Raw genomic sequence first — 288,358 nt, forward strand, 5'->3', positions numbered from 1 at the left:
CCTGAATCCCCTACAGTAGATTTCACCCTCCTCCCTCCCTCCATTCACATGGCGCCGTGGGGGAGGGTTGGCTGTGTTAGACCAGTGCTCATTAATAGGGCATCACCTCTAATGGAGATGGATGTGCAATTCATCGTGGAACAAGAAAGAAACAACCCTGGCCAGACAGAACTGTACCTAATGGACAGGACAGGTGACACCTGCTGGGTTTGCACTTAGAACAGGCCCCCAAAGTAGATTTGGAGAGCCAAGGAAAGAAACCCGCCCAAAAACACGAAAACCCAAAATAACGCACGCCATTTTGTCTCGTTTACAGGACAGGGGTGCTTGAGTCTGGTCTCAGGGCTGACGTGGAGCTAAGAGAAAGAAAAGGTGGCTGGTTAGTCAGGAATCGGTCATTGGCAGCAGTTTCCAGAGTCCTTGCAACGACTTCGTAAGATGGGATTGACAACCGTGTGATGGAATTGGCAATGAACACTATGATGCGGGAAGGTTACCCACAGAACAGTCCAAACCTTAGACAAACACTATGATGCAGAAACACAAAATGATAACATCTGTCAGCTCGGTCCGGGTAGTGGCTGAATGCCACCTGCAGGGTCAGGGTTCTGAGACTGAGAACTGCCCAGCTTTGATTCAGAGCTGACAGCCACGTAGGTAGCTGGGATGTAGTGGTTTTAAGTACTGAGTATGAGGCACCAGTGGCCACCTGTTCCATCTAGAGAGGTATGGGTTCACAGAGGATGGGCAGAGGGAAGGAGATGAACATTAAGATACACCAACAAAACCTGCAATAACATCCCTCTGTGCAAAGAAATCTGAGAACTGTGCAGTTGTGTCCCTTTGGTGTCAGCCTGTTCTTAGGGGCATTTGTCAGGCTGGCTCTCCAGGGAAAAATGATTAAGTACATCAAGGGGCAGAATGCGCTCCTTGCAAATGCCAACCGAGAGATTTACTAACCCCAAGGCAAGTGATTTTGTTCCCAAGGGCAGTCAAGGAGGTGGTGTCTGACCCAACACAGAGATGGGAGCATCTGAGAGCCCTCTGAAAAGGAAGAAGGAAGAAGTTGGGATGTCACTTCTCAGCGGGGCACCCACCAACTACTGACTCTGTCGGGTGGGAGAGAGCTTCTGCCAACCCTGGAAGCAAAATTGAATCGCTCAAACTTTGATGATGACTCAGAACCTTTCTTACTTATTCTGAGTAAGGCCTTTTCAGAGATTTTATTACACAACTTTCTTCTAAAGCAGTGGTTCTTCAGCTTCTGCATGCATCGGAATCACCTGGAAGGTTCAAACACAGATGACGGGGCCCCAACCCCAGAATTTCTGATTCAGTAGGGCTGGGGTTAGGGTCTAAGAATCTGCATTTCTAATAAATATCCCAGGTAATGCTGGTGCTGCTGGTCCAGGGACCACATTTCAAGAACCACTGTTATAGAATGATGTTCTCTTCTTTCTTTTAAATGAGAAACAGGAATCCAGAGAAGCTGCCAATTTAAGGATAATGCATCTACTGTGTTGCAGGATTTTTATTTCATCAAATCTTGAAACAAAGTAGAAGATTATTTTTTTCATTTCCCCAGAATCCCCAAGGGGGGTCTTTGGTGCTCCCCAAAGAGGGCCCTCAGAAAGGACCATCAACAGAGTCATTCATTCTCCCTTCCTTGACAGTTCTTTTGCACATCAGCTTTTCACAGAGTGCAAGATCCCAGCTCCACTTAGAAAAGCCTGTTTCCTCTCACATGACCACAGGAGGCTGCATGCAGAACACCAGGTAGCCAGCTAAGGCAAAACACATTCAGAAAGAAAAGGAGAGTGAACGTTTGCAAGCGCACTTTAAGCCTGTACATTTAAAGCTGAAAGGCCTCCAAACGACCTGATGGGGAACTGGCGGATGAGCGGTGCTGTTAGAAACATGCTCCCTAAAGCTAAACCGAAAGGAACCAGCCGTGGAAGAGCAGAGATAACTTGAGTCCACTGGGGGGGATCTTATGGCACCTGTGGTTTATAAACAGCTTTAGTAACGAGTATTTCAAAACAGAGTTCACAGTTTTTAAGAAGATCTGTGCTGATTTTAAAAACTAGATTCTATATAATTTGAATGTTGCCTTTTTTTGGAATATGATCTCTATTTGGAAAAAAAAAAATATTTACACTAAATTCTATGGCTGATTGGTTAAGAGTATCTTGAAAGAAAACAACCCCAAGTTGGAAAGAAGCCGCAGAGATTGGATTCTCCTGGTGGGTTTGGTTCAAGCCTCTGTTCTCAGAGACTTGGAGACAAGTGCAGACTATGCAGGCCAAGGACCCTTCTTGGCTTTGGGGCTCTGAGTCTGTACCCTCAGGAACCAAATCCTTCGGGCTCAGTGAATAACTGTAAGTGGTTGTTTTATTTTCCAGTTGCTGTGGAAAAAAAAAAAAATTTACAGTGTATATAATCAGCTGTTTTGCTAAAATCTCAGAGAATTCAGAAATGAAACTCCTAGCTATAAACAGTGTTAGTAATGTCGTTGTAAACTGACCAGGTTCAAGTATCATGTGCAAAGGTAAGATGCTCGTTAATACTGCCATTGCCAGTAACAGCAGCATGGGATTTCAGCCTGTGTTTTCATTTCGAGGGATGAGCCATGTTATAGAAGATGTAGCTGATAAGTTAGCTTTGAACAGAAGTCTTATTTTTGTTTTTTTCCTTCTCAAAACACACGTCTATGAACTACAAAACTTAGAACAAAAAGTTAGCTGCACTATAGTCGGCAGAACACAGTCTTTAGGGGGCGGGGGTCTGTCGGGAGCGGCTGCATGTGGTGGGTCCTCTCTTCCATGAGCTGAGGCTGCTGCCAGGCTGCCGTCTTCTCCTCTGGGGGTGCAGCTCTGTCCTTCATCACCAGCTCTCCTGTTACTTGCATCTGTCTGACTATAGCTTGCCTGGGAATAAGCAATGTGTAATTTCTTTTTTAAAGATAGAAACTGTTCTCTAAATTAGAGTTATGAAGCTTAGGATCCTCCCTTTCCCCCACCCCGAAACACACACACACACACACACACACACACACACACACACACACACACACACTCTTTTCTTCCTCTGACAATCAGGAATGACCGTCTTGGGACACTGGGCTACTGCACCTTCTGATGGAAGAGAGGACAAGAATCCTCCATGCTGAGACTCCTGCCTAGTGGACACCTAAGGCATCTGGAAGATTCAAGCAACATAAACAGAAATATCTGTGTTGTCCTTTGGACAAGGAGATGAAAGCACTGACTCACCATCAGAGTGCCTTGCTAATTTTTTTTTTTTTTTGCCACGCTAATTTAAAAAAAAAATCCACCTTTGATCTTCCATCCTCTAATTTTTGAAGTTAGGATGTGGCTGGCCAAGGTGAGTGGAGTACCATGTAGCCAGAGCGATGGAAAAGGGACCAACCTAAGATTTGAGTGGGCCAAAATGGGACCATGGTGGACTCTAATTTGGGTGCTAAGCGTTATGTGTATCGTTTCTTCCCACGTGGCTAGCTGAAAAGCAATAAAACAGGTTTCTCTGGATTAACTCTTGTTAATGTGTTGGTAAGCGCATATTTATCTTCAAAGAGGCCTAAGGATTTTCTTGAGCAGAGGATGGGTCTTCCATGTCTCTGGTGTTTCACCTTTTGTCCCTTAGTCATGTAGGGCTCTGGAGAAGGCAACGGCACCCCACTCCAGTACTCTTGCCTGGAGAATCCCATGGACGGAGGAGCCTGGTGGGCTGCAGTCCATGGTGTTGCTATGAGTCGGACATGACTGAGCGACTTCACTTTCACTTTTCACTTTCATGCCTTGGAGGAGGAAATGGCAACCCACTCCAGTATTCTTGCCTGGAGAATCCCAGGGACAGGGGAGTCTGGTGGGCTGCCGTCTATGGGGTCGCACAGAGTGGGACACGACTGACGTGACTTAGCAGCAGCAGCAGCAGCAGCAGCATGTAGTGCTCTGGTTCGTGGATGCCTAATTGACTCTGAGCTGATGAAATCGACTTTAGGACCCTTGCAGAAGAGATCCATATATTTGAGGATAATTTCTGGTCTTGCAGTATAGCCAGAAAGTTCAAGTGAATAGATTTCAACAGATAACTGTTCTACAATTTCAGCTGTCTTTCTGGGTTTCATCAAGAAAAATCACAGTAGGGTAGAACTAGCTTCAAGGATGAAAAGCCACTAGTTCCTGCAGTGTTCCAGATCTTAAATTAATTTTGTCTGACTTGGTGATTTGGTGACAGAATGGCTTATATTTAGAATCCTGTGCAAGGCCAGCTAGGTAGGTAAGGATGCGGTAAGTAGTAGAGGTCACAACTGTTTTAAGTTTTATTGGAAATAAAATTTGAAACAGAAGATTAAAATCTTTGGCATTTATGGACAAGAACCAAATACTGCTTTTTATCTTGGTTTATGTCCAGGGCTGGGGTTTCCACTGTGGCTCAGTAGTAAAGAATCTACCTGCCAACGCAGGAGACACAGGTTTGATCCCAGGGTTTGGAAGATCCCCTGGAGAAGGAAATGGCAACTCCACTGAGACAGTTCATGGACAGAGGAGCCTGGCAGGCTACAGTCCATGGGTGGCAAAAGAATTGGACATGAGTTAGCAACTAAATAAAAAATGTCAAAGGCATTTTATTAGGGCTTTTAAAGAAGTATATTTTTATAAGAACTACCTGCTGATGTTTAAATAATGTGCATAACAAAAATGATCAAACTGCTAGAGTTCAGAGAAAGAAAATGCTATGAAAGGAAACATCTTGCTCCTCTGGGAAAGTAACTGGAGTGAATATTTTCAGAAATTGCTCTTGGGAACTTTTTCACTATAGTCATGATGAATCAGGAGAACCTGTGGGTAGTAGTCTCAAGTCCAAGGGAGACAGACTAAAATGTATTCAATAAAATCTTTCCTTTTATACCAAAAGGGCCTCACAGCTCAAAAAATATATTTCATAACAATTACGCCTTGATTTTTACTTGCTTCATCTTAACCTGAGGACCGAGACAGGAGGTCAGCAGTGTTTCAGCTAGAATGTATTCATTACTAATTGATACATCATTTAGAAGACATATATTCCTTTTTCAACTTAGCAGCCAGGGTTGAGTTTCCTCTCAACTGCACTGTAGACTTATGAGATTCCATGGGTGGGAATAGACGGAAGAACTAAAGTAGTTACAAGTCCTTGGTCTTATGCAGTCATGACTGTGAGAGGTGTATTAGCTTTGCATTGTAATGTGGGACATCTAAATGGCCATGAGCTGGAGCCAGAGAAACCATCAGACTCATGGGACAGTGTAGCTGAAGGTGTGTCAAATCGTAGCACAAAGCCGAATTCCAACCTTATTCACCCAAGTAGAGAGAGCAAGCTAGTTCTGAGTCTTGGGGGTTCTCATACACTCACATAATAATCATTGTCACTCCCAGGGACTGAACTGCTTCTAAAGCACTGAGCAGAGGGTTAGACATGTACGTGTGTGCTCAGAATGAAATGATAGTGTGTCTGCCACTAGGTTAAGCTGTAACTTGGTGTATCCCAGGGCGTACAACTCCTCTGTGAGGTAGGTATTATGATACATGTTGTACAGTGGGAACAGAGGCTGATAGAAGTCTAAGCAATTTTTCAAAGATTATGCTGCTAGGATCTGATGGAACTCATTTTTGAAATCAGTCTGTTAGAGTCCAGATCCTAAGCTTCAGACAACAATAGTCAAGTGGTTCTTGCCAATAAAATGCTAGTCTCTTTAAATTAAAAAAACAAACAAACAAAAAACTACTGAGAATTTCCCATGTATTTAGGTAAATCTCTGAAGGTGGGGGATCACAAGCCCCAGAAAAGGTATTTTAAATTAATTTATATCTTGCTGAATTCCATGATGGGTGTGAATCAGCTCTTCCAAAAGCGTAAGGCTGTGGAAGCTTCCCTCTGCGCTTGGCTTCTTTCATTTTCTTTAGTAATTCATGTTCTTGATTTCACTGGTTAAGGTGCACACTTTGATCTTTTGGGCCCAAAGTACAGCAGGACTAAGGAGCTGGCTCATTTCTGCAAGTGCTGAGCAAGTTTGCATTTTTCTCTCTCAAGTGCCAGAGAGGTTGAAACCTTGGATGCAGTTATGGATCAGCAAATTGGCTTTATAGCCGCACATTTATGGGGCATCTTTGGGTTATAGAAATTCCTCTGCCAGTTTTCCTAATTTATAGAGTAAAAAGTGAACTCCCAAGGTTGTGTGCCAAATCACACTGGACTAGAAAGATATGTTTCATGGCCCAGGATGATTCTTTGCTGTCAGCAGGGGGAGAGGATAGTATACAATAGAAAAAACGTAAGAGAGTGATTGTGCATGTAGGTTACAAGTGATCAGAATCCAAGGTACAGTGACCACATTTCCTCCTAAATAAGTGGATACTTACTTGAGAGGAGAGTGATAAAAGGATATTGCATTCAACCTTGCAAGCTGACCTGCGGGTGACAAAGGATACAAACGAGAAAGGTGACATGTCAAGTCTGTGATGCAGTCAAGCTGGTGAATTATTTGGTGGGAAGCCATGCAGAAAGATAGATAGACGGACAGATAAAGAGAAGCCAGGGAATGAAAGTAACGTTCTGACCCATCCAACAGCTTATAGAGCAGTCAAGGAAAAACCACTTCAACCTTCTCCAGGGCATAGAACACACGGACCCGTTACAATCTCTTTGCCCTTTTCTTTGTCTTTTCTTTGAAGTCACTGGTTGTGGTGAGGAAAGGAGAGAGAGAGAGAAAGAGCTTAAAATCTGCCAGAGATGGCAGCAACTCCAATGGAAGCTGAGGCTGTTAATAGAATTTCCTTTCATTTTGCTTGTATCAGGTTAAATCTCTAGTTCATTGAAATAAATAAAAATCTAATATCTTATATGAAATGACTCCTTTTCTTAAAAAAAAAAAAAATAGAAATTTCAGTTACGGTTGTCACCAAAATCCAGACACTAGTGTGGGCTCCCAGAGGGAGGTCTAATAGGCGCCTCTAACAACATGAACCATAATATTGATTATTTAGCCACCTCTCTCTCTCCTTCTGTGCAGCAGGGCCAAAAGGAGATATATGTAGGAATGCCACCCCTCAGAGTTCCCAGAGACACCCTGCGGCTTCATCTGGGCAAATTTCCGCCTGTGGACAGGCCATAGAAGTTGCAAAGAAAAATGCCCTCCCTGGTGTGCACTCGAGGCAGGTCTGATTACGCAGGATTCAAGCATGGCTTTACATATCTGGCCACTCTTTGTTTACCTAGGCCTACATTCTGAAGTTATTTGGAAACACAACTGTTTTGGAACATTCCAAAGAGGCAAAACTTCTGTTTCATATTGTCAAGGTGGGGTTAGTAGGCTTCCCTCTTGCTCTGTTCTTCTTGGGAAAATATTTCCAAGCAATCTACAGATGTATGAGTAGTAGATAACTTATTTTATCTGCTATTCTTTCTTCCAATAACAGAGTAAGAGAGAGAGCTACTGCTCCTAAGATGGTGGAAAAAACTTATCTGGATATTGGACAGAAAGCCTGACCTGATAAAAATAACCCACTGGGGCCTGGTGAGGGGCAGTAGGTCTCAACCATCCAAATACCCCTGTCCTCCCAGAACCCCAGCAAGACGCAGGGAGGGGAAACATACAAGGTAAATAAACGGGGCAGTAGAACAATCTCCATGGGGAAAATGCATCCCCGTAAGGATAATATTATTCCCCATCGCATGCGTTATATCAGGTGAATTCTCAGATGGATTATCATGCTATCCAGGATATATGACAATCTGTCCAGCCACACCCTGCTGAATGGGGGCCTTCAGTTCCCCCAACATGTCTAGCTGAGGTTTGTCACTCTTTGACTTCTTAACATTTGATACGAGGCAGGCAGGGAGGGAAGCTGAGGACAAGTGATTCAAGGACAGAGGTATACTTATGCTTAGTCAATTTCCTGGTGCCCTGTGGCCCACCCAAGGGCATAGAATCCCAGAGTATTCATGGGGGACTGGTTCCAGGATACCCCCATCCTGCAGATGCCAGCATCCATGGATACTTAAAGTCCCTTCCAGTTGAACCTCAGTACCCACAGATTCTGAATCTGCTGATAGGGACAGCCAGCTGTATCTTTTCTTAAAAAGTGTTTTCCTAATAATCTTGGAGGGTCATGAACTATTCATCAGCATGGAAGGCCTCTTTTCATTTTCCAGCTCAGAATTTATAGGAAAACATGGTGAGCGACAGCTATAAGAAGCATTAAACCTTTCCCTGTCTTAGAATTCATGGGCTAAGGAGTACTGTCAGAATATTCCAGAAAGGGAGGGTGGAAGGAAGGAGAAGGCACCAGGTTTTGGGATAATGTGAAAGATCCAGCCGCCGAGGGGCGGGGGCCGAAGTGGTGGGTGGCATGGGGTGGGCTCTCGGTACCTGGTAGGCCTCATCCTGTAGCTTCTGTTTTAGGAATTCCTCCATCTTCAGCTCGTTCTCCAGCTGCCGGACGGAGTCATCTTCATAGTTCTCATCCTCTGGCCGCACGTAGGGGTCCCCGTCTTCTGTAACCCTGGGAGTCAACCACAGAGGGTGTTTTGGAGCAAATCTTAAAAGGCAAATATGAGTGGAATCCCTGTATTGCCTGCTGTTCTGGGGGCACGTTTATTTTGTCTCTAATTCACTTCTTTGCTTTGATTTACTTCAATTTAGGATTTTCTTTGACATGATGAAAAAAACTTGAAAGACACGTTGGACGTTTGGAGAAATATATGATCAAGTTGTTCTCATAGGCAGTTTTTCTATGTCACCTGGTTTCCTAGAGTTTCCTGGAATGAGTTGCCCTTTAAATGTTTGCCATTCTTAAAAAAAAAAAGCAGGCTTATCTTTTGAGAGGATACAGTTTTCCCAATTTGGGGGCTTAAAAAAATGGAGTCCAAGAACACTTTCTATAAGGAAAGTGAGCCCTCTAGTGAAATAATGTCTAAGAATATTTGTTTGTAATTTAATTCTCTTTGTGTTCTGCATGTATATAGGCCCATGCACTCATGTGCCGTATTTTTATGGTAGAATCAAGGCTCAGAATATCAGCCAATCAATGTCAGGGAGACTAATATTCTAACCCACAGCTCTTGATCTTAAAGATGTATACTCTCTCTGACTTTAAGAAATCCATTTAAATTGTCCAATTCCATCATGAAACAAATGGATAAGAATGATCTCATTCGCTAATGTGTGACTCTTCATCTATTCGTCCAAGAATATATAAAGTTCTTCCTGGGACTGAATATAAATTTACCGCCTAAATCATATGGCTAAAATATTCTCAGGCTAAAACACAGTACATGCTTAGATAGTACAGATATTAAAATATCCCCTAAAATGAAAAAGAGTGGTCAAGTAGAAGTTTCTGGGTTGGAACATAAATGCCAATGTTCGTGTTTATTTATATCTGTACGACATGTTCTTGTTATTTTTAGAGGTTTGGGGCAGCCTAAATAGGTCTGCAAGGCCTCTATAAACTTTCCCTTCCCAACCCCCACAGCCCTGCCACCAGCCTGCCAGGAACGGCAGATCAGGTGGCTTTAGCTAAAGTCTTGGATCTTGCAACTGGATCAAGAAAGTTTTAGGTCGCCACCATGTAAATGCTCAATTATAAAAAATCACATAGATACGTTATTTACCAGACTGAACTGATCACAGTTCACCAGTCTGAATAACAAACAAATCAAATCATTTTAAATTCTAGAGGGAAGGACAAGAAAGCGAACTACAATTAAAAGCAGCAGCCTCCTGCCACATAAAATCATAACTGTTTTGTTTTGATATTATGCTCTCTGCCTTTTCACAGCTGGCTTTCAAACCATGTCTATTTATAATTTCCCATTATTACTGGTCTTTTTACTCACTCCTTGGATGGAGAGTCAAAACACCAGAAAGGCCTCTGGTTAGTTTCTTCTTTGGGTCTTTAAAACAGTTTATTTTTGTAGACTAGTCTGCAGTTCTTCTCATGTTAAGCACCACCACCCTTCCGTAGCTTTTTAAAAAACTGCTCATCAACTCCCTTTTCCAGCTTCTGAGTGAGCCCTTGTCCATATTTCTCAGAACTCCACTTATTTAACTTTCTTCATTTTAGTCTTTTCCCTTCCAAGCTGGGCTCTGCAGGTCTGTCCTTGCTTAGCCTTTGTTTCTCAGCTTTAACTTTTTCTGCCTGACTACTTTGAGCTGATCCGAGGTCCCAGTCTAGTAGGGAATGTCACTGATTCTACTGCCTCCTGTCAAGCTACAGAAACCTAATTGGGTGAAAATCTTTGCAAAATGTCTTTTGAAGGTCAGATTTATACATATTCAACAAGTCAAGCAAATTGGACTTCTTTATAATGAGATTTTTATACATTTAGTTATTCAAATCACAAGTGTATAGATGATGTTTATATACTCACTTTGAACAGAGGCCTCTCTAGTATCACCAGGTCCCTTAAGAGGGAATCTAGTAAATTCGGAAGATGGGATGATTTATCTTCTGAACTAGTCTATGAGTCCTGGGATGCTGGGAGTGATTTTTGACACTATTTTGTATCTAACTGGTTGAGTGCCTTGGGTGGGCCAGGATCTCAATAGGTACTGGTTGGTTTTCATTACTGATACTCTGGAAATTATCAGGAGGAAAAGTCACAATGAGAAATTGAAATGAAGCACCCTTCTACCTGGGCTTCCCAGGGGGCGCTAGTGGTAAAGAACCCATCTGCCAATGCAGGAGACACAAGAGATGCGGGTTAGATCCCTGGGTCAGGAAGATCTCCTGGAGGAGAGCATGGCAAAATCCCATGGACAGAGGAGCCTGGTGGGCTGCAGGCCATAGGGTCGCACAGATTCGGACATGACTGAAGTGACTTAGCACACACACACCCGTCTACCTTTTCTGGCAGAAAAGGAAACTGCGTCATTCCTTTCCAAAATGAAAAACTAAGCAACGATGTTTTTATTTTCTTATGCTCCCTGCAGAATGTTCTGTTGCTGAAAAAACACCCCCCCCAGGCAGAAGATACTCACATGTCCCCACGCATGGTGCTCGGGGTAGCTCCACCGTGAAGGTACCCAGGTTTTCGGGCGTGGATTTGTGCTAGAAAAGCTTTTTCAGAGGTTGGGGATGGGACCAGATCTTCAAACTGAGTCCGTGCAAATTCAGAATCCACGTTACTATCAGGTTCACTTCCCACCTCTATTAGGTACAATTGAAGAAAGTAAAGAATATCTTAGATTTTTTTATGATCAGCCAATAAAGGGCTAGGCTTAGCAAAAACTAACCTGTGCTGTGTAAAACACTGACCAGCTACTGTACACAAGTCAAATAAGTGTTCATTTTTTTTTTTCAAAATGAGAATTGATATTGACATGAATTACCATAAAATCAGGAAGACTCTTGAAAGTCCCTTGTACTGCAAGGAGATCCAACCAGTCCATCCTAAAGGAAATCAGTCCTGAGTATTCATTGGAAGGACTGATGTTGAAGCTGAAACTCCACAATTTTGGCCACCTGATGTGAAGAACTGACTCATTTGAAAAGACCTTGATGCTGGGAAAGATTGAAGGTGGGAGGAGAAGGGGATGACAGAAGATGAGATGGTTGGATGGCATCACTGACTCAATAGATATGAGTTTGAGTAAACTCTGGGAGTTAGTGATGGACAGGTAGGCATGGCGTACTGCAGTCCATGGGGTCGCAAAGAGTTACGACTGAGCAATGGAACTGAACTGAACCATAAGATCATTTAGAATACAGTATTGTCTTTTTTGGGCTTCCCTGGTGGCTTAAATGGTAAAGAATCTGCCTGAAATATGGGAGATCTGGGTTTGATCCCTGGGTCAGGAAGATCCCCTGAAGAAGGGAATGGCAACACACTCCAGTATTCTTGCCTGGAGAATTCCATGGACACAGGAGCCTGGTGGGCTACAGTCCATGGGGTTGCAAGGAGTTGGACATGACTGAGCACCTAACACACGCACACACATACACATATTGTGCTTTTTAAATCTCAATAATGTTATAAGAAATTTTTGTCTTAATAACTGACAATTCTCCAAGCATTCTGTTTTTCCTCCTCTTCATTAAAACTGTTGTTACTTTTGCTTAATATTATTGGGTTGGCCAAAAGGCTTGTTTGGGGTTTCCATGAGCTATAAGGGAAAAATCTACTTTAACGTAAGATAAACAAACCTAAAATACTACATTCCCTTAATATTTCAAAGTACTATAAGAGTATAAACTAATAGTACTTTGAAACATCCACAGTGAGAATGTCTTCATTTTATTCATCATTTGCTAGGGCAGTGGGAATATGCCACTAACCGTGATATATATATTAACTACTGTCATTTTTATCCTATCTGGTAATCTTAATCTAAAATAACAGCAACAATTTCAATTGCTATTATTTTAGGTTAATTTTACCATTTCATTATTTTAACTCTAATTATAGAGACTTTCAGAAATTTAAATCCAGATTTTTTTTTAATGTTTAAGTTTTATTTTTACAGTTTTTGTGATCTCAACTACATGACCACAGTCCTGAAAAACAGTCATATTGCTCATAGGGCTTTCATGAATAAATGAAATGTATTCCTAACTAGCAAGATATTTATTTGTGTATTAACACTGTTAAATTTTTAAAACTCAGTATTATTAGGATAAAGAATACTGCAATTTTATGCTATATATTTTCTGGGAAGATCTTTCTTTGGTGATATTGCAAAGGTGAAATTCAGTTTGTTGTTGTTTAGCGGCTAAGTCACGTTCAGCTCTTTTGCGACCCTATGGACTGTAGCCCACCAGGCTCCTCTGTCCATGGGATTTCCCAGGCAAGAATACTGGAGTAGGTTGCCATTTCCTTCTGCAGGGCATCTTCTTCTCCCAGGGATCAAACCCTTGTCTCCTGCATTGGTGGGCAGGTTCTTTACCACTGAGCCACTTAGGAAGCCCAAATTTCAGTTTAGCTTCATTCAAATAGCCATGCATTCCAAATTAACAGGGTTTAAATTAGTAAATAAGACATTTGACCTTATAAACTAACTTCAGCATCATGTCAAATTGGGTCATGATATATTTAACAGTGGCTACCTTGGAATTCTGGATTTTTAAAAAATTTTATTTTTAATTGGAGGATAATTACAACATAATGCTGGTTTCTACCATACATCAACATGAATCAGCCACAGGCATACCCATGGGATTCTGGATTTACAAGTCAATTTTAATATTTTTCTTTATTCTTTCCTGCATTTTCAAACTTGCTGCATTAAGCATGTATTTATAGTCTTTTCATCAGCAAAATATAAACAGTACTAAAAAATCTAATATCCCAACAAAATGCCACAAAGATCTTTAAAAAATCTTTATCTACTTGACAATGAGAAGATCTCTTTTAAACAGCAAAGTTGTTTTTAATTGTAAATAACTGGAATCAACCTAAATATGAAACATTAAATGAATAGTTAAACCAGAGTAGTTTAGCTTACAGTAAATGTTATTTTCTTCTTTATACAATTCTGAGTTATTAGCTATTTTTGGAGTAATAAATAAAGTTAAGAATAGACCCTGATGTTTGGAAAGATGGAAGGCAAAAAGAGAAGGGAGTGGCAGAGGATGAGATGGTTAGACAGCATCACCAATTCAATGGACACGAATTTGAGCAAACTCTGGGAGATAGTGGATGACAGAGAGGCCCAGCGTGCTACAGTCCATGGGGTCGCAGAGAGCTGGATAAGACTTAGAGACCAAACAACAACAAATAAGGATTGAAGATAATTCTGAAATCTCCAGAGGCCTTTCTTAAAAGTTTACCTACAAAGTTTTAATTATTAAACTCAAGATGGTCTCACATTTCTCACTCAGACAATAAACATCTTAAGATAAGAATGTACAGTTTTCAGCTAAAAAGATTGCACCTAAGTGTTTTATGAGCAGATCCCTAACAGAAGTTATGGGCCCTTCTGCAATGAGCAGACAGATAAGAGGGGACCAGGGACTTACCGGAATTTAACTCTTTCACGAGAGAGGACATGGTGTTCGTGATGGAATCTGCCGCTACTAGCAAGTCATTCCTTAAATTTCTTCTTGAGCCTTAGGAAAGAATGATAACGGGAAAAAAATTCAAAACTCTCCTTTTCCCCCAATTTTTATGCTGTTTACCACTCCCATTGAAATTCTACAGCAAGAAAACTTCCAAGACTTCTTTTCAGAAGTGCTTTGGTTCATTTCCTGAAAAAAAATTACTTTGTGTTCAGGGCAATGGCCTTTGATGTATGAAGACATGGCCACTGGTGGGGATTCATACAATTTATTGTTCAAACTGGGACAATTTTACAAGTGAAAGGGGTGCTATTAGTAACAAGAATGAGGACTTCTCTGGTGGTCCAGTGGTTAAGACTTTGCCTTCCAATGCAGGGGGTGCGGGTTCAATCCCTGGTTGGGGATCACATGTCTCACAGCCAAAAAACCAAAACGAAACAGAAGCAATATTGTAACAAATTCAATCAAAGTTTTAAAAATGGTCCATATTAAAAAAAAAATCTTAGAATAAAAAAAAGAACAGGGTGACCTGGCACAAACAGGGATGGTTGCAGGTAAAACAGCACATGTGATCACCCTACCTAAGTATTGCCCTTATAGATGAAAAGTCTGGTTTCCCCACCAGAGCTGTGCCTTTCCAGCAGCTGCTACTGCTGTAGCCACTACCTGGGCTGAAGTGCATCAGATTCTGGTCTCCAGAATCTCAGCCTCCGGCTCCCGGCAGAGCTCCCCAAACTCGCCTGACTATTTCAGGTACCCCTTGGGAATGGGAACCCTGTGCACCGAATGTCCTCAGGGGGTGGAAAAGGGGGTGAGGATTCTTACTCCTGCTGCCAAGACATGGGCAGAAGATGTATGCCAAGTACCCTGACTTGGAACTTAGGTCATATTTCTCTATGGTTGAGAAAGATTATTATGAGATTTCCATCACACTAAGGGTTCAAACGGGGGCTTCTCTGGAGGCTCAGTGGTAAAGAATCCGCCTGCCAGTGCAGAAAACTTGTGTTTGATCCCTCGGTTGGGAAGATCGCCTGGAGAAGGAAATGGCAACCCGCTCCCGTATTCTTGCCTGGGAAACCCCTAGACAGAGGAGTCTGCTGCGCTATAGTCCAAGGGGTGGCAAAAGAGTTGGACGTGACTGAGCAACTGAACAATAACAGCAAGGGTTGAAAGGATATTTGTGTGCTGGCCTGGGAGCCGGGCAAGGAGCCCAGTAGAGGGCCAAGTGCATAGTATGTTTGAAAAAGAGGCTCAAGATTTCAAATACGTGGCTTACAGATAAACTTCGGCAGGAAGAGAAACACCCTCGTGGCACATACATGGCAAGAAGAGGCAGGGGTGGGAGAAGGCTGTTTGTCATCTCCCATCACTCTCTGCCCTCCTCTGTGAACTGTGGGGGCCTCGCCTCCCAGCCCCAGAACACAGAGGCAATGAGTCAACTCTCTAAGGCATCTGGAAGGTGACTAAGCATCCTTTTCGATTGCCTCTGTGCTAAAGAGATGGGTTTGTTTACTCTCAAATCTTGAGTTTCCTTTCATGTAAAAAGAAGCCGGAAATATCCTGCAGGATTTTCAAATGGATTACATTCATATAATTTCCTAGGGATACTGTTGGAAGGATTTTTCTCCTTTCCCTTAAGGAGCAAAGGCTCATTAAAGAAAATGGGGCAGGGCAAGAGAAGCCAGAAGATAAGATGGTGAAGGGATGAACATATCAGCGTAGGCAGTTGCTAAAAGGTCTTGCAGGCCTGGCTTTGACACAAGCCACAGAACAGTCTAGGACATCTTTGGTATTGGCTCTGATAACTGTAGAACACGCAATCCCTGGCGACTTTTTTTTTTTGTCACATAAAGCAGAACACAGCAAAGTAATAATGATAATAATAGTAATGCCACTTACTTTGTGCAAACGCCTCCTGTACGTCTCCCCCTACCCCCGTAAGTGAGTCCTGAGGCATGTGGGTCGGGGTGGAGCAGGCGGACGCGGACCGCACCGGCATGGGGATGGGCCTGCTGATGGTGTGGCTAGGGGAGGAGCGGGGGGAGCCTGCCCCCTGGGTCTGGAGAGACAAGGCAAGTCATTAATTTGTTTTCCCCAAGAAGATGCCAAATGCCCTTCCCAGTGCCTCTGTTAAAAACCGTGACAATGGAATTCCAAAGCGAGTTGAAGTTCTAGGTCATGGGGATGGCAATGCTCAACCTGAGATGTGGGTGCAGTTTAGGACCTTACTGGACATGGTCTGAAATTTGGGTTACAAACTGAAAGCTGTGATTATTAGTACCACATTCACTGTTCTACGTAATATATGAGATGTTTGCCCATGTAATGAAACTACTGTTAAGCGGTGATAATTTCAAGGTGTTTATTTACTCCTTGAAAGAAGATCTATACAGAATAAAAAGACATTAGGAAAAATTTTAAATATAAACTCAGAGACTATTTGGGATGGATGTGGTATATTGCTCTTCCTAAATTTTCAACAAGTCTGTCCTGCCATCATCTGCAGAGGATAATTTATAGTGCCTATCATATCATGCCATATTGTGTGTATTAAGTCTCAAATTAAGACTCAAATGAGGTGTAAATTGTTTAGTCCCTACTTTACAGGAAAAGTTGACTGTTGAACTGCTCTGATTCAGGGATTCAAATGAGGATGAGAAACATAGAAATTTTGGTTTCCAGTTTGGGGGTAATGCTTCCTATAGGAATTGTCTTTCTCTTCACCTATGAAAAAGCAATATTCTAGCAGTAAGAACAGTGGGATTTAAAAATGAGTGGAGAAAACAACTTTAAAGTCATTTATCTCCTCACTTCAACCCTCAGCAGGAAATCATTCTGAGACTTGTCACACCTTGATTTTCATAGGTTCGGCTCTACAGTGAGGTCTCTTGGAATCATTATCTGTTTTAATAATTAGTTTACAAAGCCAGTCAAGCATATATAACAGATTAGATGTTCACATAAATTGCGCTCCAGCCCATTGGGGCTGGCCAGGGAAAGTGAGGACTGTTTCACAGCAAGCTCCAGAGATTCATCATCACCCCATTCAAACCCCAGACATGCACCACCAAAGCAGCGCTCTCAAGTATTCCATTTAGGTCTTTGCTGCGGGTTCAGCTGCTTGCAGTTAAAACACACAACATCAGTCCTGTAAAATGCCATGCTGTTAGCTTTCCAGGGCTCCAGCATCACACATAAAAGTCAAATCTATAAATTGAGAAAAATCCAGAATTAAAAATGAAGCAAAACAGAAAATAACTCATGTGATGCTTGAGGCGCTGAGGATTCCACTCTTTCACTCACAACAGTACCTTGGAGTGGCCCATGAGGCCCAGAGAAGTGAAGTTTGCGTGCTGGTGATGCTTTGCAGCCCCTTGCCCCAGCCTTCTCCAGGATGGACCTGGTTTCCCCTAGCGAACTTGGGCAGCTCAAGGTCATTACGGTAGACTCCTCTGCTGATGAGTTACCTGGACACCTCTCTGCATCTCATACCAATAGGTGGTGACTTCACTTTTGAGTCATACTTCACCATATACAAAAGGTTTTCACATACATTCCCACTGGTGTCTCTCCATGACCTACTGAAGTAGGTCCCATTATGTTAAATGTGCCTTCATGGACCACAATGATCAGAGAGGTGAAAACAATTGTCCAGGAGATGGGGCTAGAGTGTCTGGGCTGGGGCCTGAGCCCAGGTGCTCTGCCTGCCCTGGGCTGTGGATGGCCTGGATGGCCTATGGCTGGTGGAGGGTCCCTAAAGGAGACAAGTGTTGGTCAGTTCCCCTGAGGTCAGGCACCTCTCCCTGGCAACCCTCCTGTGCATCCTTTCCAAGACAGGGCCCTTGGCAGGGCTCCTTGCCCCTTCTCATCTGTTTTCTTTACCAAGGACCCAGATGCAGCTGGCAGGAGGGACTGGCCATAGGAAGCTGGACAGGTGGGTGGAAGAAAGAAGCCTTCTCTTGGCTACAGAGGGTGGGTTACCTTCTCTACCCTGGAAGTCACATCCTCTTCTGTGATAGGAGGTTCACAATAATAATAGAACTCCACTCTTTTATGCAATTTATAGTCTCTAGAGCATATTGGCATGCCTTGGTTTGCTTTATTATCTCACTAATAAGAGCTAGGCAAGATAGTAGCTTATGTCTCAATAGCAACTGATAGTCTAGAAAGCACCTTAATCCCATCTATTTCACTTAATCCTCTCAACAACCACTTGAGGTATGCATACTCCCATTTTTCAGGTTAGCAAGCTGAGGCTCAGAGGTCATAATTACCCAAGGTCTCTGAGCTAGTGAAGGATAGAGGTTGAATGGACCCTCGGCCTTTAGGCCACAAGGCCAGGGTTTTCCTACATCAACACAGCTACTTCTCAGGATTGTGGGCACTGGGACCAACCTTCGCATGCTTCCATCACTGTTGCAAAACATACTGTCACCAATGTTGAAAGGGTGAGCTACCTAAAGGTTCAGAAGACGTAGGACAAAGATGCACTGGGGAGTGTGTCAGAGCAGTGGTCTAGGGCTCTCTGCTGGGCCATGCAGTAGTACCTTCTAGTTACTGGCTCATGGAGAGCAGTGTGAGTGCCAGAGTGGCAGAAGAGCCTTCGGGCTGTTTATCAATCAGTTCAGAAACACAGGCCCCCCAGTCTCTTATCTGCAAATGTGAAATCTAATGGGCTACACGTGTTGTTTCCTAACTGCTATGAGGCTGCTTACGTGGTGTCTGCACTGTACTGAGTTTCTAAAACCAGATTCTGAGTTCTGGAGCATCTCTGGACCCAGTGATTTTGGACATGGGGCTGTGGGCCTGTGTTTCAGTATCTGATGACTGGGGCTGCAGGGCATGCCAGCCCTGCTCACACCTGTGCCACCGGGCTCTCTACCATATGATGCTCCCGGGGCTGCTGCTGCAAGGTACCACAGGGCACCATGCCACCTTTGGGTACCACACTGGCCTCCGCTGTCCTTGCTTAACTCCATGTCTCCAAAGCCAACTTTCCTTACCCCTTTCTGCCTGTTTCCTGTCTTCAAAACTCCCATGAGTAGTCTTGTGTTAACAGAAAAATAGCAGACTGTGGTTATGCGTTAAGGGAAAAACAATTGACTGAGTCTAAATTACACCTATGTATGAATGACTAACAGCTACTATCTCCTAAATGAATCTCTAATTGGTGCAATTACAAGCAGTCTGACTGTGTGAAGAAATCAGGTGGATGATTTGGTGCTGAAGAAAAGATTCAGCTGCATCTTTTCCCCAGTCATGACTAGCCTTTACCCAGACCTGGGGGTAAAATCCTGGCTCCCTGGGTTATCAGGGCCCACCTCCCTATGTCAGCACACTGGCCAATTTGAGGCATAGTAGACACCAGGGGCTTGGCTGGTGGCTCAGATGGTAAAGCATCTGCCTGCAACGCGGGAGACCTGGGTTTGATCCTTGGGTCAGGAAGATCCCCTGAAGAAGGGAATGGCAACCCACTCCAGTATTCTTGCCTGGAGAATTCCATGGATGGAGCCCGGCAGGCTACAGTCCATGCTATCACGAAGAGTGACTAACACTTTCACTTTCAGACTTACTGCTGGGAACGCCAGCTCGGGCCTTCCTGACTGCTGTTCTTACTGGACCACTAGCAAGAGTGAATATGGTAGTTTCATTTTCACAGGTGTATCCTGTAGAGAACTGTGGCCTCTGGCCTGGTCATGAGGCATGGCTGTTGGGTAACAACTTTAGAAGAGTTAGAGTGAATAATCTCTGTGAACATCCTCTTTTGGAAATTACTCAGTGATTAATGGGGCAAAAACTTAAGGGACAATGGTCCATGTGGATCAATATATAGATTTCAAATTCCTGAGGAGAGAGTTGATTTATGGAAGAAGGAAACCATTCATCATACTTGGCAAATTTAAAATAGCTCTCTTCCCAGAGAATAAATGAAAAATTCATTTCTACCCTCCATTCTCTGAGAATCCACTCAACCTGCTGTTGTATCAATTTTTAAAAAGTCTGACAAGATCCATAAATTTTCTGATTTTTTTCCAGGAAGGATTTGGGTGCCCACTCCGTCCCAGAAAGGAAGGAGGCTTCAGGGGAAGTGCCCAGTGTCACTTTGTGGAACCAGCACCGTCTGGAGGAATGGCCGAGCAGATGGTCAAGAGACAAGGGGAGGTGGTACTGTGGACTCTCCCCGACCCAGGTCACCCGCTCCCCGAAAGTCAGCCTCTCGGGTTTGGTGGAGAATGCAGCGCAGTCAGGCCTGCCTGATTTTACGTGGCCGCCTGTTTAGTGACATCCAACCCTCTTCTCATCCTTTCTTGCAAACCACCCTGATTATCATCACAGGGCTTCATGTGGGGATGCAGATGAGGGGCCTAATTCTGATTGGTCAGACAGGAGGCACCAGGGGCCTTGCGTCTTACAGCAGAGATTTCCAGGCAGAAAAGAGGAAGCACTGTGGGAAACAGGAGAACATTCCAGGGCTTGAGAGTACCAGGGAAAGGCTTGGGGAGTCTGCGGGGTACTGCAGACATGCTGGGGAAGCCAGTGGGGTTGATACACCAGGCTTGCTGTGAGGAGTGGAACAGATGAAGCTGGAAAGAGCTGGAGCCAGGTGTGGGGGCCTCCAGTGCCATTAAAGGGGCTTAGCCTTTATCCTGAACTAGGGGATCATTTTGTAAGGGTTTTCAAGCAGAGAAGCAATTTTTACTTTTTGAGAATTAGTTAACAATCCCTAATTTAAAAGAAGTGTGAGAGACAGAGAGAAAGAGAAGGAGGAGAGAGACAGAGAGAAGAGGAGAATAGAGAGAGAAGAGGAGAAGAGAGAGAGAGGCTGGGGAGGTATGGTTTTGAACACAGATTTCAGTCGTAATATTACAGTCGATTACTTCTGATGTGAATCAGCCCCACCCCTATTCATTCTTGATCACTTCACTACTCCATAGGCTACCCACCAGAGAGGACGAGCAGGGGAGACGATGGAAGGTGAACCGAAACTGGTAAAATCTATGATTTCTGACCCGTGCATATTTCACAATGTTTGGAAGAGGCAGGAACCTAAGTGACCACGATTTCCCCAGTGAATTGGGCCATTCAGTTGCAAACAGAGAATAGAATAGAGCAGGAGATGGAACTGGGAATGATGTGTGACGTTCTTCCCCTGACTGACACACTTAGCTAATGTGAGAAAGAGTATATGTGTGTGTGTGTGTGTGTGTTTGTAAAATGTGGGTCAAATTAGAAAAGCTCATATATTCTGATGTATATGTGTACACATACATACATACATTTATCCTTATATCATATGCACAGAGAATTTTACAAAGTGCTTTTACATCCATTATCTTTTTGAATCTTTACAACAAGTCTGAGAGCCATGTATTATCAGTATGTTTGAGATAAATTGCTAGGAAGTTCATTGACTTACTCAAGATCTTAGAGCTGTGAGTAAGGAACTTGGACCACCATAACTCAGGGCTAACTCCAGTAATCTTTCTAAGAAAATTATTATTGAGATTCTACTTTCTGAACTCAAAGTCAGGATACTTGACTTTAGACCAGGTCATGGTATTTGGCACTGGAAAGATACTAGAAACTCGGGAACATACCGTCACTGCTATTATATTCCAGCCGCCTTCATTATTAAACTTTTTATGAGTGTTCTTTTTATGGTTCCTTCAATAAATCTTAAAAATACACAAAGAAGAAAGAGGGTAGGATAGTTTCGACTCAAGTTTGTAAAAAAATTTATTGCTTATGAGACCATAATCATCATCATATTATATTACAGGCACTATTTCTTTTTTAAAAAAATTCATGTTCTCTCCTCAAGGGGAATAAATTCATGCATTACCTCGAACAAGAAACAGTATAAGTAGGAATTATATATACCAGTATAATAAAATACATTGAACCACACAGACTTATGATAAAGCAAGTAGCGGTTATTAAATCAAGCACAATTTGTTGTGTGTGGTGTCTTAAATCTGATTTTACAAAGAGACTGTCCCCAGAGGGGAGAGGCTCATAAATAAAAACAGAATTTAGAAGCAGATGCCAGACTAAAACTTCTAAATTCTCTCCTTAGATCATGTTATACTACGAAAAGTCTATAAATTCAGATGGCATTTGTTTATTTCCTTGTAGAACTGCCTCTGCAGGATTGGGACATATGGGGTTCTGTCTTTAATTCTGACTGAAGGTCAGCATAAGAATCAGCCACATGAAATCTACTACTGCATGTGTCTGCTTTATTATTCACTCCTCCTCCAGTAAAGCTCTGAGTGAAATTTCCTTTTTATATTTTATGCCGACAGAAATTTTGGCCCCTTGAGGACTGACATCTCTGTTCTGATAAAACTACCAATTATGTTTTCCCGTTTTTGCCTCATTACTAGAAAGCTCAGAGTAACACCCCTGTCCCTTAAGATAAGCATATTTGCATTTTCTTTAGCGTTTGATTTTTCTATTTCTATTTTATGAAGTCATTGTTTTTGTCTTTAGTTAGTTGTAAGCTGCCTTGGGTCCTTTAGGAAAAGAGGCTTGACTATAAGCAAAGACATGAGTAAGACTGTAAAGACTCCCCCGATCCAGACAATGCATTGCTGACATCTCTGGGTGTTGCCAGTAGTGGTCCTTAACAACCTAGGCAGCGATAACCACTGCTGGCTGACGTTCAGTGATGCTGCAGCTGTTGAGGGCTCAGCGGGGGAGGAGCTGGAGGGGAAGCAGGCAGTAATGCAGTAATGGACGCTGCCATGGTTTGGCTCTATGCATCCATCTGTTTATGAACGTCCTGGTCCACTGAGCCTTTCAAGAATGCGTTGCCTTGGAAATGGAAGAGAGAGGGTCCCCAAAGGACAATGGCTAAAGCCAGGCTGACTGACTGCAGGGTGGTTACCTTCTGCCTCCACTAGGAGGAGTAAGGTTATAGTTGAGCTTTCTTTCTATTTCCTATGCACATGCTGAGTAAGAGACAGGGAAGAAAAGAGGCTGTTTGCAGGAAAGGACCATGAGATGGCATTTTTCTTTACCATGATCTAAGTGTTTTGTATGTACAATAGCAACACCCCAGCTATGAATTCATGGGCAATTATACAGGCAGCAAATGTGTGTCCTTTACCCAGGGGGGCTGTCTCATTAAAATTTGACTTCAGTTTAGTGAAGTAACTTTGTTCACAAAATACAAATAATGTAATACATTGTCTTTATTGTCTGACATTACAGATTCGTTTTACACTTTCCTTTTTTTTTTTACAGACCATGGGAATGAAGGGTAAAAATGTGTCCAGCATTTTGCAAACATTCTTTGTTACACACAAACACGCACAATGAATAATAGGAAAGAGAATACAGAAGAATGAAAGGGTACGTTGAAATCAGACAGGCTGTGGTTGTCATGGATCCATGGAAATAATGTCAAACTTTTTGATAAGACCAGCAGGTGGGATATATTGTCATACACAGCTCGGTACATGCACTGGAAATGAAAGCTGCTTTTATTTTGCTTTTGTTTTATTCTTATTGTATTTTGAGCACGTTGCTCCCTCTGCTGGCTTCTGCACCAGGCCACGTGGTCAGACAGAGGGCTTCAGTTCAGCTACAGTTAGAGAGCCACAGGGTTCATATTTCCAGGGAAGATGTATGTAACCCCTTGTGAACTCCCAGAGCAGAAAGGTGCTTGGTGATAAGAGAAAGGCTGAAAGTTACCTATTCTTTGGAGATGATTGTCAACCAATGGTAGGTATATTCTAGTCTGAGAAGCGAACAGTTGGAGTTCAGTCTTTCTCTTATTAGACTGAGCGCTTAATGGTGAGCAGTGGGGAACAGGGCTCAGTAATTAGGCAATGAGAGGAGATGTAATTGGCTGGTTTTTACACCTTTTCAGTAAAATGGAAACTGAACTGAACATTCACAGGATGAGAGGAGGTCGAGGTTAGCTTCTGAGTGCTAACTGAGGTAGAACCTCAGTGGGTTCCACCTAACGGACCATTAGTAATTGTGGTGAGTGTCTTTCTATTAAGAGAAGGGTCTGATCAACGACCCAGAAAAAGCATGAGACTGGTTTGAAACTTAGACCCTGGAGATCTAAAGAGTTTCCAACAAATTAAATGTGTCCCCTGTTCTAAAAGATGTAATAGCTCTTCTTTTGATGTTGATGGTAGTTATAGTTATAAAAAATGCTAAATTTTATGTGTCTCAATTCAAGCACTACATTGAAAAGGAAGCAAATTAGTATAATTTTTTTTTTCTCTTTCCAAACTGAAGCATGAACATACATTAGAGGCAAAAGCAATGAGAAAAACGGCAGGACGGCAGGCCCCTCCAACTGTTAGTTAAGACCTGCAGTAGGGCACATAACTTACTCCCTGCTTCAATTCTTCTTCCTACAGAAAGATTGAATCAATAATGGTTAGGTTACCCAGGGTTCCAATAAGAGCATGTACACAGTGGAAGGAATAAAGGCGGGGGAAACCAAGCCTCTTCTACCTTGGTTACTTAGAGTTCCAAGTCTCTTTAGGTGTTTGAAACTATGGACCTGTCTCTTTCCTCCATGTATCCAGTCATCTTTCAACATGATTTCTCTCTTTATCCTGCAACTGGTACATCCTGATGGAATAGAATACACTCAGGCTAAAGTGATGCCGAGATGACTGGTGGTAAATAGACTCCTCTCCCATTAGTGACAGAAGCATAGAAATAGAACCAAAGGGCTGTTTTCAGTTCCCTGTCATTCGGTGACGGGAAAGATGGGACAGGCCCACTTTATTTGGTATATTTGGGGGAAAAAAACCAGAAAGAGCTGTCTGGATCATCAAACGAGATAATAGGGCAGAAACAGCAAGAGGTTATTGATTATCTGGTCCTGTCTTAACATGGGCTTCCCTGCTGGCTCAGATGGTAAAGAATCTGCCTGCACTGCAGGAGACACAGGTTTGATCCCGGTTCAGGAAGATCCCCTGGAGAAGGGAATGGCAACCCACCCCAGCATTTTTGCCTGGAGAATTCCATGGACAGAGGATAGATAGTACAACAAAAACTGAATTTTATACTTTATATGTCTGATACAATGAAAAGTAAATTTTGTTCAGTAAAGATAAAGCATTTCCGATACTGATGGCAGGAAAGGTCGACTACAGGAATAAAGAATAAAGAAAAGAAAAGAAAAAAAAAGTGTTACATTTACATCAGTGCCTGGGAGACAGCAGGTTTCAACAAATATCTGTTAACTGTTCTTTAAGTTTTGAAATTAAAAAATAAATACATAAAAGAAATAAAGGAAGGGAGAGAGAAAAAAAAGTAAGAAAGAGAAAGGGAAGGAAAAGAAGGGAAAGGAAAGGGAAGAAAGAAAGAAAAGGAAAGAAAGGAAAAAATACAGAAACAATAAATGATGGGGTGTCAGGGATGTAAGGGAGCCATAAATTGAAAGATAGGACACCTTGTCTTGCAAGTGAGCTGTCCCAGAGACTTTGTGTTGCTCTAAGATAAGCTTTAGTTCCTGCCTTTGGCATGTCACTGGCTCATGCTTGTTTACATCAGGCAGGACGACCACAGACCAGTGAAATGTCCATGGGAGCCATCAGGGACATGCGGCCATACGAGTCTACTTTTGAGTTGAAATGCAACTTTGTGCACCCTGACGAAGGGACTAAGATTTATGAAAGAGAGAATGCCAGTTCCCAATGAGAATTATTATTATAACACTCTGCATACCATCTTATTACATGCTCCACTTGTAGAAAAGTGAAGGAGATATTCCCATTTACGGTTTGCATTCGAAACCCAGAGAAATTATGTGACTTGCTGCTAAAGCCACACAGATTTGATAACATTTACTGAAATGAGAAAAGTTACTCCTCTTAATAAAACTATAATCACCAAAATTATTTTAATGTCTGTGTCTTCATTTTCTGAATTAGATATGAGCTTCTGTTCAGTTTAGTCAGAACTGCTGAAAGCTATGAAATGTAAAATATTTTTGAATAAATTCAGTTTTAGTAATATTACTTTCAAGGACAAAAGGAAATGGAAATGAGCCAACTGGAAATAACTTATGCCATGAAGGTCCTCAGTAGTCAGATAAGAGTGAGCCCTACAATTGATGTTATCATTTGGTGTGTCTAAGAAAAGATACTAAAACTGAGTTTGAAACCACTTTTTGGGGGAGGAAATCACATTTATTGTAATTGGAAAAACCATTGCACATTAGGTGCAAATTTTAAAATTTATTTTATTATTATTATTTTTTTTACAAATGCCATAGTCGTAGGTCTAGGAAATAGCTATGTGAAGCATCTTACCTTTAGTAGTTTCATGAGACCTTCTAACTGGACCATTAGCTCTCTCCGGCTCTCCTGGAGGGCAGACATTCTCTGCTCCAGCTCGTCCTTGCGCTGTCTAAGGAAGAAGTAGTCGTTGTTGTTAGAAACAGCACTCAACCCACTGAGCTAATCACATTTCCCAGTCTTGGAGCAGTGGTGGACCACTAGAAAAAGGGCAACTCTGGGTCTCTGACATGGTTACCTGGCAGGGAAATGTCAAATGAATGAACAATTATAGCTTGTTAGTCATTTAGTCGTGTGTGACTCTTCCGGACCCCACGGACTGTAGCCTGCCAGGCTCCTCTGTCCTTGGAACTCTCCAGGCAAGAATGCTGGAGTGGGTAGCCATTCCTTTCTCCAGAGAACCTTCCTGACCCAGGGACTGTACCCGAGTCTCTTGGAGAAGGAAATGGCAACCCACTCCAGTGTTCTTGCCTGGAGAATTCCATGGACAGAGGAGCCTGATGGACTACAGTCCATGGGTCCCTAAGAGTCACACATGACTTAGCGACTATTGCTCACTCCTGCATTGCAAGCAGATTCTTTACCTTTTGAGATACCAGAGCAGCCAGTGCATGCAAGCAGATTCCTTACCTTTTGAGATACCAGAGCAGCCAGGTGTATGTTTATTTGTTAAAAGTCACAGTAAAACAAAATTAAAATCCTACTGAATATTTACCCTCATCTATCCTGAATTAACCATTTAATAAAATATTTTCTGAATGCTTATTATGTCATGGGCTCTGTGCTGTGCCACTGGGTCCTCAGATAACAAACAAAACCCAAACAGCCACTGAAAAAGGCCAAACCCACAGATCCTCCAAGGCCAAGGACCCTCGTAAATCTCACAGAAAATACTGATTACTTTAGTGTCTGGAAATCAGATTCAGAAAAGTAAATTTTTCATTTTTAAGAATTGTTCAATTCTTAGTATGCAATGTGGTGCCTTTCAGAGGAGAACTTTTCCTTGTACATAGTTTTATAGTCGATCTAAATTTTCTGGTTTGGGTTTGGCTGCTTAAAGTGAAGTCAGAAAAAAGGAGTTCCTATACAACTGTTGTAATAATCTACAAGATTTGTGTTTGCTTAACTTTGTTTTGCAAAACTTCTATCAGCTGTCAACAAGAATGAAAACCAGGAAGGACACAAATACTAATGATTCACATTTCTGAAGTATATTTTCCCAATCTATTTCAATCTCTTATTTCATGACTGTTAGTGAAAAAATGATATATACAATTTATTCCTTGCCCCAAGGGCTTCTAATTCTGAAATACCGGAAATTGTATTTTTAAAAATGGATGGATGCCTTAACCATACATGTGTTAATGTATGAATGGACATGTCTAGCCTCAATGACACAGGCATAATATTAAGTGGAGCTTATAGCAGGGATTCTGAAATGAGAAATGAACAACATAAAACTGTCGCACTGGGTTAGGTCAGTGACTCATCCCGTTGAAAGATATTTTGTGGGAGGACAGGTGATGGATATAAATGAGACATTTCTAATTTGCTTTCATATAGGCTTTCTCTATAATGATTTATGAATTTGAAATTTATAAACATGTCACTTTTAAAATATTTTATATTTTTGGCTTTTATTGCTACTTAAAGTTTATTTTGAGAGCAATCCTTCTGTTGATTTTGTTTACAACTGCCCCTTTTCTGAATCTTGAGGATAAGGAACACCATAATTTTATAGACCTTAATGGTATCCTATTTTAGTCTTCTGTCTTGCTGGTCTGTAGAATTCTAATTCTGAAAAAGTCTTGCCCAACTCAACAGTATTCTTCAGCGACAACTCCATTAGCTGTTTTTTCCTTTGACCTTGTCGGCATGTGGTGTTCCAGCTACATCCTCGGTAGGGCTAGGCAGAAGGTAGATAATGCTTCTGATTTATTTCCAGTTCTCTTCTAGATGCCGTTTTGTAATTTTTGGCCTTTTGAGAGCTAAAGGCCAAAAGCACTTTGAGAGGAAGGTTAAAGCAAACTCTTCAAATTATAGATAAGAAATATTGAAAGAAGCATCTAAAAACAATCAGAAAAAATTAACTTAGAGTAATGTATAATTAATCAACATTGAAATAGTCTTATTTGTATTTATCTTAAGTAGCACTCTTTCAAAACATGACATTTACTCTTTCGTGCGTCGGATTGAAGAAGAAAAAAATTTTTATTTAATAATGCCTTCTCTGTAAGTGTTTACACCAATGGTTACCAAATGTGGGTTTGATAACAGAAATGAGGTGCAGCCTCCAGTGTTCCAAGGAAAACTGAGAAGACCTGGACTAAATAGTGATTTATTTTCTTAGAGCTAAACAGATTTATCTCTAAAAGAATGCTTTTTATTCTGATATTCTGTCAGATTATTTTTAATTTTTTTTGTGTTAAAACCTACTTTCTTTAGGAGAGTGTTGGGATAATAGGCAAAAATTTTAATATGAACTGTATATTGCTTAGTTGCTCAGTTGTATCCGACTCTTTGGACTGTATGACCCCATGGAATGTAGCCCACCAGGCACCTCTGTCCATGGAGATTCTCCAGGCAAGAATACTGGAGTGGGTTGCCATACCCTCTTCCAGGGAATCTTCCTAGCCCAGAGACTGAACCCAGGTCTCCCACATGGCAAGTGGATTCTTTACCATCTGAGCCCACCAGGGAAGGCTGAACTGTATATTAATAATAGATAATCATAATAAATATCAATATTAACTTTTCTGAGTTTGATGATGATACCATAGTTATAGAAGAAAATGTCTTTCTTTCTTCTTAGAAAATATATAATAAGTATTTAGGGGTAAAGCGTTTTGATGTCTACAGTTTACGCTCAAATGGCTCATCAAAAGTGTGTGTGTAGTTTACATATGTAAACATATATAGGGAGATAGAGAAGAGTGTGACAAAGTGTTTGCAATCTCTAGGTGAAGCATAGAAGGGAACCTTAACGTGATATTCTTAACACTCTTCTGTAGGTGTAAATTGTTTTTCAAAATAAAAAGTTAAAAAATACACTGCATTCATGAAACATGCTAACAGGTGATGGTAGTTCAAAGATGTCATGATAGGGACTTTCCTGGTGGTCCAGTGATTAAGAATCTGGCAGCCAATGCAAGGGACACGACTTTGATCCCTGGTCCAGGAAGATCCCACCTGCCATGGAGCAACTAAGCCTTGCACCACAACTACTGGGCCTATGCTCTAGAGCCTGTGGTCTGCCACAAGAGAAACCACTGCAACGAGAAGCCCGTGCACCACAACCAAGGGTAGCCCTTGCTTGCTGCAAACATAGAAGCTTGTGTGCTGCAACCAGTACCGCCCAAACAAAGCTGTTATATGGTGAAACACAAAGTTCTTAACTCTGTGTTGTTTCCCCCCACCAAAATAAATAAGTAAATAAATAAATAAAATTAAGCTGGTCTAATGAAATTCAAGTCTGGAAACCATAGACCTGCATCAGAGATTATAATTCCACAAAAAAGTCTCTTTATATTAATAAGTGTTCTCAAAGAATAATCTCATATACCTTAAAAAGAATGCAACTTTGGGGTATATAATATGCTTGTTTTTTTAGACAAGAGATAAATATGAACATTTATAATTGTTTTTATTCCCATCTGTAGTGTGAAGTTGCTTCACAGTTTAATAGTTTCTTCTTTATAGAAGATGGTATTATCTTTGCAAATACAATTCTTTAGCTGTCTCTTAATGGTTTTGCAGTGGGAAGGCTCACTAGATCACCTTGCAAACTTTCCCTCAGATTTCCCCATCCAATATGGGAAGGAAAGACCTGGGGAACCACATGGAATGCTGCAGGCCTTTCTCAGCTTCATCTGTGTCTCTTGATTGCCTGTATTCTAAAAATTAATATTAGGGTAAGACCTTTGACTCATGTGAATCTGACTTGCCAAGCTAATCCACTGTGTTAACTCAACATGTAACTCTTATCCTCCAGTGGCTTCCTGTTGCGGGATTGATAGCAATTTCCTCAAGATGGTCTGCAAGGCCACACAGCATCACAGTCTACTCCCATCTACATCTACAGCTCCAGCTCTACTATGCACCTGTTTGCTCACTGCATTCTAGGTCAACAAAGCTTTCAGTTCTAAAAAAGATACCAGATTTGTTCTTGCTATTTGGTGTTTGTACATATAGCATCTGCTAAGTCGCTTCAGTCGTGTCCGACTCTGTGTGATCCCACAGATGGCAGCCCACCAGGCTCCCCCATCCCTGGGATTCTCCAGGCAAGAACACTGGAGTGGGTTGCCATTTCCTTCTCCAATGCATGAAAGTGAAAAGTGAAAGTGAAGGTGCTCAGTCATGTCTGACTCTTTGCAACCCCATGGACTGCAGCCCACCAGGCTCCTCCACCCATGGGATTTTTCCAGGCAAGAGTACTGGAGTGGGCTGCCATTGCATCTATTTACCGGTAAACCCTTTCATCAGCTATTTCCAGCTCCCTCCACTGTCCATAATCCCCATTCCCCATGTATTTATCTTTCATGCTTCAACTCAAACAATCCTTCTTCATGGTAACTTCTGACTGATGTAGCAGCTTTGATAATTGTCTTTTTTTTTAAAAGGAAGATTCCTTATAGAACTTCTCACAGTTAATAATCACACTGTTATTTGTGTAACTATTTGATTTATGTCATTTTCCTACTTGACCACAAATTCTATGAGACCAGGAACAATATCCTTTTCAACTTAGTTCTGGGCACACAGCATTTTAGAAATATTTGTTAAATTGAACTAACTGAATAACCAAATGATAGCAGTGTATATTGTCCAGAGGCTGGGGATCAAGTAAGTGTTTATTATAATAGTCTAGGCAGGAGATAATTAAGACCCAAGGAAAGGAGAAGCTTCCCAGGTGACACTAGTGGTAAAGAACCCCCCTGCCAATGCAGGAGACTTAAGAGATGGGGGTTCGATCCCTGGGTCAGGAAGATTCCCTGGAGGAGGGCATGGCAACCCACTCCAGTATTCTTGCCAGAAGAATCTCATGGACAGAGGAGCCTAATGGGCTACAATCCATAGGATCGCAAAGAGTCGGACACGACTGAGAATGCACGTATGCAAGGAAAGGAGAGAGAATCTACCTGTGATGCTCACTGTGCAGGATTTTGGGCAAGTTATTTCACTTCTGTGAACCTCAGTTTCTTTACAGAAAGACTATAGTAGTAAGGGGCTTCCCTGGTGGCTCAGATGTTAAGGAATCTGCCTGCAATGTGGGAGACCCAGGTTTGATCCTTGGGTCAGGAAAACCCCCTGGAGGAGGAAATGGCAACCCACTCCAGTATTCTTGCCTGGTGGATCCCATGGACAGAGGAGGGCTGGGGGGCTACAGTCTGTGGGGTCTCAAAGAGTCAGACATGACTGAGGGACTAACCCTTTTCTTTCCCTATAATAGTAATGGCCATTCCCCCAGGTCTTTTACAGCAACTGTATGAAAGTGTGACGGTGTTAGGTACAGCTTAGTGCATAGGAAGCATCTATGAAATGCCTGTCCTATAATGCTACTCAGTTGCCAGATCTGGGTTGTAAACTTGGCTTTCAGCTTTGTCATGTCACATAAGGGAAATGCGATCATTTAGAAAGGTTGTGGTGCCCTTAAGATAAAAATAAACTATGTGTTCATGAAAAGCAAAGCACTGATCTTGCTGCCCTCATTTCCCTGGTAAAGAAATTTCTCCTGATGGCTTCTCAATAAGAGGCCCAGAAAAGCTATATTAGGTGGAGGAGACCTCTGTCAAAGCTACAAAAAGGAGCTCCTTTGGCAGCTTCACATGGTCACCCCTCAGTGTGAACTCAAGGCCAAAGTAATAATAGCAAGAGGTCACTGTTTTGGAACTCTTGAAAAGTATGAAATGACTAAATGATGAAACATCCAGAGCAGGGTTTCTGGGTATTTGTGAAACTTCCAAATTGTTAACGTGCTTAGCACAGTATAAGTGGTTCATCAATATCCAGAGAAATATCCTTCAAGGGAGGGTACTTATTCCAGGCAGAAGAAATGTGGAGAATATGGAATGCCTGCTAAGTTGCTCAAGTTGAGTCCGACTCTTTTGTGGCCCCTTGCACTGTAGCCTGCCAAGCTCCTCTGTCCATGGGATTTCCCAGGCAGGGATACTGGGGTGGGTTGCCATTTCCTCCTCCAGGGAATTTCTGGACCCAGGGATCGAACCCAGGTCTTCTGTGTCTTCTGCATTGGCAGGCAGATTCTTTACTGCTGAGCCACCTGGGAAGCCCGGCACACAAATATGCATGCACGCATGCATGCCAAGTTGCTTCAGTTGTGTCCAACTCTTTGTGACCCTGTGAACTGTAGCTCACCAGGCTCCTCTGTCCATGGGATTCTCCAGGCAAGAATACTGTGCCCTCCTCCACAGAATCTTCCCGACCCAGGGCTTGAACTTGCATCTCCTACATTGACTGGTGGTTTTTTTCTTTTTTTAACCACCTGGGAAAGCTGGAGAATATGGAGGCAGGCAAGCAAATCAGATCAGATGTAGGTGTTTCAGGTCTCAAGCCAGATGTGTGGGCCACCCTCTGATGGTGATGGCCAAAACTCTAGAAGTTCCCCACAGAGCCAGACTCCTTAGTTTGGCTTTAAACCCAGCTAGGGTCATAAGAGGGGTTCCCAGGTAGTGCTAGTGGTAAAGAATACGCCTGCCAATGGAGGAGATGTAAGAGACACAAATTTGATCCCTGGGTTGGTACAATCCTGTGGAGGTGGGCATGGCAACCTACTCCAGTATTCTTGCCTGGCCAATGCCCATGGACAGAGGAGCCTGGCAGGCTATGGTCCATAGGGATGCAAAGAGTCAGACATGACTGAAACGACTTAGTATGCACGCACATACTAGACTCAACTTTCTTTACTTGTGAGTCTGAAGGGCCGACATAATCCTATTTGGGAAAATATGCTACTTTCAAGCAGTGATTTACTTTCATAAGCCCTTGAGGAGGAGGAGGATGTAAAACATTCTTTTCCTTTTCATTTTCATCCCTTCTGGGTGATGGTGTAGCAGAATATGCAAGAACTGCTAAAACATCTCTCTGAAAGTAGGACCAGAAATCACATATATTAAAAAGGAAGACTTTATATTTCTTGCATTAAATTATCTTGTTCTTCTAAAGTATGATGTGATCTCTGCATATCCAGAAGCCTCTACAAGCTGCAAGCTCTACACATCTCCTTTCCATAACTCAGGCCTTTGGTGGGTCTCCCCCTCCAGTCAAGTGTATGAGCCTGGGGAGACTGGATCCCACTTGAGAGGCAGGGCCTGCTTCCTGGCCAGGTGTGCTGAGTGCTCAGATGTGAATATGTCCATAGAGCTAGGTTAGAGTGGAGCCCCTAGAAAGATCCATATAATCAACCGGGACTTGGTAAAACACAAATACAGCCATACAGAATGTGCTAAATTTAGTCTCCTTGTAAGGAGGAAGTTAACGTGTTAGTCGCTCAGTTGGGTCTGACTCTGTGTGGCTCCATGGACTGTAGCCCACCAGGCTCCTCTATCCATAAGTTTCCCATGCAAGAATATTGGAGTGGGTTGCCATTTCCTTCTCCAGGGGTTCTTCCTGACCCAGGGATTGAACCCAGGTCTCCTATATTGTAGGCAGATTCTTTACCATCTGAGCCATCAGACTAAGCAAGTGGCGCTCTAATGCTGACAAGGGGCGCTCTAATTTCTGAGCAGATGCATCTGTTCTTATTATAAAAAGTTAATAAGAGTTAGTTGCCTTGGAGTTAGATATACCTGAAAGACACTTGGCATCCAAACTGAAAGATGGAAAGAATGTTATACTTGCTGACTATGACTGCCTTGTGAAATATGACATTTCCACTAGGGAGTATCTTTGGGTTATGTTTGCATCGTTTTCCATTCAGACAGGTTTGGGTCAGTGCCATATTCAAGGCATGTTGGTAAGTCTGAAGCAGAGCCCCTGGTCTGACTCCTTTTGCACAAGCTCACAGTCCTGTTCCATGCCCGGCTGCTCTCTACAGTCTGAGGCTGAGAAGTACCCTGAAATTCAGGGGTGGAACCAAATGACCTTCTTCGGTCCTTTCCAAGAATATTTCATGATGACCGACTAGGTAACATTAGGCCTTTAAATTCATTTGCAGAACAAGAAGGTGTGAGGATCTGTATAGAAAAATCTTAGGGACCAAGAGTTGGAGAGAATTTATGGGTCACAGATAAATTTCTTAATTTAAAAAGTGATGATTATTTAGTTCTTTACAAGTTTGTTTTGTTGATCACTTTATCATAAACATATTGTTGATAGTGCAAATAACTAAAAAGAGTTGAGTTCAAATATTTTTTCCAGTAAGACAGACATAGAGATCAAACTAGCGGTTACCAGAGGGGAGAGAAAAGTGGGGGATGGGAGATACAGGGCTAGGCATTAAGAGGTACAAACTATTATGTATAAAATAACCCACAAGGATATATTGTACAACATGGGGAATATAGCCAATAGTTTATAAAAACCATAAATGAAGTATGGGGTTTTCCTGGTGACTCAGGTGGTAAAGAAGCCACCTGCAATGCAGGAGACCCAGGTTAGATCCCTGGGTTGGGAAGATCCCCTGCAGAAGGGAATGGCTATCCACTCCAGTATTCCTGCCTGGAGAATTCCATGAACAAAGGAGCCTGGAGGGCTACAATCCATGGGGTCACAGAGTCTGATGTGACTGAGCAACTAAGCACACACAGAACAACTTCCATAATATCATACTTACATAATAACTGACATCAACTATACTGTAATTAAAAAACAGAATGCACTATAAAAATTTTTTTTTCTAGTGAAACATTTGGTTTTGGATCTGAAGAACACCGTGTCCTTTTCTCTGTGTCAAAGAAAAAAGTAAAATGTAAATAGCTTCTTTTCCCAGACCCCCAAATCTCAGCAATTAGATGTGTGCTATAAAAATAAAAGCAAACAGACACTGGCAGCTACGGAGGTTGACGACCATTTTCTGGTGGACACTGTCAGCTGGTATGGACGATCTCAAACACTGCCCTTCCTGAGATGCCCCGAGCTCCTTTTCTTACCTGAGGAGCCGCAGCTCTGCCAGCAGAGTGGGGTTCTGCTGCGCCTTCTCCGGCGTGGGCTGAGAAGCTTGTTCGTGCTCTAGCCGCAGCCTCTGGATCTCCTGTAGGATTTCTCTTGGGAGAGAGGAGAAAGGAGAGAAACCCGGTCAGTCAACTTCCAGGACGTCTAGGATCTAACATGTGAGCTGATCAGGGTCACCAGAGCAAAGAAAGAAGGGGTTGTCCTATGTGTTGGAGCAAAACCTATCCTCATGAACTGACGGTGTTTATGAGGTGTTGTCTGTAGCTAAGTTGTGTTAGGGGACTGTTGACTGAAACTGTCTGCATTGGTCAGGCACGGTGATAACAGTTGTGTCTGATGATAACTGCTTGCTTGAGCTGTCTCACAACAGAGGTTCAAATAAGGAACATGCTGTGCTGCTGCCGCCAAAAACTAACTGGGAGAACCTGGGAGGGAGGAGATGACCAACCTCCCAGAATCCTTTGCACCAGAATCCATCTTGGCCGAGAGCTGTGCTTACCACCAGGAAGGACCCTGAGTGTTAGTCGCTCAGTCATGTCCGATTCTTTGCGACTCCCTGGACTGTAGCCCCCCAGGCTCCTCTGTCCATGGAATTCTCCAGGCAAGAATCCTGGAGTGGGTGGCCATACCCTTCTCCAAGGAAGGACCCTGAGTCAGACCAGATATGGGCCAAGCAAGATGACTGGGCAGAGACAACCTGGAAACTGACCCTGATTACCATAAAACCTGAGACTGTGAATCAGGAGGCAGAGCAGTTCTCCTGTGTTCCTGTGCGCTGCTCGTCCCCTGGGGCATCCTTCCCAACGAAGTCTTTTGCTTTGTCAGCACGTGTGTCTCCTTGGACAATGCATTTCCCAGTGTTAGACAAGAGCCCACTCTCAGGCCCTGCAAGGGGTCCCTCTCCCTGCAACAGTTGAGTGCTGTGGATGAGGGACACTGCCTTCATCTCCAGTACATCCTAGGAACCAGGAAGGTCTGCTTGTGTCATTGGAACCTTCAAGCTGCTTGTTCTCCCCAGGACCTAATCTCTCTAGTCAGTAATATAATGCTGCGGTAAAGTCTTCAACTTTGCAAAGTGCACTGCTTAAGAGATGAAAATGAATCTTCCTCTTATTTATGATCTCAGTCTGACACCTTAAACTACCTGCAGATACCAAGTAAGAGATGCTTGGAAGGAAAATAAGGATAAATGGCATTCATTTTATGAAACTAAATAACCTCATTCTCACACCAGGAGTGAAATTCTTCTCACTGAATTTATCCGGAAAGCCCCCAGTTAGGCAAAATTCTTTCTCTTTGCTTAACATTTTCAACCGTAACAATGGATCTCAATCAGGGTAGCCTTAAGAAGGAAAGTGCTTTTAAAAGGATTCACTGTAATTGAGTCAGTGACCCAAGAGTGCTACTGGTGTGACCTCGGTCAGGGGTGAGACGTGTCTGTCTATTATTAATGTTGGGGTCTGTTCTGCCTTGCGTTGGGGTGAACGTTAGGCCAGCCATAAAGGATAGGTGACTGATGCAAAGCAAATTATCCCTAAGTGAGTTAGATGCTATTAGGCAAGGTTACAAGTCATGGATTCTTGGGGGAGGGGTCAGCCTCCTATCCAGTAAAATGCAGAAGAGCCAGTAAGACAGAACAAAGCACCGAGAATAAGAATGGAAGGTGAACTTGGCGAGCAAGGGGGCTGGGTGACTTTCCATCTGAAAGGCTGATTTACAATATCCTGCGCCACAAACACGCCAGCATCAAGAAGCTAATTACGAGTGAGTCACTGTCCCTCTCATGGATATGGACCATAATTCAGTGGTTTTCAACTCTTTTTTTGCTCCCCCTTGGTGTTTCAAGGTGGAAATTTTTCTTTCAAAGGAAACTTCCATGGAAACCCAGCATATCAGACAGTTAAGAAGAAACTTCTCTGGTTAAAGAAGGGGAATGCCTTGCACCGCTGGCTCTTCTTCCTTCCTTTTTGTGCGTACAGTTGCTTCAGTTGTGTCTGACTCTGTGTTATCCTATGGACTGCAGCCTGCCAGGCTCCACTGTCCCTAGGATTCTCCAGGCAAGAAGACTGGAGTGGCGGCCATGCCCTCCTCCAGGGGATCTTTCCGACCCAGGGATCAAACTGGCATCTCTTTCAACTCCTGCACTGGCACGTGGGTTCTTTACCACTAGCACCACCTGGGATGCCCCTTCTTCCTCTTCATGCACCCCTACAGGGCCCTCGGGGTCCCAGAGAGCTCAGCCTGAACATCAGTGAACTGAGATTTCCACGTTCCTCAGGGCTAACATCCTGACATTCTGTGACTTCCACTTTTTCTCCTTGTTGATTCTGAGGACAGAACCATGACAGAACCATTTTGCCCCAAAGAAGGAAAATAGGGAAGCAGCTCTAGCAGAAAAGAGCATAATGATAAGCTAGGCAAGGAGCACGAAGTGCTTAGACTACACCTGGGAACTGTGCTGTCTTCTTGTATGTGTGTGTGCGCTCAGGCCTAAGTATTCATTGTCTTCTTTAGTCTTATTTAATCCTCCTAACAGTTCTATTAGGAACTGTTCTATATACAGGGACTGCTATTACCTGTTTCATGAATAAGGGAATCAAAGCATAGACTAGTTACAACTCTTGTCCAAGTTTAATATCTAGGTGTCAGTGGTCATTTGAACTCAGGTTGGTGTGCCCCAAACCTCATATATATCAGACTCCTTTAGTCTCCATTACTTGGTCTGACAGGTGTAGCCTAGGCAGGCTGTGACTTGCTGCTGCTGCTGCTGCTGCTAAGTCACTTCAGTCATGTCCGACTCTGTGTGACCCCATAGACGGCAGCGCACCAGGCTCCGCCGTCCCTGGGATTCTCCAGGCAAGAACACTGGAGTGGATTGCCATTTCCTTCTCCAGTGCATGAAAGTGAAAAGTGAAAGTGAAGTCTCTCAGTCGTGTCCGACTCTTTGTGACCCCATGGACTGCAGCCCACCAGGCTCCTCCGTCCATGGGATTTTTCCAGGCAAGAGTACTGGAGTGCGGTGCCATTGCCTTCTCCGAGGCTGTGACTTAGACAATGTAATTTGAAGAGTCTTGCTACTCCTAATACTAACTCCAACTGGCTCCTCTAAGTATGCGGTAAGGAAGCATTTTTTTCTAAAGATCACTGCTGAAACATCCATGAACTACCTAGGGTAGTCACAAAGTCAAGCATGCAATTCTATAGTCCCTTGAAGCCCAGAGATCTGATTACTGGTTTAACTGTCACTTTGGAGACCATGGGATCCCTGGGTGATTTCCATGGTACAGGAACTGTGACCTGGATAAGCTTCTGGGACACGGTTCTGGTGTCATCCGTGGTGTTGAGGCTGATGGCTTAGAGAGATGAGTTCGGGATGCTCTTTAGGCATGGGGTGGGGAAGGAACCCAGGGACAGCATGAAGGTCTCTTCCTGCCATCTTTTCTCATTCCCATTCCTCTATTCTCTCTCTGGTCCTTCAGAAAGAGCCATCCCCAAATGCCCTAGAACTAAGCAGCAGGAGTGGTAGCATGGCACACCCATGAATATGGGGCCTCTTGCTGATTCTGGAATCCCACGTGGAGGTACATATTCCTGGGTTATTTCCTTAAAGGAAGTCCTGATTTTCCCCTCGAGTCTCTTCCCAGGTGGCTCTCGTGGTAAAGAACCCACCTGCCAATGCAGAAGAGACATGGGTTTGTCCCTGGGTAGGGAAGATTCCCCTGGAGGAGGAAATGGCAACCTGCTCCAGTACTCTTGCCTGGAGAATCCCATGGACAGAGGAGCCTACGGTCCACAGGGCTGCAGAGTCAGACAGGACTGAAGCAACTTAGCACACATGGATGACATCCCCATGCTGAGTGGAAGCAGAGAACTGGAAGGGAGAATAAATGCTTTGGAAAGGTAGAAGAGTAGGTCAAAATGGCTACCAAGATTAGCTATTTGTGTGCTTGTAAATTTTCACTTTAGTCTTTTTTTTAAGAATATGAAAATGTCCTGAATTTTTACCTTCCTTTTAACTTTTTTCTGTAGAACTTCAAAGAATAGCTTGACCATTTATCCCAAGATTTTCAGGTCAGACTCTACAGGCATGTAACAATGATCACAACTCTCTCCTTTACCAGTTTGATCTCAGAAGCCACCTCAGTGTTAAAAGATGAGATTAAACATTAAGACATTTTGGTGCTGCTCTGAGAAATACAGAAGGTACAAGTTGTTTTTGTGTGAGGCTTACTCAGCCCTGAGTTTAAGATCTGACTCAGCAGTTTATTACTTTCTTACTCAGTATTTATTTGCTGAGCTTCTACAGTGTTTCAGTGTACCAGGCATGGTTCTGGAACCCAGGGGCCATTTGTCATGGACTCAGTTCTCAAAGAAATCCATATCTGTCAGACGAGACAGAGAATAAGAAGGAAACAGACACTTGAATGCATTTTTTTTCAGAGAGAGATAGGCACGCATGTGTGTGCACATGTGTGCATGCACACACACACACACACACAGGGATGTAATAGAGAGTGGTTCCTGGAGTAGGAGGTATTAGAGAGGTGACCTTAAAGGAGATGCCATTTGAGCTGAGACCTGAGCGGTGAGGAAGAGCGATCTCTGCAGAGACCCTGAGGAAGAGCTCTGTAAGCTAGGAGAACAGCCAGTACTTGAAAGGCTGCAAAGAAAGAAAGAAGCAGGAGTGTAATGAGTGAGGTGGGCAGTGGCTGGAAAGGGAGGCAGGAATCAGGTCAGGTTGGACCTGAAGACTGCGGTCAGAGGGGTGGGTTTTATTCACAGTGTAACGGAAAAATCACCAGAGGTTTTGAACAAGAAATAACATGATATGATTTATATATTATAAAGCGACAGGTTGCGCTGGGTGGGAATGGAGGAGATGAAGCGCCTGGTTTTGGGGAACTCTCACGGAGCAGACGGTGAGTCAATCTGTGTTAATAAAGAGGAAAACCTCCTGATGGATGGGGCATGGAAATGTTGGGCTTGAATGAGTGGGTGATGGTGGTGTCCCCAGATGCCCCCTTAGCCTGCGATCCTCACAGGGCCCTTCCTGGCGAGACTTCTACTTGTCTCTGGGTGATTAAGATACTTAGTCTTTAGCACCCAGGGGGGCCCTTCTGCCTTAGGCAGCTCCTTAACAAAAATAAGTATCTCAGAAAAAGGGAAATGATACTATCTAGGGACATTACATTAATTGTATTGACATCTCAGAGTGTATATATATATATATATATATATATATATTTGGTTTTTTCCCTCATGAAGTTTCTGATGATCTAAAATTTAAAGATTAGTTTTTCAGAAGCAGCTTCACTGACTCTAGATAACTTCCCTTATATTTATATGCCTGAAGTGAAGTGAAGTGAAGTGAAGTGAAGTGAAGTGAAGTGAAGTGGCTCAGTCATGTCCGACTCTTTATGACCCATGGACTGTAGCCCACCAAGCTCCTCCGTCCATGGGATTCTCCTGGCAAGAATACTGGAGTAGGTTGCCATTTCCTTCTCCAGGGGATCTTCCCGACCCAGGGATCGAACCAAGGTCTCCCACATTGCAGGCAGACGCTTTAACCTCTGCACCACCAGGGAAGCCAGGGTGAAAAAACCCTGGACAGTTAAAAGCATGACTATAGGTTACTAATGAGCATGCACTCTGATCATAAAAGCCAGTCTGTCTAAAGTCTTACCTGTTCTTGTTCTCTAGTTCTGCAATCAGCTGCCTTTGTTGCTTGTTTGCATCAATGGTGAAGGAGATGTCAGGGGCGCTCCTCTGCTGAGTTGGCTGCTGAAAAATACGTGGTTTACACTATTTAGTATCTGGCAGGGGAATCTATGTGTGTTTGAAAAGACAGGAGTCATGAGATATGCACACGAAAGAGACAACCATTTTTATCAAAACAAAAAAAGCAAAACACATAAAATTAAACGGCCGTTCCTCTCCTAAAGACCAGCTTTTGGGGAGGTCTGGAGCACATTTATGGGATGGAAAGCATAAAAGAATTCTTTTGCAGGCAAATACACAAAACGTGGGAAAAACTGGTTCCAAATTTCTGATACTGGGGAGCGAGTTCATTCTTGCCATGCTGTTCCCAGTACAGCTATTTTTTTCAGTAAAGGGCTTTCCTGGTGGCTCAGATGGTAAAGAATCCATCTGCAATGCTGGAGACCTGAGTTCAATCCTTGGGTCTGGAAGATCCCCTGGAGAAGGGAATGGCTACCTACTTCAGTAAATGAATCACTGCTGAGGTATATTTCTCTAGAATTACTGTTCAACCACTGTAATATATAATTTAAAAATGTATAGTTTTAAAGTGAAAGTGAAAGTTGCTCAGTCGTGTCCTACTTTTAGTGACCCTGTGGACTATACAGTCCATGGAATTCTCCAGCCCAAGGATACTGGAGGGGGTAGCCTATCCCTTCTCTAGCAGATCTTCCCCACCCAGGAATCAAACCAAGGTCTCCTGCATTGCAGGAAGATTCTTTACCAACTGAGCTATCAGGGAAGGCTATAGTTTTAAAGTCAGAGTTATTATGACTTTTCTTCTCTTCTTCTTTTGGTCAAAATACTTCCAGCATTTCTTCACTCATATATGCAGTTTTATGTTGATGGGTTGCAACCAGCTTTAACAACTGATGTATATGCAGTCACCACTTTCTCCCTTCTTCTATAATCACATATATTGATATAGAAGAATATGATTATATAAGAATTATATACATGGCTATATATGATTAGATATCATATATATGATTTTATAACAATAGATATGTATATATAGCTCATATACTGTATTTAACTGTGCTGTCCTGTGCTGTGCTTTGTCGCTCAGTCGTGTCCGGCTCTTTGTGACCCCATGGCTGTAGCCCACCAGGTTCCTCTGTTCATGTGAATTCTCCAGGCAAGAGTACTGGAGTGGGTTGTCATGTCCTCCATCAGGGGATCTTCCCAACCCAGGGATTGAACCCAGGTCTCCTGCATTGCAGGCGGATTCTTTACCATCTGAACCACCAGAGAAGCCCAAGAATACTGGAGGGGGTAGCCTATCCCTTCTCCAGGGGATCTTCCTGACCAAAAATCGAATCAGGGTCTCCTGCATTGCAGGCAAATTCTTAGCCAGCTGAGCTACCAGGGATGCTGTGTGTATATGCGTATGTGTATTTAGTGAAGAGATGATTTGATATCGTTTTATAGAAAAAGGGTCAGGACTTCCCTTGTGGTGCAGTGGTTAGGAATTCACCTGCCAATGCAGAGAACACAGATTCGATTCCCGTTTGGGAAGATTCCACATGCTAGAGGGCAACAAAGCCCAGGAACCACAACTACTGAAGCCGGCAAGCCCTACAGCCCAGGCTCCACCCACAAAAAAGAAGCCATGCAGTGAGAAGCCTGCACGCTGCAACTAGAGGAAGCCTGTCTGGAACAGTGATGAAGACCCAGAACAATCAGTCAATAAACAACAGGGTCAGATTATGTAGATTTCCCTGTGCTTTCTTTGCTCTACAATACATTATAAAAATTCCCCCCAATTTTTAAAGCAAATTAAAGAAAATCACAACTAATCTTTCTAAAACAGAATGTCAAGCTTTAAAAAAATAGCACCCATTGTCTAAGCCCAAAGACATGGAGGAACGCTGCCTGAATTTTAATTTCAGAAAACTAACTGTAGGGAAAGGTTTAAACTTGGTGAAGCTCTGGCTTTCATAAAGTCTTTCTATCACTTTTTAATTTAGCATTTCTTTTAACAAAAATACAATTTGTATTGCTATGGAAGAATTGTGAGGTCCTATATTTTATATTTGAAATGGTCTTCTATAGCTAAGTCTGGCCTTTGCACCTTTGACATGTGATGAAGGTTTTTTTTTTAAAATTTTATAACATCATTTTCTCTTTCTTGTACATATTTTGTATACATTTTGTGTTCTGTGCTCAGTTGCTTGCTGCTGCTGCTGCTAAGTTGCTTCAGTCGTGTCCGACTCTGTGCAACCCTATGGACAGCAGCCCACCAGGCTCCTCTGTCCATGGAATTCTCTAGGCAAGAATACCGGAGTGGGTTGCCATTTCCTTCTCAGTTGCTTAGTTGTGGTCAACTCTTTGCGACCCTGTGGACGGTAGTCCACTAAGTTCCTCTGTCCATGGAATTTCCCAGGCAAGAATACTGGAGTGGGGTGCCATTTCCTGCTCCTGGAGATCTTCCCGACCCAGGGATTGAAAGCCATGTCTTCTATGTCTCCTGCACTGGCGGGTGGGTTTTTATACCACGGCACCACTTGCATACTGATAAAACCAGAAATTTATCTTAGCCAGTTGTGGATTTGAATCATTGCTTGCTCTTTTTATTTATTGATTAGACATTATCCAGAGAAATCAGGAATTGGGCTGATTCAGCACTGTTGTAACAGAATCCCTCAAGCTCTGATTCACGCTAGACCAGAATGATAGCTGAAAAGTGAAAAATCAAAGCAGCAGAAGCCAGATTGTTTTTAGGTCTTGCAGATGGCTCAGTAGCAACCACTTGGCTCTGCTGTTGTGGCACCAGCAACAGGACCACAGTCAATGCGACATCTCTCACGCAGACTACTTACAGACGAAGTGGACTCTGCCGCCAGTCTGGCCGCGTATCTGGCGATCAGCCGGTGCTCTTCATCAAGCCGGTTGGAGCTCTCAAGCATACTGTTGAGGACAGAGCAAGAGGGAACCTGTTAGGCAACTGAGAAAGACAGACATGTTCAAACTACCACCCAGGGAAGGGGGAGGGGTTTGCTATTTCAATTTTTCAGTGCAAAAAATTTGAAAGCCAAAACAAAGTCCTGTTAGATGATTAATATCAGACTCAGATTCCTGAAAAAGTGAAAGTGTTAGTCACTCAGTCATGTCCGACTCTTTGCAACCCCATGGACTGTAGCCTGCCAGGCTCCTCTGTCCATGGGATTGTCCAGGCAAGAATACTGGAGTGGGTTGCCATGTCCTGCTCCAGGGGATCTTCCCAACCCAGGGACTGAACCCGTGTCTCTTATGTCTCCTGCATTGCAGGCAAATTCTTTATCATCCAAACCACCAGGAAGCCCTGACATGATCTAATATGTGGCCAGGAAGGTCAATCTTGACTTACTAAGAAAGCTCCAAGGAGCAGTGACTTTTCTGATCAACATTTCTAATGAAAGAATACTTTCTCTTTGAGTTGTATTGCTTTTAATCATTTTATTTATTACCCAAGTAACATGTACTCCTTGGGAAACTGATGTGTTAGACAATAAGAAAGCAAGAAGGAAAAAGAAACTGACTGTGGTCGGGTCCCAGTGATCCCCACCTCCTGACAGTCGCACTCCTGTGTGTAACCCTCTCTGTTTACAATGGACAGGACTTACGGACTTGCTTCTAGTGAATGGCATGTGGCAGAAGTAACGGAAGGTAACTTCCAAGACTAGGTTATAAAAAGACCCTGACTTCCATCTTGGGCGTGTTTTTTTTTCTTCTGTCTCTTGAGCTCTTTTGGGTTGCCTGCCCTGTCGGAAGCTGGAAGCCAGGTCATAGGCTGCTCTGTGCAAAGTCCCAGGTGAGGAGGAACTGGTAGAGCCTGTAGATGAGGCTCCAAAGTAGAGCCTTTAGGTGAGACCACAGCCCATTGAACAGTTTGATATACACCCCTGGTCCTCAGCCACAGACACCTCGGCCATACGTGGATTCCTGACCCACTGTCTTTGTTGTTTTAAGCTGCTAAGCTTTGGGGTAATTTCTTATACAGTAGTACATGATGAATATAATTTCTCATCTACAATATTACTACCCAGGTAACTTGCTATTTTATATTTACTTCCAGAGAAGTAGAATTATATTAATAGTAATGGCTTCTAATGGTGTGAATCATTTAGTGTCTCCTGTAAATTTATGAAAATTCTTCCTACTAGGATAAGATTCGTCTGACCCTTAAAAACCTCTTAAAAACTGCAGGACTTCCCTGGCACTTAAGATTCTGTGCTTCCAAGGTAAGGGGTGTAGGTTAGATCTGTGGTTGGGGAACTAAGATCTCACATACCTCATGGGGTGCAGCCAAAAATAAAAGAAGGAAAGAAATTAAAAAAAAAACACTAAAGCAAATAGAAGCATTATCAACTCTCCCAGAGAGCTGATATTTCAGAAAGCCCTTCACTTAAGACTAAGTTTTGGGTGTTAATAAAATTTTTGTTTGTTTGTTTGTGAAACATACCAGTAACACTAATCCTGTTAGTAGACTAGTTAGCCGATTAGTTTGGTTTATCAGTTATTATGGTGAGTATCAGGTCAGGAACAAGATTAGAAACCAGTTTCCTCTCAACCCCCAAATATACTTATATTCTCCTCCACTGGCTCTTACATTTAAGCTTGTTCCTTAAAAAGATTAAACCTCATGATTATACATTAAAAATGACACACTTCTACACCAACATTAAGGTTATAAGAATTACTCACCAATTTATGGAATTTATGGATTCACATAACGTAACGTACATTTATATTATTTATGTGTACATTTATATATACAGTAAACATGCAACATAGTCTTTTAACCTTTGTTCTAAAGTGAGAAGATGAGTGAAACTCAGCATATTAGCTATGTCACTTCCAAATAGCTCTTCTTGGTTCAGCAGAATACATTAGTGTAAGCTTTTTTTCCCAGTCATTTGGAAGATATTCCTGTCTCTACTATCTCTGCTTTGTCTACGTTTCTCACATAAGTAAACTATATCTATTCTTATTCTGAATGCTTCCACTAGACTATGCCCTTTTCTCTAAGTTGCCATTTCCTACTTAGGATATTCCTGAATTTCTCCATTTACCAAATTATTTCTCCATCATCAGAGAAATAGTCTTCTATTTCCTGCTGCCCAAATGAGATAATGCATGGAAAAAGCATCAAGCTAATATGATTCCAGTGCTGTGCTAAGTCGCTTCAGTCATGTCCAACTCTTAGCGACCCCATAGACTGTAGCCCTCCAGGTTCCCCTGTCTATGGGACTCTCCAGGCAAGAATACTGAAGTGGGTTGCTGTGCCCTTCTCCAGGGGATCTTCCTGACCCAGGGATCAAAATATGATGCCTAGAATACATTAAATGCTCAAAAATATTAGTTAATATAATTTTATTGTTATTTTGCCTCTGAAATAATCTGTTCAGATTCACTAATGATTCTTGTCTCCTTCAAAATGTCACATACCATCCAACAACCATCTAGAGCGGGGTTTCTCAGACTTTAGTGTGTATACATATCATGGAGGGATCTTGTGAAAATTCAGTCTCTGATTCTAGAGTGTGGGTGGTGGGATAGGATGGGATCACAGAACCTGCATTTCCAGCAAGCTCTGAAGATATGTTAATATGCATTTTGAATAGCAAGGACCTAGAAGATCTTGAAAATAAAATGGAAAAGTTAAACATGTGAAATGAGCCCTAAATGTAAACTGTATAAAAGAGACCATTTTTCATATCCATACAGCATGGTGATATTTTACAAATATTTCCTTAAGATAGATATTCTTAGATGCAGGGCTCACCTATGTGTAGTACTATTCCCAGTGGACTGAGGTTTCAATCAGCATACAAATTCAGACTTGGAATAAGAAACTATTTTACTAGCCAAAGGCTGAATTAGTTCTGGACAATGGATATTTTAAAACGGATGTTTAAAACAGATGCTTTATAATACATGTCTGCACTTTGCAGTAGTTAAATATAACAGCTGAATTTCTTGCTACAGTTTTAATAAGAAAGTGAAAGTTATGCTGTCCTTACTTTAAAATAAAACTGCCCCACAAAGAAACAATTCAATTTGATTTTTAATGCATTTATCATTTTCTGGTTGATATATTAGAGACCATGTGTCTAATTCAACACAGTTTATGTAGACAAGGCCCACTGCTCTAAGCTTGGGACAACGATTTATCTGACTGCCTGAAAGTGACTTTGTCAAAAACATGTGTGAGTGTTTTGATAAATAAATAATAAAAAAACCTTGATAAAGGAAAAAAAAAAACCTCATGATAAAAGTCCCTTTTATCATGAATGACCAGAAGGTATAAGTAATATGAAGTTTACATGAAAGGAGCCTCCTGGGAATGTAAGAGGTGAATGTGTGGGATCTTGTCTAGTAAGCTATAACTCATACTTCCCTGCCCCTTCTTCCCCAGCACCGAGTGAATGAGGGGTGAAATGAAGGATTGCCCCTTTGTGCACGCACGATTTACGCGCCCACAGGTGCAATTTCCGTATGTTCACATTATACAAGGGTGAATGAAGCATTCCCCTAATAAATTCCATTATTTCAAGACTTTGGTTACAAAGAGTCGAAAGTAAATGACCATTAATCCCTAAATCATTAAAGAAATACCAATCCCAACATCATCTCCATCCTTGCCTATTCATTTCCAGATTTTATAATCTTGCTACAGGACCATGATGAATTAAAAAGAGGCTGGTGTGTAGACTTCAGTTCAGAGTGGGGAAATCTATTATTTTGTAAGTCCTCCACTTTCGACCTTAAATACATGGCCAGCGTCTGTTGCTGTGATTTCAAAATGGCATCTGGGAAACTTGAGTGGCAGGGCTCGGGCTTCCTAAATTATGATGTAGTAGCGATTTCTGGGAACTCAATGTTCATTCACATTTCTCTGGTATCTCTACAGGCCTGTTTCCCTGGTGGCCCACAGTTTAGGACTTCACACTGTCACTGCTGAGGGCTCAGGTTCATTCAATCCCTGGTTGAGGATCTAAAATTTTACAAGACATGCAGCAAAAACAACAACAAAAAAAGAAAATCAGAATAAATGTAAAAAAATGTATTTGTCTACACTTGGGTCATGAAAAGATTCACCTATGTTAACAAAACAAAACAAATAATCAGGTGATCCAAAGGGCACCAGAAATACGTCTACATTTTTCCTTAGTATTTTTTTCCATTTGTCAGAATGGTGACATAAACTTTATCACTAGAGATTACTTTTTATGGTCATTAAGTGTGACTGCTCTTTTATTAAAATGCAAATAGCTATTAGGAAGATTACTGTCTGAGAAGGCATTACTAGTTATTACTTAAGAGGAGGATGACTTTTGCCTTATCTTTCACAGTCGGTTAAGAGCAAAAAGCCATAGGAATCTTCTTCCCTAGTGGCTCAGATGGTAAAGAACCTGCCTGCAATGCAGGAGACCTGGATTTGATCCCTAGGTTGGGAAGATTCCCTGGAGAAGGGGATGGCTACCCACTTTAGTATTCTTGCCTGGAGAATTCCATGGACAGAGAAGCCTGGTGGGCTATGGGGTTTCCAGTCCATGGGGTTGGAAAGAGTTGGACATGACTGAGTGACTAACACACACACACACACACACACACACACACACACCAGGGGAGGATGACTTTTCCTTTTCTTTCACAGTTGGTTGAGAGCAAAATGCCATAGGAATCTTCATGGATGCTAATAATAATGATAATAATAACTTACAATATGAAAGCCTTCTCTTTAGGGGTACCTTCAAACTCCTTTATCAAGACCCTGACTTTGATAACCCACTGTGTTATAATCGTCCACCAAGGCTATGCCTTCGACTCTACACACTCTCAATTCTTCCATTTCCTTCAATTCCAGCTGCCCCTGATGTGGCCCAGGCCACTGTCCTCTTATCCTGAATGAGCGTAAAGTCCTCTCAAAATTTACTCTGATTTGAGTTACTCTTTCTTCCAATTCATTTTCTGTCCTAGAGTCACTGATCTTTCAAAAGTGAGGTTGGTTGAAGCATTCCTATACAGAACATTCTTTAATAGGTTCTCATTGTTCAAACTCCTAAGAAGACTTTTAAGGTCCTGTACAGTCTAGCTTCATCTTTTACCCGCATGGCTTTACCATGCTTAAGCTCAAATGCACCATATTCTCTCTGCTCTAATCAATCTCTCTGCCTCTTCCATCCACTTCCTCTTGGCTAGTTTCTCTTCATTATGGTATTGACTTTGACTGCCACTTTCCGCTCTTTTGTCCAACCTCCAAATTCAGATCCATTGCTTCTTATATATTCCACAGCACTTTGCACTGCACTGCTCTTATTATAACTGTTATCACTTTGCATTTTATAATAATTGCCTTTTTCATTTGCCTTCATCCTTAACTAAATTGTAACTTCTCTGACACCAGAATGGTTCAATCTTTTCACCCTTGGACCTCGAGTGTTTAGCACAGTGCTTGAAACAGGAACTACCCGAGAATCAGTTGGACAAAAGAACAAATAGAGGTTAGTTCATTTAGGATTGCAACGCCATGGTCTTTGGCCCCCCTCTTTTGAATCCTGTTTCGCTCTATATACATCCTCAACACCTTGAAAAAATCAGAAGAAAACAGATGAAATACTGTGTTTTAACACTAGCCATGCCATCTAAAATCAAACTAACTGTTTATATTTGGCAGAGTTAAAAATGAAGATACATTTTATGGCTGGATACAGATTCCTATCTGCTTTATATAGGTGTTCAAGTTCATAGAAATGTCACTGTACTCATTCATATTTATCAACAGTAGATCTTTCCCATCCCACCGCTTCAACAATGGCAAATTCTCTTTTGGTTCACATTTTGTTGTTGTTTTAAAGATTAGATTGCAGATGGTGTCAAATAGGTAAGCTCCCACTCAAAAGAAATGCTTACACTTAGGAAGGGTGGATAGCTGGTAGCAGTGTTATACAAGAGTGGGTATGAGGTTGGACCAGATCATTTCTGGATGCAAACCTTAGCCGTCTCAATTACTAGCTGTGTGACCCTGCAAAGATCACTTAACCTCTCTGTGCCTCAGTTTCCTCATCTATAAACAGTTTATATATTCTCATGTACAAACTTAATACATAGCTTATTGGGAGGATGACCATGTAAAGCGTTTACAGCAGTGACAGGGTACACAGTAAGGCTGATTGAAGTATCCTTTTTTACTCTTACCTATAACAGATGATGCCAAAGAACTGATGCTTTTGAACTGTGGTGTTGGAGAAGACTCTTGAGAGTCCCTTGGACTGCAAGGAGGTCCAACCAGTCCATTCTGAAGGAAATCAGTCCTGGGTGTTCATTGGAAGGACTGATGCTAAAGCTGAAACTCCAATACTTTGGCCACCTCATGTGAAGAGTTGACTCATTGGAAAAGACCCTGATGCTGGGAGGGACTGAGGGCAGGAGGAGAAGGGGATGACAGAGGATGAGATGGCTGGAGGGCATCACCGACTCGATGGACGTGAGTTTGAGTGAACTCTGGGAGTTGGTGATGGACAGGGAGGCCTGGCGTGCTGCAAATCATGAGGTTGCAAAGAGTCGGACACGACTGAGTGACTGGACAGAACTGATAACAGATAATATTATTTGGTATACCCTTTTTGCACCATCACTTCCTTATCTATAAACCAGGCTTTTTTGCTGAAGAAAATGTGATTGGTTACTGGTTAGTATTCTAGGTTACATCAAAAAGAAGAAAAACAGTTTAGCTGAATCAATGAAGCATTTTATAGAAGCAATAAGTAGTCTTTATATCTCTAATTTCCTAAATAAAGGAAAGAATTAGCTTAACAGTGATAGTCTTCTCTTATTTCTGTATGCAAACTGCAAAGTGCCATGAATTTTTAATCAAAATGTCCCATTTATACAACTTATCAAGCAACATATGTGACCATTTCCCATTCTGCATTCTTTATTTTAGCACATTTGGAGAAAGCACACTCTAAAGTTCATCAGCTCAACAATATTGATGACGATCCACAAGCTAACAGTGCTTATTTTTATCATATTACAGTGGACTGGTTTTACAAAACGGGATTTAAAATCTAACTTATGTGCCTTCAACCTTATTCAAAATTAAGTGAGTAACTAACACTGAATTATTCCTGTGTTCCCAGTACCATACTAGCTCATCTACTTCAATAACCTCATTAGATTGGTAGTGTCACTCTCATTTTCCATGGAAACATAAAATATATTAGAATTTATAACAGAAAAATGAACTCATCTTAAAAGTCAATTTATCATCTGATTGATCATGCTGAGAAAACCCCTGTGAGTACAGTGCAGTTCATGCAGATACATACATTGGTGTGTGTGACATTCTTCAGGTCTACATTTTTAGGATGCTAAGAGAGTATCGTTCTCAGAAGTCTAGTACTATAACTGAAAGTCCAAAATATTTTAAAGAAGAAAAGGAGTAATGTTAACAAGAAAATGAAAATTCAAAAGAAGATACTTCCAGTAGGTGTGGATAATAATTTTTTCCTTCAATAGGTTGCAATAAACTTACCCTTTTCAAAAGCACAACATTTACTGAAAAAAATCAATCAAATCTTAGCCTACACATTAAAAAAATTAAAGGCATACAGTTCAGCGGATTCAGCGTAGTAGTGTTTTAGACTGAATTCTCTCTCTTCAAATTAGTGTTGAAGCCCTAATCCGCAGAGTATTGGAGTCGATATCCCCCTTTCTGACCCAGGGATCGAACCTGGGTCTGTTGCATTGCAGGGAGATTCGTTACCATCCGAGCCACCGCGGATGCCTATAATCCGCAGTGTCTTAGAATGTGACTGTATTTGGAGATGGGGCTTTTGAAGAGGTAATTAAGGTTAAATGAGGCCCGTGCAACCCCATGAACTGCAGTCCACTAGGCTCCTCTGTCCATGGGATTCTCCAGGCAAGGATACTGGAGTGGGTTGCCATGCCCTCCTCCAGGGGATCTTTGCAGGCCCAGGGATCAAATCCACGTCTCTTATGTCTCCTGCATTGGCAGGTGGGTTCTTTACCACTAGTGCCACCTGGGAATTAAGGTTAAATGAGGTTGTAAGGGTGGGACCGTAATCCAATATGACTGGAGTCCTTATGAGAAGAGGAAGAGACACCAGGAATGTACATGCTCAGAGAAAAGGCCCCGTGGGGACACGGGAAGATGACAGCCATCTGCAGGCCAACCAGAGAGGCCTCAGGAGAAACAGTGCTGCCGGCTCCATCATCTTGGACTTCCATCCTCCAGAACCGTGAGAAAATAAACTGTTGTTCAAATCACACAGTCTGTGGTATTTCATTATAGTAGCCGCAGTGAACTAGCACAAAGTTGAAAAGATCAGAGGGCATAAAAAAATTTTCTTTGCCCAATATCACTTTAATATTTTTGATCCTTATTAGCTGTTTTTGCCACATCAGTGAAATGCTGCTGATGATCTTCATCCACATTTATCACCTCTACCTAAGTCAAGTTTAATACTTGACTTTTCACCTTGTTTATCAGTTCAGTTCAGTTCAGTTCAGTTGCTCAGTCATGTCCAACCCTTTGTGACCCCGTGGACTGTAGCACGCCAGGCTTCCCTGTCCATCACCAACTTCTGGAGCTTGCTCAAACTCACGTCCATCGAGTTGGTGATGCCATCCAACCATCTCATTCTCTGTCGTCCCCTTCTCCTCCTGCCTTCAATCTTTCCCAGCATCAGGGTCTTTTCCAATGAGTCAGTTCTTCACGTCAGGTGGCCAAAGTATTGGAGTTTCAGCTTTAGCATCAGTCCTTCCAATGAATATTCAGAACTGATTTCCTTTATGGACTGGTTGGATCTCCTTGCAGTTCAAGAGACTTTCAAGAGTCGTCTCCAACACTACAGTTCAAAAGCATCAGTTATTTAGTACTCAGCATTCTTGATAGTCCAACTCTCACATCCATACAGGACTACTGGAAAAACCACAGCTTTGACTAAATGGATCTTTGTTGAGAAAGTAATGTCTATGCTGTCTAGGTTGGTCATAGCTTTTCTTCCAAGGAACAAGCATCTTTTAATTTCATGGCTGCAGTCACCATCTGCAGTGATTTTGGAGCCCCCAAAAATAAAGTCTGTCACTGTTTCCATTGTTTTCCCATCCATTTGCCATGAAGTGATGGGACCAGATGCCATGATCTTAGTTTTCTGAATGTTGAGTTTTAAGCCAACTTTTTCACTCTCCTCTTTCACTTTCATCAAGAGGCTCTTTAGTTCTTCTTCACTTTCTGCCATAAGGGTGTTGTCATCTGCATATCTGAGGTTATTGATATTTTTCCCAGCAATCTTGATTCCAGTTTGTTCTTCATCCAGCCCAGCATTTCGCATGATGAACTCCACATAGAAGTTAAATACTCAGGGTGACAGTATACAGCCTTGACGTACTCCTTTCCTGATTTGCAACCTGTCTGTTGTTCCATGCACATTTCTAACTGTTGCTTCCTGACCTGCATACAGATTTCTCAGAAGGCAGGTCAGGTGGTCTGGTGTTCCCATCTCTTTAAGAATTTTCCACAGCTTGCTGTGATCCACAACAACCTACTTTATACTCATACTAATTTCAGGGCTAATTTATAATAGGTGATTTTTTTTTTTAATAGCAGAAAGTGTTTTTATAGTAAAATTTTTTTTCCTGAGGACACTTCACAAATTTTGTTTAGAGTGAGAGGGAATTTTATGTCTATAGTACTATCAATAGTCTCCAACCCCAGTGGGCCTTTACTGGGCATCTATGGTATGCCAGGCACTGTGCTGATGCCACAGAGATGGTGGTGAATGAGTCTGAGAAGGTCTGCCCTGTAAGCGGAAGGTAGGTGGTGGACCAACCAACCAAGCAATGAATGATTACCTTTATGACAGAAATGAAATACATAGTACTCCATGATCAGACTAATGTGGGAAACCTACCTGACGAGTAGGTACCTTTAACCAGCATTTGGAAATCAGAGGAGAAAGTGCAAGTGTGTGGAAGGAAAGGGCAGGAGGAAAATAGGGAAGAGCTAGTATCTTGGTCATTGAGGCAGTTTTAGGAGTATTTTCAAGGAACTGACCCAAAACTGATGTGACTAAGTATTGTGGCTGACCAGGAACACCCCAAGGGAGCGGAGGCTGGGAGAGGGGTAGGCGCAGGTTAGATCACACACAGACCTACAGCCCTGGGGAGTGGTCTGGGCTGTGAACGTCAGTGTCACAGGAATCTATCAAAGGAGGCAAGGGAATTTCCTGGTGGTCCAGTGGTTAGGACTCTGTATTTTCACTGCAGAGAGCAGGGGTTCAATTCCTGCTTGGGGAAGTAAGATCCCACAAGCTGTGTGGTGCTGCCAAAAAAAAAAAAAAAAAAAAGCAAGGAAGTGAGCCCGTGACTACTTAGACTTGATATGTGAAACCTGGAAATAGGCGTCAAAATGTCCAATTTCTCCTACTTGAGAAAAACAATGAGCAGGACAAATTTTAAGCTAGTTGTATGAGATCAGGGGCCTGACAAAGAGACAGCAATGGTCCATGGCATCAGAGCACAGATGCTGGCCTACACTGTGCTGCCTCCTTCCCTCAAGCGCCTGCTAAGTCGCTTCAGTTGTGTCCGGCTCTTTGAGACCCCATGGGCTGTAGCCCATCAGGTTCCTCTGTCCATGGGATTCTCCAGGCAAGAATACTGGAGTGAGTTGCCATGCCCTCCTCCAGGGGTTCATCCTGGCCCAGGGATTGAACCCATGTTTCCTGAGACTCTTGCATTACAGGTGCATTCTCTACCTCTGAGCCACTGGGGAAGCCTGTCTTTTCAGAGTTGAAAGAAACACACCAGAAACGTCTGACTGGTAAGTATCAAGGTTTATAATTACGGTTAGAGTTGTAAGTTCTGGGCTGGTTTCTGATATCCCTTGGCGTGCCTGCCACCATTGTCCTATAAGCCACCAGCAAGGCTAGGGAAGCTTTAGGGGAGGCCAGAAAAAGCCCTCACTGTGTGACTCTGAGACCCCTCCTCCACCACTGAAAAAGGTGCTTGAAAACCACTGGCTTTTGAAACTTCACTTAGGAATTAGGAAGACAGCAGGAATTTTCCCTTGAGCTGCAGTTTATTTGTTTAGTTTATCTGACATCAAACCAGCAAGGACACAAAAGTATATCTTGAATTTAGCAGCAGACTGTTTACAAATGAGTCAGTTTCTCATTATGTTAAGTAGATACAGGGGAGAATAGATATAGGGGAAAATGCCCCCACCCAGAGTGAATTAGGAGCATATATGGATAATCACAAAAACATACCTTTTAATCAAGAACAACTATTAGATTCCTGTTTATAGACAATCTCATGAAGGATGCACAGACAGGAAGACCGAGGAATGAGGTAGATAACAAATTATTTTGTCAGTATTAGGAGACCTTGCTGGCAGGTGACCTTGGATAAGTCCTTAATGTCTTAGAACCAGCATCTGCTTATCAGTGAGATGGAAATAATAATATCCAAACTTATGGGCTTTGACAAGCAGATTAAATAATATGTGGGAAAGGGCTTTGTAATTTTTTAAGCATTTCATAGATGTAAAAATTTATTATTGATATTCTGGCTGCTGTCATGAGGTCCAAGAGACTGAAAAGTTTTGTCATTTTGAAGCTTATAATTAAAATGAGAAATCACAATGTGTAGAACTAAATACATAAATGGTAATTTGTTAACAATTCCTTTTACTTGAAATAAAAATAATAGAGTAGGATATGCAATTTTAGTAAATAAAGACGTGGTGGATACAGTATGGAGTGTCCAAAAGAGCTTTCTGGAGAGCATGCATTTATATAGGCTTTATAAAAGGCAATGTGGCATAGTGGTTATGCACTTGGGATCAAGTAGATGAAGGTAGAAATCTCTGCCCCACTGTGTAGTGGATTTACGTCTATGAGAGAATCAGGTAGACTCTCCGAATTGGTACCTTTACCAATTGATAAAATGGGGATGAGAGTATTTACTCTACAGGCTTATCTAACGACCAGGGGAAATTATGTAAATAAAGTTTTAAACACAATGCTTATTGTGAGGCAAATACTTTAAAAACGGTAGTTCTTGGGCTTGACATATATACACTACTGATACTATCTACTTCCCTGGAGGCTCAGAAGGTAAAGACTCTATCTGTAATACGGGAGGCCTGGGTTTGATCCTTGGGCGGGGAAGATCCCATGGAGAAGGGCATGGCAACTCACTCCAATATTCTTGCTTGGAGAATTCCATGGACAGAGGAGCCTGGTGGGCTATAGTCCATGGGGTTGCAAAGGGTCAGACATGACTGAGCAACTAACACTTTCAATTTCATAAAATAGATAACTAATGAGAACCTACTATATAGCAGAGGGAATTCTACTCAATGCTCTGTCTGACCTAAAGGGGAAGGAAATTCAAAAGAGAGGGGATGCATGTATAGCTGATTCACTTTGCTGTAGAGCAGAAACTAATACAACATTGTAAAGAAATTATGCTCCAATCAAAAGAATAAAAAACAAAACCAAAATAAAAACACAATCCTATGCTTCATATACTTTAAAAAAAGTAACTCTTGTGGTTACCATCATTCTAGATCTCACTATAGTTGAATGACAGTACAGCATCATAGCTATGATGGTAATAAAGGAGAGGAGAGATCACTTCATCACTTACAGAATCCTGGCAGGTGTGGGGAATCATTAGCAATTAATTACAATAAAGGAAAGGCAGGGGGAAAAATGAGAAAAGAGAAGCTGGAATTTTTTAAGGATGGAAAACAGTGATGAGAATTATGGAGAGCAGGAGCTATTAAAATGGAGTAGGCTTCATTGATCAGTCTTAAATTCTGCTTTGCTTTCAAAATACAAATCTCAACTAGCTTTCATCAAGTCGATGTAAGGTGTCTCTGCTGAGACAGGTTTATGGTCTTAAGTGGCCATCAAATCAATATGATTAACCACTGGAGGAGGGAAAAGGGCTGGGAGTGTCAAACTGTGCTCTCCTCTTTGGAGATTTCTCTGTTACAACTTTAATTAAGAAAAGGTCAAAGAAGAGCTGTAGAAATAATGGGAATGTGTTTAGAATTACGGGGGAGGACATGATGTGAGATCTCGGCATTGCCTTCAGACATGATTGGATCTTTACTATATCCTGCTTTGAAGATTTCCAACACAGATTTTGGCAGGGAGGTAATTTAAGCATTTAGTTCTGTTGTTTCAGCTACTGTATAACACTGGGGGTGGTCCAAATTCATTGAGAGTAAGATGAAAACAATTACTCTTTCCACTTGTAGTTTTGGGAGGTAGAGATGTAAGAAAGAAAAGTAACTGTTTGATCTACAAACTGCGAAAATTTGAACAGAGATGGGTTTAGCTGAAAGTTCATCTTTATCTCCCAAAACAGAAGGATAGAGTATAAAATTAAACCAATATGCTGATTTTATACATATATACACACACATATAAATATTAAATACAAATTGAGATAAATATATAACTATTAAGACAAATAAATGTTCAATGTATCACTTAAACTCATGTGGTAATCTTTCAAAAAATATTTCTAAGGCATCAGAAGCAGTCAAGAGAGGAAAGTTCCGGAAACAAAGAAGTGGTTAACAATACCAAGTGGTGAGAGTGAGGCCAAATGTCTCAAGGATGTTTTCTGTGACACAGTAGAAGAAAGGGAATCAATTTTAGAGGAAATTTAACCCCCAAATAGTTATGACTGCAAAAATAAATCCATAGGCTCTTAGTTCAGAGAAATTATATTAGGGTTATTAAATAAAGTCAAATACTTCTAAGGAACTGGTTTGCAAAACATGTTTGTAAAACAGTTGTCTAAACTAGGATGAAACATAGGATAATTATACAGTGTGTCCATTTATTCCCATTCAAATCGAAAATGTACATTTATTATTAACTAACTTGTACCAATGGCAGGAATCTTCTATGTCTCAACTAAAATAGAAAGGAAAACTCTAGGAATGCCGTTATTCTAACACCTTGTCTGAATTCACACATTTAACGCATGTGAAAGTAAGCTTTGCATCTATCAGGATGAGTACCCTGAAACATTTGCAAGAGAAGAGTTGAAAGACAATTTCTCCCAACGTTATCATTGTTCAGGAAACGATTTCCATGGTTTGATCTCACCCTATTTCTTTTCCATATCTATCTTAAGAGAATGGAGCATTGTTCTCCAAACTGGCAGAAACACACAAGTCCTCGGAATAAGACAAATTATTGCATCACCATCGTGCAGTAATTTGATATGGCCCATAGAACACAGAATTGACCAGAGGGACCCAGAGTCCTGCATTTCCCTAGATGCTAATATTTAGCACAGCACCCATTTACACAATTTGTCCTTTAGCTAAGATATTAGCAAAAATGTGAATTCTATGGTACATTAATGGGTAGTGTCCAAAGTAATATCACAAGATATTTTAATTGAATTGGTTAAAAAAATACTTTAGTGACACCTCTGCCATCCAGTGACTTTGCCCCTTGCTGAGACTGCTTATCAAGAGATCAGACTGTTTCCCTTTCTCAGGACAGTCAAGCAGCCAAACCTGCACTAACCATGATGGGTTGTTCCGGAGCATGTTGACATACAACCCGATGAGAACATGTTCATCAGCTAGCCTGTCTGCCACATTCAGGCTGTACTGTATCCTGAAACAGGGCAGGAGGAAAGAAAGGATGTTGTTAGGAGAGGTAGACAGAAATAAGTGGGGCAGGCAGGAGTGAGTTTGTGATAGTAAGGGCATTTAGAAAATCAAGCAGGTAAAGGAAAACTAAACGATATTCTATGAAAAAACACAAGCAAAATCCAAGCAATGACATTCACAGTGCCATTTCACTCACTTAAAAGACTTCCACTTAGGTCAAGTCACTTTTAAGAATGCAGATTTGCATTCTTTAAACCACTAAGTCCAAGAAATTCATCTGTACAGTAAATACACTGAAATAGCTTGTAAGCAAAGATTATCTTTTGGAAGATCAAATCTGAAGCTTAGTAATTTTAACAAGGAAATCAGGGAAAGCAAGTAACAACACAGATGTGTCTACTCAAAATAACTACTTGGTGCTGTTAATGGGGTTATGATGAAGCTGCTTTGACTAAATCAAAGATGGTCTTTCAAACACAAAGCATCTTTGACACAAGAAATCTGCATTTTTAGTTCAGTTAATTCAGGGTTCCAGCACACTCTGGCTTTAACTTACCCTTTGCCCTTCAGCAAAGCTGGAGCAGCCCTAGCCAGCAGTTTGCTCTGCTCGACTTCACTGTCCTTGGGAGGAGAGCTGGTTAATAAGATGGGAAAGCCAAGAAGAGCATAAACACGGCAATGCATTCGAGAACAGAAACTGGCAACAGAAACTCCCCAAGACTACATCCAAGCTCCATTTGGACAGCTCTTTCATTACTTTGAAAAGTTCAAGATGTTTTTAGATTTCCTCAGAGTTGGGCTAGAAGTAGCAACCTGGCCTGAGAACTGTAATTACAATTACTCAAGCCCCACTGTGATCCCAGATTTGACCTCTGCTATTTGCCTAACAAATAGATTGCATATGCCTAGACACAAAGACCATTCATTCATTCAGCATTCCTGACAGACTATCCTGTGTACAGTGGAGCAGTTCACTAAGTCCTGCCAGCCTTCAGACCCCACACAAGAAGCTGCCTTCTGCAGCCTGCTCTCTATTCTCTGATTGTCTGTATTGAACAGAGAATTGAAAATTACCTAGTTAGAGACTGGTGTCATATTAAAAGTGTTTTCCTACTTCAGGCACAAATCACCTGACCTTGGCTGTGAAGCTGCAAGGAAAACTTCCAGAGAAACAGAGAAATAAATCTTTGAGCCTTATAAATATATATATTCATAGACCTTGTGTCTATAACTGGTGAAGAGAGGCCCACCAATAGAGCAAATTCTTATTATTTTATATTTACTAGGAAGAACATTCATTTAATTGGTAATTTTATGACAGCTTAATGTAGTTTTATTAAAGACTACATAGAAATATAAATAATAACTAATAACATGTGGCCAAGCCAAAGTCACCCAAGATTTACTATAATGAATATGCATGCTTCATTGAGAAATATATTGATTCTTAGTATTATAATTTTGCTTGTAATATGCTTAAGAAGAGTTTGTTCTTTTGTAGGCTAAGAATTTGCCCGGCAACACTGATGTACTTAAAACTATCCCTTTCTCCCTTCATGGAGAATTAAAAAATTAACTGTGTAACTGTTTGAATACCAAGTGTTTAATTACTTGGATAGAAATTTTTGGATTTTTTACCACAAACTTCCCCAACTTTTCCAAAGTTTCTTAATGTAATGTGAAACTGTGAAAGTGTTAGCTGCTCAGTCGTGTCTGACTCTTTGCGACCCCATGGACTGTAGCCCACCAGGCTCCTCTGTCCAAGGAATTTTCCAGGCAAGAATACTGGATTGGGTAGCCATTCGCTTCTCCAGGGGATCTTCCCAATCCAGGCATCAAACCCAGGTTTGATCTCCTGTATTGCAGGTAGATTCTCTATCACCTGAGACACCAGGGAAGCCCATAAATGTAAGAATGGCTAAACAAAGCAACTAGAAATCTCAAAAACTTTAACTAAAAATTTTAAGGTTTTACTACAAAGTACCAATTTTTCAGACTACAGAGCACAAAATATAGCAATTTATAAATGAATATCACATTAAATTATGCATATTATAACTGGAATTCTTATAATTTACAATAATATATACTACAAAGATTCCTTAAATAGTGAGGCTTATGGTAAATTTAAAAACAAATTTTATCTATAAAAAATATCTACTGTAGAGTAGGTAGGTAGTCATGGGTTTGTTAAATATATGACTTCATTCAGCTTTTCAGGACTGTACCTATTACTCAAAAAGTACAACTGCACACAAACAAAATTGACTTTAAAAATGAAATTAATGCTCTAGGAGAATTTACTTTTCTGATGAAGCTAAGCTTTTTTAACAGCACATTGATTTTCAGCTTCTAAGACTATGAAACATGCTGTCAGGGCCAAATAACCACTTTAAGCCACTGGAGTTGTTTTCCCACCATCCCACCAAGACAGCAAAGCCCTCTACACTCATTATCCAGTAACTATAGTCCTACCACTGCCCAGTCAGCTCCCTCAACTTTTTTTTTTTTAAATAACACAAAATAGATCTACCTATTATATAATTGATTTCAGATCCCTGTAAAACCACTCAAAACACTAAGTGAAATAGTCAGAATTCTTCCCTCCAATTGAAACTATTTTTCTGCTCTGTTACATATGCTACTTCGTACCTTGAGTCCCAGAAATTGTGCTATTTCCTTACATCAAAGGCCTAAAAATTACACAATCACAACCTCTGATGTTGAGTGTGCAAGAAGGAAATAAAAAGAAACATGGGAGGATCAACCAGGAGGATGAGTTTGTTACAAATTACTCGGGTGATGCCTTATGGGAGAAAGGTGATGTGCTAACAAAGCTGTGTGTGTCCTGCCACTTACTCACTGGCAAGCTCGGGCACTGGAGGAGACCTGCTGACATCACGATGGTGCAGGGTTGGCAGCAGAAAGCAAGCAGTTGCCCAGATTCTCCTTTGGTGGCTCATTCTTTCTGTCTCTCCAGTGCTTTGGGCCTTTCTCTCCTTCCTCGCCCCCACTTGCCTGTCCCCCTTGCTCTTTCCCAGTCCCCTCCTTCCTCAAAGGGACTAGCAGAACAGATGTACACATGCATCTCCTGTCTTTCTGTTGCCATTTTCTTTGCCTTGGCCCTTGCCAGTGCTGGTTCAAAGGCATCATTTAATTCCTTTCATGTTCCTTTCCTTTCCCACATGAATCCTTACGGAAAGTAGTTCTTGGTATATAGGGGTGACATTCTCTACATTTACGAGTTAGTGGAAATAAACCGTTTATCTTATTTTGCTACAGTTCTTAGCATCCAGTGCCAAGAGCATTTCTGACTTTTGGTCCTCACTGTCCACATGGTTTCTATACTACCTAGTACCTCGAATTCTTCTCCTCCTCATTTATTACTGGGAAGCCAAAACTATGACCGTGGGTAGAGGAAGCCAAGGGATTTCCCTGGTGGTCCAGTGGTTAGGACTCTGCTGCCAGTGCAGGGGGTGCGAGTTTGATGTCTGGTCGGGGAACTAAGATTCCCACATGCCGTGTGGCATAGCCAAAAGAGAAAATTAAATAAATTTAAAAATAGTATAGAGGAAGCCAAGTGAATGATGAAAACTGTGGAAAAAGGCACTCAACTGAAATGGATCAAGAACTGAGAAAGCAGACAAAGAGGCAGGTTGCACTTAAAACTTGGCTCTATAAAGACTTTTCACATGAAGTATCTTTACCAGAATAGCTTCTGCAGCTCACAAGGAGCTTGAAGGAAGGAAGCAAAGTGAAACAAATTTTCTCCTGAATTGTTGTTAAGGTAGTGACATCAAGTAGTTTTTGATGATCTCTTTAAAGCAATGTACCCTCACAATATTTCATAGAGTAATTTTGATGTTTAAACTTTCATTTTGTAGCTCTGGCAGTTTCCTTGGAGAAGATTGGTGATACTTCCAATTTACTGCGGCCTCTGGGATCTGGCAACACTGGAACCTAGAGCCTTATCAAGAAGTGACTCCATATATATGTGTTAATAGATGATATTTGCTTTTCTCCTTCTGACTTACTTCACTCTGTATGACAGGCTCTAGGTTCATCCACTTCATTTTGACTGATTCAATTTGTTCCTTTTTATGGCTGAGTAGTATTCCATTGCATATTTGCTGTTCAGTCTCCCAGTTGTGTCCAACTCTTTGCGACCCCATGGACTGCAGCATGCCAGGCTTTCCTGTCCTTCCCCATCTCCCAGAGCTTGCTCAAACTCATGTCCCTTGAGTTGGTGAGACCATCCAACCATCTCATCCTCTGTTCCTCCCTTCTTCTCCTGCCCTCAATCTTTCCCAGCATCAGGGTCTTTTCCAACGAGTCTTTCATTGTATATATGTACCACAACTTCTTTATTCATTCATCTGCTGATGGACATCTAGGTTGCTTCCATTTTCTGGCTATTGTCTGTATACTTATGGCTGATTTCACATTGCCATGCAGCAGAAACCAACATAACATTGTAAAGCAATCATCCTCCAATAAAAAAAAAAATTTTTTTTAAAAGAAGTGACTGCTTCTGGGATGTCAAACATCACAATGGCTCTTCTGCACTGCTAGCTCTTGGAGCTTCTACATCTTCGGCATGCCTCATCTTTAAATTCAAATGTATTCCTCCTTTTTAGCTCTGAAACTGGAAACTACCCAGGGCTCCTTTCGATTGTGGGTGATGAATCTTTTCTAATCTGAATCCCAAGGAGAAGCAAAGCTACCATCCTAAGATTGTGTGTATACATGCCTTGTTCTCTTATTATCGTTATTTTCTTTTCACCAGGCCCTGCCACTGTATAAAGACTTCCTTCTGCACACATTCGCTCATTACTGGGTGTGGGGACAATCACACCCAGGAGGTATGACCAGGTGAAATTTGAATTTCATGTGTTCTGCTGAAAGAAAAGGGGCTGGAAATAATCCTTTAGATTATTCTTTTCTAAAAAATTCTCTTATTTTTTCACTAATTCCTTTTTATACTCTGTATAGAGAGTATAGAGAAAGAACATATAAGAAGAAAAATTGTCTTCTAAAAATTTTCACACACACAAACACACACTCTGACATAATGGGTTCTGGAAGGACAAAATGATTTCAAAATATTTCATATTTATTTATTTAAATTCACCCTTTAGTTTCAGAGTATGACAACTGATGTCAGGATTTTTTCTTAAGTGCAAACATTTTGGGGTTTTCTAGTGGCATTAGTGGTAAAGAACTTGCCCGTCAATGCAGGAGTCTTAAGAGACCTTGGTTCGCTCCCTAGGTTGGGAAGATCCCCTGGAGGAGAGCATGGCAACCCACTCCAGGATTCTTGCCTGGAGAATCCCATGGACAGAGGAGCCTGGGGGGCTACAGTCTATAGGGCTGCATGGAGTCGGACACGACTGAAGTGATTTAGCACGCATGCACACAAGCTAGGTAACAAAACCACACACAAATGTTCCTTGGGTTTTCACTTAAACCTGCCATATAGTTTTAAAAACCACTTCTGCTTATGCTGTTATTACATTAGCTCTACCCAAATGTTTCTCTTTTATTTAACATGAAAGTAACAAGATTTAAATAAAAGTCTTGCATAGAGCAATAATATAATGTAAATAAATTATGTATAATTATCATTACAATGGTTAAGTGGAAAATGATATTTGAACCATGGCAAATTAAGAACAGATATTTCCTTTTTTATTTATTCTTAAATAATTGATAAACTTTTTGGTGTTTGGGGTTATGAAGAATGACTTGTAAACATGGCTTCCTCCTTATCTGTCAGTTGGGAATAACATTTTGCTTATCACTATAACTAACACAGACTATGCCAAGGTCATCAAACTAATGTAAATACAATAAAGAGTCCACAAGTCAGGTTTTTCAAGAGATAATTTGTTGACCACTCTTGTTTCCTTTCTTTATCTAGCCTTCTATATCTTTGATGTGAAATGTAAAGTATCTTCCACATGCAAATCAGCAAATATGCATAAAAATAGCTGAGCGTCTCAGTGGGAAAATGAGTTGTCATCAATTCAGGTTGGCATGAAAGTCAGACCATCTTAAGCAGGTACCATGGAAGAAATAATAAGAATTCTAGGTCATATTTGATTCACTACATTTACTATGTTCCCCAGATAGTATCAAGCCGTTATCAATTGTATTTTTGCCAAGAGATGCCAAAAAAGTTTGCTGGGTATGGGGCACACACAGACAGCAACTAAGCAACTCTAGTAAAGAGTGAAGAAGAGGTGACTGCATATTTAATTATATCCTAACATTTTAGTATAGGGAACAGAGTTGAGTTCAAAGACCAGTTTAATTCAAGTTTGAAAAAAATCTAGCATCTCAGTGGAACTCTGGGAATAAAGAAAGCTACATGGGATAAATATTTGCAGACAGTGTTTATTTCAAATTTCATACAACATAACCCTAAAGAACAGAAAGAAGAAATCTTCAGGTGGTTGATTTCTAAGTGTATACCTGTTTTTATGGTGCTGATTTATAAATTTACCTGCTTTCCTGACTGAAAAGGAAAAGGCTTTAATCTCAGAAAATATTACCTATGAAAAAAAACTGATTTTCAGAAGCAAAGGCTGAATTCAGTACCTCAGTTTTGTTTCTATTCACTTTTGATTACCAAAGCACAAATGCTTTAAGTTTAGTTTGAATATTATACATCAGATTAAAAATCTGGATTGTTAGGTAAAGACTCTTTGGGAAGGCAAAGTTTCATTTGAAAAAAGGAAAAAGGACATAGAGAATTAGCCTTTCTGTGGTTGAAAATCCAAGCAAATCAACCAACTGACCAACCAGTCAACCAAGAAAAATAACTCGCAAATGCTTTTTCATTGAAAAGGATCAGGATTTAGGAAATGCGTGGGTAGGCAGTCTATCTTCCCCATATGTACACCTGGACCTGAGACAGTATTAGTAATTAACCAAATAACATGGTGATAAACCAGAAAACAGTATGTTAGATTGTGTTCAACACTATGAATCCTAAGCCAGGCTCTAACATTTGGGACAGTTGATCAGATCTGGCTAGATGGTATACATAATAGCCAAAGTGATTCTTTTTGTGAGCAGTTAAGAGTTTAGAGGCAGTATGTGCAAATATATGGAAGAGATGTTTCTAAATTTGAAAGTAAAAGAATCTAACAATTAAAACTTTTAGAATGCCCTTATTGTATGAAGAAATGGCCATAATAGCCATAATTAGTGAAACATTTTACACAAGAAAGGACTGGTTAGCTCTCTCACATAAATGAGGGAAGGATTTCGGCAGATAATTAAGATTTTACAAAGGGCATGATGCCGAAAGAGACAGAGCAGATACTCAGAGGCACAAGGCTGTGGGCAGTGAGGCGAAACAGGGCCTTTTGGGCCCAAATCTGTAGTCAGCTCTTGCAATAATATTTGCCATAATGGCAAGCTATCTTTCATAAGTTTAATGCAGCTGCCCTATCATATATCATACATCATATATTGGAGCTTTTTACCTAGTGGTGATAATACACTTCCCTTTCTTATAAATTCATGCATTTATAACAAAATAATCTAGGTTTAGGGAAATGGCAACCCACTCCAGTGTTCTTGCCTGGAGAATCCCAGGGATGGGTGAGCCTGGTGGGCTGCTGTCTATGGGGTCGCACAGAGTCGGACACGACTGAAGTGACTTAGCAGCAGCAGGGATATAGTTATGACCAAGAAAATGAATGAAGTGAATTAGTTCATGAATTGCATTATTTGATCCACACTGTATCTAACAGCTAAATAGCACTGAGTTCTTACACACACACACACACACACACACACACACACAGAGTTCAAAGGGTTAAGGGAGAGTATCTTTGAGAATTCCCTCTTTTAAGGGAAAAGTTAATTAAGTATGTAGCTAGAAATAGATATCAGAAGAGGGGATGGGGGAGATGGTGGTAGTAGCCAGAGTTACACCCTCATAAATATGTGTGAGATAGGTTACTAGGATGTCAAAAGACTTCAAAGATAGACCCTCGCACCTTTTGAAGATCAAAGTGTACGCTTGTAAAAGGACTCTAGGTGAGGAATGCCAAGAGTTTGTGGTAAGGATTCTGGAGTAGTGATTTCAATTCATCCTCATTCTGCTTTATCTTTGTAAGATCTGTCATTATACCAAAGACCAAAAACTCAGACTAAGTAAAATATCTCATGGCAAACTACTTTTTTAATGTGGCCTTAACACTGACCAGCGCCACTCTTGGCTTGTTCAGGTTTTATCAGATTTTCAAAGGGGCAGTTACAATGAGGTAGGAGTCAGGGCTGAGCTCTAGGTCGTAATTCTTTGGTTCAGTTCCAGTTGTTGGGAGATCAGTGCCTTTAACTGATGTTCACAGTTGGCATGATGGTTTCCATCAACCTTAGTGTATGGTCATGGCTAAGAAATAAACAGTGGATCACCACCAGCATTATCAGATATTAAAAATTAAGCACTCAGAGTCTGAAATTGTTTTTTTCTTTTTTTTTAATTGCTGCTTCAGTAGGAATCAGACTGCTTACCTGGGAGAAAATTGGTCCAAGCCCAGTGGGACAGAAGGATATAAATCCTGAAGTCTTTTACTACAATATGGTCTAGCCATGTGATGTTGTCCTGGTCTCATCCAGTTAGGGCTGGAAGCATTCCATGAGCCTCTTTAATACAAGAGTCTAAGGAATCACCATCTGGGGTTTTACAAACTGTACCAAAGCAGAGAATCATCCAAAGAAGGAGATCCAATGTGGTACTCTTCACACATACACATCTCATACATACTGGTATGAAGACAAAATCAGTAAAAGGAGTGGAGAAGTGGAAAAGAAAGAAAAGAACCAAGCACTGCAGCTCAAGTTGGAAATTCTCAATGGAATCTCATGAACCCCCGGAAGACCTGTTTTTCCATCAAATCCCCCAACTACAAGGGGATTTTAGTGATGACGTAGGACCAGCAGTCTAGCTATGGAACTACTTCTACGATTAGTGATTCAGGGCTGGGATACTGACCGTGTGCCGTGTTCAAGCTGATTTACATACAGCTTTATGAGTGAATGCTCCTCAGCCACAGGGCTGGATGCACTTACCCCCTCAGGTAACCTGAGGGAGGCAAACAACGAGACCTCGTTAAAACCTCCCATGGACAGAGCAAGGCCCACTCAGAGAGGAAGGATGTTCAGTGTACACAGCTTTATTGAACAGCACCCTTAGAACAGAAACCAGAGGCCAACCTCTGTGAGGAGAGCGAGAACTGCAAATTGTGAACAACGTGCTTGTGGTTCAGAGGGAACATTCTAGAAGGACCGAAAATGGGGAAAAAGGGAAATGATCCTATTTTGGGTTAAGGGATACCATGCACCCTGGAGGAAGCAGAACAGCTCAAAGTATTATAGGAATAGTTTAGAGTAGAAGCCATGTTATCCATCTAGACGTATCCACCATAAGCACCGTCCGAGCTGAAATGATATAAAATGACCTTCAGTAAGGATGGGGTCTATCTCTGCTGGACAGTCACAGAATGCAGAGCTTCCTAATACAAGAATCTCTTTCCTGACATAAAGGCACAGGCCCGTGCTTCTAATAGATTTTACAGTTCATAATTTTGTCTTTTTCGAAAAGATGGTTGCATTTGCTGGTGGTTCTGAAAAGGAATGCTAAAGGAACACACTGAGGGCTTCAACCATAGGATTTCACTGTGGAGGTTCTGTTGCTCAAATGCCTCCGCATTTCTATTTGTTACAGACTGGCTGGATTCACAGGAAGTAAACATCATGAATGACCACATTCTGTTTATTCCACTAATTACATTTATGGGCAACGTCTTCATCTCAGGTTCCTGATGATGGGCAAATCCAGGGACTCAAGGGAAAAATCAGCAGTGTTCTAAGTCTCACTATCTGCACATCTTCACTAGAACATCCCAGGATATTACAGGGAAACTGATGCCTTAGCAACTCTTCGAGGAAAAGATTGATTATGACTGTTTTTGAAACACACGAGGCTGTTTTATTTTTTTCCTACTGAAAGGCATTTTAAATCTCTCATTCATTTCCCCGTTCCAATTTTCCTCACCTTTGTTCCTGCTTTCCTGTGAGCCTTCTCCCTGTATTTCTAAAATAATTCCCTGGTGTTTTATTTGTGATATTTGATCAAATGACTTGAAGTATGTCTTGACCTCTGCCTATTCACTGTGCTGGTTTTAGGAGAAGTATCTGCTTCACCTCTTTGCTTACATGGCGATGGACCTTTGTGCAAAAATGAGATCTGTATCCACTCTCTTTCTCTCTCTTTTTAAAAGTTCTTGTTCTTATCCATGAATTACTTATGTAGAAACCATATGCCCAAATTTGGATTTGAGCCTCTAGTCTCAGGAACTCTAGAATTTACTACGAAGATTCTTATATACCTGGAATTTTATGTTATGAGATGCTTCAGAATGTCCATCATAATTCCTTATTGCATCTTGAGATGCCAATTCCCCAGGTTAAACGGGCCATTCCAGGTGCTTTTTCAATGAGATATAATGCATGTGTGTTAGAAGTAAAACAAACATACTGTGCATTCTTACTATGGATGGATTGTAAGTGCCAGTTTCCAGGTGTGACTTTCATCCCCAAAGCCATCCCTGCCCTCTCTGAAAGCATCCAAATGAATGAAATTGACGCCTTGTGACAGATATTTACAAACGAGTTGCTAATAATAATCTTCTGCTCTTGGCTTATATGAGAATATTTTTTTCTGCCACAGAATCAAGGCTCATTATCAAAGAGACGGTTTGTTTTATAATAGGACTGGAACTTACCTCCTGGTAATAAAAGGACTTCCTGAGGAGGGGACAGAGTGGGAGAACAGGGTGTCATTCATGCTGGTTACAGGTCTGGGTGGCCTAAAAAAAGCACAATGTGGATAGAAAGTTAAAACAAGTAAAAGTCACAAGTTAAAACTATCCAATCCCTCAAGGAAAGAAGCTGGGAAGTCAGAGTTCTTATCTTGTGTGTGTGCATGCTAAGTCGCTTCAGTCATGTCTGGCTCTTTGCGACTCCATGGACTGTAGCCTGCCAGGCTCCTCTATCTACTGGATCTTCCAGCAAGAATACTGGAGTGGGTTGCCACGCTCTCCTCCAGGGGATCTTCCTGATCCAGGGATTGAACCTGAGTCTCTTATGTCTCCTGGATTGGCAGGCAGGTTCTTTACTACTTGAGTCACCTGGAAAGCCCAGTTCCTATCTTACCCAGGATCAACATGAATTTTTACATTTTCCAATTCAATTCTTGAAGTGTTTTGGGAACTTAAATTTCTTTGGGAAGACAGAATGTCTGTTAAACATTGAGCGGGAAAGATCTCTGGATGCCACAGAAATGTTTATTCTTGAGCTTTGAGCCTTGGTGTAGAGTCATGTTCTTGGATGGAGGGAGGATTTTGAGGCAGCTAACTGCCTTCTAAATGGGTTTGCCAGGTGGTTCAGTGATAACATGCCTGCTAACTCAGGAGTGTGCTTAGTTGCTCAGTTATGTCCGATTCTTTGTGACCCCATGGACTATAGCCCTGCCAGGCTCCTCTGTCCATGGAATTCTCCAGGCAAGAATACTGGAGTGGGCTGCCATTCCCTTCTCCAGGAGAATCTTCCCAACCCAGGGATCAAACCCAGTTGTCCTGGATTGCAGGCAGATTCTTTACCATGTGAGCCACCAGGGAAGCTCTCACCAAAGCAGGAGATGCAGGTTCAATCCCTGGGTCAGAAGATCCCTTGGAAAGAAATGTTTTTTTGCCTGGAAAGTCCCATGGACAGAGGAGCCTGGTGGGCTGCAGTCCACAGGGTCTCAAAGAGTCGCACATGAGTGAGTAGTGACTGAGTATACACGCACTGCCTTCTAAAAAGAGAAGCCCAGAAAATTTGAGGATAATCAGACTCCAGATCTTCTTGGAAAGAGGAGGATTCTACAGAAACTTCGTCCTGTTTTCCACATGATGATGGCCCTCTCCTGGTATTCCCTGTCTGTAGGGTCCCAGCTGCAAAATCATATTGTGCCTTCTTTGACCTTTGTTCTAAGGGAAGATGCAACCAAGCACCACAGGGATTTACTGACTTTCTGTTATCTGGACCTACAGTGCAAGGCAGCCCATAAACACTTGTTTTCTATATTATTAGAGGAAGAAAATAGGGTTCAGTATTCCTCAGAACTGTCCACAAGCCTAGCCTAAATATGAACTGCATCACATCTGTCATCCCATCTCAGTTTGCACCTCACCTTGTCATTCTTTCCCTATCAGCGAGGTCTTAGTTCAGGTAAAATGACAGAGCTAAGATCCCTGCCTCATCTCCAGGCAGTTTTTAGTCTCTTTTTAGATCCAGGTGTTCCATGGTACGATGAGAAGGGATTCAGAGTTCAGAAGCTGGGTGACAGGGCAGGGTGGTGTTCTGAGTCAGGAAATTTTGGTTTCACTATAATGCTACATGTGAGTTTGACAGTACAGAATTTTTTAAAGATGAAAGATGAATACAGTAGCCTATAGAATCTGTTTGTGTTGACTCGATCAAGTCACATTTGTGAAGGTTTAATTTTTATCTTAGGAAACAGGAATTAGTTTGGATTCTACAACGAAGGGATTTCTAGGAAAAAAGGAGACATGTTTGTCCCAATGTATTTATGAGAATGGACATGACACATGGCAGGTTTTCAAATGTCAGCACAAAATGCAAAAATTCATTGAAACTTTAGGTTCCCAGTACCTGGTGCTAAGCTGTGTTCTTAAATTTTTTTAAAGACACATTCTATGTTTGGTGAGGTCAAAATAGTAGGATTGCTGTTTAATCTACTCAAACATATTAGCCAAAATTCTGAAAACTTATTGTTTTATACTACTTATCTAGGATATGTCTAATACCTGCGACTAGTTTAAAGCTAATTCTGCTTTGAACAATACACTTTCACTTTATAAGAAGGATGTTAATTTCAAACAAACGTGCTCTGTGAATTTTGAAAGGTTAGGTTATATCAGATTTTAAAACATGAAGCAGAATGAAATATTTTCATTTTAACTTTGAAAAAAGTGGAAAAAAATCAGCTTGGCATTTCTGGTTTTCTTTTGCCTGTCTATAAATGTCTCCATCCTTCTCTCTCTCTAGGAAATGAGAAAACAAGAGGGTCTGGAATGCTTTCTAAGTAGCTTGGTACATTTACTCTTTTGAACCTGGTTACCACAAAGCTGAATTTGCAGTTCCTTAATCTTTGCTCTTTAATACACTGGGTATGACAAACTTAGAGAGAGCATTAAAAAGCAGAAACATCACTTTGCTGACAGAGGTCTATATAGTCAAAGCTATGGTTTTTCTAATAGTCATTTCTGGATGTGAGAGCTGGACCATAAAGAAGGCCTAAAGTTGAAGAATTGCCACTTTCGAATTGCGGTGTTGGAGAAGACTCTTGAGAGTCTCTTGGACTGCAAGGGGATCAGACAGTCAGTTCTAAAGGAAATCAACCCTGAATATTCAGGGGAAGGACAGATGCTGAAGCTGAAACTCCAATACTCTGGCCACCTGCTGGGAAGAGGTGACTCATTGGAAAAGACCCCGATGCTGGGAGGAGGGCAGGAGGAGAAGGGGACGACAGAGGATGAGATGGCTGGATGGCATCACTGACTCAATGGACAAGAATTTGAGTAAACTCTGGGAGATAGTGGAGGACAGAGGAGTTTGGCGTGCTGCAGTCCATGGGGTTGCAGAGTCAGACATGACTTAGTAACTGAACAACAAGTAAATGGCCTTATGTGTAAGATTCATCATGAAAATGTTGAACCTGGGACACAGGGGCTAACCTTGGCACCAAATAGAAATTTTCAAAAGGATGTATTTCCTCTACAATCACATGGCAAATTACTTTGGCATTCTTTTCATAAAATGAAAGTGCTCAGCTTAAAGGCAGAATTAGTTTTAAACTAGCCTCTTGTCTCTCACTTGTTTTGTGTCTCATAACCACTTATAATGATAAGTCTTAATGAGAGTACTGAAGATTATTGAACTACTTACCAAGTATCTCTTTTGGCAGCAAAAGAATTGAATAGAATAGAGACAGTTAATCATGATAATATTTACAAGCAATACAATAGCTAAGAACAAATGCCAAAACACCAAAATATCACCATGGAAGTGGCTTTTACATGCCTATGATGATTTAGAATAGCTAAATGAATAGTATATTTTCAGATTAGAAGTCTTAGATATCCCCATCCATATAAAAAAGAACATGTATATCTATTCAGGGAAATAACATCTGGGGAATAACAATTATAAAAATGTCTAAAGATAAAATAGGAACAAATCTGTTCTAATATCAATCGGATATTGTACATCTGGAATTTCTTGTGTGTTATTTCAACAATAAATATTTCATACAATTTGTCTTTTATGAGACTGATGCCCTAACTACTGTATAACAAGGCATCTCAATTTGTCCTTTAAAACTGACATTCACCATGGAAACATCAATGAGTAGAGATCAGTGTTTGGATTCAAGGACTGTTTTAATAATCTGGTTAAATTTATGGGACTTTTAGCAGAAGAAGGCACATTTCGTGTAGAATTTTAGGGGAATCCTGAAACTCTCCATGGAATCCAAATTGTGTAGCTGATGCCCTCAGTTCAGTGAATAACATATCAGATCATATTGCCAATATAAATGAAAGTTAAAACATTTTTACTCATTGGTCAACTAAATCTCACACCCACATACACCCACACACACTCTCAATCTTGCACTGACTGGGCACAGAGCCCAGTGTGACTGACGTGAGGCTGGCTTTACTCACACACGTGGCCTCATTTCTTAATTCTGTCTCCAGGTGGGAGGCCTCATCCTCATTCCATCTGCTGCAAAGCTCTTGGAGCCAGGCTGTCCACCCTGTCCACCCTCTAACTATCTATCCCACACCCATCAGCTCGGATTGAATGCTGCTCTCTTGGAGGGTAACCCCAAGGAGGCCTGATAGAAGTGACTCTGTGGCCCAGCCAGTCAGCCCAAACCTACTCTGAGTTTTTGTTCATTAATGGATAGCTAAGTGACTGTCCCCGGCTATGGGGAAGTAAGTCGAGACTTTAGAACAGCTTGCATGAGATCACTTTCTGCAAGCGGTTGGTCCTTTGGGATACTTCCCAGCTCTTTCTACCCCTGGTTTACTTTGAGGCTTATTTTTAGGAGCAAAATTTCTTAAAATAAGTCAACTACATTCTACAGAATCAGTTTACATTAGTTTTTGGATGCTTCTAGACTGTGCGGATTGCTGGGGACAACGAATCCTCAGAGTGCACACAGAAGTAAACCAAACAGAGCCCATGAGATTTATACAAATTCCTCAGACATGCTCAGCACAGTTGTTTGTTAGGATCTGTTTAGGTCCGTCGGGGAAAGAGTCACTGCCTTCCTAAGGCTCTGCAGTCCACCACAATGCCTCTAAGGGGCCATGCTCGCAGTCACCTGAAGCAATAACCTTGTCTTGGTGGATTCCTAACATTCAGAGGTCTCATCAGCCCACCTCTTGATGTCAGCAGGCAAACATGTGCCCTGCAGAACGAGAGGCTGTGCTGAACTGCACCAAACAAAATTCAGTTCAGGAGAGGAACTGCCTGTTCTAGAGGCTTCTTGAGGCCCCTGTGATTACTAAATTCCTAACTGTAGCCCCGAAATAGCTAATGAATTTCTTTCTTCTTCTGAGCCTGAGACATCACCAAGGAAGAAATACTTTCTTCTGCCTGAACCTCCTGTTTTCTGAGCCACCCAGGCCTGAGAGAGGGCCCCAGGCGGAGGGGCTTTTGGGAGATGGAAGATGTGAGTGGTAGCACCATTCCTTGACCCTGTACCCTCTGCTACTCAAACTCACACACACTTTGGAGAAACTTTTTTAAGTCTACTTTTGGATCGTCTGTTGAATTTCCCCAGCAATCCCTCCTCTTCAACCCTCCCTTACACAAGCCATGATTCTTCTAAAGTTATGTAACTTGGGAGAAAACAATAACCGCAGCAATAATTTCCATCTTTGCTGGCATCTTTACGATGACTGGCTCTGCAGAGAACGGAGACAGTGGGCTTCTGGATTAGAGGCTCAAAGCACACATGATGTTAAGGTACAGGATGCTTTACTATTGGCTGATCATGGCAATCCCACTGATTATTAATGTCCAATTGTGTAAACTCCACTAACATCTGTATTTCATAACTATAAAATTTTTGAATATTTTCTACTTCGAGGTGAATTATATGGTGCTGCGTTCTTGTACTTGCGGGCAGAAGTATTGTATACTTCTTCATGAAAAAAAAAGAATATATATATATATATATATATATATATATATATATATATAATCACCTGACTTTCATTCTTTCTTTAAGAAAATAAAATCTAAAACTTGGTCCCTGACAACTGACAGGAAATTGTCTTTGTATGGATCGGCACACATGTCAATGAAGAGCTGTCTCTCAGTGTGGAGGGCAGATACTCACACAATGTGGGCCAAGTTGAGTGGTTTCTCAGGCTGGTCAGGGAACATGGGGTGCAAGGGCTCACGGCTGGAAGCACAGCTCAGAGACTTGCTTAACGCATTGGTTAGCTTCTTAGCAGGTGATTTCTGGACGGAAGAACAAAGGTTCAAGTGTTAACAATCAACACTTACGTAACATTTTAGCAGATGATTTGCTTTCATACTATGCTGTGTGCTAAGCTGTTTTAGTTGTGTCTGACTCTTTGCGACCCCATGGACTCTAGCCCACCAGGCTCCTCTGTCCTTGGGATTCTCCAGGCAAGAATACTGGAGTAGGTTGCCATGACCTCCTCCAGGGGATCTTCCCAACCCAGGGATCGAACCCAAGTCTCCTGCTTTGGCAGGCGGGTAATCTTTACCACTAGTGCCACCTGGAAGCCCTTCCATGATATATATTCATTTATTCATTCAGGGACTCTTCTTTTTTTTTTTTTATTTTTATTTTTACTTTATTTTACTTTACATTACTGTATTGGTTTTGCCATATCAGGGATTCTTCTTTGAGAATTTACTCCAAGTCAAGGAGTTGGCTCATTGCTGGAACCAAAATGCTTGGAATTAGCCATTAGGGTACTTGCTGCTGGCTGCACAGTGTCAGCAAATGCTGTGAGAAATGGAAGCAGTCACTGGGGTCAGAATATCCCAGCTGGGATTTAATGAACAGCAGGAGTCCTTCTGACAAAATTCAGGGGACTGGAAGGTATCCAGATGGAGGAAGGCCAGGAGAGGGAAAGCAGGAGGCAGACCACTGAAGTCCTACATACCACGCCCAGGCCTGTGGTCTTTATCGCAGGCGTGGAGGGAGACAATGGACAACTTAAACCTCAGAGGTCACCTGATTCTAGAAGGATTGCTTCAGAGCAGAAGATGGTTTGAGAGGGATGGGAGTGGAAGGCAGGAGAGGAGTGGGAGGTTTTGCAGGAATCCAGAAGCAAGATTTTCAGGTGCAGCTGGACACATCCAATTAGAAGGAAGAGCAGAACTCAGCCTGAGTCTTCAGAATTTAAAGTTCATGTTCTTTCCAGAGGACATGCTATCTCTTTTTCATTTAGCCCAGTGGAATGTTTAATATTTCACAGCCACGATGATCAAAATAGTCCACCACATATAACAAATCTTTATGCCAATTTTTCCTTTCAGTGAGAAGAGATTTATAATTTTGTCACTTTCTTTGACACACAGAGTGCACAACTGGCAATATAAGGAAGTGAATTTCATCCTCATTATTTAAAAGCTAAGTCATGGCAGCACTGTCCACAAAATCCCTCTTTGACTTTGGCTAGGAGACGGAATTCTTAGAACACTTGCAACAGCAGTAATGACTGCTCTTCACCCCATAAACACTGGAGCTCCTTTGTCCTCGTGAGGAGTTCTAGTCTATTCCATAAACACATTGTCCTATCGTATAACTGCAGAGTCCACAACCTCGAAGGAAAAGGCTCCTTATTTAACTTCAGCATTTACACAAAACAACAATTAAAAAATGGGTTAGTCTTCAAACACCAGCCCTCTAGGATTTGAGACAGAACACACTGGGCTTCTCAGGTGGCTCAGTGGTAAAGAATCCGCCGGCAGTGCAGAAGATGCAGGTTCAATATCTGGTCTGGGAAGATCCCCTGGAGAAGGAAATGGCAACCCAATCCAGTATTCCTGCCTGGATAGAGGAGCCTGGTGGGCTACAGTCCAGGGGGTCACGAAAGAGTTAGACACGACTTCGTGACTAAACAACAACATCTGAAAACTGGTAATATGCTGTCAATAAGAAAATTCTCTCCTACCTTCTATACTAAATTGTATTTCATGATCTGTGCTAGTGTATCAGTTCTCAGCATGTGATGTAGCCAATAGTAGCAGGTGGCATTTGAACTGGAATAAATTCTCAGTATACAATGCCTTAGTGAAGAATTCTTATTTGAACTCAGACTATGACATGTGCTAAACAATTAATATATAATATATTTGCACTGAATATCAGTTCCCAATAATAATTCCTCAAAAGAACATTCTGATTTAAAATGCATCTTCTTAGTACTCAGCCATAAAAAAAGAATAAAATGCCATTTGCAGCAACATGGATGAACCTGGAGATTATCATACTAAGTATCAGAATACTTTCATCACAAGGACAGGTTACCTTCAGCATGTTAGTATCACATATCAGCTCCAGCAAGTTAGTCACGTGCACTATTCACGAAAAGATGATTTTCTAATACAACCACAATCTTTCCCTTCTTCCAAAAAAAATTAAATAAATAACATGAAATAGCGTCATTAAACCATCATGCTCTCATGTCTTTCCTTCACACTCCAGTCACGCCCTTAAAGAACTCCAGAAAGATAAAAGGAACTAACGATAATTTTTAGGCAATGCCCACAACCCCACCAAATTGAAAAGAACCTTCACTTACTGTGAAAAGGAGATTATGTTCCAGAAGGCTGTCACCTAAATCAATACTGACTTCTCCGTATACCAGGAAGTAATATCATTGGAGTGTTCTTATACGTTGTCTTAGGAAGCTACACTGGGTTCAGACTCAGAGACCCCCATAAGAGGGGCAGTGGGAAGGGAAGGAACGAGTGTGAGAGTAGAAGGTAAGTGTGCCCCCCTGCTGTTCCCTTGTGTTCCGGACGACACTCACACACCCAACTTACCCAGGACGTGTACTCTTTCATTTGGTGCTGGTTGCTATGGGAACCACTGGCGTGTCCCCTCCAGAAGCAGTCTTGACAGAGCTGGTAATTGTGACACTGTTGGCATCGGTAGCGAAAGCCCAACATGCTCTCGCTGTGGCAGTACGAACACTCAACCGGGTGGAAGACTGACGGGCAAGCAAACGAAGGAAAGACAAGGAAACAAGAGTATGAGTCAGAAGAATGAAAAATACAGCCCAACAAGAACTGCGTTTTTCTGCTGAATAACAAGACTTCTGATGATAGTTTGGTCTGAGAGAAGTATTACGTTTATTCCTAGACTCTCACGACCCTTTTCCAGCACATGTGTGGGGGTGGGAGAAATCAAGTGGGCTGGAGGAGAGGGGTTCTTTTAACAGCACATCTCTGTAATGCTGTTTACTCATCTTACTCCCATCCCTTACCCTACAAGAATGTAAATTACCCAAACTGGCTTGCCTTTCCCCCCAGATGCTCTCTGTCTCCAGGAGACCAGCACAGCTCACTGAAAACTCAGAAGCACAATGGACGAACACAGATGGGTTCATCCAGTGGGTAGTGGGTAGAGAGCAAATATTAGAGAAATGGAAAACAAGAGGAAGAAAAAAGAAAAGAGATGGGAGGAGAGTAGAAAAACTGGATGATGAGAATATTCGGTTATATTTTAAAAAATAGAGTAGCTAATGGGCTTATTTAATGAGTGACATTCTCTTCATTTAATAAACAGATTTTTAAAAAAATTTCTGAGAGGCAGATGGATAGCGGCCCAAAGAGATGGACAAATTATCTGAGTTCAGTTCTAATTCAGATAGTTCAAGAGACACTTTCTCTGCCAGGAAATTTGAGTTACAAAGCAGGCTAAGTATGAGACTCGAAGCTAACAAACGATCAGATCCAAGTAATTGTATGTTATGAGTTAAAGATACTAACAACAAGAACAATTCTTGCCTTTGGCGAAGTTACTCTCTGGCTAACCAGCCAGGGAAAACAATGCAAAAAATAAAATAAAGATAAAAAGTAAACTGTAGAAACAAAGACATAACCAAATTTTGAACACAGTGTCTTCTGAACCAGTATTATATCCTCCTTTTCTGGCTCTTGGGAAAGACCTGAATTTAGGGACAACTCTTCTGGGACATGGTCTAAAGAACTCATTTTCTGCAACAGGAAATACTGAGAGAAGGCATGAAATTACAACTTTATAATTGGAGAATGACTAGTTCTCAGACTGCAAACAGTAATATGAATTCACCCCACATGATCTGGATCTTGACTGCTCTTTGCTCTAGCAGATGAATAAGAAGCATAAAACAACCTATGATTGTTAGCGATTACAGAGAATCTAATGAGATCTTTCTTTAAATCTTCTCCATGAACAAAACAGAATAAATTTATAACTTGAACTAAGAGAGATAATAAGCGCAGACACCAAGTGTTCTAAATGGGAATTTAAAGTTAAGCTAACTTTAACCCCAATGTATATTAAAGAAATGTGTAGAAGATTCTAGTAAGAGATAGGGGATAAATTATTTTCTATTTAAGGCTGGAGAATTCCCAAAGTTAAATTAAACAATAAGTGAGAATATCTAAAGAGCAGATGGAGGCATTGAATTGTTCCCTGTTTAAATTTCTTTAAACATGTTCTGAACTGTATTTCGTATTCAAGTTTGGATATGCCAATAGTAATTACTTTAAAAAAAATTTTTATTTTTACTTTATTTTGCTTTACAATACTGTATTGGTTTTGCCATACATTGACATGAATCAGCCACGGGTGTACATGAGTTCCCAATCCTGAACCCCCCTCCCACCTCCCACCTCATATCATCTCTCTGGATCACCCCCGTGCACCAGCCCCAAGCATCCTGTATCCTGTATCGAACATAGACTGGTGATTCGTTTCTTACCTGATAGTATACATGTTTCAATGCCGTTCTCCCAAATCATCCCACCTTCTCCCTCTCCCACAGAGTCTAAAAGTCTGTTCTATACATCTGTGTCTCTTTTGCTGTCTCTCATAGAGGGTTATCATTACCATTTTTCTAAATTCAATATATATGTGTTAGTATACTGTATTGGTGTTTTTCTTTCTGGCTTACTTCACTCTGTATAATAGGCTCCAGTTTCATCCATCTCATTAGAACTGATTCAAATGTATTCTTTTTAATGGCTGAGTAATACTCCATTGTGTATATGTACCACAGCTTTCTTATCCATTCATCTGCTGATGGACATCTAGGTTGTTTCCATGTCCTGGCTATTATAAACAGTGCTGCGATGAACATTGGGATACACGTGTCTCTTTCAATTCTGGTTTCCTCGGTGTGTATGCTCAGCAGTGGGATAATTACTTTTATCATAGAAATACTTGCTTTTATAAAAATAAAGGCACATGACAAAAGTTACATTACTCATTTCTTTTGCATAACTATAGCCATTGGGAGCTTACAATTTGGAGCACATGACTAAGGATTAGCAAGGTGCTACTGTCCAGTTTTTTTCCCCATCTCCTCCACCTATTCATGTTCAAGTGCTTAGGAAGAAAGAGTCAATGCCAGGTACGCCAACAGTGGAAGTTCATACCTAAAACAAATACTAGAAAATGTCACATTCCTTACTGAGGTTCTTCTTCAGTTATAGTGAGTTTTAAAGTCACATCTTACTTGTAACTGAGAGGTAGATTGTGATATTTAATAAGTTTTTAGAATGGACCATCCTAACTTTGCAGTGTGCCGATAGGGCTTTGCTGATCAGGGAGAGAGGTCAGCTCTATTAAAAATCAGAACTACTAAACAGACCTCCTGAAACAATGATGTTGGCTTAATAACTATAGACTTGATAGCCTAATTTCAATAATTGCCTTAGGAGTTTGGGATTAACATATATACACTCCTATATATAAAACAGATAATTGACATGGACCTACATAAAGCTGCTGCTGCTGCTGCTGCTGCTAAGTCACTTCAGTCGTGTCCGACTCTGTGTGACCCCATAGATGGCAGCCCACCAGGCTCCCCCGTCCCTGGGATTCTCCAGGCAAGAACACTGGAGTGGGTTGCCATTTCCTTCTCCAATGCATGAAAGTGAAAAGTGAAAGTGAAGTCGCTCAGTCGAGTCCGACTCTTCGCGACCCCATGGACTGCAGCCCACCAGGCTCCTCCGTCCATGGGATTTTCCAGGCAAGAGTACTGGAGTGGGGTGCCATTGCCTTCTCTGCTACATACAGCACAGGGAACCAAACCCAATATTCTGTAATAATCTACAGGGGAAAAGAATATGAAAACAATGTACATATATATATGTGTATACACCTGAATCACTTTGCTGTACACATGACACTAACACAACATTGTAAATCAATTATGTTACTTCAAGTTAAAAGAAGGGTTAAACAAATTGCCTGGGCTCAGTAGCAACTACTCACCATTTTCTACGTTTGCCAGTCGATGCAGAAGGGGCAGCCAGACCAGGCACTGCGGGGGAGGATCTGACATGAGCGTGTCCAAGAAACCATTCAAGGTGACTTTTTTCTGCATCAAAAAACCCCACGAAAATTTAGAACCGAGAACAATCTTAACTTACCTGCTATGTAAATATCATTTGAGATGGAAGAAACTAGACATTCAATTAACACCTAGTAGACAAAAAAAGACAGAGCTCGAAACTAGTTTTGAATTCAAAACATTAACTGCTTTTTATAGTTGAGCCTACACAGGACTGGATTATCTCTACTGAGGCTGAGTCAATATTATCACAAGGAGGAAAACAATTTCGAGAGCGTCATTTTTCATACACGAGGGACAGGATGAAAATGATGAGCAAAACTGGGGAGTAGGCATTCATCATAAAATTTTATCCAATAGTACATCATAGCAGGCTCTACAATTTCCAAATCAGTCAGTCTTCTAAATGTGTAGAACAGCTAACTTCAGCTTCCATAAAAACTAAATATTTTGTGGCTAATGTGAATGGTTCTGCTATACAAGATTAGGAGTAAATCCTGTTTGGAGGGATCTTTCCCCTCCCTGTTAGAAGGGTTTAAAGGAAAAAAAAAATCTCTTCTCTCCTTTCTTTATATATATTTTTAATCACAATTCAGTTGGCTTCTGGGTCATTATCCTGGACTTTTCTGATGTAGAAAAGAAATGTGTCTTATCCATAAGTTTCTTTCAAAATGACAAAAGAAGTTCTATTTTACAGGGATGGGGAGGGGAAAAAAAGACTCCTTGATTGCTTCAGGTCTAGAATCACTAAATTTCACAGAATGTTTCAGGAATGCTGGCAGAGGAAGTTGCTTTGGAGTCCAGGGACACACAGCTTTGTAAAGCTTGTTGTTGTTCAGTTGCTCAATTATGTCCGCCTCTTTGCAACCCCATGGACTGTTCCCTGCCAGGTTCCTCTGTCCATTGGATTCTGCAGGCAAGAATACTGGAGTGGGTTGCCATTTCCTTCTCCAAAGAAGTTCTACTAATACATGAAATTTTAGTAGTATGAGTGACAAAAAATTTACATGCAAAATAACTATTTTACTTAAAAATCTGAATTAGAATATCAAGGTGGATGGGATAGTTTTATATTTTTTAGATAAGAAATCAGCCCTGAAGAGCTATAATAAATTTTCAAGGCTTAAATCTTACACTTGTCCTTGTAATTAAAAAAAAATAAACTCTTGGTCTCCTTTTATTAATGTTTTTATTGGTAGATATATTTAGTTATTTACCTCAAAATACTGGGCTTCCCTGATGGCTCAGTGAGTAAAGAATCCTCCTGCAATACAGGAGACACAGGAAATGTGGGTTTCATCACTGGGTCGGGAACATTCCCTGGAGGAGGGTGTGGCAACCCCCTCTAGTATTCTTGCCTGGAGAAGCCCATGGACTGAGGAGCCTGGTGGGCTACAGTTCAAAGGGTTGCAAAGAGTCGGACAGGACTGAGCAAATATGCATACACACACTTCATAGTACTAAATAACTTAAGCTTTTATAGGATTGTTGTTCACATTATTATTGTTAATAATTTTATTTTTAAAGTCTTTATTGAATTTGTTACAATATTGCTCTGTTTCATGTTTTGGTTTTTTGGCCACGAGGCTTGTGGGATCTTAGCTGCCGACCAGGGATCAAACCTGCACCCCCTACATTGGGAGGTAAAATCTCAACCACTGGACCACCAGGGACATCCCTAGCATTATTATTAAAAGAGAAATTATATAAAGCATAAGTAATGAGACAGTACTTTTTATAAAGCTACTACAATTCATATGTCTAAAATAATACTGTGTTTTAAAACAATCACTTGGGGTGACTTTCCAACGAAGCAATTAAAACAATTTTGGAATTTCATCATTCAAGCTTCTGCTATAGCCAGTTTATGAAGCACAAAAACAAACTGGTCTTATTATTTATTTATGTTGCTTCTATTTCTACTTCACATGGTTTTATCCATTTTGACCTTCCATCATACTGGCTTAAAATCACTCCTGGAAGTAAAACAAAGACGCTATGATTTAAACATAGATAAATTTCTCATCATTGAGGATGTGTAAAAGATTATATAATGAGAAATCTCTAGGATACTTCATTTTGAGCAATGGCAACATCCTATATAATTCTTCTTGAATATATAAAATCCCATTAGATTAAAAAAGTCCTATTGTTGTGGCTGACTTTTAATGAGAAATACTCTGAGGCATTGGTATATTTCCTGAGGCTTCTATAATGGGCTACCTGAAATCAACAAATGTACAAACAAACAAGTAAATCCAGGGAAGGAGAATTTAGTCTGGGGTTTAATGCAAGAGGCCAGGCAATCAAGGATGATGAGAAAAGAGACAATTTAGAGAAGGTGAAACTAGCAGGACTTGGCGATCAATGAGACATTCTGCGTGAAGAAGCTGTACAGAAGGAGACTTAGGTGAATGGATCCATTCTGATGTCCCCAGCTTGAAAGGGAAATAGAAAGAGGAGCATGCTGAGTTGGGGCTAGCGATCAGGTAGCCATGCCAGCTTGGGGGCGGGGGCATGGGAAAGGTCAGCAAGGCTTCCTGAGTCAGGTTCTGGGAGTAGAGTTGATACTTAGTGTATCAAACTATCCCTTCTCTTATTGAGTATATGGATACACTGATGACTCTATATACATCCTTGACCTACAGGGATGCCTGTGGCATTTCTGACCTCTTAGATCACCAAGTAAACAGAGAGATGAGGTTTTCTAGCTGGACAGTAAATGCAGCTGTTTCATGGCTGCTAAGCACTGTTTGCTTATAAAGTTTGGATTTTTAAAAATTGTAAACAACCTTCTGTTTATGGATTTCTAAACCTCTACCATGCTGTGCTGGAGAATAGTTCTAGACATGTCGGTTTTCCACATGACTGGACAGATATAGACATGGATAGCCCTCCAAACTATGCAGCTTCCTTCAGCTGACTTGCTCCATGCCCAGTTAAGACATGTGGCTCTGAACCCCAACTGAGTGGATGATTTAGGGCCTCCCAGATCCCACAGGGCATGTGCGGAGATTCTTTTTTGTCTCCTTTGCTAAACACTGATGAAACTTAGTCCTGGGTCAGACTTGGGTTTTATGTGAGGCGGAGTGACAATTCAGCCATTTAGATAGTGTGGTCATAACAAATGATTCAGAGGGTTAGGATTGTTGTTGTTTAGTCGTGAAACTGTGCCTGACTCTGCAACCCCATGGACTGTAGCCCGCCAGGCTCTTCTGTCCATGGGATTTCCCAGGCAAGAATACTGGAGTGGGTTGCCATATCCTTCTTCCTGACTCAGGGATCGAACCCACATCACCTGCACTGGCAGGCTGGTTCTTTACTGCTGAGCCACCAGGGAAGCCAATAGGGTTGTTAGTAGAGATTAAATTAGTGCAAATAAAGAATCTGCACGATGCTGGTTCAAGGTCAGGAAGCACCACCGATTATTATCCAGATGTGCTGCACTCAGTTACTGACTCAGAAGTCATTTGTCAGAAGCTGGAAGATGCACTACAGGTTATGATGAAGAAATAGGGACTTCGAGTGACACACAAGAGAGCACCCGCTGAGAGATACTTCCTTAAACAAGTTGTTTCCTACCTGTTGAGAGAAACAGGATCTCGCTGACTGTTCTGTGTAACCAAATGAAGGACCTTCAAAAACTGCCGTGGGTAGCTTGAGAACTTCCCGTAGGAACTGATCATATCGTCCATAAACCATCACCCCACTGGAGTCAGAAATCATTGAGAAAATATCTGATGGATGGAAAAGGAAAGATATTTAATCATCACATAAAGATTTCCCACTGTTTTAGCTCAACATATTTACTGTAGATAACAAAAATGTGGCAGAAATTAAACATGTAATTTATTATGAAAGGATAATATGAAAGCTAATTTTTATGCTGAGATATTCTTGGCATGGTGTTTTCTCTGGTATCTTTCTGTAGATGATTTTGGCACATACCATTAACTAGCAATTTGGATAAAATTAGCATATTTTGATAGGACAGAGAACATCTCATTTTTAGTTTGAGGTCAATTATCAACTCATATATATACTCAATGGGAGGAATTTTTGTGAGAAATATGCTGATTTCTTTTGAAATACACAATGAAAATTTTACTATAATGTTAGGGTTTGTGCTTATCTAGCAAGGTAGCTATTTACCTGTCTATGATGTATAGAACAGTCTTTTGGACTCTGTGGGAGAGGGTGAGGGTGGGATGATTTGGGAGAATGGCATTGAAACACGTATAATATCATATATGAAATGAATCGCCAGTCCAGGTTCGATGCATGATACTGGATGCTTGCGGCTGTTGCACTGGGATGACCCAGAGAGATGGCATGGGGAGGGAGGAGGGAGAGGGGTTCAGGATGGGGAACACGAGTATACCTGTGGCGGATTCATGTTGATGTACAGCAAAACCAAAACAATATTTTAAAGTAATTAACCTCCAATTAAAATAAATAAATTTATATATAAAAAAAGAAAGTGTTAGTTGCTTAGTCGTGTCCAACTGTTTGCAATCCCAAGGACTGTAGCCATCAGGCTCCTCCGTCCATGGGATTCTCCAGGCACTAATACTGAATGGCAAGCCACTCCAGTATTATTCCCCGGAGAATCCCATGGAGAGAGGAGACTGGCATAGTGTCGCTAAAACTTTTGGCTTTTGGTTTAATATATTGAAAAATGAAAGACATGTAGGGATAAGGATGCAATGAGAGCGCTTGATTAACTTCTCACAGAAGCAGAAAACTTCCTATAAATCATAGTGTTCTGGGTGGAAGGCAACTGATTTACAGGGAAGGGTCTTTTGCCTCATGCAGTCAAGAGGAAGCCTGGCCTTGCCAATGTTCAGTGAGGTAAAGTCAAGGATCCAGATTCTTCTCAGCAGAGCCGCTAGCTTTATTGGACCTCTTTTCTTCAGTTTTTGCCACTATGTGCACTGAATGAATATTCATGGCGTAATTTCCCAAAGTACTCTGTAATTCCTCTGTGGAAATCACTATTGGAAGAAAAGGGTTGGCCATTATATGGTGTGTCGCTGTGCTGGATTGCAACGAGGCCAGCACAGCTGCTGGGATAAACTGTTGTAAAGTCAACATGCTACCTCTGTTCATTTTGGACTTAATTTTTCAAGGTCAAAATGTAATCTGGGGACATTGTTTCATACCCCAGTCAGATGTTCAGCATATTACAGGCTTTTATTAGATTATGTTTTGAGGACATGAACTGGCTGTCATTTTTTTTTTTTTAAATACTCCACTTACAAAGGATTTCTATTGTGCTTCCAATAGTTAATCAGTTATAAAGCTACAGATATTCTACATGAGCAACACAAATTAATTATGTTCTCACTCATTTTCACAATGTTGTTTCCTTAGTGAATTTCATCTCATTTCATTATAACTAGTCAAAAAAAGAAGTTGCCAACAGCAAAAAAATAACAACAACAACAAAACCAAAACCCTCTTATGTAATTCCAAATATAGGAACTCCAGAATTCCAATCCAAAGGAGGAAAAAAGAAGCCTTGAAGAAGTAAATGTACTTTCTTATTAGAACTGCCATCTTTTTTATCTGGGGACAGTTTGGCTAATTATAATTTTGTCATTCTGATGATCTTCTAGACCTGGGATTTCTAGGCCAGGGCACATTTTTGAGAAGGAGGTTAGGCTTTTCAAGTCCACACTAAATAATTTAAACATCTCTAACTAGAGTCAAACTTGAAGGGCACCAACAGTGACCTTTCACAAATGTGAAGCTAATATTAAACTCATTTGTACTGATGAAATTCTACTAAGTAATAGCCAAACTAGGGCTATTCACTGAGATTAAAGTGAAGTGGCTGTTAATGGCCAGTCAGGTTTTTAAAAAGAAATGAGGGGGCACAACATGGTATGTGTTTGTACCTTAATTTGGAGACCTCTGTCTCTCTCTCTCTATATATGTATATATGTATGCAGATACATATAATATGCTTATAACATGAAATATATGTATATCTATATAATATAGGGCACTATTTCAAGGATTAAACTAGTTACTAGATGAAAAGCACACTGATGTATGCTTGGCACCTAGTATACAGTACAGAAATGCTGTATTTTTTCTCGTTGATTTCATATCACACTTTTCTGCCACTCACCTTGTATGTTTAGATGCTGCCTCCCCAGTAGGATTGTTCTATAAGGTTCCAAATCATATTTTAAATTACCTGTGTGCTTCTGACAGCTCCACACAATGTTACTTTAGAAGAACTTACATTCATGGATTTGTTAAACGAAAATTAACTTGGCACATAATAAACATGTGAAATTGTGCTAAGCCATGAATACACAGGGAAATCAGGACACAGCTGTTGCCCCCGGGAGGTCCTGGTCTACTGGGGATGACAGGGATGTGCTTACATCATGGCTGACATCACACTTGGTAACAGGGTGGTGTGAGCAGAGGGAAGTGGGATGTACAGGGTGCAGCAGGAGCTCAGAGACAGGGTTCTTGCAGGGAGGAGCGAGTCAGGGAAGATTTTCTTACAAAGGGGACTTGCAGGCCAAGTGTACAGGACAATGAGTGATGAGCAAGATACCGAAGAATTAAAGGCAGCCCAATAAGCTAGAAATATTACCCTGTGGATAGGCTTGGAGGCAGAACAACCCATTCATTAATAGAAACTCAGGAAGTACAAGGTGTTTTCCATTAATGATAGTTTTTTAAATAAAACAAGCCCTCTTCAGAAGCTTTAGAACAGCACCTGACATTCCAGGCTTATGCCACTGGATTAAGAAATCTTTAAGATCCTTAACAGCAATAATTGGATCAAAGATATTTTGACAGAAAAGGAGTATATTATATTAGGTCAGTTTATGTATAGGGCTCTGTGTTCCACACCTGCAGGGGGCGCCCTCACACGCTCTGCTGCCTAAGGGTACCTGAAGGTCACCCTATTTGTTGGCTCCTGGTGGCCCTGAGCATTGGAAACTGGGGTACAACGTGTGGGGTTCTTGTCCCTTTTAAAGCAATATTTAAAACTCAGCTTCAAATTTTCTGCTGTTTTCCACTTTTTTGCTTTTTAAAATTTCTAAATATTTTCAGCCAATTACTCTTGCTCTGTGTTCCCCAAATGAAGGGGCTAGTTGGCATGAGCTAAATCTTTCTCATCCCTGTGCACAAAAACAGAAAAACTGCCAGACTAGCACAGTTGTCATACTGGCTTAAAGGGAATTAGAATTTAAAGAAGGAAAAATAAATCTCTCAAATTCTGAGACATTCCATATCCTTTCATTTTATTTTCTTATTATATAAAGCAATGCTTATTACAACATTATTACTCTGGCTGTTTTATGACTAAATGGAAGCCAGCAAAAGAAGAGTAAAGAAAATCCTTGATTCTGCTCCCCGAGTCAGCCACGGCGATCTTGGGTGGAACTGCCCATATTTCCTCATTCAGTCAATGGTTATCTAAAGTGACTAAGGACATTCATTTCTCATTAATACATATTTTGGAGAGGTTCTACCAACCACACTGCTTTTAGCTAAATTGCTTTTGGTCAAATTGCTTTCAACTGACTTACCTGGGAACCATTAAAACTACCTTCACGGGATTAACTATTCAAAGAGTGACTCCTCAGTCAGAGAACAGGGACACCACACTCAGTGATTCAGGTCTGGGGGGAAGGCAACGTGATATGTTGTGATCACACTATCTGTTTTTCTACAGAATTTGTGACACTCTGCAGCTTCTTTCTTTCATTTTTTTTCTTTCAGGTTGGGACCATTTTTGTAAATCTTTATTGGATTTGTTACAATGTTGCTTCTGCTATTTATACTCTGGTTTTTTGGCCTGGGGGCATGTGAGATCTTAGCTCTCTGACCAGGGATTGAGCTCACACTCCTGCATTGGAAGTTAAGTCTTAACCACTGGACTACAAGAGAAGTCCCTGCAGCTCATTATTTTTGCAGACTGGAGAGCACAGGTTTCTTCCAATGGGACTTATGCATCTGTGACTTCTTTCACTGAGCTGCAGGGGACTGACTTTGGCCACTGGAGAGCATGCATGCTTTGCTCACTGATCATGGGTATCTGGTGAATGATGGGACAGAGTGAGGAAACAGCACTGGAGCAGTTATTAATATATTGTTTGCTTTAAATAACTGGACTTGCGAGAGAATTTCGAGGGTTTCAACGACTGGCAAATATCTGCTCAAACAGTTAGTTAAAGCCTGAGTTTTGTAATTGTGCCAATGTTGTTTGTTGCTGATGTAACAACCTTTCCCTCCATCTTTATTGGCCCCACCTTTCTTCCTGGGCTAAGGGACAGCAGAGGCCCTTCTCAGCCCTGGAGGTGAGAATGACTGGAAGACTCCATGACCATCACGGGCATTCCTTTCCCCTCTCCAGGAACTGATATAGTAACTGGTCTGTGACGCCACCCTGGCCATGAGACTTAAGGGTCAGGGACCTCTCGAGTGGGTGTGACTCCTGAAACCGCTGTACCCCCCTTTACCCTCAGAAGAAGGATAACATCTGACACAGAGGGAAGCCAAGTATAAAGATGGAAGGTATTTGGGTCCTTGATGGCATAGAATCAACTCGGTTCACGAGAGGCTCTGAGGAGTTCTGAAATATAGAAACCTGGCTTCTTAGTTTTCATCAAACTTATTTTCTAATTTAATTTTTTAAATTAGAGGATAATTACTTTACAATACTGTGATTTTTTTTTTTTTTTTTTTTGCCATACGTCAACATGAAATGGCATTAGGCATACACATATCCTTTCCCTCTGGAACCCCCATCCCACTCCTCAGGTTGTCGGCACTGGCTTTGGGTTCCTTATTTTATTATAAGATCCTTTTGTCCACATACCTAAGATTGAATAAGTATTTGGAAGTGTTTCTTAAGACTTTGAAAAAAAATTTTGCTACTGTCCTCAGCATAAGTGGCCAATGGTGATGTGAGGCCAGTAGGCAAGGCCCTCGTGAGTTTCTTCCTCTGCCCTGGTTCCTTTTGCTAAATGTTCTCTTCCCAGCCTAACCCTGAAGGAAATGTCTTAGGGATTACGCTGTTATTTTTTTTTAATTTTTATTTTTTTAAAGTTTTTTTTTTTAAAGGACATTTTTTTTCCTGCTACTTTCTGACTGATATGTTATCCTCAATCAAGCACTGGGGTGGTTTTTTAATTTTTTACATCTTTCAGGTGAGCTGAAGGTAATCTAAACTGGGCCTTATGAGGGTCTGCTTGGGCTTCTCTGAATCTTGACTGCATTTGGCTGGTCCATGAAAGAAGGTTCCTGGGAGAGAGGGAAGATGTGTGGTTATGTGGGGTTTCCATGTACTGTTCCCTTATCCATTGCTTTAATGACACAACTCTTCTTGGGGTATGTCTGGAGAAATGCCAAAGAAAAAAAGTTTTTATTCCTGTATTTTTCTTTATTCTTCCTCAGTGCATCAAGAAGCAAGAGATTACATTCAGCAGCTGACACACCACAGGTTGACGAAAAAGCCTAGAGGCTCTGTGAGTCACAGGTGATTACAGCCACTAGGGACCCTCAGGTCTCTAACAAAATCCCCAAATTTAGGATGGAGAAGGAAGCTGAGGACTAAAGAAGCAATAACTTCCACAGGATAACTCAGTGAATTATTCACAAAGCTGGGCCTGTAACTTGAGGCTCCCAGTTCCTAAGAGAGTGTGCTTTCTCATAGGGCATTATAACTCAGACTCATAATACTTAGTGGAAGAGAGAAGGTTACCTGGTAACTTTTCTTCAAAATAGTCACATATACAGAATTTTAAACTAGTTAGAAATGAAAAGTCTTGCCCTAACCCCCATTCACTTTAGGCCTACTGAATCAGAAATTCTGGGAATGAGACCCAGAAATGTATTTTTTAAAAGGCCTCCAGGTGATTCCACACATACTAAAGTTTGAGAGCCACTGGGGTATGGAAAAAAGTCAGGGTTCAATTCCTGGTACCATTTGTGATTAACTCTCCAAGTCTCAGCTTCTTTATCGAAAACATGCCAACTAACCAAAAAACTCCCACTGTTTTGATGGTTAAAAAACTACGACATTTAGTGACAAAGTGTACACAAAAGGCTCAAAATCACTCAGTGCACTTTAGCTATCATGTCTCTATCGGAATCAGTTCATTCGCAATCTATAGTTTCTGCATGTAATTCCTCTGCCTATACCCTGTCAATATCTGCCTTGGAACCGTTCAAGTCCTCAGTGATTTGAATAGCACTCACTGGCTGAGAAGAATGAGGAAATGTGCTGGGAACTTTGGCTTGAGATGATTGAAAAAAGAAGGTTTCCTAACATGGCCTTCATCTCCTATGGTGATGGACTTAACTTGTGAGGCAGTTTTGCACCATGAACATGAAACAATGTATATTTAACCTTGTTATCATGAACAGTCTAACTGGTGATACTTAACAGGTTGTAAATAATAATAATCCATACCTAGAAGGAGAACATTCATTCCACTGACATTTATCTAAGATGAAAATACTTTTAGGATAGAAAAATCCAAAGATCAATGAACATTATATTTCTTTTCTTTCTTTTTTTATTCTGAATATTTCCAGTGACTTAATGTCTAGGAATAAGTCAGTTCAATTGAACCAGCAGAGAAAACCAGAAGAAAGTGGCTCAGATTCCAAATTTTGCTCTTTCCAAAGCTGAACCCCCTTGAGTCTGCTCAAAGGCAGGGATAATAATATTAAAGACCATTCTCCTTCTCTTGTGAATTGAAATTACATTTCTCTAGGCAACCAGGTACAGTTGCTGAAAGAGAGCTTGCTCATCTGGAAAATGAATCTGAGTAGTCATTTCCATACGTGCCTTTAGTCACTGCAGACATTGGCCCATAGCAATAGAATTATAATGCAGGTCACCTTTGGGGCGCTCCTGGGTAACAGTCATACCTGCGAAGGTATTACAGGTAGGACCCACACCTTCACTGAAGACATGCTGCTGCTCACGTTGCTAATCTGCCTACACATGCCGTGGCCATAGTAAGAAATCACTAGACTTGGACAAGCTCAGTGCTCTGTGCATTAGTTCATTACATTGAACTCCATATTTCACATAACTCTCATAGGAGGAGGAAAGTCACGAATGGTCAGGGGAATCTGGTAGGAAGTGGGTAGAGGAAAACGCGGCATATGGGAGGGGTGAGCAAAGAGAGAGGCAGAGAGTAACTTACATCTTAATTTGTCCATGATCTTCCCTCCACACAACGTGGCTAAAGCCATTTTGACAGCAAATACTGAAATTTTACCATGGCCTTCCCTGTTGAATGATAACAGAAAAAAATAGAGAGAGAGAGATGTCATTTGAAGAACTTCCAATAACTTGGTTTGACATTTTCTGTTGTGTAGAAATCATAGGACGTTGGAGTTGTGTGCATTATGTGAACATATCCACCTTAAAAAATGTTATGAATACAATTCAACACACATTTCTGAAAAACTGTCTCTTTGGTATTCAAGAGATAGCAGAATCTTTAAGTTATTCTTTGTTTATAGCACTTGCTCAAAGGATGGACTGGTAGCCAAAGGGTGATGTGCTGTTTTACTGTGAATGAAAAATTACAGAGCATTCTTTTCACTTTGACTTTCATAAAATAATTTTACACACGATGTTGTCACCATCTCTATAATTTATTTAAACAAGGCTTCAGAAAAATCTGTTTTTTTGAGGGGTGTCAGATAATTCCTGAATTTTGTTAGGGTAAATATGGAGACTTTTTCATCAACACTCTTTTTTCGACCATCATTTTATACCCACAAGCCAACTGTCTTCATGTGATACATTCACTTTTCAAAGGGAGTTAGTATTCTAAAGGGGCAAAAGCAAGAGCTCTTTTGAATAGGTTTCCTACTTAACTGACATCAGAGCTGCCAAATCTTCCTTGGTTCAAGAAGTGAAACTAACTTCTCCTTCACAAAATGTGATAGAAAGGACATAGGGTAAGAAGTAGAAAATTTCAGCTAAATGATTTTTTTCCAGCTGGAACAAACTGTTTATTCTTAAAGCCTTGGAACCAAAAGGTGTATTGTGTTAGTAATTCATTTCTCTGGTAGTTGCTAGTGTTAAGAATGATCAAAAGATTTAGTTAAACTAATAAAGTAGAGTCTGTATTGACAAGGGTTTAGTATATGGAATAAATAATTTATATGAATAAGACTCACGTATCTGACATATTAGAAGAATAAGACATAATAAATGATTGTGTCCTTGCTCTTTGCTAGGCTCCAGAAAGGGATCATTTGTTATTCATCTGTTATTCAGGGATCATTTGTTATTCATCTGTTATTCATCTTTGTTGCTGCCATTCTTAGCATAGTACCTGAAACAACAGCTAGCCACAATGTAAAACTGACCCAATCCTATGCTAGTGACTCTCCCATTTATATTTCTAAGCCTAAGCACCAGACTTACCTAATTACATATTGGAAATCTTCACTTGATATCCCTCCATTCAAAGTAGAACTCACCATCTTTTCAGAACCTTCCCATAATACTCCAACCAACTTAACTATTAACTTGTGCTTCCTTCTACAGCCTCTCTTTGGTGGTCAGCATCACCATGTACCTAATTACCTAGAAATGAATTCTGGGGAAAAGGTCACCCTTGACTTTTTGCTCTTCCTTAATTCAGTACCATTCAAATAAATGTTAGAGGGACTCAGATATACCCACTTCACTGTGTATTAAATCCACTTCCTTCTTTCCCTCCTGACTGCCATTGCTTCCATCAGCTCTTCCTTTAACACTGTGATAACTTCTTCAATTATCTCCCTGCTTGCACACTCATGACAGAGCTGGCCATATTACAGACAGAGCCTTCTATTCAAGGTTCTACATCCATGGATCTAACCATCCACAGGTGGATACAGAGGATGTCTGTAAGAGACTTGAGAAACCCCAGACTTTGGTGTCAGTAGGGGGTCCTAGAACCAAACCCCTGCAAAAGTATTGCAGTATTTCATTATTTAAAACCACGTTGCTTTCACTTGCCCACAGAAGATAGTTCTAGCCTTGTCTGTTTTCTCCAGTCTCATCTGCTACCATTCCTTTTCATTCCACACCATCAGTCAGTCAGTCAGTTCAGTCACTCAGTCGTGTCCGACTCTTTGTGACCCCATGAATCGCAGCACGCCAGGCCTCCCTGTTCATCACCAACTCCCAGAGTTCACTCAAACTCACGTCCATCGAGTCAGTGATGCCATCCAGCCATCTCATCCTCTGTCGTCCCCTTCTCCTCCTGTCCCCAGTCCCTCCCATCATCAGAGTCTTTTCCAATGAGTCAACTCTTTCCATGAGGTGGCCAAAGTATGGTCCCTGTTTAATGCCCCTGCTCTTCCCACCAGGGTCTGTCCAGGACCCTCTCACCCATTCATGAAGTCTCAGCTCAATATCACTGTTCACTCTGCTCCAAAAACAGTTCTTCCCCTGGAGGTGGAAGCTATTGCTCTCCTCTTCACTTTTTTTTTTGCGATTACAGTTTTATTGTAAAGGACACAGGTCAGGATGAGCCTAGTGGAGAGACACAGGGATGGACTTTCTTTCACAGTGTCAGAGCAAGTTACCTATTTATTATTGGGCACCTGTCACTCACCTATCTCTGAGTGACCTTGATTTATTTATTTACAGGTCCACGTTTGATTCAACTCCACTCTGTGGGATCCTTGGGGGCACAAATCATGTTCCCTCAATTAGCTGAATTCCCAGTGCCTCACACTTTGTCTCACACTGTGTTAGAGAACAATAAATGTCTTATATTAATTAATGGCTATTAATCATGATAATAATTGTCCTAGAATTTTGATCGGCCACTCATTAAGTTGTTCACCAATTTTAGAGCTGGTAGCTGTGATAAAATGCAATGATTTTGTAGAAACCACCTCATTCAAAATTATTCCATGTCCTCTGCATTCCCAATTGCATGGATACCTGGAAGTATCAACAATTTTATTTTACGAAGTAATTAGCTTCTTTTCCTAAGCTGAAATATAGTTCAAGTAATAACTGGAGAGTCTACAAAGTGTGAAAAACAGATGTAATAGAGTGATAAAGTGGTCTTCAAAATGCAGAGAGATTGAGGAGTATTCTATACAAGACTTCAAGAGCCAGTACAAGTTTCTTTCAAATCAGAGAGAACAATTTAACTCAAGAAAGAGGATAGACCACAGATGATGCTGGAACAGAGAGCTCTCCAGAGTATGAAGTGATGGTAGCTCACAGGTGAATTCTTAAACCTTAGCTTTTAGTGAATAAGATCCTAGGGAAATAGCAGTCTTGTATTGCCCCTGAAAATCCAAGATAGATGCTATTATATCCAATAGTAGCTGTATCAGCGCTATTTTGCCAAATTGACATAATAAATCTGGATAAATCACCGAGTGGAGGGCGACTCAATGAGAGTTTTGCAGGAACTCGAGGGTGAAATTAGGCCACTGGGATTTATTGGTATGTAAGCTACTATGCCAGATTGCAAATGTGACCCCTGTTACAAAGAAGGATTCCGCGGGGGGGGGGGGGGGGACGGTAGGCAAAAATGTAGACCTTGGGAAGCATGCCAATACCAGATGAGCTCAGACCTTGCTCAGCCTGGCCATTGGATAAACCTTTAAGGAGTTTAGTGAATGGAGATGATGGACTTGGCTATGGAGAGGTACCAACAGTTAAACACAATGGGATAGTTTTAAAGAACTTTTTCAGTAGATATAACAGGATGAAGAAAAGGGGCGGAAAGAGAAAGATTTTCTAAAGGCCTTTGACAAGATTCTACACCAAACACTATCACTTGAACAAAGTCACCTTAGGATCAGGGTCTTTATTTTGTTGTGAAAAAAAGGCTTAGCATTGATGCAGGGATCAAAAAGTAGGGAGAAGTTGGTACATCCCAAATGGAGAATGTAAGAGCTGTTCTCATTATAAATCCTCCCTAGTTGGGGCAGTTTGACTCATGAACAGTCAGTGACAGCCAGCCCTTGGGTATCTAAGAAGTGAAAAGTCAAGCTCTCGAGGATGAATAATGGGAAGCTCCCAGGAGTCTTGGGCAAATGAGCAGGAAAGCAACGTACTGACCCAGAGTAACGTGGTGAAATGACGCATATGGAATGTTGGTTGTTGGCTGCAACTCAGGAAGCAGATCTGCCTGTGTGTGCTGAGGATGAAAAATGTAGATTGTTCCTAATGAGGCAGCGGGCAGCACAGAGAGGAGCACTAGAAAAAGTTGAACACCTTGCCTTGCTTTTATGGAAAGCTATGCCAGAAGCACACCTTCAATTTAATGTGTAGTTCAGACTGGCACCTCAGGAAAGAGGGAGCTGATACCACGTGATCCAGCATTCCCTCTCCTGGGCATGTATCTGGAAACACTCTAATTTGGAAAGATACATGCACCCCAGTGTTCACAGCAGTGCCATTTAGAGTAGCGAAAACACAGAAACAAGCTAAATGTCTATCAACAGGTGAATGGATATAGAAGATGTGGTGCGTATATGCAGTGGAATACTGCTCAGCCATAAACAAGAATAAGGAACGGTCTGTGCAGGAGCACGGGTGGACCTGGAGATGATCATCCTAAGGGAAAGAAATCAGAAAGAGAAAGACAAGTACCAATGATGTCACTTCTACGTGGAATCTAAAAAATGATATCAGTGAATTTATTTACAAGACAGAAAGAGACTCACAGACACAGAAAACAAAGTTATGTTTACCGAAGGGGGAAGGAGGTGGCGGAGGAATACACTGGGAATTTGGGAATGGCAGATACACACTGCTATATATAAAAGAGATAAGCAACAAGGCCCTACTGTATAGCAGGGAATTGTATGCAATAGCTTGTAATAAGCCACATGGAAAAGAGTATGAAAAAGAAATATAGATATATATGTATATAACTGAATCACTTTGCTATATACCAGAAACTAATACAACATTGTAAATCAACTATATACTTCAATAAAAAATAAATTAAAAGTAATAGAGAGGCAACAGAGCCAAATGTGCTTGAGAGTATATGTACTATGCCCAGTGTATAATGGATACAGCATACCGTGTAGCCACTAGAATCGCTGATTTTTAGGGCTGGACTGGGTCTTAGAATCCGTGTGGAGTGACGTGATCACATAAGCTTTTCTTTGTGAATGAAAGCTGCTAGTGTAAAAGTTATAGTAAAAGCTTTAAAAATAAGTTTACTACCAACCTATAATTCTTGAAGTAAAACAAACTTCGACTTCTGTTTTCTCTTTCATTAGAGAGTGAGAACACAATGCATATCCATAGTTTACTCATTTCCCCCTCCTCTCCATTATTTGTTTTTGGGAATCATGAAATAGATTCAGTTTTAAGCCAATTACCCTGAAACTTTTGCTTCTGCAAATTTTACTTTCCTATTGTCGCTTGACATCAGAAGATAACCAATTATATAGAAAAAAACACACCCAATTAAATTGTTATATTGGTTTGTAATTAACACCTAAAAGGATATTTAAGGAACCCAGCAAATTATCATAGGTAGAAACTAAAATTGCCTCAGCAATCAATATTTCATTAAATTGTTTATTTCCTTTTATATTTTGCTCAGTCTGAAAAGTTTCAAATTTTCCCAAGGGAAGCCTGATTGAAAATAGAAAAAGGAAAGTGTTTACCCTTTGGTTAACATATATATGTGGAGGTTGGTAGAGTGTCTGTCTTAAAGACATGCATTACTTCACAGTTTGACTCATCAAAAATAGAAAATGAGTAAGTGCTTTACCTAAGCGTTTTTCCTATGACTATACAAACAGACCCTGAATATTTATTGGAAGGACTGATGCTGAGGCTGAAAATCCAATACTTTGGCCACCAGATGCAAAGAACTGACTCATTTGAAAAGACCCTGATGCTGGGAAAGATTGAAGGCAGGAGGAGAAGGGGATGACAGAGGATGAGATGGTTGGATGGCATCACTGACTTGATGGACATGAGTTTGAGCAAACTCTGGGAAATGGTGAAGGACAGGGAAGCCAGGCCATGCTACAGTCCTTGGGGTCACAAGTCAGACATGACTGAGCAACTGAGCAACAGCAATACAAACAGATAAACTGACTTCTTTTAACTTAGAGATATTACTCTTAACAAAAAGTTGTCTGGGAAGGAAAATCTACCTTTGACCAGAAGAAAAAACAGCAAATAGACACTGATAGGTCTGGGGTAGTAGGTTGAAGTTGGAACTGTAAAAATTTAATAAACAGAAACCTCAATTACATAGAGATCAGCAGGCGGAGCTCTTATACCCTGTGATGATAAGAGGCCAACAGGAGGACTCCTCCTCCTTCCTGGCAAGGACCCAGTCAATGAAAAGCCACGCACTCTGCCTCCCTTCCTGCCCTCTGTAAAAGTATTCTTTCCTAGACCTGTGGGGACTCTCCAGGGTTGCAGACCTCAAATAGCAATTCCTTGCTGATCCCAAATAAACCTTTTTTTTTTCTTTCAGAGAAATAACTGGTAGTCTGTTTGTTTCAGGTCAACAGACCAGAATAAAACATTTCTCCTAGTTCCGGAGAGAGTTTCCTGTTTGAAATTACAGGACCCCATGACAAGTATCAACAGTACGTGAACTGAAAACAGGCTTCAACAGTATGTGAACCAACAACTTCCAGGTGTTCAAGCTGAATTTAGAAAAGGCTGAGGAACCAGAGATCAAATTGCCAACATCCATTGGATCATAGAAAAAGCAAGAGAGTTCCAGAAAAACATCTACTTCTGCTTCAGTGACTACACTAAAGCCTTTGACTGTGTGGATCACAACAAACTGTGGAAAATTCTTAAAGAGACGGGAATACTTGACCTCCTGACCTGCTTCCAGAGAAATCTGTATGCAGGTCAAGAAGCAACAGTTAGAACTGGACATGGAATAATGGACTGGTTCCCAATTGGAAAAGGAGTACATCAAGGCTGTATATTGTCACCCTGCTTATTTAACTTATAAGCAGAGTACATCATGTGAAATGCTGGGCTGGATGAATCACAATACGGAATCAAGATTGCTGGGAGAAATATAAATACCTCAGATATGCAGATGACACTACTGTTGTGGCAGAAAGCAAAGAGGAACTAAAGAACCTCCTGATGAAAGTGAAAGAGGAGAGTTAAAAAGCTGGCTTAAAACTCAATATTCAGAAAACAAGATCATGGTATCTGGTCCCACTTCACGGCATGCCATCACTTCATGGCAAATAGATGGGGAAACAATGAAAACAGTGAGAGATTTTATTTTCTTGGGCTCCAAAATCACTGCAGATGGTGACTGCAGCCATGAAATTAAAAAACACGTGATTCTTGGAAGAAAAAATACGACACACCTAGACAGAATATTAAAAGGCAGAGACATTACTTTGCCAACAAAGGCCCATCTAGTCAAAGCTATGGTTTTTCCAGTAGTCATGTATGAATGTGAGAGTTGGACCATAAAGAAAGCTGAGTACCATAGAATTGATGCTTTTGAACCATGGTGTTGGAGAAGACTCTTGAGAGTTCCTTGGACTGCAAGGAGTTCAAACCAGTCAATCCTAAAGGAAATAAGAATAGATGCTGAAGCTGAAGCTCCAATATTTTGGCCACCTGATGCGAAGAGCCAACTCATTGGAAAAGAGCCTAATTCTGGGAAAGATTGAAGGCAGGAGGAGAAGGGGACAACAGAGAATGAGAAGGTTGGATGGCATTACTATGGACGTGAGTTTGAGCAAGCTCTGGGAGTTGGTGACGGACAGGGAAGCCTGGCGTGCTGCAGTCCATGGGGTTGCAATGAGTCGGACAGGACTGAGCAACTGAACTGAACTGATGACAAATATCAAGTCCCTGAAAGAGACTGAATTCTGACTAACTGTTTTCTGAACAGGCTCAAGGAATTATTTCTTTTTTTAAGAATACTAAAACCAGAAGCTTTTCTTTTACCAACATATTTTACCAAAGCATTTGGCAAGCATTTATGACAAGCAAAGGTCCGGCTCTCACGCTTCTGTTCCTTACACACTTTGGTGGCTTAATTCACAGAGAGAATTGCTTCTTCTTCTGTCTTCCACAGCATGGCTCTGTCATAACATGTTTCTCTATCTGGAAATTATTTTATTCATTTGGATCATGTATTTATTATCTCAATAAATATTGACTAGCAATGCCTCAGAGGTTGGGCATATAAAGGCAAATAAGGCATGACTCCTACCCTCCTTTTTCTCATCATCTACTGGGGAGAAAGAGTCAAAACTAGTTAATTTTAATACAACACATTTTATGGCAAGGTCCATGTCTTACTCATCTATTATCTCCAGCCTATGCAGCACCTGGAACATAGCGAGTTCTTAATACAAGTTAGTTAAATGAATAAATGCACAAGTGAAATATTATGATTTACCACTTAAGTATTATATTGAGCAATACTAAACATTTGAGGAAAATTGCAAAGATTGACTTTATAGCTCTTAATAGTACATTGTGCAGACATGTGATACGTTGAATTTAGAAAGGGTGATATACATAATTACTCTTGTTTTGGGGAGAGTGAAGTTAACATATGGATGTAGAATCCCTTATTTGGGCCTGCCATCACTCTGGGCTCCCGGTAATGTTAGCAAAACATCCAGGAAAAGAATCCTGACAGCACTGGGCCAGGCGAGTATGCTGGAAGTTTGTCCATAATGGGGACCTGAAGGGGCCAAACTTGTTGACATCTCTCCCTCCCTCCCATGAAATCCTACCTGCTACTCACCCAAGTGTGTCCGATAGAAAGACGAGTGACATTAAGGATATTCAATTTATCTACAACTAGGAAAATTCTTTGGAAAGAGCTTCCATTTTTATAACATGTAGGAGTGTTGGAGCAAAGTACTTTTCATCAGAACAAAATTTTAGTGAGTAGAGACTGTGGATACCTTGGATTTAAGATGTGCTAAGAAAAAAATCACCAAGGCAAGTACATTTTAAAGATGGAGTGCTCACCACATACATAATCATAAGCCAAGAGGAGAACATTTGGTTTCGTACGACTCTTTTCTTTATCCTTCATTGTCACACATCCACAGAGCCTCACACGTGAACAACACATTTTGTTGGTGTATTTGGTACTGCATCTTGAATTAAACATCAGAATCATTTTTTGAAACTCAAAAGGCAGAAGGATTTTGGCAGAGTTCCAGGATTATTTCATATTCATACATCTGAAATTATGCCATGGTACTTTCCATCGTGTTGGGGGCTCAGCAGTGTGAAAGGATATTCAAATGGCTCAGGAGGTTTGATATGTCAAAAGAAAATGTCAAAAGAAAATTCCAGAATTTTGTATTCTCTATGAAAGACTATTGATGAATATGGTGTTATGGATGGCTATTGTAGAACTGACTCTAAATCTACAACGTAAAACTTGTTAAGTCCAAATATCTCTTTCACATACACTCTGTCAACTATGTCTAAATACTGCAAACTAGAAAGGTTAGGAATGTGAGCATAATAATAATATCCTGTAATAAACAGGGTAAGTCTAGGGAAAAAACACATTGATTCTCATATAAAAAGATAAAATGGAAAGCATGAATATAGCTGAACTTAAACTGATGCCTGAAAGAAAATGATTTTCCCCTACTTAACCCATCTAATAGGAAGTAAATTATCTAATCTTTTTATTTTCAGCTTCATCACTTACTCAACCTGGAAAATCATTATAATACAGCAGCAAACCAGTAAGATTGCTGGTACACAGTAAATGCTGAGTACCTCTTAGCTATTATTACAATTATAATATTGTTATTATTATCATTAGAGAATTGGCATTAAGAATCAACCTCCCAAATAAGAAAATCACTGTTTCTTAGAATACATCTCATTGTCCAGTTTTAAATATATGTGCAAATAATATTTGCTAAAAGTAAGACCCCTGTCACATAATCTACTTTATGAGGAACTGTGCCAAGAAGGGAGTCTCCTGAATTGAAATGAGATTAAGTCAGCTGATGAAAGTCGATCTTAATGTTTCCCAGGAAAGTGGGAACAGGGTAAAGAGAAGCATGTTGAAGTCTTTCGTGAAAATGGGATCCCCACATTAGTAACCATGGACGTCTAATGGGCTTCTAGATGGGGCAGGAATTGAAAATAGAGGATATGAGTTTAGGTAACAGAGCAAACTTAGACCTACTAGGTTTAGTAGTAATAGACTGGAGATTTGGGTCAGTTCAGTTGCTCAGTTGTGTCCGACTCTTTGCAACCCTGTGGATTGCAGCACACCAGGCTTCCCTGTCCATCACCATCTCCCGAAGCTTGCTCACACCCATGTCCACTGAGTCAGTGATGCCAATCATCTTGTCCTCTGTCATCTCCTCCTCCTCCTGCCTTCAATCTTTCCCAGCATCAGGATCTTTTCCAATAAGTTGGCTCTTCTCATCAGCGGGCCAAAGTATTGAGCTTCCGCTTCAGCATCAGTCCTTCCAATGACTATTCAGGACTGATTTCCTTTAGGATGGATTGGTTTGATCTCCTTGCAGTCCAAGGGACTTTCAAGAGTCTTCTCTAACACCACCATTCCAAAGCATAAATTCTTTGGCACTCAGCCTTTCTTTATAGTCCAACTCTCACATCCATACATGACTACTGGAATAACCATAGCCTTGACTATACAGACTTGAGACTAAGGAGGACTTAATCTCAAGAAAAGAATAAAAAGAAATTAGTGTGATAAGAGCTGAGAAAAGTTAACCCTTGATTTTCATTCATTCATTTACTTACTCACTGATGCATTGGGAGCTGGATATTGGCTCAGATGCTGTGCATACAAAGGAAAGACTTAAAAATAGCTTGTATGAGGCAGTCACACAAGCAGAGAGGCCCCCACTCTAAGAGATCATCAGAGTCACATGAAAGGAGCAGTGGGCCCTGGCAAAAGATGAGCAGCTCCACTCGAGAGGTGAAAGGTGATACACAGTGTATCAGCGTCTATGACCCCACCTCTCCAAAAGGCCACACGTGATTGACTTGGGAGGATTATTTTCAAGGTAACCATGGTACCTCAATAAAACTGTTTTTTAAAGAAGAGAATTATTTTCATCTTGTAATTTTCTGTCATATATTTTTTTTCTTTTTGTTACTTTCAATTGCCTAAAAAGTAATAACAGTAGAAGGCTTTAGAACACTTCAAGGAGACTTTTCCCCCATTGGGATCTGGACAAGAGGTGAGAGGAAAGGTGCTGTCGAGTTAGAGTTATTGGCTTATGAAGGAAAGAGCCTCAGGGAAGGCTCCTGCCAGCACATAAAGGAAGGAGGCAGGTGGGTTCCTGGAGAAGCACAGAAGGGCAGAGACAGGAAGAGACGGGCTCAAGGCTCTGCTTATTTCCTCACATTCTTCTTCCCTCTAAGCCCAGCTCTCCTCTTCTGAGATCTCCTTTCCCATGCTTCTCAGGCACAGCTCTCCATTTACCTAGAGACACGCAGAGAAGAAAGCTTCCAGATATGGAAACAGTATGCTTGGAAGTTGTTAGGTAATAGCCCACTGGGTGATATCCCTCCAAGCATCCATCTTGAGAAGGAAAGTGGTCAAAACGAAAGCCTTCTAGACTGAACTGACTGCCTGTTCAGTGACAGGATGGCAAGCATCTATAGGCCATGCCGTGCCACGCTAAGTCACTTCAGTCGTGCCTGACTCTTTGTTTGACCCCATGGACTATAGCCCGCCAGGCTCCCTTGACCATGGGATTCTCCAGGCAAGAATACTGGAGTGGGTTGCCATGTCCTCCTCCAGAATCTTCCTGACCCAGGGATCAAACCAGTGTCTCGTGTCTCCCGCACTGGCAGGCAGGTTCTTTACCACAAGCGCCACCTGGGAAGTCCAGGCACTGGAGGCAAATGGCAGCTCCTGAAGTCTATGAATCACCCTATGTATGCAGCGATGTACCGCATTACGAGGCTGACTTGGCCAAAGCGCAGAGAAACCTCAAAACCAGGGAACTGATTACAGTCTATGGCAAGCATGCCTCTGTGAGAACAGAGATCCAGGTGGCTGGGGGAAGGTGGTGGAGAGAAATGAAAGAGTGCTATTTTGGGGGAACCGTGGTTGTGGGAAGGTAAGTCTGGTTCCCAGGGGTGCATCCAAGTCAAGTGGGCCTTGATCCTCATTTCAGGTCATTATTTCTTGGCAGAGTTCAACGGGCTGAGGCTAGTGAACTTTAAGGCACAAACAATATTTCTTTGAATGCAAGTTCTTATTCTTCATGGGACTAAATTTCTGTATTTGCTTCAATTTCTTTTTTTTAAACAGTACTGCTTTAGAGTCCAGAATCTTATAGAATCTCTAACTTATTATGCATTTTTCCTCATTTTTCTTTTAATGTGAGCAATTAAAATATAGCAAATGAGGGGACAATCTCCTAAACATTTCAGTGACTCTGTAATAGCAAAAGCACATCATTGATCTACCACTATCAGGCTCATTCATGCCTACCAAGATACAGAAGCCTCCCTTAAATACTTGGGTTCTGTAAAATAATGCCATTTGCAGCTATATGCATGCCACTATAGATTATCATACCAAGTAAAGTAAGTCAGAAAGAGAAAGACAAATACCATATGACATCACTTATATGTGGAATCTAAAATTCAACACAAACGAACCTATCTATGGAACAGTAACAGACTGAGGGTCATAGAGAACAGACCCAGGGTCTGTTACCCTTGCAGTTACCAAGGGGAGGGGCTGGAGGAGGGATGGAGGAGGAGGGTGGGGTTAGCAGATGTAAGCTATTATATATGGAATGAATAAACAACAAGATCCTATTGTCTAGCACGGGGAAGTATATTCAGTATCCTATGATAAACCATAATTAAAAAGAATACAAGAAAGAAATATCTGTATATGTATAACTTAATCACTTTGCTGTTCCTCAGAAATGAATACAATATTGTAAATCAACTATAGTTCAGTAAAAAATAAATCCTTGCATATAGTTATGGGACAGGTGGTAGGAAATGACATCAGATTTCCATACTGGATCTCATTTGGATAACTAGCAGTATACTATCCGAAGAGTTGGAATAGAACTTTCATTTTACTCTTGTTTCGATTCTTATATTCACTTGTAAATTATATTTCCAGGTAGTGGACTTCCTTATGAGAGGCACTCACAGTGTCTAAAATTTCAAAATCCGTCAGACGGAAAACTTGATTTTTAGCAGACCTATACTCATTGGCTCTGAGAATGCAGAGGTGTGTGCAGACTGGGGTCTGTCTTTTAGATGGATGCATGGATGAATCTCTACAGTGAGATTTCTCTGTGTGGAAGTGTTTCTAAATCTACTACAATGAGATTACTGAAAGAAGACACCAGGGACTTTCCCATCAGTAAGAAGATTAGGAACCAAACATTTCTTCTGAACATCGGTGTGAACTACTTTTTATCTTGGTATAATCCATCTTAGCTTAGCATCCAACAATCTTCAAATGATTCAGCTACATTATCAGAGCCATTTAGAGAACATTTACAGGTCGGCTCTTTGAGATGCTCTTCCTGATATTCCCAAACAAAAGTGACAACTCTATTAGTTTAAGCTCCATCTATTTCACAACATCCCCCACCCTTATGGCTAATTTGGCCCCATTTCTGAACTTTCAGAGTTGGCCCAAATTATTTTTTAGCTTCGATTCCTTATGAATCCTCTAGCAATACCCCATGAGGTAGCAGGAAATTACCTCTTTCTGGTAACATTTTTCCACCGTTACGCTTATAACAAATAAGCCTCCTGAAGGCTTTAGCAAACAGGCCTGAAAGCTGCTATGGTCTTGTTATAGAAATTCCACCGCTTGGTTCTACTCTGCTGCCTGTCATGTGGGACCACTGCTGCCTTTCCTAGCCCTGCTGCTTGACTACCACACTGATGAGCCCAGAGCAGCACATCAGTTCTGAAGGTTGCACAGACTAAGATAAATGGAATTTATCAGGCTGGACTCCTTGCTTATTTCAACTTGAGGGTTTCTCAAAATATAAACACAGAGACGATAATGTATACTGGTCAACCTGAGCACCAACTATCCTATCATCATGCTAGGTTGCAAAGTGACAGCTGGTGACTTTTGTGAGCGGCAAAATGACATTAACCTGGCTGGAAGATCTCCAGTGCTGGGCTTAGCTATTCCCAAGCCTTGGCTAGACAACGAGAATAAGCAAAATCTTCTGAGAATCTTAAAAGGGATTGCTGAAAGATCAAGCTAGTGATTTTCCTTTTTAATATTCAAAACCAGGAATGAAATTGGAGGTGTTGATCCTACATCTAGCCTAGGGGCCATCAGCAAAAAGCCCTTGTGAAATTTTGATCTGATAATGGGAGTTAGGGGAAGTTTTACGTTTTCCAGGGCTGCCACATGTGCTTGGGAAAAGAAATCGAAGCTGAATCCCTAAGTCCCCATTCTGCCACTATCGTGCTGAGAGTCAGTGGACCTGCGGATTGTCACTGGACAAGTGACAATCTCTTTGTGCTTTGGTCCTTCACCAGTAAAATGAGAAGTTTGGAAGAATGACCTTTAAGATCTCAGAAATTCTCTGAGTCTGTGAGGGGAAGTTTAAGATAATGAGGCTGGGTTTCAGCTGTGGTGTGTGAAACGGCGTCACTTTGTTTTACGTGGTACATTATGGACCAGTCCGTTTAATGCAAATCACAGCTATTTTTACTAGACAGCAAGGAAGGAAGCCTGTTCAACATCTCTTTGTTTGCTCTGAGATCTTGTTATGACACCTCAGAAGGGCTGTCTTAGACGATTTGCAAAGGAGAGAGTTAAAAACATCCTCCACAACATGCTTCATTAAATCGCTCCACAGGCCTGCCACCACACGACGCTTCCAAGTGTCCATAGCTTCTAGGAAGCGTAGGATGAATTAAACAAAGGTCAGCACATAAAATTCAAGTGTCCCCAATTTCCTGTGGTGCCATTTTACGCTCTAAGTCTTTTCCAAAGCATTTAAAATTTATTTTACACACATAGAAACTCTATTGAGATAAGTATCTGAACAAGAAAAAAGCAGCAGTTGGTTCCTCCAGAAAATTCTTTGGAGTAAAGACCAAGAAGGATAAGAGGAAGGGGAGACAGAATATGCGGAGAGTCACAGACATTTCAGAGGGAGCTTACGGATCAAAGGCTGCCAGCAGGAAGTTTAACAGGAGGCTGATGGACTGCTCCACCTGGATTTGGTGTGTGGTTGGCATCCTTTTGTTGAGCTGGTAAAAGATGGTGGAGAGCACAGCCTCCAATCGGGCCACGTTGAGCTCCATGTTTGGGTCCACGTTGTTCAGAGCGTTTTCTCTCAATGCTTCTATGACGTTCCAGATGTCCACCAGGTGCACTATATACAATGAAAGCAGAGGGGACGTATCAGCCCAGAGTGCATGGAAAGGTAAATTTGTTATTTCACACGTGCCATTTGTCCTGTTCTGTCAAGGTGCCTCGCAGGCTTCGGCACGTGTTCCACTGCTGTGGGGGTTGACACTAGCAGAGAAAGGTACATAGCGCAGGATCTCAAAGAGCTGATGTGCAACATATAACAGCAAACCAATGACTTTATGAACATCACAGTAGAGGACTGTTTCTGAACATCACAGTGTTCTTCTTAATAATCTGTTATTCTTCATAATAGATCTTTGAAATACTTACAATGTGAAGAATCTGAGGATCAAGAAAGTTAACTGACAAACACAAAGGTCCAAGGGAAGTCACCTGGCATTTGAATCCAGGTCTATCTGGCTTTTTAAAACATTGAGATAGAATTGCTATAAAACACTGGGTAAGTTTCAAGTGCTGATTTGATAATTTTTATATTGATTTGACACAATGGCACCCCACTCCAGTACTCTTGCCTGGAAAACCCCATGGATAGAGGAGCCTGGTAGGCTATAGTCCATGGGGTTGCAAAGAGTTGGATACGACTGAGCGACTTCACTTCACTATACCACAAGATGATTACCACCATACTGTTAGCTAACACATTGGGTCCCATGATTATCATTTCTTTTTTTGTGGCGAGAACTTTAAAGATCTAGTTTCTTAGCAACTTTGAAGTATATAGTACTTGTGATTAAAATTAGCAAGGCTATCTGGCTTTAAAGCACTTTCCCACTTGTACATTCTGACCCCTTACAAAGAAAAGAGAAAACCAACATTTATATTCTAGTGTTGAAAGGCTATCAAAAGTGCATTTGAGAATTTAAAATATTTTCATTTCTTTACATATTTTCAGTCATCTAAGGTTTGAAATAAGAAAAAAGGAAAAGTTAAGGTAGGCAGGAAGACAGGCAGGGGAAAAGGAAAAGTTACCTCTTCAATGAAGCAGTAGAACTAAGGCAGAGATCAAGAATCGTTTCTTGGTGCCATTGTTAGCAAGCTCATGTAGCTCACTTCATGGTTACTTTTGCTAGGATAGTCAAGAAATCCATTTCTACGTCTTCCCTGTTCACCCCGAAGTCTTGTTATGATGGTCCCAGAAACCATCACCACAGTTAAGACAATGGACACGTGTATCACCCGCCACCCCCAGGTCTCCTTATGCACATTCTCATCCATCCTACCACTTCCTCCTGGGAAACCAAAGATCTGTTTTCTATCATGATTTTCTAGAATACTATAAGGCTGGAATCATACAGTCTGTACTGTGTTTGTCTGTATCCTTTTAGTGTAACGACCTTGAGAATTATCTACATTGTTGCGTGACCATAGTTTCTTCTTTTTTATTGCTGCATGGTATCCTAATAAATAGCTATACCACAAGTTGGTTATCAGCTTCCCTGCTGGTAGACATTTGGACGGCTCCAGTTATTGGTTATTATGAATAAAATTGCTATGAACAATCATGTATACAACTTTGTATAGACATATACTTCCATTTCTCTGGTAAATATGTAGAAACGAAAGTGACTTGGTTGTATGGTAGGTGTATGTTTCATTATGAAACTTCCAGAGTGTTTCTTAAAACAGGTGTACTGTTTTACACTCCCATTAGGAGTGTGAGAGTTCTAGATTCTCCACATCTTCATCAAGTTTAAGGTTCACGTTTCATTATACTTTGGTGTTTGAAAAATACGTTGTCTTTCTCAATTGGGTTGACCAAAAAATTTGTTTGGCTTTTGCAATGAGATCTTATGGAAAAACCCAAATGAACTTTTCTGGCCAGCCCAATATACACTTATGTTTTCATTCCTGAGAACTGTACGTGTCCCATATGCTTTTCCACCAACAGCTTTCAAGTTTTACTCTCTTATCTCTTTGTTCACTTCTGACACTGTATTTGAAAAACAAAACTAACATCTATCAAGCTCCTGGACTTGAAGTTGAAATAAACACTGGACTTGGAGTCCAAAGACATGTCCAAATCTGGCTATTCTCCTATAAGTGCATACCCTTTAAGCCTTGACTCAGAGCCTCACTTCCTCATCTGTAAAATGGGGACTGTTGTTGTTTAGTTGCTAAGTCATGTCTGACTCTTTTTCAACCCCATGAACTACAATATGCCAGTCTTCTCTGTCCATGAGATTTCCTAGGCAAGAATACTGGAGTGAGTTGCCACTTCCTTCTCCAGGGGATCTTCCCGATATAGGGATAGAACCCGCATCTCCTGCCTTGGCAGGCAAATTCTTTGCCAGTGGGCCATCACGGAAGCCCAAAATGGAGACGGTGCTCATTAAATTGAAAAAATGCTTGAAATAAAAAGTGGTAGTACCTGGTACATAGAGACAACACATTCTACATGAACAAATGAATAATGTGAGTCATGTCAAAAGAAAAAGAAAATCTTTTCGGCCAATCTCTGGTTTGGAACAGAGGAACACAAATCCCTTTCCAACCGATTCCTTAAATAATTCTTAGATTTGGATAAATTCAGATTTCTGTGATTCCAAATTTGAAACCTTGTATCACACAACAAGGACATTAATTGTATTTCTTAATGTTATGGATCCAAGTTTTCAATTTAGCAAGCAAGCTACTCCTAGGGAGATGGCATTATAAGTTGAATTTATTGATTAATTAAATTTCTTGAGAGAAATAGATGGGATTCCAATTATTCTCCATACCTTTGATCTACAAACGCTCTGACTCTAGTCCTTGGGGATAGCCAGGTACAGGACACAAAGAGAGCCATGATTTCGAGATCTGGCCCATTGTCCTGGCTCTTGTGTGTGCCCAGGTAACCATAAGGAGTGGGCTACTGAGCCATTCTGATCTGGATCCTGACTATGGATCACAAGAAACAGGCATTGGAGAAGAGGAATATGGACTCTGAACTTGAGCATAGGAAGGAGATGGCTGCAAGGCAAGAAAGAGAAATGGCAGCTGGTGGAGGGATAGTCTACATACCTAGGTCTCTCCTGGGGAGACTCTGTCAGGGCAGAAGAAGGCTCTAGGATTCCCAGAAGTGGAAGAACACAGATGTATGCAAGTGACCAACAGACCAAAGGGAGGTTCTTCAGGCAATTGAGCCTTTGCTTGTCCAGCCTATCTTTTCTCTTCCAAACCCATTTCCTCTAGGGTTCCCTTCTCTAGTGAATGACACCAACTCTTGCCCCTGTGAGAGCCTGCATTTCCTCCCTGGGTCCCATATCTTCCATGCTCTCAGCGACCAAGTCCTATGAATCTATCTCATCAATGTCACTTTAATGCCTCTGTTTTCATGGACCCTTATCCCCATCACACAACTCCATCATCCACTGCGGTGACCACTAGCTCTCACTGGTTAAGTCAGTTCTTTTGTCTTTCTCCTTTCTCCATCCCAATCCTTGCTATACACTGGAGTCAGAGCGATATTTCTGAACTGCAAATCTGACGTGGCACTTGTATGATGCTGGAAGTCCTTCAGTAAACTTTCCATTCATTTGAAATCCAAACTCTTCAACATGTCTTGCAAAGTTGTTTCTGATCTGGCCTCATTTACTTCTCATCTATATTTCATCCACCATAACTCAATGTCAATCCCACTTCCTCAAGGATGTCTTTCTGGACCCCTGCCTCCAGGTTTGGTACTCACCATACATGCCGCTTTAGAACCCTGTTCTTTCCCATCACAGTATTTAGTGGACTCTATGTACAGATAAGTTGGTCACCTGTTTCCTTCTCTGCATTGTACATGCCACAGAAAAAGACTGCCTGTCGTGATAACCATTCATATCCCAAGCACTGTCACAGGGCCTCATACATCATAGGAGCTTAATGAATATCTATTGGCTGAGCGAATGACATGGAAATGACAATAGAGAAACAGGCTACGGATGCATTTGATTGCTAAAGATGCAATAGGTGTAATCATGAAATATCAACATGAAGAATCATACAAGCATTGGATTGAATCTTAGGTATGCATGCCTGCTCAGTCGCTTCAGTCATATCTGACCCTTTGTGACTCTATGAACTGTAGCCCATCAGGCTCCTCTGTCCATGGGATTCTTCAGGCAAGAACAGTGGAGTGGGTTGCCATGCCCTCCTCCAGGGGATCTTCCTGACCCTGGGATCGCATTTCCTGTGGCTCCTGCATTGCAAGGGGATTCTTTACTGCTGAGCCACTGGGGAAGCCCCAATCTTAGGTATAGCATCAGTCAAGTTACTTGACTTCCTTGAATCTCACCTTAGAAAAGTGGGGCTGTAATAGCACTTCCTCTCTGATGATTACTATGAAGTTAAAATGGGATGATGCCTGAAAATACTTGGAATAGGGAATATAACACAGGAAATAATAGCATCCTATAATTATAGACAAAACATCTAGGAATCATGTGAAAGTTATTAAAAGTAAATATGTTCAACATGGAAACTTACATTACCATATGTAATACAGATAGCCAATGGGAATTTGCTGTATGGCTCAGGAAACCCAAACAGGGGCTCTGTATCAGCCAAGAGGGGTGGGATGGGGAGGGACATGGGAGGGAGGTTCAGAAGGGAGGGGATCTATGCATACCTATGGCTGATTCATGTTCAGGTTTGACAGAAAACAACAAAATTCTGTAAAGCAATTATCCTTCAATAAAAAAATGCTTCATATTTGTGTTTTTCACACATTTAAGATCACTAAATAAGGAAAAATAAAATGCTAATTCTGAATGTGAGGCTAGTTACATGCGACTGAAAGAAAGCTAGTTTTCATAATTATGTGCCCAGCACTGTGGCAAGTCTTAGGGACTCGACGGCAAGCTATAAAGATACGGTTCCTGCCTCAGGGGCTAACGGTCTGGTGGGGATACAGACCTGCCTCACGACCGCGCAGATAATCAGAAATCATGACTTACTGTGACAGACAGGGTGCCAGGCACAAAACCAGAGTACTATATGGTCGTGAAGAGGCAACCGGACCAAGATAAGGTGGAGAAGCACTATGGCTGCAATAATGGATGGATGGATGCTGAGACATGGGTTTTAAATAGCACAGTGACATGATCAGTAACGCAGCTTAAAAATATCATTTCTGACAATGAGGAAAGAAGGGAACGAAGATGGACAGGCATGCATGTGGGAGTCGCTAGAACCTACTGTGTTATCCCAGTAAGGCACTCTGGCATTTTTGCACAGGGGGTGGCAGTCCACAGAAAGACTGTAATCATGCATGTTATATGTACTTATTTTCCAGGAGTGGCAGAGTGGAAAGGATACAGATTTTGCCATCACAAAGACTGAAGTTTTACTCCTGGCTCCACTAACAACTGTGAAACTGTGGGCAAGTTATTTCACCTCAGTACATTTTATTGGGCTTTACATAGGTGGTGCTGGTGGTAAAGAACCCACCTGCCAGTGCAGGAGATGCAAGAGATGTGGGTTCGATCCCTGGGTTGGGAAGACCCCCTGGAGGAGGGCATAGCAACTCACTGCAGTCTTCTTGCCTGGAGAATCCCACGGACAGAGGAGACTACCAGGCTACAGTCCTTAGGGTAGCAAAATGCCAGACACAACTGAAGCGATTTAGCATGCATGCGTAGATTTTATTATTTCTTTTTTAGAAATGAGGAAACTAATACCACTCAGAGGGAGTTGTGGTGAGGATAAAAGAGAAAAGGTATACAAAGGGCTGACCACAGGGCTTGGCACATAATAGATACTTAAGAAATGATAGCTACTAGTGTTAAACAACTTCTGATCTGCAGCTGTAATATCCTATTATTAATTTAGAAAATTTCCTATGAATCCAAACCTAAGTTTTAGCCCAGTACTCCAAATTCAGTAAACTAATTAACAGATAATTTTTGGCATACATTATGTAGGTGATGGCTTCCCTGGTGGCTCAGCAGAAAAGAATCTGCCTATGATGCGGGAGACATGGGTTTGATCTCTGGGTCAGAAAGATCCCCTAGAGAAGGAAATGGCAACCCACTCCAGTATTCTTGCCTGGAGAAGTCCATGGACAGAGGAGCCTAGGGACCTACTGTCCATGAGGTTGCAAGAGTTAGACACGACTTAGCAACTAAACCACCACCACCGTGTAGGTGACATAAAAGAAGCACAAACCACACGTCTCGGCCACAAAAGCAGGCAGCTTTTCAGTCTGGCTGTCATATATTCTGAGTTAGTGGAGTTTGAGTTGATTTCACTATAATTAGAGACCTTGTGAGGTTTCTTTCATACATAAAGGCCTTCTTCATATGGGTTTTTTGGAAACTTTATTTTATCGGTAACTACTTTAAGAGGTTCGGATCACAGAGCAGAGTGGTACAGGTCCTTGGGCAGTTGGCTGGGTTTCTGTCAGACTTATACCAGCTATCTATCATACCTTGAGCAAGTCACTTAATGTCCTTAAGCCTCAGTTTCCTCATTTGTAAAATGTGGGTCATTGTGGGAAACAAATAAGATAACCCATGTAAAGCAGTTCACATAGTGCTTAGCGCATAATAAGCATTCAATATCTGTTAATTATTTTTGAAAAAAGATAAGTATCACAAGCCTTTTGCTTAATTAAATAAGAACATTAAGAAACGAATTGCCAGTCCAGGTTTAATGCAGGATACAGGATGCTCGGGGCTGTTGCACTGGGATGACCCAGAGAGATGGTACGGGGAGGGAGGTGGGAGGGGGGTTCAGGATGGGGAACGTGTGTATACCTGTGGTGGATTCATGTTGATGTATGGCAAAACCAATACAATATTGTAAAGTAATTAGCCTCCAATTAAAATAAATAAATTTAAATTAAAAAAAGAAAGAAATGTGCTAAGTTGACAGTCATTAGGAAGTTAGTATGGAGAAGGCAATGGCACACCACTCCAGTACTCTTGCCTGGAAAATCCTATGGACAGAGGAGCCTGGAAGGCTGCAGTCCATGGGGTCGCTGAGGGTCAGACACAACTGAGTGACTTCACTTTCAGTTTTCACTTTCATGCATTGGAGAAGGAAATGGCAACCCACTCCAGTGTTCTTGCCTGGAGAATCCCAGGGACGGCGGAGCCTGGTGGGCTGCCGTCTATGGGGTCGCACAGAGTCGGACACGACTGAAGTGACTTAGCAGCAGCAGCAGCAGCAGCAGCAGCAGCAGCAGCAGCAGCAGCAGCAGCAGCAGCAGCAACAGGAAGTTAGTAAGAAGCTCTGTTTCAAAGGTCTTCTTGTGCCCCTGCTCAGTGGCTCAGTCATGTTTGACTCTCTTTGACTTCATGGACTGTAGCCCTCCAGACTCCTCTGTCCATGGGATTTCCCAGGCAACAATACTGGAGTCAGTTGCCATGCCCTCCTCCAGGGGATCTTCCTGACCCAGGGATCAAACCTGTGTCTCCAGCACCTCCTGCATTGGCAGGCAGATTCTTTACCACTGAGCCACCTGGGAAGCCCCTTTAAATGTCTGCAGTTGTGTAAATATGCAACTTATGCTTGAGCTATCAAATCATTTTAGAAAATGAGGAATTTATTTTAGTCATGCAGTGATGACTGTACGACACTAGATGGCACTGTGCACACTTTATTAAATACCCATCAAGCTTCAACTGTCCATCATAAGACACCTGCTATTACACAAGTGATTAGAAGTGGGGTTTCCTCATCTATATAACTGCATACAGTTTATGCTAACATACTAGATAAGGCATCAGTTTGCACAGTGAAATTATTTATTTAACATTAACCATGTCAAGAATAAACAAAATGTATTCTTAAAAGTAGTATTTAGTACTTCACAGAATCTTAAAAATAATATATGTTAATTTCATACATTTATATTAAATCCTCACAGTTTGTCTTTATAAATAAATGGAAATAGACAAAGTTTCAATTTTGCTGTTTAGTTGCTGAGTCGTGTCCAACTCTATGTGACCCCATGGACTGTAGCCGCCCCCCCCTGCAGGCTCCTCTGTCCATGAAATTCTCCAGGCAAGAATACTAGAGTGGGTTGCCATTTCCTTCTCCAGTAAATCTTCTCAACTTACGGATTGAACCTGGGTCCAGACAGAAATAGCCAATGTCATAAACTTGATTAACATAAAGAGAATCATATAAATAGGGTAAAATATGAGAGGGTATATCAAGGATAGGAAAATCAAGAGACAGCTCATGAAATAAATCTCAAAATTCCCAAGCCCAGAGTCTACCACTTACCGATTCCAAAACTTAGGAGGATGGGAAAAGGTTTTGACAAAGCTCTCCGGGTGATTCTGATGATCACTGACTGATAAACCTTTAGAAGGCTCTCAAAGGCCTTGCAGCAGGGGAGGGTCAATAACCATCATTTCCTAGTGACTTCACCTCGGTTAGTTTGCAGTGGTGGTTCTGACGGGGCCTGCACACTGGACTCACCTACAAATCTGTAAAATAGCTCCCGGGTGATGCAGACCCAGGAGTTGCAAGACACTAGGCTTGTTAGAAATGCAGACTCTCAGGTCCCCCCCTCAGGACTGGAAAATCAGAATCTGCATTGTAACAACCTCCCCAAGCAGTTTGTATTCATGTTAAAGGAGGAGAAGTTGGCTCTCGGTCTCTACTTCTCAGTCCTTTGGCATCAAGAGAGCCTCCTAAATTCTAACAGGTGTGAGGTACGTTACAAGAAGCTGGACACTATCAATTAGTTCATGCAGTCCGAGAATGATTTCTATAATTATGTCTGTGAACAAAAAGAGAACAAAGAACGTCTGCTACTCATCATCCAGTTTTACGAGGATTAAGTCGCAACCCACTGGAATCAGCCACTGACAATACGCCCTGCAGCATCAAATACAAGATGAGGCATTCTGTGTTTTGGATAAGTGGGCACCTAGATAGTTAAGATGCATATCTCAGGAAGAATTTCAATGACCCAAGATTCTTGCACCTTGCCATCCACAGAAACACACTAAAATCATTAATTTGAGATATCTGTTTTATGTGACTAACAGTAATCTTTTACCCAGGTGTATGCTTGACATCATGTATTTTCCAGCAAAAAATTCACATATATATGAATAATATGTAATACACAATAGATGAATTAATATATATTCATATGGGTTTCCCCAGTGGCTCAGCAGTAAAGAATTCACCTGCAGTCCAAGAGACTAGGAGACGAGGGCTTGATCCTTGGATGGGGAAGAACCCCTGGAGGAGGAACTGGAAAACCACTCCAGTAGTCTCGCCCAGAAAATCCCATGGACAGAGGAGCCTAGTGGGCTATAGTCCATGGAGTCGCAAAAGAGTCAGACATGACTGAGTGACTAAATAACAATATATTTAATATACGGATATGTGGATATATAATATATATCCATACTACGTATTTGGAGCAATTCCTCAGACCTGTGTCCTGGACTATAGTCCTCAGTTAAGACCCTGAATAAAATTTACACTCACAGCTTTTATATTGTGTGTTTTCCTTTAAGTTCATGCACTGTTTTAGAAAGGTTAGAGATTTATATCTACAAGAAGGTCACTCATTGCATTATGCTGTGCTTTCTTAATTAGGAGAAAAGGAAATTGCAGGCTGGGAATTGAATGTAATCTGTCGATATGCCATTGGGAATATATATATATCCTCTAGTGTATAGACAGCATATGTGTATATGTGTGCACAGTAATACACATGCTCTCTCAGCCCCCAAGCACCCTTGCCACTGATACTTAAAGTGATGGTGACTGTTATCTGGGGGTTTGTTATGACTTGTTTTCCCACCTCTGAGACATGTAGGTGAAACAGGGAGAGTTCTGCTGTTAATTTACTCATACAATCCCACTGCAAAAGAGATCAGTTGTTTCTGCTGAAAATTCATCCAACTCTCCCTTCCCTGGACCTAAATTTCCTGACCTTCAGGAAAATTCCCAGCATGAATTTCCCCTTGTAATCACACTCTCCCAATTATGAGCACCAAGTTCAGGTGGTATTTCTGCCTAGTTTATATCGTAGGTTTGGAGTGCCAAATTGTGTTCATTCATATAGCAGATCCTGAGAATATGCTCGTAGAAAAGCTAATTATGCAGACTCATTCTTTTAGTTGTCCAATAAATTCTGATTCCCTTAGCATGGAAACATGCGCACACCTGAGCTTGCATTGTCTTTTCCCTCTCTAGCTCCGAAATGGCACGTTGCATTCAGGGTTTTAAATGCCAAGTAGACTTTAAGTAAAAATGCTTTTAAGGAGTTTCATGTGTGAGTCAGGCTGCCAGAAGGGTGGGGTGTGAGGAGGTGAGGAAAGAAACATATTCCCTTGCAAGTGCCAGGAATGACTTCAGGGTCCTCTTCAAACTCAGGGCCCCAAGCCACCGATGAGCCTTCTTCCTTAGCCTTCTACTCCAGAGAATAAAACTTCATTCATACATTAATTATTTATTCAGCCCTTATTATGTGGCAGCTCTGTTCTGGGTTCTAGAATTAGCGTGAACAAGACAGGCAAGACCTTGATCATATAGAACTTGTAGGTAGTGAAGAATAGAGATATGTAACAAACAAGTGCGTTAAGTATACAACAACAATCTATTTTTTTCTTACAATGAAAAAAAATGGACTTAGTAGATTTGGACTCAAGTCTTTCTTCATTTGTACAATAAGAATAATAATATTCACCTTTCTTACCTTGTAAGTCCTGAGAATAACAAAGATGGAAAACAGTAAAAAATGTAAAGCACTATATATATATATATATATGTAGGCATTACTCTTATTTTTGAGAGAAAAGAGGTATTAAAATTTACAGTCACATTCAGATGGAATTATAAAAATCCTCCCCAAATTCTTTCAATTCTTTGCTCCATTCTGTCAGTTATAAAGTTATTTGTCCCTTAATACAAACATTTTCCCCCTATAATTGCATGTTTGTCTTCCTCTTAACTGATATGATGTTATAAAAACCCATGGGAGACTGTATCACAGTGATGACTAGTTTAGTTCACTTTCAGATCAAATATTTACACTGAAATTAAGAGAGCATCAGCTCATGAGAAAAAATGTCAATGTATCACTATTTACCACACATCTATTGTATGTGCAGGCATTGACATATGGAGAAAGACTGCCACATGCTTATACAAACGGAGTTGGAAAACAAAGCAAGAAATGAGAATTCATAGAGAAGACTCGAGAGTTCATTGGACTGTAAGGAGATCAAACCAGTCAATCCTAAAGCAAAACAACCCTGAATACTCATTGCAAGGACTGTTGCTGAAGCTGAAACTCCAGTACTTTGGCCACCTGATGCGAACAGCCACCTGACTGGAGAAGACCCTGGTGCTGTGAAATATCGAAGGCAAAAAGAGAAGAGGGTGACAGAGGATGAGACGTTTGGATGGCATCACTGGCTCAACGGACATGAGTTTGAGCAAAGTCCGAGAGGTAGTGGAGGACAGAGGAGGCTGGCATGCTACTGTCCACGGAGTCGCAAAGAGTCAGACATGACTTAGTGACTGAAACACAACAACAGTATTTTCGAAATAGGTTAGACCCACCTGGAAACTTTAAAGATTCTACAACACATCCCATGTTTAATGTGACTGGTGATTTAACACAATGAGACTCTGGCCATAAAAGAGCTTGTAATTCCCATGGGAGAGACACATTCAGAAGGCCTAACTGAAGCTCTATAAGAGACACTATGTTATCAAAAGTCTATATTCATAGAGCAGATTAAAAAAAAAAAAACACTCCTAGAACTCAACGTACCGGGATACTACTGTGGGCTGGAGACTTTGGAAAGATTTTAGAGGGGGAGGAAGCAGGGCTCAAGCTGGTTCCTAAATCACAGCAGTATATGAATACATGGAGATGAGGTTGAGGGGAGGGGGCATACCCCAGGAAGAAAACCAGCAAGGGACCAGTGGCAGACAGCACTGAGTGAACTGGTGTAACTGGATCTTGTGTTGACCTGACTGGGTCAGCGGAGTTTGTGCTGGGGTTTACTGGAAAGCAGGGTCTATTCCTTTGTAACCTTTTCTCTTGCCCAGTGTATAAGACTTCTCTAATTTTTAGTTAGTAAATGGAGAGACTGAGAATGTATCCTGCAAAGTTTAATGCTGAGTTTCATTTTCCAACTACCATGTCAGCTAATTCAGATCCCTAGCTATAGCCAACCAGTCCAGCAGCGAAAACCAGAGGTGATCTTGAGACCCAGTGAGTGAGTCTCAAGTGTGTTCTCTGATTCCACAGGCCTGGAGCATGGCCAGGGCACCCACACCCATGTTTAAGCGGCTCCTAAGGAGATCTCACTCCAGTACTCTTGCCTGGAAAATCCCATGGACGGAGGAGCCTGGTGGGCTGCAGTCCATGGGGTTGCGAAGAGTTGGACACGACTGAGCGACTTCACTTTCACTTTTCATTTTCATGCATTGGAGGAGGAAATGGCAACCCACTCCAGTGTTCTTGCCTGGAGAATCCCAGGGATGGTGGAGCCTGGTGGACTGCTGTCCATGGGGTTGCACAGAGTCGGACACGACTGAAGTGACTTAGCAGCAGCAGCAGCAGTAAGGAGATCCAACCAGTCCATTCTGAAGGAGATCAGCCCTGGGATTTCTTTGGAAGGAATGATGCTAAAGCTGAAACTCCAGTACTTTGGCTACCTCATGGAAAGAGTTGACTCATTGGAAAAGACTCTGATGTTGGGAGGGATTGGGGGCAGGAGGAGAAGGGGACGACAGAGGATGAGATGGCTGGGTGGCATCACGGACTCAATGGACATGAATCTGAGTGAACTCTGGGAGTTGGTGATGGACAGGGAGGCCTGGCGTGCTGCGATTCATGGGGTTGCAAAGAGTTGGACACGACTGAGCGACTGAACTGAACTGAACTGAAGGTTATTTTGAAAGGCAAGGAAGCTTGAGAACCACTGCCTTGGAGAAAGAGTTAAAGGATGGAGTTAGATGAGAGACAGAAAGAAGAGAAAACTGATGCTTATTTGAGTCAGATGAATTCATATTAAAGTATCATGGGAATCCCAGGAACACTGAGGTGGAGAAAGCCATGTGCAAATTAGCCAGTTAACATTTTTTCAAATAAATAATTTATTTGTATGCCTTTATTTAGGTCTTTGATCATGACAGACAGTGTTTAAAAAGTTGTTAGGGAGGAACTCAGCTAAGTGGTATGCTTTGCCAAGGTCAACAAATGTGTTTTGATGTGATTACATTGAACATATTAGCCATCACTCACATTAGTCAGACACTGAGTTCAGAAAGAAAATGTTAGTAAAAGACAATTTTCAGACTTGATCTCCATTAGTGAGCCATGAGCTATATACTTTTCTAAAATATGAATCTAAACAATACCTGAGTGGTTCACCAAATATTTTATGCTTCCAAACTCAACCCCTTCCTGGCTCCCAACACATGCTTTTATCACCACGATGGTTCCCTTTGTTAAGGATCCTTGGGGAGAACCATCATTTCTTACAAACACAACATTTTAGTTTCACTTTAATTTCCTGGTTAAGGTGGATGATAAAACAGAGCATCAGGGAAAGGCCCACAATATATTTTTGGTATAAAATCAATTGCCTATTAGGAAAAAGTATTCAGTTTTCCTTAAATTGTGTTTGTAGACTTGTAGCATTATTCAAAATGAGGTATAATAATCATTGGCCTAATAGATGTCACACTGTAAATTAAATTTAACTAAGTTCAACTGAACAGGCATTTATTAAGCCTATTATTTTTCAAAGTATTGTACCAAGGATTGTAAAAATAATGAGGAGGTAAATGAAAAGAAAGATCTGAACAATAACTAATTTCTCACTGCAAGCATTAACCTTGTTCAGAATATATTTAATGATCTTAGAAGTGAGAGAACCTAGTATCTCCTCTCCCCTCTGGGTAGTCATTTTAGATTTCACTAGATAATTCTGCATAGGCTTCTTCATTCTACTGCTTATTTGGGGCTTTTATTGCCTTTTACGTAGATTATTACAGCATGCCTTCTCACTTGTCTCACCCCAGTCTCTGCCCTTTTCCGTCTGTCCTGAGAAATGTCTTAAGGCTCAGTTTTGCTCATGCCATCCTCTGTTGTCTAGTGGGGAAACTCAAGCTTCTAAGCGTGAAAAGCAAAGTTCGGACTTGAGTCTTGTCATCTTTGTCCTCAGCTCCCACTAGTCTCTAGCTTCTCCCAAGAGTCCTGCGCTTCAGCCATATGGAATGCCCTGCAGTTCTGGAATGTGCCCCTGGCTTTCTCGTATGAGCCTTTACTCAGCCCTCTCCCTTCATCGGGCATAGTCTTCAGTCTGCTATCTTTCAAGATGTCATGCACTTATGTGCCCTGAGGAAACCACTTCTGATACCTTCAGGTGGAATTACTCTCTCCCTTTTTGCTCCCAGACACATTCACAATCTATTAGAACATTTATGACACTCTGCAGTCATTAATGGACAGTTATTCCTGACACTTTTAAAATAAGCCCTTGATTGGACTTTAGGGGAGAGGAGAGACTCGGAAATGATGAAGTAAATTTTATGGTTAGGGTCATGGGAGGAAAAGGTTCTTGGGTTTCACCAGATTCTCCCAAAGACTGTTGTTATCATTTAGTCACTAAGTCATGTCTGACTCTTTTGTGATTCCCATGGACTGTAGCCCACTGGACTCTTCTATCCGTGGGATTTTCTAGGCAAGAATACTGGAGTGGGTTGCTGTTTCTTTCTCCAGAGGATCTTCCTGACCCAGGGATTGAACCCATATCTCTTGCTTGGAGGTGGATTCTTTACTACTGAGGCACCCGGGAAGCCCATAGTTAATAAGCAGAGATATTACTTTGCTGAGAAAGGTCCGACTAGTCAAAGCTACGGTTTCCAGTAGTTATGTATGAATATGAGAGGTGGACCACAAAGAAAGCTGAGTGCTGAAGAACTGATGCTTTTGAACTGTGGTATTGGAGAAGACTCTTGAGAGTCCCTTGCACTGCAAGGAGATCAAACCAGTCAATCTATACACAGAGAGAAAAGCTGAAGAATCATAGCCCTAAACTATAAGCAAATGGACAACATGGACAACTATTTCTTGGTTATCTTTGTAAGGAGATCAAACCAGTCAATCCTGAAGGAAATCAACCTTGAATATCCACTGGAAGGACTGATGCTGAAGCTGAAGCTCCAATACTTTGGCCACCTGATGCGAAGAGCTGACTCATTAGAAAAGACCTTGATGCTGGGATAGCAGAGGATGAGATGGTTGGATGGCATCACCGACTCGATGGACATGGATTTGAGCAAGCTCTGGGAGATGGTGAAGGACAGAGAAGACTGGCGTGCTGCAGTCCATGAGGTCACAGAGTCGGACACGACTGAGAGACTGAACAACAACAATTTGCATAATACCTTGTTAAAGCCTGGTTGATGATGCCCGGTGAGTGGAACAGGGTAGAACACCTCCTGTTTGCCAGAGGCTACACATAATCCTGAGAAGTTCTCCCTTTATTTCAATATTCGAAGAAAGCTCAGTGAGATTCCTTAAGCATGGTCTTCACAGAACCTTTATTACTCCTTATATTCTATGACTTGAGCAGGTGGCCAAGAATACTAGATACCAGAAGCCGCATTTCCGGAGAAAGAGCATCCATGGGCTGGCAAGCCTGAGGAACTGTCTTCTACTTTCCCCTGCTGGCTGTTGCTCTCAGCGATCCTGCATCATCTGCTTATTCCACCAAGATGAAGGCTAATAGACAAAGCAGACAGGGATGTGGAGGTCTGGGGAAGCAGAAATTAGTTGGGGACCACTGCTTTTCTTTTTTTTTTTTTTTTGCACTCTGTCCTGTCTAAACATATAATTCATTGTCTTTGTAGGATGAGAGTCAGTATTGGAGCGGAAGGCAGAAAATGAACTTCATCACCCATTTAGAACTGGAGAAGGAAAAGGCAACCCTCTCCAGTACTCTTGCCTGGAGAATTCCATGGATAGAGGAGACAATTCATGGGATCGTATAGAGTCAGACACAACTGAGTGACACACCCACACCCACACACACCCATTTAGAAAATAGCCCTAACCCAGTGTCCTAGTGCATGACCAGTTATTTGGAAGATGGGTTAGGAGAGCTCCTCACGTAGGGTGAGGAGAGCTCTGGATAGCTCATCAGCAGTACAGATTACTTATAGGTGTCCTGAGTTAGGTCAAGAAATGAGAAGTTATCTTTTGTTAAAAAAGAAAAATCTTTAAAAATCAATGGAAAATACCGATGAGAAAATCTGTAAAGCAGAGAGCCAAGGTACACAGCAGTGATGTTTTACGCTACTTTTTTGTGTCTTTTCAAAATATTGGCTTCATTTCCTTTTCTCCAGCCCCTGCAGGAGCAACCATCACGACACAGACTTTGACCAGCTTGGTGCAGCTGCAACCAGACAGCACTTTGCCTTAGGCTCCGAAGTTCCCAGAGAAGGCAATGGCAACCCATTCCAGTACTCTTGCCTGGAAAATCCCATGGACAGAGGAGCCTGGTAGGCTACAGTCCATGGGGTCTCGAAGAGTCGGACGCGACCGAGCGACTTTGCTTTCACTTTTCATTTTCATGCATTGGAGAAGGAAACGGCAACCCACTCCAGTGTTCTTGCCTGGAGAATCCCAGGGACAGAGGAGCCTGGTGGGCTGCCGTCTATGGGGTCTCACAGAGTCGGAGAAGACTGAAGCAACTTAGCAGCAGCAGCTAAGTTCTAACACAAATAGCAGACCCTGCCTGACATGCGCACAGGGCAACCCAGATGCTCGGGGGCATTAACTCCGCCCCATGGGCCACCCTTGGCCAATACAGGACAGAGTAGCTGGATTGGTGCCTCCTCCTTTTCACCCCAGGTGGATAGTTCGGACATTTCACAGCGTTGCTCAGCAGTGCTTGCACTGTCTATCCACTTTCCTTCCTCCTTCTCTGGGTTCACTCTCCAAACCAACTGCTTCCACGAGGGTCTTACTGTGGAGTCTGCTTCCTGGGGAAACACACGCTAAAGCAAGTCTAGTCAAGTCCCTACCCATCACTGATTGGACCCTCCCGGAATAATAAATGAGAACAAAATGATGATTATGACCACTTTCTAAGTAGATTCTGTTCCGTCATGCAAAGTTTCCTCAAGGTGATCTTCTCCACGATATAACATCACTATCTTATTCATCAGTGTTGAATTTGAAATGAATTGTACTTAACCTTACACTGAAGTTCATTATTTTTCTGAGAAACTAAGTTAATTGAGGGCATGCTAAGTCCCTTCAGTCATTTTTGACTCTTTGGGACCCCGTGGACTGTAGCCTGCCAGGCTCCTCTGTCATGGGATTCTTCAGGCAATACTGGAGTGGGTCGCCATGCCCTCCTCCAGGGGATCTTCCCAACCAAGAGACTGAACCCATGTCTCATATTTCCTGTATTAGCAGGCAGGTTCTTCACCACTATCACCACCTGGGAAGCCAAAAATTGAGGGCTGGTGTCACTGTTCTCAGCTTTGCAGCAGGCCTGGGGTCCTCATGATTGCATCTTGATGACAAGTCTTGGCAGATATTATGGGACAGTGACTTGTTTATCAGGGCACTCGGCTAATATTTGGGCTTCTTTGGTGGCTCAGACAGTAAAGAATCTGCCTGCAATGCAGGAGATGTAGGTTTGATCCCTGGGTTGGGAAGATCCTCTGGAGAAGGGAATGGCAAGCCACTCCAGTATTCTTGCCTAGGAAATCCAATTGACAGAGGAGCTTGGTGGGCTACAGTCCAAGGGGTTGTAAAGAGTGGAACAGGACTGAGCGACTTTCAATTTCTGCTAGTATTTGGAAGTTAGAAATTGAATTCTCAGTAATATGATTTCACTTGGTATTTTCCCAAGAGAAGCTACTCAGCATCTCTTGTATCATGTACTCCTCACTGGATCAAACAGAACTTCACAATTCCTGATGGAAAAGGAGGTAAAACAGAAGTCTTAGTCCAGCACCATGAAAGAATAAAAATAGCTACAGACAATCCATTTCAGTAGCTATAGATACACTTGGTTTCTTTTAATCACCAAATGTATAAGTTATATATATATATATATATATATTTTTTTTTTTTTTTTCCTTCAGAAAAGAGCAATTTGCTCAGGGGACCAATAGGCTAGATATAGGTTTATTATATTAGGTTGGTGCAAATGTAATTGTAATTTCAGATTGTAAATTTTAAATCATTATAACTACATTCAAATGCATCTTTATTAATCAAAATAGGAACCATTACAACAAACACATTTCTGCCAATGAGAAATAAGTTGGTTTATTCCTGTAGTTGGTTTATTCCAGGATTCAGTGAAATCTTGGAAAGCATTTTCTGCTTCCGGCTGGTTGTGGAAGCATTTTCCCTGTTAAAAAGTTGTTGAGATGCTTGAAGAAGTGATAGTTGGTTGGCAAGAGGTCAGGTAAATATGGTGGATGAGGCAAAACTTCATTGCCCAAGTAGTTCAACTTTTGAAGCATTGGTTGTGAGATGCTCAGTCGGGCATTGTCATGGAGAAGAATTGGGCCCATTCTGTTGACCAATGCTGGCTGCAAGTATTGCAGTTTTCAGTGCATCTCATTGATTTGCTGAGCGTACTTCTCAGATATAATGGTTTCACTGGAATTCAGAAAGCTGTAGTGGATCAGACAGGTAGCAGACCACCAAAGAGTGACCATGAACTTTTTTGGGGTGGAAATTTGGCTTTGGAAAGTGCTTTGGAGCTTCTTCTTGGTTCAGCTGCTGAACTGGTCATTGCTGGCTATAGTATAAAATCCACTTTTCATCACATGTCACAAACTGATTGAGAAATGGTTTCTGGTTGTTGCATAGAATAAGAGAAGATAACACTTCAAAAAGACGATTTTTTTTTTTTTTTAATTTTCATTCGGGTCATGAGGCACCCACTTATCAAGCTTTTTCACATTTCCAATTTACTTCAAATGACCATAGAATGGCTGACATTGAGTTCTTGGTCAACTTCTCATGTTGTTATCAGAGAATCAGCTTTGATGATGGCTCTCAGTCGGTCATTAGATGGCCGGCCACTGCACTCCTCATTTTCAAGCTCTTGTTTCCTTTGCAAAACTTCTTGACCATCACCGCCCTGTATGTTCATTAGCAGTTCCTGGGCCAAGTGCATTGTTGATGTCGTGAGTTGTCTCCACTGCTTTACAATCCATTTTGAAATTGAATAAGAAAATTGCTCAAATTTACTTTTTGTCTAACATCATTCCCCTATTCTAAAATAAACAGCAAGTAATGAGTCATTATCAAAAAACATAAAGTGAGAAATCTGTATTAAAATGATGTATAACAGCTTTTCTGGTTATCGCGGTGTAGGGAACTATGAGCAGCAGTCTCCCGCGACCCCCTCTATGAGGCGGTGCGGGAAGTCCTGCACCAGAACCAGCGCAAGTGCAGAAAGTTTTTGGAGACGGTGGCGCTTCAGATCAGCCTGAAGAACTATGACCCTCAGAAGGACAAACGTTTCTCGGGCACCGTCAGGCTTAAGTCCACTCCCCGCCCCAAGTTCTCCGTGTGTGTCTTGGGGGACCAGCAGCATTGTGATGAGGCCAAGGCTGTGGATATCCCCCACATGGACATCGAGGCACTGAAAAAACTCAACAAGAATAAGAAACTGGTCAAGAAGCTGGCCAAGAAATATGATGCCTTTTTGGCTTCAGAGTCTCTGATCAAGCAGATCCCCCGAATCCTGGGCCCAGGCCTGAACAAGGCTGGCAAGTTCCCTTCCTTGCTGACCCACAATGAGAACATGGTGGCCAAAGTTGATGAAGTGAAGTCCACGATCAAGTTCCAGATGAAGAAGGTGCTGTGTCTGGCAGTGGCTGTTGGCCACGTGAAGATGACAGATGATGAGCTTGTGTACAACATCCACTTAGCTGTCAACTTCCTGGTATCATTGCTCAAGAAAAATTGGCAGAACGTCAGGGCCTTGTACATTAAGAGCACCATGGGCAAGCCCCAGCGTCTGTACTAAGGCACAGCTTAATAAACCATACTAAACCATCAAAATAAAATAAAATAAAATAAAATAAAATAAAATGATGTATAACATAACCATCCTTATTTAGGAGTGTATTCCAGTACCAAATGGCAAAGTTCAACAATGTAAAACTGCAATTACTTTTGCACCAACCTAATAGCAAAGTTTTAGGGTATATCTATATTTGATATCCACAGACTCAGAAACTCTGAATAAATAGGATGTGTCCTATAAATAGGTTTTAAATGTGTTTATAAATAGACATCCTATTTATTCGAAACTTCAGGTTATTCTAATACTAAATTTGTACATGAAGGAAAATTACCAGACCCCCCTCGCCGCCCATGGTCTAAACATAATGCTTGTTGTTGTTTAGTTGCTCAGTCATGTCCTACTCTTTGTGACCCCATGTACTGTAGCCCACCAAGCTCCTCTGTTCATGGAATTTTCCAGGCAAAAATACTGGAGTGGGTTGCCTTTTCCTTCTCCAGGGGATCGTCCCCACCTAGGGATTGAACCCTCCATTTCCTGCATTGCAGGTGGATTATTTACCACTGAACTGCCAGGGAAGCCCAAGCATGATGCTTGGAGCCCAATAAATCTCAGCCCTTATTTGTTGAATGAATGAATAAATGTCTGAATGTTTGTTAACAATGGTGACAAAATGCCAACAAAGCTTCGCTGAGAGGAAATCAAGGGTGTCAGGAAGGATTTTCCTGCATAATCACAGGTGTGGTTATGTGGGCGGAGTCATTCTTCCACCCCTGTCTTCCTGTCTTTGTTTCCTTTGTGTTTCCTGAGCCCAGGGATCCTGGGAGCGGGCTGCGGGAGAACACCCCTGGGTATTGCTTCATCACTCTACTGATTGGCCCTGGGCTGATACCCCAGGCTCCCAGGAACAGAGCTTGGCAGATCACTAAGGGAAGGTCACTGAATCTCTCTCTGGCCTCCTTTAGTTGGGGGTGGAGAAACTTGAAAAGATATTCCTCCTTACATACCACTCCTTCCCAACTGACTGCGGCATTTAAGATGATGCTCTTTCCTAATACTGTGAGAGTGAAAGTGCTTAGTTGGCATAGCTTCCTGGCATAAAGAAGAAGCAGGAGAGAAGGACGCTGATGGATGTTACATCTAGATGTTTGGAAACAAGACTACAGGTGTCAGCTTACTTCACAGGTTGCATATGCAGTCATAGCAGCTTGAGAAGATCAAGTTTCCAGCATTCTCTAAAAATAAAAATACTAACAAGTAACCTAAGCCTTGGGTCTTTAAGAGCTTAAAGGCAATTAATGGGAAGAAGTAGCCTTAATTAAACCCACATCAGAAGCATCAGGGCTTTAAAATCATAGCTTTTCTCTACCAGAAATATGCCTGATTAAGGGGAGACATTTTTGCCATTGCTGCAGCATGCCCAGAGGGAAGCAGTGTCCCATCGCCTGGTGCACGGGCATCTTTAATGGGCTTTCTTATGTCCTGCTGTCACCCCCGACTTCCCTACAGGAAATTTTGGGGGAACATTGTATTCTAGTGCGATCCACTTGTCTTTGTTCTAAACAAGTGTCTAGAATGACTCAACATCAGGAATGAAAGAGTATATCAAACACATTTGGAAGAATACAAAGATACGTTTTCTCCAAGGGTTTGAGCTCTGTCACTTATTTCCCTGTGAACATTCCTGCTCTTCCTTCTGGCTCTTTGAGTGGAGCGAGTCCTTCTATCTCTTCTTTCTAAATGATTTTTTCTGGGGACCATTTAAAAAGTCTTTATTGAATCTGTTGCAGTATTGTTTCTGTTTTATGATTTAGTTTTTGGCCACGGGGCATATGGGATCTTAACTCCCCAACAAGTGATCAAATTAGCAGCCCCTGCATTGGAGGGTGAAGACGTAACCACTGGACCACCAGGGAAGTCCCTATCTTTCTCTTTTAAACACATATCTTTTGGAGGGGGTGCTATTTCTCTTGCCTGTGTTTTTTCTTTAAACTTTGGGCAATGTGGTAGGCAGAATCCTAGGATGCCCTGCTTGGCCCCACCCCAAGGTTCCTGGCACGTCAAGGACAGACACCTAGTCCCAGTTATTCCATTAAACACTAATCCAGGTACTGCTCTGGGTAACTGCAGATGTAACTGAAGTCCCAAATCAGTTGTCTTGAGATAGAGAGAGTATCTGGGTGGGCGTGACCTCGCACACGAGTCCTTTAAGAGCAGAGAAATTTTTTTTTTTCCCCTAGTTGGTCACAGAGGAGACAGCCAGAGAGAAACGTGGATAAAGAAGCAGATATTCACACTCTGAATGGTTGTGGGGAGCCATGTGGCAAGAACGTGACTTGCCTTTAGGTACTGAGAGCAGTCCCCAGCTGACAGTCAGCAACAAACAAGGATCTCAGTCCTTCACCCATAAGGATCTGAATTCCACCAACAGTCAGTTCTCCTGGAAGAGGACCTGGAGCCCCAAGGTGAGAACCACAGATTCAGCCAGCACTTGAGGTCAGCCCATGAGACTCTGAGCTGAGAGTCCAGCCATGCTGGTTGGGTTTCTACCTACAGAAACTGGGTAATTATAAACGTTGTTCTCAGTTGCTAAGTGTGTGGTCATTTGTTAAGCAAAGATAAAAACTGACACAGGCAACCAGAAGTCCACACACTTAACAATGAGGCAGAGGGGCTTCCTGGCGGTCCAGTGGTTAAGACTTTGCTGCCAATGCAGGGGGTGCCGGTACGATTCTGGGTTGGGGAACTAAGATCCTGTGTGCCACACAGCCAAAAGAAAAAGCAACAACAAAAAATATGAGACAAGGATGAGGAATATGTTGATAGACTAGCTTGAAGAAAAATGAGTGTGATAGTAGCCTTTGTTAATGCAGGCTATTCCTGCAGCCTAAGACTAGTCACTTGGCAGGTGAAAAGTGAATCTAGTGGGCACATTCATTCATTCATAAAGTGAAAGTGAAAGTGAACTTGCTCAGTCGTGTCCGACTCTTTGCGACCCCGTGGACTGTAGCCCACCGGGCTCCTCCATCCATGGGATTCTCCAGGCAAGAATACTGGAGTGGGTTGCCATTTCCTTCTCCACAGGATCTTCCTGACCCAGGGATCAAACCCAGGTCCCCCGCATTGCAGGCAGGTGCTTTAACCTCTGAGCATTTATTCATAGGAGTGTATTTATTCAGGACCTAGGACATAGATAGCACTCACTTGGGGTAATTTTGCAGTGGTAGAGAAACATTTCAGTAAATAGACAACTCTATTTTTTTGGTTCACAAGAAATCCTGAAGAGAAAAGCATGTGTTCTGACTTTAAATGATATCTGAATGAAGGAAACTTTACTTTTAAAAAATGTTTAATTAACTAGAGGAAAGATAGTAAAAGTCCAGAGGCAAATGTATACCTTTTGTCCTCTTTTTCTTTTAAACACAATTTTAATTCAATTTTAATTGATATGAGTGATAGAAAATTCAGACTGTAAGCAGAACTAAAGACGGTGCAGTGTCCGCTGTGGGTGTCGGGGAGAGGATCCTCTCGTCTCCTTGCTTTTTTGTTCTCACTATTAAGCAGGAGGACTTCGAGATTTCTCATTGATTTCTCCTGTTGCCTTTTGTTGTTCATGAACTTAAGGCCGTGTTTCCTTGACTCCAGAGTAATTTCTGAAAACAGATCTGCTGACATTACAGGGTATCTGGGTCATTAACTGTGTCAACGCTGACCGAGGAAATCATTTTCTAGTAGAAGATGGTTATTTGTTCAAAATAAAGGCAGAGATGTGGCCATTTTCACATGTTTGTAAATGGTATATAGGGTATTTATTTTGTGGAAATTTAGCAGGATACCTGGAAGCAAAAGAGAAGACTGCTGATTAGCAAGGAGTATTGGAAATATTATCATAGTCTCCATTCTGTTTCAGTCCTCCTAGAAAATAAAATAGCCAATTTTTGTTTCCTATTTTTTTGGACACATTCCTTCCTCTGTTGTTTTAGAAAATGTGCTAGTTATGGCAGGGGAGGGAAGGTGTGACAAGGTACAAAGATGAATGGCAAAGGGAAGAAGCAGAGTTGGAAAATAGAGCCTATGGAGAAATTTGAGGGAAAGAAGAAGCTTTTGCCTGAAAAAAAAAATCGTTTTTTTTTTATATTGAAATATAGTTGCAGTACAATATTATATAAGTTACAAGTGTACAATAGAGTGATTCACAGGTGGCTCAGAGGTTAAAGCATCTGCCTGTAATGTGGGAAGACCAGGGTTCAATCCCTGGGTTGGGAAGGTCCCCTGGAGAAGGAAATGGCGATCCACTCCAGTGTTCTTGCCTGGAGTATCCCATGGACGGAGGAGCCTGGTAGACTACAGTCCACGAGGGCACAAAGAGTTGGACAGGACTGAGTGACTTCACTTTCACTTTCATTCCATCTATGGGCTTCTCTGGTGGCTCAGTGGTAAAGAATCCACCTACAGTGCAGGAAACAGGAGATGCAGGTTCAATCCCTGGGTCAGGAAGATCCTCTGGAGGAGGGCATGGCAACCCACTCCAGTATTCTTGCCTGGAGAATCCCCCGGACAGAGAAGCCTGGCGGGCTACAGTCCACGGGGCTGCAAAGAGTCAGACAGGACTGAAGCGACTGAGCACGCATTTCATCCATAGTTATTATAAAATACTGGCTGTGTTTCCTTGTGTTGTACAATGTAGCTTGAAGCTTATTTTATTTATTGGCATCTTATTTGATACCTAATAGTTTGTATCTCTTACCTCCTTAACCTTTTACTGCCTCTTAGCCCTTTCCCTTTCCCACTGATAACCACTAGTTTGTTCCTTAACATCAGCAAGTCTACTAAAAGTGGGCTTCTTACAACTCTTTTCTTCTAGCAGAGGTTAGTAAAATTTTTATTTTTTTTGGTGGACCAAGAGGCACCACTGTGTTATATAGTAATACTGTGTAGATATTAAGTAGAGAAAACAAGTTTCCACGTTTTTACTTATGAAGTTAAAAACACAGTAATTGAGTGCACTTTTTAAAAGTTTTTTTTTTTTTGATATGGACTATTTTTTAAAGTCTTTATTGAATTCATTACAGTATTACTTCTGTTTTACATTTTGGTTTTTTGCCCACGAGGCATGTGAGATCTTAGCTCCTGTTCCCTGGATCGAACCCACCCCTACACTGAAAGGGGAAATCTTAATTACTGGACAACCAAAGAAGTCTTGGGTCCAATTTTTAAACAACGAGAAGAATGGAATTATTTTGGGAGGATAACATTTTGCTGAGTCGGAGTTGTGAATCAATGTTCCCTATTATCAAATACTCGTCTGTGAAAACTATTCTTAGTTCATGGTTGATACAAAATAGATGCTGAGCCACATTCAGACCACAGGCCACAGTTTTCTGGCCTCTCCTTTGGAGTTTTTCAGAACAATGGCAATGAGCTATTCTCAGCATCCATCAGTAACTGTATTAAACAGAATGAACATGAATGTCAGTGATAGGAATCAATACTTTAGCAACAGAGAAGGCAAGGGCTATGGGGAAGGAAATATGAGGAATTAACTAGCTCTTTTGATCTTTAAATTTAGATAAAAAAGAAATCTCCTAAAAATCTATATACCCCATGTTACACCCAGAAATATTTTTTCTAGGTGATGACTTTGCGTCAGTTTTTACATTTTTCCTCCATTATGTAGTTTTAAAGCTTAGTTTTGTTAATATACAAACTATAAATAAGGTCTGGGCCATAAATAAACACCCTGTTCTCAGTTAAGGTCTATTGATTTCCATGAGTAAATACAGTGTAAGAGTTTTCAATAAAGCGATGCCCTTAAAAGCATACTTCCTGGATTTCTTCCTTATTTCTTTTATTGTAGAGTACACCAGGTACCATAAAACACTGTGGGTTAGGTTTTATGGCAGACAGAAAATAAATTCCTCTAATAGAGGGGTATATATTCAATGTTGACTAATACGTCACATACCTCCGTGTTGCTGGTTATCTTCCTAAAAGGAAGACTTCAACTTTGATGAAGATAAACCAGGCCCAATTGTGTGAGCATTTTACATGTACCTCAATACAACTGTTATATTTCTTGTCAGGAAGGAAAACTTAAGTAGCACACATAGTGCTTGCATGTAAGACTTCTGACACAGGTAGAAACAACTTTAATATGAAACTTAATTTTAGCAGAGCACTCAATATATGCTTATTTTTTCCCCTTGAGCCTTAGTTTTGCCTAGTTTGTATAGAATGTAATATCTTTCCTTTCTTAAAACTTATGAAGTTGATAAGGTACCTTGCAAAGCAAATAACACTTCCTTGTGTAATGTCTACTCATTCTTTAAGACTCAGCCCAGTGTCTCTTGCTCCAGGAAAACTCCCGCCAGCAGCCCTCACACCTAGGTCTAGGCTCTGCCTTCTTGTTGCTCCCACACACACTCTGGCCTTATTACACTTCCACGTGCTGTTGTTTGTCTGTGTAAAAATCCATCTACCCAATTAGACTTTGGGCAACTGTAAGGCAGGGATCACGTCTCATTCACTCCAGCTTTGTTCCTGGAACCTTGAGCAGGGGCTCATTTTAAGCTTCCTAAATTAAGGGGTAAGTGAGTGGATGCACAGAGGGATGGACAGGGATGGATCAACACCATTTCCCCCACTGTTTTCCAAAAGAGTCAGTGAGGTTACGACATAATTCAGGATGTGGAATAAGGATGAGGGGAGCAGGGAATGGAAAAGGAGGTATCCAAAAAGGAGAAAGGGCCTCTATCAGAGAGTAGGAGGAATGAGATATGGCCTGTGGTTTGCTGGACCCAGTTAGGGCCAACCAAGTGCGGCCTTTGTAATGCTGGCTGCAGAGTTGCCTAATCAATGTGGGTCATTTTTCTTTACATTCCCTTCCTTCCCCCCTCCCTCTCTTCCTTCCTTTCTCACTTTTCCTTATTTATTTAATTAGCTATGTATTTGTTTATCCTTACCATTTTGTACTGTCTTTTTATTATTCTTTGGAAAGCACTCAAGATATTTTATTCTGGCATCTAATATAATTTCAGCAAAATATTTCATAGCCTAGTTTATACAAAATGGACAAGGAGAAATATTTATTGAACATCAGTCTTGTTCTCAGAAATTTAAGTAAAACGTAAACAACATATAAAAAAATTGACCCTACTGTGAAGAGCCCTGAATTTGGTGAATGAGAGAAGATAAGCACCAAAAATATTCAATAACACCCAAGGCAATACACAGCACTTCCTTACTCTTTTTCAATACCTGACAATTTCTTTGCTAAAATACGCATTGATTTTGTCACTTTCTTTAGGGGAGGTCCCTGATCACCTCTGGCCAGATCCACCAAGTTCCCCATCTCTACTGAAAGTAGCCTAAAGAAGGTTCTGTGTAGCAAAGCTTTATGAGGATAGAATTCCATCTACACTGAGGCCCATTGGAGTGGTAATGAGGAAAAGGGAGAGGGTTCCATCATTTTCATTGCTGAAATCACAGAGATTCTTTCTTTTGCTTACATATAGGTGATGGGGTTGAGGGGGGAGGGGAAGCTTTCTTGTGCGAGCATTTTCTTGGTCCTTTACCACCAGTCTCTGAAAGGGCTTTTATGTAAGACTTATCAACATGAAGGAACGCAAGCACAATCCCTGGTTCCTTCCTGCATCTGCAGTGTTCTTTTATTGTATTTTGGGGAACTGGTTTAGCTTCCTGTGATGAGCCTGCCAATGCAGAGATGCAGGAGACGTGGGTCCAATCTCTGGGTCGGGAAGATTCCCTGGAGGAGGGGATGGCAATCCACTCCAGTATTCTTGCCTGGGAAATCATATGAACAGAGGAGCCTGGCGGGCTATACTCCATGGGGTCCCAAAAGAGTCGGACATGACTGAGCACGCATGCACAACAAGCTAAAACACATCTTTGATATTTGACCCACCTGGTTTTTTCTTCCTACTTGTCCTGAGCCAAATTTCAGCCCCCAATTTCTAGCTACTAGAGCTGGGGAAGAAGCTGCAGATGAGCAAGCTGAGGAGTAGATGTCTCCGATGCATTCCTGTAGCTGTAAACTAAGAAGCCTGGGGCGGGAGGTGGTCCCCCCAGGGCCATAAGAAGCATTTTGCTAGAGAGCCCAGGAGAGCAGAGGTGTAAACGCGGCTGGTTTCCACATTCACCAAGTGCCTAATGCCCATGCTAGGTATTTAAGAACTATGTCTATGTATGCAGGAGAACATTATGGTTTTCATTTTTAAAATTCATGCAATACTAACTAGAAAATGAGAACAGTTATTAATTGTATAGCAGTCGGTTTTCAAAAAAGAAAAGAGTAAGTTCCTACAGATGAACTTGGAAGCACTCTATTTTTCAAGAGAAAATGAATGTGATAATCTGGCATGGAAAGTGAAACTGCTCACTGAGGGATGAGCCAGCTTGCTGCTACATGTTAAAATTTGGGAAAAAGTTAAAGCAAGTTTGTTTCTTTAAGTATCATTGTCTCTTCTCTTGCTATGGTCTGATATAAGCAAAAGTAGTTAATGCTCTGATACAAAGGACTCATTTTTGTAGTTTCAGAAAGAAACTTAAATGTTTTCCAGGAGCTTGTAAACATTTCCCTATATTTGTAAAGAAAAACATATGGAGGACTTAAATGTTGATATTTTCTAAAGTTAAGGTCCCCTGGAGAAGGAAGTGGCAACCCACTCCAGTACTCTTGCCTAGAAAATTCCATGGATGGAGCCTGGTGGGCTACAGTCCATGGGGTCGCAAAGAGTCGAACATGACTGAGTGACTTCACTCAAAGTTCTTGGAAAAGAAAACCCATCCATCAGGATTTAAACATTTCAAGGGCGGGATACATATCCAGAGGTTCATCTGTTCCAATACTTCAGCAGTTGAGTCATTCAGAATTGTTTGGGAAAAGTCTTTCTACCATTTTTGTATCATAAGCTCTTATTGTTGTATAAATATAGTTTTTTTTTTTATCCATACTTGCAAGAAAGCCTACTTTTAATAAACCAAGTAACAGATGTGAACTATGGGATTCACAGGAGTAGTTAGCCCAAGTAACAGATGTAAACTATAGGATTCATGGGGGTAGCTGGCCCAAGGAACCGGCATACTTACAATTGCATTTCTTCTGAACAAACCTCAACTTGCATGCTGTTCTATAGGTGGAGAGTCGGATACGATCCAGGTCTTGAGCCCCTGGGGATAGATAAAAGGTACACATGTGGTCTGCTGGCATGTGGAAAGGAAGTGATCATGGTCATAAACGAAATAACTGCAGACCTAACCCGATACATGTAATTTGACTTTCATATTTACTAGAATAGAAATTTAAGACCTGAGGTCTGTCTCGTACGCCTCAGGTTCTGGGACATCAGGTTGTCAATCCTGTCCATGGGTTTGTGTCTGCCACTTCTGAGAACAGTTGGCTCACATTGTGACTTCAACTGCTAGATGACACCAGATAGTAATATTATCAAACAATGATTTTTAATGCACTGTAATCTGTAATTACAGATTAGATTAATTACACACCTCACAGGCTGTGAGGTGAGCATAGGCTGAACATTGGGCATCCACTCTTGATGCCTTCAGACCAATTGCTTTTAGAGGCCTCAGTTTTCTCATCTGGGAAATGGGACTGACGATAATACTACTACTTACCTCACGGACTGTTGAAGGATAAATGAGTGTCTATTAATCGAAAGCATTGGGAACGCTGCTTGGCACACATACATCGTTATTGTTACTCGTGTCTATACTACAAAGCTTCCTGTCAACCTCAGAGGAATCTCCTTTCTAAAAACAACCACCGTTGTAGATTTGTGGTTGCCCAGGGAGCAGGGTGAGGGAGGGATCAGCTGGGAGTTTGGGAACAGCAGATGCAAACTAGTATATATATAGCATGGATAAACAGAAGGTCCTATGGTACAGCACGAGGAACTATATTCAATATTTTGTGTTAAATCATAATGGAAAAGTATGTGTATATATGAATAACCAAATTACTTTGCCATACAGCAGAAATTAGCACAGCATTGTAGACCAACTAAAATAAGTTTCAGAAAAGAAAAAAATGAAGAAAATAAAGACAAGCGCTATTCTCTCTGCCGCCGTGGGCTCCGTTTCCTCCCTGACATAGCGTGTTCTCCATATTCTAGAACTGCTTTCCTCAGCCCACTTCTCTACTCAAGAATCCGGCGTGGCTCCCAATGCCCACAGCACCAGGGCTGAGAGTTCTGCCCGGAATCCAAGCCCCTCTGCAGGCTCTTCCCCTCCTACCTACCCCACAACATTCCCCACTGCTCTGCCCCCAAACCTCTGCTGGGCTTGGGCTGGTCTCCTCACCAGCCCTTGTAGACCGGCTGCTTGTTCCATCGACACCTGAGTTCCTGGCCATCCTCCGACCCTCCTTGGGAGGGGCTCCTTTCTAGACTGTCTCTAAAACATAGATGTTCAACTAATGTCTGGTCTCTACTTTTAAATGTTTGGCTTCTTTCAAGCCCATGTTTATGTTCATAACAGATATTAAGGTACATGGCTCTACTTTGATAATTAAAAACATTTTTTTTTTTTGGCTGCACCACTCGGTATGCAGGATTTTTTTTAACTTTACTTATTTATAAATAACAGGAGACTCAAGTTCGATCTTTGGATTGGGATGATCCTCTGGAGAAGGAAATGGCAACTCACTCCAGTATTGTTGCCTGGGAAATCCCATGGACAGAGGAGCTTGGCGGGCTACAGTCTGTGGGGTCACAAAGAGTTGGACATGACTTAATGACTAAACAACATCACCTATTACTCCTATCACAGTTCATTAACATTCATTCTTATGAGAGTTTATTACTTGACAAACAGACTCATTGGTGCTGAATGCTTGAAGGATCAAAGAGGGAGGGCTCACTTTCACCCAATGCAGAAAATTGCCTAAATGTGTTATCAAAAGATGGGCATTTAGCCAATGGCCATAAAAGATTACTTCCAATGATAGGGATAATTTTAAAACTTAGTGACAATATATGAGCTTTATATAACTTCCCTGGTGGCTCAGATGGTAAAGCATCTGCCTATAATGCAGGAGACCCGGGTTCAATCCCTGGGTCGGGAAGATCTCCTAGAGAAGGAAATGGCAATCCACTCCAGTATTCTTGCCTGGAAAATCCCATGAATGGAGGTGCTTGGTAGGCTACAGTCCATGGGGTCGCAAAGAGTCAGATACGACTGAGTGGTGTCACTTTCACTATGAGTTTTATAGTCAATAACCCTAATCTTTCTCTTCCTAGTTGTATGAACTTTGAGAAGTTTTTACTTGTCTTCTGATTTCTTCATGTATAAGATGAGGAGAACAGCATCAACTTTACCAGCTACAGAGCTTTCTGTAGCTGGTACAAAGTGAGCACTTAAGAGCAAATGGACATCCTTATAAGGGTTTTCAGTGTCACTGCTGAGTACCAATAAGTGACAGACATTTCTTCTTTATATTTGGGCTTTCATTTGCTTCCCTGTAACTTCAATCCATTTCATCTGATTTCCCTTCTGAAACCATATCATCTTCTTTCCCTGCCACTTAACAAAATTTATTTTTCAAAGATTGGGAAGCAGCTATTGTGATCATCATTAGCATCTGGAGATTATGTACAAAAGTCCTTGTCGTCACAGAGTTTAAAGTTTAGGTGGGGGCGGGGTAGCGTCTCCTTGAGTTTTTTGGGTTGAAAATGTCCAAGTCCAAAGCCATTTCAAGTACAATGTCCATCTACTCAGAGAGTGGCACACAATGGGGGTCAATATATGGATGCTGCTATTATTGTCATTATCATCAGACATGGATTTGAGACCCTTACCCATTCCAGTGATCCTGTTCTGTCTGACTAATATCTCCTCGAAATGAGATTTATGAAGTTAACCCAAAGTGAAAAGTAGAAGTGAAAGTGTTAGTCAGTCAGTTTTTTCTGACTCTTTGTGACTCGGTGGACTGTGGCCCACCAGGCTCCTCTATCCATGGAATTTTCCAGGCAAGAATACTTGAGTGGGTAGCCATTCCCTTTTCCAGGGGATCTTCCTGACTAAGGGATCGAGCCCAGGTTTCCCATATTGCAGGCAGATTCTTTACTGTCTGGGCCACCAGGGAACCTCAAAATTAGCCCAAATGCCACAGCTGTTGCCTACCTGTATGGAATGTACAGAAAGCAATTGTTACCACTACTGATAAGGAAACTAACTGATGCCATTTTTTTCATAGATGGTTCATTCTTCCGGATCTTTTAAGCTGGCATTTTTAAAACTGGCTTTTGAAATCATAAGCACTTCTATTAAGTCATATCTTTTCTGTTTAAATGCTTATTTGGGGGCTAAAGGTAGGACTTCACATTTAATCTGCTTAGTTTTTTTTTTTTTACTTTTTAAGCTCATATTTCTAACCCTTATGATACTTAAATTTTTATTTTGCCACTGGCATTTCAAAGGACCTTCCAAGTTTCATGTCTTCTGTCAATCTGAGAGGCTCATGTGGGAAACGAACTCTCTAGAACACATGATAAGCAGAGACATAGAGACAATCAGAAATACATGAGCATTCAATCTGTCTTTTTCCCCAGGATGAAGATGTACTTTTAGCAATGCCCAGTTTGGTTCAACAATTAAGAGAATCTCAATACTTGTAAATAATCCTTTAAAAGAAGACATTATGGACATAAACAATTCTGCAAGTTCTTCAGAAATAATGACTCAAGCATGAGGTTTAAAAGAACTGTGATGCAGCACACAATTAAATTTCTTAGTTCCAGCAGGACCTCATCCTCTAAGAACAGAAACCCTGGATCCTCTGAGGCTCCCTCTCATAGGGTTCCTACGGGGCGTTTAGCAAAGGTGCCACTTCCCAGGATGCAGTAAAAGGGGTGTAGAGATGATGCCTAGGGTGAGGAATACACTGACTCCTTTGCCCATTATCATGCGGACTCAGCTGACCCTCTGCTTAGTTCAAACGTCAGGTAGGGGTCAGGAAGTCTGTCGATGATTTCAGTTTGTAAAGCTTCTTTCTGGGTGAGGATGTAAGCCTTGAATATTAAAAGGGATGTGGTGAGCAATGAAGTTAAGTTTTTCAGATGTAGCAGCCCATTGCCTCACAGGGATCATGTAAGTGGCAACCACGGGATCCATCAAGGATTCTGGGACTCAAAAAAGCTGAGACAGACTGGACAGGTTCTTGCTCCATTTACCCACATTGTTTAAAAGAAATTTCTTGGTCGCTGGCCCAATAAGCCATGAACTTAATTCACTTTGACATGTGTGGGCTTTCCTTCAAAGTCTATAAACTCATAGCCTACCTTAGGTGTGGTCACATGTCTTCTGTGTCCAAGCCATTGTCTAAAAACAAACAGCTGTCCAGGGCCACACAGTCTTCCAGAATATAATTGGAGGCTGTCCTCCAAGTCAATGGATCCATTACTTATTCCTCCAGACATGGTCACAACTCCACCTACGCATCTACGTAATTGTACGGTGATCAAGCTCACACGTCCCCAACGCACGTACAACCTGAGACTTTCTTCAGTATTTGCTGAAATTAAGGTTCATTTTTATCTTATGGTATTTCCCTGAGCAAGCAGTTTAGTAACCTTATTCAAAAGGGAAATAAGCTGACTTAATTCATTTATACAATGGATGGAATTTGAATAAATGAATAAGGAAATGAAATCAACAGAGTAATACTTATTCTTAGCATGTTGAAACATTTAGGATTACCACTATATTTTGTCCATGATCTGAGGAAAAAAAAAACAACAACCCATTTTATCTTGAAACCTACATCAAAATCACTGTATACTCTCAAGAATCTAATTCGTCCTTTGTAATAAAAAAACAAGTATTGCACTTCTCTATATTTTTGAAAAAGTGACAGTGAAAGCTGCTCAGTCTTGTCCAACTCTTTGCAACCTCATGGACTATACAGTCCATGGAATTCTCTAGACCAGAATACTGGAGTGGGTAGCTTTTCCCTTCTCCAGGGGATCTTCCCAACCCAGGGATCAAACCCAGATCTCCTGCACTGCAGGCAGATTCTTTACCAGTTGATCCAGAAGGAAAGCCCTCTCTATATTTTTGCCTCTTTATTAAATAATAGTGCTTTCCCCCATTATTGTTATATCATGGGGATATGATTCTGTTTTTAAAAACTTTTTATTTTGTATTAAGATATTTCCTGGTGGCTCAGATGGTAAAGAATCTGCCTGCAAAGCAGGAGACCCAGGTTCCATCTCAGGGTTGGGAAGATCCCCTGGAGAATGGAATGGCAACACTCTCCAGTATTCTTGCCTGAAGAATTCCATACACAGAGGAGCCTCGTGGGCTACAGTCCATGGGGTCGCAAAGAGTCAGACATGACTGAGTGACTAAGACTTTCACTTTCACAGCTGATTAACAATGCTATGATAGTTTTAGGTGAACAGCAAAGGGACTCAGCCTTATATATAGATGTATCCAATTCTTTAAACCATGGAGATCTGATTCATCTAAATAATATCTTAGATTTGCTTCATAATTATATGGTGGGGGCTAAGCAGTAAATAATTAATGTAGAGACGAATACTATTTTCTCTACTTCTGTATATGGACCTAATAGAAGCAGAAGATATTAAGAAGAGGTGGCAAGAATACATGGGAGAGCTAAACAAAAACGATCTTCATGACCCAGATAACCACGATGGTGTGATCACTCACCTACAGCCAGACATCCTGGAATGCAAAGTCAAGTGGGCCTTAGGAAGCATCACTACGAACAACAGTAGTGGAGGTGATGGCATTCCAGTAGAGCTATTTCAAATCCTAAAAGATGATGCTGTGAAAGTGCTGCACTCAATATACCAGCAAATTTGGAAAACTCAGCAGTGGCTACAGGACTGGAAAAGTCAGTTTTCATTCTAATCCCAAAGAAAGGCAATGCCAAAGAATGCTCAAACTACCGCACAATTGCACTCATCTCACACGCTAGCAAAGTAATGCTCAAAATCCTCCAAGCCAGGCTTCACCAGTACATGAACCATGAACTTCCAGATGTTCAAGCTGGTTTTAGAAAAGCCAGAGGAACCAGAGATCAAATTGCCAACATCTGTTGGATCACAGAAAAAGCAAGATAATTCCAGAAAAACTTCTGCTTTATTGACTATGCCAAAGCCTTTAACTGTGTGGATCACAATAAACTGTGGAAAATTCTTAAAGAGATGGGAATACCAGACCATCTTACCTGCCTCCCGAGAAATCTGTATGCAGGTCAAGAAGCAATAGTTAGAACTGTACATGGGAAAACAGACTGGTTCCAAATTGGGAAAGGCTGGATATTGTCACCCTGATTATTTAACTTATATGCAGAGTACAGCATGCCAAATGCCATGCTGGATGAAACACAAGCTGGAATCAAGACTGCTAGGAGAAATATCAATAACCTCAGATATGCAGATGACACCACCCTTATGGCAGAAAATGAAGAAGAACTACCTCTTGATGAAAGTGGAAGAGGAGAGTGAAAAAGCTAGCTTAAAACTCAACATTTAGAAAACTAAGATCATGGCATCCGGTCCCATCACTTCATGGCAAATAGATGGGAAACAACGGAAACGGTGAGAGACTTTATTTTGTTGAGCTCTAAAATCACTGCACATGGTGACTGCAGCCATGAAATTAAAAGACGTTTGCTTCTTGGAAGAAAAGCTATGACCAACATAGCATATTCAAAATCAGAGACATTACTTTGCCAACAAAGGTCCGTCTAGTCAAAGCTATGGTTTTTCCAGTAGTCATGTATGAATGTGAGAGTTGGACTATAAATAAGGCTGAGTGCCGAAGAGTTGATACTTTTGAACTGTGGTGCTGGAGAAGATTCTTAAGAGTCCCTTGGACTGCAAGGTGATCAAACCAGTCCATCCTAAAGGAAATCAGTGCTGAATGTTCATTGGAAGGACTGATGCTGAAGCTGAAATTCCAATACTTTGGGCACCTGAAAGGAAGAACTGACTCATTTGAAAAGACCCTGATGCTGGGAAAGATTGAAGGCAGGAGGAGAAGGGGACGATACAGGATGAGATGGTTGGATGGCATCTCCTACTCTATGGACATGAGTTTGAGTAGGCTCCAGGAGTTGGTGATGGACAGGGAGGCCTGGCGTGCTGTGGTCCATGGGGTCACAAAGAGTCGGACATGATTGAGCGACTGAACTGAACTGTATATATTCAAAACTTTTCATAAGAAAAAAAATTAAAGCTAAATAATTTAAGGCAATCTCATGCTCTTAAAATAGCTCCTCAAACCTTTTACACTCAGGTCATAGTTGGAAGAAAATAATAAAGAGGAAAACAAAGGGGCAGTTAAAAAACTATGATTGATTACACTTTTCCCTTCTGCAAATCCTGTTTTTTCCTTTCTTTAGCTCTTCAAGATGTTTTGTCCTCCCTTCCTCCCTCTGTCCTTTCCTTTCCTCACTCCTCCCCTCTGTCCCTTTCTTCTTCCAATGAACATTCAGCACTGATTTCCTTTACAGAGTTTGAGTTCTTGTGGGATGTCCAAGTGGACATACCCAGGGGAAGCTGGATACACAGATATGGAGTTCCTTAATATGGTCTATATTCCAAGATTTATTGATAAACATATAAAACGTATCAATATGCCTTAATTGCCAAGACTAGAAATATTTTTCCAAGAGGAGACTGTGTGCACAAGTAAGGCTATTCCAGGTTCTAAATGACAAAATGGGGCCCAGGTTTGGGGCTAGAAATTTCCTCCCTGCTTCTAACAGCACCCTCGGTAATCATTCAAAGCCTGCGTGGCTTTGGGAATACCCTGACACCCATGGTGGGACACTGGTTGGCTTTGTTATGATGAGGAGTTAGTGGAGCTAACAGTAGGCCCACCTCAAGGTGATTCATCAGCAGAAGCTTTGACAGTGAGGAGCCAAGTCTGGAAGGGACATTGACCTTATTGTTGTTTAGTTGCTAAGTCATGTCCGACCATTTGCGACCCCGTGAACCTTAGCCTGGCATGGTCCTCTGTCCATGGGATTTCCCAGGCAAGAATACTGGAGTGGGGTGCCATTTCCTTCTCCAGGGGATCTTCCTGACCTAGGGGTTAAACCTGAGTCTCCTGCCTTGGCAGGTAGATTCTTTACCACTGAGCCACGAGGTAAGCTGACACTGACTTACATACTGACTATTCTGGGTAAGCTGGTTTCTGAGACGTGGCAAGTGGTTTTGAAGCATTTCTCAAACACTTGAGAACCATAACAATAATGGTGAAACCTTGGGGGAAAGTCACACTCTACATGGAGAGAATTGGCCAAGAGCAAAACTTTGGTTAAAATCTGAGCTTCAGAGAGCCTGGAGGCTACTAAGAGACAGAAAAAGAGAAACAGATCAGAAGAATCAGGAGACCAGGCTACGGAGGTGACATAAGGGGGCACTTCCAGGATGGTGATCTATGGAAGTGACATCCCAACGATGCTGAAGAGTAAGAGAATGGTCCCTGCATCCATGGCCTATGGATATCATGGCCTATGGGAGTGGGAGCATTCACGCCATTTTCCTGAATTTTTGAAGTTGTTTTCCCTAAAACTCGTAGTGTGCATTGCAAAATCACGCGCTAGGCAGCATTCCAGCTATGCACACGCTGACTGCTGTCAGTGTCCCTGTCAGTGTCCCAAAGGGGCCTCTGTCTTTGAACCACTCCACAGTGCTTGCTGAGCACCTCCATTTGCCTTCCTTCACTCAGAGCCCAGCAGTTATCACTCTGCTTTCGTCCCAGAACTTTCCTCATCAGATTAGGCTGCCTTCCACTTTCTGAATGAGTGTTTCTTAACCATTTCCCTCTCATTAAAACCTACCTATCCTGTGCCCCGTGGCTTTCAAACCAACATTGATTCAGCATCTAAGGTGAATGGGTTTGGTGACAAAGATCCAGGTTCTGTCTCGAAGGAGAGGTTTCTGTGAGTGAGTGACACAGACATGTTCACTAGTAAGTGTCACACAAAGCAGAGTAAATGTGCCCTCAGCAGAAAAAGAGAAGAAAGGGAGTTTGATTCCAAGTGCAAACAATTTACTCTGCTAAAAGCCAGTCTGTTAAATTTATTTGAGCTGATAAACTTATTTGATGGTGGAAAAGGTCAAGGTGAGAACGACATTTACATTTAACTGGAGCCTTTTTAACTTTAATCTAAGGTACCAAGTAAACAGATGATTAGGGCATTATGCTGAGGGGAAATTTTAGTTTAGGGCAACTTGCCTAAAATTTCTTTACTCAAAGTATGTGGCCACAGAGATTTTTTTTGTTTTGTTTTTTGGCTTATTTGTGAGTCTATACTACTTTTAATTTTGTCTTTTTTTTTTTTTTTTTTTGCCTCTGTCGCTTGTGGCTATGAGCTCACAATAGATGTTTAAAACAAGTATGCGCTACAATCACCTGAATTTGCCAAAATTTCTTATCAGTTGTCCTTCTGATCAACTGTTACTCTGTTCTCTGTTCTTTGGTTTTTGTAAGGTTCCCCTCCGCTTGACTAACCTTTAGATAAGGTTCTTTTATTCTCTAGGTCTTTGATCTCTCTTTTCTTAAGCATTTACTTTAGAAAACTTTCCTTTGTAAATTCTTTGTCTGTCCCTTGAAAGATGTAAACCTCCCAAGGTTTTGCCAGTTTTGCCCAGAAATATCTTTTTCAATAGAGAAGGAAATGGCAACCCACTCCAGCATTCTTGGCTGGAAAATTCCATGGACAGTGGACCTTGGCAGGCTGCAGTCCATGGGGTCTCAAGGAATAGGACACGGCTGAGGACTGGGTGACAGGATACACACACACACATCTTTCTTCAGGACTGGAAGCCACACCGTGGAAATGAAATCTTGACGATCTCCTAGTCTCTGTGGGAGGGTAGACACCTAACTTGCTCACCGTGACAATGACCGCTGTCACTGTTGACCAACTTACCCTTGATATCTTCCAGTCTGTCTGCTCTTATTCACCCCCGAGTTTAGAAACCCTCCTGTCTTTGGTTCTGCTAGAGCTGAGTTCCACTTCTCTCCCCTCTGGCAAGAGTCATAAAAAAGTCTTTCCTGCTTTCTTAACTCCTTTTTTTTTTTACATTTGTGACATTTGTAATTTCCAAAACTAAGAATCTCTTGAGCACTTTCCTTCCATGTTTAAAAAATAACTACTTCTAACTCGTACTTAGCTGACCAGATTTCACAAATTCCTTCATTTTTTTAAGCTCTCTGTCTAGACATCACAGATTCTGGAAGAAGTTACTTTCTAAGCTTCAATGTCAATCTTCTCTGATGATAGTTTCCTTGTCTTTCTTTGGCATCCCGCTGATAGAGTTGGGGTAACCCATACAGTTTTCAAATATTTAACACATTCTCAATGAGGTTACCTTTTTCTTTTGTCTGACAATCTATCAAAATCAATGTCTCAAAAAAAAAAAAATCAACGTCTCTCTTGGAAATCAGTCAATTGTTTAATCTGGCAGAATCCCACTTACTGTAGGTGTGTCCTATTTAGTGTTAACCTGAAAATGATGCTCACTAATGGATTGTTCAAGTCAGATGTGTTTACCTGCTTTTGAAGAGAGGAAGAAAGGAAGAAAGATACATATCTGTGTGGCTTGCTTAACTATTTTGATCACTAATCAGGAGAACTCAAAATGATTTCATATACTGCATGACCTTCTGACAAGTTTCTAAGAAAGGTTAAGTTACAATTTGGGAAATGAATGCGCAATTTTCCTAAGTCTCTCTTGCTTGAAAAATTTAGAGCTTTTCTGTTCATATGGATATAAAACTTATGTCAGTCTTTCTTTGAGTTGGACAACTTTAATTCAAAAGAAATCTGTGACATATGTGTCTGTCTGTGCCAGGCACCAGACCAGGTGCAGAAGGAGCTGGCATAATGTACCGAAATTCAGATAAATGTTTTCAAAATCATGACATAAGAACAATTTCACAATTCTTACAGTCTGTTGGCTGATACAGTCTTTAATATAACAATGATAAATTTAAAGATTTTTCCTAAGACTTTATTGCTTTTCTTTGTTAAATATTAATATTTTTTCTTTTTCTGATAAAACACTGGCCCATGATCCACATAGGGATTCCCTATTGGCTCAGACAGTAAAGAATCTGCCTGCAATGCAGGAGAGCTGGGTATTATTCCTGGGTTGGGAAGATCCCCTGGAGAAGGGAATGGCAACCCACTCCAGTATTCTCACCTGAAGAATTCCGTGGACAGAAGGAGCCTAGCAAGCTACAGCCCGTGGGGTTGCAAAGAGTCAGACATGACTGAGCGACCAACACTACTACTTGCTATGATCTACATGGGTCTTGCCTCTTCAGTCTAAGACGCTATGATACAAGAAGACACCTGTACTGGTCTGGATTTTGCTTAGATGGGCAGGTAGCAACTAGGTTCCTTCCTCTGCTAGGTTCGTATCAACAGAGGTCACAGTTCCAGGTGACTGGTCAGGCCAGAAGTGAAGCTACACAGCCCCAGGAAATTGGAAAGTCATGACTGAAACTCTCACGGGCACTTTAGACATGTTTCTAAAAGTGGAAAAAGCAAGGAGAGCGATTGAGATTCCCCGCATCAATTTTAATTTTCTTTCCTCTCTGTTAGTTCGTACGCTGTCTTGGTGACTCCAGATTATTGGAAATGATAAAGAAAAAATGTGAATCTTATTATCTGGGGCTTTCCTTTATCTGTCTCAACCCTCATTCTTGCCAATCAGTTCCAGTCTCCAGGAGAAACCTAATTTTGTCTCTTGCCTTCTTGGAGTAAAACGCTTATGACTCAGTTCTGTTCTTCCTCATTCCTTATGCAGAGAATGAGAGATAAAAAGGCAATAAGAGAACTATACTTTTTTCTTTATAACATTTAATTTGAGATGTGTGTTCCTCCCTCCTTATGTCAAGTTCTCCTTCCTTATGAATAAGAAAAATGGTCTAGAAGGAGATACCACCACCTAATTACTTACACAGCAACCTTGTATTTACTTAAACCAACAACCTTTAGTGAGTTCTCCACTGGAGTCAGTGGTTTGGTTTTCCTTGTATAGCAGGTCACCTCCAAACTCTTTTAAACTTTGTTTTCCTTTTCACTTTTTAGAAACTAGTTTTTAGGACAGCTTCTCCCCTTGGCATGAAGTTCAAATGATAGCTTTAGCTTTGTCTGATAATCGTGCCTGACTTCTTTCTCCCATATGAGCATATGATATCATTTTGCAAGTAAGTCATTCACTGACTCATTTCAACAATTTTATCTAGTGCCTATACTGTGCCAGCCCCTGTGAGAGTGTGGGAAAATGAACACAGACTTTGAAGTGTAGTTGATTGTATTAATGCCAACACTAAATAGTATTTATTAAGCATCTATATGTATATATATATTTAGGTTCACAAAATTTTTTTTTCATATAAGATATACAGTCCTAATAACAAATTATGAGGATTCATTGCCTAATTTAATTCTTACCTAAGAGGAGGCAAAAAATGCCCAAACATACATTTTCTGTAAAGAATTTAGGATTTTAAGGAAAAGAACAAATGCCATACAGATTAAGTTTTATTTCCAGGTCTTTCCATGAGTATTCAATGGACATTGTAGGGTGTTCCTTCAAAGTTTCATACTTACTCATCTCTGCAAAGAGCTGTCTTCTTTCTGCCATGGTATTTCCTCTTTTCCCACTATCTTCAATCATTCTATGAGACAAAATAATTACAATGTGTATTAGCCTCATGCTAATGAGGCAAGCAGCCATTTCTATATAAACACATATGCTGTAGTCATGCTACAAACATAGACACAAACTATTGAAAACTGTGTATTTATTTATTTTTTTTTTTAAATTTTTATTTTTTTTAATTTTTTTTTAAATTTTAAAATCTTTAATTCTTACATGTGTTCCCAAACATGAACCCCCCTCCCACCTCCCTCCCCATAACATCTCAGTGGGTCATCCCCATGCACCAACCCCAAGCATGCTGTATCCTTATTTGAATCAGTTCTGATGAGATGGATGAAACTGGAGCCGATTATACAGAGTGAAGTAAGCCAGAAAGAAAAACACCAAAACTGTGTATTTAAAAAGAAGAGCTTTCTTTTGATTTACTTAAATGGTTGTACATATTGTCCATATACAATGTTGCAGTTGTTGGAGGAAGTATAAAAGTTTAATCTTCTAACACACAAATAACTCCAATAGAGGATCACCTTGCACTATGACTGAATATAACCCTCTGCCACCATTCGGTTAGATGATTCATTTCACATACAGTTTCTCTATCAACTTTCAGAATGCCTGCAAAGAATCTTAGAGCAGATGTTACAGATCCCATTCAAGAAAAGACGAGAGCGAGACTCTCGTAGACTTAGTAAAGTCAATGGCACAGATATTTCTGACTCCAAGACCAGTCTACTTTCCACTACATTCTGTTGCAACTTGACCCAGCTGTACCTAAAACCTCAATTTAGAAGCAGGTTATTTTCCAAATGTTCATTTCTAATGGAAGTGTTTGGAACCTGCAACAGTTTTTCAGTACACAATAATTTCATTGTGTACTGGTTAGGTTCACCTCTCTCTACTTAACCATACCATTATCTGTAATGGAATTATTTTAAAAATACTATAAAAACACCAACATCTAAAATGAAGAATTAAAACAAAAGGATTAAAAAATTAAAATTTGACTGAAGAAAAAGAAAATTATGGGAAAGTTAATGGAAGAGAGTTTTGGGCTAAATAGTAAGCATTTTATATGTTGATGGAGTTTATTTTTTGCTATAGCTAATTAAACCTTTAAAAACTAAAGTTTCCTCTCTCATACACACAAATATACATACACTGATATATACGTATATGTTTGCATTCAGGCATGGTAAAAGAAGGCACAGTTGATCTTCTTGCATGTCTTTCAGTGGACCTTGTTCTTTCTCAAATGTGAATTTTTCTCAAGCTATCAGTATTATTTCTGTCTGGACTTCCCTCACTCTATACATGGATAAGTTTCAGTCACCCTACAGGTCTCAGTTTAGGTATATTTTCCTCTGAAATTCTCCTGTCTATGATGGGCTGGGTTTAGGGCCTTTCCTCTGAGCCCCCATAGTCAGCTATGTCTCTCTCTCAACCCTGGGTATACAACAGTGATGAAGTCACAGCTCCTGCCCTCAAGGTGCTTATACTCCAGTAGGGAGATACCGAAGCATAAAAGCAATAAAAGCACAGTGAAGTAATCATAGCCATGGTAGTGGAAAAAATATAGTGAATGCAAGAGAGGTTGACTACCTGGGGGTTAAATTCAAGGAACTACAGTCCTCCCTTGGTAGTCCTTGAATGCTCAAATCCCTTACATAAAATAGTGTTGCACATTTGGCCCTCTGGATCTGCCTTTGATGGGAGTTGGTTAAATCCTCAGTGTGGACCCCACAGATATGGAGAGTCCACTGTGAATGGGGCAGACAGCTCAAAAGATGAGGGGCTGTGTACGAAGGGACTCACTGGAGAGTAAAAGAAGAACATTGGTGGTGAAACAAAATGGAATGTCAGACAAACTGGTCAAACAGTCTCTCCAGTTGCTTCTATGAGTTAAGGATTATCTGTCTGTTGCCAGGAAGGAAAAGGAGTGCTTGGAATAGCCTTGGTTTACAGAGTTAAGGGAACTTTCCTGGTGGCTCAGATGGTAAAGAATCTGCCTGCAATGGAGGAGACTCTGGGTCAGGAAGTTCCCCTGGAGAAAGGAATGACAACCCACTCCAATATTCTTGCCTGGAGAATCCTATGAATAGAGGAGCCTGGTGGGCTACAGTCCGTGCAGTCACAAAGAGTCAGATACAACTAAGCAACTAATACTTTCACTTTACAGAGTTATGAGTGCATACCCGTTCACAGTGGATGATAATATAACCAAGGTCAGAAATAATAATTGGAAAGGTCATGCACGTTGCCACCCCAAACCAGAGGAGACACATCGACATGGGTAATGATGACCAGCCTCCTGTTTTCCACACTGATACAGGTATGGCATATTAGCCAGGTTAGATTTTAATCCATCTGAGAGTCAAGATTGGTAATAAATTTGTGATTTTCAGAATTATTAATGAAGTTTCTTCAACTTGGTAATGATGCAGTGGTGGTGGTTAGTTGCTAAGCTGTGTCCAGCTGTTTTTTAGCTCCATGGACTGTAGCCCACCAGGCTACTCTGTCTGTGGAATTTCCCAGGCAAGAACTGGAGTGGGTTGCCATTTCCTTCTCTAGGGGATCTTCCCGGCCCAGGGATCAAACCCTTGTCTCCTGCATTGGCAGGTGGATTCTTTACCACTGAGCTACCTGGGAAGTCCAATGATACAGTGCTGAACACAGTCAAATATTTTCTTTTTATGAGCTTTTGAATGTGCAGGTATGGTTGAAATACAGAGGCCTGGAGAAAAACATGCCCTTCCTGATTCATGTAACCCATCTCCTTTTCTCCAGAGGAGGCAGGTAAGATAATAATCTGACATTCACAAAATAGTCTGGGGATATCTTTCATTTTTTATTTCAAGAGCTCAGAAGTAGAGTTGAAGTAGTAGATAGGGGATAAAACAGGATATGTTCCTGTATCTGTCTATATGTTGGATTGAGATGAAAAGAATCATTAAAAATAAATCACAAAGGATGGCAGGCTAGCAAACTCTGATTGAAAATGTCAGGGAAGTAAAGACTGGCCTGTGAACTTGCAGCAATGGTGCCCGCATTACTCACTTGGTACTGTCTGTGACATCTCTTTTTCTAGTTAACTTTGTGTGTTTCTCTGTAAGCTTTCTAGGGGCAGTGGCTGAAAATTTAAATCAGTTACAGTGTCTAGCTAAATCCAATCAACAAAACTAGGTACAGTTGGTATTTATTGAACACATGAATAAAATACATTTAAAAAAGAGGAAAGAGAGAGAAAGGAAGAATAAGTTTTCTTTCCTCAAAGTGGACTTTCAATTATATCTTCAAAAACTGACTCGTAGAAGAGTGAGATTCCAATTGTATTAGTTTCAGAGATTAATTATTTGAAATGAGTGAATCCACTTTATATTTGAAAAATAATCTCAGAGCCGGCATTTTAAACAATTTATACTTATGCATTTATTCCAGTGGGATGAAACTCCTAGATCTAGAATTACTGTTTCAAAAGGAACGCCTGTTTAGAAAGTGGACAGGTCATGCCACATTGCCACCCCAAACCAGAGGAGACACATCGACATGGGTAATGATGACCAGCCTCCTGTTTTCCACACTGATACAGGTATGGCATATTAACCAGGTTAGATTTTAATCCATCTGAGAGTCAAGATTGGTAATAAATTTGTAATTTTCTGATTAATGGGGTTAAGAACCTAACACGCTTTCCTTATTCAAGTTCTTCGAACACGACACATCTGTTGGCATGCACCACCTATTTCCCCGACTGCTTTGTGTCATAGCACTGCTCTTAAATGACGTATTTATTCATATGCATTGTTATTTTCTGCCAGTTGTCTGTTACATCTTTCTGGCACTTTCTGCCATGCCAAAGTTGATTTAAACCTTTGTATGGGCTGGCTTACTGTCTTCATGTCTTCCAGGGCTCCATGTCCTACTCAGTAAAGTATTTTCTCCTTTCTGTGTTTACATCTACTATATTTCATAATCAGAGCTGCTAAATACAAATGCCTCGTATTTCTTTGTAAGGTCCAGTTTTGCTTTTTTTTGGACAGTGGATAACCGATTGTTGAAACACTTCCCCAGTGATGAAAAACTAACCTTATTATATGTTGTTGTTTAGTCACTAAGTCGGATCTGACTCTTTGGAACCCCATGAACTGTAGCAGCCAGGGTCCTCTGTCTGCAGGATTCTCCAAGCAAGGATACCGGAGTGGGTTGCCATTTCCTTCTCCACAGACCGTGCATTTTAAAGCAAAATCTTGCATTATGAAGCAGAAGGTGAAATATATGCAAACTACACTGATGTCACCTTTTGGTCTATTCACCCCCATTTTGGTTAATTAAATCATAAAAGAATCATCATTAGTTACACAATAGGTATTAATTCTCACTTCTAAGTAAAATGTGTACCTTATGAGGAAAAGAAAGAAAAACCCAGTGGCATGAAATAATGGAAAACTTGGAAAATAATTACAGATATAAAAGGAAAAATAGCACACCTCTCATTCTACCCCCAGTTTCTTGGGAAGCAGTGTTGCTAGATAAAATGGAGAATATTCATTTATTCCTCATTGATCAGAGTGAAAATAGTAAAAATGGGGGCATGCCAGTTTCCACCTTACACTGATTCCATGGAAGGACTCATGGACAAAATGAGTTCCTGAATCAGGCTGCTTAGTTTCCAACTAAACTCTGATTAGTGGAACTTGTAATACACAATGCCTGGCTATATTCTCATCAGTTTAGAAAGAAAGAAGAGCAAAGCTTTCAGTAGAGGAAGGCGAAAGCACTTTACAGAGAACAATTTCACTTCTTAAACTGTCAAGAAGCTTGGCTTTTTGTGAATTTAAGTATAACAACAACTGCCTGAAGTCATATGGAGGAGATGAAGGGGAAAATAACCTGTCTATGATAACACTAATATCACAAGGTGCACGGCTCACCAACAGGCCTGATTTGATCTGTTTCTGTTGCTCATTCACGTAGACGAGATGTTTACCTTGGAATTTACCGGAAGATCGCAGCAATGTCAAAAGCATAAAGAACTAACAATGACAAATAAGGGATAAGCCCCATCAGATGTTTCTTTTCCTAGCACTCAGTCCCACAGATTACATAGGCTGTGCATTGTTTTCAGGTTTGAGACTCCATCCACTCATTTATTTAAGCAATATTTATAATTTAGCTGCAATTGATCAGATGCACTGCTAGCTTCTTGAGATCTGAAGATGAGTAAGACATGATCCTTGCCATTAAGAAGCTCACATTCTAGAAGGGGAAACAAAGTCTCTAACAAGTAATTATAAATTGGTGTAATACATACAATAATGAAGTATGTTCTGCTGGATATAGTGGTTTATATCTAGGAAGATTCTAAAGAGTTATCAGAGAAAGGGCAGAGCTTTAAGAGAGAAATAGAATTTTCCAGATAGAAAAGAGTGAAGGGAGGGCAATTATAGTTAGAAAGAATCACTAAAAAAAGAAGCGTGGAGCTTGAAAAATGGTATATGTTGCATTTGGGAACTGGGAATAGTTCAGTATTGCTGAGTGCAAGTGAGAGGCAAGTAGGCATCCCATCTAGAAAGCCTTATTTGTCAAGTCTAGATAGTACATGGCTTTCTTCCAAAAGGCTGGGTGCCATCCATGGTTTAAGCAGGGAATTGATCTAAACAGATTTTGGCAAGATTTCTCCAGATTGTATGTTGAGTGAGGGAAAGACTGGGGAGCAGGATGGTAAGGGGTAGAAACCCAAGGGTAAGGGCAGAGTGTAGTTAGCTGGGTACTTCTGTGATTCAGGAGTGAGAATGATATATCTTAGGCTAAAGGAGTGACTTGAGAGATATTTAGGCCACATTCAGTAGGACTTGGTGACTGGCAGGTCACATGGAGAACAGCAGAGGAGAGGACCTCGACTTTCGCTTTCCCAGGGAATTTCACCTATATTAGAAAACACTCTGCTGATCTCCTGGCCATAATGCGTTTGTAGGAGGTGAGGTCATCAAGTCACCCTTCTTCCAGCACAGTCATTAAAAAAGGCTGAAAACTGGACAAGAAGGATTCCACCTCTTAGCCCCTATATAGGAGGCAAATGAAATAACAGAGTAGAACAGTGTGGGAACCGGAAAGAAATAAAGAATAAATCCAAATGTAAGGCGCAGAGTGTTGGAAGAAAAGTGCCTTTCATTTTGGCTTAGTGAGAAGTTCACACTGAAATATCACATCCTTCATGACAGCTCTTTAATCCAACATCATCTGTAATAAACAGACATTTCTATTACAGATGATGTATAAGACATTTTAAATGTAGAAGCTTAAACTAATGGTGTCTTCCATTTGTATAACTTTCTGATGATTATAAAATGCTTTTCCCTATAACCTGGTGAGGAAGTTGAAGAGATATTATTAATATTACTCTCAAATTCTAGCTGAAGAATTTGAGACTCAGGCCCTCCCAAATATAAAGTATTTTCTGACAGAGAAGGAAATGGAATCCATTATTTTTTTTGCTTTTAATTTTGAGATTCTTCAGCTAGTATGGATTCTAATAGCCAGCAATCTTATTCCTGACGCCACTGTTCAATGCAAATGAAGGTTTTCTGAAATTGGTAAACTGAAAAGCAGTTGGTGATCAACAGCCCAAAAGGAGACTAGGGAGAAAGGACTCACAGAACTCTCAAACATCACTAAGAAATCCCTTTGGGTGTTACTTCTTACTGTAATCCCCCCATTTTAAATCACTGTCGTCTTGGAAATGATCATTCAGATGAAAACAGTTCCCAGCGTCCAGATTTATGTAAACCCAGACACATACAAACACAGCAACTCATACCCTGATTCACACTCTCACATTTTAAATTCACCAAAGCTGACAGTGTTTTTAGAAATGTCTGGCTCTGCTTGGCTTCTGCTCCCCTTTAGCAAACACTAGACATGAGGATTTAGCAGTTAGTGTGATAGCCCCTTCCCAGGCTTTACACTTCCCTCCCTTTGCTCCAGGTGGATGACAGGAACGTTGCGGGGTCCAGCCATCACCAACTGTGGGGATGCCCAAAGTTAATAACTGCAATGCAGGCCCTTCCAAGCTCCTTTCCTCCCCAACTGATTTCCTGTGTGCCTGTCCATGCTCAGTCACTTCAGCTGTGTCTACCTCTTTGTGACCCCATGGACTGTGGCCTGCCAGGCTCCTCTGTCCATAGCGTTATCCCAGGCAAGAACACTGGAGCCGGCTGCCAGTTCCTCCCCCAGGGGAATCTTCCCAACCCAGGGATCGAACCTGCGGCTCCTGCATTGGCAGGTGGATTCTTTATTGGTGGCATATAAATGCCTGTTTCCATTTCTATTAATGAAAAGGGGCCTCTGATAGCATTTTCTCAGATTTACTTTCTAGTCCCAATCTCTGGCAATATGATAGAACAGCATTCAGAGCTCTTTCCTGAGGCAAAGTATAATTGCCTTTGCTTCTACCTCCTAGACCTTTATCTAGATGAGCTCCTGAAAGCAGGAAAATGCTGTCACTGAAATAAATGGCTATAATGGGTTTCTGGCTCAGCCTTTTACTTTGAACATCATCTTGGAACTTGAGTTTTGTTTTGGGGAATGAGGGACATGAGCTTACTATTTTAGGGCTAGGACCCGCTGGATTTGTTATCAGGGATTTGGTCTTTCCTCCAAAGTACCCACCATAGTGGTTCTCAGCAGTGGCTGAACATCACCCTGGCCTGGAGACTTCATAAAAAAATACACATACTACCTGGATCTACTGAATCGGGGGTTGAAGTGGAATCCTTGCACTTTAACAGTGCATCACAGGCATCCCTGATACGTAGCCAGATTAATACTAGAAATACTGTGTTAGTGGAGTTTGACTGTTGAACAATAACAACAGGTTGGAATTCTTTTTAAGAAAGTTTATTTTTGGCTGTGCTGAGTATTCGATGCTGCACTGAGTGTTTGTTGCTGCACGCGGCCTTTTCTCTAGTTGCAGCAAATGGGGGCTGCTCTCCAGTCATGAGTGCACAGCTTCTCGATGCGGTGGCTTCTCTTGTTGCCCAGCACAGGCTCTAGCAAAGCCGGCTCGGTGATTGCGGTGAACCAGGCTTGCCCTGAGGCATGTGGGATCCTAGCTTCCAAACCAGGGGTGGAACCCATGTCCCCTGCATTGGCAGGGAGACTCTTAACCACTGGACAACCAGGGAAGTCCCTAGGCTGGAATTCCTGTGTTGTCTTATAATATGTTTCTCTAGCTTGTAAGATCCACTTTACAATGTAGTTTGAGCCAAGGGAGAAGATAACTAATTCTTCAGAGAATGTAAATATGCATACACTGATGACGATGGTGATGGTGAAAGTCTCTCAGTCGACTCTTTGTGACCCCCGTGGACTGTAGCCCACCAGGCTCCTCTATCCATGAAATTCTCCAGGCCAGAATATTGGAGTGGGTATCCGTTCCCTTCTCCAGGGGATCTTCCGAATGCAGGGATGGATCCAGGTCTCCTGCATAGCAGGCAGATTCTTTATCGTCTGAGCCACCAGGGAAGCCCTGATATATTGATATGGGTACATAATAAGGCAAACTTTAAGTAACAAAAAAAAATGTCATTAAAAAGTGAGAAAATTTTTATCTGGAAAGGACTACTATCAGTGGTACTTTCAAGTCAGGAAGGAAGGCTGTTCTGGGGTCAGAGTGTACAAGATGTTTAAGGTCATTGGGTTTTGTTTGACTCCATTTGGCTTGGTACGAGGCTAGGCCTTCTGCTCAAGAGCACGGGGTATGATTCTCACCTCCCCCTATTAGTCAGGATTTAGATTGCAGAGCAGGGCTGGGAGCAGTTTGGTATGGGGAAAAGGAGCCGTTTGGAAGGAAGATGATAAAAACTTGGACTCTGTTGTGTGAGGTTAAAAGGACTAGAAAGTCTTTGAAGGACTTGGAAGCCCTGCCTAAGAGGTTTTCATCAAAGGGACCTCAAGAGTCTCTGGGGGAGACAACCACAAGTACAGGGGGTCATCTGTACTGCTGCCTTCAGCTCTGCACTGGGACCTACGATGTTTTTAGAGAACCACGTTTTATCTCATATGATGTGCCTTTGGGACAAGGGCTGTGTGTGTGCGCATCTGTATTTCTCACAAGCAATAATGTTACTTGTATAGGAAGTCCCCATGAACCTTCAAGTTGTGAACTTTCAAAGATGCGAATGTACGTTCGCATGTCCAATCACGTAAGTTAGCTCACGTGTCTGGCGTACATTGTCACGTGTGTGCATTCTCTACAAGTGGAGCAGGAAATGGCAAGGAGGTTTTCTTTATCTGAGGAGTCGCTGTTGGCTTTTGAGGCACAGGACCTGGACATAGAACAGTACACGCAGGAGCCAGCAGCCGCTCAGAATGCAGTGCAGCGCTACCGTGTCGTCTCTGATGAGAACAAAGGAGCTATGACCCAGACATCACTGGGTCATTTTTATCATGAGGGTTAGATAGAGCTGCATCCAGCCAAGAGCCAGAACCTGTGCCGTCAACACCAGGCGTGAGTGAAGCTGCAGCTCGCCCTCCGTCTCCTGTTGCTGACGACCCTTCAGCTCTCCCATCTCCCACCTCCCCTCCCTCCTCCCCTAGTCAGTAACTCTTCTAGCCTGTTCACTCGATGCCAGCCCCTGTAGCCTGCTGTTGTACTGTACTACTGTACTTTTCAAGTACTCAACGGTAAGATTAAAGGTGTTTTCTTTATTTTTTGTGCTTATTTTTAATGTATTCTGTGAAAAGTATTATAAACCTATTACATTGCAGTACTGTATAGTCAATTGTAGGCTAACTTTGTTGGATTTATGAAAAATTGAACTTATGAATGCGCTCTCAGAATAGGACTCATTTGTATGTAGGGGACTTACTGGATAGGCCCACTTGGTTATGGGGGATCTATGGCTGACCTGAACGCTGGAACCAGAGTCTTCCCTGCCATTCTGCTGGGGCCGTGAAGCCTTTAACTTCTGAGGGGCAGGTGTTAGGAAACGCTCTGCCTTCTGATTAGTTGGAACGTCTCAATTCAGTGTAGGATGTCCCTGCTCATAAACGTAGGTCTATTTCCTTTCCCGACATATTTATTGAATGAAATTAAATAAATGAAGAATGAAAATTCCCCTCTCCCCATAATTATAAGACAGTTTTTCACTAATCTTGCAATAAGACAACTCCAAATTTTTGAGTTTGGCCCCACTTATTTCTGAGTCCCACTTATCTCATTATAGTGGTATACTATATTTATATAGTATACATGTATACTATATATGTATAGTATATACATAGTATTATATACATTATATATTATATACATACTAGTATACATATTGTATGTTGTTGTTTAGTCATTAAGTTGTGTTTGACTCTTTTGCAACCCCATGGACTATAGCCTGCCAGACTCCTCTGTCCATGGGATTTCCCAGGCAAGAATACTGGAGTGGGGTTGCCATTTCCTTCTCCAGGGGATCTTCCTGACCCAGGGATCAAACTCGCGTCCTGTTTGGCAGGCAGATCTTTATCACTGAGTTACCTGGGAAGTCCCATATATATTGTATATACTATATATATTATTTTACTGGGATATGTAAAAATGTGTATATGTATACACACTTATGCAAGTAAAATAATTTGACAAAATGTAAAAATGTAATTCAAAACTTTTTTGAAGTGATTGCATTCAACTTAGCTTCTTAATTAAGAGGTATTAGCTGATTAAGCAATGCAATACTATCCAGTCTATAATTTCTTTTAAAGTTTAGCCCCTTTCAGTGATTTGATAGAAAGTATGATCCTCACCCCACCAAAATGCTTATGTCTCTGGATACACAAATGAAGAAATTACAGTTCCTTGCATGGGCTGGTTTTGGGGAAGAAAGCCATGGTTTGGTGAGAATCAAAGGTAGCTTTATTTTTTAGGGAGCACTAATCATTAGTGAAAGGGAGCAGTCAATGGATACATCTGCAGAGCAGCTGCCCAGAGGAGAGAGCAACCTGGCCTCTGAACACCAGGAAAACAGGAAAGATGTTGAGGTTGCACTGGCATGATGCGGAGAAGACAGTGATGGGCTCCTCATGTGGTAGAACCCAGGGTGCCCAGATATGCAAAGTCAGTATGCGAGTGTCAGGCAGAAACTTGCATCTGGAAAGGCAACGTTCTTTAGGACTTGACTGGCATGACTCCTGGTGCTTGAAAGGATTTTGTTTTGGAAGAGCCTGAAAAGAGTACGAAGGCCTACCCTGGTGGCTCAGTGGTAAAGAACCTGCTTGCCAAGCAGGAGATGCTGGTTCCATTCCTGGGTCAGGAAGATCCTCTGGAGAAGGAAATGGCAACCTATGCCAGTATTCTTGCCTGAGAAATCCCATGGACAAAGGAGCCTGGTGGACTATAGTCCATGGGATCGTGAGTCAGATGCAACTTAGCCACTGAACAGCAGCAAAAAAGAATAGGAGAAAGAAACAGGTCCTCTCTTGTCCATGGCTAATGTGCTGAGAAAGCAAAACAAAACGGAGGCTACTACTGACCATGGGCTAATTGCTATCTGGATTTGTAGGAGTTAGATTTCCCTGAGGAGAATGAGAATAAAAGTGAAGGGCAGAGCACTGAGCATTCAGATATAAGCCAGGGAGGAATGTGTGCTTTAAATTTTCCATTTCTTATTTTTTAGAGTTGGGGAGTGCTGGGTTTGGAGAGGTGGAAAGGGGACAGGCAGGGAGTTCATTGTTTTCTGCAAGAGGACAAGAAAACCAGACTTTTTCTGGGAGAAGATATAGTAACAATAATAAAAATCACAATACTATTTAAAACATAACTGTTTTACAAAAAAGTGAACAAGATACCAAACACTAAGAAGGAATTTTCTCATTATGTTCTTATAAGAACACCATAACAATGGCGTATTACTCTTTCTATTTTACTTATGTGGAAACCGAGCTTCAGAGAGATTAAGTAATTGCCCAAGTGATCAATTTAGGGCTTAAAACCAGACATGTCTAACTATAGAGTCCACTAGGCTTCTTAAGAAAAACTAAAATGGAATCGTATGAAATAAGACTCATGGGAACGACTCTATCCTGCAGGCACTGGTGTTGGGATGTTGCCCATAGATACACACATTGACATGGACTAAAGCAGAAGTGAAGAAATACATGAGTGGATGCCAAGGGGAGCTGGGCAGGATCAAGTTAATGGGCTGTAACAATGCCACAGTTTTGCTAAGAAAAGAGACCTGCACATCGTAAAATGCCTATATCCTCTTCATCCCTCATCACTTTCTTCCACCTCGCCTCTTTCCATTTGATTTTTTTCTCTGATCCAGACCGCCCTTCTTTTCCTTTCTTTAACTCTGCTCCTTTATTCACTTTCTTCATTTCTATGTGCATTAGGGAATATGACTCAAGCCAACAAAGCAGACAGTTCTTAGCTCAAGACACAAAGGCAGGAAGAGCGGGAAAAGAAAAAGTTACACAAAAAGTTCTAAGGGTCTCATGTACAGCATGGTGACTGTAGCGAATACTACTGTATTTTAAACATGAAATTTACTAAGCGAGTGGATGTTAAGTGCTCTCATCAAAATAAAAAAGTAACTATGTGAAGTGATGGATGTGTTAATTGACTTGATTGTGGGAATCATTTCACAGTGTATATGTCTATTGAATCATCACGTTGTACACTTTACATATAAAATTATAATTTTATTTGTCAAATATGTCTCAATAAATCTGGGGAAAAAAGAAAGAAAAGCATTAGTTGTTAGGCCTTAAAAATGCAAATTTCCTTGGAGGATCAGAAAATTCACATTAATGGAATTAATTGAGTGGCTTTCTTCTTAATATCTGGCTGTGTACTAAGATTACAGCAGTGAAGGGATGGCATTTGGATTTACTGGGGAAAGGAAAGAAACATGGCTCGTGGATGCTTTCTGGAGAGGTCAGGTTTGGATGATACGCCTCAGAGGTCACATGAGAAAACCTCCTTTTGAGATCAGGAAGATGTGAGGGCCTATGGTGGAAGAGGGCTAAGACGTAGGTGGGAGGTTGTCAATTTGACCATCGCTGTATACATATGGATTCAGAACCAATAACAAAACATAAGACGAACACAGGGTTCCAAGCACAGTCCATGAAGGGTATGCACAGACCACAGGAAATGTTTACAAACTTAAAAAAATTTTTTTTTGGCTGCACTGTTTAGCATGTGAGATCTAAGTTCCTGCCCCCTGCAATGGAGCACAGAGTCCTGACCAGGGAAGTCCCTGTTTACTGAATTTTTTCAAAACCCTTTTCTCCCTACTCATTCTTCTAGATATCCCTGAAAACTTACTTGGATCAGAACAAGTATTTTTAAAGGGCATATCTCAAGTATTCTAGATGGCAGGAAGAATTATTTTGTTTTCATTTAAAATAAGAACTTTAAGGGAACCCACATTCAAACAACTTTTCACTCTAGTTTAATGGGTCAGTAAAAAGTGGGGGAGAGGCTAACTCTGGGCTCATCATTAGTCAGTTAATTACATTAATGTACTATTTTTTCCTTTCCCCACTCAAATTCTCTCAGTGGAGACTATCTCAGGCTGATATAATACAGAACAATTCAGAAGACAGCAGTAACATTGTAGGGACTTTGATGATTGTTATTCAATAAAAGCACAGCCAGGTATATGGGGTTAATGAAGGCACAGGCCAGCATTAAATAGGCCACATGGAGAAGAAACAGGCAGAGTGTAGGAGCAGCCAAAAGTTACGGCTGCAAGATCCCCAGGAGCAAACAATGGCATTTTGAATACCAGGGTCCTTTCCCTGGGACGAGACTTGACTGGTACAACAGGATACAGAATGGAAAGAGAAGAAACAGAGGCAGCCCTTATTTTTTGCCTCTGGGTCTGTTTCTCTGAATTATAAGGCTCTCCGTTATGCCCCTTCCATTGAAGAGAATTTTGTTTGAAAGTAAGGAACGTCTGGAAGAAATCTCTGTTTCTTGAGAGCCATGGCTCTAAGTTGGTGGTAGCCAAGAATCCAAGTGGGGAAGAATAGGCAGCCGGTGGAAAGGCGCCTTCTTCTTTTGTCTGGAATCAGGCAGGACCTCTGAATCATCTGGGTGAAGCAAAGGCATGAATGGCTGGGTTATGGAGCAGGAAGGGACTCTTGAGATTTATTCATTAATAATAACAAAAATAGCCTTCGTTAAGTAGTTACTAAGTGTGGGGAGGCTCTGAACTAAGCATTTTACATGAACTATCTGACTTATTTTTTGTTCCTAACTCTGAGATAGATCATATTATACTACCCTGTTTTACAGATGGGAAAAGCAAGGTGAATGAGGAAGATAGAATAACAGTCCCTCAAGGATGCCCAAGTCCTAATCTCCAGGATTTGTGAATACGTCACCTTACATGCTTTCAAATTGTGGTGCTGGAGAAGACTCTTGAGAGTTCCTTGGACAGCAAGGAGATCAAACCATTCAATCCTAAAGGAAATCAGTCCTGAATAGTCATTGGAAGGACTGATGCTGAAGCTGAAGCTCCACTACTTTGGCTACCTTATGAGAAGAGCTAACCCATTGGAAAAGACCCTGTTGCTGGGAAAGGTTGAAGGCAAAAGGAGAAGGGGGTGACAGAAGATAAGATAGTTAGATAGCACCACTGGCTCAATGGAAATGAATTTGAGCAAACTCCTGGAGACAGTAAAGGAGAGAGGAGACTGGCATGCTGCAGTTCATGGGACTGCAGAGTTGGACACAACTTGATGACTGAACACCACCACCACACTTGGCCAAAGGAACTCTGTAGATTTGGTTGAGTTAAGGATTTTGAGATGGGGAAATGATCTTGCATTATCTGGGTGAGCTCAGGGTAATCATGAGTCCTTATTATAAGGGAAAGAGAGACACTTTGAAGATGGAGGAAAAGCCCACAGACTGAGGAATGGAGGCAGCTTCTAGAAGGTGGAAAAGGCAAGGAGATGATCTCTCCTTGAACTTCCAGATGGGAAGCAATCAGCTGATATCTTCATTTCAGACAGTCAGCCCCATTTTGGACTCCTGGGCCTCTAGAACTGTAAGGTAGTACATCTGTGTTGCTTTAATCAAGCCACTAAATTTTTGACAACTGATTACAGCAGCCTTAAGGACCTAACACAGTTGAGGAAGAATAAGAACCTTCCTGAAGGTCACACTGCTGGTAGCTGCGGTGTGATCTGGACTGAGGATCTGAACCAGGATCTGCACTGAGGGGTCTCTCTGGAGGCCACACACCTGCCACTGGGCTGTACTCTCTCCCTGTTCCACCTGACACTCCGCTAACTCTGAAATACCATTAATTCATTTACTGAGACCCATTTGTGTTAATCCCTAATTGCCATAATCTTATTTAATCCTCCATTTTACAGATGAAGAAAGTGAGTCTTACAGATTTTGAAGAGCTGAAATTGAAACCCTGGAGGAGAAAATGGCAACCCACTCCAGTATTCCTGCCTGGAGAATCCAATGGGTACATAGGGTCGCGAAGAGTCAGACAGGACTGAAACGGCTTAGCATGAAACTTAAACCTAGGTTCATCTGACTGACTTTCATTTCAAGCTTTTAGTCTCTTCATCCTATTGCCACACCTTTTGGACTAACATTTATTGAGCATTACCAACATTTATTGAGCAAATGCATAAAATACATACATAAAATACAAACTGAAATTTTAGTAATGTGCCCTCAGTAATTCTTGAATGCATCTAGATGGCTTATATAGTCGCTGCATCAGCCTCCGTCCAGGAATAGTCCACTCCAGAGGGTTAGTGGTGGAATTCACTGATGCAAACTCTTTGAATCTCAGGGACTTCCTGGTTAGAATTAACCAGGCTACACTCTGATCTCATCTATATTAATTCATCGAATTAGCTCTGATTGCTTAATCAGTATCATCAAACTTAATAGAGGCAAATATTTTACTAATTAAAGCACATTTTCAATTATTAAAATATAAAATCATACATAAGACTATCTCAATAGAGGAATCACTGGTCATTGGAACCCCTTCAATCTATCCCAGTGGCACTGCTGGTAAAGAACCCGCCTGCCAACGCAGGAGACATTAGAGATGTGGGTTTGATCCCTGGGCTGGGAAAATCCCCGGGAGAAGGGCATGGCAGCCCACTCAAGTGTTCTTGTCTGGAGAATCCCATGGACAGAGGAGCCTGACAGGCTACAATCCAGAAGTTTGCATGGCGTCAGACATGACTGAAGTGTCTTAGCATCCACACACACAATCTATCATATATCAAAACTCATCTGGATGGGAGACTACCCTGCTTATAATAGAATATTCTGAAACATGAAAGTAGCTAGTTAACCAAAGGCTGTGAAAATGAGGTGCCTGCTCCTGGTAACTTTATGATCCCCAAGTCAGTACCACAATGAATTGCATGAACCCAACTTAAAAGAGCACATCCTTTTATTACAGTAGATTATTCTTATGATAATATAAAGGACAAAGTGATATACAATACAATTAAGTGGAAAACAGACCTGTCCAGAGAACCAGAAAACACAGCTAATTATTGAATCACAATCCCCCAAGTTTAGTACTTGTAAGTGGAACAAGTAAAACACACACACACACACACACACACACACACACACCGTGCTTCTCTGACTCAAGAAGCCCATACTCTAAATTACGCCCTGCTACACAGACACCGTGCTAGAGAGTCAGTGATGCAAAGGAAGAACCAAAGTGTTTTTAGCCTAATAACCTGAACACCATGGTGGCCACACTTTTGAGGATGTAAAAGCCACTTCCGTGTTGCGTCTTTGTGTCCACCCTGTGAATCTATGAATACTGGGAGCAAGTGTTCCCGATTCATGCTTTGGTGTCTGCACTTGGGGAAACAAGGCTCCCTGACCCTCGTGAGAACGCGGCAAAGAGTAATGAACAGCGAGCTCAGTGTCCCGGACGGAACAAGCAGTTCTTTTTGAACAAAGGCTTTTGCTGAGGGGCACTCAAGCCATTTCCCAATGTTCCAGGGACACAGACTAGCCCTGTCATTTCACTGTCATTCAATGCACCGGAGCAGTAATACATTTTAAAGCACCTTAGTGACTTCAAAGACTTAATGGGCCTACCTGTAAATGATGAGGCACTGAGAGAAAGAACTACTAAAAAACTGTCCTTTAAAAAAAGCTCCCAAAAGCTTTTGAAAGGGATTCTGGGGCTTAGGAAGTTTACTACATGCGACCAACAGTATCCTTTGAGTCCATGGAGCATGGAAATCCATCTCAGAGATGCTCCCTTCCAGCTGTGAGCTGTTACATTTATTAGGCTTGAAATGTGCATCAGTTCCATCACTCACATAATAAAGTCAGGCCATTTCAAATAAAAAAGCCAGAACCTGCACCATGTTTCAGGGGCAAACAAAACCGGTGTGCAAATCAAGGATTCAGACCAGGAAGCTCCTCCTCATGACTTTCCCACTTGCGGTATGTGTCTGAACTAATGTTTCTCCACTTTGTGGTATCACTTGGTAAGAACAGTGCCAGTTGGAAGTCAAAGGATAGTGGTCCAAGGCTACACAGCGAAGTGGCAAAGTCAGAAATGTCAAGTTCCTGGGTCCTGGTTAGAGATGTTTGCCATATAATTGCCTTCCCAAGACCATGTGCCACTTTTTCTCTTTTCTGCTTTACAGATCTGTTTTTTGAGCCAGTCCCTTGAGTGTGAAAACTCTCTAGAGAACTACCATCAAGAAATGAATATGGGGTGTTATGGAAGGGAGGGGGAATGAAGGATGAGAACCTCGAAGTTCACAAGTGAGTGTCACCATCACCAGGGGTCCACAGAAGTCCTTTCAAGCCAGCGAGTCATTAACTTGTGACTCCATTTGTCTGAAAATGTTTTAAACTTGAGTTATAGTTCCCCCAGGTCCATTAATAGTCTGCAAAGCAGCCTAGCTAATGAGGCCTTGAAATGACAGAGCTTTCTCTAGTTTGATGTGCCTTTATTCATCCAAACTTCAGGATTATGCCAGTATTTTATGGAGGCAAGATTCTTTGTGATGGTGGCCAATAAAAAGAGAAACTGCATTTCTCACCTCCAAACAAAAAGGAAGAAAGTAATGGTCATTTTTAGTTTTTAAATATGTCACTCAGAGTGTGACAAGTGTGTTTATTTTTAATACAGAGAGAGCTATATCTTAATTCCACAGAATCAGAGGCGGGCTTCTTCTTCTTCTTCTTCTTTTTTTTTTTTTCAGTTCAAAAAGTTCAAGCTAATTACGCAGCTTTTCTCTGCAAAACTTGTCAGGAGTTATTTGGAATCTCCATCTGGGAAACTTTCTCAGGCACAGAGTCCTGCACTAATCCTTCATTAATGTGCTGCTCAGGGCTCTGGGCTTTTGGAACCATAACCCTGCCAGGACTGTGAACTCCAAATATAAGGGCACTATTATTAGATCGGCGCTTCTGACCATCAAAGACTCTCTTCCCATAGACCCAGTAGACCCCTGACGGTAGAAGGAAGGGATCGGTCTGATCAGGATGGCAGCTAGAAGGAGAGAATAGAGACCAAGGTGCAGGAAGAGGGAAGAGGAGAGAGAGGGGCTAACGGAGGGCAACACCTCACAAAGGTGCTCTGGCTGAGCATGGTTTGCTCAGTAATCTGCCTGGTCAGCACACCCTACATTCTGAACAGCAAACAGTCAGTGTGGACACCTTTGTGTTGAAAGAAGCTGACACACTACATCATTTCATTCCTGAGGTCTGGGATCCTGTCCTCACTAGCCTTCTATGTGTGCCTTCCTTGGTTTAAATGTTGTGTTTCTGTTATGACAGCTCATGATGACAGGAGCTAACGGAGTAGAAAAACCTGTTGTGTCTAATGGCCTCTGTAGTAAACTAAGATGCATTCTGAAAAATAGCAAATACACGCAGGATGGAATTCCTACTGACTGCAGTTTAAACTCCAAAGCCTTGGGATGTCTCCAGCAGTCCAGTGGATAAGATTCTGATCTCCCAGTGCAAGGAGCCCTGAGATACAATTCCTCATCAGGGAACTAGATCCCACCTGCCACAGTGAAAGATTCCACAACTAAAAGAGATCCCACGTGCTGCAACTGAGACTGGGCATATATATATATATATACATATATATATATATATATATATATATATATATATATATATATATATATATTTTTTTTTTTTTTTTTAAAGAAAAAGAAACCACCTTCTCAAGAAAAAAAGTCTAATGCCTTTAAATGGTTTTGTAGGTCCTGAGTGACCTGGCTCCTTGGTTTATCCTAAGCCCACATTGCTCTGCCCACTTGCTGCACTGTAGTCACACAGGCCTCTGGGCCTTTCTGCTGCTTCCTCCAGCTGAAATATCTTCTTTTCTCTTCCCTTGGCATGTCCCAACTCCTCTCAGCCCCAATCCTGGCCAGCTCCCACAACAACACTACACCAGGGTAGCCTTTCCGAATTTCTCTAATACACTATATCTAACTGCTTTCACAATACCCTCGTAGTTTACTTTTATAACTTACCGTATTATACTCAAAAATACTTTATGACATTGTTTTTGGTATCTGTATCACTCATAAGTCTATCAGCGTCATGTGAGGCATGCACCACATCTGTGTTGTTCGTTAGTACTGTCACCAAGCAGACCCCATCAGGCCTTCCCAGGGACAGACCCTTCCCGCCATGTTCTCTGCCTGTCTCGTTTGTAGAAAAGCTGTGGTGTCCCAGTTCTCCTCTGAGTCACAGAAGCCTGGCTCAAGGATTAATAATTGAAAGGACATGAGCACGTAGAGACAAAAACAGCAGGAGAGCCAGGAGACCTGGCAACAGTTTAAGCAGTAAATCAGCATGTGGCAGTCACAGAATCTTTAGTTCCTACCTGAAGTCCACAGACAACAGTATCTGATGCATATTCTTGAGGTTTTAACTGAAACTAAAACCCCTATCAAACGGAACACATTAACTATGTGCTGACCATAGCACATAGCCCTCAGACTGGCTGGAGCCTGAGAACTGATGATAATGTTAAGCACTGTGACACAACACAGCCCTGCTACTTCACCATCAACCAGAGAGCTGTGTGGGAGTTGATCATAACCCCTTGCTCACCTTATCTTTAAACATTCTTACCTAAAATCCATCAGGGGGGAGTTTTTTTGTTTGGTTGTTTTTTGAGCATTAGCTGCTCACACTCCTTGTTTGGTACCTGCAATAAATGCTGCCCTTTCCTTCACCACAACCCAGTGTGAGTAGATTGGTTTTACTGCTCATGGTTCAGTAACGGTACCACTAGTGCCTAGGATGCAAGAAATCAGGAGAGTCCACTGACTTCAGGCCTTCTGGGGAGCTTCCACTTCATAGAGAAGAAAAATAGAAGCTATAGGAAGATTCTTGTGCGCAGGAGTTAAAGAATGCAAGCAGTGATTGTAGACTATCAACCTGACAGTAAATACCCAGGATGAACTGGGGATGGGCAGAGACTAAAAAGCTTCGGGGGATCTGACCTAGCAGCACTGGCAGTGAAACTCACATCTGAGAGCTCTTCCTCAGAACTGGGAGGCTTCCTCTCCGAGCAGCCTTTGGTATATGTTCTCTATGACAGAGGACATGACATTGATGGGTCAGTTGCTGCGAAGAGAAACTACTTAGACATAAAATGGAAAAAAAATCATTCACTTCTGTTTTGATAGCTTCAAGTATATTTTTAAGAGATAGGGAGACAGGGTGAAGAACAATAGGCCATCTTAGAAGAAATAATTAAACATCCACCTAAATAACAGAAAGAAGTTTCATGATTATTTCACAAAATAATTTTTCACATGTAGATCATTTAAAATTTTAAACTATGTTGCTTGTGAACTTAGATAACCTTCACAGATACAATTTGACTCAGTCTCCTTAATAAATGCTAGTGCTTTGATGATTAAGATAGTCTTTAGATACATAAAAAAAATACAGTCCCATTTCAGCTAGTGGGCTTCCCTGATGGCTCAGATGGTAAAGAATCTGCTTGTAATGCAGGAGACCTGGGTTCAATCCCTGTGTTGGAACAATTCTCTGGAGAAGGAAATGGCTGCCCACTTCAGGGTTCTGGCCTAGAGAATTTCATGGAGAGAGGAGCCTGGAAGGCTATAGTTCATGGGGTTGCAAAGAGTCAGACATGACTGAGCAACTTTCACACACACACATTTCAGCTAAGCCCCAAGTGGTCAATTTTGGATAACTCTTAATACTTTCAAAGAAGCCAAATAGCCTTCAAATACAAATACTTTCACTATGCAACTGTTTAAAATGAATACAAATTCCTTTTTTTCTACCACCCAATTTTGAATGAAGCTAATTTCTTCCTGAGTCAAAGAAAGTTAGGCATGCCTCCTGTGGTATCTTATGCCCTTCTTCACAAAACTTAGGTTGTTTGGCAAAGTAGTAAGATCTAATTATAGGATAAACAAGTAGAGAATTATTTTTCCAAATTTTGTCATCTCTAAAACTAGATTATTTTTAATTTTTCTAAACTGATTACTGAATTTTCTCTCATTACTTTCAACTTCCCTGGTGGCTCAGAAGGTAAATGCTTCTGCCTACAATATGGGAGACCCAGGTTCGATCCCTGGGTCGGGAAGATCCCTTGGAGAACGAAATGGCAACCCATGCCAATACTCTTGCCTGGAAAATCCCATGGATGGAGGAGTCTACAGTCCCTGGGATCATAAATGGTTGGACACAACTGAGCGACTTCACTTTCACTTTCATCATTACTTTCAGACAGGATCTATTTTCAAACAACGCAGCTGATCTGCTGTGTTTTTGGCAAAAATATACTATGAATATTTTTGAAAATTTATAATATACTCTTACTTTTTAAAGTTTTTATTTTTATTTTTCCTTTGGCTACACGGCATGACATGGGGGATCCTAGTTCCCTCACCAGGGATTGAACTTGAGCTCCCTGCATTGGAAACCTGGAGTCTTAACCTCTGGACAACCAGGGATGTCCCATATTATTCTTCTTTTAAACACACAGTTTTGAATAGGTCAGGAGTGTGTGGGCAAATGTTTTTTAATCCCAAGAAATTCAAGACATTGAAATAAAGCCTTACATTTCAGAATACTCAGATATTTATCCTTATAAAGCTGTCTCCATCTTCTTCATTCAGCCTACTGGTTTTAGAATCTGGAATTCAATTCTGTTTCTATACTCTTTCATTCTTCCCCTTTAACTGTGACTTAATTTGGAAATCCATGACACAATGGTGATGGGATGCAATTCAATTCCCCAATTAGTGACAATTGCTTAGTAATAAATGGCTTCCCAGGTGGTTCAGCGGTAAAGAATCCACCTGCCAATGCAGGAGACCCAGGAGACACAGGTTTGATCCCTGGGTTGGGAAGATTCCCTGAAGGAGGAAATGGCAATCCACTCTAGTATTCTCGCCTGGAAAATTGCATGGACAGAAGAAGCTGGTGGGCTACAGTCCATAGGGTTGCAAAGAGTCAGACACAACTAAGCAGGCACACGTGTAAGCATGCTTACTAGAAAACCGAGGGGAAATATCTTAAAATGTTTTTCCTGGATAGATATATTCATATTAATTATGGCTTATATATAATTTCTTTAAAAATATTCTCCTATAGTTTTCAGAAATGAAGTCTCTGACCCATGGAAACAAATGATAAATACTGTATAGGGCAGTAAGTGCTGTGTGCAAATGCTCATTAGGGAAAGTAACATTGTAGAATTGAACGTGGCTTTGCTCCCTTGTAATTATAAATTTTATCAGTGTCAACAGCCCATCTGAAGGAACAAAACTATAACACTACACCATTAGAGTTTATGAGCCCTGCCCATGTGCAGGGCATTGATCCAGACTTTCCAGTTCCACAGCATAGATGTCCCCTAGATATATTTTCTATACAGTTACATTCTCTATATGGAACACTATTTTCCTACTGATTTCAATTTTTAAATGAGAAATCAATTCAAGAAATAGTAAGGTCATAGGAAATAGCTTTGGGGAGTAGAGTTGGGTGAAGGACCCTGTCTGATATAATAAAATGAGGCAGAGATGAAGCTGAGAAAGTGACTAGCTTGCCATGCACTGATTTAGAGCCTTTTGTGAATGGAATGCTTTAAAAGTTAGAACTAAGAGGAACCGGGCCCACCAGCTGGCAAATGGAATGTGAGAGTGTGTGCTACAACATGAGGCAGGAAAATGAAGTAATGCAATGAATTTTTAAGAGCTATGATAATTAATAATAATAATAATAATTTCAGCATTATTTACAATAGCTAAGACAAGGAGGCAACCTAACTATCCATCAACAGAAGACTGGATTAAGACGATGTGGTATATTTCTATAATGGAATATTACTCAGCCATCAAAAATGAAATAATGCCATCTGCAGCAACATGGATAGACCTAGAGATTATCATACTAAGTAATTCAGACACAGAAACATAAATATCATGATATCACTTCTAAGTGGAATCTAAAAAAATGATATAAATGAATTTAGAAAATAGAAACAGACACACAGACTTATAAAACAAACTTACGGCTACCAAAGGGTAGAGTCAAAGGGGGAGAGATAAATTAGGAGTTTGAGGTTAACAAGTACACACTACTATATATATATATAAAATAGATAATCAACAAGGGCTTACTGTATGGCATGGGGAACTCTACTCAATATATATATATATAATAGATAATCAACAAGGGCTTACTGTATGGCATGGGAACTCTACTCAATATTCTATAATAATCTATATGGGAAAAGAATCTGGAAAAAAAAAGGGTCATGTATATGCATAACCGAATCACTTGGCTGTACACCTGAAACTAACAGAATATTGTAAATCAGTTGTACTCCATAATAAAATTAGAAAGAAGAAAAAAAACAAAAAACAATAAATAAACAGCAAAAATATTCAACTTCTTTATAAAGCCTCTATGTTCTTAGTGTATGATGTGTGTGTGTGCACATGTGTTGGTTGCTCAGTCCTGTCTGACTCTTTGTGACCCCATGGACTGCAGCCCACCAGGCTCCTCTGTCCATGGGATTTTCCAGAAAGAATACTGGAGTGGGTTGCCATTTCCTTCTCTAGAATAGCTTTCTGACCCAGGGATCAAACCCATGTGTCTTGCATTGGAGTCTTTACTGCTGTGTGTAGTCTTTACTGCTTCACTATCTGGGAAGCCTTAGTGTATGTAACCCCGATTCTCAAAAGCTTATGAGAATCGGGGTTACATACACTGAGGTTACCCACTCCAGTATTCTTGGGCTTCCCTGGTGGCTCAGCTGATAGAGAATGCACCTGCAGTGTGGGAGAACTGGGCTCGATCCCTGGGTTGGGGAGATTCCCTGGAGGAGGGCAAGGCAACCCAGTCTAGTATTCTTGTTTGGAGAACCCCATGGACAGAGGACCCTGGTGGGCTACAGTCCATAGGGCTGCAGAGTTGAACATGACTTAGCGACTGAACAATATGTATATTATACACATGTCCAACTCTGCGATCTCATGGACTGTAGCCCGCCAGGCTCCTCTGTCCATGGGATTTTTCTAGGCAAGAATAGTGGACTGGGTTGCCATTTCCTCCTCCAAAGGATCTTCTCAACCTAGGGATGAAACCCATGTCTCTTATGTCTCCTGCATTGGGAGGTGGGTTCTTTACCAGTAGTGCCAAAGGACACACACATATGAAGAAATTATTTATTATTATCTGAAGTTCAAATTTAACTGCATATCTTTATCTGGTAATCCTACTAACATAGCACTTTAATCTCAGAACATATTTAGTGGGTGATTTAATTTTCTTTGCTTTGGATTGTAGAAGAGTCTTTTCCCTAGCTTGCTGATTTTTGTTTTTGCCATGGACTCCTTTCTTCAAATTAATTCCTCAACTGGAGCCAAGCATTTAAAACAGATCATCAGGAAGTTTCGCTGGCAGGGGAAGGGGGGCAGACCCCAGCCCACTCAGGCTCCATCCCGTGTTACTGCTTGAAATGTTTAGGCCAGACTCATTTCCAAATGAGAAAACGAGGCCACAGAGAAGGGGGACTGTAAATCCAGTGTCTTTGCTTTGCAATGTGCTGTCACTGCAGATAGAGGCAACTTTGCAGCGGAGGAATGAGTTATGTTCCTCAAGTTAATTTACAAGCTTCATTACAGCACAGAGCCCATTTTCCTGTTCAGAAAATGCTGGAACATTAAAGTGAGATTATTAGGTGATCCCACAAGGTAGCTAAAAAGCAAATCATCTGCCGTGGAAAAATATCAGGGAAAAAACTCAATTATTTCACATAAATTACGGGTAAGATAGTTTTTCCTGGACTAGTTTGCAAATATAATGATCATGGTTTGTATGAATGAGGCAAAAATGGAGGTAGAGAAACAAATATTTTATTGTCTCTTTTTCATCTTCAGGGAAGCTAATAAAGCCAATAACAATGGGCAAGGGAGCAGAGCTGTGGGGAGAGCAGAGAATGCAGAAAAACAAGGAATGAATGAAGAAGTGGAGCCTCTGCTGATCACTTCCAAACTCTCAGAGAGCTCATGACACTCTGAGAATATCTTACGTGCCTTCTCTATCTGTCACCTGCTCTGTCACTGCCAATAATGTCACTAACTTTAAAGAAAGAGTCCTCTGCGTTTATCATTTCCCCAGGCTTTCCTGATAGCTCACTTGGTAAAGAATCTTCCTTCAATGCGGGAGACCTGGGTTTGATCCCTGGGTTGGGAAGATCTTCTGGAGGAAGGCTACCCACTCCAATATTCTGGCCTGGAGAATTGTAGGACTGTATAGTCCATGGGGTTGCAAAGACTATGGACGTGACTGAACAACTTTCACTCACTCACTCACTACTATCTCCCCAGGTATTCATTCATGTATTCGTGAATGCAGTGAAGAGCTAACTGTGAGCCAGGCCTGCATGAGACATAGTGGTAAACAAGAGAGAAATCGTTTCTGTCCTGGAGGAATTGATAATCCTCTGGGGGAGATAGACATTAAAATATGATAGCAAAAATAATTATTATAATTGTGATATCCAGAGAAGTACAGTTACTACAAACACTGGCTACCTAAGACAGAAACATCACATCATTTATTATGCATTTAGTGTGCGCAAAGTATTTTATATCCTTTATATCTAAAATTCAAACAAATCTTGGAAAGGAGCAAAGCAGGTATTACTATTTTAAAAAGATAATGGAAAAGATCACCTAGACTACCTTCTGAGGAGGCCACTGGAAGATCCTTTGTGCTGCAAGCATCTTGAGCGCTTGAGAATGAAACTTTGGAACAAGAACAGAAGAGAGCTAAATTTTTCTGCAGAGTGAGATGAAAAATATTAGTTTCTGGAGGCATATGTGAGGGCTGAAACCAGGGAGAAAGAAGACTGAGGTCACTGCAGAGATGAAAAAGGCAGTGCCTTCCTGCCCCCTTTCCAGTCCTACCAGTTCTTGCCAACCCCAAAGTTGCAGTGAAATAACTAGACACTCAGTGTGAGTGGATTCTCTGGTGGACACTGGCAAGGTGACAGAGTTTCACTTGCAATCTGATAAAGGGGGAGAAGAGGACACGATAGCTTACTATTGGAGCCAGGTGAGTAATAGGTTCAGAGGTAGTAATCCTCAAGAATCCCCAAGGATTGTGGGTAGGGTTTAGACTTACACATTGGTTCACGCCAACTTGATCTGACTCCCCAAGGGGACAGGAAGTCCCAGCTGGCAATTGGCTTATCCAAATGAGGACACATGGGCTCAGAGAGGCCCCAGAGCTAGTTACTTGTGTGAAAATGATAACTGAACCTAAATCTGACTTCAAGGTCTGCACTCTTCCTACTTCCCCATGCTTCCTTATTTTTGTCAAGAAGGACACAAGGGGCCACAAGGCAGGACTACTCATCCTCTACGTATCAATGAAAACATGCTGCCTGCCTTATCAGCAAACTAAAGATGTTGCAGCCATCCAGCCATCACATGAGAGGCCACCGTGACAGTGAGCCTTGAGGAAACTCAGGATGGAAACAGATGCCCACCATCAGCCGCTGCAGCCGCTCCCAGCGGTGCACCCTGAGGAGACTCGGGATGAGAAAGCACAGGACGCTGGCCCCAGATAGCTGAGATGCACAGCAAAGAAATGATTTCAGAGAGCCCAGACTTGTGCATCGTTCCATACATAGAAAGGCGCTAAATTCCTTAGCTTGAGATGTCTGGTTATCTTTGATTAACCATAATCTTTTGATGACCTAACTACCTGGTCTTTTTACAAAATCTTCTATATATCCTGGTTCCTCCCTTACCAGTTTGGATCAGTATCTCAGAGCTTTCTGAGAGACTGTGATCCAGGCTTATATCCTCAAGTAAAACATACACTTTCCTATATTTAAAATGGATAATCAAGGACCTGCCGTATAGCACAGGGAACCCTGCTCAATGTTATGTGGCAGCCTGGATGGGAGGGGATTTGGGGGAGAATGGATACATGTATATGTATGGCTGAGTCCCTTTGCTGTCCACCTTAAACTATCACAACATTGTTAACTGACTTTACTGCAACATAAATTAAAGAGTTTAAAAAAAACCCATAATTTAAACTTTTAGGTTGTGGATTTGTTTTTGTTTTTTTTTTTCAGTCAACATATGCCTCTGCAAGGAATCAGTTAATCAGTTCCAGATCGACCAAGGTAAGGCTGGTCATCTCACTCCAGAATCTCCACTGTGTATTGCTTTAATGCTTAGTGTTCAAATCACTTTTGTATACATTGCTTAATGTATGGAATTTTACTTCTTCTGAACGAAGTGCTACGTAAATTGTGCTAAATAAATCCTAAGGTTTTTTTTTTTTTAAGTGCTGTTTACTATAAACTACTCATCTAGCAGTTTCTTCATGGGCATTATCTACCATGTGCAGCTTTGCTAAACACAGACTCTACCAGAGGAACAAATGAGGAGCTTGCATTTGCTGTGCTAGTGGATAGACTTCAAGAGTGACTTGTACATCCTGTAGGCTTTGGAAAGAAAAATGGGGACATCATGTCCAGGTCCAAGCAAATGCCTACATTTATTTTTGGAATTGTTTCTTAGAACTGTGGGGAGATGAGTTTTTTCATGCAGAACCAAGGGCAGGAAATAAGAAGGTTAAAGGAAATACAAACCTTGAGGTCTTAAAGCTCTACAAAACTTATCTAGTGTGTCCTGGAGGCTAAATCACCAGGTAAAGTAAATCCTCAGCAAGTATAAATAAACCTTAGGTTCCTTTTAGGTTGTCTGCTTTGGTTGGGGAACTGCCAGACCCTCAAAGACCATTATTCCAGGTGGCTATTTATATCTCCCCACCTTGAATTTCCCATATCCTGTCTTCTTTGTGTCCTCATTTAGATTGGGGTTACTTTTATACTTTCGAGAGTACCTAGTATGCTGTTGAAAATGCTCCATGAACGTCAAATATGGAGCATAAGCTTTATCAGAAAAGTTTAAAATTTGAGTGTGTAATTCTTTTAATAGCTTTCAATACTCCACTCAAATTTAACGTATGGAAAAAACCCAACATTTTATTGAAGGCACGTGATCTGACGTATTATTCTCGACATTAACTTTTCTCAAAGCAGTGCTCAACTGGTCACTTAGATGTAGAATTTGGAAGGTGTTAAAACATTTGTTTTGCCATCTCTCACACATGAAGCACTGACTATGTCTCTGTGGCCCTTGATTAAAGATGGAGCAGCCACAATAAATGCTGGAGAGGATGCAGAGAAAAAGGAACCCTCTTACACTGTTGGTGGGAATGCAAACTAGTAGAGCCACTATGGAGGACAGTGTGGAGATTCCTTAAAAAACTGGAAATAGAACTGTCATATGACCCAGCAATCCCACTGCTGGGCATACACACCGAAACCAGAATTGAAAGACACACATGTACCCCAATGTTCATCGCAGCACTGTTTACAATAGCCAGGACATGGAAGCAATCAAGATGTCTATTGACAGACGAGTGGATAAGAAAGCTGTGGTACACATATACAATGGAATATTCAGTTCAGTTCAGCTCAGTCGCTCAGTTGTGTCCAACTCTTTGCAACCCCATGAACCGCAGCACACCAGGCCTCCCTGTCCATCACCAATGCCAGGAGTTCACCCAAACCCATGTCCATCAAGTCGGTGATGCCATCCAGCCATCTCATCTTCTGTCGTCCCCTTCTCCTCCTGCCCTTGATCTTTCCAAGCATCAGGGCCTTTTCCAATGAGTCAGCTCTTTGCATCAGGTGGTGAAAGTATTGGAGTTTCAGCTTCAGCATCAGTCCTTCCAATGAACACCCAGGACTGGTCTCCTTTAGGATGGACTGGTTGGATCTCCTTGCAGTCCAAGGGACTCTCAAGAGTCTTCTCCAACACCACAGTTCAAAAGCATCAATTCTTCAGCACTCAGCTTTCTTTATAGTTCAACTCTCACATCCATACATGACCACTGGAAAAACCATAGCCTTGACTAGATGGACCTTTGTTGGCAAGGTAATGTCTCTGGTTTTGAATATGCTATCTAGGTTGGTCATAACTTTCCTTCCAAGGAATAAGCATCTTTTAATTTCGTGGCTGCAATCACCATCTGCAGTGATTTTGGAGCCTAGAAAAAGAAAGTCAGCCACTGTTTCCACTGTTTCCCCATCTATTTGCCATGAAGTGATGGGACCGGATGCCATGATCTTAGTTTACTGAGTGTTGAGCTTTAAGCCAACTTTTTCACTTTCCTCTTTCCGTTTCATCAAGAGGCTCTTTAGTTCTTCTTCACTTTCTGTCATAAGGGTGGTGTCATCTGCATATCTGAGGTTATTGATATTTCTCCTGGCAATCTTGATTCCAGCTTGTGCTTCCTCCAGCCCAGCATTTCTCATGATGTACTCTACATATAAGTTAAATAAGCAGGGTGACAATATACAGCCTTGACATACTCCTTTTCCTATTTGGAACCAGTCTGTTGTTTGATGTCCAGTTCTAACTGTTGCTTCCTGACCTGCATAGAGGTTTCTCAAGAGGCAGGTCAGGTGGTCTGGTATGCCCATCTCTTTCAGAATTTTCCACAGTTTACTGTGATCCACACAGTCAAAGGCTTTGGCATAGTCAATAAAGCAGAAATAGATGTTCTTCTGGAACTCCCTTGCCTTTTCAATGATCCAGCGGATGTCAGCAATTTGATCTCTGGTTCCTCTGCCTTTTCTAAAACCAGCTTGAACATCTGGAAGTTCATGGCACACGAGCGCGGCTGAGAGGAGCTACCCCGCGCCCGAGGGCAGGGGCGGTGGCCGAAAGGAGCTACCCCGCATCAGAGGAAAGGAGCAGCGGCTGCGCTTTGCTGGAGCAGCTCTGAAGAGAGACCCCACGTCCAAGGTAAGAGAAGCCCAAGTAAGATGGTAGGCACTGACAGAGGGGATCAGAGGGCAGAGAGACTGAAACTGTAATCACAGACAGCTAGCCAATCTGATCACCCGGACCACAGCCTTGTCTAACTCAATGGAACATTACTTGGCTCTTAAAAAGAATGCATTTGAATCAGTTCTAATGAGGTGGATGAAACTGGAGCCTATTATACAGAGTGAAGTAGGTAAGAAAGAAAAACACCAATACAGTATATTAACACATATATATGGAATTTAGAAAGATGGTAACGATGACCCTATATACGACATAGTAAAAGAGACACAGATATAAAGAACAGACTTTTGGACTCTGTGGGAGAAGGTGAGGGTGGGATGATCTGAGAGAATATAGCACTGAAACATCTATATTACCATATGTGAAACAGATCACCAGTCCAGGTTCGATGCATAAGACAGGGTGCTCAGGGCTGGTGCACTGGGATGACCCTGAGGGATGGGATGGGGAAGGAGGTGGGAGGGAGGGTCAGGATGGGGAACACATGTACACCCATGGCTGATTCATGTGAATGTATGGCAAAAACCACCACAGTATTGTAAAGTAATTAGCCTCCAATTAAAATAAATTAAAAAAAAAAAAGATGGAGCATCCAGAGGAGCTTAAGAAAGACAAATATTTTGGAGGGGAGGTTTGGCTAAGGCATCACACAGATCTTAGTTCCAGTCTCTCCAATGCCATGTGAATCTACATGTTCTTGGGCAAATAACAAGTGTTTCTTACTCTCAATTTGCTTCTTTGAAATCTCAAGAAGAAAATTTATTGTACATAATTCCAGGAGGACTTGAGGGAATGAGGGAGTTTTGCTAAATATCTGGCATTTTTCCTATTAGTTTCTGTCACTGACATCTGTCATACTGTCCTTCCAACATTTCCTTTCCTCCTTTTCTCCTATAACCTCTCTTGGAATTATTCCATATGATGCTAGGGGGCTGACTTTGTTTCCCTTCAGACATAGAAGTACGTGACTGAACCAGATCAGAATACCCCACCCCCCTGGCCAGGGTGACCATTCAAGGCTATGGGCACAGTCCAAGCCATCCCCTGCCACTTACTTGCTGGAATCTTGAAACATGTATAGGAGGTGGTACGTGATTTGGGACTGCTGGCCTGGCAGCCATCTTACCTGCCCTTGTCCAAGAGCTAGTGTAGCCACACAAGCTGGTTATGCTGTTTGGGTAGGAGTCATTGGGAATAAAGCTAAGCAGAAACAAGCAGAGCCTGGAAACAGGGAAAGATGGAGCTTTGGGCATAATCTCTGGGTCTCTGGATCCAAACAAGTGTGAAGCTAAGTGTACCTTGGCTGTTTTTATTTACAGCTGCCGAGTCCTCCCTTTAATTGGGTTGGAGTAGTTGGGATTTCTTGCTCCTGCAGTAGGAGGAGTCCCTTACAATTCCCCTTGCTCTGGCATTCCTTTTCACAAATTAGAGAGGGCCTTGCGTCTCCCTCTCTCTCAGTATAATAATTTTTTCTCTGAATCCTTACTATTTAGAAATGTTGCAAAAATTATACAAAAGAAAATAAAAACCACCCTATTGTTTGGTTGTTATCTTTCTTGCCTCTTTTCTACACAAAGTTGTATTCACTTTCATTCAATTTCAAATTCTGCCTTTGTAACCTATTTTATATTATAGGATTGCAAAATTAGTACATATCCACTGAAGAAAATTTAGAAAATAGAAGAAAATTAAGAAGAAAAATTAATGTTTAATACATAGATTAATCATTACTAACATTTTTTATTTCTTTCTCTCTTCCTTTCTCCCTCTCTCCCTCTTTCTTTCCTTTTTAATTTCATTATCAGGGTTAGATGGTAGGTGGTATTTTAGAAAAAGTATATTCTCTCTTATTAAACACTTCTATAAGACATTTTAATGGTTTCCATCATATCGATTTACCAAAATTTAATTGATTAAATAATTTCTTAAATTTATTAAGATTTAACTTGTTGGACATTTCATTTTTAAAATTTTCATTATTTTAAATCATAATGTGATAAATATCCTTGTTTATAAATTTTTGTGCAAAAGGATTTCCATTTCAAATACTCCTAAAAGCAGAATTTCTAGGTCAATGCTCAGAAGTCAATTTAAAAATGTTATTAAACTGCTTTCCAGAAAATTTGTAGTAATTTCTACTCCTACCAATAGCTTATGCTATAGCTTGATAAACATCCCTTTGCTAGCTGCACAGAATTTCCTACTATGGAATGACTTTAGCTATTCATTTTCCTATTATAGGATATTTGGTTGTTTCCAATTTTTTCACTGCTACAAATAATCCTAAAAAGGAAAGATGTCTGTACATAAATCTTTGCATCCATTTTAGATCATTTCCTTAGGTGATTTTAAGAATTAAATTTTTATCAAAGGGTGTAATTATTTTCAAAGTCATTGATACTAATACTGACAAATTTTTTCAGAATAATTATATTAATTTGTAATTCTACCAGTTACAAACTGTAATTGTAATTGTATGAGAAGGGCTTCCAATTTCATTATCATTATATATTAGTACTTTCAAAATAAAGCAAAAACAACACAACAACAAAATATCAAAAAAAAATTTGCTAATTTGAAACAGGTTACAGCCTTACCTTAATCTTAATCTCTTTGACTAAAAGTGAAGTTTAGTATTTTTCATATATTTCTGCTTTCATTTGGTTGCAAATTACCTATTTATGTCTCTTTCCCATTTTACCTTTGTCTTAGTGTTTTCATATGTGTTTTTAAACAAATTATTTATGGATTAAGGTTATTGACCTATTATCTCACATATGAATGTCAGTCATTTCCATTCCATGAATTATTTCCATTATGTTTTGTATATGCTCTTCTACATCAGGACATTGAACTTTCCCTGACAGTTATGGGCTTCCCTGGTTGCTCAGATGGTAAAGAATTCACCTGCATTGCAGAAGACCTGGGTTTGATCCCTGGGTCAGGAAGATCCCCTGGAGGAGGGAATGGCCACCTACTCCAGTATGCTTCCCTAGAGAATTCCATGAACAGACACTACAGTCATCGGGGTCGCAAAGAGTAGGACAGACTGAGTGGGTAACACGTTCACTTTCTGACAATTATACCATCCGTATAACATGCCCTGTTTCTACATGGGGACGCAGCATAGAGCATGGCTGAAGTTCTGGGCCACTTTAAACTGGGAAAGTGCAAGTATTCTCCAGTATTCTCAGGCTTCACTTGTGGCTCACCTGGTAAAGAATCTGCCTGCAATGCGGGGGACCTGGGTTCAGTCCCTGGCTTGGGAAGACCCCCTGGAGAAGGGAAAGGCTACCCACTCCAGTATTCTGGCCTAGAAAATTCCATGGACTGTATAGTCCATGGGGTGGCAAAGAGTCAGACATGATTGGGCAACTTTCACTTTCACTTTATACTGGGAAAATGGCATCTACCTCTTAGGACTGTTGTGAGGATTGACTGCTAATATATCAGGTATACGGTTTTCCATGGCTTAACTATTGAAAGGCATCTTATGTTGAAGAATAGCCTCAACTGTATATTTTCCTTGACTATCATTTAACCTGTCATTTTAATGACATTTTTTGATATGCAGAAATTTAAAATATCATTATTGTCTAATATAGCTTTTTTCTATTATGAACCTTCATTTTTATACTTTATAAGACTTATCCCTTTCACAGATTATTTAAAATTCCTCTAGGTACTTACTCAAAAGGAAAGAAAATAGATATCCATGTAAAGGTTTTTACATGAATGTTCATAATGGCTTTATTTGTAATAATCAAAAACTGGATAAATAAAACAGAAACAGACTCACAGATACAGAGAACAAACTAGTGGTTATCCAGGGGGAGAGGCATAGGGGAGTGGCATTATAGGGGTAGAGGGTCAAGAGGTAAAAACTACTATGTGTAAGATAAATGAGATATAAGGATATCTTATACAGTACAAGTAGTATAGCCAGTATTTTATAACTTTATGTGGAGTATAATCTCCTATATAAAAACACTGAATGACTATTGTTGTTGTACCTGTGAAACTAATACTGTAAATCAACTATACTTTAAAAAAAATCTGGAAACAACCCCAATGTCCATAACAGACTAATGGATAAACAATAAATAAACAAAGCAATGAAAATGAACACCTTATTGGTACATTCAACACCATGGTTGAACCTGAAAATAATTATGGTGAGTGAAGGAAACCAGATGAAAATAGTACGCACTGTATGATTCCATATATAAAACTCTAAAAAATGCAAACTAATCTCTAATGACCAAAAACAGATTTCCAGTTGCTTAAAAACGAGAGGGCTGGAAGGGTGGCATTACCAAGAAGATTGTTGGGAATGATAAAAAGATTGTTGGGAATAGATTGTTGGGAATGATAAAAAGATTGTTGGGAATAGATTGTTGGGAATAGATTGTTGGGAATGATAAAAAGATTGTTGGGAATAGATTGTTGGGAATGATAAAAAGATTGTTGGGAATAGATTGTTGGGAATGATAAAAAGATTGTTGGGAATAGATTGTTGGGAATGATAAAAAGATTGTTGGGAATAGATTGTTGGGAATGATAAAAATGTTACATCTTGATTTCTAGAGATGGTTTAAAAGATATAAACATTATTTCAAAACTTAATTTATACCCTTTGAACCATGTAGTTTATTATCAACTTTATTTCAATAAAGCTCTCTTTAATTATCTATATTTTCTTCTAATTTTTATAATTCGATTTATTAGAATTATTTAAATCTAATCTAGTTGGAATTTATTTTGCAGAATAAATGAAGACCTTTTCCTTCTCCATAAGGTTTACTGCATAATAGTCATCGTGTCCCCTATTACTATTGCTGTCTCATCTAGCGTATATTATTACATATGTTAGTACATGTTTATACTCCAAGGTTACATCTCTATCAACATCCTCTTTAATTATAGTTCAACTTAATCATAATTATAGCTTTACAATATATTTAATAGGTGGTAAGAAAAGCTATCTTTCATTTTAATATTCTTTTCTTGTCTCACCCTAATCCTAAACAAGAGTCTCAGATCCTAGCATTACTGTCGGAAGAGAACATATAAACCCAGAGCATTATTTTAATACAATTTTAAACACCAAAGGTAATAAATGTTGCAATTCAAAATGGCTTTTTTACATTTTAAGGAAAAATACAAGAAAAAGGAAGCCCAAATAGCCATGATTTAAACCTCAGTTTAGCCAAATCGGAAAAAAACCTGTTGCTGATAAGTGTATACTCTGGCTTCATTTCTCCTGCCCAGACTTCAGTCATCAGTTTGCAGAGAATCAGCCAGAGAAAGAGTGTTTCCGCTATCTCTGGTAGACAAGAGAGACAGTTAAACTCATGGGCAATGGTGGGTAAAGGAGGGCTGTAAAGATAGATGGTGAGTAACGTGAAGACAAAAGACACATCTAGGAACACCGCAAGACATCCCATTGGGAAGATAAAACTGTAAGTTCTTTGGCTGTTGTATGAATATGAGCAAGAGTAGTGTCAGGGTCGCATAATAGTTTTATTCTATTGGTTTTACATAGGCGTAAAGTATTTGCCCTATTGCCTTTTGGTTTCAGCCATTTGAGTTATTTTAAACCTCTCCAGTTAAAACAAAATAAATTTTAAAAATTTCATTTAGATGTTAGAAGTTAGATCACTTCCCTAAATTTAAAAGAACTGCTTCATATATTTTTTCCACCTTAGTTTCCTATATTGGGAATTCTAATTGCTCACTATTCTCTACCATTCCCAAACAATCTTTTCATCAGATGTGTGAGAATCAGAATGATTACTTTTGAGGAGTGTACCAAGAAACATCAATCAGGCAGTTAATGCTTATTAAATACCTACTGTGTACATAAACTTGAAAGTATTGACGAAAAAGAGGATTTAACCTGAATAATTTGAACAAAGCCAAGAATTCATTTATAATAGCAAGTCTCTAAAGGCAAATAGCTGAGCCAATTTTTACTTTTCAAGATGAGAGGGCATTTTGAGTGAAGCAACATGTGTTACTAAATCAGTAAAGTAAGATTTATGCCATTTTTGCACATGAAAAGATGCTCAACATTGCTAATTATTAGAGAAATGCAAATCAAAACTATAATGAGGTATTATCTTATATTGGTCAGAATGGCCATCATCAAAAAGTCCGCAAATAATAAATGCTCAGATGGTGTGGAGGAAAGGGAACCCCCCTACATTATTGGTGGGAATGTAAATTGATATAGCCACTATAGAGAACAACATGGAGATTTTTTTTTTTTTTAATTGAATAAGAGTTACCATATGACCCAGCAATCCCATTCCTGGGCATGTATCAAGAAAAGACAAAGACTCTAATTCAAAAAAGATACATGCACCTTAATGTTCATAGAAGCACTACTTATTATAAAGTGGCCAAGACGGACTCAACCTGTGTATCCACTAATGAAAGGATAAAGATGTGATATATGTGCATGTGTGTGTGTGAGCTTAGTAATTCAGTCATGTCCAACACTTCGTGGCCTCATGGACTGTAGCCCATCAGGCTCCTCTGTCCATGAGATTCTCCAGACAAGGATACTGGAGTGAGTAGCTATTCCCTTCTCCAGGGGATCTTCCCAACCCAGGGATTGAACCTGGGTCTCCTGCATTCCAGGAGGATTCTTTACCAACTGAGCCACCAGGGAAGCCCATGTGATATGTATATATGTACATACTCAGTTGTAAAAAAATGAAATAATGCGATTTGCAGCAACATGGATGGACCTAGAAATTATCACACTAAGTAAGGTAAATCAAAGACAAATACCATATGAAATCATTTATATGTGGAATCTAGAAAAATAATACAAATGAACTTATTTAAAAGACAGAAAGAGACTCACAGACACAGAAAACTATTTTATGGTTACCAAAGGGGAAAGGGGAGGGATAAATTAGGAGTCTGGGATTAACAGACAGACACTACTATATATAAAATTGATAAACAACAAGGACTGCCTGTATAGCACAGGGAACTATATTCAATATCTTATAATAATGTATAATGAATGGGAAAGAATCTGAAAAAGAATATATATATATATATATATGTGCATGTGTATAAGTGAATCCCTTTGCTGTACACTTGAAACTAATATAACATTGTAAATGAACCATAATTCAATTAAAAATTAAAAAAAAAATCTACGTTTTGCTTGCTAACTCAGTGCCTCCAAGACACACACTGAACTTGATTTTTCTCCTCCTTAAAAAAGAAACGATGGGGTCATCTTTAGTGCAGGATTGTTGGGAGATTGAAATACTATATAATCAAAATACGGTGCAAAGTGTAAATCACAATACAAAATATTAGTCATTATGATTAATAAGGACTTCCCTGGTGGCTCAGACGGTACAGCACCTGTCTACAATGCGGGAGACCTGGGTTCAGTCCCTGGGTCGGGAAGATCCCCTGGAGAAGGAAATAGCAATCCACTCCAGTACTATTGCCTGGAGAATCCCATGGACAGAGGAGCCTGGTAGTCTACAGTCCGTGGGGTCGCAAAGAGTTGGACACGACTGAGCGACTTCACTTTCACTTTCACTATGATTAATAAGAGCCTGCTACTTCTCAATAACCAACTACATGTAACATTCACAGAGACTGCGGTGGAGACCCTGTGGATCACTAACGTTACTAGCACACTCCTTAACAGTTGAAAGAAACTCTTGTCTTTTAAGCTCATGGAGAAGCAGTCAATAGGGATGGGGTTGCCAAAGCAGAAGACAAACATCCAGAGAGAGAGATTTCCCCACCTCATCCCTGCAGACCATCCTTCCCTAATAGCTGAGTGGTGGAAGGTCTGCTGGTCTCTTGTGCTGTCCTCTTATTGGGGTCAGCAGCCTGCCACACTTGCCCAGTGTCATCATTAGAACCAACACTCTGAGGTCACAAAGACAAGGCAACTGCTGGTCATTTAGCTCAAGGCTTCACCTTGCCCTCTCTCCTGCTGTGTCCTGTATCCCTCTAGAATCTTCCATGGCTGCTGTCCTGAGCAATGATATCTTTAAACCTCCTTTGCCTTGTCTGCTGCTCATTTCTCATGCACTCAGGCAAAGCAGCATCATTCTCTCCAGGAGTTCCAGCACAACAGGGCTGTTGTTCCTGCAGTGCCAATGTCCAGGATATGTTGCTGTTGTTCATTGTTCAGTTGCATCTGACTCTTTGTGACCCCATGGACTGCAGCACCCCAGGCTTCCCTGTCCTTCACTATCTCCCTGAGTTTGCTCAAACTCATGTCCATTGAGTTGATGATGCCATCCAACCATCTCATCCTCTGTCACCTGCTTCTCTTCCTGCCCTCAATCTTTCTCAGCATCAGGGTCTTTTCCAATGAGTTGGCTCTTTGCACCAGGTGACCAAAGTATTGGAGCTTCAGCTTCAGCATCAGCCCTTTCAATGAATACTCAGGGTTGATTTCCTTTAGGATGGACTGGTTTGATATCCTTCCTGTCCAAAGAACGCTATGATATGTAAGTAAGTATCTGTAATTCTTCATCTGTTGACATTCTTACTTCAGTCAGATTTCATATCACTTAATTTTCTATAATATTTTTTTTATTCAAAGGTTTGCCATGTTCCAAGGATGAAAGAACAGAAAGAAAAAAGCAACAACACCAACAACCAAGGAGGGCTTTGAAATGCAGGAATGGAAAAAACTAGGCCCTTATCATCCTTCCCTCCCCCACGTTATAACCATTAACAAATTTTAGGTCCTCCTGAGCAGTATACACTGTCTTTCCTCCTACCCCATATAGGGAGAAAGTAGTTGCATTATTTTTCCCCAACCCAATATACGTGCCTCATCCAATCAGCAAATGACCTGCAAGACCCCTATCTTGCTCCTTGTACCCTGGGTATAAGAATGGACCAAGAACTCCCGTTCGATGTCGGCTCTCCCCTGAACCGGCCTGCTCTTTTAAAACCATCTCCCACTCAATAAACTTTATTTCCCTTTCATTCTGTCTGATGTCTGGAAATTCTTTTCCAACCCTTGCACGGACCACAAGGATGACCATCCACCTACCCCCAAATAACTCATGTGCTAGGTATTGTTCTCTGAATGAGGATTTATTAACATAAATTAGTTAAACAAAAAGCTTTAACAGTATTCACTCCTTAGAAAGTATTTTATTTTATTATATCAGAGAACTCACACAATTCTCCTATAATGTGCTCCTTTGTGTCTCCTTGCACGTTTGGGTTTCCTACTCTCATCCAATTTACTGGAAAGGATCACGTGGTTATAGGCAAAAGAGAGGATGAGATGGTTAGATAGCATCACCGACTCAATGGACGTGAGTTTGAGCAAACTCCTGTCAGGCTGCAGTCCATGGGGTCACAAAGAGTCAGACATGACTTGGTGACCAAACAACAACAAAGGAAAAGAGATCAGAACCCAAGTCTGCACCTGACTTTGTTCGAGGGCCTGGCTGAGTTCTGCCCAGAACTGCTGTGTGACCTTGAGGGCTCTGTTAGCAATCCATCCCCTGTGGTGACTCCTTTCCAGCCTCTGGTCTGATTTCCCTTCCTGGCTGTCAACCTCTCACTAGCTCCCTTAGGTTATGCAAATGTCAGAGCATTTAACTCCCGACAAGATGGCAATGAACAAATTGATATGTTTTCAAATACCCAGCGTGGAAGAGGGTTTCACTTGTGCTCATTAATACCATTAGTTGCAATCACTCTCTGCCAAAAGGTCAGAGCTACATAGATGTGTCTGTGGAGCATCTCTATGAAGCACATTATTTAAGGTGAAAACTTCAACTGTGCCAGTCCAACTGATATGTAGGATTCGGGTAGAAAGAAGATTCCTCCAATTTATAATGGCCATGCTCATAAGCAAAGCTTTATTCAAATTTACTTAAGAAAAATCCAAATCTACCCTAAAAATCTTACCATTTCTGAGCAGTGTTTGTGTAGAAAACATAAATAGTGGAACATCTTCTAAACTTTATTACATAATAATAATTGCCAGTGTTTTTAGGAATTTATATGTCAGATACTTCATAAGCACTTTACAAGTATTATCTCTTTACGTGTGAGAGATTTTACATAGATTAAGGGAAAGTGACATAGTGGTTGAGCCCAACTAACTATAGCACTCTCTCTCATTAACTGTATGCCCCTGGGGAGATTACTTAACCTCCCTGGACTTAATTCCTTCGTCTGTAAAATAAAGATGATTATAGTGCCTGACTCATGGGGTTGTTTTGAGGATTAAAGGAAGGGTAATAAGTACTTACATACATATTTGGTGATTTCTATGTGCCCGGCATTATTCTCTAAATGAGGATTAATTAACTTAAAAATTAAATGAGTTAAACAAAAAGCATTTAGAACAGTATCTGGTACTTAGAAAGTATTCTATTTTATTCTATCAGAATTCACAGAACTCTCATATAATGTGCTCCTTTGTGTCTTCTTATATGTTGGGGTTTCCCACCGCACTCCAACCTACTGAAAAGAATTACACGGTCAGTCCACTGGCCAAATGCCTGCTGTTCCCTCCTCACCGCCTTTGGCTGGCAGTTATTGCCAAAGTTCTCCTTACAGCCAGGTTACTGTGCATTCCTTTCAGCAATACCCTCTCCTCCTCCGGCCTCTTTGTTGTCAAGACAACACTCCATCTCCTCCGCCTTCTTTTCCTGCATTTTCCCAGAGTCATAAGGCTTTGAAAGAAATTAAAAATAACTTCTCGAAAAATGCGGAGTCTCTGATGCCAGAATTGCCAGCTTCTACTTTCACCTGAAGATGAACCTGGATACACTGCCAAGAGAAAAACAAATCCACCCAAATGGGGCAAAGGCAGGAGAATAATAATGTACCCAAATCAGAAATTCAAGTAGAAGACTCCTTTCACAATGATAAAAGGAACTGTCTTTGACCTTTCTAAATAAGCTTTAATTATGTATTTAAAAAATTCTTGGATGTTGGAAAGGAAAAAATCACTGTTAATATCAAGAACAAAAATATTTTAATGAAAGAAAAAAATTCCATGAATATGAAGTTCCCACCTTACTTATCTTCCATTGTGATGAATCCCATATTGCAAAAACATAGGTGATGTAGCGACACTTGCTTCCAACAGGATGATTTATGCAGGTTAATCGTTAGGAAAACTTGCATATTATAAAATAAGCTGTTTCCTTATATCAATAATCTTGATATAATGTAGCAGAGAGGAATTGACACTTTTCAGGGAGGGTTAAGAAATAAATCAGATGTTGTCTACCTGACTTACTGTAAAGACAGACCCCTGACATATCACTCAGGTAGACTCCTTTTCAAGTTCCTGTTCTACTTCCACAGCTCAGAATTTCTCTCATCCTTGTTCTGGATTGTAGCATTAACTTTTTCACATACTTCCATCCATTAAGTATAGCTTCCCTCTAGTCCATTTTCTACGCTGCTGTCCATATGACTTTCCTCAAATACATAGGGCTTCCCATATTATTCAGGACAAAACAGTCCAAATTCCATAGAAGAGATAACACTTGGCAGAGGTAAAGACTTGGCCTGGTCTAACAGGTTGCCTCTGGCCTGGCAACCCCAATTGACTTTTACTGGCAATGCATTTTTCCCATCAATAAAGAGGACAGTATTTGCTTCATAAATTGTGAGAAAAAAAATAACGCATGAAAAGTGCTTGGCCTAATTCTAGATGTCCAGTACATGGTTCTTGCGATTTTGATGATGATGTGGTGATAATGATGGTGATGGTGGTGATGGTGATGGTGGCAGGGGGTAGTGATGATGGTGATGGTGGTGGTGGTGGCGGTGATGATGATCTGGTCCCTGAACATCTTTGAGTTCTAGTCTCATTACATCTTTATGACTGGTTTACATTTCCAGAGATTTCTGATTTTCATTTCTCCCTGATTTGTCTGTACTGTTCTCTCTATATAAATTCTCCTCTCTCTAACCTTCTATTTAAGGCGTATTATTTAAAAAATTATTTTAAAAGTTTATACTAGTGCTTCCATTTCACATCGTATTTTCTCACTCCTCCTCCATAATATATGTTCTGTACATATGACTCCTAACTGTATTTCAAGGAACCTCTACATCTAGGGACTCTGGACAGCCATTATCTTTTCAATTACAGTGTCTGATTTTAAAATAATAGAAAATATATATTGATTTCTTCCCTCAGTTCCTGGCACGGAGCTCCTAAAATCCTTATAGTTTCCTAAGTGATAAGAATACTAGGCACATCTTTCATTCTAATATATGGTTTTGTTCCTGGTTCTGATATCAAGCTCCTGAGTCCTTTGGAATTTTCTGGGTGATAGGAGTTTTGCTTTAATGAAGTGATGCTTGATAAATTCCTGTGTAGCTTTAGGGTGGAGGCTGGTCACCAGAAAGATTAGAAGCTTGAAACTTTGATCCCACCCCTATCCTCCAGGTGATGGCAGAAAGAAGAGAGGAACTAAGGAGCCTCTTGATAAGGGTAGAAGAGGAGAGTGAAAGAGTTGGTTTAAAACTCAACATTCAAAAAATGAAGATCATGGCATCCAGTCCCATCACTTCATGGCAAATAGATGGGGAAAAAGTGGAAACAGTGACAGATTTTATTTTCTTGGGCTCCCAAATCACTGCAGATGGTGACTGCAATCATAATATTAAAAGACGCTTGCTCCTTGGAAGAACAGCTATGACGAACCTGCTGCTGCTGCTGCTGCTGCTAAGTCACTTCAGTCGTGTCCGACTCTGTGCGACCCCATAGATGGCAGCCCACCAGGCTCCCCCACCCCTGGGATTCTCCAGGCAAGAACACTGGAGTGGGTTGCCATTTCCTTCTCCAATGCATGAAAGTGAAAAGTGAAAGTGAAGTCGCTCAGTCGTCTCCAACCCTTAGCGACCCCATGGACTGCAGCCTACCAGGATCCTCCGCCTATGGGATTTTCCAGGCAAGAGTGCTGGAGTTGGTTGCTATTGCCTTCTCCATGACAAACCTAGACAGCATATTAAAAAGTGGAGATATCACTTTGATGACAAAGGTCTGTATAGTCAAAGCTATGGTTTTTCCAGTAAGCATGTACGGATGTGAGAGTTGGACCATAAAGAAGGCTGAGCACCAAAGAATTGATGCTTTCAAACTGTGGCACTGGAGAAGACTCTTGAGAATCTCTTGGGCTGCAAGGAGATCAAATCAGTCAATCCTAAAGAAAATCAGCCCTGGATATTATTGGAAGGACTGATGCCGAAGCTGAAGCTTCAATACTTTGGCCACCTGATGAGAAGAGCTGACTCATTGGAAAAAACCCTGATGTTGGGAAAGATTGAGGGCAGGAGGAGAAGTGGGTGACAGAGGATGAGATGGTTAGATAGCATCATTGACACAATGGATATGAGTTTGAGCAAACTTCAGGAGGTAGTGAAGGATGGGGGAGCCTAGCATGCTGTGGTCCATGGGATCATAAAGAGTCAGACACGACTTAGTGTCTGAACAACAATCCTCCAGGAGAGGAACTGGAGACTGAGTTAATGATTGACCATGCCTATATGATGAAGCTTCCATAAAAACCCCCAGAGTATGGGGCTTGGAGAATTTCTGGAGTGGTTAACACCTCCATGTGCTGGGAGGATGTTGTATCCCAACTCCACAGGAAAAGAAGTGCCTGTGCTTGGGACTCTTGGAGTTCACCCATGCATCTCTTTGTCTGGCTGTCCATCTATATCCTTTATCTTATTCTTTATTATACAATAAACCAGTGAACATAAGTGTTTTCCTGAGCACTCTGAGCTGTACTAGCAAATGATTGAACTGAAGAGGTGGTCGTGGGAACCTCCCATTTGTAGCTGGCACGTCAGAAGCACAGGTGACAAGCTGTACTTGCAACTGGCATGTGAAGTCGAGGTGGGAGCAGTCACACAGACCTGAGGGCCCCGACATTAACTCCAGGCAGTCAGAATTGCTCGGTGCAGCAAATCCATACATTTGGTATCAGCCTGTAACAGGGAAGAACAAACCTGACTCCACATTAGATCCGTTCTTTTTGCTTTTGTGCTTTGTCGACCTGTGCTTGTCATACTGGTTCTGTACCTTTCGTAAAATAATGCTGCCGATAGCCTGAAATATACAGGATAGCCTATTCTCAAGGATCTGACCTTTAAAAGTCCATTCATATAGAGATAAAAAGTTCAAAACAGAATAGCATTTGTTTTATTGTAGGTTTACAGGAACAACGTGACCTGACCTACATGTACAGTTGCAAGAACAAAGGATTCCGACACCTAGAAGTTTGCAACCACCAACCTCATCCTTCCTTGGCCTTTAAAAGTGCTTTGCTGAAACCCTTTGAGGATCTTGGGTTTCTTTGGGAGCACAAACCCTTGTGCACAAACCTAGCCTCCTTGCATGGTCCTGCAGTAAACCTTTCTTTGCTTTAAACTCTGATGTTTTGGTTTGTTTGGCCTCACTGTGTGTCATGCACACAAACCTGCAATCTGTAAAAAGTGTTGTGAGTACAGTAGCATTGTGAGAATAAGGGGAAACAGTACATTTTTCTTACACTGACACATATACATTCAGCCTGAGTGCTTTTTTTTAATAAATGAGAAAATGGATGAACATTAGAAATCTCAAGTGAGCAAGGTTATAGAACATATCGGACCAAGACTTTTATGGAAAACTTTGGACTTACATGGAGAAGGAAATGGCAACCCACTCCAGTATTCTTTCCTGGAGAAGCCCATGGATGGAGGAGCTTGGTGGGCTACAGTTCACGGGTCGCAAAGAGTCGGACACAACTGAGCGACTTCACTTCACTTTCACTTGGACTTACAGGTTCCAGAATCAAAGGATCTCTCAGTTTAGTATTTCTTTGAATGGGACTGAAATTTCATAAAGAAAATTCACCTTTTTGTCACCCTCATTCATCAGATATGCTTGAAATGAATCCTCACATTAAATTAAATAATTACATACAGAGCCTCACAGATGTGTTGTGCTTAATTTTAGAGCTGCACTGTCCAATAGGAAAGCACTTGTCAAATGTGACTATTAAATAATTTAAATTACTTAGCATTAAATAAAATTAGAAATACTGTTCCTTAGTCAAACTAGTTTTATTCTGAGTGCTCAGCAGCCACGTGTGACTATCAGTTTCTGTACTGGATGGCGCAGACAGAACATTTCTAACACCACAGAAGTTTCCATTGAATTATACTCCTCTACATTTCTGCTATCTCCACTATACCTAAATGCTAGGTTACAGTCAATACCAATTATCCTCTGCCAACCTTATATAAGCAGAATTTTCTTTTGAACGAAATTCAAATAATAATGATTGGGAAGTATATTCAATTCAAAATATTATACTGATTTCTATCAAAGCCAAGCCATTCCAGATTTCACCATCTGGCACTTTCTTAGAGTGCAACTATAAAAATGTGCCCTCACTCTCCCATTTGATAGGGGACTTTTAATTAGAAACATCAGTTGTGAAGATAGATACAGATATGTGCATAAAGGAATTCAAAAACTCTCCCACTCTAACACTAGCATCTGAATAATGCCTTATGTTCGCACCCTTAGATTATCTCAGCTAGTCCACAGCAGAACCCAGGCATTCTGACTCTTAAGCCAAGATCCTTTTCTCTCCACCATGCTGCTTATACATGTTCTAACTACAAACTGGAGCAGTGGGGCACGTATGGCTCTAGGTAAGCCATATTTATGCCTTATCTGAGCAGAAATGAGCTGGTGTGTTTGTCACGTTTCTCAAATTTTTTTTTTCAGAATGACTATCCTTGTCTACACTTACAAATATCACAACAATGAAAAACGCTGTATGTATGTTTGTTTATTTTGCTATGATATTTGAAATTGTTGGGTACAATTTTTAAAGCCTTTACTACACATTTCCAGGTTGACCTACCCTCCACAATGTATCAGTTTATGCTCTCAACAGCAGAACATTGGATATTATTATTATCCTCCTTCTGCTTCTTTTAAAATAATTGTAAAGATTAAAATATTTGTTTATTTAATTTGTAAGTATTACCAAAGACATGATCCATGAAAGAAATAATTGATATGTCGGACTTCATTAAAATTAAAAATGGTGCTCTGTGAAGGACAATATCAAAAGAACTAGAGGACAATTAGAGCCTGAAAGACAATATTTGCAAAAGACACATCTGATAAAGGATTGCTATGCAAAACACACCTAATGACCTAAACGGACATCTCACCAAAAAAGATATATACAGGTGGCAAACAGGCATATGGAAAATGTCCACATTCTATGTCATCAGGCAAATGCAAATTAAAACAATAATGAGATACCACCACACATCGAATAACACGGCTAGAGACAGGACACAGGATACCAAATGCTGGTGATGTGGAGCAACAGGACTCCTCATTTCCTGCTCGTAGTAATTCAAGATGGTAAAGTCACTTTGAAAGTGGTTTCTCACAAAACTAAACATACTCTTAGCATATGTTCCAGTAATTGCACTCCTTGTTATTTACCCCAAAAAAGCTGAAAACTTCTGTCCACACAAAACCCTGCACATAAATGTTTAGAGCAGCTTTATTTGTAATTGCCCAAACTTGGAAGCAGCCAAAATGTCCTTTAGTAGGTGAATGGATAAATAAACTGTGGTACATCCAAACGAATGGAATGTTATTCAGGGCTAAAAAGAAGTGAGCTATCAAGCCATGAAAAGACATGGAGGAAACTTAAATGCATATTAGGAAGTGAAAGAAACCAGTCTGAAAAAGCTATACACTGTATGATTCTAACTAAATGATATTCTGAAAAAGGCAAAACTATGGAACAATAAAAAGTTCAATGGTTTCCAAGATAAGGTGGGGGTGAGGAGGGATATGTGTGGAGGGAAAGAAGAGATAAACAGGCAGAACACAGAGGATATTTAGGGCAGTGAAATTTCCTGTATGATATTATAACAATGGAAATATATAAATCTATATTTATTTTTATACTTTGTCCAAACCCATAGAATCCTAGAATTTACCAAAAGTAAATCCTAAAGTAAACTATGAACTTTGGGTGATTATTATCTGTCAATGCAGGTGGATCTTTGATAACAAGAGTTTGTACGCTTGTCTTGTTCAGTGTTGATAATGAGGGAGCCACTGCAGATGCAGGGATGGGAAGTGTACAGGAAATCTCTGTACCTCCCGCTTAAACCTGCTGCAAACCTAAGACTGCACTGGAAATAGAGTAATAAAATAAGTGCTGTCTCTTTCTTATTAATTTATGAGACCTTATTATATATTCAGTTCAGTTCAGTTCAATCGCTCAGTCGTGTCCGACTCTGCGACCCCATGAATCGCAGCACGCCAGGCCTCCCTGTCCATCACCAACTCCCGGAGTTCACTCAGACTCACATCCATCGAGTCCGTTATGCCATCCAGCCATCTCATCCTCTGTCTTCCCCTTCTCCTCCTGCCCCCAATCCCTCCCAGCATCACAGTCTTTTCCAATGAGTCAACTCTTCACATGAGGTGGCCAAAGTACTGGAGTTTCAGCTTTAGCATCATTCCTTCCAAAGAAATCCCAGGGTTGATCTCCTTCAGAATGGACTGGTTGGATCTCCTTGCAGTCCAAGGGACTCTCAAGAGTCTTCTCCAACACCACAGTTCAAAAGCATCAATTCTTCAGCGCTCAGCCTTCTTCACAGTCCAACTCTCACATCCATACATGACCACAGGAAAAACCATAGCCTTGACTAGACGGACCTTTGTTGACAAAGTAATGTCTCTGGCTTACAATATGCTGTCTAGGTTGGTCATAACTTTTCTTCCAAGGAGTAAGCGTCTTTTAATTTCATGGCTGTAGTCACCATCTGCAGTGATTTTGGAGCCCCCCCAAATAAAGTCTGACACTGTTTCCACTGTTTCCCCATCTATCTCCCATGAGGTGATGGGACCGGATGCCATGATCTTCATTTTCTGAATGTTGAGCTTTAAACCAACTTTTCACTCTCCTCTTTCACTTTCATCAAGAGGCTTTTTAGTTCCTAGATGCTCATCTTCTTCTCTTTCATGTGTGCTGCAAATATTGATTCTAGTTTGCTTTTTACCTTTTAATTTTGTTTATAGCATTTTCCAGAAGTAATAAGTTTCTATACAACCATTTCTTTATGATTTCCGCCTTTGAAGGCACATTGTTCTTTCTCAAGTTCTATATTTTCTTTTGCTTCTTTGATGCATCCATGTTTTATACTGGAATCATCAATTTATCTGCTATTTTTTTTTCATATGAGGGTACGTAGAAGAAAGTGCTTCTTCAGAGTACAATTTTTCCCCAAACAAACCCAAATTAGTAAGTTTTAGATGTAAAATACCATTGTTATTTAAATAAATAATTTAAAATTAAAAAAATATAAGTAAAATATTAAAATGATGTCAATAGTGAACATTTTATCATGTAAATGCCAGGTAGAGGGGAATTATATAACAATAATATCACTCTAAAATGTATCAAGGTAATATTATCATGAAAGTGAAACTAGCTGGTTGTACCTATTTATATACCAAAAATGTAACAAATTGTTCATTCCTAGCAATACATTTACTCTTTTCCTATCAGATACTGGCCCACACACTGTATAATTTTGGGGGAGTTTAATCATTACTGATGAAAACATCTATTCATTGTTGAACAAAGTCAATATCCTTTATAATAAGCTCTGAGAAGACCATAACAAGCACATTTATTGTTAGTGATTTGTAAATGCTATTAATGGAATTAATGAAAGTTGGGAGGAAATATCTGAAAATCATACCACTTACTAGAAATTTTCCATTTCTTTCTAAAAACATTGGCCTTTAACTACATAGCTCAGAGCTTTCTAATGAAGTCCGTCTTTCTCTCTGAATTAATCATTATTGCCATTATAATCACTATCATTATCATGATTGTGATACCATTACTTTTTTTCATTTTAAATATTTAAGAATATTTTTAAAGTCTAATTCTTTTCATACCAAAAAATTACATGGTTGTCAATTATAAAACCCACTTTGATGAAGTCACAGGTTTAAAAATAGCAACTCCTAAAAGTGGAATATCTAGCTGATATTGAATCATCATTCATTGGCTTTATCTTCATCTATTTCAGAGATTTTGTCTTAGGGACCAAAAATTATCATTACTTTTATTGAAGAGGCTATAACAGTCAATATGATTCTTCTTTATCATGACTCTGATGAACATCTAACTCTTTAATAGAGGTAAATGTTTGTAGATAATTAGCTATATGTCTGAGAGGCTAGGGAACTCTAGAAATGAGAGGTTAAATGTAAAGATGCTCCCAATCATTCAAAATTAACAGTAAAGCATGATTTAAACATGGGTTGACACAAGTGATCAAAACATCTGCAAAATTTCTAACTTAAAGCAAGAACATCAAAAGTCATTTTGCTCCTTAAGAATATGAGTAGTCCCTACAGCCATTATGAAAAACAGCATGGAGGCTTCTATAAAAACAGAAAATAGAGCTACATGATCCATCAGTCCCTCTTCTGAGAATATACCCCAAAGAAAGTAAACCATAATAGAAAAGATATCTGTGTTCTCATGTTCACTGTAGCATTATTCGTGATAAACAAGACATGGAAACAAATGTATGTCAACAGAAGACTGGAAAATGAAATTGTGATGTACACATAAAAGGAGTACTCTTCAGCCTTACAAAAGGGTAAGATCCTGACATCTGCAACAAAACAGACGAATGCAGAAAGATATTACGCTAATGAAATAAGCCAGACACAGAAGGAAAACTACTGTATGATCTCACTTATAATGTGGACTCTAAACAAGGTAAATACATGGAAGCAGATATTAGAATGGTGGCTACCAATCACTGTTGGGTGGGGGAAGCAGGAGATGTTAGTCAAAGGGTACAAAGTTGCACGTATATAGGATGAACTAGTCTAGAAGGCCTGGTGACTAGAGTTAATAATTCCCTAGATTGTGTAACACAGATTTGTTAAGAGAGTAGATTTCAGGAACTCTCATCACACACACAAAATGGTATCTATTTGAGCAGAACATACGTAAATTAGCTTGACTGTAGTAATCATTTCATTACATACATGTATATCAAGTGATCATGTTGTATACCTTGAATATATACAACTCTTATCAAACATTTAAAAGAAGTTTCCATCTTTTAGACCTCTCAGTTACAATAACTTTAAAAATGGACATGTACACATGGCTTAATGCCAAGTGTATAAAAATCACAAAAAATGGGTACATTTTTACACACTTCTAGCTCTAATGTATAAGCTACCTGATATCTTAGCCCAAAACAGGAAGAACTGAAATATATCCAATTAGAGGAATTTGTTTTCATTTCAATTAATAGAAAGAAACTATCCATGCCTAACCATGGACTTGAAACTTGGAATAGTGGAATGATAGTGCTTTTTGCTAATTTTACCTCATCCACACTACACTGTCTCTCTTCTTTTTTATATAAAGGTTTAACCTATACTGAAGGAAAGAAGAAAGCTCGATTAAGAGATCATTCCCACTTTTATCTTCATCTTTTGTCTATTTTTCTTTTCTTATGTTTTCTGTCACTCTCTCTCTCTCTCCCTCTGTCTATCTCAGATATTGCCAATATTGAGAATTTCACACTTTAAAATATTTTACCAGGTACCATCTTTCACCAACTCTTGGTAATTTCCTATTTTTAAGTAATAACAACTGAGGCTTGTGAAAATATTTTGGAGGACATGCTCATAGCTTGTTTTGTATTCAAAGCAACCAAGGGAAAAAGGAAATAAAGAATTCGGATTCAAGTTTAGACATTGTACAAATGTTACAAATGTGCTATTATAATGCTTTTGATATTTGTTATCATGGAAATAGTTCCCCTTATTTGCAATCATGGCAAAAAAAATTGTTTTGAATAATTATAACTTCTTGCTCAAATTTAGAAGATGGCCTGAATGGATGAAAACTAGAGAGACTTAGAAAATAGCAATGAAAATCACAGAACATAAATGAATTTTAAAAAATCTAAGTGTTCCTTTTTAAAGAAAGGGTGGTATAAGAGTAACCTTGGCATAATTTATTGGCTTTTATCCCAATCAGTACCAATTAGTGGCAATCAATTGCTTTTAGCTACGAAAGTATTTTTTAAAACCTCTCCTATATGAAAACACTCCAGTGAATTTCCCTGAGTAATACTGGGTTCTGCTAGTTTTAGCAGGGTTGTGTCTGAAGCTGCCAAGACAACTTTGTTCTAACAGGAGACAAGTTGGCTAGGTTAGCCCTTAACTAAAAAATGAAAGTAAATCCTAATGTCTTATGAGAAAGCTAAGCATCAAACAACTGCAGAAACAAGAAATCAAAACAAATCATAAATTTTCTTCTTTAACTTGCTCCGCACATATCCAAGCCTCCCTCTTTGAAGCAAGCTGCTTGGATGATACGTAAACAACGCAAGGAGGAGGCGCCCGTGCTCTGGGAATTGATGCCTCACAGAGCCACACTGAAGTGTTTACATTCTGCGCTTACCAGCCTCTAAATAAAAGAGTTCATTTTCTACTCCCTATAATATATTTACTTCTGTTTTTAAATCCTCTAAGATGCATATGACCACCGTGTGTGAAAGAATAGAATATTAATGGATATAAAATATGTTGCAAAAATTATAGATAAAACGGAACTCTTCATGATGAATGAGGCTGGTAGTAATAGGAAGAAAGAGGAATAGAAGCCCAGACAGAATAAATATAGTGAATAACAGGCTGGAGAACTTGGTCTTATAGCTCCATTAGTATAAGAGACAAGCAGCTCTGGGCTAACGCCACTAATAAGGTGTCCACTAAGAAAAGTGGACCATTTTCAAAGAAGGAAACACTTCACTCTGTTTTACACTGATCTGAAGACGTTAATTGCATTCTTATTACTTCCTTTCTAGTTTTCTTTCTTTCACTTGCACACACACGCTCACTCACACTACCAAAGAACTATAAAAATTCACAACGTTCCAAACTTTCAAATTAAAACCAGATGCAATCGGAGGTGGGGGGAGTTGGGGTAGGGGAGACAGGAGAAATTTGCCCTGTGTCCATGTGGGGGTGGGGATGGGGGGACAGTGAAATTCCACCCGGCAAGTAAGTAAGAGGTCAGTTTCATAGATTCAATTAAACCTTACCTGGTTTTGTAGTTAAATGCAGCAGCATGCCCCTAATTCTTCCTCTAAAGTATTACATATGCTGAAAGCTATAGTATTTGACCTTACACACTTCCACAGAAGAAACTCCCAAGTAACCTTCAACTTCAATAAAACGCTGTGTTCATTCTTCCCCTTGTGCTCAACACACAGCAATCTAATACACCTCATCATGTGGTCCGTTACCATGGCAGCGATGAATCCAGCTGCTGAAATACAAAAGACTGACAAAAAGTTGCTCTTTCCCCCTCCACCCACCCTGACAAAGTCAGATCTTTTTTTTTCTGTATGACAAGTCTAATTTGAATATCTTTCTGTTGCTGACTCAACTTCGCGGACAAGGAAAAAAGAAACAGAAAAACGAGTAAAAAGATGCAAGAGGAAAAGGGCTTCCAGAAAATGTAAACCAACTAATGAAATACCTATATGCATTTTTAAGATGCCGTTAATCCCTTGAAAGACTGATGATTATCTACTGCTTCTGCCGACCAAATACTTTGAAATGTCGGTTACTAACTCAATAGGAAATGCAGCATTAATCTCATAGCATCTTTTAAAATATTTTTTAAAATACATGAAATGATTCAGTAAATACAGATGCTGAGAAACACTGCATTAGTCTATGAAGGGCTAGTCTCAAAATATTTTCCTAGGGGAAACTCCTAATTACAGCTGAGAGGTAGGAGGTAACATTCTTCATTTTCTTTTCATCAAGACCCTGTGTTTATCCGTTATTTAAACAGATTAGATTTCAGTTCTATTTTAAATGCTTATAGATTTGGATCTAGGGTGGTGGAGCCTACTAGAATTACACAAACTGTATCTGGGGGCTCTATATTAAGATTAAGATATGAGGTTGGCACCATATCAACTCTGAGCAATCCAGGGATCTCCCTCCCCCAACCAATGGTTACATAATTAAGATTGAAGGAATCACCTTCGTTTTCTTCCCAGTACTTTAAGGAAGGCTGACGGGAGGGGCCCTGAGTGACTGGGCTTCACCTCATTTCAGCCCTCGTTCCTCCCTCCCACCACCGGGCTCTGAGCTCCAGCCAGCGACTGCTTTGTCCCTCAGGCCTTGCATTGCCACCCTGCCGCTTCCACGGCCTTGCTTACTGCCCATATTTAGCTCATATTTCATAATACTGTGTTTACATATCTAACTTCTCTTTTTAGATATGGACTCTCCTAGGAAAGGGAGCCGTGTCTTTTTCATGTTTCTACGCCAGTCATCAGCTTTGGCACAACGGACAGCTCAGGGACAATTTATTTTCTGTTTTTTAAAATTAAAATACAGTTGATTTACAATGTTGTGTTAGTTTCTGGTGTATAGCAAAAATGATTCAGCTACACACACACACACACACACACACACACACACATTCTTTCCCATTATGGTTTATTGAAGGACATTGAACCTGGTTCCTTGTGCTATACAGTAGGACTTTGTTTATATATATATTTTATATGTAGTAGTTTGTAGTTGCTAATCCCAAACTCCTAATTTATCCCTTCTCCAGCTTGGGCAACCACATTGTTTTCTATGTCTGTGAGGCTGTTTCTGTTTTGTCAATAAGTTCATTTGTGTTATATTTTAGATTCCACATACAAGCGGTATCATTTGGTATTTGTCTTTCTCTTTCTGACTTATTTCACTTAGTGTAATAACCTCTAGGTCCATCCAGGTTGCTGCAAATGGCATGATTTCCTCCCTTTTTATGGTTCCATTGTATATATACAGCGTCTTCTTTATCCATTTATCTACGGACATTAGTTTCTTTCCATGTTCTGGCTATTGTAAACAGTTGCTGCTGTGAACACTGGGGTGCATGTATCTTTTCAAATTAGTTTTCTTCAGATATACACCCAGGAGAAGCATTGCTGAATTATATGGCAACTCTACCTTTAATATTTTAAGGAATCTCTATACTGTTCTCAATAGTGGCTGCAACAATTTATATTTATACCAACAGTGTAGGAGGATTTCCTTTTCTCCACACCCTCTCCAGCATTTGTTATTTGTAGATGTTTTAATGATGCCCATTTTGACTACTAGGTACAATGCTGGTAACTCACTGTAGTTTTGGTTTGCATTTCTCTAATAATTAGCAATATTGAGTATCTTTTCATGTGCCTATTGGCTACTTATATCTGAATGTCTTCTTTGGAGAAATCTCTATTTAGGTTTTCTACCCAGTTTTGATTGGGTTGTTTCCGTTGCTGTTGTTGTTGCTATTGAGTTGTATGAGCTGTTTGTATATTTTGGAAATTCACTGTCAGTCTCATTGTTTGCAAATATTTTTTCCCAATCTTCATGTTGTCTTTTCATTTTGCTCAGTGGCTATTTCTTGAACGGACATAGCAGGAAATGAGTGTTTTACTGTGCTCAAAGCTCTCCCTCTAGTTAAACCCTTATGAGGTTCACAAAGTTTTTCCTTAATATTCTACGCCACTAATGGATGTGGGCAACAGGAACTGGGAGCTCTTCAGAGGATCAATCATGGAGCTACCCAGACATGGGTGTGAAACCTGGCTCCTGCTCACACCCGTTGGTGATCTTGGATAGATCATTTAACCTCTCTAAACCTGGGTTACTCTAAAGCTCCTACTTTAAAGAGTTATGAAAAAAGAAAATGAAATGAGATATCAAGGGAAGCATCAAACACTGAGCTTGGAAACAAACTAAATGTTCAACAAATGATCGCTAGTATTGTTTAGTAAAAATGTGAATGATTTTTGAGCAAGAGGAACAATGAGAAAGTGCACTGACACCTACCTTTCTCTTGCTGATAAAACTGATGATTGATTTAAATCAGACTCACACATGCACTCCTTAGTATAAGTTAGGGTAATGCAGCATGAACATAGAGACCACTCCAGGCAAATACCTAGATTGCTTATTCCTACCTATAAACCAACAAGCGTGGGGGATAACCAGTCAAGTGGTTTTACATATTCCCAGGGCAAAATGGGTGGTAGAGGGTTAACCTTGGGAGTCAATTAAAAATCTTTTAAATATGAAAGAAAAATACAGTAAAGAAAGCCGTTCATTTTGATACTTACATTGGATTCTCAAGAAATGGTCTATATATTATTTATTAGTATTTTTTCAAATTAAAATGGAATATGAAGAACTTTTATCATAAAAAGCTTGATATTAAAAATTATATACATAGATCTCATCTTAAAACAATTTGCCAATGTTGGATTAACAGTAGCTTTTAAAAGATTATCCTGACAGCAGTAATGAACACAACATTGTAAATCAACTATACATCAATTAAAAAAAGAAAAGATCACCTTGATCTGTAACAAGGGCTCTAAACTGCTCACCAATACAGACTTTTAGCTGTTTTTCTTCACAGTCATCTAACTCAGGAAATTACCTGACACCAAAGCCAACTGCATTGGAAAATTAGCATCAAAATCCCTTTGAAGACTTACAGTGCAAAGCAGCAGTCAGGGGTTAATAAAAAACCCCGGGAGAGAAAAAAAACTTTCATTGCAGGAAGTTGCCAAAAAGGATAAAAATGAATGTTGCACATTGCAAGATTTCTCTAACATTAGAAAAAAACAGCCCTACAAGAAAATTGGTAGAGATTATTAAAATAGCTTTGGCACTGCTACAACTCTGAAAAATCCTTAAGTGTTGTGACTCCTGACAACACAATTCTATAAGTGCAGGCAAAGAAGCAGGAAGCACGTCCACTGGAGAAGTCAGCACCCGCTAATCCCCTTCAGGGCAGTTGATGAAGGCAAGACCAAAAGGACCACCGTTTGAATAATTCATTTCTGTGAGAGTCCTTACTGTGTGCCTTTTCCCCACTATGGATTGGTTATGTATCTAATTGTTTTTCATTGTGTAAGTTTTAAGAGCCTATCCTTTATGTAACGGGTTGTCCAAAAAGTTCATTCGTGTCTTTCTTTAAGATGCTATGGAAAAACCCAAACAAACGTTTTGGCTGACCCCAGAGTTAATGTAGACTGCTGCTAGAGCATTCAATATGATCAGCAAACATCCTTTGTTAGGGGCTAAAGCAACCGTTTGATTGTCTCTCTTTAAGATGTCAGTATATTTGGTTTCACCAAGTTTTAAATCCCCTTTGCAAATATTAATGTCTCACTCAGGGTGAACAAAATTTGTAACATAATTTGTGCTGGTGTGACCCACTTAATTTCATATGAAGAATTCAGTCACCTAGGGAGATAGCTTTTGTGACTTCATGCACTGAAATACTGTACTCCAGAAAGTCAATTTGCTAAACCAAGGACCCAGGGACTTGGGAAGAAGCTTACAGGGTTACTTGCTTCTTGCTCTCTCTTCAGACAGGAGGGCACCTAATTTCCCAAACTCAAGGTAATAATAGGGCTCAGAGGTTACAAGCTTTAATTAACACATTATTGACCAAAAGATTTTTGCAGAAACGAAAGCCTGTGGTGTTAACACATCTCCAGTCAATAACGGGTGAAGCAGCATGGTTACAAAAAACTGGCTGTTAACGTCAATGAAATTAAAACAAGACAAACCAATCTGAACTTCAACAAGAGTGATTTTTTTTCAGGTCACATTTTAAAACTGTTATTTATTTTATAATACCACAAAGTGCTTTATTGTTCAGGCACTGGTTTAAATCAAATAAGAAAACTTGCTAACAGCAACCACAAAGTGATTGTGATCTATTGAATAGTTTTGGCAAGCACAGAGTTTCTTGGGCTGCTCTGAGCAGCTGACCTAAAAAATATTAATCGGATTAGTATCTGTTCTACTCATGAAAATTACTTATGAAAGAACAACGCTCTTGCAAGCCATTTCAATTTATATAACTCAATATCAAGATAGTCTCTTTGACCCTTAAGATGTTTTCAAAACATGTACTCTTCCTTTGAATTGTACTAATCTTGCTATAAATAATAAGGATGTCTTTGTGTTTTTCTACTGTTGACACATCACAGAAAATGCCTCCTTTTTCAAATAGCACTGTGAAATGAACGCCTACGTTTTCTGCCAATAACGTATATGTAAAACTGGAATCATTTTGCCATGCTCACTTAGGAAAACTTATCCCCAAATTTCTGTTTGTGTGCTTTTCATCTCTCTCTAAAATTCATAATTATATAATTATATTCTGGATTTTTCCTTAATGAAAAACACCCTTGGTTTTTAAACTTAATAATAAAAAGTTACACTTGTCCATTTCCTCACTACAAAGTAATATCACTGGTTCAAAGTAGAGAAGTTGAAAAGTGCAATTTATGAAATAATCTTAAACACTTATAATTCAGCTATCTGAAGTAACAAATACTGATATTTTGATGTATTTCTTTAAATTACATAGTAGATATCTCGGATAATGTTGAAAATTGCTTTCTATAGCTTAATGAAAGACACGTACAATAAAAATACAATCATATTACCTACTCTTTGAAAGTATTTTTTGATAGCTGCATAAAATTCTGCTATTTGGATGTATCAGAATTGATTTAGCCATGCCTTACTGTCAAGTATATTTTTAGTCTTTTCCAGGTTTCTTATTATAAGCAATATTCCTCTGCATATAAACTTTGATCACATCTTGGGTTATTTCCTTAGAATGGATTCCTTAGAATGGAAGGGAGATTATTGATATAAGTTAGAAAGTCTAAGGATATAATTTTAGAATTGACAGGATCCATATATATAACTTGGAGAAGGAAATGGCAATCCACTCCAGTATTCTTGCCTGGAAAATCCATGGACAGAGGAGCCTGGTGGGCTACAGTCCATGGGGTTGCAAGAGTCAGACACGACTTAGTGACTAAACCACCACCACCACCACCACCATACATATAATTTAGTATAATACTTCCTTTTATAGAAGAGAAAACTGAGCCTCAGCGAGGTGCCAGGGCTGGCTCAGAGTCTTACTGAGAGTTCTTCTGGTGCTAGAGTGGAAATTTGGGTTCTTTCTGATCTGCTTTGCTTTCTGTAATTTCGCCACGTGTGCATGTATGCATGCATGCTCAGTTGCTTCAGTTGCGCCTGACTCTTTGTGACCCCATGGACCATAGCCTGCCAGGCTTCTCTGTCCATGGGATTTTCCCAGCAGGGATACTGGAGTGGGTTGCCATTTCCTCCTCCAGGGGATCTTCCCGACCCAGGGATTGAACCCTCATCTCCTGTGTCTCCTGCATTGCAGATAAAGCCTGCAATACCCTCCTAGGTATTACCTGTGAAACTCCTCGAATGTGCTCTGAGCCCAAGTCAGGAATGGAAGTTACTTGGTGGTGGGTGATGCTAGTTTTTGTCAGGGTCAAACCACATGGCAGTATCTCTAAAGCCACTTTCCACTGAACGCTAAACAGAGTGGATACTGAGAAGAAGCAAACAATCTCCCAGATCCAAATCTGTCCTGAGAAAAACAAACTGGAAAAGGATTCCAAGAGGGTTGAGAGGACTCATAAAATCTATGAGTTCAAATTGATATAAAATGTAGAAGTGCTCTTTGATGGGGCCCAAGTTCTTTTATGATCTTGTGTTTTTTCAGGAGAGCAGAAGATCTGAGTGACTGTGTGAATGGCAGATTGTCAGGAAGCTCATAAGGGAAGGGGAAGAAATACATGTCTGCTCACCCTCCTTGACAATCCCATATCCTGTAAATTCAGGTGTGTTTGCCCAGCCATGATGGGGTCTCCATCTGACAGGATATATTATATCTCAGCTAGAGGGAAACGGAAAGACATTTCCGAAAATTCAGTCTATTTGTGAAGTCAAGGAAACAGGCAGATTTCTGAGACCTCACCCTTAAAAGATTCCATTTTCTCAGTCGGAAGACAGAGTACACAGAAATTATGGTTTCTCAGTCTCTTCCATGTGACTTGTTCTAAGATCAGATGACTTATTCTAACTTAATAAATATAACTGCCATCTAAAAGCACACACTGTACTATTTGTAGGCAAAGAAATATAAATGATCTATACTCTAGACGGAGAGATAAAAACATGGGTAAATAAAATATAGCTATAGCTATATAGATATAAAATATACGAGAAAAATATAATTAACTGACCTGAAAGTAGAAAGGTAATTTAATTAGGTTAGTTTAAACAGAACATTTAGGGGCAAAAAGGACCCATTCAGGGTGTCCTAGGCTTGGAAAGCATTTGCTGTTATGATCGTAGGTGTGTTTTCCCAGATTCTTCTACTTTGTGTTCCGGACTTGGAATACATCAGCAGAGCAGACGTTCTACAACACAGAAACAGACTCACAAACTTAGAGAATACATTTATGGTTGTCATGGGGGAAGGATGCGGGGAAGAGATAGGGAGTTTGGAATAGACATGTCAGTCAGTCAGTTCAGTTCAGTCGCTCAGTCATGTCCGACTCTTTGCGACCCCATGAATCTCAGCACGCCAGGCCTCCCTGTCCATCAACTCCTGGAGTTCACTCAGACTCACGTCCATCGAGTCTGTGATACCATCCAGCCATCTCATCCTCTGTCGTCCCCTTCTCCTCCTGCCCCCAGTCCCTCCCAGCATCAGAGTCTTTCCCAATGAGTCAACTCTTGGCATGAGGTGGCCAAAGTACTGGAGTTTCAGCTTTAGCATCATTCCTTCCAAAGAAATCCCAGGATTGATCTCTTTCAGAATGGACTGGTTGGATCTCCTTGCAATCCAAGGGACTCTCAAGAGTCTTCTCCAACACCACAGTTCAAAAGCATCAATTCTTCGGCGCTCAGCCTTCTTCACAGTCTAACTCTCACATCCATATATGACTACTGGAAAAACCATAGCCTTGACTAGACGGACCTTTGTTGGCAAAGTAATGTCTCTGCTCTTCACTATGCTGTCTAGGTTGGTCATAACTTCTCTTTCAAGGAATAAACGTCTTTTAATTTCATGGCTGCAATCACCATCTGCAGTGATTCTGGAGCCCCCCAAAATAAAGTCTGACACTGTTTCCACTGTTTTCCCATCTACTTCCCATGAAGTGTTGGGACCATTCGTTTTCTGAATGTTGAGCTTTAAGCCAACTTTCTCACTCTCCTCTTTCACTTTCATCAAGAGGCCCCTTAGTTCCTCTTCACTTTCTGCCATAAGGGTGGTGTCATCTGCATATCTGAGGTGATTGATATTTCTCCTGGCAATCTTGATTCCAGCTTGTGTTTCTTCCAGTCCAGCGTTTCTCATGATGTACTCTGCATAGAAGTTAGATAAGTAGGGTGACAATATACAGCCTTGACGTACCTCCTTTTCCTATTTGGAACCAGTCTGTTGTTCCATGTCCATTTCTAACTGTTGCTTCCTGACCTGCATACAGATTTCTCAAGAGGCAGGTTAGGCGGTCTGGTATTCCCATCTCTCTCAGAATTTTCCACATGTACATGCTGCTATATTTAAAATAGATAACCACCAAAGACCTACTGCATAGCCCAAGGAACTCTGCTCAATGTTGTGTGACAGCCTGGATAGGAGGGGAGCTTAGGGGAGAATGGACACATGTATATGTACGGCTGGAGCTTCCCAGGTGGCACTAGTGGTGAAGAACCCGCCTGCCAATGCAGGAGACGCTGGAGATGTGAGTTTGATCCCTGGGTCAGGAAGATCCCCTGGAGGAGGGCATGGAAACCCACTCCAGTATTCTTGCCTGGAGAATCCCATGGATAGAGGAGCCTGGTGGGCTACAGTGCAATAGGGTTGCACAGAGTTGGACATGACTAAAGTGATTTAGCATGCACACACACATATGTATGGTTGAATCCCATTACTGTCCACCTGAAACTATCACAACATTGTTAGTAGGTTATACTCCAATATAAAATAAAAGGTTAGAAAATAAAGGTGTGTAGAGGGATGCCTGATGCGTATTTTCAGTGACTGAGATTAGATGTAGGAGTGATAAAAGCTATTGAGTTTCTCTCTCACTTTGTCATGTGTTCCTGGGAAAGGACAAGTAATTAAGTGACGGTGGCAAGGTGAAGAGGGAGGGTGGAGTGGAAGTGTCTCTCAAGTAGCGTGTGTCTATATATCACAGGTAAAGAGATGGAGAAACCAAGAGGCAAATGGAATGTCCAGTACCTGTGGACATTGAGGAAAAGTTAATTATTGATGACAACCACAATGATAGTGAAAGGGATGAGAAAATGAAGTAAGTTGTGGAGGGAAATTAAGGCATTAAGGCAAAACTATAGAGAATAAATTATTTCAGGAACACATAGAAAGAGCTGGCAAAGGATATAAAGGTGATTTGGGGAGAAAGATAAAAAGAGAAGCAAATGTGATTAAGGGAACATAGTGAAATTACTTAGGGAGTGAGAGAAAAAGGATATGAGAGAAACACCATTATAGAGAAACTTGAAATAACTGAGATGAGTAACAAACTAATATTTGAAATTTCATTCTATATTTAGTCTTAGTCACCCAATTAAACCTGATTCTTTGTGACCCCATGGACTGTAGCCCGCCAGGCTCCTCTGTCCATGGGATTCTCCAGCCAAGAATACAGGAGTGGGTAGCCATTCTCTTCTCCAGAGGCTCTTTCCAACCCAGAGAGAGAACCAGGGTCTCCTGCATTGCAGGGAGAATTTGTACCATCTGAGCTACGGAGCAGTCCCATTCTATATACAGACTCGAATGAACTCTATGATTGGAATGAGAGAAAAGGTTCATTGGCTTGTGAAACACATTTTGCATCAATTGACCCATAACATAAAGATATCAGGTGCTTTGGACCCTTCTGGGTGACTGTGGCAGCAAATGCCACATTGGGAGGGGCCGTCCATCTGACAGTTCAGAGGTTTACGTGTGTGATCTCCAGGGGGTCACTGGAGCCCATCTGGGAGGGATTATCCTCCGCCCACAGCTCACACTGGTCAGTTCATCAGGTCACTGCATTTCCTTTACAGTCTCAGAGTGACACGTGAAATGGAGAAACTGGAGAAGCCATTCATCATACAACGGCGAACAATACACAGGAAGGGAAGCGGCATAAAAGCCTGCGAGGGAGCCACTTAAGCGTTTGCAAGGATATCTGCACGTACATAATGGTGAGCAGGTGCTCTCCCTTTATTACTGAAGGCAACACAGTCTGCCTTTGCCAGGTGAGACTTTAGGAAGGACCTCCTGATTTAATATCAAAATTATGGCATATAAGTAACACGAAGCAGAAGGGCACTAGCATCCTACACCGATCGTCAGAGAGGGAAGTGTTTTGGGAGGATATGAGTCACTAGTATTTGTTGTACATGTAAAGACCCTTGACATCTCAGGGAAGACACAATGATGTGTTTATAGGCTCCTAAACACACACATCATGCAGAGAGAAACCCGAATTTACATATTAGCTCTTCTGGATATTATTGCTACAAGTGTGACAGTATAGGAGGGTTCAGATTGCCCATGCACAATGTCATGGGCAATAATATCCAAAGCATTAAACACAAACACATTTGCTTTATCTATTTCAGGCTTTATGCTATCTTTGGTAAACACTGTAGACCAAATTAAAAAATAAAAGTAAGCAAAGCATTTTCTAATCACTTACAGTCTCACCAACCACAGCTAATGTTTTTGGATTTCCCTATTTGTGTCTCTCCCTATGTAAATATACAGCTTGATTTTTAAAAATTTACTTTACTGAAGTATAGTAGATTTACAATGTTGTATAAATTTCTGAGTACAGCAAAGTGATTCAGTTATACAATGGGCAGCCTGATTTTTAAAGTGGATTGTTACTTTTTAAACTATATAGCCATATTCCACATACAGACTTGATGACTTTTTCTGGGCCTGTTGGTTATACATGGGCTTCTCTGGTCACTCAGACAGTAAAGAATCTGCTTGCAGTGTAGGAGACCTGGGTTCAATCCCTGGGTCAATAAGATCCCCTGGAGAGGGGAATGGCAACTCACACCAGTATTCTTGCCTGGAGAATCCCATGAACAGAGGAGCCTGGCAGGCTACCATCCCTGGGGTTGCAAAGAGTCGGACATAACTGAATAAATAAGTATTGGTTATATATTGCCTGGCCTAGAAGATAACGGCAATGATAAGAGAAACTAGTTCAGTTCAGTTGCTCAGTCATGTTCAACTCTTTGCGACCCCATGAATCGCAGCACGCCAGGCCTCCCTGTCCATCACCAACTCCCGGAGTTCACTCAGACTCACGTCCATCGAGTCCGTGATGCCATCCAGCCATCTCATCCTCTGTCTTCCCCTTCTCCTCCTGCCCCCAATCCCTCCCAGCATCACAGTCTTTTCCAATGAGTCAACTCTTCACATGAGGTGGCCAAAGTACTGGAGCTTCAGCTTTAGCATCATTCCCTCCAAAGAAATCCCAGGGTTGATCTCTTTCAGAATGGACTGGTTGGATCTCCTTGCAGTCCAAGGGACTCTCAAGAGTCTTCTCCAACACCACACTTCAAAAGCATCAATTCTTCAGCACTCAGCTTTCTTCACAGTCCAACTCTCACATCCATACATGACCACAGGAAAAACCATAGCCTTGACTAGACGGACCTTAGTCAGCAAAGTAATGTCTCTCCTTTTAAATATACTATCTAGGTTGCTCATAACTTTTCTTCCAAGGAGTAAGTGTCTTTTAATCTCATGGCTGCAGTCACCATCTGCAATGATTTTGGAGCCCAAAAAAATAAAGTCTGACACTGTTTCTACTGTTTCCCCATCTATTTCCCATGAAGTGATGGGACCAGATGCCATGATCTTCGTTTTCTGAATGTTGAGCTTTAAGCCAACTTTTTCACTCTCCTTTCACTTTCATCAAGAGGCTTTTTAGCTCCTCTTCACTTTCTGCCATAAGGGTGGTGTCATCTGCATATCTGAGGTGATTGATATTTCTCCTGGCAATCTTGATTCCAGCTTGTGTTTCTTCCAGTCCAGCGTTTCTCATGATGTACTCTGCATAGAAGTTAGATAAGTAGGGTGACAATATACAGCCTTGACGTACCTCCCTTTCCTATTTGGAACCAGTCTGTTGTTCCATGTCCAGTTCTAACTGTTGCTTCCTGACCTGCATACAGATTTCTCAAGAGGCAAGTTAGGCGGTCTGGTATTCACATCTCTTTCAGAATTTTCCACAGTTTATTGTGATCCACACAGTCAAAGGCATTGTCATAGTCAATAAAGCAGAAATATATGTTTTTCTGGAACTCTCTTGCTTTTTCTATGATCCAGTGGATGTTGGCAATTTGATCGCTGGTTCCTCTGCCTTTTCTAAAACCAGCTTGAACATCAGGGAGTTCACGGTTCACGTATTGCTGAAGCCTGGCTTGGAGAATTTTGAGCATTACTTTACTAGCATGTGAGATGAGTGCAATTGTGTGGTAGTTTGTGCATTCTTGGCATTGCCTTTCTTTGGAATTGGAATGAAAACGGACCTTTTCTAGTCCTGTGGCCACTGCCGAGTTTTCCAAATTTGCTGGCATATTGAGTGCAGCACTTTCACAGCATCATCTTTCGGCATTTGAAACAGCTCAACTGGAATTCCATCACCTCCACTAGCTTTGTTCGTAGTGATGCTTTCTTTCTAAGGCCCACTTAACTTCAGATTCCAAGATGTCTGGCTCTAGATTAGTGATCAGATCATCATGATTATCTGGGTCATGAAGATCTTTTTTGTACTGTTCTTCTGTGTATTCTTGCCACCTCTTCTTAATATCTTCTGCCTCTGTTAGGTCCAGACCATTTCTGTCCTTTATCGAACCCATCTTTGCATGAAATGTTCCCTTCTCTTATTTTCTTGCAGAGATCTCTAGTCTTTCCCATTCTGTTGTTTTCCTCTATTTCTTTGCATTGATCACTGAAGAAGGCTTTCTTATCTCTTCTTGCTATTCTTTGGAACTCTGCATTCAGACGCTTATATCTTTCCTTTTCTTCTTTGCTTTTCGCCTCTCTTCTTTTCACAGCTATTTGTAAGATGTCCCCAGACAGCCATTTTGCTTTTTTGCATTTCTTTTCCATGGGGATGGTCTTGATCCCTGTCTCCTGTACAATGTCACGAACCTCATTCCATAGTTCATCAGGCACTCTATCTATCAGATCTAGGCCCTTAAATCTATTTCTCACTTCCACTGTATAATCATAAGGGATTTGATTTAGGTCATACTGGAATGGTCTAGCGGTTTTGCCTACTTTCTTCAATTTAAAGTCTGAATTTGGCAATAAGGAGTCCATGATCTGAGCCACAGTCAGCTCCTGGTCTTGTTCTTGTTGACTGTATAGCGCTTCTCCATCTTTGGCTGCAAAGAATATAACCAATCTGATTTCGGTGTTGACCATCTGGTGATATCCATATAGAGTCTTCTCTTGTGTTGTTGGAAGAGGGTGTTTGCTATGACCAGTGCATTTTCTTGGCAAAACTCTATTAGTCTTTGCCCTGGTTCATTCCACATTCCAAGGCCAAATTTGCCTGTTACTCCAGGTGTTTCTTGACTTCCTACTTTTGCATTCCAGTCCCCTATAATGAAAAGGACATCTTTTTTGGGTGTTAGTTCTAAAAGGTCTTGTAGGTCTTCATAAAACCGTTCAACTTCAGTTTCTTCAGCGTTACTGGTTGGGGCATAGACTTGGATAACTGTGATATTGAATAGTTTGCCTTGGAGATGAACAGAAAGATCATTCTGTCGTTTTTGAGACTGTATCCAAGTACTGCATGTCAGACTCTTTTGTTGACCCTGATGGCTACTCCATTTCTTCTGAGGGATTCCTGCACGCAGTAGTAGATATAATGGTCATCTGAGTTGAATTCACCCATTCCAGTCCATTTTAGTTTGCTGATTCCTAGAATGTCGACGTTCACTCTTGCCATCTCCTGTTTAACCACTTCTAATTTGCCTTGATTCATGGACCTGACATTCCAGGTTCCTATGCAATATTGCTCTTTACAGCATTGGATCTTGCTTCTATCACCAGTCACGTCCACAACTGGGTATTGTTTTTGCTTTGGTTCCATCCCTTCATTCTTTCTGGAGTTATTTCTCCACTAAGCGCAGGCGGCTGCGAGCCGGTGCACTAAGCGCGGTGGACAGGAGCTACCCTGCGTCAGAGGTCAGTGGCAGCCGGGAGGAGCTACCCCGCTGCCGCGGTCAGGGGCAGCGGCTGGTAGGAGCTATCCTGCGTCTGGAGTCAGGGCCGGCTGGGAGAAGCCGCCTCGCGCCCGAGGCCAGGGGTGGTGACCCTGAGGAGCCACACCGAGCCCGAGGCCAGGGGCGGCAGCTGGGAGGAGCCATCCACGCCCGGGGCCAGGGCCGACGGAGCAACCCGAGGAGCGGTGGCTGCGCAGGCACAGGAGGGCCTAGAGGAGCTATCCCACGTTGAAGGTCAGGAGCGGTGGCGGTAAGGAGATACCCCTCCTCCAAGGTAAGGAGCAGCGGCTGTGCTTTGCTGGAGCAGCCGTGAAGAGATACCCCACGCCCAAGGTAAGAGAAACCCAAGTAAGATGGTAGGTGTTGTAAGAGGGCATCAGAGGGCAGACACACTGAAACCATACTCACAGAAAACTAGTCAATCTAATCACACTAGGACCACAGCCTTGTCTAACTCAATGAAAGCAAGCCATGCCTGCGGGGCAACCCAAGACGGGCGGGTCATGGTGGAGAGGCCTGACAGAATGTAGTCCACTGGAGAAGGGAATGGCAAGTCACCTCAGTATTCTTGCCTTGAGAACCCCATGAACAGTATGAAAAGGCAAAATGATAGGATACCAAAAGAGGAACTGCCCAGGTCATTAGGTGCCCAATATGCTACTGGAGATCAGTGCAGAAATAACTCCAGAAAGAATTAAGGGATGGAGCCAAAGCAAAAACAATACCCAGTTGTGGATGTGACTGGTGATAGAAGCAAGATCCTATGCAAGTCACTCAAAAATGCTGTGTTCATTATAGGTGGTAGAACTAGAAAATGATGTGTTATTTCTGGAATGGGGAAGGGTTTGGGGACTATATCCAGAAAGAAAGAGTGTTGGAGTTCTGGGGTCTGGGAACAAGGTCAAGGTCAAAGGAAACTCCTACCTGAAGGGGACGAAGGTTCTAATACATGGTGATGGCCCCGGAGGATGGAGGCAAGATAGGACTCCTTTTGATGGATGTGACTATGGTCTAAGGTATAATTGTGCTGATAATTCACTCTAATATCTGGCTTATCTCCTGGTTATCATCAGGACTTCAGGAAAGCTCTGAGAATGGTTCTCAGTTTCACAGCGAGTCCCACAGTGATTAAGACCATGTCCAAGCTGGGAACGGGGTAAGAGGAAAGAATGGTCTCTCTGCAGTGATCTGGTGCTACCTCAGACCTCTCTGAGAAAATAACATTTGAGACAAAGCCCATGGAGAATGAGGAGGAGGCCTTTCCCGCAAAGAGAAGAGCAAGGTGAGGCCCCCAAGACAGTCAGAACCTGATGTGTTCCACGAATACAGTGAGACCAGTGTGGCTGGAGCTCTCTGCAGAAGGGGCGGAAGGTCAGGGCATGAAAAGGTTGGCAGGGATCGAGGCTTTGTGGGACATATGAGGGGCTTCTGTAATTTATCCTCAGTGCAGTGGGAAGCTCAAAACATGAGAGTAAAGTAATATACTTTTCATTTTTAAAAGAAACCCTGGCTAGAGTGTGGAGAAGGGATAGGAGAGGGGCAAGAGTGGATGAAGCGAATGCAGGCTGGGGGCTGACTCGTGACTCTGGACTAAAACGCAGACAGTGGAGACACTGAGACATGGATACACTGGAAATATGTTCTGGAGGCAGAACTGATAGGAGCCTTTAATAGACTGAATGTGGGAAGACGAGTGAGAATAGGGTGTAGAGGAGAACTCCCCACATTCTAAAATAAAAGGAGGACGGATAACCAACAAAAACCTATTATATAGCACATGGAGCTCTGCTTAGTGTTATGTGCCAGCCTGGATGGGAGGGGGTTGGGGGAGAATGGATTCGTGCATATGTATGGCTGAGTCCCTGCACTGTTCGCCTGAAACTATCACAAAATTGTTAATCGGCTATACCCCCAAAAATGTTTTTGTTGTTTAAAATAAAATAGAAGGAGGTGCCATTGACTAAGATTCAGGAGCATGCAGAGGGCAAGCAGAGTGGGGCAAGGCATGTGTGCAGGAAAGTGTTGAATTTGAGCTGCCTCTGAGACTGTAAAGCAGTGATGTCAGGAATGTAGTGTCTATATATCCCTGGAGCTCTGAAGATAAGGAATGGATGGAAATGTACAAGTGGCAGTTGTAGGTACAAAGCAACTTTTTAAAAGCTCTGGTGAAAGGAGATCAAACCTGGAGAAGTAGCCCAAGCTTCCTCCCCCAGACAGAGGGGTCTGGAAGGTAGGGGGAAACCTGTGAGTAGCTTTCAATGGAGGCTAAAACAGGGGAGTTTTCCAGGAAGGAAGGGGTGGTCTTTGAATTGAAAGCTTCTGAGAGGTTCAGATGACAATGGAAGAAGCATTCATTAGCTTTGGAATATGAAGATAAGAATGATTTTAATAAGACCCTTTTCAGAGGAAGGTGAGGATGAGGAAGTGAAGTCAGCCACTCCAAACAACTGTTTTGGGAGAAAGTTAGATTCGTTGGGGAGCAGAAGTAGGGTAGCAATGGAAACAAATACAGTCAGCAGAGTATTTCAAATATAGGAGATTGCAGAAAACATTTACAGGCTGAGGAGAGTGGCCCCCTAAAACAGAAAATGACTGATTTAACATACTCAGTCCTGAAAATAGTAAAAGGGGATGAGGTTCAGAGGACACATGGAGAGAAACGTCCACATGATGTGAGGGAAGAAGGAACTGAAAGTGCAGGTGGAGGTATGCTTGCAAGTTTGGGAAGAGAAAGAGGAAGTTTCAATCTAATAGCTTCTATTTTCTTGCTTCTAAGAAGCAAGTTTGCTGGCTACCAATGAAGAATAAAGAAAAGGTTTGATGCAAGTGAAGAAAAATGAACTAGTCCTTTTGGAGGGTAGGAGAGTAAACTGTCTATAAAACTAGTAGGATAGTCAGGGATGGCAGCAAGCACTTGTGAAGGGGTGATCATGAGTCTAGAACAACACCAGCATGGTCAGTTGTGTGATTTGCAATAAAGCTCAACAAGTAAGGGAAAGCCTGGATCAGCCAGGGGAGTGGGCTCATCATCCACGGCCCTGCTTTGTCTAGTGGATGTGATGGGAGATAAGACATGCAATGGTGTTGAAAGTACATCCAAGAGCAACTGGTACAAGGGCTGGACCATGGAATCTAGGCAAGAAAGGAGAGAAGTAAAGACAGCTGGAGACTTTTTGTTGGGATGAAAGAACTAGGGAGGGGCCGTGGGTAAACCTATGGCTGATTCATGTTGATGTTTGGTAGATACCAATGCAATACTCTAAAGCAATTATTCTGCAATTAAAGATAAATGAATTTAGTTAAAAGAACTACTTAAAAAAAGAGAGAGAACTAGGACAAAAAGACCCTGCAATGAACACAGAGAAATGCAATTGTGGAGATCAGAGAAAAAGAGCTAGAAGGGTGGGGTGTGGTGTTTGGAGAGTGGGATGTCTTACTTTCTGATTGTGGAAGGGGCTCAGTTTCTGAGTAACTAGCTCCAGGGGTCATCTAAGAAGTGGCTGGCTGAGGTCAAACAGAAGGATTTTTCCTGGCTATAAATAAATAAGAAGTTTAGTAGGAATACTGACGTGACCTAAGCAGAGCCAATCAAAGTCATGTGAGAAACAGCATCCAGTTCTTTTTTCTGTGACTATGGCTGGACAGATTACATATGCTAGGAGGTACCAGTGGCTTTCTTCATCACTGGTTGGGTAGAGCCTCCTTAACTACTAATCCAACACCAGAGGAAAACAGCTGAAAAAAGGGGAAAGAGACAAGGTGCTGAGCATAATCTTTGAACCTACCCTTTCTGAAGTCCCTGGGTGTCAAGCTAGCCTGAAGAGATTCTTTTGTCCCTTGCAAATACAAAGCATAAACTAATACGGATGGATCTGTTTCACAAAATTTATGAAAATGTAACAGATTTGTTGTTTACCTACCTAACAGCCACTCTTCTATTTTTCTTTGTGGGCAGGGTTGTTGTCTGTGGCTACTCTGTAGGTCTCATAGAAATGTCTAAGTCCATCACTGCTATGGCCAGTCCAACACCCTGGCCACTGATGCCAGTAAAATATGAAGGAAAATCTGCTGAGGGTGGGGAGGAGTGTATAGGCACGTCTGTGCATACTCAGTCGCTAAGCCATGTCTGACTCTTTGTGACCCCAAGGACTTTAGCCTGCCAGGCTCCTCCTTCCATGGCATTTTCCAGGCAAGAACACTGGAGTGGGTTGTTGCCATTTCCTCTTTGGGCATCTTCCTGACCCAGGGATCGAACCCACATCTTCAGCATCTCCTGCACTGGCAGGCGGGTTCTTTACCCCTGAGCCACCTTGGAAGCCATGTTTAGGCATACCTCATTCTATTGTATTTTTTATAAATTGCTCAATTTGTGGCAACCTTGCATCAAGCAAGTCTAGAAATGCCATTTTTTTCCCAACAGCATTTGCTCACTTTGTGTCTCTGCATCCCATTTTGGTAATTCCTGCCATTCTTCAAACTTTTTCATTATCATTATGTTTGCAATGGGTGATGTTGATCAGTGATCTTGAACCTTAATACTATGACTTGCTGAAGGCTCAGAGGATGGCTGGTATTGTTTAGGAATGAAGAAGTGATACTTTACAGTTAAGGTTTGTACGTGGGTTTTAAAGGTATCATGCTATTGCAGTACAGTAGAAACATAACTTTCATATGTACTGGGAAACCAAAAATTTCACATGACTCACTTTATTGGGCTATTTGCTTTACAGTGGTGGTCTAGAACTGAACCCACAACATCCCTGAGGCATGTCTGTAGTGAACTGAGTAGTGTGATGAGTGATTTCATGTGTCAACTTGACTAGGCTGTGAAGTGCTCAGCTTTTTTCACTCAACATTATTCTTGCACAAGAGTGATTCCAGATGAGCTTAACTCTTGAGTCGGTAGATTTAGTGAAGCAGATTGCCCTTCTCCCTGTGGGTGAGTCTCATGCAACCTGTTGAGGCCTAAATAGAAGGCAAGAGGATCTTCTCTCTCTTGATGGTCTTCAAGCTGGGACACAAAACTTATTCCATTGTCTCTCCTGGTTCTCAGGCCTTCAGACTATAGATTAGAGGACTTAGACTCCATAATTGTGTCAGCCAAGTCCTTATAATAAATCTCTTTTATATCTTCTTGGTTCTGACTTATAAAAGTCAGAACTCCGACTTATGAAAGTAATGGCCCTCAAAATATCACATTTCCCCAGAAACAGAATGTGACCTTATTTGGAAATAGAATCTTCCGCAGATTTATGAGTTAAAGACTAAGATGGGGGTCCTACTGGAGTGGGCGGGCCCTACATCCAACAACCGGTATCCTCTTAAACAGAGGAAGGGATGGAGAGAGAGCCACACACACGAAGAAGGCCATTTAAAGACAGAGGTAGACACTGCAGTCCCACGGCTACAAGCCAAGGAATGCCAACGACTGCAGGAGCCACCGGAAGTTAGGAAGAGGCCCAGCAGGATTCTTCCCTCGAGACCCGAGGGAAGCTGGCTCTGCCAGCACCTTGGCGTCAGACTTCTCGCCTCCAGAGCTGCGAGTGAATAAGTTTCTGTTGTCTTCAGCCAGCTAGTTGGCAGTCATTTGTTAGAACAGTCCTAGGAAACTAAAAAAGGGAGTTTCTGGGAAAGGTCTCTTCACCCAAAAAAGAGACTCAGAGGGAGAAGTGAAAAACTGGGTGGGTGAGAAAAACGGTAAGCGATGCTGCGTGGCTGGGGCACAGGCTGAGTGATCGGTGAGTCAAGGCCCAAGGAGAACCGGAAGAGGGGCCGGACTCAGCCAGCTGTCCCTAGAAGGGATGCCAGGTGGGTGAAGGAGCAGGTGCACGGAACTATGAGTCAGGTCACGTTCTTTTCACATGCTGTAGATCATGGGGTCCTTTTTACGCTGAGTGTTGGCTCAAGTAAGTTGTTTGCTTCCTGACTGGCAATTATTGACATTTCCCGGGGAGGTGCTGCCCTGCCCCGGCCGTTAACGGCTGCCCTTCCTCTTCCGGTAGCTCAGACTCACTGAGAGGGAGGCCAGGGAGCTTCGACAACAGATGACAGCCAGCCTGTCGTCTGCTTTAGAATAACATGCTTGCTTCCTCAGACTCTATTTCATACCGTCTGATCTATGGCGCACGTTTGGCCTTTGCTATCGCCAAGTTCTGCCCGGGGATCCCATCTTCCCCTTCAGAGTTATCTTCCAAAGATACTTTGAAAAGTGAAACTTCCTTTCTCTGGAGCCTTTTGTCTCCCCCTTTTTAACAACATCGTCTCCTCTTTTCCAGTTCACATCCCTAGAAGTCGATCAGTTCACTCTAGACTCTGGGGATGGACAGACAGCCATGATCAGCCTATCCAGATGACAGACGTGTGTTATAACAGGGACCCTCTAGACACACAGTTTCAAGGAGCACAAAGGCAGCTGAGGTAGGTCTTTTTGAACAGGGGAGCAGCAGGTCTTTGGAGTCTCACCTATTTTGAATTTAGGGTTCACTCCTTGCTGACTGCATGGCCTTGAGCAAGATACTTAACCTTCTGAGGCTCAGTTTCCCATCTAAAAATGAGGATGATCCTAATACCTAGCAAACAGAATAGTGGTGAGTATTAAATAGGTAACATATGAAAAGCCCCTCATGTGAAGCCCGGTACACAGTTCAAAGTGGCTCTTAATATTTAGAGCAGGATTTGTCAGTCTTGACACTATTAACATTTGGGGTAGATAAGTTCTTTCCTTTAGAAGACTGTTTTAAGCATTGTAGGATGTTTAGCTACATCCTGGATTCCACTCACTAGGTGCTAACAGCCCTCCACACCCCCACACCCCTGGCTGAGAACCACTGCTGTAGAGTCAGGTGGGCAGGTCTTTGTACACCTCTTAAGAAACGGAGGTAGAAAATTTTCTAACCTGTCTACATTTAAGACAGAGTCCACACAAATGGCTTTGTTATTACTAGTGTTTTTTTCCTGGTGGTTTAGTTACTAAGTCTTCTCTGACTCTTTGTGACCCCATGGACTATACGACCCATCAGGTTTCTCTGTCCATGGGATTCTCCAGGCAAGAACACTGGAGTGGGTAGCCATTTCCTTCTCCAGGGGATCTTCCCAAACCAGGGATCAAACCCAGGTCTCCTGCCTTGCAGGCAGATTCTTCCTATTTAAATAAAAAAGAGATCATCCTTCTTTCCAAGCACTGAAGTATGTATCTTTCCTGGTACACTTCAAATTTCCCTCTTGATGGACACAGGGAGGTGAAGTAATGACAGGACATGAGAGTGGGATCCGACAGCAGAATCACTTTCCAGTGCTGGCAATTCTTTGATGTTTTATTTTCCCCTTAAAAATTCAAGTTAATTTTGCTTTCAACCCAGTTGTACAGTCATCACTGTCTTCATAGAAATGTATTGCCCCCTTTCCCTTTCACTGGGTAAAATAACAGGGGACAGTGTTTTATCCTAGGATTTTGGGTCCCCAGGCATACAATCAAGCTGCCCAGTTAGAACAGAATGCTGTTATGTGGATGCCCTTTGAGTTCTTGGTGGTGTTTCCTTCAAAATGTATCAGGCATATTTTATTTTACAGGTTAATTTCACCAACCAGTTAAAAGTCCTCTTACCTGACCTGTGTTTCCTTTGCTTCTACAATGCTTTTTAAAACAATGGCCTTTCAAAAGGGGGAGAAATGTTTCAGAATCCTTAACAATTCAACTTGAAAAAAAGGTAATGCTATCAAAGAATGAAATAAATGCTGAAATAACTCCCCCCACAACTGATTAAACATGACCATAAGTATTGGGTAAAAAGCTGCAAGACAGTATGAGTCCTAGTCGACATTTCATTCTTATACTCTGCATCAAAGATCAGTCTCTTCGCCTCTATGGTCAGTCTCTAACCTCTGTCAGACCACAGAGAGGAACCTTACGTTAAATGTTAATTCTCATTTACAAGATTTATACTCTTATTCTCTGCATGTGGCTGCCCTCAAGGAAAAGGTTAAGAAAGCAAAGAATAAGAAACTGGGAGCTCTTACACCTGAAGAAGTTAAGCTTAAAATGGAAGCAGATGAAAAGAAAAAGAAGAAAAAGTAACATAAACTCTGAACTAAAATTTATTAAGCTATCTCCTTTTGTAAAGGATTTTGAAATACTGTAGTTGGCAACATTAGTTGCCTTAGCCGTGAGAAGTAATACCCTGATCCCTTTTTTTCTGAGTTTGTGCTTTATTACAGCGTTAATATAAACACAATTGTTCTTTATAAATTATTGTATTGTCCATATGTTTTTTGAAAAATTTCATACTACAGAGTGGTATATATGTGTTTATATGCATTGTATCTAATCTATTCCAGGTAGGTTTTCCCCAAGCATGATTTTAGGGGTAGTTTTTAAGGTTGTTTAGACTTTAAATATCGGAGAAGGCGATGGCACCCCACTCCAGTACTCTTGCCTGGAAAATCCCATGGATGAAGGAGCCTGGTGGGCTGCAGTCCATGGGGTCGCAAAGAGTTGGACACAACTGAGTGACCTCCCTTTCACTTTTCACTTTCATGCGTTGGAGAAGGAAATGGCAACCCACTCCAGTGTTCTTGCCTGGAGAATCCCAGGGACGGGGGAGCCTGGTGGGCTGCCGTCTATGGGGTCGCCCAGAGTCGGACACGACTGAAGTGACTTAGCAGCAACTCTGCATTTCATTCTTATACTCTGTCAAAGATCCAGTCTCTTCGCCTCTATGGTCAGTCTCTGAACCCCTGTCAGACCACAGAGAGGAACCTTATGTTAAATGTTAATTCTCATTTACAAGATTTAAGGAGCTGCTTCTGAGAAAGCTATTGTTCTGTCAGCCCAGTGGAAATGCCTGTACAGAATTAAGGTGTGGGTCACCCAGCTGAAACTGATGTCAATGGTTCAGTTATTCATTCATGCTCTTCAGACTCTTGGACACACCTCCACTGGTTTCCAGGCAACCGCAGCTCAGGGCAGTTAGTATTCATGCTTCATGAATTCTACATGTGAGTAAGAAAGGGATTTTCATATTTTAATGAGCAGGCATTCATGAGCTGAGCTAGACGATTACCTTTGTTATTAGGTAAGACAAAACGTGGGGAGGGCCTTTACCATCTTTCAGAAAGTGGGTCAGTACTCTTTTCCTGAAAAGCCTTTGTGCTTACAGGGGACGGCACTGCACAACACAGCCTCGAGCAGGATGATATGGAAAATCTCAGAAGTCCCTTTCATTGGAAGGAGAAATTCCTGTTAAGATCTGAGTTTAGGACTGGGGTTTATAAACCCTGCTTCTCAGGCCCTTTCACTCCTTGTACTATAGGAAGGGAGATGCCAGGAGCAAACAAGAATGTTTCTACACTGGGTCATTTAATCACTGCGCCCAATATCTACAACTGCTTCATGTGCTATGCTTAGTTGCTCAGTTGTGTCCAACTCTGCGACCCCACTGACTGTAGCCCACCAAGCTCCATTGTCCATGGGGATTCTCCAGGCAAGAGAATCCTGGAGAGGGTTGCCATGCCCTCCTCCAGGGGATCTTCCTAATCCAGGGATCGAACCCAGGTCTCCCGCATTATAGGTGGATTCTTTACCAACTGAGCCACCTGGGAAATCTGCAAATGCTTCATGCCAAGAGACAATTCAAAGTGCTAGGGAATGTGGCAGGGATTCAGGTGGTGGCATGCTTGGTATTACTCAAGGTGGCACTGTTGGCTGTGTAGTGGGCATATGAGTTGGGGGAGGGGGCTAAAACAGGGAGTCTACTGAACTGAGATCATAAGAGGCTCATTTGCTATGGATAAGCAGTGAGGATGAAGTCTTATCTGCAAACAGCATATGATATCACTTATATGTGGAATCTAAAATATGGCACAAATGATCCTATTACAAAACAGAAACAGACTCACAAATGTAGAGAAAGACTTGTGGGTGCCAAGAGGGAAGGCCAGTGGGGGAGGGATGGACTGGGAATTTGTGGTTAGTAGATGCAAACTATTACATATATAATGGATAAACAGTGAGGTCCTACAGTATAGTGCAGGGAGCAATACTCAGTATCCTGGGGTAAATCATAAAGGGAAAGAATATAAAAAAGAATGGATATATGTGTACAATTGAGTCACTTTGCTGAACAGCAGAAATTAACACATTGTAAATAAATATACTTCGATATAAAGAAAAAGAATGTAGTCTAAAATGGATAGTGATAAGACGTTTTTCTCTCTCCAGATGTGCCTTTTGCGGATGCTACTACTCTGGGAAGAAATTCAATGTCAGAAAGGAAACCATGGGAGACTAGGAGTTGTTGTTACATATCAGGAAGGAATGATATAATAAAAACATGTTCTTAGAAAAAGACAGCCACGTTACTTATCTATGCATGTAGAATTGGAAGATTATGGCAAGTGTTTGTACATAAAGAGTAAAATTTCTAGCTCACAGTTACAGAATTGTTAGGAATTGACAGAATAAAGAACTACCTTATTCATCTGCTTTGATGATGAATTTCAGGTTCACAGTTTCAGATTTTGCTAAAATAAACTCTGTGCAGATTTAAAAGTCAGGTTTTGAAAGTTATAAAAATCAATTGATGGTTAAAATAGAAGCTAAAATAATAAACAACCACTCATAAGAATATACTCACATTAAGGTACATTATTATTAACTTCCATAAACATCATAACCCTTAGATTTTTGATAGGAAAATACTGTTTCATACATTCTTGTGATGATCACAATTCTTCAAACCATACTTATGTAAAGATAATAGCATTCTGCAAACTTCTGGGGAAACAGAGAAGAAGTGACCAACAAAAGATCACCCAACAGGGAGGGACATAATCTGGGAAAGCGAACAGAATTATTACTTTTTCTAAGGTATTTATCTTACTCAAAGATTGACATAGCATATATGCTCATATTTTTACAAACTTATTTTTCACTTCTGAAATATTGTTATCCATACAACAGTGGTAAACCAAAGACACAGGCATGTATTTTGTTGTTTTCATATAAAAAGTACATATGATAGCACTATTTTACAGTGTATGCTAAGCTACTTCAGTCGTGTCCGACTCTTTGCAACACATAAGGGGCGTGTAATATGTACTTAAAAACAAATGAATGATCATTATAGGTATAAAAGGGGCACAAGAATCATTAGGATTTTTCACAAAAGAAAAGAATACTTCTCTGGATACTGATTTTTGCATTTAAAATGAAATCAGAAGGTTGTTTTTCTTTTAAAAATTGAGTATAGCTGGTTTACAAAGTTGTATTCATTTCAGGTGTACAGCAAAGTGATTCAGCTACATATATATGTATACAAATACATATACAACCATGCAGAGTCAGTTGAGTCCAACTCTTTCTGACCCCATGGGCTGTAGCCTGACAGGCTCCTCTGTCCATGGAATTTTCCGGTATTCTTACACTGGAAATCCCGACCCAGGGATTGAACCCACATTTCCTGCATTTTTCTTCACTGGCAGGTGGATTCGTTACCACTGAGCCATCTGGGAAGTCTGAATACATATACACCTTTTCCAAATTCTTTTTCCATTGTAAGTTATTCTAGCGGCCCAGACTGTAAAGAGTCTGCCTGCAATGCAGCAGACCTGAGTTCCATCCCTGGGTGAGGAAGATCTCCTAGAGAAGGGAATGGCTATCCACTCCAGTACACTTGCCTGGAGAATTCCATGGACAGAGGAGCCTGGAGGGGTACAGTCCATGGGGACACAAAAAGTCTGACATGACTGAGCAAAAAAATAATTTTTAATTTTATAGGTTATTATAAGACATTGAATACAGTCCCCTGTGCTACACAGTAGGTCCTCATTGTTTACCTATTTTATCTAGAGCAGCATATATCTGCTAATCCCAACTCCTAATTTATCCCTTCCCACCTTTGCTGCTGCTGCTAAGTCGCTTCAGTCGTGTCCAACTTTGTGCGACCCCATAGACGGCAGCCCACCAGGCTCCCCCATCCCTGGGATTCTCCAGGCAAGAACACTGGAGTGGGTTGCCATTTCCTTCTCCAATGTGTGAAAGTGAAAAGTGAAAGTGAAGTTGCTCAGTCGTGTCTGACTCTTAGTGACCCCATGGTCTGCAGCCTACCAGGCTCCTCCGTCCATGGGATGGATCTTCCAGGCAAGAGTACTGGAGTGGGATGCCATTGCCTTCTCGGTTCCCACCTTTAGTAACCATAAATTTGTTTTCTATGTCTGAGTCTATTTCTGTTTTATAGATAAGTTCACTTGTATCAGTTTTTCAGATTCCACATACAAGTGATAATCATGAGATAATTGTCTTTCTCTTTTGAAAACTTAAGAGCTTTCAATTATACAGAGTGAAGTAAGCCAGAAAGAAAAACACCAATACAGTATACTAACACATATATATGGAATTTAGAAAGATAGCAATGACGACCCTGTATACAAGACAGGAAAAAAGACACAGCAGTGTATAACGGACTTTTGGACTCAGAGGGAGAGGGAGAGGGTGGGATGATTTGGGAGAATGGCATTCTATCATGTATACTATCATGTAAGAATTGAATCGCCAGTCTATGTCTGACGCAGGATACAGCATGCTTGGGGCTGGTGCATGGGGATGACCCACAGAGATGTTATGGGGAGGGAGGTGGGAGGGGGTTTCATGTTTGGGAACACATGTAAGAATTAAAGATTTTAAAATTAAATAAAAAAATTAATTAAAAACTTACGAGCTTTATTTTATATCAGTTCTTATTCTTATACATGGTATTTGAATCGTGTGATTTAAAAAATCCAGAACAAGTTTATGTACTCTCTTAAGAAGTGCTAACAGTGTAACTATGTCTAGAGAAATTTTTTATTTTGCATCCAAAACAAACCGTTTCATAATTAGTTATAAATATTCATTTCATAAGTGTTATTAAGGAGAAAAAAAGAGAAATCCTTGCCTTAAAAAGTCCCCAGCTCTAATGTTGATTCTGCATACCATTTAGCTCCAAAATTCTATCAGTCTACAGCTTTAGACATCATTTCCAAGCTTATGCTCACATCAATAAATGACATTTTTGCTTAAATAGGTTTCAGAACCACAAGGTGCTATATCTTTTAAACTCTAGTTGAACAGAAATAGTGCTAATTTTAGCATCGACCTAAACATAAATTTATTTGCTATGAAAAAAAATGTGTGGACTTATAAATAGCTTACTCTCAGGAAATATTTTAAATAGAAAACTCTCATGTTATGTTACAAATATATTCCTCTTATAGGATTAAATTGGAAAGCTCTTTTACAATGACAGTTTGCTGCAGTCAAAAGATATGACAACATTCTTGTTCTGTTACTTACCAGAAATATGACATTAGCAATTTAGCTTAACTCTTGGGATCCTAGTTTTTATCTAAATAAAGAGGGAGATAATAGCTAAATTGAAAGGTTGTTATGAAAATTAAATCAGATAATATTTGTGGAGCATCTCTTTTGGTGCTTGGCATAGAATGGTACTGACTTCCCTGGTGACTCAGTGGTGAAGAATCTGCCTGCCAATGCAGGAGACGTGGGTTCCATCCCTGGGTCAAGAAGATCGCCTGGAGAAGGAAATGGCAACCCACTCCAGTCTTCTTGCCTGGGAAATCCCATGGACAGAGAAGCCTGGCGGGTTACAGTCCAGAGTCACAAAAGAGTCAGACACGACTGAGCATCTAAACAACAACAACATAGAATGATACAGATCCTCCCTGTAAGGTCCCCTTTTCCCTGATGGAGCGATCCTTTTGTTATAATGACTGGATGTAGTATTAGACTCTTCACTGCACAAAAAACACCCAAACATCTCAAAATGTGACCCTTCATACTTCATTCAAAACCAGAAAGACTACTCTGAACTTGACAAAGAAGATTCAAAGATTAACCAAAAACCCTGGCACTTGTCCTTGATGAATATTTCAAAGGGAAGATGGACAGGTAACACGAGAAATCACACCAGACTATGAGGGATTGAATGAGATGGCTTTTCTTTCTTATGTCTATAATTGGCACTTATCTCTCAGAAATGGCCCAAAGGGTTACATAAATTCAGAGATAGGACTGATAGCAGTTGAGCCAGGAGGAGTTCATCAGTGACTTCACGGAACAAGTAACAGCAACAGAGGTGGTGGATCTTGAAAGATAACTAGGATATTCCAAGTCTCTGAAGAGTGCATATGTGCTTATGGATAAGGAAGATTTGGAGAGGGGTGTGGATGTGAGGAACATCTAGACAGAAGAACCATCATGAGCAAAAGTGAGGGCATGGAGACCATGGCTTTGAGACTTCCCTGGTGGTCCAGTGGTTAAGAAATTGTCTTGCAATGCAGGGGATGTGGTTCAATCCCTGATCGGGCAACTAAGATCACATATGCCAAGGAGCAACTAAGCCCGTGCACCACAACTACTGAGCCCCCCTTCTCCACACGCACACACACACACATACTCTGGAGCCTGCGCACCACATTTATAGAGACTGTACACCACGAGGAAAGGTCCTGTATGGTGCATCCTTCATGCTGTAACTAAGACTCGACACAGCCAAGCAAATAAGTGAATAAAACAAAGAGCATGGCTTAGAGAAGGCAGATCATTCCCATATTAGCAAAGGTCAACTGATGAGGAACAAACTGCGGTGGGGAGCCTCAAGCGGTCTGTTGCGCCTCTGTGTTCTGTTGCTAAGTCGTGTCCGACTCTCCTGTGACCCCAGGGACTGTAGCCCGCCAGGCTCCTCTGTCCATGGGATTCTCCAGGCAAGAATCCTGGAGTCGATTGCCATGTCCTCCTCCAGGCGATCTTCCTGACCAGGGATTGAATCTATGTCTCCTGCAACTCCTGCATTGGCGGGCAGATTCTCTACCACTCAGCCACCAGGGAAGCCCCACTGTGCCTCTATGATGGCATGCTAAGGAACACAGGAAGAAGATTTTGTTCTCAGTGGATGGGGCAGCCAACAGTGGCTTTGAGATTGAAATGAGTGAACAGCTGCTGTTCTACTGGGTCCCTGTCACGTACCAGGAAATACTTTGTTGTTTTATGAATATAATTTTTTAGTCTTCACAACAAATTAGATATATCTTTTCAGATGGGGAATCTGAGGCTCAGAGAGCTTAGGTAACTTGCTGCTCAAGATTATACATTCTGCAATTAAGCAAATAGCATGAAAGAGCAATAGGGTTTTTAAAATATTAATTTCAGAACAAACCATTAAAGAATAGAAGTGATGAGATATGAATGTCAATTAGGAAGTCAATTTAGGCTGTCATGGTTTAAAAGGAAAGGAGATTAGGAATATTGAAAAAGGAATTTGTGTTCAAAGTGAGGCTGTTCACGATTTGAGTAAGATTTCTTAATACAGGTTTACTCTAGAATGACATACATTTTTAAATAATAAACGATGTGGATTCTGTGTTTTAGAATTACTTGATTATTGTATTACATGAGAGACAGTGCCGCATAATAATTAAGTGCTTAGGCTCTAAGTCATACTGCCTGGTTTTGAATTTTAACCCCAATTTACTGAACCTCAGGCAGGTTATTTAACCTTTCTGGGCCCTAGTTTCCTCATATTTTTAAAAAAAATGAGGGCTTCCCAGGTGTCGCTAGTGGTAAAGAATCTGCTTGCCAGTGCAGAAGTCTTAAGAGATGTGGATTTTATCCCTGGGTCGGCAAGAATCCCTTGAAGGAGGGCATGGCAACCCACTCCAGTATTCTTGCCTGGAGAATCCCATGGACAGAGGAGCCTGGCGGGCTACAGTCCATAGTGTCACAAAGAGTTGGACACTACTGAAGCGACTTAGCATGCACGCATGGACTTATATCACAGGGTTGTTTAAGCATGAAGTATATGTGCATATAAAACAGTGTTTGGTATAAGGTAGGAACTCAGTAAGCATTAGCCAGCACTGCTTTGTGCCTTTGTCCATATTCACCAGTTTATTTAAAAATTATCTGCAGTGTGCCAAGCACTGTGCTTGTCTTCAGGGATGCAAATAGGGAAGAACCTCTGTATCTTATTACAAGTTAATCACTACAGAGATGTTGCCTATAAGCTTAAATTACATGTAATGGTCAATCTCTGGGATGACCATTACCCTGCCTTGCAGGTAATGATTGGTAAGCTAAAATATCTTTGTTCAGTTCACAGGAAACATCCTGACCAGGCCCACCTGTGAATGACTGCAGGAAGGAAGAAATTAACACATCTGGCTGACCAGAAGGAGGAAATGTTTGACCTTACTCCCTCCTCTTTTAGTATAAAAGAGGCCTGAATTCTAACTCCGGAAAGATGATTCTTTGAGACATGGGTCCACCATCTTCTCAGTCTGCTGGCTTCCTGAATAAAGCATTACTCCTCACCCCAATAACTTGTCTCTTGATTTATTGGCCTGTCGTGCATCCCGTAAGCAGTAAGAGCTTGGACTTGGCAACACAAAGATGGATAACAGGTGACTTCAGCTAACAGATGGATAACATTTGATTTTTCCAACATCCTATTCTGTGGTGCAGCAGAAGTACTAAGACTACATCTTGATTAAAGCACTTTCCTCAACTCTTTAGGCACCAGTGATTTAAAATCTTTATTCATAAAGTTGCCCATGAGTGTCAGGACGAATACTTCCACTCCCCCTACTTCCTCCTCCAATATGACATTAAGATATGCTTAGCCTGAGTTGTCTTTTATGACGGGTGTTCCCCTTGACCTACTAGGCAGTATTATGAAGTTAGTGAGATTATTTCAGTGGTCTCCACCCACTTATGTGTACCAAATTCTCAGAAGCTGAGTGCTTGCATCACTGCCTCAGGAGTTGCTTCCTTGCTAATTCATTAGACTTCTGTGTGATGCAATATGTATTATTAATGGATGTATTTCTCTTCCCAAGAGCGTTTTTTTTTAAAATATAACTTTATAAAGCCTCATTTCCACAAACTAGAGAGAAATATGAAGGACTAGAATTTTCAGTGCCATAGTAAACTAACGGAGATGTGAGAATACGAGTGATACACTGCAAGTTAAACCATACCATAAAGCTACTCATCCCTGTGTCTCCTAATTTTAGATTATGAAGGAATCCAAGTCATTCTGCTCATGACCTCATTTCATATTATCTGAAAGGATACTCATTTAGACACTGCAGGTTTGACATTGCCTTTGGTTGAATAGGTGAAAATGTGTCTGTAGAAGGGACTCCACGTCCTTATGAGTGCACCCAAATACATTAAAATAGAGGGGCAGGCATCACGACCTCTGAGAAAAGACTGAGAAGGAAAATGTCTACAAAACGAGAAGGACATGAAAAGAGCGAGGCATTCACATTTAACATAACCAAGTGATGTGCCCAAACGATTAAGTAAAAAGCTGCTTTAACATCCAGGAAGCCGTTTAGAGTGAGCGAGATTGTTGGGACAATGGTAAATTGTTTATCTGTCAAAAAAAAGAAAAGAAAAAAACAAACACAGACATTGGAATCCTCCTCACTTTGCTTTCCAATATATTCAGTATTTATTATGGGATTATGGGACATGGGAAATGTTCAGACCATAAGGGATCTTCAAGTAGCACAAAACTATACTGAAAGACAGTAATGACATTATAATAAAATAAATCTAAAACTCGAGATTCAAATGTGAATGCAGGAATGAGGCTGAACTCTAAAAAGAAGTTCTTATACTGGGTGTAGAGAAGTTTGTGAAATGTTAATATTAGTAAAGTAAAACTCATATCTGGTGTATATCTGAGAATTAAAAAATCCTACCACAAATTTGATATACATAATGGAAATATTGACAAAGGCTCTGTTAACACCAACAAATTAATACTGTAATATTGTATAGCTTCGAATATGCAATATGGAATAGGTATATTCCATATATGAAATATAATATGGCTTTAAATTTATTGGGCTTGATGTTTTCCAGCATAAAACTATCTAGTTTTACATTTAACTTAAAAAATTTTTTTTCCTGAGAATCATTTATTTTCCTTGAGAGAAGCAAGTAATCCCTACTCACTGATCTTCCAGTAATTTTGGAAGAAATTGAGCAGTGACAAGTCAGTTAGGATCTAAGCAAGAAAAGAGAATACAGTCTAAACATTTAAAGTAAATGGAATTTAATCCAGGAAAATAGACACACAGATGATGGAAGGATTGAAAAGCTAAATTGAGGATAATAAATCAACCTGGAAATTAGTAGCAGCAGAATGTCACAGGTATCAGCACCCATAGGTCTCAAGGAACAGAGAGAAGAAGTGATGTTGTATGTACGCTTAGTTGCTTAGTCATGTCTGACTCTTTGCAACCCCATGAACTCCCCACCAGGCTCCTCTGTCTATGGGAGTTCCCAGGCAAGAAAACTGGAGTGGGTTGCCATTTCCTTCTCCAGGGGATCTTCCCAAGTCAGGGATTGAACCCAAGTCTCCTGTGAAAGTACAAGGTCACTGGGAAAAACTAGAGGCAACAAAGGATGAGTCTGAAAGCTGGAAAAAAGCTTCTAGGGGTCAGCCCCCAAAGAACCAGCAGAATACGAGTAGGGCAAGGAATGGATGTGAAGTTAAAAAAACGCATAGACTGGAACAATGGAAAGTAGAGGGTGAAGTAAGTTAATAAGTTTTCCATTTTCATTTTCTCTTCCAGAGTAATGTTACACTAGGCAAATTGATTTACTGATACTTTTTAAGGGGATTAAGTTTAGCTCCTGGGAACTGCATTCAACAAACGTCTTGTAAATAAATGAAATCACCATTTTAGTTCCACATATGACCTCAATAAACCAAATTTACACGCCCTTAAATGATGAGACAATAACCAGCCTTCTCTTTGAAGTTTAATAAAACGTATAAAGGAGGTATTGCTGTCTTTTTGGATTAGCTTTAGACAGTGGTCAATGTCCTGTCAGTGGCATTGTTTTATTCAGAACAGTGAACAGACGTACATTCTGATGTTCTGGAAATCCCCATTTTTTATAATAAAACCACACTTTGAAAACAGGACTCAGGAGGAGGTGGAAAAAGCCACACACAATTTCCTCAACAAGACCACCACTCAATTCCTCTCTTTCTCTCCATTCTGCTGCAAAACTGACAACGCGTTTTGCAGACTAATGGTAAGACACCAATTTGTATGAGCAAGCCTTTTGTAATGTGGAAGGGTAATTATGTATGGTGGTGGTATAAAAATATTTATCCATCCATTTCATGGCCAGGCAAAACAAAGTTTAATGTGAGCACATGGGCAAGCTTAATTGTCACACTGAAGTTTGAAGACCACACCTAACTTAAACCATGTCCTACTTTAATTTAAACAATATGAGATCTCCCTGTGAGCAGCCTCTGAATTGTAAGCTTTATCTCAGACTCAGACTTGTAATGATTAAACTGTCATTACCACCATCAAATTCTTTTCTCATTTACATCATTAAAACTTAGTCTTGTCTCATTTTGGCTCATTACTCTGATATGAAACACTATTATATATTAAGAAATAGATGGCCTATAGACTAGAATGAACCATTATTGCATTTGCTTAATAGAAACCAGGAAGAAATGTCAAGGTCATCTCTGTACCTCACACCTTGTCATTCATATGGCTTCTGCTAATAAAAAAAAAGTAAGCAAAAGGCTCAGAAACTGTCTCTCACTATGCAGCACCCCACTAAAAGTATAAAATGCTGGCCATAATGAACCCCATTTTCTTCTCAAGCAAAGAAAAGAAACACTTTAAGGGGAAATAGTTCAAAGTCCATCTTAAATTCCTTGACTCAGACTCACTCACCTAAAATTCAATGAAGAAACAGCATGAACTTTCCAAAACCATCTATCTTCTTTTCTTTGAAACGGCAGTCAGTTCTGGCATTTAAAGACTTCCCAAGCGTTTCATCCAGGGACTTGTAAATCTCACTTATCTGCAATGAGAAAACAGACTTTTATTTAGCTAAGTAACTCACACTTACATGTTTATTACAGAAACAGAATGAGCAGATCTAGAACATATGGTGTTTTACAAATCCCTTCATCCAGTAAGAATGACTTGTAATACTCAACTCAGAATCTTGGTTCTTAATTGCTATAATAAATGTTTAGAAAAATAGACATTTGTGCCAAAAGTCATTTTACAGATGAAGATGGGGAGGTCCAGAGGGTAAAGTGAGCGTCCAAGATTAAGCAGCTGGTTAGTAACAGAGTGGGCTTCCCTGGTGACTCCTGCCTGCCAATTCAGGAGACACAGCTTCCATCCCTGGGTCAGAAGAATCCCTGGAGAAGGAAATGACAACCCACTCCAGTATTCTTGCCTGGGAAATCCCATGGACAGAGGAGCCTGGCGGGCTACATGAGGTCACAGAGAGTTGGACCCGACTTAGTGTCTGAGCTCCAGCACGCAGTAACAGAGCAGCCTTTTGGGTTCCTAACATTGCCTTTCATTTTTGGTTTATTTAAAACCCAGAAATGGGAAAACAGAGAATCTTCTGTGTTTCCCAAGTTGGTAAATTTCTGGAATACTGTGTCACCACAATTTCTACTAAAACTAAGGAAACTAGAGTTGGGGGCAGAGTCCTCAGACCAGCATCCACTCTGATGGTAGATGCAGGCGTAGGCTATCGCTGAGGCACCCTGATGTTCCTGATCCACATGCTCTGTAGTGTTGCGTAGCAATGACATAAAGAGAAAATAGTTCAGAATATGGTCTGTTGGTGTTTTTTAACAAAGCAGAACGATTTTCATCATCTTGCCTTCGGAGAAAATTCACAGAGAAGAAGAGAAAGAGAGGCTCCAGGTCAAACTGGGCAATTTGCCCAAGAGGCCCTGCCCTGCTGGATGCAAGTGACCAGGTGCTTTACCCATCACCTCCCTTCAGCTAGTCTTTCCCACCTTTCTGTCTTGCCCCTCCCCGCCCCCACCTTTCCCACCTTCTTCCTCTCACCAGCACTCAAGCTGGATGTTACTATTCCACGTCTTGGTGGCTTGCAGGAGCAGAAATGTGAAGCTCAGGAAATCCCATGTTCAGATGAAGGAAAAGATGGGGAGAAGGGAGATCACAGCAAATAAAGCAGAGAAGGTTTCTGACGGCAGTGGAGCTGGGAAAGGAAGGGAGAGGAGCCTAGCTCTGCACCCTGGCTGGCGGGAGTGGCCTCTGTCTCCAGCCCCATCCTTCACTTTCCTCGCCAAACTCTCTTCTCTGGCCCAGGTTATCTAAAAGGATGGCAATCATTATATTGCTCAGATAAAGAGGCCGTGTGAAAGCACCTACAGGCAGGCTCATGTTTCACAGCTTAACTGGGATCTGTGACTTCAGTGGAAGTTGCCGTTTGGATGACATCTTGATTATGAGCAAGCTTCAGCTTTTGCTGTTCCTTCTCTACCAGGAAGGGGTCTCCATCTCGGCCTGCATCTCACAGGCAGTGACGGAAACCAGTTGTCTGGTAGGCAGCTCCGTCCCTACAGCTATCGGCTTCTGTCCCCCAAGACCACTTCTGAGGACCCAGAATTGATTATCCACAGTTCTTTCTAGTCTTGATCCTGAGGGTGGCCACCTCCCAAACTGCCACTGAATGAAAGGCATCAATCCTCCCCTCTCTTCTCCCTGCAGCCTGGTGGACACTCGCATAGTAAAACCTCATGTGAACCTTGATTAGGAAGAGAAAATAATACCTTTCTCACTTTAAATTCTCATTTAATTCTACATTAGCTATCAAATTCTAGTTTGACCATGTGACTTGAGGTTAAAATTAGCATCATGGGATAAAATAGAGTTCTGTCTCCTTCATCTGGCTCCCTGAAGACCATCAGTATGTTGCTTGGAGGCTGGAGTCAATATCGTACCACTGAGTCCAAGAGAAAGAAGTATAGCAAGTCCCTACATATAAATGAGTTCTGTTCTGACAGCATGTTCATACGTCCAACAAAGTTAGCCTAGGTACCCAACTAACACAACCAGCTATATATTCCTATGCTGTGCTTAGTCACTCAGTCGTGTCCGACTCTTTGTGACTGTAGCCCACCGGGCTCCTCTGTCCATGAGATTTTCCAGGCAGGAATACTGGAGTGAGTAGCCACTTCTCCAGGGGATCCTCCCAACCCATGGATCAAACCTGCATCTCTTGTGTCTCTTGCATTGGCAGGCAGATTCTTTTCCACTGAGCCACCTGGAAAGCCTGTTACCATATGCAATTGCTATAAGTTTTCTTCTCTATAAGAATATGTGCAAATTGTGGGCAGGGACAGTCTTGTTTATTTCTTCCTCATCTCTAGCACATCATCTTTAACGGTGAATAATACTCTTCACTAAATGTGTGTTCAGTTGAGGGGGGACAACTGGCAAGTATGAAGGTCAGTGTTTTCCCAATTGTTCCTACACAGACTTGCGGTATAAACTTAATTAGATCATTTCACCAGATTATTCGTTACTGGTCTAAGAACATTAAAGTGGCTTAGGAAGCTACAGTAAAGTGGATTTGGGATTGTGGCCCTTGGACTAAATTCAGAATCACCTCAGACACAAGGCTACTAGATGAGAGCCAGGGAGGAGCCTGTGGATATGGGCCTTTCTGGATGCCTTAAAGCTGGAGACAGAATTAGTGCTCAGGGATGGATACTCATGCACCCTCTCTGTTCCAAGGATTTGTTCTTGTTGACACATAGTTCAGCCTGAGAACCGGGAAGATTTTGGATGTCTGCACGTATTTCCTATTAAGGGCATAGATTGCTGCTTCAAGCTCTGAGGATAAAGAGGCTGCAGCACTGGGTCAGCCTAGCCAATCTGATCTGGTGTAGCCCCTCACAGAAGGGGAGAATCCCCGCAGAGACTCTGGTCCCCAAGGGAATTACCTTTGAGACTGGCTGTATCTGCTTGTTGCTGTGCAGATACTTCATTTCTGTGAAGTTTTGAAGTCTTTTTTTTTTTATTATTGGGCTATAATTGCTTTACAATATTGTTGGCTTCTGCCACACATCAGGCTTCCCTGGTGGCTCAGCTGGTCAAGAATCCGCCTGCAATGCAGGAGACCTGAGTTCGATCCCTGGGGTGGGAAGATCCCCTGGAAGAGGCATGGCAACCCACTCCAGTATTCTTGCCTGGAGAAACCCCATGGACAGAGGAGCCTGGAGGGCTACAGTCCCTGGGGTCACAAAGAGTCGGATACAACTGAGCGACTAAGCACAGCACAGCTGCCATATATCAGGAAGTCTTTTTTTTTTTTTTAAGCTTTTTATTTTGTATTGGAGTATAGACGATTAACAAACGTTGCGATACTTTCAGGTGAATAGTGAAGGGAGTCAGCTGTACATATAGGTGTGTCCATTCTCCCCCAAACTCCCTTTCCATCTAGGCTGCCACAGAATATCAAGCGGAGTTCCACGTGCTAAACAGTAGCTCCTTGTTGGTTATCCGTTTTAAACACAGCAGTGTGCTCATGTCTGTCCCAAACGCCCTATCTATCCCTTCCCCTCCCCGGCCCTGTATCCTTCCCCTCAACAACCGCTGAGTTCATTCTCAAAGTCTGTGAGTCTGTTTCTGTTTTGTAAATAAGTTAATTTGAATCATTTCTTTTTAGATTCTACATTTAAGAAACGTCATACGATATTTCTCCTCTGTCTGACTTACTTGACTCAGTATGACAATCCCCAGGTCCATCCACGTTGCTGCAGAGAAGTTTTGAAGTCTTTGGCCAAATAACCAGGGAAATGAATTTAATCTCAAGAGGCAGTCGTGTATCTAACCTCTGGCCGTCAGATGATAACCCAGTGGTGGCAGACACATGGGCTGTCTTTCACGATTCTGAAACTCTAGATAACAGTACACAGGGAAAGTAGACTGCCTGCTTCACCTCTAAGTCACCTACTTCATTATCCCCTACCACAGGGGTCCCTAATCACTAGGATCTAACGCCTGATGATCTGGGGTGGAGCTGATGTAATAATAATACAAATAAAGTGCACAATAAATATAACGTGCTTGAATCTTCCCTAAACTACCCCCTCCTCCTCAACCCTAGTCCAAGGAAACACTGTCTTCCATGAGCCTGGTCTCTGGTGCCAAAAAGATTGGGGACTGCTGCCTACAACACATAACAGAGATTTCAAGAGGATATTTGAGCAAATAGAAGATGGTAGCAGTGTTCCCTTTCCCTCGTGATATTTCACCAACAAACAGGGATTAAGAAAACTCACACTTCATCAGGGAGGTTAAAGTAAGATAAAGCAGTAAGAAAAAGAGAATTTAGATGAAATGGCTGTCAGCGGAGTAGACATCTACGTTCTGCACTGAATGTGGAATTTTTTTTTTCCCAGCAAAGAGCCGGAGGCCTGCTGACATTTAGGAACCTTTAAGAAAAAGGTATGCTTGTCAGCATCAGTTCAGGCGGGTATCCAGTCAACTGTTTTCAAGGTGCTGAGAAGGAAGAAGGTGGTTTAGAAAGGATTTCTCAGCTCTGTTCCCTGCACAGCATGTTTGTGTTTTTCAGAGGGACTGCCTTTGTGCCTCTATCTGCGGCATCTCACTGTAGGCTCAGGCAGTTGCTCACCCAGATGATATTTGCATTTTAAAAGAACATCCTCCCTTTATGTTCAACCATTTGTACTGCACCTGGGCAGGCCCCACACAGAAGAGCTCTGTTGTGGAGAACTCACTTAAGTACCCATCATTTTTTCTTTTTCAAAATAATAAATGTAAAAATAATTAGCTCTATATGAAGTATTAGAAGAAGTATTTATGAAGAAGCAAGTTTAATAAAAAAATGAATCAAGAGATGGCTGGGCACTTAAATAGCTCTTTAAATAATCAAGGTAACTTTACTTTTAGGAGGTATGGAAAATGTAATAAATTATAAAAATGAATAACATCCATATTCCACTAGTGAGAGGCAATCCCTATGAAGATTTTCTACATTTACTTCCAATTATCTATACATACCTGTGCATACACACATGATTTTTAATGAAATTGAGGGATTCTAAAGTGAAAGTGAAAGTCGCTCAGTCGTGTCCGACTCTTTGCGACCTCATGGACTCTCCAGTCCATGGAATTCTCCAGGTCAGAATACTGGAGTGGGTAGCTGTTCCCTTTTCCAGGGGATTTTCCCAAACCAGGGATCGAACCCCGGTCTCCCACAATACAGGTGGATTCTTTACCGGCTGAGCCACTAGGGAAGCCCCAAGGATTCTAAGAGATATATAATTTTATTTCAAGTTTTGTTTTAGTTTTACTTTTTGTCTCTGTGGTTAGTGAGCCACACATATTCAGCATAAATAAATGCTATGAAATTTTTTCTGGCTATGAAATTTTTTATAACACTTGCTAATTAAAGAATATGACATATGAAGGTTTGGGATATCCAAAGTCAGCAAACGCTTCTTTGGTTTACTCATGTGCTTTATATACACTCACATACACAAAGAAGTATTAGGCAGTATATTATTTTATTTCAGTATAAGGCAGTAGATTTATTTTATAATAGTCCTTACTTTGTTATAGAAATCTCTACTGTGCAAAACCCATGTATCCTAAAATATCAGAAAAATAAGAGCCATTTTTTTTCAGAATATATTTTTAGAGTAATTCTCTCAATCTGTAAGCTTTAAAAAAAATACAATTGTGAGATCACAATTAAGTGGTCTCATTAACTACACTATCACTAAACTGAATTATCTCAGAAGTTTTCTTTAATGAAAATCTCTTTTTATGAACAGTATGCAACTAAACCAAGTACACACAAAAACCACCCCCTAGTGATAACCTCATTAAACTTTTAAGCATGTTGAACTTAATTCCAAGTAAGGCAGCAAAATGAACAGATTTTCGCTGACCAGGGAAAAAAAGGTTTATCTATGCTCAGCCTTTTGTCTCCTGCATCTCAAGATGTAAAATTGATCAAAAAGAGAATTAAATTGAACTTTGAGTGTTAAATCAGAATGACAGAGATTTATCCAATTAATTTTTAAAAAGACAAAATTTTAATTAGCCACATGTGGGTATCTTATAGAGTCTACTGAAATTTCCCTGGTGATATGTGACCATCACTATTTTGCTCCGAATTTATGTTCACTCATTTGCTAAAATCCTGCACACTTCTTAGAAATTAATGCTGCACTGTGATTTGATATGTGTCTGATTTTACCATGATATAAAGATCCAGCCAGAACAGAAGACAGGAAGGAAGGAAGAGGGAAGGAAAGAAGTCATGAAACTGGATACAGGGGGAGGGAAAGCCAAATTAAAAAAAAAGATTTCCTATGACCTTTACTACGACCTTTCTAGTTCCATTAGTAACAATTTTTTAAAAGAGAGATGGATGAAAATGAGAATAAATGTTTCCATGAGGAGTTCCATACCTCCCCAAATATCACAAATTAAATGTTTGCACTACGGAGACAGAATTCCACATTGTTAAACATTAATCTTCTCTAATATACATAAACCCTAACCATAAAGTTCAGGCTTCTAAAATCACATGTCTGCAAACACAGCAGTTATTTGGACACAATTTCAGCGACAAATTTTTTGGGGGACTTGTAATATATCTCATGTATCTTGTTTCCCCAGAAAAAAATATTTACGTGCAAAATATAGACAGTGTTTTCTTGGACACAGAAGTGCTTTCTCTGGAAACCATAAAGAAATGGAAGGATCTGATTCTGGGAGCCAGTTCAGGCCTTGCCCTTCAGTGGTGCACTCTGACCTTGACTGATGACCTTGAATGGGCCACATGCCCTAGTAACCACCTGAGGACAACAGAGAGCCTGACTGATTTTCATCTGACTCAGAAAAGAGGAGTGTCTTTTTAAAAAATGCAAATAAAAGATAAAGCATTTAATGAGGTATCATTCATCTCCATGATACTTTGGAGTTAAAAAAAAAATGATACTATGGCTTCATCATATATACTCAAACTTTTTCTCTTGAAGACCCTAAAGAGCTTGTGACTATGTGTGTTATATCTATCAATATTTACCTTATTAGAAATTGACTTAGAAATTAAAAAAAATTATTTATAAATGTGTTTACATAACAGTGATAAACCTCTTTAAATGTAACATCAATAAGATATTTTTAAAAAGAAAATATTTTCCCAAACTGAAAAAAATGTAGTGAGAAGTAGGGCATGCTTTTACATTTTGGGAAAACTTTATTTTCTGGCTTCATAGAAAGATGAGAGCTGGGTTTTCATATCTGCTTCTGCTTTCAATCTATTGCAATATGTTGTTTTGGTTGAAGAATATGAAGACACTCCAAACTTAGGCAGATGTGCAGTTCAGAACAGAGTATTTTAATAGCCTTTCAGACAATTGTGGCTATTTTTGTTTGATATGACTGAAACTCAGCAAGTGTTGTGCCTTAAAGGTGAGTTGCTTCATGAAATCTGAAACCATATCAATGAAGTTGGCATAATCCATTACATCAAATACCATGTTGTTGTTAATCATTGCTTGCTTTTTTTTTTTTTACTCTTTTTGCATGGTAGTAAAGAAGATGATTACTAACCAGTACAGTTTGGTGCCATTGCCTTGACTTGTAATAAAATCACACTGGTTTTATCCACCATTGCTTTTTCATCATCAGTGCAACTGTCTATTATTAACATAGTTTTGACCTCAAAGACACCATCAAAGTGTCTAGGAGACTTCACTTTGAGAAGCACTGGCCTAAAAGGAAGAGAATATAGTAAGGAGGCTGAGTGAAGGCTCTGAGGTTGGACAGAGTGGTGATAACGCTCACCTCAATACTGATTTCATCTCCCTGAAATACTTAGCGAGTCACCCACTTTTCCCACACCCCCTAAAATAGGAATAATAACAGATCTTCCCTCCCAGAGGTGTTACAAGGATTAAAGGAGACCCCTCAGCACCGTGCCTGACACATGGTAATCTCAACCAATCTTAACTATGAGTACTAATATTTATATTATTGCTTCTCTTTGAGATAGAGAAGCAATGGTTTGAGTAACTCAGAATATCAGCTGTATTTGCTGGCATTTGTTTATGCTGCACCAATCTAAATTTAGTTCTGCATTTCCTCTGTTGAGGACAAGCTACATGCAGATATGTATATTTTCCAGCGAAGTTGAGTACAGAGATTGATAGCTTGCCCTTAATGGGCTGATTTTTCAAATCCTCATGTAGTCAATCACGAGAAAGATTTCTCAGTAGTTAGTTATGACAAATGTGAGAGGAGAGTTTGATGGGGATCCATGATCTCTGAGTCCCTGATCTGCCACCTGCCACAGCCACGTGGGGAAAGAGATTATTACCAGCAGGTTACACTGTGATCACAAAGTCAGATCACAAGGAATCACAGGAATCCCATTTGCCTAAGGTCTGGAACCAACACTTTAGAAATGTCTTTCCTACAACATTTGCTCTTGTCCTAATCTCAGTCCTCCAGATTTTACCACTTTGTAGAGAAAACTGAATTCAAGTAAATAATCTCTAAGGAAAAAAGGGGGCACGTCAGTCTTTGTCTCAATAAACGGTGAGGTGTGCACAGGCACACGTACAAACATGTATGCTGCACTCTCACCAACAGGAATTTGGCAGATTCTCTGAGTGCTGGAAAACTCTAAGCTCATAAATTCATCTAATATCAATAAATGGGGGTGGGGGGAAGGTGAGTATTAGTCAAGGAGACCCAGAGACATTCTGCCTGCCTATTTTATTCTTAGGAATATTTTTTACTGCTTCAAAGATGTATGCTCTCTCTTATTTTCCTTGTAATTATAAGAGGTTCACCTGGGCTATTTTTAAAATCAGTTTTGATATTTACCTGAGTAGAACAGAAAAAATCTAAAATGAAACAGCTCTTAACAACAAGAAATCAATGATACAAGCTTGATTATAAGTGGCACATGCTATTTGGTCTCAATGTTGGAAAAAATCATAGAGTGTGTTAGTGATGGAACTGAAATGAAGTGTGCCCTGTTGAAAGACAGCAGCACCTTCTGGTTGTCCCACATACAAGCATGGACTAAGAATGGTCATATCTTCTTATTTTCATATTCAGGGTGGAAGTCCAGATTTTTACAAGAAATGTTGTTAGGTAACTGAATTTAGGCTTCCCTGGTGGCTCAGCGGTGAAGAATCCACCTGCCAATTCAGGAGATGAGAGTTCCATCCCTGGATCCGGAAAATCCCCTGGAGAAGGAACTGGCTACCCACTCCAGTATTCCTGCCTCAGAAATCCCCTGGATAGAGGATTCTGGCAGTCCATGGGGTCACAAAAGAGTCGGACACGACTTGGCGACTAAAAACAATCAAAAAAACACGTTGGCAGGATTTCAGGCTACCATATTTTGGATTTCTTCAAAGACACAATTTCATCTCCCTTCCATTTAATGGATCAATATACAGTGCCTTCCACTCATCTCTGTTACCACTCACTGGTTTCTAAGGGCGGGGACAGAGGACAGAGAGGAGCCTTGATCGCCCTCCGGTGGTTACAATGCACTGTAACAATTAGCTGAACACTCCACTCTTATTTATTGAAAACTTTCATATTTTGGAAATTCCCTAAAATCAATAAAGCGGACTTTAGCTATTTTATGTAAGATATGAACCACGTGGTAATTTTACTGTTAGATCATATTCGACTCTGGGATAATGGGCGACAGAAAGAAGGAGTAGGGAAATCTGAGTAAAGACTTGAGACTTAGAATGCACAAGGGTTTCAGATCTAGCCACCAGGAAAAGAATGTAAAAAAGCTGTGCTCTAACTAAAGGCAGGGCCAGCAGTTCAAGCTGCTGGATGAGAGGTATATATTGTGCTGTATGTTTACAGATGGATGCAATGTGAAGCATCATTTATCCACTGGCTAGAATGGTACCTAGTAGTTACCACCTCATTTGATCCCTGTTTTAAGAATTTGATAGCAATTTTGCATTTATTAATTAATGGAGAACACATTATATCCTTTTGCTTTAGAAGCTGAACTTGAAGAAAGCATTTTTAGGGTGTGGAAGGAGATACATTAATTTTTAAAAAATTAAACAGAATTTCAAATAGCTCAGTAATACGGAACTAATACAGGTTCCTGAGAAAGTTGAAAAATAGATCCCGTGACAGCCTTGTTTCACTTGGATGCCCACGTTATCTTAAAACCCTGTTCCCGAGTATTATATGCCTCTAGCTCAAATGTCATCTTTCAAGGATGGTTCCCTGAGTGTATTCATTTCCTCGGTGGTTTGCCCCTCCTTGACACACTCAGATAATTTAATGAACTGAAATACAATTGCTTTTAGAAGCTCAATACTTCATTATACTTTTGTTTTAAAAACAGTTTTTGAGTTGAGAGGATGTCAGCAAAACCAACCAAAAGAATGTGGCTGTTGTTACAAGGTCAGCTTTTCAGAAGCTGGAGGCAGCTGCTATTGGCGTGCTGTCAAGCAATCACCCGGGGGGCAGCGGGCACCGGCAGGGCCATGAATCAGCAGTTCTGCCAACACTGAATACGGTAACCCATTAATGTGCAAGATAACAGGTACACATGCCGCTTCAGAAAGCGCTGGAGGGGGGAAATATTTCATTTCTCAGGTTTAATTAGAAGGAAATCCGGGTAGGTGTGATTAAAGCTCCGATGTGAGATCCCATGTGTGTTCCTGGGTGTGCCTGTATTGGGACCTGGATTGCCACATTTATCCAAATGGATTTCTTCTGTGAGAAGAGAAAAGCATTCAGATGGAGAGCTGAAATGTCAGAAGTTTGGTATTTCAAATGGGATACTCTTGAGCTCAAGAGGGGGTCATGTTTTAGACTGTTCAATCCAAGAGCCACTTGTGACCATTGAGCGGTTCACGTGTGCCCCATCCAAATGAAGACGGGTTGGACGTGTAAAATACACACTGGAGTCCAGAGATACAGAATAAAAAATAATGAACCGTATCTCCTTGATAACTTCTATTGCTTACATGTTAAAATGATAGTATTTCTGATATATTGGACTACGTGGAATATATTTATACTAATTTCATCTGTTTCTTTTTATTCCTTAATGGGGCTACTAGACAATTTAAAATGACACGTGTGACTTGCACTACATTTCAACTGGACAATGCTGCTTGAGAAGATATTTGATTTGATCTCCTTTCAGTCTCTCTCATACAGATACAAAGTGAAAGTGAAAGTGAAATCGCTCATTCGTGTCCGACTCTTTGCGACCCCCATGGACTGTAGCCCACCAGGCTCCTCCATCCACGGAATTTTCCAGGCAAAAATACTAGAGTGGGTTCCTTCTCCAGGGGATCTTCCCAACCCAGGGATCGAACCCAGGTCTCCTGCATTGTAGGCAGACGCTTTTACCGTCTGAGCCACCAGGGAAGTCACAGATACACAAACACACACACACATACACACATGCAAGGGATAAGAAGGGTGTCATGGTAGTGAGGCATTTAATAATGACAGGTTTCAAAGTTCTATTTGAGGTGCTAGTTTGGAAATCTACACTAAAGAATAGTACAACGAAAGTCGAAAACAGTGGAAGCTATACTACCTTAAATCACCAATTGACCTCAACTTTAGATCCAGGGGTGAAAGTGCATTTGTCATAGTTCATTTAATTCTGGCTACTTTACTAAGATAGAAAGGGACAGCCAAAGATGCTTAAAATGTTTTTCCTCTCATAACTCTTTTTTTTTTTGCCATGCTATGCAGCATATGGGATTTTAGCTCCTGGACCAGGGAACAACCCATGCCCTCTGCAATGGGAGAGCGCAGTCTGAACCACTGGACTACCAGGGAAGTCCCTTCTCATCACTCTTATAGAAGAACGAAATGACCTCTGTAGAAATGAACTGGTTGTACCTTCCTGATCTGTTAAAGACATAGACACTCTCAAGAAGGATTTGACTATGATTGTCCAAACTGGATCATAACACATTGGCCTATAGAACTCTGACTTAATAAGGATTTTATTAAAAGCAAAATCCAGACTTTGAGGACTTTGGAGGCCTCAAATCAAACGGATGCCAATTTGGAGTTCCAAAGTCATTCATCTCTTACCCTTAAATTCCTCTTTAATCCATTTTAACTTCAACTATCAACTTTATTTTTAATAAACACAGCTGGAAAACAAAGAGCTGAGCAGAGAGTTCATTGATGGGGGATGGGGCAGTGTGAAAGATTGTCCAAGGGACTTTTCTAGTAATAAAAGGTGGTTCTTGAACTTGTTGGAAGAAAGGGTGAAGTTCCTTAAATGTTTCTTCGTTTAAAGCTATGCAATGTCTCCTTCTCTTCTCAAATAAACAACCTAATTTTGTCCTTCAAATTTAGAACTTGAGACAGGTTTCTGGGGAGACTTCTATTGCAGAATGGCTCATTATACACCCCTAACATCTCTTTCTAGTATTCTTCTTTCCTTAAACTGATAACATACAAAATTTTGTTGTTCAGTTGCTAAGTCGTGTCTGAATCTTTGCGACCCCATGAAGTGTAGCCCACCAGGCTCCTCTGTCCCTGGAATTTTCAGGGCAAGAATATTGGAGAGGGGTTGCCATTTTCTTCTGCAGGGGATCTTCCCGACATAGGGATCAAAGCCGCACCTCCTGCGGCTCCTGAGTTTTGGCTGATTCTTTACCACTGAGCCACTGAGGAAGCCCATATAAAATTTAGGGCATTCATTCAAAGTTACAGATATGTTTTAAAGAAAATCAATACATTTATATTTTAATAATTTTTCAGATATTTTTCATATGCATGCTTTCTTATTTTGGAAAGTTGAATGTTACATTAAGTGGTAAAATATGAACACTTTCATAAGAGATCAAAACTAGACCAACACTTTTGCCATCCATTTGGGTTGATTTTTTAAAAATATTCCCAGTTTGGACAGTGAAAGGAACCAGATTCATCCCACATTTAACTTTCTGACAAGTGCATTTTTAAAATCTAAGTTCTTGACAAGTGTTTCTGAGTAATATTAAAAAAAAAACTGACTATATTTGGAAAGCATGCAAAAGAAAGAAGCTTAGGCAAGCTAGGAGAAGCTTTGTAGCATTTGTAGCATAGCAATCTTATATAATCTGATACCAATGGTTGAGATTTAGAAGATGTTAAGACCACAGGTATGGAAAGATTATATAAAAGGGGGTGACTTAATTTCACTAAAGTTTTAGATAACTGCATTACAGTGTTAAAACACTTCACCATCTAATAGAATTTACTCTGGCTTTTATTTTAGATTTTATTACCAAGAAACATAACAAAAATAAGGATTCCTATATATTCTAAGATATTATGGGTTTACTCTTTCAGAGAAACCAAATAAAGAAAAACCACTGTCCAGTCAAGGCTATAATGTTTCCAGTAGTCATGTATGGATGTGAGAGTTGGACTATAAAGAAAGCTGAGCACCAAAGAATTGATGCTTTTGAACTGTGGTGTTGGAGAAGACTCTTGAGAGTCCCTTGGACCACAAGGAGATCCAACCAGTTTATCCTAAAGATTAGTCCTGAGTGTTCGTTGGAAGGACTGATGTTGAAGCTGAAACTCCAATACTTTGGTCACCTGATATGAAGATCTGACTCATCTGAAAAGACCTTGATAGTGGGGAAGATTGAAGGCAGGAGGAGAAGGGGACTACAGAGGATGAGATGCTTGGATGGCATCACTGACTCAATGGGCATGAGTTTGGGTAAACTCCAGGAGTTGGTGATGAACAGGGAGGCCTGGTGTGCTGCGGTCCATGGGGTCGCAAAGAATCAGACACGACTGAGCGACTGAACTGAACTGAACACCATTGACAGCAGCTGTGACATCTGTAAAATATGGTTTGGGAAAACTGACAGGGCTTGGAAGACTTCAACATGGGGGTTAAAAGCAACTTCAGATTGGTCTCTGACCTGGAAGCACAGAAGAAAGGAGTTAATGGAGACTGACAGCTTATCTCAAGTCCTTTTAGTACGGCCTTGCCATTATCAGAGGAAGAAAAAGGACACGATTCTCAGACAGTAAAGGTAAGATGAGCCCCTCTGCCCTCCTAAATGTGATTCCTAGCAAGAGATAAAACTGAAAGTATATAGCTTTCAAAGAAGATATGGTGTATTTAACGGAATGTTACCCAGTCATATAAATAATGAAATATTGCCATTTGCAGCAACATGGATGAACCAAGAGACCATCATACTAAGTATGACAAACATCATACGATATCATTTATATGTGGAATCTTAAAAAAACAACACAAATTTTATTTACAAAATAGAAATAGACTCGCAGTCATAGAAAATAAACTTACGGATAAATCAGGGATTGTCATATACATACTGCTATATATAAAATAGAATAACAACCAGGATATAGCGCAGGGAACTTAATATCTTGTAATCACCTATAATGGCAAGGGATCTGAAAAAGAATATATATACATGGATATATTATTTTATATGTCACCTATCTATATAACTGAGTCACTTTTGCTGTACACCTGAAACACTGTCAATCAACTGTATTTCAATAAAACAAACAGAAACAAAGTATATAGCTTTCACCGGCTTCACCATGCTGAACTGCTTTATTGAATGACTTACTTCACCTTTTCTAGGACTGACAGTCTGTGTTTAGCAACTAAAATTGGAAATGAACTCATGACTGAGATATGTCTAATTAAAGAAATAAAAGGAATTTACAAGTACAGCTTTATACAAGGAATTTATCAACTGTTTTAAAATTTGACAATGATACAAAGCCATCCTGTAATGGGATTCCTTAAAGCACAGAATTAAGGTCAAGAACGTCAAGTCCATTTGTATAACTTAATTCTTTCATCTGCAGCAAGAGAAACAGTCAACAATTAAGTATTACTGTGAGCACGTGCATAAGCATGCGTGCATGTGTGCATGTATGTGTGTAGGGTGTTTGTGTGAAGCATCCATTGTCTGCTCACGTAAGGACAGAATGGAAAGTTGATAGGTTTAAGAATAAGGTAAATTGACCACATAATTCTTTTGTATCTATAAATATTGACTTTTTCCCCAGAGAGTCTGCCTACTCCATGGCACATTTTAAAGACTTCTGGAAAGACTGGCCTATTCACACTCCAACAAAACAAGAGTTTTATTGTACTCAAATGCACCAAGTTCTTAGAGAAATACTCAGGCAATCTAACTTTCAGAAAAATTTACCTATTAGAATTTATTAATAATAATAGTATACTTATTAATATTTATTAATAGCAATAGTACTTATAGGAAAGAGAATACAATTTAACCAGAGTAGTGACCCTTTGAATAGTTTTAGAAATTAACTGTGAAAATTTTCTATGATAAAACATGAAAATATAAGGAAAAAACAGCTGAACTGGCAAAACGCACAAGTCTGTTTCTATATCTAAGAGTTTTTCCTTCTCATTTAATAATGGTTAATAATATTGAACAGCATATTAAAAAACCTGCATAGCTATGCCTTTAATCACTGTTGCCTTTACCAGATAAATTTAAGCAAGTAAGATTCTGAGCATCTTTAAGTAGGAAAATGCTGCTGTTGGGTTGAGGAGAGGAGGCCCTGGTTGCTGGGGGATGACAGGACTTATCCTAGGGTGATGTTCATCTTCCCCTTACTCCAAAGTACCAATTGTGTAAGAGAAAGGGAGGCAGTGATTTCCAGTAACTGACCCAGAGAAGGCTGGGGGTCGGTGGCTGTAGTGCAGAAAGGTCATTTCTTGAACCGAGCAGTTTACTTGTCTGCTTACCAGATTCTGACTAGCTGAATAAGGGAACACCATATGAGGCCAGCATACTACAGGGTTCTGAAAAATATTACATATATTACTAGAAAACTTCCTTAATGTTTTATATATATATTATGTATATAATTTTATAGAATTCTCTCTCTAAAAAAAGAATTCTCTCTACATGTACACTCTCTCTATATAATTTAGATATATAATTCTTAGGTATGTTTATATTACATATACATAAAATTCTTATATATATTTATATGTATATATAATTCTTTTGGAGTTTTACAGTCACCTTCCTAATACATACATAGAGGAAAATTATCCAACATGGAAGATGAGTTCCCGAATTTTCTGCATTTCAGGCTTAGCATATCAGGTTTGTTTGCAGAATGTGCCCAAGAGATAAGCTTTCACAACAAAGCTCTGTTCCAGTGAGTCTTAAAGTTACTGCGTGCTCTGAACACACACTGACAAGATGCGGAAGTACAGCATAGTAGCCAAGAGCATGGGACTACAGCTATTACTCATTTCTCTAAAAGTATCTCTTTATCTTTAATGTAAGGATAGTAATAGTGCTTCCTTAGAGTAATCTTGTGGATTAATTTAGATAATGAATGTATTGTACCCAGAATATAGCTAGGTACTCAAGAACTGATAACTGTTCAGGGATCATTAACCAGGGTGAGCAGTGGGAAGTAACTAAACAGAAATGAGAGGACAGGAGTATTTTCAAAGAGTCATTAAAAACGTTTTCTTTGTTTATGTGGCTGAGCCGGGCCTTAGTTGCTTGTTTATTGCAGCATATAATATCTTTAGTTGTGCCATGTGGGATCTAGATCTTTGACCAGGGACTAAACCCAGGCCCCCTGCATTGGGAGCATGGAGTCTTAGCCACTGGACTACCAGGGAAGTCCCAGAGTCATTTTTTTAATTAAAAAATTTTAATTGAAGTATAGTTGATTTACAGTGTTTTAGGTACACATCAAAGTGATTGAGTTCTATATATTATATATATATATATTCTTCAGATTCTTTTCTAGTATAGATTAGTACAAGATACTAAACATACAGATCTCTGTGCTATACAGTAGGTCCTTATTGTTTCTCTGTTTTACACAGAGTAGTGTGTATCAGTTAATCCCAAATCTCGAATTTATCCATCCCCTCCTTTCCCTGGTAAACATAAGCTTGTTTTCGAAGTCTGTGAGTATTTCTGTTTTGTTAATAAGTTCATTTGTATCATTTTTTAGATTCCACATGTAAGTGGTATCATTTGTCTTCTCTGTCTCACTTAGTATGATGATCTCCAGGTCCATCCATGTTGCTGCAAATGGCATTATTTCATTCTTTTTTATGGATGAATAATACTCCATTATATATATATATACACATATACATTGGAGAAGACAATGGCACCCCACTCCAGTACTCTTGCCTGGAGAATCCCATGGACAGAGGAGCCTGGTGGGCTGCAGTCCACGGGGTCGTGAAGAGTCAGACACAACTGAGCAACTTCGCTTTCACTTTTCACTTTCATGCACTGGAGAAGGAAATGGCAACCCACTCCAGTGTTCTTGCCTGGAGAATCCCAGGGACAGCAGAGCCTGGTGGGCTGCCGTCTTCGGGGTCGCACAGAGTCGGACACTAGTTAAGTGACTTAGCAGCATATATATACATATACATATGTGTTATATATAATCAACACCTTCTATATCCATTCATTTGTTGATGGACACTTAGTTACCTTCATGTCTTGGCTATTGTAAACAGTACTACTAAGAACATTGGGGTATATGTATCTTTTCAATTAGAACTTTTATCTTTTCTGGATGTATGCCCAGGAGTGGGATTGCTGGATCATATGGTAACTCTACTTTTTGTTTTCTAAGGAACCTCTATACTGTTCTCCATGGAGAAGGAAATGGTAAACCATTCCAGTATCCCTGCCTGGAAAGTCCCATGGACAGAGGAGCCTGGTGGGCTGCAGTCCATGGGGTCACAAAGAGTTGGGCATGACTGAGCAACTAATTCACACATACTCTTCTCCATAGTGTCTGTACCAATTTACATTCCTACAGAGTCATTTCCTAAGTGAAAATATCCTCCCTGTCAATTCACAGCAGCTCTGTTGTATCAGCTATTTGAGGATACCGAGGTGGAAGATCACTGTCCAATCACAAAGAGAAAATTGTGTACATCAACCAGGTGAATGACTGAGGCCACCCAAGCCCATAACTAAGTCCATAATCCCTTGCTGAGCCACCTCCCTAACCCAGACTTCCTCTCTATGTAACACTCTGGACACTGGCGTTAGAAAACATCTGAAACAGCCTCTAATACCTGACAAGGAAAGTCCTCCAACCCTTTTACACAGTTTCAGATAAAACTCAAACAGCATTAATAAGTCTGGGTAAGTGCAAACTGAAGTGGCCAATGTACCCAAAGACATGTTATCATGGGTGTTTAGTTCAAAACTGTGTGGAATTCCAGCATGGATTCCACAGTGGTACTTTAAAATTCCTTAGGGTTAGGTGGTTTTTCCTTGTCCTTTTATTCAAACAGACCATTAATTCACTGGAGAGAATCAAGCCTCAACTACAGCACTCACCATGAAGACAATCAGGAATCAACTCCAATATTCTCTGTGAATCACAGAGCCTGCCGGAAGTGCAACTAGTGTGCCTAGAAAATGCAGTAGTAACCACTAAAAATGCTAGCTGTAAATCTAGGCAGAGAGCTATAAAACTGAAAAGGTAAGTCCAGAAAGAATTTTATTTTTAGCAATCAACAGGTAGGAAGCTTACTCTTATTTTCATCTTTTCTGATAGAATATACTTATAAGAATATACAAAAAGCATAAGTAAAGATAGAGTACAGAAATGATCATGGGTGTATACAGTGTCAAGAACTTTCCATGTGAAATCCTTCATGACATATTATCCACTTATGGGGTTTGGATGTAAATCCTGGACTCTTGAACAATATTTTTTTAGAGGAACTGTTCTAGATTCAGGCTTAATCATTTTTAAAAAATTAATTGCTCTGCTTGACAATGTGGGTCATTAGAAAGTACCAAAATAAGGTTATTCTTTTCCATTTTCAGAAAACGTATTCATGCATTTATGCATTTATTATGAACACTGCAGCTCATGGTGCCAAGTTATGAACTCTGGAAAATACATTAATAAATTGGACCTGGACTCTGTCCCCGGTAGCGTAGAGATCTTTGAGAGTAATGAAGACTCACTACTCATTACTCAGACTCATGAAATAATTACCTGTAATGCAGCATCAACAGTACCAAGAGCCAGAGGAGAGATGCACTTATGGTATTTGGATTTCAGAGGATGAAGAAAACTGGAAGAGATTGGTCCAGCTGGGGGCCCTCACTAAAGAAACGTCATTTGAATGTAGCACTGGATGTCCCTGGTGGTCCAGTGATTAAGAATCCACCCGCCAGTGCAGGGGACATGGGTTCGATCCCTGCTCTGGGAAGATTCCCCGTGCCTGGGGCAGCTAAGACTGTGTGCCACGACTGCCGAGACTGCATGCCTGGATCCCGTGCTCCCAGCAAGAGAAGCGACTGCAATGGGAAGTACACACACCGCAACTTGAGTAGCCCTCATGCAGCAACAAGACCCAAGCACAGCCATAAATAAATAAATATCTTTAATATTTAATATTTTTTTAAGCACAGTGCCTGGTGCTTAAAAAAATAAATGTAGCATGGCTCCCTCTACATGCTGGTGCTGATGAAGACTTATAGGATGAATAAATGAATGAATAAAAAGATATTGGAGGGATGAAGGGGCACAGTGCCTGGCACACACCAGTTATCAACAAATGCTTCTTGAACTGAAGTGCAGAATTAGAGGAAGGACATTTTAGTCAAGGAAATAAACAAACATTGGGGCATCTAGGACAGTGGGCAGGATTATGTAGGGGAAACAAATAGGAATGAGGCTTCAGAAGCATGGGGCTGGACCTAGAGATTATCTCATTAAGTGTAGTAAGTCAGGCAGAGGAAGGCAAATATCAGATGATATTGCAAATAGGTGGAATTTAAAATATGACACGAACCTATCTATGAAACAGAAACAGACCCACAGACATAGAAAACAATATGTCTGGATTTATTTAATACATATTTTATACATTGGGATTAACGTATACATACTACTATATATGGGGCTTCCCAGGTGGTACTAGTGGTAAATAACCTGCCTGCCAATGCAGGAGACATGAGACGCAGGTTCGATCCCTGGGTTGGGAAGATCCCCTGGAGGAGGGCATGGCCACCCACTCCAGTATTCTTGCCTGGAGAATTCCCATGGACAGAGGAGCCTAGAGGGCTACAGTCCATAGGGTTGTTAAGAGCTGGACATGACTGAAGCGACTTAGCATGCATGCACACACTACTATATATAAGACAGATAAACAAGGACCTATTGTATAGCACTGAGAGATCTACTCAATATCTTGTAGTAATCTATAATGCAAAAGAATCTGAAAAATGATATATCTATAACACATATATGTGAGTGTGCATGTGTAACTAAATCATTTTACTATACACCTGAAGCTAACACATTATAAATCAACTACACTTCAACTTAAAAAAAAAAAGGAAGGAAAATATCCACCAAACCAGAAACAGCAACAAAAAAAGTATGGGGCTAAATCACACAGAATCTAGTCAAGGTGGCTGGATGGTATTTAATGAATGACCACTGACAGTTTCACAGCTACTACAAGACACAGTCTAAACTCCTTGACCTAAATCCTAGGGCTTTCTGAGATCTGGTGCCTGCCCACGTCTCCAGGCTTCTCTGTTACTCCCCTCTCCATTCATGCTGGACTTTATTCAGTTCCTCAGTAAACAGCATTTTTTTTTCACCTCCTAGTATTACATGTACTTTTCCTTCTGGTAATCTTTCCATTTCTGTCCTTCTTCTGCCCCCTCTGTCTGGCTAACTCTTACTTACCTCTAGGTCTCAGCTTCACCATCACTTCTTCCAGGAAGCCTTCCTGCTCCCTGGACCAGGTGGCTCCCATTTCTATGCTGTCCCTTTGATCCTGTTCCTCTCCTGGTGCCTTATTGTAACTGCCTGTCTATTGTCAGTCTTCCCTGTTGGTGCTAGGCTCTTCCAATACAGAGACCTTGTATCTGGGAGATGTAGTCCCAGGACTTAGCTCAATTTCTATAATACTCATTAAATAAATTTGTTGAGTGAATGAAACAGTCAAGTCCAGACATGAGTGCTAGGAATGTTCATCTGACTGGAGTATATCCCATATTATTGGATCAAGGGAACTCAGGCTTTAAAAAATAAAAGTGGCTGGCCATGGTGTATGGTCATTAAAATGTCATAAAAAATTCAACAGCAACAATTAACATTGACTGCTTACCGTGCCAAACACTGTGTTAATTACTTTCTAAGCATTAGCTCATTAAGTCCTCAGAGTAGTCTTATGAGGAAGGCAATAACGAAATGAAAGCATAAATACAATTTTACATAAATAAAATCTGACCACTTTACAAAAACACTGGACTATTTGTAGTTCTTGCTACCACAGCTCCCAAGATAATATATGAAATATCTAAAGAGAATAGGGAGGTACCTGCATAAAGACAGATTAGAAAATACAGAGTATTAAAAAGAAGATCTGAAGTGTAAAAGCTTTGAATGATCTGGAAAAGATAATAACAAACTTATCCACTGGAAATTCACTGAAACTTCAGAAAGGATTAAGACCCATAAAACGGTATTCAATATTACGAGGAGTAGGTTGAAAATGGAATGCAATTTTTAAACATTCTAATGACTCATAAATCCTGGAGTTGTAATACATTACTAACGGACATTAGGATTTAGAGGCAAATTCTTAATCTGATAGTAAGAAGAATAACTACATTCTTTCATAACACATCTCCTGGTATCACTGTAACAGAAGAAAAAAAACCATGTTTTTAGAAGACCCTAGAGTCTGATTCAATGCACTAACTTTGTGTTCTTTGCTGACATTAGAACAGATATTCATAAATACTCAATTGTAGCAGCTTTTTCATGTAGGCCTGGTATAGTGTCTGTCTCCAAACTCTATAAATATTGATTGGATACTAGGAGTGACCAGGAGTGCCACAGGCTAAGTAAGAACCTGAATTTTCATTCTATTTTGAGGTAGAGACATTGGCTCCAAACCCCAAAGATGATTAAGAGGATCTAAAAAGGAAAGAGCATCTAATTACCAGCATTGCTATAAAAAGACCGTGTCCCAAGGGCAGTGCAGGAGCAGAGCAGGTGTGTGCAAGTGGGGAAAACAACACGCACCCACACACCTCTTTCACTGTTTTCTCTTGATTCATGTAACTGGAACTTCACCCTTGACACAGAATGAGGAGTTCATCTGACTCACAGTTTTTCTGCTTGTAGTTCATTTTTAGTGCTTTGGCAGTAAATTCAGGGGCTTGGAAGGTCGACTTCTCTTCAAACACTTCGCTTTCAGGACGTGAGGATGTTCACTTTGTGTTCCAAGGGCCAGAATACAGTGAAATCTGAGATTTGGCTTGGCTGTTCTGGGCAGTGGAGAATCTTTTAAAAAATGTAAGACTCCTTTGACTCTCAAATTCTCCTGTGTAATTAACCTTATCTAAATCTTTGAACCCTGCACCCTACTTTTTTTTTTTTGGAAGACTGAGAAATACCAGTTTTGAGATAAGTGAAGTAATCAAATACCTGACTGGATTTATAAAGAGCACCTTGGAATCTGAAAGCAAACTTTAGATTTTTATATTCCTAGCCTACCTTCACATACAACCTAGTGTCAAGACAACAAAGTCAATTTACAAGATTTTTCAATTTCCTATGGTTGCTTTGGATTACTTAATAATCTTGGAGTAAGGTATCTACGTGACAGGAAAGAGCAGGGGAAAAACAAAGAAATGTCTTTAAAGATTCTTGGAAAAGTGTTTTTATACACAATGGGGCATTTGTCAAAGAGAAAAGTAAAGACTATCACATAAGACACAAAATGAAAATGCAAGATTATAAATATCCATGTGCTTGGCAGAAACGAGCAAAAACCTCTTTGTAAAAGTCACACTTGGACTCTGAGCTTGTTCTCTCCAAAGATCAATAGGCCATCAAAGAATTTTATCTATGGATATGTAGCACTAACAGCACATTTTGGGTAAAAATTATTCAAATTACTTAAAATGGAAACATTTCACACAGGTAAAAGTCATTGCCAGAAGAATCCCAGAAATGAGGCTCTGTCTTGAGAGACAGGGAACCTACTGGATGTATTTCACTGATTGTGGGTATAACATCCATGGAAGAAGTCTGCTAAAGATTCACAGCCATTCTTACTTGTGCGAAGAAGTCAATTTGCAGACTTATCAATTCCTAAGATCATAATATACCTTTGCCCAGATTGTCTTAAAAGCTGATGGATAAACACTGACATTGCCCTCCTAACATCTCTGGGAAATCACTATGATGTGCATATTCAAGATGATAAATACAGACAGAGATAAATTTGCAAGCCAAGAACTAATGAGAAATGGAGGCAAGCAGAACAGAATTCAGGAGCGTCATATTTCCAGTCCTCAGTACACAGCCTTCTTATCTCCAAAGAAATTCCAATAAAGGCCTGGGCCATTACAACTGACTCTGAAATAGAACACTAGCTTCAAGGATAAAGATTAAACACTATTACAGTATTTGGATTCCTTCCTAAGACATTAAATTGAAAAATTAAACCAAAACACACAGTACCACATTAAGAAGATACTAAAGATGGTCCAAAATTTACCTTTAAAAAGTTTTTATGGGTAAAATATTTGGACCCTAAAGATACATTTACACACACATAAACACACACACAAATAAAAAGTCTTCCACTTTAATTATGTAATTTGCCTAATTAATTTCTTGAAGACAAAGAGAAACAGAAATAGAACATAATCTAGAATGAGTTTTGAAGAACCTCAAGAAATTGGCCAAACTTTAAACGTCAATTATTTGACTGATCGTTAAGCATATCTTCTGTGTTGGGATAAAACTTCTAAAAATATCTGAAAGGAGCAAAACTAAATATTTTGAAAGGTCTACATTGAGTAGTGAAAGTGTTAGTAGCTCAGTTGTGTCCAACTCTTTGCGACCCATGTACTATAGCCTGCCAGGCTCCTCTGGCCATAGGATTCTCCAGGCAAGAATGCTGGAGTGGGTTGCCATCCCCTTCTCCAGGGATCTCCCCAACCCAGGGATCAAACCCATGTCTCCTGCATTATAGGCAGATTCTTTACTGTCTCAGCCACCAGTAGTATCGTCTTTGTAAGGGCATTTCAAAGAGAATAAGCATTCAGAACAGAACCAGAAAATTCTATTGCTGCCAATGTCCTTCTGCTCCAATCTCCCTCTTACCCAAAACATGTGTTTCAAGTCCTTCCATCTATTCTGCCTCCATCTTGTTCTAAACCACTGCCCTGGTTTAGTCATCTTATTTGGATGATTTGAAATAGCCTCCTTTGGTAACCATAAGTTTATTTTCTATGTCTCTGAGACAATTTCTGTTTTGTAAATAAGTTCATTTGTATCATTTTTTTTACATTCCAAATATAAGCAATATCATACGATATTTGTCTTTTTCTGTCTGACTTACTTCACTGAGTACAATAGTCTCTAGGCCCACCCATGTTGCTGCAAATGGCATTGCTTCATTCTTTTTTATGGCTGAGTAATATTTCATATGTATAAAAGGAGAAAGAAAGGAGGAGGAGGAACTAATTAAGAGTGTGGGATTAAAATATACACACTACTATATTTAAATAAATAACCAACAAGGGAACTACACTTAGTATCTTTAATAACCTATAATGGAAAAGAATCAAAAAAGAACATATATGCTTATATGTATAACTGAAACACTTTGCTGTACACGTGAAACTAACACAACCTTGTAAACAAACTATGTTTTAATAGGAATTAAAAATAATACAAATGAAATAGCTTCCTAGACTTCCTACTTCCATTCTTACTCCAATTCTTCACAGAAAGTAGGAATGCTCTCTTAAAGTGAACATATGATCACATCAATCCTTTTCCTTCAGGATCTTGCTCACTGGCTTTTCATTGTGCCTGCAGAAAAGAGCAAAAAGGCTGAACATATGACAGGCACCTTGATTGGTACAGTCTTTGCCTACTTTTCTAGCCCGACTTGAACCATAACCACCCAGTTCCTCTGGATACCTGTTACACTAGCCCTTTTTGTGCTCTTGAATGTATCAAAACAGATCCTTTGAACCTGATGTTTTCCCGATCTGCAAAAATGTGTCTAACACCTAACTCTTCTCTTTGCTAAATTTTACTCATCCTTCACTCACACTCATGTAATCACTTACACTCACCTAGATCCGGACATCTTGGAATGAGAAGTCAGGTGGGCCTTAGGAAGCATCACTACGAACAAAGCTAGTGCAGGTGATGGAATTCCAGTTGAGCTATTTCAAATCCTAAAAGATGATGCTGTGAAAAGTGCTTCACTCATTATGCCAGCAAATTTGGAAAACTCAGCAGTGGCTGCAGGACTGGAAAAGGTCGGTTTTCATTTCAATGCCAAAGAATGCTCAAACTACCGCACAGTTGCACTCATCTCACATGCTAGTAAAGTAATGCTCAAAATTCTCCAAGCCAGGCTTCAGCAATATATGAACTGTGAACTTCCAGATGTTCAAGCTGGTTTTAGAAAAGGCAAAGGAACCAAACTGCCAACAGCCTCTGGATCATCGAAAAAGCAAGAGAGTTTCAAAAACACATCTATTTCTGCTTTATTGACTATGTCAAAGCCTTTGACTGTGGATCACAATAAAATTCTGAAAGAGATGGGAATAACAGACCACCTGACCTGCCTCTTGAGAAACCCCTATGCAGGTCAGGAAGCAACAGTTAGAACTGGACATGGAACAACAGACTGGTTCCAAACAGGAAAAGGAGCACGTCAAGGCTGTATATTGTCACCCTGCTTATTTAACTTATATGCAGAGTTCATCATGAGAAACACTGGGCTGGATGAAGCATAAGCTGGAATCAAGATTGCCGGGAGAAATATCAATAACCTCAGATATGCAGATGACACCACCCTTATGACAGTAAGTGAAGAAGAACTAAAGAGCCTCTTGACAAAAGTGAAAGAGGAGAGTGAAAAGGTTGATTTAATGCTCAACATTCAGAAAACGAAGATCATGGCATCTGGTCCCATCACTTCATGGCAAATAGAGAAACAGTGGCTGACTTTATTTTTCTGGGCTCCAAAATCACTGTGGATGGTGATTGCAGCATGGAATTAAAAGACGCTTGCTCCTTGAAAGGCAAGTTATGATCAACCTAGATAGCATATTCAAAAGCAGAGACATTACTTTGCCAACAAAGGTCCGTCTAGTCAAGGCTATGGTTTTTCCTGTGCTCATGTATGGATGTGAGAGTTGGACTATAAAGAAAGCTGAGCGCTGAAGAATTGATGCTTTTGAAATGTGGTATTGGAGAAGGCTCTCGAGAGTCCCTTGGACTGCAAGGAGATCTAACCAGTCCATCCTAAAGGAGATCAGTCATAGGTGTTCATTGGAGGGACTGATGCTGAAGCTGAAAGTTGAATAATTTGGCCACCTGATGCAGAGAGCTGACTCATTTGAAAAGACCCTGATGCTGGGAAAGATTGAGGGCAGGAGGAGAAGGGGACAACAGAGGATGAGATGGCTGGGTGGGTGGCATCACTGACTCGATGGACATGGGTTTGGGTGGACTCTGGGAGTTGGTGATGGACAGGGAGGCCTGGCGTGCTGTGGTTTATGGGATCACAAAGAGTCAGACACGACTGACTAAACTGGACTCATCCTTCAGGTTTTATTGACAATGTTATTACCTCAGAAAGAGCTTCCTCTGATGGCTTCAAAAAATTTAGTTTACCCTACTGCTCTTTTTCATAGCCTCTATTTGTTTCCATCATATAGTTTCATTCATTTGTTCATGCCCTTAGGCATGCATTTATTCAACAATTATTGCTGAGTGTCTACTATGCACCAAGCACTGTTTTAGGAGCCATGGGGGCATAGTCCATGCTCTCATGGAGCTATATCACTTTGTAATTGTACATTTATTTGCCTGTTTATTTGATGTTTTTCTTTTCTTTGGAGCTTCCCTGGTGGCTCAGTGGTAAAGAATCTGTCTGCCAATGCAGGAAATACAGGTTCGATCGCAGTGTTGGGAAGATCCCCTGGAGAAGGAAATGGTAACCTACTCCAGTATTCTTGCCTGGGAAAATCCCATGGACAGAGGAGCCTGGAGGAATATAGTTCATGGGGTCGTAAAAGAGCTGGACATGACTTACTGATTAAACAGCACCACCAACAAAATCTTTTCTTTTAGACTGTGACCTCTACGAGGCCAAATAATACAAAAGGTAAAGAGGTTATTGCCTATTAAATGTCTCACAATTCCTTACTGATAAAGCTAGCCCTAGAAGCCTGTTCCCAGTAGCTGGTGCTTTTTTTCACTTTAAGAAACATATGAAATTAATTGTAGGTGTGGCAAAGACCACTAGTGTTCTCTTCCTCCTTGGGAACACAGCGGTACATTTCCCAGACTTCCTTTCACTTTAAACACATAGTTAACTTTTAGCTAATGGGATGTGAACAAAAGTGGCGTCCTGTCTCATAAGGCTTTATGTGCTCATTCAAGCTTTTTGTTGGCACTCCCATTGGCTGGAAACAGAGGACTCTATAATTTAAGAGGACGGAAGAACTCTAATATGAAATGGGCCTGATTCCCTGAATCATCACATAGAAGAAAGCCACTAAGAACACCTATTCAAACCGAACTACATGAAGAAGAAATCTGGAGCTTTATTTGTAATAATGGCAAGTATTACTACTAATGAATTTGTTATACATGTGACTATTCTAAAAAACATTAGAATATTGGGATATTAAAGAAAGGAGCCTTGGGTTTCCCAGGTGGCTTAGTGGGTACAGAGTCTGCCTGCAATGCAGGAGACAAAAGAGATACAGTTTCCATTCCTGAGTGGAGAAGATCCCCTGGAGGAGGGCATGGCAACCCACTCTAGTATTGCCTGGAGAATCCCAAGGACAGTGGAGCCTGGAGGGCTATAAGGCTATAGGGTTGCAAAAAGTCAGACACCACTGAAACAAGTGAGCACACATACATGCGACCAAAGAGGCTACAGTGTATTATCCCCATTGTGAATACTGCATGTATTTCCTAGAGAAGGCCAGACGTAGCTGGGATGGAGAGGGGCTGCTATATTCCTACAGTTAATATCCCCTTAACAAAGCCTAAAGTAGTTCTCCTCTTCCTGCAGTCAACAGTAATTCTCAATTACCTGCCCACACTGCAGAGTGGGATTAATAACACTCTCAACCCTTGCCAGTTTTCTGAACAGACTCAGAAACCACACGCAAATCTTATTAGCAGTAAAAAGCACTACCTACCAGGTACATCCAGGGTTTCCTCCAAGTGCTTAATATTGAGGGTAATAAACCCAACAAAAAAATCACACCATTAATTTAACTAAGGTCTTCACATAATGTGAAAATCTCCAAAGGTCTTCCAGAATCAGTATCTACAGGCAAGAGCTTGGGCTTCACAATAATCTCTGTTTCTGAGATGACTCCTATGTGATGTCAAAAAGCCATTAATAAATAAGTTTGAGAAACTCAGGAAAATATTGAATTTTCATCCAGTTTGAAAGTGATCATAATTAGCACATCCAGTTCACAACCTCCCAAATGCATACTAAAAACTCCGAAAGGGCAACAATTTAAAGAATGAATTTACCATTTTGAAAATAAATTCAAATACTTAGCATATATTAAAATATGTACAAGCAACATTAGAAGGAATGTGATGAGCTGTTCTAAAGCTTATGTCTTTTTATATTTACTGAATAAAGGATTCATTGTGCACAGGTCCAAACAGTCTGGCAAGCTGCAGCCATGCTAGGAAACACTAATGCCAGATACATTTTATATCCATATTAGGCTGAAGAAAAAGACGGGTTGAAGCGAACTACAAATGGTTTTCTTTTGCTCAAACTTTTCATACAATTTTAAAATGAGGTGCCAAATCGTGTATTTCTAGAATACTCCTGATGATCACCAGTACACAAAACAACAGTGACTAAACCAAACCTGCAACTCAAAAATAAAGTTAGAGATGTTCAAGTGACAATAAATCCTGGGAGAGCCTTTTAGCTCCCTAGTAGGGTTTAGGATACATTTCAGAGTCTGTCATTCCAGAAAGTCTTTTGAAATAATGACCATGCTTAAGCTGGAATGTTAAAAACATTATTTCATTAACTGTCATGTAATTTTATTCTCTCCATACCTCAGCTAATAAATACAGAAATTATAAATAGCTGTAAATAATTAACATTCACAAACACATCCTTTTGATCGTAGTACTTTCACCTCCAAATCATGTTCCATGAATCATTCAGCTTTGTGGCTGTTTGGATCCTCTAATCTTTCTTTCTCTATCGTTTTAGGCTATCTGTATTTCCATTGCTTATTAAGAACTCTGCTTGAGGATGAATAGGAGAATGTGTGTGCTCCATTGCTACGTCGTGCCTCTTTGGGACCTCGTGGACTCTAGCTGGCCAGACTCCTCTGTCGGTGGGATTCTCCAGGCAAGAATACTGGAGTGGGTGGCTATTTCATCCTCCAGGGGATCTTCCCAACCCAGGGATTGAACCCACAACTCCTACACTGGCAGGCAGATTCTTTACCACAGCACCACCTGGGAAGCCTCAAATAGGATAATGAAAAGATATAAGTGGACTAACGATCTAGGGAGGGAAGCAGAAACTACTTACTCAAATGAGGTTAGGCTTATTTGTGGATTCTGAATGTCTGTTATTCCTATTTTCTATTATCCCCCATAATCACATTAGCCATAATAAAAATGATAGATAATCTAGAGAAGAAAATCTAATATACAGTTGAAGAAAGATGCACTATTTGATGAGTTGTAGAGTTTTGTTCACGCATTATAGGCTTGGGTGACATGGGTGTACAATGTTTACAGTTATATAACCTCTCTGTTTAATCTGTGCTCAGTCACTTCAGTCATGTCTGACTCTTTGTGACCCCATGGACTGTAGCCCACCAGGCTCCTCTGTCCATGGGGATTCTCCAGGCAAGAATACTGGAGTGGGTTGCCATGCCTTCCTTCAGGGGATCTTCCTGACCCCCAGGAATTGAACTTAGGTCTCCTGTGTTGCAGGCAGATTCTTTACCGCTGAGCTACCATGGATATATATGTGTGTGTATATATATACACACACACATATATATGTATATATATATACACACACAGTGCCTTATATAAAGATGATGCTTAATGATGAATGGGAATTTAACAAATCATGGAATGGAGGAATACACAACCTGATGATTGTGCATCACATATTTTTATTAAGATTTAATATTGGCAACTGATATTGGCAACGGAGTCAAAAATGTAGAGCAGAAAACATAATCCCAGTTTTAAAAAAGACAGCCCCCATCATTTAATCTAAAATATGGACAAAATTGGGGTAATGGTCAGATATTTCTGGCCAATGACCTAATCAGTGAAACTGTGGATCTTGGAGATATTGATGCCAGCATTTCTGGTTCACTCAGTGGATATACAAAACTTCTGCAGAGAACAATACAGACAAAATGGGTTTCACTAAAGACACAATCCAAACTCATTAGTACATGTTTGAGGACTCTCTTGCCATACAGTGTTTAAATTCAGGAGCTAGAGATGAGCTACTATCATTTGAGAGTGATTCTTGTGGAAATAAGACATAAAAAAAATAAGATATAAGTAAGTGGTTCTAGGGGGACTTCCTCAGTGGTCCAATGGCTGATTGCACACTCCTAATGCAGGGGGCCTGGGTTCGATTCCTAATCAGGGAACTAGATCCCACATTCTGCATCTAAAGGTCCCCTCATGCCACAATGAGGATAGAAGATCTCATGTGCTGCGACTAAGACCCAAGGCAGCCAAATAAACAAATAAATATTAAAAATAAAATACATATGGGACAATTAAAAGATAAATAAATGAATGATTCTTATCACAAAATAAGAACATGCTTATGCAAATCATCTACTCTCTAATGAGTGCTAATTTTAAAATTAAACTAACATCCTGCATTCTTCTAATATTGCTGTTTCAAAATATTGGGGGCACATGTTTCACCACCATGATGAGAAAACATGGGTTCTGATTGTGGTTAAAGGCACCAGTGGTACACATAAGAGGGGCTATCCTGCCAGTCTGCAGTTTAGTTACATATTCATTCTACCCCAAGTTAAAGATGTTGCTAGAAATAGTCACCAAATTCCTTTCCCCACACTGGGCTAGGCTCCAGCCCAACCTAATATCAAGAGATGTTCTGTAACAGCCTGAGTTATGGCATGCAAGTTCCTGGCATGGATTCCAGGCTCAACAAGTTTGGGGCTGGGTTGTACTGCTGTGACATTTCTGGGAGGGTTTGAAGCAAAGAGACTTAGCGCTGCAGCCAAGGCAACATGACTCCCCAGGAAAGCCGGCCTGAAGTCAAGTGGAATGCGCAAGCTGTTTTCCTGTCCGGAGACTGAGTTCCCTCCGCTGAAGTGGTGAGATCTTGTACTTGAATTGTATTTAAGAGTTTTAAATAGTGAAGAAGGGTGCTCATTCTCAAACTCTCTTAGAGTCCCTTGGAATACCAACACAGAGGGTGGGGGCTACCTACACACACCCAGATTCTACTTGGGTAAACATCGAGGGGGACCTCAGGGCAGCTTCAAGTGCCTTCATTCTTGTTGTCCTGGTGTGACTTTTGATTTTGCTCTGGGAATACCTAGAGGGCTCCTGGAAGCTGCAGTGGGCCCTTACAGATTCTGTTGTTGTGGAAAGGATGTGGTGTCTTCATTTGAAAACTTCTGCCAATTGTAAAAGCACCTCATGTTCAGTCAATCATGTCTGACTCTTTGAAACCCTATGGACTGTAGTCTGCTAGGCTCCTCTGTCTATGGAATTTTCCAGGCAAGAATACTGGAGTGCGTTGCCATTTCCATCTCCAAAAGAACCTCATATCTGGCGGATAATCAATATATCTTACTTGAAAGGCATCTATAAAGTATTAAATGAGAATTCTTAATTTAGTACAAGACTTTTATAGCAACAAAACCAGGGACAATACTAATGTTTATTTGATGTGCAATGATTCACCAGGATTTTCCTCTATGTGACTGTTTTTTAGGAATTACTATTTATCTCTCAGCATACCTGAAACTATGTAATGTAACCTATTCAACTTAATTCTCTAGTACACCATGCTTTTTGTCCTTGCTTTCTGCTTCTTCTACCCACTTGAATCAACTCTGAGCTTAAAGGTCTCATATAAACTTAATTTACATTAAAGTACAACATAAGACACCAAAGAGAGAATGCCTTAGTAGGAACTAAGATGTCCTTTGAGAATTAAACTATAAATCAACACAACTGAGCCAAAACTGCAAAGCCCCCTGAAGATAAAGAACAGCATCTGGGCAGGTCTCACTTGAGTGCCAGTGTTGAGTACCATCTAAAAACATGATTTCTGGGACTTCCCTGGAGGTCCAGTGGTTAAACCTTTCATTGCAGGGAGTGTGGGTTCGATCCCTGGTTGGGAAGCTAAGATCCCTCATGCTTTATGGCCAAGAAACCAGAACATCAACAACAGAAGTAATATTTTAACAAATTCATTAAAGACTTCAAAAATGGTCCACATCCCAAATGAAAAAAACCTTTTAAAAAAAAACAACAACGAGATTTCTGGTTACACTGCCTGGATTCCAATCTCAGCTTCACCATTTTCCAGGCAGGTGACTTAGTTGAACGTTGTGCCTCAATTTTCCTCATCTATAACATGGGAATAACTACAGCACTTGTCATAGGGTTGCTAGGAGGAGTCCAGGAGAAAATGTACTCAAGTGGCTTGGTAAATACAGTGCCTAGTACCCACTGTAAATTTACCCTCAGTAAATATTAGCTGTTATTTACAAGACTGAACTCTCAGTTCACTTGGGGAATTAGCAGATCTAAAGGAACAATATTTTAATGAGAACTACAGGAAGAGTCAGCAACTGAGTGATAGAAAAGCAAGAATCAGAGAGGAAGTTGATATTTATTGCTCCTCAATCATATGCCAGGCATTTTCTTATGTTCTCTATCCATGATTTCATTTAATTCCCAGCGATGATTCTTAACTAAATAAAGAAGGCTAAGTACTAATCAGAGGACAGACTGCTGTAAGAAGTGGTGTTGGGAAGCCTGGGACTCTCTGACAAAGGGCAATCGCTTAAGAGGGGCTGCCCAGTCAAAAACGGCGACGACCAATCCACATGGAGACGATTCTGATGGCATATTTTCCTTTGCTGTGGGAAGATATGCTTAGTTCAATGTTCTCCAATAGTTGAATGGCCCAGCTAATGTCCCTTAAACCGGTTTAATCTTACCAAACAACTTTCTGACTCTGTTCATCTTAAATTTGCCTACAGGTGAAGAATGGGTGAGAGGTGGACTATGAAGAAAGCTGAGCGCCGAAGAATTGATGCTTTTGAACTGTGGTGTTGGAGAAGACTCTTGAGGGTCCCTTGGACTGCAAGGAGATCCAACCAGTCCATTCTGACGGAGATCAGCCCTGGGATTTCTTTGGAACGAATGATGCTTAAGCTGAAATTCCAATACTGTGGCCACCTCATGTGAAGAGTTGACTCATTGGAAAAGACTCTGATGCTGGGAGGGATTGGGGGCAGGAGGAGAAGGGGATGACAGAAGAGATGGCTGCATGGCATCACTGACTCGATGGATGTGAGTCTGAGTGAACTCTGGGAGATGGTGATGGACAGGGAGGCCTGGCGTGTCACGATTCATGGGGTCACAAAGAGTCAGACACGACTGAGCAAATGAATGGAATGAACTGAACTGAACTGAAGATTGGGTGTTTAGCTCACAATGATATCCTTGTAGCATTTGTATTTATTGTATAACAGTTAATAAACTGCTTTGTGGTTTCACAAGTTGGTCTCTCTGAGCTTGAGTCACAGGAGCCCATCTCAGTCCACACCTGTAAATAACAGAAGGTCCAGGCCCCGCACAGCAATGTTGTTCAGAGGAAACATCTCTAGTTGCTGGACTGGGGGCTTTGTGAAGCAGAAACTCAGATCTACTGAAATCTTGAGGCTACTAGTATCTAAAAGCCAAATGAAATGGCATTTTAATTAACCATTTTATCATATTTACAAGTGTAAGAAGTTCACCTCTTTGTATGGGAACTTCCTTTTCCTTCCATTTCTAGTGGGGGAAATATATTTTCCCACACTTTTACCCTATATGGAGGCATATTTTTAGGCAACAATGGATCCTTTATACTTCTAAACAATCTAATAAGAGCTACTGAAGGGAGGTGATGAACTGCACTTAATCGAATCCTGGTTGCTAAGAGTACAGAGATCAGAGAAAGAGAAATATCATATTACTGGAATCTAAATATAGTGGAATCTAAAAATGATACAAATGAATTTATTTATAAAATAGAAACAAACATACAGGCATAGAACACAAACTGATGGTTATCAAAGGGAATAGCAGGGGGTTGGTGGGGAAGAAATAAATTAGGAATCAGGATTAGCATATACACACTACTATATATAAAATATTTAATAGATAAAACAGCAAGGACCTACTGGATAGCACAGGAAACTATACTCAATATCTTGTAATAACCTAAAATGGAAAAGAATCTTTAGAAGAACATATATATGTATAACAATCACTTTGCTGTATACTTGAAACTAACACAACACTGTAAATCAACTATACTGCAATTTCAAAAAAAGAATATGTCACTGATGTCAACAGTGAGACAAACTTGGGGCTGTGAGACATACCTAGGTTGTTTTTTACTCTTGGCACAATATTAGGTCGTAACTCCATCCATTTCCTTTCTCTTGGAATAAATTTAGGGGGAAAATATCAGCAATTAAGTAAGCAGGGTGTCATATAATAAGGGTGTCATTTCTTTATTTAGAAGCTCCAGCTTTTTTGGAGGCACCTAGATGGCTGGCCAGGTGCCAACCACTTTCATCCCTTGTTTCTGGGCTGAAATCAGAAGAAATCACCTGGAAGCCCACATCAACAACAAAGTCTCCTATTGAGTATCCATTGAACATCAATTTCTCCTACAATTTCCAAAAACTATTATCAAACAAATCATGAAACTCACTGTCACTACCACCATCATTTGCATTTTGGTTGACAACTGCATAGTTTTACAACACCACGGTGACTTTGGATTTTATCAGCTGATGCTTTAAAAGCTTTGATGAGGAAGAGGATGCTTTCAAATAAGACAAATCAAGATAAATTTTGAAAGAGGTATTCTGTAAGGAAAGCTATGACAAACCTAGACAGTGTATTAAAAATCAGAAACATCACTTAGCTGACAAAGCTCTGTATAGTCAATGCTATGGTTTTTCCAGTAGTCATGTATGGATGTGAGATCTGGACCATAAAGAAGGCTGAGCACCGAAGGATTGATGCTTTTGAACTGTGGTGCTGGAGAAGACTCTTGAGACTCGTTTGGACAGCAAGGAGATCAAACCAGTCAATCTTAAAGGAAATCAACCCTGAATATTCATTGAAAGAATTGATGCTGAAGCGACAATACTTTGGCCACCTGATTTAAAGAACTGATTCATTGCAAAGGACCCTGATGCTGGGAAAGATTGAAGGCAGGAGAAAAAGGGGAAGACAGAGGATGAGATGGTTAGATGGTATCACTGACTCGATGGACATGAATTTGAGCAACCTTCAGGAATTGGTGATGGACAGAGAAGCATGGTGTGCTGCAGTCCATGGGGTTGCAAAGAGTCGGACATGACTGAGTGACTGAACTGACTAACTGATGCTGAAGCTCCAATACCTTGGCCACCTGATGCAAAGAGCTGACTCACTGGGAAAAACCCTGATGCTGGGAAAGATTGAGAGCAAGAGCAGAAGGAGGCCGCAGAGGATGAGATGGATAGCATCACTGACTCACTGGACATGAATCTGAGCAAACTCAGGGAGATAGTGAAGGTCAGGGGTATGCCTTGCATGCTGCTGTCCATGAGGTTGCAAAGAGTCGGACGCGACTTAGCAACTGAGCAGTAACAACAACAATTTTTGTATAGTATTGTTCCTTAAAATATGGTCCATGGGTCAGTACTATGGCCCATAGATTCAATACTATTTTCATATATTACAAACAGGAATAGAGCAATGTTGAGTCAAACACTGAACACCTCAGTAAGAATTGAAGGAATTATCACTATAACTGTGCTAAGTGATTTTTAACTGCAATTTTTATTAACCTAACTTAAAAAAATTATTTACTTATTTGCAGTTTGTGTGGCATGCGGTATCTTTAGTTGTGGCATGCAAACACTTGCAGCATGTAAGATCTAGTTCCCTGACCAGGGATGGAACTGGGCCTCACTACACGGAGAGTGCAGAGTCTTAGCCACTGGATCACCAGGGAGGTCCCACTGGCAGTTTTTTTTTTTTTTTTTTAAAGCATTTCTTTCACTGAAGAAGTTCCTTCTTGGGCCAGTAAAACAGATTGTTAATTTTATTAAATCTCAACTCTCAAATACATGTATTTTAAAAATTGTGTGTGATGAAACGAGAAGCACACATGAAGTATGTCTTCTGTACACTGAAGAGTGTGCGTGACTGCTTGTGGGCTGGACTAGCTGCTTTTTCCATGGAAAACCATTTCACGTGAAAAAAAGACTGACAGACAAACTATGGTTATGCAGTCTTGAGTATTTCACAAACATTTATTTTTCCAAAATGAACAAAGCGGGCTGTCACTTCAAGTAAGACAAATGGCAGTTTTGTTGCCAATGGTAAAACTGGAGCTTTCAAGCAAAAATTCGAATTTTGGAAAGCTTGCATCTGTCACCATGCACATGACAGCTTCCCAATACCTAAAGGACTTTTCAGATGAAACTAGTTTTTTAGTCTCAAAAGTGATTTTTTTAGTCAGTGTAAAGAGAAATGTGTCAATATTTGGAATATTTGCATAACTTGGTAAACCAATATTTTCCAAATGACCAATGTATAATGTTGTAAAATCATAAAAAAGTAAAGTATTCCTGCAAAAGGAGGATAATGAATTTTACTGTAAACATCACTGGTATGGTTTATGGTTCTACATTGCAACTCACTTTTTTTTTTTAATAAATAGTGTACATATAGCATTATTAAAAATGGTTTCTTACTGAGTGATTTTTTCTTTCTTATTTTTTTTAAACTTTATTTTACTTTACAATACTGTATTGGTTTTACCATACATCAACATGAATCCGCCATGGGTGTATACGTGTTCCCAATCCTGAACCCCTCTCCCACCTCCCTCCCTATACCATCTCTCTGGGTCATCCCAGTGCACCAGCCCCAAGCATCCTGTATCCTGCATCCAACCTAGACTGGCGATTCATTTCTTATATGATATTATACATGTTTCAATGCCATTCTCCCAAATCATCCCACCCTCTCCCTCTCCCACAGAGTCCAAAGGACTGTTCTATACACCTGTGTCTCTTTTGCTGTCTTGCATACAGGGTTATCGTTACCATCTTTCTAAATTCCATATATATGTGTTAGTATACTGTATTGGTGTTTTTTTTTCTGGCTTACTTCACTCTGTATAATCGGCTCCAGTTTCATCCACCTCATTAGAACTGATTCAAATGTATTCTTTTTAATGGCTGAGTAATACTCCATTGTGTATATGTACCACAGCTTTCTTATCCAATCATCTGCTGATGGACATCTAGGTTGCTTCCATGTCCTGGCTATTATAAACACTGCTGAGATGAACATTGGGGTACACGTGTCTCTTTTAATTCTGGTTTCCTCGGTGTGTATGCCCAGCAGTGGGATTGCTGGGTCATAAGGCAGTTCTATTTCCAGTTTTTTAAGGAATCTCCACACTGTTCTCCATAGTGGCTGTACTAGTTTGCATTCCCACCAACAGTGTAAGAGGGTTCCCTTTTCACACCCTCTCCAGCATTTATTGCTTGTAGACTTTTGGATTACAGCCATTCTGACTGGCGTGAAATGGTACCTCATTGTGGTTTTGATTTGCATTTCTCTGATAATGAGTGATGTTGAGCATCTTTTCATGTGTTTGTTAGCCATCTGTATGTCTTCTTTGGAGAAATGTCTATTTAGTTCTTTGGCTCATTTTTTGATTGGGTCTTTTATTTTTCTGGAATTGAGCTGCAGGAGTTGCTTGCATATTTTTGGGATTAGTTGTCTGTCAGTTGCTTCATTTGCTATTATTTTCTCCCATTCCGAAGGCTGTCTTTTCACCTTGCTTATAGTTTCCTTTGTTGTGCAGAAGCTTTTCATTTTAATTAGATCCCATTTGTTTATTTTTGCTTTTATTTCCAGTATTCTGGGAGGTGGGTCATAGAGGATCCTGCTGTGATTTATGTCAGGGAGTGTTTTGCCTAGTTCTCCTCTAGGAGTTTTATAGTTTCTGGTCTTACGTTTAGATCTTTAATCCATTTTGAGTTTATTTCTGTGTATGGTGTTAGAAAGTGTTCTAGATTCATTCTTTTACAAGTGGCTGACCAGTTTTCCCAGCACCACTTGTTAAAGAGATTGTCTTTAATTCATTGTATATTCTTGCTTCCTTTGTTGATGATAAGGTGTCCATAGGTGTGTGGATTTATCTCTGGGCTTTCTATTTTGTTTCATGGATTTATATTTTTATCTTTGTGCCAGTATCATACTGTCTTGATGACTATGGTTTTGTAGTAGAGCCTGAATATATATGCACTCAACATAGGAGCTCTGCAATATGTAAGGCAAATGCTAACAAGTATGAAAGGGGAAATTAACAATAACACAATAATAGTGGGAGACTTTAATACCCTACTCACACCTATGGATAGATCACCTAAACAGAAAATTAACAAATAAACACAAACTTTAAATAATACAATAGACCAGTTAGACCTAATTGATATCTATAGGACATTTCACCCCAAAACAATGAATTTCACCTTTTTCTCAAGTGCTCACAGAACCTTCTCCAGGATAGATCACATCCAGGGCCATAAATCTAGCCTTGGTAAATTCAAAAAAATTGAAATCATTCCAAGCATCTTTTCTGACCATAATGCAGTAAGATTAGATCTCAATTACAGGAGAAAAACTATTAAAAATTCCAACATATGGAGGCTGAACAACACGCTTCTGAATAACCAAAAAATCACAGAAGAAATCAAAAAAGAAATCAAAATATGCATAGAAATGAATGAAAACACAACAACCCAAAACCTGTGGGACACTATAAAAGCAGTGCTAAGGGGAAGGTTCATAGCAATACAGGCATACCTCAAGAAACAAGAAAAAAGTCAAATAAATAACCTAACTCTACACCTAAAACAACTAGAAAAGGAAGAAATGAAGAACCCCAGGGTTAGTAGAAGGAAATAAATCTTAAAAATTAGGGCAGAAATAAATGCAAAAGAAACAAAAGAGCTCATAGCAAAAATCAACAAAGCCAAAAGCTGGTTCTTTGAAAGGATAAATAAAATTGACAAACCATTAGCCAGACTCATCAAGAAACAAAGGGAGAAAAATCAAATCAATAAGATTAGAAATGAAAAAGGAGAGATCACAACAGACAACACAGAAATACAAAGGATCATAAGAGACTACTATCAGCAATTATACGCCAATAAAATGGACAACGTGGAAGAAATGGACAAATTCTTAGAAAAGTACAACTTTCCAAAACTGAAACAGGAAGAAATAGAAAATCTTAACAGACCCAACACAAGCACGGAAATTGAAACTGTAATCAGAAATCTCCCAGCAAACAAAAGCCCAGGTCCAGACGGCTTCACAGCTGAATTCTACCAAAAATTTAGAGAAGAGCTAACACCTATCCTTGGAGAAGGAAATGGCAACTGACTCCAGTACTCTTACCTAGAGAATCCTGTGGACAGAGGAGCCTGGTGGGCTGCTGTCCATGGGGTCACACAGAGTCGGACACGACTGAAGCAACTTAGCATGCATGCATACATTGGAGAAGGAAATGGCAACCCACTCTAGTATTCTTGCCTGGAGAATCCAAGGGACAGAGGAGTCTGGTTGGCTGCCGTCTATAGGGTCACACAGAGTCGGACACGACTGAAGTGACTTAGCAGCAGTAGCAGCAACACCTATCCTACTCAAACTCTTCCAAAAAATGCAGAGGAAGGTAAACTTCCAAACTCATTCTATGAGGCCACCATCACCCTAATACCAAAACCTGACAAAGACGCCACAAAAAAAGAAAACTACAGGCCAATATCACTGATGAACATAGATGCAAAAATCCTCAACAAAATTCTAGCAATCAGAATCCAACAACACATTAAAAAGATCACACATCATGACCAAGTGGGCTTTATCCCAGGGATGCAAGGATTCTTCAATATCCGCAAATCAATCAATGTAATTCACCACATTAACAGATTGAAAAATAAAAGCCATATGATTATCTCAATAGATTCAGAGAAAGCCTTTGACAAAATTCAACATCCATTTATGATAAAAACTCTCCAGAAAGCAGGAATAGAAGGAACATACCTCAACATAATAAAAGCTATATATGACAAACCCACAGCAAACATTATCCTCAATGGTGAAAAATTGAAAGCATTTCCCTTAAAGTCAGGAACAAGACAAGGGTGCCCACTTTCACCGCTGCTATTCAACATAGTTCTGGAAGTTTTGGCCACAGCAATCAGAGCAGAAAAAGAAATAAAAGGAATCCAAATTGGAAAAGAAGAAGTAAAACTTTCACTGTTTGCAGATGACATAATCCTCTACATAGAAAACCCTAAAGACTCCACCAGAAAATTACTAGAGCTAATCAATGAATATAGTAAAGTTGCAGGATATAAAATCAACACACAGAAATCCCTTGCATTCCTATACACTAATAATGAGAAAGTAGAAAAAGAAATTAAGGAAACAATTCCATTCACCATTGCAACGAAAAGAATAAAATACTTAGGAATATACCTACCTAAAGAAACTAAATACCTATATATAGAAAACTATAAAACACTGGTGAAAGAAATCAAAGAGGACACTAATAGATGGAGAAATATACCATGCTCATGGATTGGAAGAATCAATATAGTGAATGAGTATACTACCCAAAGCAATCTACAGATTCAATGCAATCCCTATCAAGCTACCAGCCATATTTTTCACAGAGCTAGAACAAATAATTTCACAATTTGTATGGAAATACAAAAAACCTCGAATAGCCAAAGCAATCTTGAGAAAGAAGAATGGAACTGGAGGAAGCAACTCACCTTTAAGAAACAATCACCTTATGAGTTTAGGTCTCACGACAAAGAATATCTACAATTATCTGAAAAGGCTATGCCCCTGAAAAGGTAAGCCCCTAAAAACTCAATTTTGATGATGCCCATACATCTGATTGGTGTTTAAGAAATGTAGGCTCTGTTTCCCATTTCTTTTTTCCCCCTAAGTTCAAAACTCAAGAAACTGCACAGCATAGGACAGTCCTTTAGGAGTGGGTGCCACTGGGGCTAGTCCTACTTTTATTAATACAATGATGGGTGCTCAGAGAGAGAGGCTGAAAGGTGGCATATGTGTGTGTGTGCATGTGTGTTTCTTTCAAAACATATTTAGCAATACAGAATCCTTTGACTATGACCTGTTAATATGGTGTGTAATTCAATTTTTTTTCTGCTTTCCAGCTCTCCTCTCTCCTCTTCCTTCTCTGTTTCTCAACCATGCAACTTTTTTACTTCATCAAATATTATTATGCATTGTAATCCACCTCATTCAATCCCTTTCTTTCTACAAAAGAACATTATATATCTTTTCACTTTATGGTTAATTTAACATTTATCCAAGGAATATTATTTAAGTTAATCTTTTAAGTTTCTTATTGATTTATGTGTTCCTTGATTTCTGATATTGCAATAACACAGCTTCTACATTGGTAGTGAAAATACATTGTATTTCAATGATCTTAGACTTTAAACAGGATTGTGTAGGCTGGTCAGAGCACTAGTCCTTTGTGGCACCATATTCTGAATTCCAAGTAATTAACTCGCAGTGAACTCCTGGAACTCAACATGTTTGTAAAGAATTGTCTTCACTCAGATGTTAGAATAGCTATCCCTGCTTTATCACAGATAAGGCACATTGGTTCAAAATGCTGGATCTTCCTTATTCATCAAATCCTCACAGAGTTCCCCTGTTTAGGCCTTGGGGTGAGACTACCTGGATTCAAAGATTGATTTTACTAATGACTAACTTAAGGAAATTCCCTATTCTCTTATTGTCTTTGTTTTAGCAGCTGTAATTAAATATAATAATAGCTCTATAAGGAATAAAAGTGATTACCTGGCATGTAATATCACAAAAGACATGTTGACTCTTAATTTAGAAGAATATTGTGATTCTAGAACAGGTGGGACTGTCCTAAAGAAAAAAAAAATCATTTAATTGAAAAAAAATGAAAGTAAGCACTCATACGCTTTAACCAGTGAATTGAAAAATAATAGGAACATCTTTCATGAATTAAAATTAAGATTCTCCATTAAAAAAGTTTGTAGCAAGGGCTGAAATTCCCTGATTAAATATTCTGCTGCTAAAGCTCTTAGGCTGAACAATTAGGGTATGCTAAAGCTGGCATATTCCACAGGAGCAATATTTCCTAGTAAAGCATTGAATGATTTTTGAAACAGCTGAGAAATCCTGCTGATAGAAAGATTCTCCCTGACAGGGGACAAGAGTTCAAGCTGAGTTCTGGCATTTTCTGCAGAGGGCTTTTCCAAAATAACACTAGGGAACTGTTAAGTGAGGCACCATGCCCAGAGTTATGTAGAAACCTACAACAAAGCACAGCAACTTAGTTTGCAGCTATTATGCTAGAAAGGGTGGAGATGCAATAGGAACCACTTTGCTGGCTTTCTAAATGAGCCTGCCCTTAAATCATCATAAAAATGGGGACAGAAGCTTTAGGCATGATAAAGAGAAGCTGACACAAAATGCCTTAAATGTATAAGCCATTTATGTTGCCACTGCACCAACAGAAAGGAAAAGCATAACACCAAGTTATCTGCTTTTGATGCCAAGAGATGTACAATTCTTATTACGAAGTTTACACAAATTTTCTTTAATTAAAAGCAAAGTCGATTGAAAATGTTATGAGACAAATAAGATGATGTTGATTAAACAAAGTTCATAACGATCATGCAAAGAGTAAGCAAAAAAAAAAAAGAAAAGAAAAAGAAAACAACCTGCCATTCTGTAAAATGTAGAGTGAACAGATTTATCTAGTTGTGATTAAAAACAAAGTAATGCAATGGACAAAGTGGATGGATTTCAAACTAAAATGAATCAGATGTTAAAAAAAAATAAAATGCATAATTGTGAAGTTCCCAACAGGAGTGTAGCTGGCTAAATGTGAAGATAACCTAACTGTCTTGCTGCATTGATGTAATAGGAAATCACGCCTGGGAACCTTTCCAGGTACCGTCACTCTTGGGTGATGACCAAGCCTGTACCTGGGAACCTTGGGTTCCTGGCTCAAGCTAGGAGCACAAACTGCCATCTAGTAGCTCATCTCCCAGGTAGTAAAAAGCACCCATTAGTGTCCAGTATTTTTTTTTTAATTTTAATTAATTTATTTTTTAATTGAAGGATAATTGCTTTACAGAACTTTGTTGTTTTCTGTCAAACCTCAACATGAATTCAGTTTTGAAATCATATTATCCTCATCAAAATCTCTGTTGATATTGTTTAGCCAGACAAATCAAAAGAACTGGGTCTATGGGTTATTTTCATGACAATTTCACTGCATTTAACCTGATTAGCCACTCTTTGGAGAAGGCAATGGCACCCCACTCCAGTACTCTTGCCTGGAAAATCCCATGGATGGAGGACCCTGGTAGGCTGCAGTCCATGGGGAAGCAAAGAGTCGGACATGACTGAGCGACTTCACTTTCACTTTTCACTTTCATGCATTGGAGAAGGAAATGGCCACCCACTCCAGCGTTCTTGCCTGGAGAATCCCAGGGGTGGGGGAGCCTGGTGGGCTGCTGTCTATGGGGTCACACAGAGTCGGACACGACTGAAGCGACGCAGCAGCAGCAGCAGCAGTCACTCTTTGCTTCTTAAAATGGTTTCCATTTTTTGTTTTGTTTTCTGCCACATCCTTTCTTGTGAGTTATATACGTGGGGGTCTTAGGCCCACTTCCTTTCAAATACCAGATATAGTACTTATGTGGAATAACATAGCCTTCTGAATCTGTTTCATCAATTGAAAAAAATGGGGATAATCCTACCTCCTCGTCAAATTATTGCGAAGATTAAATAAAACTGCAATGATAAAAATAACTGTGAACCTTTATGGCTTTCTGTGAGTCAGGCTCTGCTGAATATGGCATAGAAAGCATTTTAGCCTTCAATCTAATCTATAAGGTTGATACCTTTGTTTTCCTCAAGCTACAGAAGCACAGAGAGCTTAAGAAATTTGCCAGTAGACTCAGCTAGTAAGTAATAGACTTGTGATTTGAACCCACTTGTGCTCTAAACCACCATGATGTACACTGTATGGTTAGCAAAATTGCCTGCGGACAGAGGAGCCTGATGGGCTGCTGTCCATGGGGTCGCACAGAGTCAGACATGACTGAAGCTACTTAGCATGCATGCGTGCATTGGAGAAGGAAATGGAAACCCACTCAAGTATTCTTGCCTGGAGACTCCCATGGACAGAGGAGCCTGGTGGGCTGCTGTCCATGGGGTTGCACAGAGTCGGACACATCTGAAGCGACTTAGCAGCAGCCGCATTGGGCTTCCCAGGTGGCACTAGTGGTAAAGAACACACCTGCCAATGCAGGAGACATAAGAGATGCGGGTTTGATCCCTGGGTCAGGAAGTTCCCCTGGAGAAGGGCATGGGAACCCACTCCGGTATTCCTCCCTGGAGAATCCCATGGACAGAGGAGCCTGGCAGGCTACAGTCCGTAGGGTCACAGAGTCAGACACAACTGAAGTGACTTGGCACACACGTGTACATACACATGCCAGCTATTATTATTGTTTTCATCACTTTAATTTGTAACATTTCTCCCTTTACTGGCCATGTGATTGGCTCTGTCATCACTCGTACAATGCTGGAGTTCTACATTCATTTCATATACTCTTCCAGGGTGGTTTCATCTACTTTCATATCTTTGATCATCACACTTATATGCTGATGATTCCCAAACCTCTATCTTCTACTCTGACCTCTCTTCTGCACTCCAGAGACATAGATCTACCTTGTCTTTGCCTGAAGTGATTTATTAATAGAAATCCCTAAAAGTGATCATCTAACTGAGCTACTCTGCAGTTTCATGAATAGAGCTACAATCTAATTAGTTTCTCAAGACAGACACTCTGGAATCAGCCTCCTCTCCTTGCTTCTCTCGAAATCTAAGAGGTTACTCAATTCTAGAAAGCTTTATCTCAATTCCAAATTCTTATCCCACTCATGTCTCTAGAACTGGCATTATTCTCCACCTCCCATGTTTCTGCCTCAATGCAGGCTCCCAGGAACTTCTCTGCTGCAAATAAAAAGGACATTTCACTCATTTCTTAGCTACTGCCCTCTCTTCTTAAGTTCTTTCAGTCACTACTGAATTCATTTTCTTTTCTCTGACTAACCCTCACACAATTCTGCAATGTATGATGATAATAGAGCAATATTATCATGTATTTTGTATGACTAAACCCTGGGGACTAGGGTTTCTGAAGCAGGGTGGAGGAGAATAACTTCATTAATCAGGCCAAGGCCCTGGAGGACTATAGTTTTCATGAATCCTCCGCCCAGATGTGGAATCACTTAAGACAACGGTAGTTGCAGGGGCTGTGAAGCTTAATATGTAGGGACTTCTAAACTCTTTGACATGTGGATAGAAAACAGTGATCAAATGGAGGCAGAGAGAGGTAAACGTGGACTTCATAAGCCCCGAGGTGAGGTCTTTATCCAAGAATTGTGGAGAAAGATCTGGAAATCACTTTAGGGAGGAAAAATGCTCCGACCACATCATCGAACCCCAGCACAGAGGGCAAGGTAGGATAAACAGCTTCCCCAAAGGAGGTGGCTGGGGAAGCCATATAATCAGAAGCCCAGCTGCTGCCTAGAAGGCCAGGAGATGGAGAATTACTTAGTGAAGAGAGTGAGTGTGGAGGGCTGGTAGTGAAGAATAGCATTGAGTCCAAACTGGCAAGAATGATAGAAACTAGGAGAGGAAAGGGACTTGGAGGGTTTTCTATGCTGGGCTGGGGGCCTCCCAGTGGTTCAGTTGTAAAGAATATGCCTGCCAATGAAGGAGATTCAGGTTTGATCCCTGAATCAGGAATATCCTCTGGAAGAGGAAATGGCAACCTGCTCCAGTGTTCTTGCCTGAAAAATCCCATAGACAGAGGAGCCTTGTGGGCTATAGTCCATGAGTCTCAAGGAGTCAGACGTGACGGAGTAACTGAGCATATACACCATGCCGGGTTGTGACTGGCCAAAGGTAACAGGGGTGGGTAGAGGGGAAGATTGAGAAGGCTACGGATTGTCAACAGCACTTCTCTTGGAAGCCCAGGACACTGGGACATCTTAGACTTTCCTAGAATGAGTTCACTAAGACCTGGATTTACTATTTTTCTGATGAAATCCTTGCTCAGAAGAACAAGCAGCATGTTGAGTGAATTCCTAGGACCGATATTAGAAACTCTGAGTTAGGACAGAAAGTATCACACTTATCAGGAATCTGAATGATAACAATAAAAGAAAGATATGATAGAAGAACAAAAATAAAACTATTTCTGAATTTTCAAGTCCAAAACCTACTTACAGACTCTCAGTTCATATACCAATGGAAACTCCATCAAGTCAGATGGACAGATACTATTCTTTAGTAAGTATTGCCAAGTATTTGGTAAGAAAATTATTCAAGTACTGGGGAAAATCTGGGTTGTTTCTTAATCTAAATAACATGGTAAGGTTTTTGTGTTTGTAGCTGAAACGGAAATGAGCTGTAATGAGGTCTGAACTTTTTTTATTAATTAGGAAACTAAAAGAGCTTGTATAAACATAGGTTATAACTGTTTTACTGTTAGAATAGTTTACATGATATGCCATTCATAATTTAATAAGACATTTTATAAATAATAATATATGAAATTATTTATGCTACTATGAACAAAAGTACTAGATAAATGATTAACATTATTTAACATGAAGAAACATTATATTGTGAATATTATACATTTTTAAAATACTTGATTGATTTATGAGTTAGAATTAGTAGAATATGAATTAGAATGATTAGAATTACGAATGCAGTAGGTATAAAGTGTCTCAACCAATTTGAAAATATAAGTTTACCAAATGTGACAAACAGGTTCAAGTATGAGAAAAAGGAAAAGTACAGAGCTTGGATGAAATTGAGGTAGCCAATATTTCACACAGCTGTCTCTCTGCATTAGCTGTATCGTTAGGAAGTTTGAAGCCTTATAATGACAACAAATAAAATTGCTATCCAGGGAATATGCAATTTTGAAATGCCAGAAGGTTACTGGAAAATCTCTGATAAGCAGTTCTTTGAAAAAGCATCACACAAGAGTTATCTGGATCAATGAAAAAAAGTCTCAAAGAATATAATGTAATTTGAATATTGTATAAGTAGAGGCCAAGGGAAATGAGTTTTTCTCCATAAATGGATCAGTAACCTGACGGCTAGTTTTCTTTATAAAGTTGCATGTCATGCCTAAAGATCCTTAGGGCACAAGAGGATCAAAATAAATCACTCTGTCATATGAATATGTGAATCCTTTCCCAAAACACCTAAACACATCTTTGTAGAATTCATTCGGTACATATCTCCTTTACTTTTTTTTTACATTAAATAATTTATTTTATTGAAGCAGAGTTGATTTACAATGTTGTACTAATTTCTGCTATTACGACAAAGTGATTCAGTAATACATACATACATATATATATTCTTTTTCATTGTGGTTTATCACAGGATATTGAATATAAGTTACCTGTGCTCTACATTAGGGCCTTGTGTTTATTCATTCTGTATGTAATAGTTTGCATGTGCCAGAGGTCTTTTTTTATATCTTTTAACTTGATTTTTTATTAAAAGTAAGATGATTTAGAGATGATGACTGGCAGAGAAGGAATATATAAGAAGAATTTGATATGCCCTTTATTAAAACCAGGGAAATGACCAAATGAGTGTTTTCTAGCTATTAATACTTGTAGGAATCTTGATTATTCTCAAAGATTAGAATCCACAGTTTTAGAAACAGGATACAGTCAGAAGATACACCGAGAAATTCCTAAAAGGACCTCATGTTAGAAGAAATACTAGCAGCACTGGAACGTCATTAGTAATAAAGAAAAAGGATGAAGAATTGTAAGGAAAATCCTTCATGTTTTGCCCCAGGTTGAGCACACATGGTGTGGGTGGAATTCTCAATAAGCACAGCTGCACTGGTACAGGTCAGGAATGACCTCCTTCCTCCCAAGAAGGAGGAAGTGGGTAAGAAGTAGGAGGTGGGCAACATGCCCTAGTGACACAAAGGGCTAAGAACATGGAACAGGGGATTATACAGAAGACAGCACCGAGGCCTGAGGGCCATTTCATTTGTGGATGCCATGCCTTTTCAGATGCCACGCCTCTCCATGATGGAGATCATGATGATCTCCATGATGCCATATTGGCATCTGTAGACCCAAATTTAATGTCTTGAATGGCTATGTGGGCATTAGCTGGGAGGAGGCAACAGGACATAAAAAATGCACTAGAAGCCAACAGGGACCTGGAAAAAGTGGACTGAGAAGGAGCTGCGGCGAGCTGGGAAGAAAGCGCAGTCTTGGACTGAACAGAGCAGTGGAGATTTCAGCAATGGGACAGAAGAAAGTAGACACAGTGTGCACAGGTCCAACTTGGGATGATGGTTGGTTCCCCAACCATCGTATATTCTTACACAAATATTCTTGGTCTCAAGGGTGAATTTATTTGCTTTGACTTGTTCAGTCTCCAAGTCATGTCTGACCCTTTGCAACCCTATGGACTGCAGCATGCCAAGCTTCCCTGTCTTTCACTGTCTCCTGGAGCTTGCTCAAACTCATGTCCATTGAGTCAGTGATGCCATCCAACCATCTCATCCTCAGTCGGCCCCCTTCTCGGTGATGCCATCCAACCATCTCATCCTCTGTCAGCCCCCTTGTCCTCCTGCCCTCAATCTTTCCCAGCATCAGGGTCTTTTTCAAAGAGTTGACTCTTACATTGACCAATAGAGAAAAATAATAGTTTAAGTCAGTTAAACCATCAGCTCTCTTGATATGTCAACTATTTTGTATGAGTGTGAGCCAATGGTTATTTGATTGCCAGATATATCTGTGCTTAGGGACTTTTGCACAAGCAGGATTTAAGGGCAATTTTTTCTTCCAGTAATGACGACAGTTATATTTTGTTCTACTATTCTTGTCTTGTTCCTCTAGTGACAACATGCACTGTGATTTGGTGGGAAGGAGTGAGTCCAGCTGGTAATGTGATTCCAGGACAAAGACCACATAGACAGGAATCCCATTGCCTTGACACCATTAGCACAAACCTTTGACCACTGAGTTTATCAGATACAGAAAAATGTTTCCATATTAATAGTGAGACTTCCTTAATTAATGATTAATATTTTAATATAAACACATCAGCTATTCCCACAAGCAAGACCCACAGACTGTATCTGTGTAGCTTATTTTAAAAAAGGATGTTAAGTACAGGAGATACCAAAGTCTTATGAATATTTATCCATGTTATAACCTCCTTGGGCTTCCCTGCTGGCTCAGACAGTAAAGAAACCAGGTGCAATGCGGAAGATCTGGGTTCGATCCCTGGGTTGGGAAGATCCCCTGGAGAAGGGAACAGCTACCCACTCCAAGTATTCTTGCCTGGAGAATTCCATGGACAGAGGGGCCTGGCGGGCTACAGTCCATGGGGTCGCAAAGAGTGGAACATGACTGAGAGACTAAGCACACACAACCTCCTTATCACTAAGATGTATTTCTGTGTCTGGGGTAGAAATTGATTGATCTGCCCAGATTCTTTCTCCACAAGGTCTTGTTGATTACTGCCTACAGTGAATGTCCTGTTGGTTGCTGGCAACCTGTTGACTGTGTCTCTTGTCAGGCATTAAAGCTGAGATGACTAGTTTGTGATTCCAAAAGATATTTCTCCCTTTTAAAAAATTTTACAAAAGGAAGCTATTTTTTGCCCCACTACAGGGCACCTTCTGAAGATTCCTAAAATATCTGAGATAGGTGCTTTTGGATATAAATCTGTCTTTTCATGTAACATCTCCACTTCCATTTCTCTCACATTGTTTTAACATAGGCTAATCCATTGTATCTGTTTTTCATCCACTCCTTTATAGTACAGCAGGCCGACCGAGTGATTTCTTGTAAGTCTTGGTTATAGTACACTTCCTACAAGTATAAGGGTTGTATAAACAGTCGTTAGTTCTCTGTACGTGTCTAAGGTAATAACAACATTGTACGTCTAACGCTTTACAGATGCCAAACAGTTTAGAGGCACTTTATATAAAATGATTCTGCATGAAAGCAGTAACTGCCAGACTGATCTTTCTAAGATGTCTTTCTAGCTGTTTTCCTTGTGTCACTCGGCGGCTGGACAAACTGCAGAGATTTCCTGTTCCTATCAGAACGAGCCTGATTCTTGATCTTGGCATTCATTGCACCTCCACCCTATGCCTTCCTTACGCTATCACTCTGTTCTTCTAATACTCCCCAAAGAAAGCCTTCTGCTTCAGCCAGGTCAGCCTCTGAAGGTCACAAAACGGGCTGCAATCCGCCCTGTCTTCATTCATTGTTCTCATCACTTGGGTTTTCTCCTCTGCTGCTTCTGCAAATATTTCTAGCACTTTCCAGTCTATATCATGATCTCCCATCACCGTGGGATCATGTACCCTCTGCAGTCCATACCAGTTTCTCCCTTTACTGAATGCTCAGAGCCTTTATTTTCTTATTAGAGACTTTTTATGTAATTGAAAATTTTGTAATATTTTCTCTAATTATAAAGTCTTCCATTCATGTATAATTCTTATCTTCCCAAGAACACAGTACATTCCTTGAAGGAAAGGGCCATGTCATATGTCTGCAATATTGTTCCCTGTTGCAACAAATGCTCCACTTGGTCTGTATTATTTCAAAGGTTTCCCCAACTGGAATTAATTTCTTGGCTCTCTGCAGTACTATCAGGCTGGATGTTGTTTATTCAGCTCTTAAAACACTTATCACAGCTGTTTCCCCCTGTATATTGTGAGCTCTGGTTGAGTTTCTGTTCCATCTAATTCATCTTTTATCTCTCTCAGTACCTAAGATAGCACTGTTTATAAAAAGAATTGAACAGTAGTTGCTAATTAAGTCTTTATTAAACTTTGTTCAATATTGCAGTATTCCCTATTGCCCTCTTTTTGAGGAACCAACATTTGCACAGTCAAAAATGATTATCCTTGAAGAAATGATGTTGCCATTTGGCATGTGAGAAGAAAACTGTTTGATGCTTTCCTAATTCATTTGTTAAAAAATGTTAAAGTCTGCATTTAAATTTAATCAATTGTGTTGTCAGACCAGTATTTGACAGGCATTCGCTAATACAAAAATGCAAAAATAGATACTGAACTAGTCAGTAGGTACTTTTTATAGAAATGTTCACATACCAGTGTATTATGCTGTTCTCAGCATAAGACTGTACATCAATGTCAATTTTTTGACTTGAATATCTTTACAAATTAGTATATCTGTAACTGCCAAAAGGAAAATGAAAATTTACTTTATTGTAACATTTAATGAAACCTCATGACATAATTAATCACTAACTGATTAGTTGTTTTTTTTTTCCCTTGCTATTTTAAGTTCAACACTTTGGAGGAAGCAGAACTTCTGATGGACTCAGACAATCATGACAAAACTTTTCACCAGCCCTTTTAGTCAATTTTAATTAAAATTCAGTTCAAATAAATCTCTTAAGCTTATCAAAAGCATCTGCCATGTTGTCTCCACTTAAGAACTTGAGCTGAAAATATGAGCATTTTCCTGTTATAAAAGTGCTGCATCTGTGTAAAGTTAAAATAGCTTCTGGCGACAATTTTCAACACATTTGGAAGAAT

At 40.7% G+C, this 288,358-nt stretch overlaps 1 protein-coding gene, 1 non-coding gene and 1 pseudogene across 22 annotated transcripts; 2 read left to right on the forward strand and 1 right to left on the reverse strand.

Annotated features, from left to right (window-relative positions):
* Positions 1-215: 215 nt before the first annotated feature.
* DTNA (dystrobrevin alpha) lies at positions 216-149,635 on the reverse strand. 21 transcript variants are annotated; one of them, XM_068993514.1, is made up of 21 exons: positions 149,563-149,629; positions 137,025-137,105; positions 107,728-107,941; positions 92,782-92,867; positions 85,169-85,323; positions 81,508-81,613; positions 78,066-78,232; positions 75,376-75,500; positions 69,683-69,766; positions 59,437-59,514; positions 58,792-58,884; positions 44,041-44,128; positions 41,145-41,242; positions 35,440-35,553; positions 26,351-26,447; positions 24,416-24,436; positions 15,960-16,119; positions 14,022-14,111; positions 11,045-11,213; positions 8,432-8,564; positions 6,454-6,471 (listed from the first exon to the last, which is right to left on the reverse strand). In XM_068993514.1, the coding sequence occupies exons 1-21, from the start codon at positions 149,627-149,629 to the stop codon at positions 6,454-6,456; spliced, it is 2,244 nt and encodes a 747-aa protein (XP_068849615.1). The 21 variants fall into 21 exon arrangements, with proteins under 21 accessions (XP_068849616.1, XP_068849615.1, XP_068849614.1 ...); XM_068993513.1 differs by lacking the exon at positions 24,416-24,436 and adding an exon at positions 67,891-67,980; XM_068993516.1 differs by lacking the exon at positions 24,416-24,436 and adding an exon at positions 72,909-72,917.
* On the forward strand, positions 127,272-127,936 carry LOC138097602 (large ribosomal subunit protein uL1 pseudogene; annotated as a pseudogene).
* TRNAY-AUA (transfer RNA tyrosine (anticodon AUA)) lies at positions 138,946-139,017 on the forward strand. Its single transcript has one exon. It is a non-coding gene; the product is annotated as a tRNA-Tyr (tRNA).
* Positions 149,636-288,358: the final 138,723 nt, after the last annotated feature.

The sequence above is a fragment of the Capricornis sumatraensis genome, chromosome 21 (assembly GCF_032405125.1).
Source record: "Capricornis sumatraensis isolate serow.1 chromosome 21, serow.2, whole genome shotgun sequence".
Classification (NCBI taxonomy): domain Eukaryota; kingdom Metazoa; phylum Chordata; class Mammalia; order Artiodactyla; family Bovidae; genus Capricornis; species Capricornis sumatraensis.

What these genes read in the sequence shown, in the direction of transcription:
- DTNA (XM_068993513.1), bottom strand. Translation starts at nt 149,629, where the DNA reads ATGATTGAAGATAGTGGGAAAAGAGGAAATACCATGGCAGAAAGAAGA. An exon ending in TGTTCAGAAGAAATGCAATT is followed by an intron (nt 107,942 to 137,024) that starts GTAAGTATGCCG and finishes CATTGTATATAG; the next exon opens with TGCACCTGGTGGACATCTGG. An exon ending in GTCTCATGAAACTACTAAAG is followed by an intron (nt 16,120 to 26,350) that starts GTAAGATGCTTC and finishes TTGTCTCTCCAG; the next exon opens with ACCCAGGGGGCAGGCTCCCC.